This window comes from Rhyacophila brunnea, unplaced genomic scaffold (genome assembly GCF_057557595.1).
Source record: "Rhyacophila brunnea isolate RB1 unplaced genomic scaffold, BYU_Rbru_1.0 scaffold_21, whole genome shotgun sequence".
Classification (NCBI taxonomy): Eukaryota; Metazoa; Arthropoda; class Insecta; order Trichoptera; family Rhyacophilidae; genus Rhyacophila; species Rhyacophila brunnea.
Window position 1 is genome coordinate 6,752,809 of NW_028232871.1, and position 288,358 is coordinate 7,041,166.

General features: G+C 32.1%; 7 protein-coding genes and 1 non-coding gene across 21 annotated transcripts; 5 read left to right on the plus strand and 3 right to left on the minus strand.

Annotated features, from left to right (window-relative positions):
• Positions 1 to 49,682: 49,682 nt before the first annotated feature.
• Positions 49,683 to 113,272, plus strand: LOC147070646 (uncharacterized). The gene is made up of 14 exons (XM_085949162.1): positions 49,683 to 49,786; positions 57,121 to 58,103; positions 64,754 to 64,976; positions 67,896 to 68,112; positions 69,070 to 69,323; positions 70,777 to 70,796; positions 74,386 to 75,216; positions 80,981 to 81,203; positions 82,927 to 83,143; positions 84,842 to 85,109; positions 96,415 to 97,287; positions 103,190 to 103,412; positions 111,329 to 111,545; positions 112,874 to 113,272. The coding sequence occupies exons 2-14, from the start codon at positions 57,240 to 57,242 to the stop codon at positions 113,154 to 113,156; spliced, it is 4,713 nt and encodes a 1,570-aa protein (XP_085805288.1). The 5' UTR covers positions 49,683 to 49,786; positions 57,121 to 57,239; the 3' UTR covers positions 113,157 to 113,272.
• On the plus strand, positions 100,871 to 102,001 carry LOC147070647 (UDP-glucosyltransferase 2-like). Its single transcript, XM_085948776.1, has one exon. It carries the CDS (start codon positions 100,997 to 100,999, stop codon positions 101,855 to 101,857), a length of 861 nt encoding a protein of 286 aa, XP_085804902.1. The 5' UTR covers positions 100,871 to 100,996; the 3' UTR covers positions 101,858 to 102,001.
• An 8,967-nt stretch (positions 113,273 to 122,239) lies between the features above and the next one.
• On the plus strand, positions 122,240 to 134,290 carry LOC147070648 (UDP-glucosyltransferase 2-like). Its single transcript, XM_085949163.1, has 5 exons — positions 122,240 to 123,005; positions 124,543 to 124,765; positions 126,355 to 126,571; positions 128,787 to 128,996; positions 134,218 to 134,290. The coding sequence occupies exons 1-5, from the start codon at positions 122,331 to 122,333 to the stop codon at positions 134,288 to 134,290; spliced, it is 1,398 nt and encodes a 465-aa protein (XP_085805289.1). The 5' UTR covers positions 122,240 to 122,330.
• Positions 134,291 to 142,834: 8,544 nt separating this feature from the next.
• LOC147070649 (UDP-glucosyltransferase 2-like) lies at positions 142,835 to 157,261 on the plus strand. Of its 14 annotated transcripts, none has more exons than XM_085948765.1 (5): positions 142,835 to 142,900; positions 147,679 to 148,719; positions 151,876 to 152,098; positions 154,236 to 154,452; positions 156,531 to 157,261. In XM_085948765.1, the coding sequence occupies exons 2-5, from the start codon at positions 147,880 to 147,882 to the stop codon at positions 156,835 to 156,837; spliced, it is 1,587 nt and encodes a 528-aa protein (XP_085804891.1). In that variant the 5' UTR covers positions 142,835 to 142,900; positions 147,679 to 147,879; the 3' UTR covers positions 156,838 to 157,261. The 14 variants fall into 14 exon arrangements, with proteins under 14 accessions (XP_085804891.1, XP_085804889.1, XP_085804887.1 ...); XM_085948763.1 differs by having other exon boundaries at positions 142,878 to 143,131; positions 147,349 to 148,719; XM_085948761.1 differs by having other exon boundaries at positions 142,878 to 143,131.
• Positions 157,262 to 164,626: 7,365 nt separating this feature from the next.
• On the minus strand, positions 164,627 to 193,063 carry LOC147070650 (UDP-glycosyltransferase UGT5-like). The gene is made up of 4 exons (XM_085948774.1): positions 192,172 to 193,063; positions 169,303 to 169,525; positions 166,741 to 166,957; positions 164,627 to 165,063 (listed from the first exon to the last, which is right to left on the minus strand). The coding sequence occupies exons 1-4, from the start codon at positions 193,021 to 193,023 to the stop codon at positions 164,775 to 164,777; spliced, it is 1,581 nt and encodes a 526-aa protein (XP_085804900.1). The 5' UTR covers positions 193,024 to 193,063; the 3' UTR covers positions 164,627 to 164,774.
• Positions 185,449 to 186,217, minus strand: LOC147070651 (uncharacterized). Its single transcript, XM_085949164.1, has 3 exons — positions 186,028 to 186,217; positions 185,689 to 185,817; positions 185,449 to 185,553 (listed from the first exon to the last, which is right to left on the minus strand). Exons 1-3 carry the CDS (start codon positions 186,187 to 186,189, stop codon positions 185,449 to 185,451), a joined length of 396 nt encoding a protein of 131 aa, XP_085805290.1. The 5' UTR covers positions 186,190 to 186,217.
• Positions 193,064 to 202,926: 9,863 nt separating the features above from the next.
• On the minus strand, positions 202,927 to 211,462 carry LOC147070652 (UDP-glycosyltransferase UGT5-like). Its single transcript, XM_085949165.1, has 3 exons — positions 210,635 to 211,462; positions 204,281 to 204,769; positions 202,927 to 202,962 (listed from the first exon to the last, which is right to left on the minus strand). The coding sequence occupies exons 1-3, from the start codon at positions 211,460 to 211,462 to the stop codon at positions 202,927 to 202,929; spliced, it is 1,353 nt and encodes a 450-aa protein (XP_085805291.1).
• Positions 211,463 to 226,305: 14,843 nt separating this feature from the next.
• LOC147070653 (5S ribosomal RNA) lies at positions 226,306 to 226,424 on the plus strand. Its single transcript, XR_015070927.1, has one exon. It is a non-coding gene; the product is annotated as a 5S ribosomal RNA (ribosomal RNA).
• Positions 226,425 to 288,358: the final 61,934 nt, after the last annotated feature.

Below are 288,358 nucleotides of genomic sequence, written 5' to 3' on the forward strand. Positions count from 1 at the left end.
GTCAAACAAGTGTAAATATAACATAGGCTCTTATATCATAAATTTCAGGAATAAAAAGTTCTATATGTAAATGTGTAAAAAGATGTGTGTTTTTTTATTTATAAGTAATGTATGTATTATAATTTTTTTATTAAATACCTAGAAATATCTTTAATTTAGAATACAGTCATATTAAACTATCAAGACGTCATATTAAACCGTAGCTAAATTGGAACAAAAAAGTCTATATTCCAGATTAATTATTAAGAATCGTACTATGGTCAGATGGTCATTTTCTCTTTTCATTTTGTATTGGTATAAGACTTCGGTACCGCTGTCGCAAGGCTGATATTATTATAGTCAAAGCTGATTGTAACATTGGCCCTTCTTCAAAAAAAGTTTCCCCCATTTTACGTTTTACTGACATAATAGAACTAGAGCCTTTAGTAATACTACAAACAGTACGTCACATAGAACCTTTTCAGAAAAAACCTATTTTGCATTAAAAAAATTTAACATAAGCCATTATTCCGGGAAAATATAAAATTATCCCAATTATATTTATAAACTTGGTGTTTTATAATAGTTTATAATAGTACTCAAATATTATAAATTTACAATATTAATAATCTGATTATTGAAATTTTGAAATAACTTTTGAATACATAATAATGGTTTCAAAAGCATGTAAACACCACATGAATTAATACTTGACAACCTACATATTTGAAATATCTGTTTGGACTGTCTTTCTATCAATTGTGTAGAAAATATAAAATAAACATAAAACATTAACAGGTAGACACAAGTAGAGAATAAATTGATTTTATATAAATTGATTTTTAATAGTACGTATGGTCAGAATCATACACTGTGTATTATAAATATTTGCAGCGAATCTGAATTTCTGACTGCTAAGCTACCGAAAAACTCACTAATAAAATACAATTCAGGTGCTATTTAAAATTGTATTAATATTGGCAACCATAATTTGTGATTTTAAACCAAGATATTATTAACAATAAGTAGGAACAACCTTGATTCTAAATGGTAGCGTTAGATTCTCAACATTTTAACTTAATAATTTGACGTAATATAATTAGTTTGAGAGAGTTCATATTTATAGTTTATATTCAACATTTTTCACAAAGTTACGGAATACCTCTGGTATGAAATGGGCACAAATGGATTTCCTCACAAAAAAGTTTATCTCAAACATTCACTGCTATGTTTAAATTCACACAGATGCCACCGGTAATGGCGTAATGAGATCTGAATTACCCAGATTAAACTTGAACTTGAAGGAATATGACAACATCACACAAGACAAGAATGGCAGCAGTGACGTCCCGTGGGAGTAGGCAGATTGAGCGTCGCTTGGGGGTGGCAGTTACTTGAAGGGCGGCAAATCGAAGAAAATCATTTGGAATATATAGAAATAGCTACATAAACTTCGTAATAACGAAAATATCTTTCCATTACAAAAATTAGCTCACTAGTTTTGTCGGGTTCGCGATATTTAGTTTACTTCCGTTGCCCTTCGATGTCCTTGGTGACCAGAAATGACACGTGCAGATTTGCGAATAATTAGTCTGATATTTTGTTAGTAATGTAATGAGTACTTAGTCCTTAAAACACATTTATTAGATATTGGACTCATGCAAGGATAATAAATGATGAGGTGGCATTTTGGCGTAGCCTAGGGACGTCACTGAATGGCAGATCACTGAAACAGAATGGTAGGCTTTTAGAAATCATTAATTTCGTCGAATTAATCATGGCCGTGGATATCGCACATCCATAGTTCCTAATAATAACAAAAAGACTGTCGCATTTAATTAGAGTTATAGAGCGGAATGCAGAAACATTTGTCATAACTAAAATTTCCTTAGCAGAAAACGCTATGCAGAAACATTGTCCTTGGTTAAGATCATTTCTATTGAAAATAATACCATATTTAAAAATTCTCATTCCTATAGTTTAGGTAAATTATTTTATAATTGTTAAACGATGACAAAAACATGACAACTGCATTTTATAAATGCAATAACTACAAATAGATATTAATATTTAATTATAATACTCTTATGTTTTCGATATAAGTCATTATACGTGATTTCACAGGCACCGCAAGATATTTTTTTAACATGGTAACACTAGCGTCAAGTGTCATTCTTCACCTGGCATTTTGTATTTCTGCGGGCTGGCGTATAAAAGTAAAATAATATTCTCCAACTACATGCCAAATGAATTAACACTATTGATATCCATATTGAAATACATTGTTAAATGAATTTGAGTGTATGGACTGTTTTATAGACATGCGAATTTATTTTGATAGCAGCTGTCAGTGGTAAATGGTAATACAGAAGGGGGCGTGTTCATAACAAAAGTAGTCTATGGTTAAGGATTCCTTAACTCTATACTCAGGATTGTCTATAGTTAAGTCATGCTTTTTGGCGACTTATCCTTAGGATCGAAATCTTAGATTGTGCATTCCGCTCTTAGCAAAAACGGTCTTCGAAAATGTAGCATATCAGTTATGTTAATCCACGTAACAAAAATAAAAAATACGTATCGTAAAACATGATATAATAAAATAATTATACATAACAAACCTTGCATGTGAAAGCACTATAAATAGAATTAAAAAAGTGTAAATATATGTGAGTATTTATATTACCATTCTATTATACTATCATTCTATCTCGGACAGGAGGTGCCCATAGACGGAAGCATGCACGATGAAATTGCTCGAAGAACAAAGCTGGGATGGAGTGCTTTCGGACGTCTGAATAGTATCTTTAAGAGTGCCCTACCATTATGTCTTAAGCGTAGGGTGTTCAATCAATGTGTGCTACCCGTGCTCACGTATGGCTGCGAGACGTGGACTCTCAACACGAGAGATGCCCAAAGGCTAAGAGTCACACAGCGTGGCATGGAGAGGTGTATGTTGGGCATCAAGCGAAAGGACCGTAACAGAAACGAATGGGTTAGGAAGCAGACAGGAGTACGCGATGTAATAGACATTGCTAAACAGCTGAAATGGAGATGGACGGGGCACATTGCTCGCCGAAAAGACGGCAACTGGAAAAATGCCGTCATCCAGTGGTACCCAAGGGGTACTAAATGTCGCCCTAAAAGCCGCTGGATTGACGAACTGGTAAAGTTCTGCGGAAATTTGGAAGAGATATTTGGAGAGTTGGCAGAAGCTTGGGGAGGCCTTCACCCAGCAGTGAATTGACCCCGGCTGATGATGATATTACCATTGATATCTATAATAATTATAAAATCGAATGATTGGACAGTTCAGATATAAAATATTGTAGTCTAATTATTTTATCGTGAGATTGACTATATTAATTAGTTTTAAGAAATTACCGGCTCGGTATCGTGATACGAATTCTAATAACCAGTTTACCAGTCCATGCTGGCACATCACTACGATTCATTGTACAAAACAGAGATCGCCAAACAAACAGTATACGAACAGATTGTTCACATATCCTTTGCAATGAGAAATTTCCTTGGTTGCGATTTTCGCAGTGGTAATTTACACCCCATTTATTCCTCACTCTTGGTTTAACAGCAATAAAATTCGCATGGAAAATGTATGGGGCGGCTCCGGCCCCACCATACCTTTTGCTATACCTCTGTGTGAAATATTTCCACATATTGCGAACAAGTGTGAGAGATTTCAAAGCCATTATGCGGTATTAAGGGTATTGGGTAAAATATGTAACTGTTTCATTGTGGATTCGTATGTAAAATCCGGTTCAATAATATTTTTAACAAAAATATTAACTTGCTGTTTCATACAATATGTGTTGAGAATTATCAGTATAACAAAAATGTAATATTTGTAAGGATATATGACTTGTTAATAATTATTAGGTATGTTTTAATAACTTTAATGCTTTTTCATGATGGAAATATACGATATTGATAGAATTAATAACATGCGTTATGCATTTTTTTTAAATAATCACCATAAAAAATATAATTACAAGATGAAAAGAACTTTTTATATACCACGTTTTTAAATTTTCTGTTGAATCATATAAACTTGACAATTCTATGTATTAATAGTTTAGGGCAAATAAGGCAATTGTCAACAAATATTTTTTTTCTATTTTGCAACAAATAAACAAACAAATATAGAATACTGAAATGTCATCTTGATTTCCATAGTAACACACGTATAATTATTAAATACTAGTGGATTGTATTACGGATTTCTTCCGAAATAACTTTTCATACAAAACAGAATTAACTGAAAATGAATTCAATTCTACTCAAAGATGGCTAAACGTATTAAAACAATGCATTGGCATCGTGTTCTGATATATTTTAAAAGTTTCAAATGTCTAGATAGTCGGGAAGTTAGTTAAAAATCGATTGCAAGATTTGTACCGGATAAACAACCACCGGACAAACAAGAATACGAGCTAAGAAAAACGTGGTAAAAATTACTGCCGACCGGTGGGAGTACACTTCATTTACATGTAAATTGTATGTAAAACATTTCACCGTGGCACAGTTCGCAGTGAGCTTTCTTATTGGAAAGAGATGACCGAATACCATACGGTTGCCAATTTTATTAGATTCAATATGAACATTAATTCAAAAAGGCAAAATTCATGAATTCAAGAATACAAACATAACCTCACAAATAATCCAGTATATTTCAGAATTTGTTTGCTGCTGGCATCCTGTAAAGTGTAAACCGACAAGAACCGTGCTTTATTTAGACATAAATTTTATGTCAGTATTATACGACCCAATGATGTTGGACGGTCTTTAATATACGGCCATATATTTCCCATACACCATTTCACGGTGAAGTGTTATACGGCGAACTGTATACGTCCAAGTTTCCGGACAAGTTTCACTTCGGCGGTGGATGTGTGTTGCAGATGAAAGACGGAAGTAGTTTTTCGTGATGATTAAGGAGCGAGAGTTGATTCACTGTTTAAATACTTACAGGGGTACAATTGGTACCATAATAATATAATAAATACAATGACAATACGGTGCGATGTGTTTTCACCGGGAAATAAGAATCGAATGGCATTTTAAATCAATACTGTGTTCCGCTATTTATCGACGTACTCACAATCAAAATAATATTTGGGAAATAACTATTATAATTGAGTCAGCTATTTTATATCAAGTTTGCGATAATTGGATATAGCTAAAGTTGGGTTTCGGGAATTTCCTGACGGGAATTCTAGAGAAATTTTTGTTATTTTCCATCCCGAATCTCGAGAATTGAAATTTTTAACATTTCGGGAAATCCCGGATCTCGAGAATCTTTTCTCGGGATTTCTTTATTATCATTGAAAAAACGATTTTCTATATGAAAAAAGTGGACAGAAAACACAAAACGCTCAAAGACTGATCGGGGCATTTAACAAATAAATATAAGCCAATGTCGACTCAAAATGAGCGCAATTTTTGCAACATCAGGGAATTTTGTGACTCAAAAGCGTACGCAATTATCAGACGCAGCGATTGACAGTCTCTGTTTTTTGAAATTCTATTTTAATAGGTAATATTTTGAATTATTTTCGTTTTCCTACATAAATAAAAAAAAAAATATTTTTTTGGGATTTGACCGAATCTCGACATTGAGATTTTTTCGGGAAATACCCAACTCTAGATATAGCGGACTATATGGAAAAATGTATATAGCGGAAATTATAATTTCTGTTTCTGTCTGAGTTTGCAATTAATTGCCACTATGGAAAATGGATATTAAAGCATTCATATTTATGGTCAGCTATTTATTATCGCCGATCAATATGCTAACACGGCTTGAGTTGTGTATTCCTATATTTCTACCTATTTCATTTGAATCGTTTTTTGATGGCACGGTTTCGTCTTCCGGTGGTAAAGATACAACTAATACAAACGTTTTGAAAAATATGTAGGTCATTATATTATATAAACATGTTCACCCTTTTAACGTTGTGTGTATGCAGTGTAATGTAACCACGATTTTATCAAGAAAGCTTTCACTAGCACACGTACCTATTAGGTTCAACTACATCATGAGGAATTGTGTACAATGATTATACAATTCGTAAACTCTATCAAAAACTGAATCGATCTCATTCATCATTTAATTGTAACGACACTTTATAGTGCGGGTGTAGCAAGGAAATAAGATAGATAGCAAAAAGATGTGAGACAAAATAATTTGAGTAAATTCCCTACGTATCACTTACACAAACGACCACGCAAACGCCAGTAATATATTATCGAACTATCCCCTAGCTCCTTCCACTATTCTCGGTACATAGTTCTGCGCTGCTCGGTACATCCACTGAACTTGGTGAATTCATAGATCAAACGGATTTTTTTAGTGTGGTACTGTGTTTGCTGCATTATCCATTTGTTTCTTTTGTGGTCTTTCCGCGTTATGCCCAATATGCACCTTTCCATATCATGTTGTGTTAATCATAGTTTTTGGATTTCTCTTAAATTATAAATATTCAGTTAACATAATATGCATACGTTAGTACTGTTGACAAACATTAGTTGAACACTTTACGTTTTAGGCACAAAAGAAAGTCACCTTTATTAATACTTTTGTCTTCGATATACTTATTTTGAAATCCAAATTTTACAACGTTTTTCTCAGGTTGTATTCTTATTTGTCCGGTAAAAATCTTGCAATCGATTTTTAACTATCTTCCCGACTAGCTAGACATTTGAAACTTTTAGAATATGTCAGAACACGACGACAATGCATTTTTTAATACTTTTAGCCATCTTTAAGTAGAATTAAATTAATTTTTAGTTAATTCTGTTTTGTATGAAAAGTTATTTCGATACCATTATTGGTTGCTAGGGGTCCTAGCAACTAAATTATTAAATAATATATACGTGCGTTACTATGGAAATCAATATGAAATGACATTTCATTATTCAGTATTTCTATCAAGTACAAATTTTTTTGATCGTTGCTAGTCAAGTCAAGTTTATATGATTTAACAAAAAATTTAAAAACGTATATAAAAAGTTCTTTTTATCTTGTAATTATTAGTTTTCAATTGCAAGCTCCTATATCCGGTTCCAGATGTCTTTTTGTAAATACAACAATATCATCTGAAAATCGCAATGAAATCGCGGTGAGTGATTAAAAAAATATATATTTCAAACTTAATAAAAAAACATTATTTACCTGTATCGACATATATGTATTTTTTAATAAATAGGCAGAGAATAATATAAAAATTCGAAATTTCATTTCCGCTTCACAAAAATAATTAAATTGGTTATCGTCCGCTCATTTTTTTCTCCTCGAATTGCAAATGTTTGATTTTCTCATATTGATGTTTTATTATTATTCCGTGAAATCGCCAATAACAATTTGCGATTATGGAGGGCCGGAATAAACAAATCGAAACGAAACAAAACAAAGCGCCGGCCATTTTGTCCGCCAAAAACCTGCGAGTGTTTTGTCATTAAATTTAGCTGTTATTCAATCAGATCACCAGTATTTACAATTTACATTAATATTATGAAAATATGAGTCAAAGCTTCGATGTAAAGGGTTATCAAATAAGAGATATATATTTTTATTTTGAAATAAAAACAAAACGGTATAAGATATGAATATGATATATTTTTTTTTAATTTGAAGATTATTTATTCATGGCATTAACATTTAATAATTGGTGGCGATTTTTACAGTGGACTGTAATTTAGGATGATTGTGGATGTGGATGCTGGGGGAGAGCAGTTTAAACGGAAGTCGATCCAGGTACTAACCTTGATGTTGTTCGGTTGTCTGGCTGGAGCAGGTCTAATGGGTGGGTTAATGCACTCACGTCCTAGTAGGTGAATGGTTTTTTTTTTGAACTATTAATAACCATGTCCTTGCTTTTTCGTACAAGGTGGTTGTTAGTAATTTTGAACAATCACAAACACCCTGGCTTTGGGAAAAACACATAAATATTGTGTGTCCTGAGCGGGAATCGAACCCAGGAACTCTCGGGTGGAAGGCAAGCGCCTTACGAACTGCACCACGAGAGCCGCCTAGTAGGCAGACGGTTCTGAGTGTCACTATCACTGTTACACATGAATATGAATGACGATGACAAGTGTGTATGAATGATGAGATACAACGTTTAGGTGTTAAAAAAGGTGTTATGTTAGAATAGCCCTGCTGACATTCAAAGCTAATAATCTCAGGGTATGAAACGTCAAAAATAACGTTTGTTCACAGCGGGCCTGCTTGCCGCGTTAATTATATAAAGACCAGTCAGAATATCTTTTTAAACAGATGACGCAATTAATTTTCCATTAGATTTAAAATGGGGCCTTGAAACAGTTCGAATTAGTCAAACAATTATTCCAAAATATCGAAGATTACCCAAAGGATAACAAAACTCTTGCATATAATACCAAAGATGCTTACAATATAATCATAAAACATAGTAGAAGTATAAAATAAACTATTAATATTATTATGCCTCTTCGTCGCCAACTTCAAAAATAATTATTTTTAATCACAGAAATGTGATTATAGAAAAGAGATTCTTTGATATTTTTATTAGATACGTTGATAGTTGCAATTTGTGTTTTTTTTGTTCAATATTGGGGGGCCGCAAAATCAGTCAATACCTCGGGTACCCAATTCTCTAAACCCGTCACTGAGACTAGTAACTTTAAATAATACAAGTGTAGTGGTTAGGAAAAAATAATGTCTCGCAAAAATAGTGTTATCTCCACGCAGCGCTGAAGCTATAATTATCACCTTCAACAAATTAAAGTATAAAGCAATAATTCAAAGTAAGGAAATTATAAAGTACATATTATATAAAATACTATGGCATCGTAGTAATCTGTCTGTTATATTTAGTATAATTATTAAAAAAAACTGATTCGTGCGACATGACTTCTCTCGATGGGTGAAATACGAATGCCATTTGTCATGAGTCATGACCTCCTGAACTGTGGCCCCACATCCTGAAGCGGGCCCCCAAGCTACGATGTTTGCCCCCCCTACCTATCGCTAATGGTAAAGTCAGTGTGACACACTGCAGTAGCGTTATCCAAGTTTAATGGTGTATTTTTAGCAATTTTTAATATGTACTCATTTGAATTATGGAGTTGTTGAGCATCGGCACACAGTGAAAAATTGCATCGTACAACCAAATAGTCTTAATTATTATTATCATCAAAGGAAAATAGCGCCGCAGGCGACTTTTTTACTATTAAAGCAGATTTGTGATCTGTGTCTATCTCGGTATGGTCGGCTTGTCACGCCGGGCCCTTCCTGAGCCCGGGCCCCCAGGCTAGAGCCCTGTCAGCCGCCCCTTGTGGAGGCCATGGTCATGGCACCAGCTATTTTAGATAACAACATTGCTAATAGAATTCATCCGTAATACCCCGTTTACACGTGCATGGACTTCTGTTCACAGTAAGAAAATGTATGGGTAAACATGTATTATCCTGCAGTTTGCAAGATTGCGTGAATGAATCTAACTACTAGTTTGGAGTAGTAGTAGTTTGGAAGCTTCTGATTTTTAATGCGCAAATAAGATCTGCGCATGCGCAGTAGAACGATAATGGCAAACCTGTCGGTAAAAAAACGAACTACTCATTTTGAGGTTAACCGATTTTCAATACGTCCTGTCAAATAGTAGTTAGGTACTCTATAATGACAACATCGCGTCTCGCTTATACCCCGTTTACACGTGCATAGATGTACTGTGCACAGTAAGAAAATGTATAGGGATACATGTATTATTCTGCAGTTGGCAAGATTGCGTGCATAAATCAAACAAGATTGGAAGATTCCGAATTTCCAATGCGACAGTAAGATTGTTTTCGATCTGCGCCTGCCCAGTAGAGCGATCGTAGTGAACCTGCCGGCAAAAAAACGAACTACTCATTTTGAGCTCCGATTTTCAATACGACCTGTCAGATAGTAGTATAAAATGACAACATCGCGCCTCGCTTACTCTTGAAGAATGAGATTGGAGAGACAGTCAACACTTTTACGTGTAAACAGTTATTGTCACGATAGTTTAATATAAGAAATATTGCCGACAGTAAATCCATGCACGTTTACAGGTGCTATAACATTATGAAGCTATCTTGGATAAATAAATATTACAAAAATGCGTTATGCTGTTTCTTATGTGACAGCAGAGATGGCAACACAAGCGACAGGCAGAAAATATGAAAGCAGGAAACCATAGCAACAAATCAACAATGAGACAAGATCGATCGCAACGAACACAAATTAAAATTTCTATGTTAAAAGTGAACTGTCTCATAGAAGAAAGCTTCATCCATAAATTGAAAGACAGTATAACCGATATCATGGTCAAGCTAATAGAAAAACTCTCACCGTGGCATGAATAATTAATTGCTTTCCGATAATATCTGGAAAGCAACTCTGAAAAGGTGAGCAATTTTCATATTGAGAGTGGGCTAAGGTGCAGGACGTCAGTCATAATGTTGGTTTACCCTCGTATCGGGGTCGTATGTAATCAAGAGCCTGCTGAAGGCAAATGACAAAGCGATCTCTGCTGCAATCTTTTGGAGTGAAGTAATTTGACTTTGTCCAATGCGTGCGTGTTAAGAGATATGGCATTTTACCAAGCTCCAAAGGTCTCGACTTTTGAGCTTTGACAATCGATGTCTCAGCCAAATCTTAAGGATACATTGGTACGATCGCGTTATAATCACTAGAGTTCGTGATATTATATTGAAGTACATAATCACAAGGAGAAACTTTACGTGCTTGGGACATGTCGTGTTTCGGATGCCGCCAGAGAGAGCGACACTCCATACGCTGTGGCACAACTTCCTCACCTTGTAGTGGTACTATAAAATCGATCTACGTATTACAGATATCACATAACGGAACTCGTAAGACGTGGCGATGGACTAAGAGAAGTGGCGTAGCCTTGTGATTGCCACTGATGTGTGACAAAGTGAAGTGAGTAAGTAATTTGACTTTGTGAAATACACAATCCAACTATTGCAACAATATTAACTATTATATTAAAACCATTATTTTATCAATTTGCTGACCCTATTCCAGCATATAAAAATCGCGACCAAACATAACATAATATAATATCATTATGGTTGATTTGTAAACAATTTTACGTGAATCCATTTACATAATGTTTAAATACAAAAGCGATTCCCAAATTGGATGATAAAGTGAACAGTTTGTGTTTGATGCTAATTAAAACTAATTGTTAAAATATGCTAATTAAATATTACAGACAAATTCTGTTATTATTGTTAATTATAAAATAAAACTATTTCTCTGATATTAAATAATATTGAAACGAACGATATAAATAAAAGATTTCAAAAATATATTTATAAAAATCCAATTATCATTAAATTCGATTTTTTGTTTCGGTTGCTAGGTGAAACAGATTTCTATACTGTATGTTAATTATAACAATCATAGTTCTACAATTTTCTCTATAGATGGCAATATTAGTATTGATAAGAGATCGAATTTAGAAATCTTTCAGAATAATAATGGTAAATCATGTAAATTTTGACAGTTCCTTCAGCAGTATAAAGAGGTATTTGCTGACCACCATTCGCTAAACATGAGTTCAAACGAAGATTTTAGTGTGTTCAGTGGTTCAGAATACTTACCAGATGATGAAACTATTGATGGCTACACAATATTATTATGTAGATACTAGATGTTCTGTAGGTAATTTATAAAATTTAATGTGCGATGAGCTGAAATGCCCGGCATTTTTCAGCTGTGATTTGTGGTTGATATTTAATATTTGACAGGCACTCGCTTTTGTTTATTTTATAAATAATTACAAGATAAAAATAACTTTTTATATACCACGTTTTTAAATTTTCTGTTAAATCATATTAATATGATTGACAATTCTATGTATTAATAAATACTTTTTTTTGTACTTGATAGAAATACTGAATAAATATAGAATACTGAAATATCATTTTGACATTTCAAATTGATTTCCATAGTAACGCACGTATATATTAATAATTTAGTTGCTAGGACCCACTTAGGAAATGAATTCAAATCTGCTTAAAGATGACAAAAAATATTAAAAGAATGCATTGTCGTCGTGTTCTGATATATTCTAAAAGTTTCAAATGTCTAGCTAGTCGGGAAGTTAGTTAAAATCTTGGAAAACAAGAAAAAATTTCTACCGCACAATAAAAAATCTGTACCGGACAAACAAGAATACGACATAATAAAAACGTGGTAATAATAATTAAATAGTTTTACTTCTTTTGAAATATCGAAAATCGAGAGTTTACTTTGAGATATCAAATTGAGATATGTTGAATATCTCTGTTTATATATATGAGGTAAACTGTGCATTTTTCAATAATAATGGTTAGGTTGATTATAGGAACGGAATCGTTAACAAAGTTAGCAATCGTTGACAATTATTACCACACAAAAAAGAATAAAACATGACAATTATAATATAATTTTATAATTGTAGATTGTATCAGCCGTTAATTGGATTGATTGATAGTGAGAGGGGGGGGGGGGTTAATCAAAGCTAATTGCCGCCACTGACTTACACTTACCCAGACTATTACTTATAGCTCTTTATAACTTTTTTTCTCAAAAGAAACAAATCGTCCTACGGCCGTGCCAATGGCATGTTAAAAATGATCGGATTTTAAATCGATCAATGCTCCGGACTTAGTGTGAGTCTAATCATACGACATGCGATAATAATTAATATAACTCTGAATATTTATTTAGATTATGTTAATTTTATTTTAGTCTAGGCAAAATAATTATCGTGACTGTTATTTTATTTTACAACATTTTTATTACCTCGTATTCTTGTTTGTCCAGTACAAATCTTGCAATCGATTTTTAATTATCTTCCCGACTATCTAGACATTTGAAACTTTTAGAATATATCAGAATACGATGCCAATGCATTTTTTAAATATTTTTAGCCATCTTGAAGCAGAATTGGATTCATTTTCAGTTAATTCTGTTTTGTGTGGAAAGTTATTTCAGAAAAATCCGTAATAAAGTAAAATACTATTATTGGTAACTAAGGGGGTGGTCCTAGTAACTACATTGTTAATATATACGTGCGTTACTATGGAAATCAAAATGAAATGTCAAAATGACATTTCAGTATTCTATATTTTTGTTTGTTTGTTTTTTTATCTACTTCATATCAAGTACAAGTTTGATCGGGTGATCATGTTAATGTGTGAGTTTGATCACTAATCGAATTTGATTCTGGGAATAATAATACGCAGTGTGACTGTGAACACACGCATAATATGTCAAAATATCGTACGTGTTTGTTGTCTAAAATTATCATAAATAATTACAAAAAAAAAACAACTTTTTAAATACGACGTTTTAAAATTTTCTGTTGAATTATTATGCCTAATATGCTCAAACTGGGTTTGGGTCAAAATCCCGAAGGCCGAAATCCCGAAGGCCGAAATCCCGAATGCTGAAATACCGAATGGCCGAAATCCTGAATGGTCGAAATCCCGAATGGCCGAAATCCCGAAAGCCAAAATCCCGAAAGCCGAAATCCCGAATACCGAAATCCCGAATGCTGAAATCCCGAATGGCCAGAATCCCGAAGGCCGAAATCCCGAAAAATAAAAAAATTGCGCAATCGTGAATTGCGCAATTTTTACAAGAGAGACAAAACCCCACTTTTTGTGGAACTATAAAAAAATACAAACATAAATAATTGCGCAATTGTTGTAAGAGAGACAGATCCATTTGTTCTAAAAAATTGTCTCACCTGTAAAAAAATGCGCAATCTGCAAAACCCATTTTCCGCAAAAATGGGTCTTGTCTTGCGAAAATTGCGCAATATTTTTTATTTTTCGTTTTTTTATATTTTTAGAAAAATGGGCTTTTGTCTCTCTTGTAAAAATTGCGCAATTATTTATGTTTGTATTTTTTTATTTTTCGGGATTCCGGCCATTCGGGATTTCAGCCATTCGGGATTTCAGCGTTCGGGATTTCGGTATTCGGGATTTCGGCTTTCGGGATTTAGGCTTTCGGGATTTCGGCCATTCAGGATTTCGGCCTTCGGGATTTTGACCCAAACCCAGTTTGAGCATATTAGGCATAATAATTCAACAGAAAATTTTAAAACGTGGTATTTAAAAAGTTGTTTTTATCTTGTAATTATTTATGATAATTTTAGACAACAAACACGTACGATATTTTGACATATTATGCATGTGTTCACAGTCACACTGCGTATTATTATTCCCAGAATCAAATTCGATTAGTGATCAAACTCACACATTAACATGATAATCGGTAGTTTGCTACCCTGCATTGGTGACTATGATCGAGGATGCGTGAGTGATTTTAAATAATCACATGAATTAATGCTTTTACATGTTTTTTTTTCAGTAAATTCATTATTAATAGGGGGACACTTATTGTCTGGTTCATAAAAGGTTAAGTACATCAAGGCGTGCTAATTAAAGGGTTACCTACCCTAATAATATTAATTAAAGATTGATTTAAAATAAAATATATATATTATATATATATTATTCGTTAGTGAAGGAGCTGACTGGGGGCACCATTCATTCTTCCGTGAGAGAAGCGGAAGATCGAGATGGGTGGAAAGTCTTGGACGCTCAAAGAATGACAAAATTCAAAGATGGTCACGATCCTCAGCTATGAGGGTACGGTCAACAAGAAGAGATGTACGTTAGTATCAGTTAGAAAAATAAATAATAGTTATACATATCAGTGTTGTCCTGGGGAAAATATATGGGAGGCAGATAACGGGAAAAAAGAGAATACAATTTTGGACAGAAAATAGGATATTCATTTATAGAAATAAGTTTTTTTGCCTGCCATGTTGAAGGCCAGCACCAGCCAGAATCTTTAAAATACGTGCGTGTCATGACAATGATATTATGCGCAAAGGTTTTAGGCTTGGCGATAGGAGCCTATCATTTTTCATAAAATGCGATAGACTGACTGACGTCATGTGACGTAATGTCCATATTATGAAAAAAAATAACCATTCCTCGACGATTAATCTGACAATTATTTACATTAAGACAGATGACGCGCTGTGGTAAATATTTTTTTTAAATCTTTGCATATTGATGTGTAATCATTCTATATAATACATTCCTACATATTATACGACAGCTGATGTCGCTAGAAAATTAAATTATTATTGAAAATGTCCCTCTGTGGCGGAAACCGGTCCTAATCTATTTATTAAAAGTGGAATAAGTACTACAAATAAAATGCGTTTTATTAAATTAAAACAACAATAAAATTATCAAGTGATTATATATATACCGATTGATTTTTTTTTATTAAGAATGTAGGTTTTAAATAATCACCTAGGATAGAGTCTTCGCCACTAAACAGGAAATTATAAAAGATATTAAGAATTCATTATTAATTTGTTAACTTAGGTTTATCAGTCACGTTTAAGAATAGTATCTTGTATGATATGAATGCAAATTCAAACGTGGTCTGTCATAGGGATTTCGACAATCCTGTTGGATATGTGCAGGTCACGCCTCGTAATTCAAGAATTAGAATTTGACAAACGGTACATTATTGTATATGAAATTATCTTATGTTTACGACATGGAATTGTAGTATCTAGGAATTCATGTATTATTGCAGCTTATCAACATTCGTAGATAAGGTGTACGCAATGTCACAACAATAAGAATGCTATTAATTTTGGCGACTCTCAGTTATTCAAGATTTGGATACACCTAACACAAATTATTTATATGGAGATCACTTAACGGCTCACATGCTCAGCGTAGGTCAAAATGGAGCTTTTATTGTATATTCAGAGCATAACCCTGGACATTCTTTAAACGTTGTAGATAATTTATTTATATAATTTTGAAGCTTTATTATCCTTTATATTTATTTTAAATATTTGATGACTGCATAAAGTATTTTTATTACATAAAATAGTATTCTTTTAAACCTCTCGCTCTAATATTTTAGAATATAGTCATATTTCAGTACATCCATGTGCAGTGGTGTTAAGATTTTTTAGATTTAATAATTTTTAAACGCATTTATAAAACCATCCGTATAATTTATGTCGACATTTTTATAGTGACATATTAACGATAAAAATTATATTTTATAATCTTTTTGATCCCAAATTTGACAAGAATTAGGCATTTTATTATTCAAAAATGGGCACGATTTACACATTTAAAGATAATTCTAAAAATACTGATTATAAGCTATGTTTTTGACCATTTAAATGTGATAAACATCCTACGAACAATGATTGCTTTATAATAATTATTGACCTAAGAATAAGGTAGTATTTTTTTGAAATACGCCATTTCTATAGGCATTTCAAAGTGCTTAAGCGTCAACATACGGCCATAGCCATACATTGACAAACGATAAATGAAGTAGGGAGTAAGATCATGTTGACGCACGTGTTTGAACATGTACCTATTTCATATATATTTTTAAAACGGTACATGTTCAAACACGCGCGTTACCATGATCTTACTTCTTAAGTAAAAACTTAACTCAAAACTTTTAAACGAAGTGAGATAACGGGTAGATGAATTTAAAAAAATACTTATGATTAAAAAAAATATATATGACTTACAACATATTTTAAAGATGTAAGTACCAATATAATAAATATTTTTTTAAATGTGTAGGTTTAACAATTCCTCGAAAAAAATATTACGCCGAATTAAAGTATACGTCTTTCATTATCCAGGCGATGGCTTTAAAAGCTAATCAATCATACCTTGATAATTTAAGCTCTCGGTACACATGGGGCCTCGCGACCCACAAGGACATCACGAGTTGGGCGAGTGGTTAACGAACATGTTCCGTTATCAAATGTATTTTAATAATAATATAACCTCCACTCTGTGAATATTCATATACTCCGCTTAGGTGCTAATATGGCAATTTCGTTTTATGTCAGTATTATCTTTTTTGCTTTTTTAAGCCGTCGCTAAGCTGGTTACAAATATTATTATCGTTGCCTGATAATTACTGAATCAAATATTTCAACCAACAACGTGTACCTATATAAGGCAAGCTTTTCTCAATATATTACAATCATTATGTACCCCGCATATAGTGACGTTCCGTCGGGGTTGGCAGATTGAGCGTCGGTTGGGGGTGGCAGTTAATCGAAGAAAATCATTTGGAATATATAGAAATAGCTACCTAAACTTAGTTATAATGAAAATTTATCTTTCCATTAAAAAAAAATAACTCACTAGTTTTGTCGAGTACGCGATTTCTAGTTTACTTCCGTTGTCCTTCAACGTCCTTGGTGACCAGAAATGATACGTGCAGATTTGCGAATAATTAGTCTAATATTTTGTTAGTAATGTATCCTTAGTCCTTACAACACATTTCTTAGATATTGGACTCATGAAAGGATGATAAAAAATGAGGCGGCATTTTGGCGTAGCCTAAGGTCGGCATTTTATCTAGGGACATCACTGTCCGCATGTAAATTAATTAACTGTGATAGAACACTTCACATAGAGTATACAACACAAATAACTATTTACCATTTTATTTTACAAGCAATTATTGTACAAATGACATAGCCATGACCTATGATGATTATTATATCACAGTATTTTTTTCGTATCTATGAAAAAATAGATACAATTTCCGTTTAATTTATCTAGCTTATTAAATATCATTTTGTTGAAATTGTAAACAATTTGGAAGAGTAAAAATATTTTAAAAACGACTAAAATGTGTCTAGTTAAAATTTCTATTATCTTCCCAATTTGTAAATTGGTATGACTCTGAGAATTGAATGGTAAAGACAAGAAAAAACTGACTCTAGAGTCTAGACGATTTGGAAACATGATGATGGGAGCGGATGCTGAGAATCTTGTGGAAGGACAAACGTAGCAATAACTCCATAATCAGCGAACTCAAGATTTGAGACTCTCCTCGGCTTACTTCTCCGGTTAGGTCAATCTGAAGAAACTCGTAGCGTTGGGGTCAGTTTATAGTTTATATGAATACACTATTGCTGAAATCATTTTATACCCATTAAAAATAATAGAAGAGGATTTAGAATGAATACCAAAAATCAATCAGCATTTTTCCGAACTTAAACGATGTTTCAAGACAAAACAATGATTCTGACTTATAACTAGATGGCTGCATCGGATCCTTTTTTGAGTTGCTCCGCTTTAGCTTCACTCCAGGAGCTAATACTTACTTCAGGGTATGTTCCGCTCTGGGTAAAAAGTTTTAAAAAGTATTGTTAAATGTTAAAAAAATAAAAGATAGATTCTATTTAACAGAAAATCGACTTTCATTATCTGCCTCTTCTGTCAAAAAGGTGAGGTTATTTATCACTTGTCAGTGTTGCTGTATTTCAAATAATTCCAGTATTGCAAAGTAAAAAAAAAATTAGGACGAAAATTGAATAATAAAATAAACATCCGGGACAGTGGAGCACTACAAATTTTTAATGCTCCAGGTAAAACCCCCATTGCTCCACTGCTCCGTGCTCTTGCTCAGAGCTCCCCTCCAATTCTCTACTTATAACACAATTATTTTACGAACGCGTACTTAATAATTACATACATACATTTAAATCATTAATAATTCTTTAGGTTCTCACAAGATATATTTTATCTATTTGAACTAGAACCTACATTTTCTATAAATATTATCAAACATTTGTTACGAATTAATCTCAAATTTTCTATTGTAATATAATTGAAATATTATTGCATTAAAATCTAAATCAAATAAATGGCAAGTATTTTTTAAATTCGTCGAAAGCTATATGCAATGAGTTTAAATGTTTTCGGCCACAAGTGTTTTCGTACAATTTACTGAACACCATACCAGTTATAGCGATATTAATTCCTCATCATTGCATTATATGTGTAAACATATTGTTGTTGCATAACGTGATACAACTTTGCTTAGCAAATTCTGTTAATCGGGGGGCTAATGCAGTTTTGATGTGCGCATGCAAACGGATGCAAATAGAACGTGCATTTGTTACCGGATGGCCAGCGTCGCGACGCTACTCCATGCGAATGTGCGTCGGTTATAGCTATTATGTAGAAGGTACCTACGTCCACGAAATTTGTAACGACATGAGGTGTCTCTATACAAGTTGATTGATTGCATTGTATCTTAGTTAAATATTGATTTTTTCTGAGAGTTACCAATTCTGAATAAAGAGTTTTTTATTAATGCTTGAAATTATTATCGACAGAAGCAGTATATCGTAGTAGGGAAGTTTATCTGCGATGACAGTAAAGGTGGGAAAACTGGTCGATTTTGAAGACTCTACAAGTATACAAAATACCTAGTATCGAAACTTGTTCCAAAATACTTACTAGAATTTGATATTGTATAGAATGTTTGACGTGCAAAGCTATATCGGTGATTTTTAGAAGCCATTTTTACACAAATTGTGTATATAATTATTATCCATTTACACAATCACGCACACAATTTGAATTCAGTTTATTAGTTTAAATTTAAAAACTAAAAAATCGAGAAACTCGACTTGATGAAACCAGATAGACGCGTAAATACTTCGTCGCATACTCAACTGGAACGAAAACTAACTCCATATTATTACTATAAAACGAACTTGTCACCATTTCTGTCCTTCACTATACCAACTTTACAACTGGGGAGAAAGCGAGAGCAATGACGCAAATGACAGTTGAGTATATCACGACTCGACATACGTGTATTATGCTATCTCTCTCGCGCGCATTTAATGTCAATAGTATTGAAAGTCTACCAACAGTACCAACTAGCGAGTCGCGGCGATGATCTCATCGCATGCGTTCGAACTTAGAACAAGTTTCTTGGAGAAAGTTTATTTCGCCACACCTACTGAGTATGGGTAGTAACATGCGGAGACTTGAGTACACAAACTGGTGACAGCATTTCAAACTCACCTTTAGATCACGGTAGAAAAGAGGCGGGTAAGTATGGCTTGATGGAGTGGGGTTAGTAAATTTGACTTTTTGACTATATTCCATGGAATTTAAGTAACCAAACAATCTGCACAAATTAAGCTGGTATAATATCACATAATCTTACTTATAGTATTGATGCGATATGCATTATTAGTAATTAGTAATTAGATGTTGCTTTGTTAAAAGTGGGTAAAACATTGATTTATTCGAATTTAACTCAAACGTTTTTTAAGCATTTACGATATTATGACGTCATTTTTCTGACGTATCAATGGTCACTACTATGAAGTTTAGGTCTTGTTTACAATTAGTTGTAAACAGATGATGATCTGTCCACTCCCTGTGTGTGAGTGTACCCAACGTGCAAAACTATCCTGAATGTATAGAGTACATAACTATCAACACTAGTATTGATATATTCCACTTACGTGTGTGGGCGTATTTTGTAAAATATTGAAATATTATAATATTCAGCTCACTCATAATATTATTTCCTACATTATAATATGTTGAAGGCATATCTTTTTATATCACCGTGTTTTAAAAATATTCAAATGCATTTTTTCATAGCTTTCATTGTATCATTGATATTTCTTTATAATTTTCATGAACATGACATTATAATAATAACATTATAATAATGACATTATTATAGTGAAATATTTACGATAAAAAATTATATTGATAATCTCTGTGATCCCAAATTTGACAAGAATTAGGCATTTTATTATTCAAAAAATGGGCAAGATTAATACATTTGAAGATAATTCTAAAGATACTAATTATAAGCTATGTCTTTGACCATTCAAGTGTGATACACATCCTACGAATAATGATTTCTTTATAAAATTATTGACCTAAGAATAAGGTAGTGTTTTTTTTAAATACGCCATTTCTTTTGACATTCCCCAATAGTTAAGCTACAACATATGGCCGTAGCCATAAAATACCGTTGAAAAAAAAATCGGTTAGGTTCTAATGAGCGAGAGGTTTAAAATAATACTATTTTATGTAATAAAAATACTTTATGCAGTCATAAAATGTTTAAAATAAATATAATGAATAATAAGGCTTCAAAATTATTTAAATAGATTATCTACAACGTTTAAGGTATGTCCAGGATCATGCTTTGAAAATAGAAAAAAAGCTCCATTTTGACCCACTCTGAGCACGTCCGCCCTTAATGTGAATTTGGGTGAATCGAAAATAAATTTAAATGTATCGAAATGAATTTAAGTAAACAATACAAGATTTTCTTATTTTGATTGATGATGTGTTTTTAAACTTTATAGGAAAATGAGAATTGATTTCTGTCGTATTTTAATTTTGGTAATAAAAAGTTTTTAACCAAGACACTCAACTTTCATTATCACTCTACATTAACGTGATATGACATGCAAATAGACACAACAAACAGAAGCTTTTGTGACAAAAGACGGAAATCACATGCAGGCGTATAAACGTGGTGCAGTGTTATACAGAATCCTCACGAAGAATAATCTTTCAGGTATTTACATAATCTAATTATATTAAGAAGTTTATTGTATGAATTACGTGTATATTTTTGTCTATTACTGTCATAAAATATCATTTAAAAAAATATTCTTTTGGATAATAGTAGACAAAAAAGCAGTATAATATAATAAAATTACAATTTTATTAATTAATTAATTTTAATAATTAAACAACAGCTTGGGGGAGGGGGAGAATGGTTTATATTTTAAATATTAAGACAGACAGCAAACTTATATTTTTCAAAAATTATTATTCTATAAATAATTAATTAATTAAAACGAAGCGACACTCCGGGGGAGAGGCGAGCTCCCGATTTCAATTACCTGAAATAATTCACAGATAACAGCAAGTGAAGGTACTCGCTAATCATCATGTCCTCCCAGTGCCATATGACCTTTTCGGAAATGGCTCACTGGTAGAACATCTTATAGATAAAGAAATTCGCACAAATACATAAATTATAATTATATATTATATAAACATATTGCATATTGAAGATGAATGATATTCTTCTGTGGTTTCCGTATTAAAATCATTGAAGCCTTTTTCAATTTACCATTAAAGTGCCTTTTAATGCTATAAACAACGAATTTTTTCCAAAATCTTCTCGGTTTTTATTAAAAATTAGTAAACCTACCTACTATCGATATTTTTTTGCTTCGTTTCCTAATTGGTGAATATTTCCGGGTATCAAAACTTAATGTTGATACTCGACTTGAATCTACTCTTCAGTAAAACAAATGTGAACATTCCAAAGGTACGAGTATCTATTAATTGAGTTAGCATTTACTTGGTAGAATTCCATTTTACAAGAAATGAAAATATAATTAATATTAAATTCTACAGGTTTTTTTAAAAAGGTTTGTCGATAGCTATTTCGGTTGTAACACCATTATCAAGACTATTCTTGATAATGGTGTTACAACCGAAATAGCTATCGACAAACCTTTTTAAAAAAACCTGTAGAATTTAATATTAATTATATTTTCATTTCTTGTACGAGCATCTTTCCAAATATTTTGATTTCAATTGGTACTCGTGAAGTGGATCACTGCTCACATTTCTGGTATTTTCGAATGAAAAATACTGTTTAGTTATTAAACTCACAATTGAATACCGGAAACTTAAAAGACTGTAAGTGCCAGAAATTATGAAAACGGGGTTATTTAGGAAATGGATAGCATATGCCAAAGCCAATTTCCTACAGAAGGGTACAAGTGCCACTGATGCTCGGAAATAATTCTTAAAAATCGAGAACATGGCGTTGGTTGTATGATTTGTATGGTTGATGTATGAGTTGAATGTTTTAGTGTGTTTTTAAATTCCCATCTACCTTCTTTTTTAAAAAAATGGCACTTACGCCTTTTTTAAGTTTCCGTTGGTTAATTGCACATTCATTATTATATGCGCCACGTACTAAGCTAAAGAGATTTCAACATAACTATGTACCACAGTGCATAACTATCAATGGTACATAATATTGTAAAATATAAAACTTTAAAATGTTTAACTGTGTCTATTAGTTTTGAAATCAGTTACCTCGGTTTTCAAGTACTTTTACATCTTGTGTATATTAAAAAAAAACTATTAACTATGGTTCACTTTGTAAGCAAAATCTTGGAGGTTGATTGCAAAGTCGGTTATATTAGTTTTTATTTATTTTCATCATTGTTATGTATTTTTTTCTGCTCTTCATAATTATTTACTTAATAAAGATATTATATTATTTAAACAATTATGATTGACAACTTTTTGCGATCATCTCAAAATGGCGGAATATGGAAGTAACCAACTTTAAATTTAATAGCCTCAATAAATTATCGGTTGAAAGCATTAAAGTTTATCATGTCAATCTAAGGTAATTATTGAAATATATGGAGATTTTTTTTGTTTTTATTTATTTGGTCACATTAAATGGTGTGGTATGTTGTGTTGACTGATGTAAGAGATTAGAAAATAAAAAAATAAGAAAATATTTAAAAAAAAAATATAAACCGCAACCAGAGCAAGCGAGCATTTTGAAAATAAATTCTTCTTCATATATCTATCTTCGTCCTTTACAATATTATGTCTTTTAATCTTCAATTAAACTAAACGCTGCAAGATATCCATCGCGACCAGTTATCCTCGGTTCAATTTTTACGGAAAGTCCTCGACCTGGTATTTTAATAAGGATGTGCATAAAAAAGTTAGCAATCGAAGTACTCACCCATCGATATTGGTTGAAAATTTAAAAAAATATCTTTACAATAATATCAGATCATAATAATCATTATGTGATAATCCTCGTACGTATGTAGCTGGCTCGATTCTAGCAGCTGGACCGAATTTACACAATCAATTTATTGTGGTTAAGGACTTATAAGTAAATGGGTAATAATGAAAAAAAATAATAACTATATCTATAGGAGGTCTATGTTTTAATTTTTTTATAAAAAGTTTTAATATATTTCATAATGTTGTGCAATATCCACTATCGGACGTTGGCGATGACTTTGGCCATATATTCTCTGTATGTCACTGCTCTAAACAAGGATATAGTGCTGAGCTTAAACGAGCCTGTAAGATCCTCAAGTCAGGATGCTAATCTTCCGTTGGGGCCATGTTTACGGAGCTCTTGAATGATAAGGTGCCGAAGATGATATCTCTTGGAATGCCGTTTGATGTGACTTAATATTGTGTCACGTTTAGTGTGCTGTTTTATTTAATGGCAATAAAAATAAGCTTCCTTAATTTCACATGGTATCAGCGGAAATTTTTGGATGCAAATGACGCATTAAATTCATAATAAAATTTGAAAGGGGACTCGAAACAGTTCAAAGTGGTCAGCTAAAAATTAAATTATACAAATATCTTAGACGATGCGTATTTCTCATAAATACGTATAAAATGATATAATCCAAAGTATAAAAGAAATTTCTGCAACTAACATTATCTTCTTATCCTTGGTAGTTAGGATTTATAGTTTTTAGTAATTTTTTTATCGTGGGGCCTCAAAATTAGTCAGTGGCTCTACTCTCCAAGTCTGTAAATCCATCTATTATTATTCTTATTGTGCCATCCCATAGCGGAGGTCGGCAACCATCAAGGCGATCGTAGATTTGTCGTCTCCTATCCGAAACAGTTAAGTGGAGCTGCACTCGTACCAATCACAGAGGTTCTTAAGCCACAAAATGCGGCGCCGTCCTCTGCTACGCTTACATTGATATTTCCTTGAATGACAAGTTGGGGAATGCTGTGCCTTTAACCTCTCATAAGTGCACTGTAGTTTCCTGGTTTTGATACTACGTAGAACTTATCGGTCCTTCCCCATTCGATTGAGAACTTCAACATTATTTGTCACCCGGTCAGTCCAAGGAATTTTGAGGATGCGTCTATACAGCCACATCTCGAAAGCTTTAAGTCTCCGTGATATCTCTTGGTTTAGCGTCCATACTTCTATACCATAGAAAAGAATTGAGAAAACATAACAACGTATGGTATAAATAATAAAGTACTTCATATACGTTCAGGGCAGGTTTCGTTCTCTTGGTTGTACATTGATTGTTAACCGATGTGGTTCTATGCAGATGAAACTGATCCGCGTTTTTATTAAATTATGTGAATTTAATTGTACTTTATTTTTTAATATTATATTGACAGTTTGCTGATACCGTAATGTTTTTTTGTTTACTGTTTGCGCCCGTTGGTCATCGGAGTAGCTATGAAAGTAACGAAATATCAATGTGGTACAGTGCATCCCTATTTGCAAGACGTACGTGGAAGTTTCATGAGAAAATATTTTACGGGCCGCTTTTCAATGGCTGACTTTTCTAAGAAAAATTCCGAGTTTTAAAGTGATTGCACAATCTTGTGCCCTGCTAATAGTTTTTCGCTTAAGTGCGCTCAGAAAAATAAAATTTCAAAGCGATCATATAAAGCTGAGATGTAAACAAAATTTCTTGGAGTTTGCCGGACTAGTAGGTATAATATTTTATTTCTGGGTTATTCTAATATCAAAAAAATACTTGTTTATTCAGTCATCAGTGGTTAATGGAGAAGAAAAAACACAGCCATTATATTGTGCTTAGAAATATATAAACGTGTACTTTATTAAATTGGACGAAAAGCTTATTTTTTCTTTGTCATGAAGGTGACAAGGTTGAATCTTTCATAGAAATATGAATAGATACTGTGGCGAAGGTTGGAGGTAGGATGTTAAGATTATGTCAGTTATGTTTAATACATTGATATACTACTGGATGAATCATATGCTTCTTAAAGTGACGCCCGATTTTCAGCGACTCGGCCTTTGTTAAAACTTACTGAGTAAGTCCGGTCTAGCTTGCATCGTACTCTAACTAATAGTCAGCGCATGACGACTTGCTCTGTCTGTGTTGCGTTGCAGCCACCCTTAGGTTCACTATTCCATGAACGCAAATTTAGTTTTACAGCCAGGGCAATACGGGTGAAATTTGGGAATCCATGTTAACGGTCTTAACGCATTATACCTACAAGGAAATATTATAAGACGATATTCGTTATATCTTTTGTGGTACATTTTTAAAATGACACTTGTATGGGAACTGCTCATCTAGTAGTATATCAATGGTTTAATATGCATTTTTCATGCAGTCAGCCATTACTCAATAAAGTTGATTGGGATATTCAGTGACAGCATTATTTGATTGTAAGGGCTACAATAATTAGCTCATCATAATCGAATGGATATATCACTCCGTATAACAACGCCTCTAGCTGAATATCTCACTCGCTTTTATCATGTATTATTGTGTTAACTGTCACTCTTATACCTATGTAATCGTACTTATTATCTTAACCAGTAAAATAAACTCGCAAGCTTAATCTACGCTACAAGTATTCATCTATCTCTCTTTCAATTTCAATTTCAATTTATTTTTTAAACATATTGTGGACATTACAAATTATAAGTTTAAGACGTTCATATGACATTTATAAACAAAGAAATATAAAACAGTATTATATAAATAAGATAGGTACAAGGAAGTACACCAGATGAGTTAAGCAGACCCTATTTTAAGAATTTATAAAACAACGTCCACCTATACTCATTCTCACGTAGGTGGAATATATCAACACCCGAAGCAATTTCGTTGAACATAGTTATCGCCCTCCCAATTGGCATTACCAGTGGCAGGTTGGTTCTGCACCTTGGGAGAATAAACTACTGATGCTCTCTATTTCTAAGATAGTTATCAGGGACACACAGGTCAATACTGCCCAGAATGGCAGAGTTCTCATTTATACCTCGTGTAAGTCGAAAAAAATACGTAGCTAAATAAAGATTCCTTATAAATTGCAGACTGCAGTATGTAAGCATGCCTAAGATGCTCTTGCTCATGCTCTTCACTTCAGCATCATCACCCATCTCCACCCACACTGTATTCCAAAGATTGTAAAAATAATTCACAATCGAAGCGCCTAGGTGCAATGCTGTAAATTAATTAAACTCGACAAATATTATTTTCACACAAATCGGTAGGCTGGGTACAAATACGCTAGCTTTCAAGTGGTGAGTACCTCGCTAACGCAATTAATGATATGATTTGTTGCATTGTTAGCGCAAGTGACGTATTCAACTACCAGTGGCGTATGCAGCAGGGCATAGGGCGCATTTAAGGGAAATGCTACACCTTAAAATGCAAATATATTACCTTTAAAATAGTCAACATACATTATTTTCACCCGATTTCCTTTTAGATAGACCGAACCAAAATTGGCGCCCTATTTCAAATTTCTGATAAACTTCATAAAATTTACTTCTAGCTACGACCATAATTTGCAGTTAGGTATAAAATAATTACAAGATAAAAAGAACTTTTTAAATACCACGTTTTTAAATTTTCTGTTGAATCATATAAACTTGACAATTCTATGTATTAATAAATTAGGACAAATAAGGCAATCGTCAACAAATCATTTTTTTGCTATTTTGCAACAAATATAGAATACTGAAATATCATTTTGATTTCCATAGTAACGCACGTATATATTAATAATTTAGTTGCTAGGACCACCCCCTTAGCAACCAATAATAGTGTTTTACTTTTTACGGATTTCTTCCGAAATAACTTTTCATACAAAACAGAATTAAATGAAAATGAATTTAATTCTACTTAAAGATGGCTAAAAGTATTAAAAGATTGCATTGGCATCGTGTTCTGATATATTCTAAAAGTTTCAAATGTCTAGCTAGTCGGGAAGTTAGTTAAAAATCGATTGCAAGATTTGAACTGGATAAACAACCACCGGACAAACCAGAATACGAGCTAATAAAAACGTTGTAAAATCGGTGATCAGATAATACGATATGTTCTACTGTTTGACGACCCCTTGACACCCTCTCTTTTGTTCTACATCTTATTGCAGATTGGCCACCAAAAGAAAGATAACGTCATTAACTTTATCGTTTGTTTCTCGAAATAGTTTGGTGGAGTTGCACTAGCATGAATCGTGGAAATTTCTTAGCCGCCGTGTTTTTCTGTTAAAAAATACTTACTGTTAATTTTTCCTTGGATAATGAGCTGGGGTAATTCCCTATTTTTATTAATGAATTTATGTAAACATTTTACCACCCTGACAGTAAATGAGAATTTAAGGATAAGTCTGTACGGTCGCATCTCGAAGGCGTAAACTCTTTGTGATATACATACTAAAGATAGTGCTTAGTAGCTTTCAAAGACCAGAAGACCTAAACTCGGCATTCGAGATGTCGGCCATTTACATAAAAAAATGACAAAACATAGCGGAGAGGAAAAAATGCTGAGGTTCAACATTTGAATAACACAACAAATTTAATTCAATAAAAAATGGAAGATAACGCTTACTAGATCATGTTCAGCATATGAACGACAACGAACCAGGAAAGATAGTAACATACAGAGCTACAAAAAACTGTTGAAAGGGGGGGGGGGGGCACTGTGGATAGCGACAGGTAGAATGAAAATTTTAGCTTATGCACTAGTTTGTTGCCAGGTTTATTACATACAATTAATACGACAAAACCGAGCCAATTCCTCATTGAATTTTAAATCACCATTAGTTGAGGCACGGTCTAAAAAGATCGTTGCTAGGCGATGTGCGGATTGCGGGTCGCGGGTGCAAAAGACGCCTGTCAAACGAAATATTATTTCTCATATTAATCCAACATACGTCCTTTTTATGTTCTGTTTATTATTCTATTAGTAACAATAATAATATATTCATTGACATGTTTTCTTTTTAAAGTAAATGGGTAACGTTTTTAGTCATCTTTACACGATTTTAGAATTAATTGGCCCGTCGCCATCACGCAGCAAAGTGACGTATGTCTGACTCGACGTTCTCTCAATGAATGCGAAGCGAGTACAAAATTTCGTCGCGCGTACAGTTTTAAATTATTTGGCGTTTCACTGATGCGTCACCTTAATAATTATCTCGTTGACTGCTTGTAGCGTAGGAGTACTTTTCACGCTGACTGCAGGTAGAAGGCTGGTTTTAATACTGCACACCGCCGCAGTGGCGAGAGGTGGAAGTAGGCTGTTAAGATCCGACATAAATAGTGTATATTAAACTTTGTCAGCCATTCGTATTTGTTTGTATTGAACTAAGACTAGTTTTGGCATGTTATGGGCGATTTGACAAAATAGTGCACACCTTTTCATTCCTACTTATCGGTTTTCGTTGAATTAAGAATACATGTTACACATTTATTGTTGGTTAGTTTTTTTTACAGTATTCAAGACCTGCCTAAACCAAACCATTGTAGATAAAAAATAATATTCTATCTATAAAATATCCAAAGTTATGTATGGTTTAATGGCATAATTTATAGATTGACGATTATTTTTTCACTATTATCTATTATGGCTTGGTTTTCGCAGTGTTTAATTGAATTTAAAAAAATTAACCAACACCATCTGTAAATTGTTTACTTAGTACAATGAAAACGAATAAGTATGACTGACAATGTTTATTGTGGTCTATTTATGTCATATCTTAACAGCCTACCTTCACCCTTTGTCACTACTGCACAGCATTGGTTAGGTGTCACTTGTAAGTAGGGAATCCAATCCCGAACCAAAATCTTGATCCCGGGATTGGCTTTTTTTATACACAAATAACGTTGATAAAATTGGTCAAAAATAAATCTAGTATTATTTATACCATTTAAGACATTTATTGTTAATATTGTGTAAGTTCAATGTATGTGTACTTGCCAGACCCAGGATTTATACCTGGGACCCACGGCGTTATAGTCCAAGTGGCTGACATCCATTTCACGTAAAAAACAAAATCTGTCAATATAAACCTCTACTCTGTGGAGGCCCATATGATCCTATTAGGATCGGACATGGTCGAAAGAAGAAAAGAAGTTCAATCTTTGAAATACGAAGGTTTAATGAAGTAAAACTTATTGTTTTGTAATAACAATGTGAAAGTAAAACAGTTTTATTTATTTATGAAAAGATAATATAATAAGATTATTTTTATATGTTATTAAAAGTATTTTATCTGTTATATTTTCGTTTTTAATTTATTTTCCATAAAAATTGATAAAAAAAATTAATTCCGAAAGTTTCGGGATTATGTTTACCAATCCCGGGATTCATAGGTATCGAAAATAGTTCGGGATCCCGCGATTGGAATCCCTACTTTTAAGTGTATTTTGTACCGCCGCGAAGGTATTTGGTGTAAACATAATTTACTTTTTTGTTTATACCCTATTCTGCCGTACTAAGCACAGAGGCCGTAACTGACGTATTTAGGTATTTTCATGTTTTTAGATATTTGGATTCTGCAGAGTTTTTGTATAAGATCGGTGAATAAATCCAAGCCGTAACTGCTATAGTTACGGAGAAATCAAGGGTTTTAATAGCCGTATCTACGGAGTTTGAGAAATAAACTCGATAAATACTAAGCGATTTGGTTGTAACTATCATTTACTAAGGCATATTAGCCGTATCTGACATATATATGGCTAATATCAATACATATTAATAATAATAATAATAACATAAATCAAATTTTCAAGGTATGTAAACAAATCTTAAACCAAAATTAACTATTATAGGCAAATAAAATAAATAAAAAGTTCCCCAGTATTAGCAGGAAAAGTAAAATAATATGAAAGCTCAGATCTCCCACTTGCCTAAAATGCAGATACGGCTTCTGTGCCTAGTACGGCAGTATTGGCAAACTTAACGTGGTATGTCACTGGCACCGCGTATGTATGCAATTATGCAGGTGTCTAGAATTTAATTGCTAGCCCAGCTACCGCCAAGTGCTCGCTCCGTTGCCCATTGTTGTGCAGTGACTACACAGCGAGACACTCGTCAGCTATGTTAATGATGCCTGGGTCCATTACCACAGGAATCGCTAAAGTGGCGGGTTTCCCTGTGGAGCACATGCGTGACAAAACAGATTTGCCAAAGTAACCCAGTAGCAATTCAATAAAGTAATTTGACAGTAATTACTTACCCTACATTAATTCTATTAAGACTTTATTATATTACAACAATACATATTATTTACCTACTTAAATATAACATAATTATAGAAAATTTAATCGTAGATTTGTCTTTCAATTTTTTACAATAGTAGGTACCTATCCGTGGCATGTGATGACTTTTGCCTATCTATAGGGATGCTGTTAAAAATACATGTATACAAACACAATATTTGCTATATTATGTATATGTCCCAACGTAGGGATTTTGATTATTCGCCTCTCAATAAAATTGCACATTGAAGTTAATGGCTCCACCAAACTATACCCGGTGTTAATCAGGCATATCACGGAACCATGCGTTTAGATGTGAAGAACCGGTATTTTTTATGATTTAAACGTTCTCAGGAGTAGTTACACACGACTGAAGTCGGCATGCACTCGAGTTTGCTTTAATTGAATTTATATGACTTCAAGTTAAGAGTGCCCATGAGAGAGAGGGCCATGTAGAGGCATTTTTAAAATTAATAAAATTGTACAATTATTAATACCCAGATAATATTATTATTATATATAACTTCATCGATTATTTCTGGAGAGCTTGTCATCTACAGCATTAATAAACCATATGTCACTGGTAGGAGGATGTAAAGACCTTCATCGAATTATGCATAGTTTTTGTAAATGAGTTCTATAATAATATAACAAAAAATGAGGAACTTGAAGAAAGAAAACAGAAAACATTTACCGTTTATAAATAATAATATACCTTTATAAATTCACAATTTCTTTTCTACAGACAGTAAGTGTTTGTCTTCATAAAACTGTTATACGTACAATGATAGTATATGTACCTAACTAAGACCTGTATGGTGACTATTAAAGTAGCTGGACTGATTGACTTTTCAAAAAAATAGTATGCAGTGGATATAATATGGAAAAGTCAAGTATAATGATTTTCTAATACATGTACGAGAATTCGAAACCTTCTAATTTAAAAAAAGTTCAGGGAGAACTAGGCAAGTCAAAAATAATACTTGTGTGGAACCTAGAAGAAAGAAAAGTAGTCAAAAAGCAGCCCTTATATTTGATTTCCAGATGAGGTTACAGTACTTTTATTTGATTTTCTAAAAGTCTCGGTGTTTAAAATGGTTTCACTTTTATTGATGATCTTGACATTTTCATTGGGCCTCATGGCCAGTTAAAGTCTTAAAAAAAAGTAGTTATACTTCTTTAGTGTAACAGAACAAAAACAAAACTTGTGATATCCTAGATTCTTCGACTAGCTCTTAATTATCTTAAAATAATACAATACTAAACTATAATATTATACTGTATAATAAATTCGCTGCCTAGGCAACGGAACAATTCTAAACTATAATATTATACTGTATAATAGTCACGATTAGAGTATCATATTGTGGCTTAATGGTAGTGCGTTCGGCTGATAACCGAAAAATCAAGAAAAAAGACCGTCTATTGGAACGCCGTTGGTTTATTACCGTTATTCTTTATTTTATACAGTTTATTATTACTAAATTATATAATTATTTATGGTTGTTTTTATTTTGAACGTAACAACTGCCACTATGACGTTCAATAGTGTGTTTACGTAAGGAATCGCAAATGGCCGACAAAAAAAAATTCGCTGCCTAGGCAACGGAACAATTATAAACTATAATGTTATACTGTATAATCGTCATGATTTGAGTATCATATTGTGGCTTAATGGTAGTGCGTTCGGCTGATAACCGAACAATCGGTGGTTCCAATCCAATTGAGTGCGTTTATTTTTGTGTGAAAAAATAAATTTTGTGTTACATGTCAAATGTAAATACGCCAAAAATACACTCTGATCTGATTTTCCAAACGCGCCTAAAGATGTATAGCTTCAAAAGAATATACTATAAAATAGGCTACATATACTCCGAAAGGACAAAGTGATGGTCGTCGCAAGAACTCTTTCTAACGTCGATGACCGGTGAGGGGGCGTAGAGAATCGTGTTCTCTGAAGGAAGCTATGGCCCGAATTCTGGTGTAGCGCCAATGACATTAATATGGACGAAGCATCTAGAAAATAAAATGACACTCACTTTGTGTCGGGTCTGCCGGATGGCGAAATTCATATTTTAATATCGGTATCCTACGTTCAAATGAACATTCTGCTTGCAAGCGGTCTGGCGACACCGCTGGGTCTGCCCATACAAATTTTCTGACTGTCAGGTTTCGACTCCACCGTTATTATTGTGTTACAAAATGCCAATGTGCCCAGTTAAAAATTGTAAAAAAAATCTACTAAACACTCCAAGAAAGATGGGATATCACTTTGCATGTGTTAGTATTATTTATTATTTATAAAATGCCATTTTAAGATATTGATGAATGTTTATTCAATGCAATTGAATGACAGGAACCATTGGACAGTCAGTGGCCTGTGATTCGCTGGGCGCACTTGCGTCTAATCTCCGAGAAGTCGTAAGTAACCGAGAATCTGTTTCTAACGCAATGAGTCATGACACTAATACGCCATTACAATAAAGGTTATATTACTATAAATTCTCGAAGCTTGTATCGCATAATGGAAACGGATACGTCATATGGTCACGTGACATCTACCTATACATCTGTGAATGACTTTCATGCACAATTTCTCGTGCGCTCCGGGTATGAAGTGAGTCGTCCATTTAATATGTCATTGTGTAGCGCTATCAAAAAACGATGAAGAACAATTTATTATACCAACATAAAGTTGAAAGTGTCAAAAGCGACACACGTGCAGCGTTGCCAAGATATCGTTTTTCTTGCCTGATTTAGCATTTTTCGATAATCATCTATCTAGCTTGCAAAAAAAACGCATCTAGTTTGTGGCGTTTTTATTAGTATTTTTTGATGCCTAAAAACTTTAGAATTCGATTTTGAACGAAATTTTATAAATTTCTGGGTGAAAAATTAGAGTTGTATAATTTTTTGGTACTCGTATTTTGAGAAAATCTAGCATTTTTTCTATGAATATCTAGAATATATTCATGAATGACAGTTGGCAACACTGTCTTTCCTAAAATCAATCCTTATGGAATAATTAATATTCAATAAATTCTTAAATTTTAAATATAAAATTAATCTGAATTCAGAGAATTCTGTTGTTTTTATATCATACTATATAATAATATATAAGTAGAATAATTTAATTACATGTTTGTAGGTATGGGTATTCATTGGTAATAATATAACATAGAGATTGAGATGCTGGGAATGGTACACTAGTGACATACCGCGTTGATTAATTCCATACAATTAAGATGACCGCATTGCGAACACCTTTGTGTGTAGGCATAGTACGGGTGAGATTGGATACATAAATCATCGGGCATGTCCCATTACAATTTCCTATTATAGGCCATCTACCTCATCATATCATAATAGATACCATTCTAGGGGCTGAAACACACTGTACGACCCGGAATAATTCAGTAGCCACAACTATATCACTCACTTATTTTTTTTCTTATTGGGTACACTATATAAAAAATAAACTTGGTAGTAACATATCCTTTTATATGACGACACCCCACCCTCTTTAATCATACTTTTCTCATGCACATACGTTGTATAATGAGATAAATAATAATACTAATAATATGTATTTCGTTATACCAGAGCGCGACGCCGGAAACTTTGAACTGCGTCGACCTCCATGTTGCAGCAGTTAGACGCGTTCTAAATATGTAATTCAAAGCTCTTCTCTGCACACGCGTAGTGCAAACTCAATATTGTATACCATTTTTGTAATTTTTATATAGTCATGGATAGTATTCATACATCATTGAATAAATAAGTCTGGAACTCATCCATAATTCATACCATCATCAGCCGGGGTTAATCCACTGCTGGATGAAGGCCTCCCCAAGCTTCTTCCAACTCTCTCGGTCTTGTCCCGTTTGCTGCTACGTATTTCCGCCGAACTTTACCCAGTTCGTCAATCCAGCGGCTTTAAGGGCGACCCTGTGGCCGTTTCGTGCCCCTTGGGTACCACTGAATGACGGCGTTTGTCCAGCGGCCGTCCTTTTGGCGAGCAATGTGCCCCGCTCATCTCCATTTCAGCTGTTTGGCAACGTCTATTACATCGCGTACTTCTGTCTGCTTCTTAACCCATTCGTTTCTCTTACGGTCCTTTTGCGTGATGCCCAACATACACCTCTACATGCCTCGCTGTGCGACTCTTAGCCTTTGGACATCTCTCGTGTTGAGGGTCCACATCTCGCAGCCATACGTGAGCACGGATAGCACACATTGGTTAAACACCCTACGCTTAAGACACAATGGTAGGTCACTCTTGAAGATACTATTCAGAAGTCCGAAAGCACTCCATCTCAGCTTTGTTCTTCGAGCAATTTCATCTTGCATGCTTCCGTCTATAGACACCTGCTGTCCAAGATAGACGTAGCTGCTGACTTGCTCGAGTTGGGTGCCATTAATACAGATAATCGCAGGGTCCGAAAAACAGTTCCTCATCACTTTTGTCTTTAAGACGTTTATCTTTAGGCCGACCGTTTGACTGACATCCGCGAGTTCTTGCATTCTACCTTGGAGGCCTTTCGGGTCTTGTGAAAGTATAACAATATCATCTGCAAATCGCAGGTGACTGAGGTGCTCCCATTAATTGGAACGCCTTTTTCCTCCCAATCAAGTTTCCTAAATAAGTCCTCAAGAGTAGCGGTGAATGGTTTAGGTGAAATGGTATCACCTATAATTCATATATCTAGCTATATTTAAGGTTGGATTATAGTTAGAGTTGTTTGATTGTTTTGGGGATAGACTGATAGCCCGAAATAGCTGCCGGAATCAATAAATAGTGAAATGTTTATCACTATTAACTAACAATTTTTTTTTATCATGTTCGATCCTAAAAAGATCATAATATGGGACTCCACAGAGTGGAGTTATTTTGATGACTATAGAATATACGCATTTAAAATGTTTTTTGCATGCGGCGCTGTAACTCTGCTGACAAAGCATTGGGCCTGTTCTATTAACACAAAGATAATTTAAATGTTGCCAGTAGTACTGTAAGCGGTAGCCGAGTTAATTGTTTACAATGTTGTATGTCTGAGCTATCAAATATTGTTAGAACCAATGACATTAATATGGACGAATCATCTAGAAAATAAAATTACACTCACTTTGTGTCGGGTCTGCCAGATGGCGAAATTCATATTTTAATATCGGTATCCTACGCTCAAATGAACATTCTGCTTGCAAGCGATCTGGCGATACCGCTGGGTCTGCCCATACAAAATTTCTGACTGTCAGGTTTCGACTCCACCGTTATTATTGTGTTACAAAATGCCAATGTGCCCAGTTAAAAATTGTAAAAAAAATCTACTAAATACTCCAAGAAAGATGGGATATCACTTTTCATGTGTTAGTATTATTTATTATTTATAAAATGCCATTTTAAGATAATGTTTATTCAATGCAATTGAATGACAGAAACCATTGGACAGTCGCCTGTGATGCGCTGGGCTCACTTGCGTCTAATCTCCGAGAAGTCGTAAGTAACCGAGAATCTGTTTCTAACGCAATGAGTCATGACACTAATACGCCATTACAATAAAGATTATATTACTATAAATTCTCGAAGCTTGTATCGCATAATGGAAATGGATACGTCATATGGTCACGTGACATCTACCTATAAATCTGTGAATGACTTTCATGCACAATTTCTCGTGCGCGCCGGTATGAAGTGAGTTGTCCATTTAATATGTCATTGGTTAGAACCAAGACAATATTTTTTTTATTAGGAATAGGTATATCAATTATTAGTGTACAGTTAATTAGTTAAAATTGAACAAACTACCATTAGATAATTTCATATGTATCTTTAATGGCAGGTTAATAACGATATTAATTATTCAGGTGTTTATTGTTTTTCAATAGTTTACGGAAATTTCCTTCCTACCTGCTGATTGTTTGTATAGATTTCGTCTAATTGTAGGTAGTTATGTACATCGTTTTTCTGATAAGCTTTGTAAACACAATTAAAAACATTTCCGTAAATACAGAGTGAGCGAGTTCCAGTTAAATGATATATACATTGTTGTAATTAAAAATATGAGCAATGTATTCGTATGGTAGTCATTGCCAAAAGCGAGCGATTCGTGGTATGGTTTAAAAAAGGTAATTATTGTATAATGCTCGGTAATGAAGAATTTCGAGCTTTGTGTAGAGTTTGTAAGAAAGATATATAATATGTCATTAAGAAACTTCTATCATCTTAAGAATCAACATTTCGTGATTACATGAAATATATTAATATCACAATAATATTATTGTTTTGTAAAGAATAAAGCCATATTTTGGTACATATAATTATATATATGTCTGTTTTATCATGTACTGTGAACCTGTCGTCGCTGTAGGATTGGTTTCCCGAATAGACCAAATGTTCAGGAGACGAAAAACAAATTTCATAATCATATATTTAAATACATGGAGATATTTAAATTGTTGTTTTTACAGCATATAAATGATGTATTTATTACCATTACTAAGTAATTTAAATAAAAGGATGGTTCTGGTTCATTTAGATACAAAAAAACATTCTGCATTAAAAGGTCGATTTCGACAAAAACGGATATTTGGCAAACCAATCCTATAGCGACACTGTGTCCGGAAATTTCTACGTGTGTAGTTCGCCGTATCACACTTCACCGTGAAATGTTGTAGGTATCGGAAATATAATATGGTTCTATATTAAAGACCGTCCATCCTCTTTGTATCATAAAGTACTAAGATAAAATTCATATCTAAATAAAACACGGTTCTTGTCGTTTTTTTTTTATTTTTTAGAATTATTAATAACCATGTCCTCGATTTTTCGTACAAGCTGGTTGTTAGTAATTTTGAATAATCACAAACACAATGTCCTGACCGGGAATCGAACCCAGAACTCTCGGATGGAAAACAAACGCCTTACGCACTACACCCTACTACGAGAGCCGCCTTCGGTTTACAGGAAGCCAGCGGCAAACAAATTTTGAAAATAGCCGATATACTGGATTATTTGATAGGTTGGGTTAGGTGAGGTTTTCATTCTTGAATGAGCATTATTGTCTGCAATGCTCTATGAACAAAGCGTATTTTTTTTCATCTCGGTGCTATAGAGATGACCGTATATAATACCGTCATTTCTTTCCGATAAGAAAGCTCACGGTTAACTGTGCTACGGTGAAATGTAATACGTACAATTTACATGTAACCCAGTGGACCACGGAGATATGAGTTTCTGTAATTACTTCTCGGTTGTCAGTATATTGTCATTGAAATTTGAGTCACTATGATTTGGGATCATTCTTTAAACCTCTATTGACTGATAGGAATCTTCTGAACCACCATTTTTTTTTAAATTATTAATAACCATGTCCTTGCTTTTTCATACAAGGTGGTTGTTAGTATTTTGAACAATCACAAACACCCAGGCTTTGAGAAAAACACATAAACTTTTGTTGTCCTCACCGGGATCGAACCCAGAACTCTCGGGCGGAAGGCCAGCGCATTACCCACTGCACCACGAGAGCCGCCTCTGAACCACCATTAACTTCTCTTTGTACTTGTTAATATTAGTATTCTCTCCCTAATTTAAAATAAAAACAATATTCTATGTCGAGTGTGCCCTTCGTCAGTTTTTAAGGCTGTGATATTTTACACTTAAAAATGCATAAAAAATAAGTTAATTAAAGTATGTAGGCATTTATTACATATATATAATATATATTCTTATGAAAACGTTTACTCCGGTATATACGGTCACACATTGAACTAAACTAACAGCAGTGGCAAAGGGTAGAGGTAGGCTATTAAGATCGGCCATAAATGGTGCACATTAAACTTTGTCAGTCATACGTATTGGTTTTCATTGAAATAAGACTACAATTTACAGACGGTGTTGGTTAGTTTTTAAAATTTAATTAAATCGCAAAACCAAGCCATAATAAATAATAGTCAAAAAATACGCGTCTATCTATAAATTATCTAAAATTATGCCATTCAATAATATAACTCTTTGAATATTTTATGGATAGAATAATACTTTTTATCCATTATAGTTTGATTTAGGCAGGGCTAAATGAATTTAAAAAATGAACCAACAATATGTGTAATATTATGTATTCATAATCTAACGAAAAAAAATAAGTATCAATGAAAAAGTGTGCACAATTTTGTCCTATCACCCAAAATATGCCAAAACTGTTATGGTTTGGTTGAGGCAGGGTTTAATTGAATATAAAAACAAAGACGTTTGACTAACAAAGCGTAATGTGCACTATTTATGGCGGATCTTTACAGCCTACCTCCACCCTTTGCTACTGACTATCAGTGCTTAAGGCTATACCTCAGTTGAGGCATGGTCTAAAAAGATCGTGGCTAGGCGACGCGCGGATTGGGGGTCGCGGGTGCAAATGACGCATGCCGACCGAAATATATTATGTCATATAAATCCAACATGCGTCCATGTAATGTTCTGTTTATTGTTCTATTAGTAACAATAATAATATATCCATTGACATGTTTTTTTTTTAAAGTAAATGGGTAACGTTTTTAGTCATCTTTACATAATTTAAGAATTAATACCCCCGTCGCCATCACGAAAAAAAATGACGTATTTACACCTCGATGTTCGTTCTCCGAATGCCAGCGAGTCTAAAATTTCGTCGCACCTATAGTTGAAAATTATTTGCCCTTTCACTGATGTATCGTCTTAGCAATGATGGACTTATTTACTGTTTGCTTATTGAATATCATAATATTAATGAAATACGTTGTATTGTGTATCTAACTCATATCAAGTAAATAACATTTATTTTAATAAAATTCATTTGTTTTATATTATATATACGAGGGTGGGTCAATAAGTCCTTAGAAAAGCCGACAGGTGGCGCGACTAGTACTGTAAGCGGTTTGTTTTCATGCAGCGGCACTACCGATTCAGTATGCTGCGAAGTTTCAATCAGATTGGTCGGGTTGTTGTGTGTTTCTCGTACATGGAAAATGGAAAAATGAAAAATGGAGAAAATTGAGTTTAGAGCTGTTATTAAACATTTTAATATAAAAGGGTTAACAGCAAAGGAAATAAAAAATGAGTTGGATTTAGTTTACGGCATATCTGCTCCTTCACTTGCAACTATTTATAACTGGTTAAATGAATTTAAACGTGGTCGTACATCAACAAAGGATGAACCACGCTCAGGACGTCCTGTAGAGGTGACTACACCAGAAATGATCAATAAAATCCACGAAATGGTGTTAAGTGACCGAAGATTAAAGTTGAGTGAGATAATTGAGGTTACAGGGATCTCAAAAGGTAGCGTCATTTCTATTTAATTTGACAAATTGGGCATGAAAAATATTTCTGCAAGATGGGTGCCGCGTTTGCTCACAGTCGACAATAAACGCAATAGGGTGGTGGCCTCTAAAGCCCTGTTGTCGCTCATGCAACGCAATCCGGATGAATTTTTTCATCGCTTTGTGACTGTAGATGAAACATGGATACACCACTATACTCCCGAGACGAAAGAACAGTCAAAGCAGTGGATTGCGAAGGCAAACCATGTCCAAAGAAGGCGAAAACCGTAAAATCAGCTGGTAAGGTTATGGCTACTGTATTTTGGGATGCACGTGAAATTATTTTCGTTGACTATTTGGAAAAAGGAAAAACAATAACAGGGGATTATTATGCATCTTTACTGGACCAGCTAAAAAACAAAATTGAAGAAAAACGGCCTCATTTAAACAGGAAAAAAATCCTCTTTCATCAGGACAATGCCCGTGTTTACACATGTTTACGATCAATGGCTAAAATTGAAGAATTGAAGTTCGAATTGGTCGACCACCCACCGTATTCGCCAGATTTAGCCCCCAGTGACTTTTTCCTTTTCCCAAACTTAAAAAAATGGCTAAGTGGACAACGTTTTTTTTTCAATGAAGAAGTCATCGATCGGACAAATGCTTATTTTGAGGACCTTCCGAAAATTTATTTTTCTGACGGTTTAAAAAAAATTGAGAAACGTCTAACCAAGTGTATTGAGCTCCAAGGAGATTATATTGAGAAATAAAAAAAAAAATACAAAAATAAAAACTGTTTTAATGCTTTTTTCTAAGGAATTATTGACCCACCCTCGTATTTTAAATTTATGTTATATCTTCTGTAACTTTTGAAATTTTACTACGAAACATAGTTCCAGGATTTTCCATCAATCAAATTTGGAATCAGGTAGTTTGTAAATAGACCTTGTAGACATCAGCAAAATATTTCCAAATACTATTATGCCGTATTATTTACCATTAACGAATTCCGAGCACAGTTCAATGCCTTCGAGATTTTGTTTATATGTTGACAGGCTTTGTGAAAACTATGTTAAGTGATTTATCTAATAGGCATACAAATTACTTGTTTCCATAGCCATATATTCAAAACTAGCTTCTACTGTATCAGTCGAAAAACACATTTATAACTATTTCAACGGCCTACGAGATTATTCTTCTTAAATTAAACATCGAAAACATGTTTTGGTTCATGAGTTAATTATTAACAAATGATACGACGTAATGAATTCATTGTTTATCACAATATATAACATTGATTATTCAGGTGAATTACCTTAATACAGTTTCTCAGAAACCACTGTAAGACGCAAACATAATATTTATTTTATGTAACAAAACAATATCCGGGATTTCATAAAAAATATCACCAAAATACTAATTATTTCCACGTATTAATTATATATGCTATAATGTTGACATATTTATTTATTTAGAAAGAAAAATATTATGGCATTACAGAGATTAGCCTATACATAATAAAATATATAAGATATAAAAATGATTTAATTACAAATAACAACCAATATAATAATAAAGTAGAAAAGAAAGTATATTGTAAAAATTAAAGGAAATGATAAAAACAATTACAAATTTAACACATCCACGAATTTTATATAGTTTAAAAGAAATCAACATTTATGGTGCCATCAAAGAGGTTAATTGCACGATACACTGCATCATGAAACATCAAATCCGTCCTGCGATGGAGTATCATGAACATAAAAATTAATATTTGTCAGTATAGACGGATTGTAAATGAACCCAACCCAATAAGAAGTAAAAAATGCTTTAAAATAGCAATCATTCTTTGGGTGGACAATGATTGCAATGATAGCATACCCAGAAGAAAACGAGTCGGAAAATTCTTTTTCTTATAATTTTTATAAGGAAATTTAATTAAATTAAATAGAGAATTATATTGTGGACTCATCCAACTTCATTGTGTGGATGGACCTGCTAGAATTCCAAATAATGCTAGCATATTCGAGAATACTTAACACAAATGATATAATATGTACGTAGCACTCGGAAATTTAAAAAAATGATCTTGAAATCCTCATAACATAACCAATCATTTTGCTAGATGTTAAGAATATGCTGATTGAAAGTGAACTTTGGATCATACAACACACCCAAATCTTTTATATCTATATATTGAAATATTTTTTTCTATTTATTGCAGCGGTCGAAATGAACCAGAGCGCACCGGAACGCAGTACCGATTCATGAACATCTCATGGCTAGAGTTGGGTATTTCCCGAGAAAATCTCAATCTCGAGATTCTGGATTTCCCGAAATGATGAAATTTTAAATACTCGAGATTCGGGATTTCCAGAAAAGAATTCTCCCGTTTCGTTTTTTATTCATCTCTAGCACTGATTTGTTGCACCCGCTGTGAAGTAGTGGACTTAGCGTAGGCTAAAATGTATCAATAACTTGATATACACCACATTCAAAAAATATTTTATGACAGTGTTTTATCATGAGGTATGAGTGCTATCCAAAAAACGTCAGCTTGGAATCCGCATATGTATGGCGGAGCTGTATTCAGCCAACTTAGAGTCACTTGGAGGTTAAGGCTGTATTTTGTGAGGACCAAATGTGCGTGCTACCTGTATGGCTTTGAGACATGGCGTCTTACTAAGCTTGAAATGTCTCGACTTTTGAGCTTTCAGAATCGATGTTTCGGCCGAATTTTATGGGTTCATTGGTAAGACCGCATTACAAACACTCGAGTCCGCGAGCGGACACAGCAGCCCTCGGTGATTGAGGTAATCGCGAAGAGACGCTTTACGTGGCTGGAACATGTGTTCCGGATGCCGCCAGAGAGTGCGCCACATCGTACTCTTGTGGCTCAGCCTTAAGGCCATACCTCAGTTGAGACACGGTCTAAAAAGATCGTCGCTAGGCGATACGCGGATTGCGGGTCGCGGGTGCAAATGTGGCATGTCAAACCAAATATAATTTGTCTTATAAATCCAACATGTGTCCATTTAATGTTCTGTTTATTGTTTTATCAGTAACAATAATAATATATTCATTGACATGTTTTCTTTTTAAAGTAAATGGGTAACGTTTTAAATCATCTTTACACGATTTAAGAATTATTAAGGCCGTCGCCATCACGAAGCAAAATGACGTGTTTCCAGCTCTACATTCTCTTTCCGAATGGGAGCGAGTGCAAAATTTCGTCGCGCCTATGGTTGAAAATTATTTGCCGTTTCACTGATGAATCACCTTAAGGGTTTTGTCGCCGTGACCGACCCTTTCTCAACCTAAAGCGGTGCTACAAAAGTGAATTACGCACTGCATGTCTGGCATAGCGGGAGGCGCAAGAGTTGGCGATGGACCGAGGGAAGTGGCGCAAACTTGTGGTGTCAAAAATGAAAAAGGAAGAATGAGTGCAATCATTATTAAAATAATTATCGTTTGAGTTTTTGTACCTAATTGTAATTATTATTGCCAACGTCATGAGGTAGATATTTGTCATGAATTATTGTCATCGAATAAATCCTGAATTTTGTCCTGAATCCTGAGTCCTGAATCTTGAATAATGTTTTCAAAAGTGTCCTCCCCTTGTATCGAAAACGCAAAGTCTTCAACCGGTGTGGACAGGTCCAGAATCACATGCGTACAACACACACACCATCAGTAAAAGATAAATTCAGAAACTTAAAGATGTTTAGTGTGGTATGAAGAGGTGCATGTTTGGTATAACGCATAAGGACAAATAAATGTAAGCTCTATAATATAGTTGCGTAAAACATCAAATATAAATGAGATGGAGACATAACTAGATAAATAAAGTAATCCGGTAGTACCGAACAGGTAGAAAACCAAAAAGGTTTGATTAAATAATTAATGGTACGTTGCATCACAGCGCATAAAACATAGACAAATGTAATCTATCTGTAAAGATCTTCATCTAATTTATATTTATTTTTATATTTTATATTTCTAGTCTAATAAAACGTTACCCGAATGAAGGCACAAAATCTTTGAAAGGCATAAAATTATTTAAATTTTAGAAGAATTTTATAGTATCTCTTCTTTTTATAGTATCCCGGGTAGAGGAAGAAGTCGCAAATACGGCCTCCTTAGTAATAGGAATATGACCAAGTTAATGGTTGTTGATAGACAATTGATGCTTTTGAGATGTGGTGTTTTGGGTAGCCTCCAAGGAAGGCGAAGCTTCTGAAGAGCGTCTGCGCGATGGAGCGACCAAGTGAAAGAGCTGACTAGGGGCACCATCAATTCTGCACTGAGAGAAGCGGAAGATCGAGAAGGATGGAAAGTCTTGGTCGCTCAAAGGATAGCGAAGATATTTTAATGTGGTCACGATCCTCAGCCATGAGTGCACGACCAAGAAGAGATAGTATCTCTTAGTCCTAAGAAAAGAATTTAGCTGTGTAAGCAGGTACATATTGTATAATAAAATATAAATATATTCATAATAAAAGTCAAAAATATAAAACATCTGGAAACTTTTTGACCACACCGACACTTTCTTTTTTGTGCTCCAGGTAACTAGCGGTCTGTAATGTAGGAAACCTTGACCTTCGATAACAGCTGTTATTCAATAAACCTATTATTACAACTGGTGAAGGTAAATGAAAACACGTCACATACTGACATAGAAAGAAGTAAACCGGTTATCTTAGTTATAGGTACACTAGAATATAGGGTTTTACTCATACTAGTTTAGTACACTGTGATATAACACTGATGGTAGGCTTATTGTATTGATAAGCGTTTGAAATACGATGTCACCAACATTATAGTACAGCTTTAAGCTACTTAATTATGGTATCTTGTTTTAGAGTGTAAAATTTAGACCTTTGCGAAAATGAGCCTCAGTTATCTTTCCATCATTTGAAGAGTCAAGAAGACGGCAATCAGTAGGTCTTCCGTATATCACGTATACCTAATCATAGTTTAGTTCATTGCTTTCATGTGTGCATTCCAGAACTTTCTTCATAGAACTTCCCTTCTAACCAAATCATAAAATTATTCGGATTCGTTTATTTTACACGACGTGATCTGTTAAGGTTTGCCAGTGACCCATTTATGTGTCCTCATTTATAGGCTCATTTTCAGCAACAGTTTTAAGTATATAATATAATATCTGTTTCAAATGGTTCAAGGCAGACGAAATTTTTGTACCTACTTCTATGTAACTTTTGGAGCTCTAGTCTGTATGAACGACGTTGAAATGCGGTGGCAAAAAACTACTTCAATGTAGGCGCAAAAATTGCATAATATGCTTTGCTTTTTGATAAGTAGTGTTTGGCAACACGCACCTCAGTTCTAACTTAGAGCGCGATGCTCAATTTGTACTTACCATAAAATAACAGTAAAAATTGTAAGTGGCCGAAATCCATCTGTTAACTATAGATTATAGAGATAAGGAATCCTTAACCATAGACTACTTTTGTTATGAACTCGCCCCCTTGCCCCCCTTCCGTATTGCCATTTACCACTGACAGCTGCTGTCAAAATAAATTGACGTGTCTTTAAAACGGCCAATACACTCAAATTCATTTAACAATTGATGTCAATATGGGTATTGAACAACTATTAAATATCCGTGACATTTAATACGACCTTTACTTTCTTGATTCTGTAGTTAGTAAAACCGATTATCGAATTGAAATGTCAGTGTCAATGAATTATGAATTAACTTTTCTTATTCAGATTTAGATATTTATGTAATATTAAACCAATAGATAGGTAGTTGAAATATATAAGTACTTAGTTACCTACACACCAACACGGTAATATTAGTTGTAATCACTCTATATAATTATTCACATCATGGCATATATTTGTAATAATTGTAAATGACAAAATCTGACATTTCAACGGCAAGTGTTACCGTATCGGGAAAAACATGGTCAAAAAATAACTTATATTATTCACTAATTGCGGAGACATTTAATCATTTTTATTAAATATTAATTGTGTATTTATAGTTATTGAATTTATTTTCTATATTTTTTATATTTTTGTCATCGTTTAACAATTACAAAATAATTTACCTAAATTATGAAAAAGAGAATTTTTATATATGGTAATATTTTCAATAGAAAAACAGAACGAAGCTATTGCAGATTTGGTGGACCATAGACAACTCGATCATAACTATGAAAGGCTTTCTGGATAGTGTTTTGTTGTAATTTTGTTGTAATTATGACAGACGATTGTGCATAGGGCTCATAGTATTACTATTGAGTGCATCAAATTTCTAGATAGAATCTAAATATATGTAATGTTGATAAACAGGAAATGGACGGATCGGCGCCACCAACGAAGGGATAACTGGATGAAGGACATTTGGGCGCCACTGAAATGAAAATAATCACGTATGTTAAAACTTGAACTAGTAAGGCCTTGTCCAGATGGCGCGATTTGACTCGCGCGTAACAAGTCGCGGGTTATCCAGGTACAAGTGATCTAATTGAGCCATCCACACATACACTCGTGGGGTTTCTCGCGCGACAATCGCAAGCTGCCGCGAGACTCTAGATAACGTAACGTTTATGGCTATTCCAAAATAAATTACGTCACCTAGCTTGTAGACTCCCAAGAATACATCTTGTAAATTATCACGACACACAAAATATCAAAGGAACTGTGTATCACAATTTTGGGTTTTCTTGTTGCACTCGTATTTCTTGTTTCTGCACTCTCATGCCAAGTCAAAAAAAATGCCTAGCTTGTTCACTGCCAAATAAAACGCGCTATATGGGCGTAGCACATTTTTGGTACTCAAGCGTAAAGCGCGGTGGGACACGCGTCATCTGGACAAGGATTTCTGAGTTGACATAATGTGCACGTATGGAGACTATAGGTACACATTTGTGACAATTAAATGAATCGTTTTCCATTCACGGAAAGATAGAAACTAGGTTATGATATAAGTAACAGAAAATCATAATTCAGACATTCAAGTGTACTCCATATTAGTATGTAAGACATGCGAGTAATCACGACAAAAAAATATGCTAAAATCAAAATCGAAACGTCGGATCATATTGTGTCGAAGTATTTGAGTTGCCTAGAGTCACTCACATATAATTCCAAAAATTGTGTTTTGATATAATCAAAAAAAACCATCAGAGCACTGTTTTTTGTTATTTGAAGAATAGTATTAAACTCCCTTAAAACACTTAAAAGTCTTCAAAGACGTAAATATTTGGGGAGCCTTGGATTTTTTTATGATTTCGAGGGCCGAGGTATGAAAAAGTTTGAGAAGCACTGCTCTAGGCGACTCATTTATACTTTTTGACGCCCCCATCGTATTGTCCAATATATTATTACAATACTACGTAACAAACTTGATTTTAGGTGCTATTTATGAGGATCGGTTGTGGGTCAGTGAAAGTAAGTTTTATAATAATAATATACATTTTTTTGTAAACTAGAGCGTGTGTGAATGTAGATCTATAGAACTTATGAGTCTAGCTTTTTATCAAATACGTGCGATACAGTTTGTCTACAAAATAATATTAATATGTAGTTGATAACATAATCTCACCGTGTGTCTTGTGACAAGGAATGCGGTCTTCAATACAGGGTATTCATAAATAGTTTCATTATAATATATCGCAACAATCATTCATAGCTACTATACTTTTATATTTCAATCGGTAAAATTACATAGTACTTTGGAGAATAGTGTCATATTATTCAAAGTAACTATTTAGATTTTTTTACTTAATTTAATTTGTTATAAATATATAACTATTGTAAAGTTGAATTATTAAACATAAATGATTTGAAAACACATAATATAACTAACTACTCGTTTTTTTTTTAAAAAAATAATACGAAGCCTAGAGTGTATAGCCCCCACGCTAGGATCTTTGGCGGGCCCTCCTACCTATCCCCAAGGTTAAAGCCAGTGTCATACTTTTTTAACTTTTGTATTTTTTTTAATATATCCACTTCAATTATGAAGTTATTAAGTATTGACACACAATAATCAAAATTTGAATCACCCAACCACATATATTAACATGTTAATAATGGTATAGTAAATTAGCGACGCAGGCAACTTTTTTATTATTCGAGCAAATATATGATGTGCATGTTTTTCTCACTTATCCGGTCGACCCGCCATGCCGGGTCACCAGGCTAAAGCCCTGACACCCCCCCCCCCCTTGTGAGGGCCATGCTTGCGGGATTCAAATCCGCGTTCACTGGATTTAAAATTGGATGTAAAATTGTTTACTTATTAAAATTTACAACGTTTTTCTGTCACACTCAAAAATTTTTTTTTTTGGCTATTTTCCGTTAAAGACATGCTCAGCGTAGGTGAAACTGGAGCTTTTATGGTAATTTCAGAGCATAACCCTGGACATTCCTTAAATGTTGTAGATAAATAATTTATATAATTTTGAAGCCTTATTTTCCTTTATATTTATTTTAAACATTTAATGACTGCATAAAGTATTTTTATATAGTATTTATATAGTATTATTTATAGTATCTTTTTGAAATACGCTATTTCTATAGGCATTTCCCAGTGGCTAAGCTACAATATTCGGCCGTAGCCATAAATTATTGACAAACGATAAATAAAAAAGGGAGTCAGATCATGTTAACGCGCGCGTTTGAACATGTACATAAAAAAATATTTGTTTAAAAACGGTACATGTTCAAACACGCGCGTTACCATGATCTTACTCCCTACTTCTATATGATAAAATATATTTTTTATCGTAAATATGTCACTATATAATGTTAACATTGATTTTATTAATGGTTTTGTAAATGCGTTTAAAAATTAATAAACCTAAAAAATCTTAACACCACTTCACATGGACGAACTGAAATATGACTATATTCTAAAACATTAGAGTGAGAGGTTTAAAAGAATACTATTTTATGTAATACAAATACTTTATGCAGTCATCAAATATTTAAAATAAATATAAAGGATAATAAGGCTTCAAAATTATGTAAATAGATTATCTACAACGTTTAAGGAATGTCCATGGTTATGCTCTGAAAATACCATAAAAGCTCCATTTTGACCTACGCTGAGCATGTGGGCCGTTGACCTAGAGATTAAAAATTCGGTAAAACGGTGGTAATGCAGCAACAGAATGTATTTTAAAATAAAGTCTGGTACATGGGGTGTCTTTATACAACGTTATTAAAAAACAAATGACTTTTTTGTTAATGATACTATCGACCTGAAACCTTCACTAGTTACTTAATAAAATATATAGTAAAAATACATGTTGTGTTGGAAACACACTATACACTTAACGAGATAGAAACACATAAAATGAAACAGATAATTACCTAATAGTTAAACAAACAAAACTAAGTATTACACAGATGTTTTCAATGATATCTTATAATAATTTCTCCGAAAGAATTCTGGGCTTCAAATTAGTAGAAACATACATCTGTCATCTAGTGTACGTTAGACATAAAAATTGTCAAGTCAATCCTTCAAGTTAGGCTTCAATAAAAGTTAGTGAGTTTTACCCTATATAAATGTGAATGTGAATATACTTGTATATAAAATATTAATAATCTTAAAAAAAATAAAATAAAAATAGTTTTATGAAGTGGGATTCGAACTCACGTAATTCACTATTCAGGCGATAAATCGTATTATTTAAGCTATCGACTGGTCCATGAATTATTTTAATTAAATTTAATAACACTTATGTATGAGTAGTCGTTGAATGCCCATGATTTCAATTGGTGGTTCGCGGGTTCTAACCATATTGTGTATAAAAATTTCCCATATTACTTTTTCAATGTGTGTTATATCTACAGAATAGATTGAGAGAATTATTGTTGTTATAAATATTTGCTGGCTATTCATTGAACTTGAGGAACATGTTCTGGATCAAAACACAAATTTGCCGATACGGGACTCGAATCCGTAGCTGATGGACTAAGAATTGGGATTCTGCAATTACTCTTAGCTCCAACTATTTATTGAAGTTAATAGTTCCTTAAGTACATTATGTACCAGTGGCGTGCGGTCCATATATGAGGCATCTAATTCCAAAAAGCGATAAGTCCACATTTGGTCAAAATCGAGAAAAAAATACGCACGTATTCTTTGTATAATTATGCACAATATGTATTGATCTATAAATTCCAAAACGCGAATAACCCTACGAAAAAAAATATGTCAAGTCTCGATTTATTACAAAAAGTCCGTGTTTCATATTATTTAAAGCTTGGTTGATTTTGCGCGTGATTAAGTCAACGAATAAGGGAACGTTCAATATTGAAAAGGGCGTCTCCCATGCTGTAGCATCTGGTGAACTCATGACAGTGCCACGGAAATATGTGCCTTATGCGGAGTAAATTAAAAAGTGAGGTACAAATAGCGCTACGTCCAATTTTATTTTGCCTATAATTATAACATTTAAGAGTTTATCCGCTGAAAGAAATTGCCTCACGTTAAAACAAATAATTGAAGCTTGAAACATAAAAACGTTGTTTCCCGAAAATATTGAATTGTGGACTTGTCGCTTTTTGTAATTAGACGCCTTATAATGTTGTAGATACGGAGCATCAACTGAAATAATCGATTACACGCTGTGTGCCTAATAATTTAATAGTAAATTTTACTTAATTTTTCTTAACTAAAGGTTCTATACTATCAATATTACGTAAATATTTTCAAAATATAGAAAAAATTACAACTATATTACTAGATCATAATTGAGTGATTCACAAGCATAGTGAATCAAGTCCATTCTGGTTATTTTTGAGTAAGCTAGGTTCAAACATAATATTTGAGTATTTCTATTTATGTAAGAGTATGATTGAAATTTTAAAGTGTTATTTTGAATACATTTAAGTAATTATGTAAGGGAAATAATACCCTTACAGAATAAAAAATACTCAAATATTATGTTTGAACCTAGCTTACTCAAAAACAACCAGAATGACTTTAGTTCACTACTATGCTTGTGAATCATTCAATTGTTCATCGGCTGCATGCCGAGATTTAATAAGGTACCTAGTTAAAAACCCGTAAACATAAACAGATAGTAACAGTATCTTTACGAAGTCACCGCATGTCACTAATAGTCACATATAAAAATGAATACACATAGTTCTATAGTATAAACTGCATGATTTTAATTCAAGTAAAATCATAATATTAATATTTATAACGGTAATATCTCATATGAAATATTTTGCAAAAATTGTGAAGCCTATTTTAAATTAATATACTCGTACATATGCCAGCAAACGATTTGTTTGAAGTTTGTAAATTCTTGACGTTACACAAAGTAAGTGCATATAAATTTGTTAGAATCATCGCCGCAAATATTGCTTTAAAATCAAATCGTCACCCTAATACTACAACTAGATAACTATTGATTTTCACTGTTTTTGAGATAGCTATCGAACATTACTCTACATTTCCTTCTCTACAGAATGATGAAACTAGGTAACTCAGAAGTTAATGGGAACTGTATTAATTTTGGGTTTGAAAATATTAGATAACTTTAAAACCATAAATGCATTAAATAAATAAAGTGATACAATATTTTTTCATATAATTGAACATTATGTTTCCAATTAGACAAGCACAATTTTCCATTTATATTTAAAATAATAATTATAACCTAGATTTATGTTAATCAATTAAATTTTAAATTTTATTTTCCTAACAATGACCAAATCATAGTTATAATATAGTTGTAGTATTGAGGTGACGAAATGTAATTTGAACAGTAGGTATACATCGTAATTGATTAAAACAAAACTTCGTTTGACAGTACGTCGCTACTTCCGATGAAACAGTAAATAAATTCCCCCAAATAAGGCCACACTTTTCTCTTCGTCAGTAATGATATGTTTTTATCCATGGTAGAATACAAAAAATATTATTTATTTCTGGCCAAATGCTAATCGGTCTGGATTAGAATTGATAATTAAAAATAAGTTATATTAAATACAACTACCTCTATCAACTGACACAATTAATACTATGTTTAATGAACATTTTTTTACCAACTGGTAACATTGTCTTATAATGACCATAATTTAGTTTTTGCTTCATTAAACATTTTGAAAACATTTAGAACAATAATTATTGTTATCTAAGATTGTTTACTCTCTGTAAATTACTGATAACATAATAATTTGTGATAGTGCAGAGAGAGAGAATGAGATTACTCATAATTCTTCAATATGTTCACAATAAAATTATAACAATGTAGGTACATAATTGTTATACCTAACATGATATAAAATTATTTATTATCAAAACTAAATATACGCAGTGACGTCCCTAAGCAAAGTGCCGCCCAGGCAGACATAATTAGAATGCCGCCCTTTTCATTTTTAATCTAAAATTGGTTTTATTGTACCTACCAGGGAACCAGCGAGTTCAGCGATGATTCACTTTGACACATATAATGCAATCGATTCACCTGATGATTTAATAAAGGGGCCTCAAAATATGCCAAACCAAATATGTAATACAACATTATTAATTTATTTGAAAAAAAATCCAGGTCATTATTCTTGTCGTTACGCTTAACGCGTTCAATCTATTCAATGCGTAGACAAAAAAGAGAGAGTGTTGAGATGTCTTGCACTACGTTACAGATAGATAAATCAAGAGAAATAATATGTAATATAAATATAACACCAAAATATTAAATGTTATTTGTATGTGATCAACCAGAGCGTCGTGTATCTATGTCACTAAACGCGCCATTGCTGAGCATACAACATTAATCTGTTCTGTGGTACCTGCCCAATTATTAGTGATTATATTATATTTTCGGCCATATTACTCTGCAATACATTATCATTATTACTGATTATTACTGACGAATAGAACATTTCCACGAAACCTACTCTCGGATCGTGGTAAGGTGAGGTACCTACGTGGCGAAGGATGGAGGTAAGCTCTTAAGTACCCACATAATTAGTTTAGTGCAAACTTAATTCTGTCAGTCAAACGTATTTGTTTTCATTAAACTACGATTACAATGTATATTTAGTGTTTGTCCGTTTTTTAAATTTAATTAATACCTGTATATCCAAGCCAAGGTAGATAATAGTTAAAAAAATATTCGTTTATCTATAAAATATCTAAAATTATGCCATTTAACCATATATATTTTACATTTTTTATAGATAGCAGAATATTTTTATCGATTATGTTTTAGTTTAGGTAGAGATTAATGAATTTAAAAAAAAACTAACCAACATATTATTTCAACGAAAACAAATAAATATGACTGAAAAAGTGTGCACTCATTTGTCGGATCGCCCATAGTATATCTAAACTAATATAGTTTGGTTGAGGCAGCGTTAAATTGCATTTCAAAAACTAACCATCACCATCTGCAAATTGTATTCTTATTTAAAGGAAAACAACTTAGTTTGACTGACAAAGTTTAGTGTGCACTATTTATGTCGAATCTTAACAGCCTACCTCCACCCTTTACCACTGCTACGTGGAAGTCCAAAGCACCTACCGGTTTGGAGGCACATTGCGATAAACCGCCATTAGGTATTACAATAAAACAAAATTTAAGCGGCTAAGATATTGCTTTAATTATTTTTAAACTCAGACTTTTTAACAAAATGACCGTGCTTACTCCCAAAAGTTGGGAATGGAACAACTGGGCGCCAGGACAATTGAGCGCCGCACTGTCGAATGAAATAAATATGTAGACGTTCGTTAGTTTAAACAGAAAGTAGACGAGGAATTTTTATCAGTTTTAATTCATTTTGCTCTTAATAATGTTATTGCGGATTGAGAATTATGATCATGACTGAAGCTTTATATACAAATAAACTCTCTTATCATTGGAGCTTAAACATAATATGCACAATTAAATCATTATCTACGTATGCATATTTAAATTCTTACCAAGTATAAAAATTAAATGATTATTTAAATATAAATAATAATATTAAATACTTATATATTTTAAAATTCCCTATAATTCACGAACGTCTATTTATTTTAAAACGTTTTTATTAGGTCGTATTCTTGTTTGTCCGGTGGTTGTTTATCCAGTACAAATCTTGCAATCGATTTTTTACTAACTTACTGACTAGCTAGACATTTGAAACTTTTAGAATATATCAGAACACGATGCCAATGTATTCTTTTATTACTTTTAGCCATCTTTAAGTAGAATTGAATTCATTTTCAGTTAATTCTGTTTTGTATGAAAAGTTATTTCGTAAGAAATTCGTAAAAAGTAAAACACTATTATTGGTTGCTAGGGGTCTGGGGTTCTAGCAACTAAATTATTAATATATACGTGCGTTACTATGGAGATCAATATGAAATGTCAAAATGACATTTCAGTATTTTATGTCTATTCAGTATTTCTATCAAGTACACATTTTTTTGATCGTTTGAGCTTGTCAAGTCAAGTTTATATGATTCAACAGAAAATTTAAAAAGGTTGTATATAAAAAGTTCTTTTTATCTTGTAATTATTTTTTATTTTATTATTATATTATTTACTCCTATAATCCTGTATTCCTTATTTGAAAATTTTTAACTCTTCCTTTATGTCATGTCGTGAACACTTTGACTTTTTTATTTGTCATGTTTATTATATGTAAAATAAATAAATTTGAATTAATAGGAAGGTTTTTTATTTATGTATTACATAGAAACACTTAGGGTGCACGTTGGTTGCCAGTTATATGTCAAAATGACATTTCAATATTTTTTCTATCAAGTACAAAATTTTTTGATCGTTTAAGCTGGTCAAGTCAAGTTTATATGATTCAACAGAAAATTTAAAAACGTTGTATATAAAAAGTTTTTTTTATCTTGTAATTATTCGAATTTAATTCGATTTCCGGCGCCGAATCGTCCTAGACCCCAAAAGTTTTAATATTCGTATTAATTTTTCACCCATGCATGCCCCCACGGGATGTCACTGAATATAATAATTAATTAATTAGATTTCTACCGGTTCGATCGTTTAGAATAGTTAATAGATTAAATAGAGCGTTTGTTATTCCAACGCGGTAGAATCTTCGTACCAACTGTTTCCGTATAAACATTATTTACGTTTTTGTTTTGAATATATTAATATATTACACTAAGTTCTCCACGTGTCTGTCGTGGGCATTTAGTTCCAATACTGTCTAGCTGAGTAGTCGCGTTGTGGGTTTTAAATACATTAACTTGTTAAAGAGTTAAATTGGATGACAAGTTATAGTGCGATGTTTGATTAAAATGGATGTAGTCGAAATGTGATAATACTGATAATATTTACATTACTATTATAATAGTGAAGTTTTTAATATACAAAAAGGAAAGCAAAGGTTAGGAATAATAATTTATAATAGTTACTAATTATAAAAGTGTCATTAAAATGAAAACGTTTTAAGTTATACAGTAATAATCATAATATCGGGAATCGTTTAAATCATTTTAATAATAATTATATGCTATTGATTATGAACATACAATAAAAATTTCATTTGTATAAATTTCTGAACAATAAACTTTAAAGTTTTAAAATAAATACATTAAATAATATTGTGGCAAGTTGTATATTGATAAGATACTCTGCAAGTAACTGTGATTTAACGTAAAACTTAATATAAAACAACGTAGATTTAGCTTTTGATAATAAATAAACTAAGTACTTGAAAACTCACCTAATTATGTAATAAAAAGTAGGACGTCAGATAATATTTATTGTTAAATCAATAAAAAAGTAAAGATAATGTGTATTACATAATTACAATTCTTGAAGAAGTTTGAGTTGTTAGATAAAATTTAGAAAAACCATGATATTAGTGTTTTTTTTTTATTATAAAGATCCTTAACGACATCTAATATTATATACACGATATTGAGTCAATTGGAATGAAACTTTAATTCAATATTATTTGAAGATAACAATAAAAAAACGTTTAATATACCTACCTATTATTTTAAGTAATTCATTATTTTTACAATATACATTTTTTAATTCATTTTGTAAAATATTCATAGCCTGATTGCCAACGATCTGATTCAATCTAGAGCAATCTTGCGATGATCTTATTGCTTCAGTTAATGGTCACATTCTTGGATGATGTTGCTCCGTGTGGAAGTGACACTCCCACGCGACCTCAAGCATAATATTATTTCGTAACAATAATTAGTAACGTACACAAAAATTTTCATTAGTATTTGTCAATCGTTGAATTATAAATAGTTATGATTTTAATAATATTATACAATTAAAACAATTCTAATAAAACGCTCGCTCAATTAACAGTAAATCAACATTTATATTTTAAATTTCTTTATGTGCGTATTGTTAACAATCAGGGTTGATCAAATCGTGGCCCGCGGGCCGTATGAGACACCCGGGATAATTTTCTTCGGCCCGGCAAGGATTTATATTATTTGTCGAGAAATGAATAGGATTTTAAAAAAAAATTATCGGATTGTACAATAATGGGTCATGTATTTTCAAAGTGAACTTATTCCACTTCAACAAATTTTTGGCAAAAGCCAAAAAAATGTTTACGGTATTGACGTAACATAATATATTTTTTGTGTTGGGATAAGTTACTTTTGTAACTAACACAGACTTTGCTGTTGATTTTTCTACAGTATTGAATGCTATTAGGTTCTTCTGTACAAAAATACTTGTTCAAAATTTTGTCCTTTAAATTCTGGCATGCATAACTCATTTTCGTCAAGTGGTGGAATAAGTTCACTTTGAAAATACACCCCTCAATTATGACCTCGTGTAAAGGAAAGCTGCTTATTATAGATTATAATATGTTATAATTTTATTGTAAATTGTGATGATTAAAATTATATGTTTTTTTAGGTATTCTAGTCAATGAAAGATAAAACAATAATGAATAATTATAAATAAAAAAATTCAACAGTAATTCTGTAAAAGTAAAGTTGTTTGCAGAAGTTGATACAGTATAATAAAATAATACAATGGAAATTAAAGTATATCAAAATGTTTGGAGGATAGTGATCTGTCTGGCAATTTTATCTCCAATGCTGCAATGCCTCTCCTATAATATCTTGGCCATCTTTCCCCACACGGGGAAAAGTCATCACATAATGTTCGAGCCCCTACTTCGCGAGCTGGCCTCGAAGGGCCACCAACTTACAGTGATAAGCCATTACCCCATGAAAGAAGCACCGAAGAGTTACAAAGAAATCAGCCTCGCTGGAACAATGCATTTGAACGTCCACATTTGTGACTTTGATGATTTCATGTTCCTGAGCGGAGCAGGGAGCATAATCAGACACATCATGGCAACATACGAGCTGTTTGATCTTGGAAATCTTAACTGTAACGCAATGACATCACATCAAGGCGTAATAAATTTGATGCACTCCAATGAAACTTTTGATCTGATTATAACAGAACAATTTAATAGTGATTGTGCTTTTGGAATAATAAACAAATTCAAAGCACCTGTCGTTGCCATAGCAACGCACGTGCCGATGCCTTGGACGTTAGAAAGATTTGGAATGCCTGAGAATCCAGCATATGTTTCGAGTCATTTCTTAAATCACTGCAGGCACCCAAACTTTTTTGAATCAGTCGCCTCGTCAATAGTGAATACCTACTACAAAATTGCGTACTTTGTCAATACGCACATCTTGGAGTACAGATTTTTGGGAAATGGTTTCCTACAGTCCCGCTGGCAGTTGGATGCCATTGCCAAGAATATGAGTTTGCTGATGATCACCACTTACTATCCACTACATGGTGCTTTGGTTTATGGGCCGAATGTGGTCGAAATTGGAGGAGTCCACTTACCCAAGTCATTGCAGCCTGTAAGCCCGGTAAGAATTTATTATTTATTTTCACTATAAAATACAATATAAAATATTTATTCCACATCATTTTATAACGAGTTTGACCGATTTCGCTCGATTTGATAGTATTCTAGCATGCTAGTAAAATTGAAGTGTACTATTTTTTAACAATATTTGGTAAGATTCTGATGTCGGTTAGCAATTAAGGTAATTGACAGCTTCTTTAAACCACAAAAACCGATTGCCAAAATTAACGCAATTCTTTGAGCGTATCTAGATGTAAATACTACAAGTTAATTTTGTTGTAATTAGATAGAAAACACGCGGCTCAGTTCGTAAAGCATATTAGCGCGAATCCAGTGGATGCAATTAATTTTTTTTTTTAAACAAACGGTGAACATTACAAATTATAAATTTAAGACGTTCACAACATGACATTTAAAAACAAAGAAATAGTATTCAAACGATATAAAGAAGAAAGAAATATATGCAGTATCACAAAAACAGTATAAAAAGTAAATAATAATAAATATAAAAGTGAAAATATTACCTACTACTTATATAATACCTATTAACTATGCCAAAAGTTGGTAGGTAACTCTTGAAATCATGTTATGAAGTAAATGCAATTTGAAGTTCGACATGCCCTATAAAATCAGACATACTGCTAATTTCTTTGTGGTTTATGTTTTCAATGATTTTTCTAGTAAGTAATAGGTACACTTGTTGAAATTGAAAACGAGTCCACAAAGCGATGCTCAAGGGGGACACTCAGCATAACTGTGAGTGGTGACCAACAGTCTATGTACTAAATCACTTTATTATAATATGCCTCAATTACCCATTGCTAGGATAGCGAAGTATCAATAAATTGTGATAAGTATGTAATTACGTACATAATATATGATATATTATAATATATCTAAGTTTGTGATTGATTACAATAATAAATTTAATTACTTATTATTAATAATATATTATATCTTGGTTAATTAAGTTTTAAATTCAGTTATATTGTTTTATTCTTGTTCTGTTCTTGAATCTACGTATTATATATAACAGAACAGTTAATCTCAATCTATATTATAGCGTGTTTTAGTGCAGCCTTTGATGTACATAATAAAATAATTACAAGATAAAAAGTACTTTTTATATACAACGTTTTTAAATTCTGTTGAAACATATGAACTTGCATGGCCCCCACATCTTGAAGCGGGCCCCCAGGTTAAGATTTTTGGCGGCCCCCTCTACCTATTGCTAAAGATAAAAGCAGTGTGACGCTCTACAGTAGCGTTTTCAAAATGGTGTACGCGGTAAAATGATGTACATATATAATTGTGTATATTTAGTGATTTCTTTTGTATATTTCGATACACAGTTAAAAATTGTATCGTACAACCGCACCATTTTAAATAATAACATTATTGAAGAAAAATAGCGCTGTAAGCGACTTTTTTTTTACTATTAGCGAGAATTTCTGATGTGTGTTTATATCACTTATCTTGTCGACTCGCCACGCCGGGCCCTACGTAATCCCGGGCCCCCGGGCTAGAGCCCTGTCAGCCCCCCTGTGTGGGGGCCATATAAACTTGACTTGACTAGCTTAAGCGATCAAAAAAATTTATACTTGACGTGTCATATTGATTTCCATAGTAACGCACGTATATATTAATAACTTGTTTAATTAATTATAAATTAATTGTTTGTATCGAAATAACTTTTCATACAAAACAGAATTAACTGAAAATGAAAATGAATTTTATTCTACTTAAAGATGGCTAAAAGTATTAAAAAAATGCATTGGCATAGTGTTCTGATATATCCTAACAGTTTTAAATATCTAGCTAGTCGGGAAATTATTAAAAAATTGATTGCAAGATTTTTACCGCACAAATAAGAATACGAGCTAAGAAAAACGTTATAAAAAATACTCGATTTTGTTGATTTTCCACATGTAATATGACATAATTATCCGTGTTATAGTAAAACAGTGTAGGAGATAAGAAATCGATAATTCAGCAATAACCATTGAATTAAAATATGCTATATAAAATAAATATTTATCTTATTATAATTATACAATCCGTCGCGAAGAGAGAATAAAGTGATATCAGATGACTTATACTTTATGACTAGATATGACATGATAAACATGATATATTTATGACATGATAGAATAAATATCGTGTATGAAACATGACTTTTTTTAAATTCCTATCAGTTTCCACAATAATATTGGATGGTCGTTGTCTCTCTTCAGTATGTATTGGTATTCATGATATAATTCTTTTCTTTTTCTTTTTAACACTACAATATGCCATGAGGCCCAATGACAGTAGTAAAATAAAACAGTAATTTAATTAGTAATAGAAGTGACACAAACGCATAGGCTTTGAGAAAATGATACTATATTGTGACCTCATCGGAAATCAAATCCGGAACCCTAAGATGAAATGGCCTTATGCACTGCACTACGAGGGTCGTTGTGTCAGTAGCCTAAAGTCTTTGCTATACAAAAATAAACTGATTAGGTAAACTATTTTGTCAAGAGTTTATAAAACAGCGTTCGTATAAAACTCACTCTCAGGTAACTGGAATATATCAATATCCGTAAAAAAAACTGTTGAGAAAACTTATGCTCTCTCAATTGATCAAAAACTGATGTTCATAATTTATAAAATGAATAGTTATCAGTGATGTGTATCAATATTACCAAGAATGGCAGATTTCTCATTTTGTATTGTATTAGCGCGACGGTACTATAGGTTTACCATCATAAATCGTCATGTGTTCGAATTTAGAACTAAGCTCATTACAGTATAAAAAGTATTAAATTATATGTCAAGTTTTAGCATGTGGCGCCCTCACTAAGCGGACAACTTAATATACTGGTGGATCTGTACAACGAGCAAGGCTAACTTTACTATATTCAGGACGTGGTAAATTTAAGGTGATAATTTAAGAATGATAGATTTTTTATTAAAAAAAAAAATTGAAAATCTTCGGAATCAAAAATTTTAGAAAAAATACCAGAAAATAAACTACACAATGTGGTAAATAATGTCAGTTACAATACGTGTACTACAATTTTCAATCGACTAGTATAAAAGATTCGAAGTCTACATCGCAAGTCACACGCGTTCGACGTAGCAAACGCAGCATGTGCGCACATCTGCTATCAGTCATAGATAAAAGTAGTTGTGTCTACACTAGGCTTTAGGCGTTTACATAATATCAATGTCGAATTACTGCAAGTACAATGTCAACGTCGCATACTATAGTCACATTGCTAAGCAGGTATAACACAATGTATTATAAACATAATGATCCAATGAGATATGTGCACTTAATTGATTTTGTAAGGACAAATACTATTGATAATAGAGCGGAAGTTAGATGCATTATGCATTGTTCTAAATTCAAACGACTTGTAATACTCAGTGGCGAATACTGGTTGTTGGAGGAAGGTAACGATTACTAAATGAAATTAATTACAAATGTACACTTTCAAAATTAGTCAAATTATGAAAATATTATTGGGTGGAGGTAGGCTGTTAAGATCCGCCATAAATACTACACATTAAACTTTGTTGGTCATACGTATATTTTGTTTTCATTGAACTAAGACTACAAATATCTACAGACGGTGTTGGCTAGTTTTTAAAAATCAATTTAACCCTGCCCAAACCAAAACATAATGGTTTTAGTATACTTTAGGCGATACGACGAAATTGTGCATACTTTTTCATTTTATACTTATTTGCTTACGTTAGATTAAGAATACATATTATTACACATATTGTTGGTTGATTTTATAATATTGATTAAGCCCTGCCTCAACCAAACTATAATAAATAAAACATATTATTATTAAATTATTATGTATGATTTAATTGCATAATTTTAGATATTTTATAGATAGACGAATATTTTTTGACTATTATCTATTATGGTTTGGCTTAGGTAGGATTAAATTGAATTTTAAAAACTAACAAATACCAAATGTAAATTGTAGTCTCATTTCAATGATAACAAGTGCGTATAATTGACAAAAATTAGTGTGCACTATTTATGTCGGATCTTAACAGTCTACCTCCACACTTCGCCACTGTATTATTCAGTTCCTAGGTATTTTTAAGGTGATTGTGAAGTATTCTTACTAATCGATACGTATATCCAAAAATATTAAAAAGAAAAATATTTGTATATGAAAACATTATAAAATATATATTTTTTATAGGATTCAAAATTTTTTTTGTTTAAAATTTAGTTATTAAGTTGTCTCTAATGCAGTGAAAATATTTTTGAATAGTTCATAATTTTAATGTACCGTAAATTAGTAAACTTTTGGGGTGGTTCTGTGGCCGTATATAATATCTGCTTGATCCACTCAAAGCATTATTTTCAGTCTATTGCTATTTTAAATATTTGACAATATCAACTCACTACGTCGCGCAGTTACTTTTAACGTATTATCAAAAATATTGTATTGTAGTTAAAACGCATTAACGGCCCACATGCTCAGCGTACGTCAAAATGGAGATTTTATGCTATTTTCAGAGCATGAAGTATGTTGTAGCTTAGCCACTGGGAAATGCCAATAGAAATGGCGTTTTTCAAAAAAATACTACCTTACTCTTAGGTCAATAATTATTATAAAGCAAACATTATTCGAATAATGTTTATCACATTCAAATGGTCAAAGACATGGCTTATAATCAGTATCCTTAGAATTATCCTTAAGGGGGAGACGCATGCCAGCAGAGAACCTAGCGGAAATATACGAAGCTTGCAATTTGAGATTTTTTTTTGATAATTTACAATTTCAACTGTATTATTTAATAAATATGTATCCGAAAACATTAAAAAGATTTTTTATTTTTTTTTTAAACTTAAAGATAAACTTACAATTGTAAAAAAATGTAATAAAATGTGAATTCGTTGCAGGGTCAAATCTTATTATTGCATATATTTTATGGTCATAATTATCAATAAAATTTAGTTTATTAAGTTTTAAATTTTATGTGGTGTAGATTTTTGACTAATTCATCGTTTTAATATTTTTTATATATTTTTTTTTTAAAAACATCGATTTTTATAAAAATATAAATGTGTATAACTTGAAATACTTTTTATTTATATCAACTCGAGCTTCAATATTGTGACCATGCCTAAAATAAAATTTGATATAAATAAAAATGATTTCAAGTTATACACATTTATATTTTTTTTTAAATCGATGTTTTTTAAAATATATATAAAAAATATTAAAACGATGAATTAGTCAAAAATCTACACCACATAAAATCTAAAACTTAATAAACTAAATTTTAATAATAAATATGGCCATAAAATATAATGTAATAATAAGATTTGACCCTGCAACGAATTCACATTTTATTACATTTTCTTACAATTGCCAGTTTATCTTTAAATTTAAAAAAAAATAAAAAATCTTTTTAGTGTTTTCAGATACATATTTATTAATTACTACAGTTGAAATTGTAAATTATCAAAAAAATCTCAAATTGCAAGCTTCGTATTTTTCCGTTAGGTGCCTCTTTTCGCCTCTGATAGTATAAGCATCCCCCTTAATGTGTAAATCTTGCCCATTTTTTGAATAATAAAATGCCTAATTCTTGTCAAATTTAGGATCACAGAGATTACCAATATATTTTTTTATTGTACATATTTCACTATAATAATGTCGACATAAATTTTACTAATGGTTTTATAAATGATTTTAAAAATTAATAAATAAAAAAAATCTTAACACCACTTCACATGAACGTACTGAAATATGACTATTTTCTAAAACATTAGAGCGAGAGGTTTAAAAGAATACTATTTTATGTAATAAAAATACTTTATGCAGTCATCAAATGTTTAAAATAAATATAAATGATAATAAGGCTTCAAAATTACATAAATAGATTATCTACAACGTTTAAGAAATGTCCAGTATCATGTTTTGAAAATATTAAAAAACTCCATTTTGACCTACGTACCCCCTTAAGTGCAATAGTTTATTATTGTACTTAACAAATTTTACCTTGTAAATAATGAAAAGATTTTTATATATAACAACCTCTAAAATTGTATAATGAATTCTATTTTGAAATATCATTGTATAGATAAAGTCATTAGATAAATACTTATTTATATAAAAAATAATATATTAAATAAGTAATCTGAAAAAAAAATTCCGACCAATCAATCATTTTGTAATTATTTTTTTCGTGATTGACAACTTACTGATAATTTCGAAATAATTAATTCTATTTTTATATTTTTAACCTTCTAAAAAGGGTCCAATTCAATGCGCACAACCTTTTTAAAATATAAATTATAATTTATTATTATCTGCGTATTTCAATTAGTTGGTTAGCTGAAATTAAATGGCACAAAGGGTCGCGGGTTACGTACCACTGATCTAAGTGTTGCGACACCTGCTTTTAAGTATCTACTTACGCATTTGTACACATATTTACACGTGTATTGATTATTATTACAATATTAATTACATACTGATATCATTAAATTATTCATGTTTATATGACATAATATGACTCTGAACTCGTTGAGACGTATTGAATCTGATGTTTTTTTTTTTGATATTATTGCGTAAACTAGTAAACATGTAAATATTGTCATGTATATATTTTAATTGATTCTAGGATATACAAAACTTTATGGATGAATCAGACGGTTTCATATACTTCAGTATGGGATCAATGATCAGAGGAAAGTCGTTACCTATAGAAAAATTGAAGGCATTCCAGGAAGTTTTTGCCACTTTTCCACAGTACAAAGTATTATGGAAATGGGAAAACGACACTATGCCTGGGAAAACTGACCAGATCATGATCAGACCATGGATGCCTCAGTACGAGATATTGAGTAAGAAACTGTTTGTTTATATTACATTTTAATTAAGTACATATTAAATACTTAATGTTTTATGTACTACACATGAAAATTATTTTAATACTTGCTCAATGTTAAGCTACCCAAACTTAGTGATAAACGCTTAGTAAACAAGCAATTACCACAAGTGACTGTAATGTAAACATCTCATTTTCCAGTGCCCTTCAAGGGTCTCACCTTGGTTCATTTTTATTTGTATTAATTATCATATCACTGTAAATATTTTCATATCGGTTTACTGATATTGTTGTTAACTCAAAGATTTATTACCTACTATAATAATTCCGTTTTCATGAAATAAAACTACCAGTTCTGAAATGTTAGATTTTTATTGTAGTCATCTCTATTTAAATGAATTGATTAGATTCTGCAAAATTATTTGTCAACCCACTGAAAGTTTAATATTTATTTATTGATAATAAGTAGACAGTCTAGTTTTATCTACCAAGTGTAATATAAATAGTGAATGTAGAAGATATAACTATTTGTCATTAAATAACTGTTAGGTAGTGCAAAGTTTAACATAATTGCATGTTGTCGGAAAGCCCCGTAGAAAAGATTGTCAAAAATATTGTAATATTATACAAGTATACAAAGTCAATTATTTATTATTCATATCATGGTTAAAACCGGAATTCATCATATTTTGTTCAGATTTAATTATACTTGTAACATCAGTATGTTTAACCGTTAATTGCACTGTACCTATTATTATTTATTTTTTTGTTTAAGGGGGGACATGCTCAGCGTAGGTCGAAATGGAGCTTTTATTGCATTTTAAAAGCATGATCCTGGACATTCCTTAAACGTTGTAGATAATCTATTTATATAATTTTGAAGCCTTATTTTCCTTTATATTTATTATAAATTTAATATTTGATGACTGCATAAAGTATTTTTATTACATAAAATAGTATTCTTTTAAACCTCTCGCTCTAATGTTTTAGAATATTGTCATATTATTTGAGTACTTACATGTGCAGTGGTGTTAAGATTTTTTACATTCATTAATTTTAAACGCATTTATAAAACTATTAGTATAATTTATGTCGACATTTTTATAGTGAAATATTTACGATAAAAAATTATATTGATAATCTCTGTGATCCCAAATTTGACAAGAATTAGGCATTTTAATATTAAGATTAACACATTTGAAGATAATTCTAAAGATACTATTATAAGCTATGTTTTTGACCATTTAAGTGTGATTAACATCCTACGAATAACGATTGCTTTATAATAATTATTGACCTAAGAATAAGATAGTGTTTTTTTGAAATACGCCATTTCTTTTGGCATTCCCCAGTGGTTAAGCTATGACATACGGCCGTAGCCATAAATTGATAAACTAAAACTGAAGTAGGGAGTAAGATCATGTTAACGCGCGTGTTTGAACAAGCTCCATTTTGACCAACGCTGAGCATGTCCGCCCTTAAATGAAATTTTACTCAAAGATTTGCAGTTTTCTGCGATGAAGATAGTATGCTGACAAAATAGTTATAGTTTTTATTCACAGGTGCCACTGTTAATTTATAACAATATTGTAATATAAATATAAATGTAATCGATTCAAAAAGTAAAAGTGTTGCTGTCATACATTCAAGAGTTAAAAACTAATAATATATTGTAACCTTGCGTTTTAAAGACATGGATACTTTACCTTAAACAGAGTCGAGATTTTAATGTAAAGGAATTAATTGGTTTATTTATAACCAAACTGAAAATTATACGTGCTACATTTTTTATGTTGGCAATACGCAGTGAGGGTAAGTACGAGTACGTCATGCGTTACATGGAGGCAGATGCAGGAACGAATATAATAATATTAATAATTCTTGGGAACAGAAATATAATATGATACGGTCACTTCATTAAAGAGTATTGACATATTAGTTTAAATAATAATCGAAGTTTGAAAAATCTTGACAACATAGCTATTGTTGTATTGTTATATCCATTACCCATTATATCGTTAGTCCAGCTCATTTCATCTGTTTGTTGACCTCTATAACAACGCATCTAGGTACCTCCTTATCCATTGGTTTTCGACGGTGATCTGACAATATGATCTATCTGCAGTTTTGGCGAATTCTGGGTTATTGGTGTATTTTATACAAAATTTGGTGAATGATTGAATGGAAATATTATTATTCTACGAAAAAATCCTAAAGTGTTCAAATTTGACATGGAAAATAGTGTCTATCTACATCAAAGTGTCTAGAAATTAAAAAGAAATATTATCTATCTGCTTGATTTATTTTATTATGAGATTAGAATTTTCATACATATTTTAATCACTGTTTTAGTACTAATGTTATATCATTTCACTTATAATAAATAAAAATATTACTGATACCGACAAAAACAGTTTTTTTACATACACCTTACCATACTACGTTGCATTGCTTGTTATATTTAGATTCTCTTATATAAAGGATGTATGTTTCATGTTAGCATAATATATAAGTTAACCCCTTTACTCTTAATACACAATAGGGGGCCACTTTTACAAAAGTATATCTGCAATTTGCAGATATCTTTGAGAACGTCAAGGAGTTGAAATGTTTCCAGGCATTTCGAGAGCGGCCGAGCGCGATTAAATTATAAAATTCTTCTCTCACATAATAATTGGAGAGGCGATCTGAACAACAGATCCTCACTCAGAATAGAATATGCGGTATGACAATGGGTCACAGTCAAAGCCATGATGAAATAATAAAAACAAATAATGTAAACTGGCCAAAAATTAATTAACACAGTAACCTATTAAATTTCCTTATCGTTCTACTTATGTATGGATTATTCACAGATTATGAAAGTTCACGGTTTTGGCCTTATGAAATTTCATCACCATAAATTAAAGAATCTCAATGAAATTCTTTTTTACAGGTCATCACAAAATCAAGGCATTCGTATCACACGGTGGACTTCTTGGCCTTACAGAAGCAGTGAATCGAGGAGTACCTGTAATTGTGATACCTCTGTTTGGAGACCAGTTTGTAAATGGTGCTGCAGCCGAGGAAAGTGGACTTGGAAGAGTTCTTTCTTTTGAGGACATGACCGTGGAAACCATAAAAGAGGCGTTGGGTGATATATTAAAGCCAAAGTAAGGGAGAGTATGATTAATTAATGTATTAGTATTTAATTAATAATAAAACAGTATTTTTATATAGTATTACTTACTTGCCCATGTTTGATCATAAGAGGATCATAATAATTGGTCCTTCTCAGAGTTAACAGATTTTTTTTTACCAGAAATGGAAGTTAGCCACTTGCTTAACTTATTAAGTCCATACTCTAGGTCCAAATATATTACACTGAAAAAAAAACATGTCAATTTTCCAGACTCAGAATTTGAACCCAGGAAATTATAAGCCGACATTTTACAGTTAAGTCACCGTGGTGTATATGTAACCTATGTATAGTTAGGTATGATCAAGAAGTGTCCTATTTATTATCACGTGACACATGTTTTGCTATATTCTAACAACGTTTTCAATTCTTCTGAGCTACATACTTATTATGTTAAATGTTCATTATAACCGAATTTGTATTTCAAGTGCAAACATAGAGTTGTTAAGTCATGTATTTTGTTATTGCGATTTGATGCGGAGTTAACGTTCTGCATCTTTGCTACACCTAGAGTGAGTGATAATTATGGCTGATGATTTTTTTTCAATGTAGTTAGTCCCAAAAATTGTAAATATTGACTTAAATTAGTAAATGAAATATACATAAATGCTAGCTGAGTATTATTATGATATGTTATGTATGGAAACACAATTTTATTTATTATTTCATTAAAATATTTCAAAATATTATATTTTGTGTCTGAAAATTGGATAAATAAATAAATAGTCTTTATTTCGATAAGTGTCGTTTGAGGAAAAATATGTAAATTATATGAAAAAAAAGTAATTAAATTTAATTTTTTTCTTTAATGCTTGAACCAGAAGAATGTTTTTTCCAAGGATAAGAATTGAAGTTTTACTCCGTTTAAGTCTGCTCCATGTCAATCCATGTTCGTTAATTAGAAATACTAGTAATGAAATGTATTTTTTAGGATTCAAGCGAGTGCAAAAAGATTATCAGAAGTATGGAAAGATAGACCTCAGTCACCATTGGAGACAGCAGTTTATTGGGTGGAGCATGTGGCAAGACATGGAGGAAAGCATCTGAGACCAGCATCAGCAGATCTTCCATTTTACCGCTACTTACTTCTAGATGTAATCGCTTTTTTGACTCTCGTTGGATCTGTTCTCGCATTCATCACATATAAGATCCTTCAGTGTATGTTCCGGACAGTTTCGAAACATAGTTTATCTAAAAATAAAAGTGATTGAAAACAATAATAAAACAATTGGTGATATAAACATTATGATGTTTTGTTAAATTATATATTATGGGTAACAATATCACTACGTCGTTCCTAATATGTTATTTGTGTTATATTGGTTAAATGAAAAAAATATATTGATTTAAAAAAAAACAATATTTTGAAAAACATAAGAAAGATTAGAAAAAAAAATCATAGAAAAAGATGTTTTCTCATAAGAATATTATGATATTCTTAAGCATCCTGTGTAGGGATTGCAATACCGAATGAAAGTACCAATACCGGTATTTCGGTATTTTCTATTGAATACCGGCATTAATACCGGTATTCGTTAAATATATGGAAAAAACCTACCAATGATATATGGAAATACTTTTTAAAATATCTTAAAAATAGGCAAAGTTTAGATATGGTAGAAATGATGATGTTTACCTAGTAGTTAAACTATTGGAACTTTCCTCTTGTGAATGATCTTTCAATAAATTTATAATATGAAGTGTTCTTAGATGTGTACCTATGTGCGGATGTGCCCCACTGATAATTCCACACGATGTTTTATTAGTTTATTGAAATTTATATACTTTTATCCCGTAAGAAATAAAACCAAACACAATATTACTCACTTATTTAGATTATTATTATATTTGAAGCGCCTAGTTTCAAAAGCCCCTAAAACGATTTTAGGTTGTTCTGAAAAAAATGAGAAAAAATCATATCTATTAAATCTTTGAACTTTATGTATGTATTTTTTAATTCGTTATATTCTAAAGAGTATTTTGGCTTTCCATTTTAGGGATATTTGAAAAGCACACCCAACCATTTTAGCGGGTTTTGAAATTTACCCTAATTTTTGATCATACGTATTGACGGTTTTTGGCGTTTTTTAAAGTTCAATATTTGGCCATCATATAGGTAACAAAAATATGAATCTAAATACATATCTAATTCAAAAATGTTTAAAAACCGTTTTAGGGGCTTTTGAAACTAAGCGCTTCATTTCTCCATTGTTGTATAAGTTAGTCTTTAGTAGATAATCATCTAAAAATTAGTCACAGGCAAGTCCATTATAGTGAATAATTATTATTTCATCATTAAATATTGGCCACTAGGGTTGAGGTTAGGTACTGATGATTATGCAAACGAACTGTATTTAACCGTTAAGATTTGCTTCCATTTTCAACACCGAATATATCGGTATTGTCTGATTTTTAAAACCGGTATTTCGGTATCGAAAAATACTGGGATACCGGTTTTGGAATACCGGTATTGCAATCCCTACTCCTGTGTATGTAATTCAGTATTGAATAAAAAATATTTTTTATTATTGATTTGTCAAGTGAGATAAATGGATGTCAATCAACAAATCGACCTCGTCCGAAGCTGAGTACTTCAGCTAGTTAACTATAAAACTAAATATATTTATCAAATTAATAGATGAACCTTACTATGGTCATGTACACAATATCATTATCAAATATGTGCAATGGAATTCGTTATGTTGATAATAAAGTTTGATCAATTAGCATGGTTGAATGCGTATTTACATGGTTGAATGATACTAGGTATAAGAATGGTATATATGTATAAATTATGTCTAACATCATTAATTATATATCCAATATACTAATTGTAATATAAGTTTTAAATGTAAATATGTATCTTTTATAAACTATCGAAAACTTTACAATCTTTCATTCCTATTGACCTATCATAATAACTTTAAATAACCCGACGCTTTTTATGGTAGTAGTAAAAAAAATATCCTGGGTCTGGCCAATAAACATATTATTTTACAACGTTTTTCTTAGCTCGTATTCTTATTTGTCCAGTACAAATCTTGCAATCGATTTTTAATTAACTTCCCGACTAGCTAGACATTTGAAACTTTTAGAATATATCAGAACACGATGCACAAGCAGTTTTTAATACTTTTAGCTATCTTTAAGTAGAATTGATTTCATTTTCAGTTAATTCCGTTTTGTATGAAAAGTTATTTCGACACCATTATTGGTTGCTAGGGGTCTAGGGTCCTAGCAACTAAAGTATTAATATATACGTGCATTACTATGGAAATCAATATGACATGTCAAAATGACATTTCAGTATTATTTCTATCAAGTACAAATTTTTTTGATCGTTTAAGCTAGTCAAGTCAAGTTTATATGATTCAACAGAAAATTTAAAAACGCTGTATATAAGAAGTTCTTTTTATCTTGTAATTATTTAAATTTGTATTTGGAGTTGCTAAGTGGGTCCTAAACTAAATTATTAATATTAATATATACGTGCGTTACTATGGAAATCAATATGAAGTGTCAAAATGACATTTCTGTATTATTTAGTATTTCTATCAAGTACAATTTTTTTTGATCGTTTCAGCTAGTCAAGTCAAGTTTATATGATTCAACAGAAAATTTAAAAACTTTGTATATAATTAATTCTTTTTATCTTGTAATTATTTAGTTTTGTATTTGGAGTCAGAGTATAGAACAAATAAGTTGAGCAAGTGGCTAACATTCATTTCTTGTAAAAAAAACTGTTAATACAACCTCTACCCTGTGAAGGTCCATATTATGATTATCGCAGGATCGAACATGGTAAAGTAATATTTGGTTGTTTTCTTTTATTTGAATTTAAGTAACAATTAAATTGGCGTGATGATGAAAGAGAACTCGCAGAGCTGCTACGCCGGGTAGAGGAAGAGAGTCGCAAATACGGCCTCCTTATTAATAGGAATAAGACCAATTTAATGGTTGTTGATCGGGCCTACCTTCTACCAACACAAAGTACACTCCAAAACCTCGAAACTGTCGACGAGTTTGTTTATCTGGGATCGACCATCAGTGGAAAGGGCGGATGCGAAGCGGAAATAAGAAGGCGCACACAGATTGCAAAAAATGCGATGACACGCCTTACCACTATATGGAAGGATCGGGGAATTTCGATTGCCACAAAAATGATGCTTGTGCAAACATTAGTGTTCTCGATATTTCTATACCGTGAAGGCAAGAGAACGGAAGGAAGTTGATGCCTTTGAGATGTGGTGTTTTGGGTAGCCTCCAGGAAAGGCGAAGCAGAGGAAGAGCGTCTGCGCGATGGAGCGACCAAGTAAAAGAGCTGACTGGAGGCACCATCCATTCTTCCCTGAGAGAAGCGGAAGATCGGGAAGGATTGAAAGTCTTGGTCGCTCAAAGGATGGCAAAATTTAAATGTGGTCACGATCCTCAGCCATGAGTGCACGACCAAGAAGAGAAATTGACGTAGGTATATAAATTAAAGTAGATTTAAAATTAATTGACCTTATTACAATGCACGTAGAATTGTTTTTTTGTGTTACTTTCGTTTGTTGGCTAATCTGTATATTACGAAAGGATAATAAAATGATTCATGCAACTAAGCTAATAATTTTGTAGTCATTTTATGTTTCACACAACCTAGTCCATATAATATATGCTTATCATGGCCGCCACAAGGAGGGGGGGGGGGTGATAGGGCTCTAGGCTGGGGGCCCGGGCTTAAAGGGGACCCGGCGTGTCAGGTCGAAGAGTTAAGTGGGATAAACACATCCATAAATTTGCGCTAATAATAAAAAAGAATGAACTCGAATACAATTAACATTTACGAATATGTGGCTATGTGGTGCAATTCCATTTAATATTGATAACTGATATAATTAAATGATAATTCACGTGTAAACATTAATTTTAATTGTTTTTATTGTGTTTCCAAACTAATAAAAATGGCTATTTATCAAATATATTGAAGAGTCGCATGTTACTATAATAGAAAGGCGACTGCCGAAAACTCAATAATTCAAGTGAATTTATTTAAAAATACTATTAATCATTCAACATATGTAGACGAAACGTCTTTAATTTCACGTTGTGGATCCCTGGGGTTACATTGGGGAATACCATTTAGGGAACACTAGTGTAGAACATCACACTGCCCTTAACCTAAGCGATATGTATGGGGGCCCGCCAAGCATCCTGATCGGGGCCATGATGCCTATTATAATTATCATATTATATAAAATAAAAAAAACATAAGAAATTAAAATTATCAAAACAAAAACACAAAGAATTAATAATAATACGACAATTTTGTAAAATCATTAACGTATTTATTTATTAGGTTAGAAGCTTTCAAATTTGATAAAATTTTTGATATAACGTGTATCAGTAAACCACTGATAACCAAGATATTTTGAAAAAAGATTAGAGTTAACCTAATAATATTATCACTATTATTATCATTAATTGATTTAGGGCGATAAGTAACCTTCTAATGTGTTTGTTGTTTTCATGTTGTTTGCGTGTGAAACAAATTGTTATTTAAATAAAATGGTATCTCAATATTTTAACTCAATAATACGTCTTATACTTGTATTGTAGAAGTAATAATGGAGTTAATAATATGCGACTATTCGAGGAATCGACGCGAATAAGCCGTTTATCTAATTAGTGTGTCCTGGGCAGTCTCGTGTGTCGCGTCTACCAATCCAATTCAAGAACGAGTTTTTATTGTGAAGTTTTTTTTCTACATAATATGTATATATATTATATAAATCGAACTGTTTTATTGTAAAAATTATTTAAACTTTGACGTCTTCACAATAAGTGGATAGTGATAAGGAATAATCATTTAAAAAAACGATTAGATAATTAATAATCATCATTGTGAAATACAATTGTGAAAAATTAACAAAGTGTAATGGATCTATTAATTGTTTAATATTAACAAGTACCAATAACTAACTAATCATATCGAAAATTATTAAATTCAAACCAACTTTAATATATTGTAGCAATAATATTATAATCATAGTGCATATTATTGTGACAAAAAAGTGGTTTATAAGATAACAAAATTATACTTTAAAAGTGTATAAAACTCTACTTTTAATTTATAAAATTTTATATCAGTGGTTTTAGATTTATTCATACTAATTAATATGTGTATTTGGAGATACTAACATTACGTCTTATAATTTAAATACTGAAGTGTTTTTTTTTGGTTATTTAAATTGATTTTATAATGAATTCCAAAATAATTTTGAGTGTTATTTTGTTGTTTATATTAAACGTAACATCTGGATATAGAATACTGGGAATTTTTCCACATATTGGAAAAAGTCATTACAATACATTCGCACCGTTAATGGAAGGCTTAGCGGAAAAGGGCCATAATGTGACAGTAATAAGTCATTTTCCATTAGAAAAACCAATGAAAAACTATCAAGACATAAGCTTGAGAGGTTCAGTACCGATTTGGTTCTCTGATTTCAGTCTTGTCGATGTTAGTTCTTGCCCTGGTATACACAGAATAAGCAGACACATAATATCAATGAACGAGCTTTTGACGATAGGATATACAACATGTGAAGCCTTATTAGAGAATAAAGACGTCCAGAGCATTAACGAAGGTGATTATGATGTCATAATACTTGAACAATTTAACAGTGATTGCGGCTTGGGTATAGTCCATAAAGTGAAAGCTCCATTTATAGGACTTACGTCACATTTTATGATGTCTTGGACTACGGACAGACTCGGACTATCAAGTAATCCCTCGCACGTACCCAGCCATTATCTGTATCATGGAAGATCGCCAAGCTTTTTACAAACTCTGGAAGCTTTCATTGTTAACAATTGCTATAAAGTAGCATATTATTTGTACTCGCAAGTTCCTGAACATAAATTGCTGACTAAGTATTATGGCGAAGACTTGCCGGCTCTTGAAGACATCGCTAAGGATATGAGCTTGGTTTTGGTGAATACTTATTTTTCATTGACTGCAGCTGTAGCCAGGCCGCCAAATCATGTGGAAATTGGTGGTATTCATATAAAGGAAAGAAAAAATCAAATCAGTCCGGTAAAAATAATATTTTTTTCTTAACACTATTGTACAATTATTGTTGTATTACTTTTCCATATTTTAGAACGTTTTTCTTAGCTCGTATTCTTATTTGTCCGGTACAAATCTTGCAATCGATTTTTAACTAACTTTCCGTCTAGCTAGACATTTGAAACTTTTAGAATATATCAGAACACGATGTCAATGCATTTTTTTAATACTTTTAGCCATCTTTAAGTAGAATTGAATTCATTTTAAGTTAATTCTGTTTTGTATGAAAAGTTATTTCGGAAGAAATCCGTAATCTAATCCACTATTATTGGTTGCTAAGAAGGTGGTCCAAGCAACTAAATTATTAATATATACGTGCGTTACTATGGAAATCAAAATGACATTTCAGTATTCTATATTTGTTTGTTTGTTGCAAAATAGCAAAAAAATGATTTGTTGACAATCGCCTTATTTGTCCTGAATTATTAATACATAGAATTGTCAAGTTTATATGATTCAACAGAAAATTTAAAAACGTGGTAAGTATATAAAAAGTTCCTTTAATCTTGTAATTATTTTAATTTAATTTAAGTTAGACACATACATACGCTAACAATTGTCGAGAATATTTTTAACAAAATGAGCACATTAAAAAGGTTTTGTGTAGGTTCACTTTTATAATAATAATGAGTATAGCTCCATTTATTACATACACCATTATTGGTTGTTAGGGTTCTGGGGTCCTAGCAACTAAATTATTAATATATTATATACGTGCGTTACTATGGAAATCAATATGACATGTCAAGTACAAATTTTTTTGATCGTTTAAGCTAGTCAAGTCAAGTTTATGTGGTTCAACAGAATTTAAAAATGTTGTATATAAAAAGGTCTTTTTGGTATATTCTTCTAAAAAGTAACGTCGGACAAAAGGTTTTATGTAAGGGTCCATCGTTGTCATTTTTCATTGTAGTGCGTTCATTCTGTTACTAATATGTAGACAAAAAAGTATTGGAAAACTGATAACGTATTTAAGATGAAATAATTACAAGATAAAAAGAACTTTTTATATACCACGTTTTTAAATTTTCTGTTGAATTATATAAACTTGACAATTCTATGTATTAATGTGAAAATGTCCCACTGAGGCGGACGAAACCGGTCCTAATATATTAATTAAAGTGGAATAAGTACTATAAAAAAATTGCGTTTTATTAAATAAAAACAACAATTAATAATTTAGGACAAATAAGGCAATTGTCAACAAATATTTTTTTTGCTATTTTGCAACAAACAAATATAAAATACTGAAATGTCATTTTGATTTCCACAGTAACGCACGTATATATTAATAATTTAGTTGCTAGACCCCTAGCAACCAATAATAGTGAGTAGTAAATATTACTATTAACGATTTTTTTTTCCGAAACATACAAAATAGAATTAACTGAAAATGAATTCAATTCCTCGTTAAAATGGCTAAAATTATTAAAAGAATGCATTGGCATCGTGTTCTGATAAATTCTAAAAGTTTCAAGTGTCTAGCTGCTCGGGAAGTTAGTTAAAAATCGATTGCAAGATTTGTACTGAATAAACAACCACCGGATGAACAAGAATGCTAGCTAAGAAAAATGTGGTAAAAATGGGTAACCCACCTTTTTATGTACATAGTTCAATCAGTGTAACAATAATTAATTATGATTATTATCGCTCATTTGCAAAAAGACTGTGTCCTAAATGCAGTTGAGTAAATACTATCAATTAGGTCATGTGAAGTTATTTTTAACTATCCTACAGTACATAGGTCAGTTCAAGGAATTTTGAGGATGCGTCTATTCAGCCATAACTCCACAGCCTTAATTTTTTGTGGCATCCCTTGGTTTAGCATTCATACTATATAAAAGAATTGAGGGAATAAAATAACGAACCATACGCTGTCTCAGACCAAGGTTAAGGTCTGAATTGCTAAGGAGGCATCGCATTTTTAGAAAGGCACTCCTTGCGATATCAATTCCAGTTTTTAGCCGGCTCTCACATCTAAACTCGTCTCGTCTGCAATATAGCCATAAATCAAACCTTCTAAGAACGTCGATCCGGTGTTGCATGTGAAGACCGCGCACATCTACTTAGCGACAGTCGTGCGTAACCTCTCGAATCGTATGGATATTTGGATGCGGCGATCGCTGAGCCGGTATAGGAATGACCAATTTGTAGGTGTTCATATGCGTTCTGGCATATTGTTCTAGCATGCGATTTATTGACAGCAGCAATGTATGTTTTTTTTTCAAACTAAAAAGTTGCATCCGAACAATGTGCGGAGCTCTATTTGGCAACCTATGTTTTGTGAATAACGATGACGTCACATCGATGTATTCGACACGTTGCAGACAAGGCAAGTTTAGAAGTGAGAGCCGGCTCAGGTACAGCATTTGGTAATCGCTTACATTTAATAGTTAATTTACAAGGTAGAAAAATCCAGTATGTCGATTTGGTATTAAGAAAGTCTTGTGTAAAAATGTAGATTTTTTACGAACAATTTTACACTATTTTGCTGTATCAGAAAACTTTAGATTTAACGCCATTTGCCAGATGTAAAATTTTGAGTAGACAACGCTATATATTATACGTAAACAATGGATAAAAAAAACAATTACTTAGTAATAATACATATTATAAACTTAACCTATTTAGAACATCCACAAAAACATACATAATATAATATATAGTTTAATGACGCTATCAAAGAGTTCAACTGCACAATTGAAAACATCATGCAACAGTTTGTCTATCTTGCGGAGAGTTTTTTTTTAATTAAGATTTTTTGGTATCGCGAGTGACGTTAATCATAGAAACACAAACATTAATACTTATATTGATTTTAATATGCTACTACTCCAGAGAGAGCAAACGTGGTGGGGCTTGAGATATGCTATTTCTTGAATTAATTTTTGTAAATAGTGAAATGTTCGTGTTTGGTTGTAATACTATATAAAAGTGGAATAATGGTAGGTGTACCTATCTTAATTTGTAAATACCCAACTTTTATATATAAAAGGAAAATTACGAATAACACTTCCCATGTGCAACAACTGCGTCTTTGAAAAAAATATTCAATCTTCATAAACAACAATTCTCGGAAAAAATATGTACCTCCTTGCCATGTGACAGGCATTTTTTTCTTTATACTATTGACCTTCTATCAGAAAATTGAGAGTAAACAATAATGGCGTATAATAAATAAGAGTATTTTTCAATAAAGTTTTCATATGTAAAAAAATGTGTTTAATTAGGGACACATTAATAATTACAGTTGTGTGTTTACTTTATATTACGGAAGTAAATTAGATCTTTATAGTAAATATTCAATAATATCGTATGAATAAATACTTTTAATTTAGTTAAAAATAATACAAACAGAATTAATAAACATAACTTACATTTTTTTATAGTATTACAAGTCAAAACTGTGCCAACGTGTTGTGTAAATGTCGAAAATTAAAATTCTTTGGTATCTTTAAGAGTACTTATTTATTATTAATTATTCTGCCTAATTTTTCATCGTAGAAATCTACATTTAATAATAATATAAATAACATATATGAATACCATAATATACTATTATTGGAACGCCAACGTTTGGTATTTATAACAAAGCCATATTTTGGCATAACAGATAAAAAATATTCGGCAAACTTTTCATTGGACTTTGCAATTGACTGGTAATTTTGGAGAAAACTTTATATTTCTCTTTTTATTTTTTCCATTGTAATAATATTATACCTATTTATTTTTAAATAAAAAAATAAACGTATTCCCATTAAAAAAATACCGTTTTTTCCGGAAAGATTGTCCAATATATTTCACTATACTTATATAATTATGTAGATTTATTAATAAAATAAAGGTAAGCTTCACATATTGACAAAAAATAATTAATTTCAAATTTACTATAAGCACGGTTATCTGATAGGTATACTAAAATAATTTGGCTTTATTTCAATTTAAAACAATCTGTATGACTTCTTGTAATATTAATATTTTTTATTTAATTAATAATTAATGTTGATTTCTAGTACGATAAATAATGACGTAGTATATCATAATGACAAATAAGTCTTTCCTGCAAATTACGAGTATAGAGTTTTTCAGAATTACTTTCTACATTAAAATAATATACACCATATTCTCACTTTTACGCGATACGCCAGCCTTTAATAGCCTCTTCAAACTTAAAATAATATATCCCAGCTTCATTCACACCATCATATTGTGACAATACTTATTATTGATTATGCACCAATAACCTACATTCTACCTATATATTCTGGATTATTTATTAAATTTTAATTGCAAGGCCCCTTTAAACATTGGTTGTGAATACTATAGTTAGTAGCTATTAAACATAATTGTGATACTTGATAAATGTTATTTCTGTATAAATAAATTTCATGCAGATATTTTTTGGTACTCGCCTACCTACTGTAAAATATTAAATGAGATGTAAATATTTATGAGAAACTACATATTCACGCAAGTTAGATTTTTTAATTTATAAAGTAAATAGGTACATATTAATAATATATCTGAATTATTTTTCTTTGTCGCTTTTAAATAAATAAAATAATCATAGTAAAATGACACGTGCGCATTGAAACGTGCATTTTTGAAATAACTTCGTTTCTTAACTATTTTTTTTTATTCGACAAAAAATTCAAAAGATTCTTAAAAACATAACATTCTTTTTATTGAGAATAAATAATTTGAAAACACGTGCGCGATTCCCGAGAGATACAGCTTCGAATCCTGCTGTGTGTCGTATTTTTTCAAAAAGATTTTTTCTACGGTTATATTTCTCAGAATTCTCAGTTTTTTAAAATTATGTAACTTCGTTTCTATTGAAATATTGAAAATATCGAGAATTTATTTTGAAATACGTGTCGAATTATAAAGAATTATTATCTTTAAAAGAAACCTTTGTGATAACCAACCATGAATGTGACGAGCATGTTATTTTTAAGAAGGTTGTATAGTTGGAGTATCAGAAGATAATAAAGCTCAAGTTTGTATTAAACTCAAAAAAATAAATGCAAGTTTCATCAATATTGGTCAATTAGTTTTTGAGTAAGGCGATGTCTTTACCCACCAGAGGCATCTAGCGGAAAAATACGAAGCTTGCAATTTGAGATATTTTTTTTTATAATTTACAATTTCAACTGTGTTTTATGGTCCATAAATAAAATTATGCTATATAAATAAAAAAGGTTTCAAGTTATACACATTTATATTTTTGTAAAAAATCGATGTTTTTTTAAAATATATATAAAAAATATTAAAACTCAAAATTATTCAAATATCTCTTAAACGATGCTTAGAAAACTTAATGAAATAAATTGTAATAAAAAATATGACCATTAAATATATCTAATAATAAGATGGGGCCCGATTTAACAAATTCACATTTTATTGCAATTTTTACAATTGTAAGTTTATTTTTGATGTTTATATTTTTTCTCAGATACATATTTATTAATTAACACAGTTGAAATTGTAAATTATAAAAAAACGCCTCGAATTGCAAGCTTCGTATTTTCCCGCTAAGTGCCTCTGGTAGGTAAAGACATCACCGTAATGCTAAACAAACAGAAGCGGACAGACATACATTCGATTATTATTGATAATAATTAATGTATAATGTTATAATAACGAAAAACAAATTATTTTGTAGTTAATAAAATTAATGTAGGTATTGCACGAATATAAACACTTTCAATAATAATATTATTGGTTTCAGGAACTGATGAAATATCTCGACGACTCGCACCGTGGGGTGGTTTTATTTACAATGGGATCAATGCTTATAAGTTCATCTTGGCCCGATGACAAACTGAACGCTCTGCAAGATGCCTTTGCAGAAATTCCTCAGAACATTCTGTGGAAATGGGACAGTGAAAATATGACTGGAGCGCCACCGAACGTTAGATTGATGAAGTGGATTCCTCAATATGACATATTGCGTAAGAAATTCTTCTATTTTCTCGGTTTATTAACTTTATTTTTTAGAAATTGTCACATTTAAAAAAATCTATGAATACAGTAATGATCACTGTGAAATTATAAGTGAAAGGTGATAATCGCAGGTTTGTAGAAACATATTATAATATATTATGAAACAGTGGACGGATTAATGTTTAACTTTTTTTTTCGACCATGTCCGATCCTAATAGGATGATAATAGAGGTTTGTATTAACAGATTTTGTTTTTTACGAGAAATGGATGTCAGCCACTTGCTCAACCTATTAGGTCCATACCCTGACTCACACACAAATTGAAAAACAATATGTGTACTTGCCAGACGCAGGATTTGAACATGAGACCCACGGCGTGATAGCCCAATGCTTAAGCTGCGTGGCCACCGTGGGTGTTAAATTTAATGTTTAATTTAATGCATATGAAAACTATAATTTGGTTTATAACAAAAATATTGGGTAGATGCCGTCATGATATTGTATAACTTTCTTTTTAGACCAAACCAAACCTAACCTAACGTAACTTAACCTAACATAACCTAACCTAACCTATCCCAACCTAATATAATCTTAGTTTGTGATATGATGCATCAAAATCTATGAAGATTTCAAATTTTAAATTAACAATTATTGGGTCTAAAAGCCTGCGCGCCGACAGAAAATGGTATTTACTAATTTTAAATGGACTGAAATATGCTAAATGCTTTTTTTTAAACTAGTCGAAATAATATATTGATGTTTTGTCTAAATACACAAAAAAAGGTTATACATAATTGATGATTATTTAAAATGGTTTGTTTTAGGTTATAGATATATAAAATACTAAGTATAAAATTGATATGATATAGTGGCGAAAGGTGGAGGCAGGTTGTTAAGATCCGTCATAAATAGTGCACATTAAACTTTGTTATCATACGTATTTACTTTGATTGAACCAAGACTACAATTTTACAGATGGTGATAGTTAGTTTTTAAAAATAAATTAAACCCTTCCTAAGCCAAACCATAATAGCTTTGATACATTTTGGGCAATATGACAAAATTGTGCCCACCTTTTCATTCATTCTTGTTTGTTTTCGTTGGATTAAGAATTAATATTACACATTGTTGGTTCATTTTTTAAATTTTATTAAGCCCTACCTTATCAAACTATAATAGATGAAAATTATCTAAAGTTCTATAAAATATCCAAAGTTATGTGTGATTTAATAGCATACTTTTAGATATTTTATAGATAGATGAGTATTTTTTGACTATTATTTATTATGGCTTGGTTTCGCAGGGTTTAATTGAATTTTAAAAACTAACCAACACCGTCTGTAAATTATAGTCTTATTTCAATTAAAACAAATACGTATGACTAAAAATGAATGTGCACTATTGATGGCGGATCTTAACAGCCGATCTCCACCATTCGCCAGTGCAGTAGATGTATATTTTATTCTGGTATTCTAAAAATTAATGTAGAATCATGTATTTTATACTTTACCACTCAAATATTTATGTTATATCCAAAAAAATTCATAACTATTAAAAGCTCGAGTTCGTAAGCTTTTTTCTATATTGATGAGTACTTTCATATTATAATATTTGTTTAAACTTTCTTTTTATAATCTTTAATTAATAGTTTTATAATCCGATAAGTTTTCTGCTACTCTACACTTAAATAAGAAAATACTTAGGAAAATAATTCTCGAATAATTTTTTCAGGTCACAAAAACGTGAAGGCTTTCATCACTCACTCCGGTATGCTGGGAACAGTTGAAGCAGTGAGCTGTGGCGTACCAATAATTACCATTCCAATGTTCGGAGACCAGTTTGCCAACTCTCAGGCAGCCCAAGATAGTGGAATTGGAGTGATTCTTGACTACTTTACGATTACCAAGGAGTCTGTTGCGCACGCGCTGAAGAAGGTTTTAAGTCCTAAGTAAGATTTAATTTAATATCCTTGCAGCTCAATCATAAATGTGGTTCGGTATACCATATGATATGATATAATGAGTGATGATAGATATGAGATATAATGGAGTTATATCACGAAAACGTTAATTCAATAACATATTTGTTATTCTATATTGCAACTCAATAATTACAATCTTAATTATATTTAATAAACTTAACTTGTCAGTTACCAGTATATTAAAACTATCGTTTTAAAAAGATTTTGATAATTACTGAGAGTTACAAAGTTTGCTCGTTTTATTCCAACGGGCTTACATTTTTATTTTATTCAACAGAGTGGAGGTATGTTAATAGATTTTTGTTTTTATAAGAAATGGATGGTTACAAATTCTTCAGTCTATTAGGCCAAGACTAGTGGATATCAACATTTTCATAAATGCGTACCATGAAAACAAAAACAAAAAATGTCATTGAAAATTAGTACTACTTTTGACTTACTTTAATTTTTTTATACCTAATGTAGGTATATTGTTCAAATTATTCAAATACCCCTGGTTTAGAACCGACGCATAAAAGACGTATTTTGCTGGTATAATAATAAACGAATTTATGAAAATAATAGGTCATAGACAAAGATCAAGGTCAGTTAAATACACTATTAAATTGATAAGGTTTAGAGCATTTAATTCACTATTTAGTAATTTTAATATTACTTAGTCACAAAATTTTAAATATTTTGAGATAATAAAATTATATAGCTCATTTTAAATTAAGAGCTGAGGACAAAATGGACAAGTAAGTGTGTACATGACTTTTAGATAGTGTGTATATGACAATTAATAAAAAATAATAATAATATGTTCATTATATTTATAAGTTGTAAGTAACATATTATGTATAAGACAGAATATTACAATTTTACTAGCACCGGGCGTTGGTGTAATAATTATTAAACATACATAAAATGAAAACATCTCATGCATACAACCACTAGAAAAAATACGACACTTGACGAGACATGAACCTATAACCGCTGGATTCGCGCCATTGTTAAACACGAAATGCTTATCAAATTGTGGTATTTGTGTATATGCATGAGATGTTTTCAAATTAGGTATATTCAATATATAAAATGTTACATTCTCAAAATATATTATCTTATTCGTTGAATAAAAGAAATAGTTTTTTTTTTATTAATTATTAAGTAATTTCATTTACTTTACGCTGAATGCTCCGCCTACTGGAGGTATCTAGCGGAAAAATACAAAACTTGCAATTTGAGACTATTTTTTATTGATATTTTACATAATAAATAGTCTTTATTAACCAGTTTGTAAATAAATATCTAAAAACATTGAACCTATATAAAAATATTTGTTATTTAATGCCAAAGATTACTTACAATTTAAAATAAAACTAGTCAAATGATCATGTCTTATTATTACATATTGTTATTGTATGCTTATGTTTATCATTAAAAAAAATTCTTTTAATGTATTTTATATTTTTTTAAAAAAAATATCGATTTATATAAAAAAAAATTAAATCATTTACATTTTTATATCAAATTTAGCTTCAATATTATGACATACTAAAATGAGATTCAATGAAATGCATATCACAACTCGTTTTGTAGTTAGTTATCACTTAAACCTTTTAGGTCTTCAGACTATTAAATACATACTATTACCTTTAGTCAGTATTAACATTCAATTATTTTCAGAATGCAACAAAGTGCCAAACGAGTCTCGGCGCTTTGGAATGACAGACCTGCATCAGCAATGGAGACAGCAATTTACTGGGTGGAGCACGTTGCACGGCATGGAGGAAAGCACCTGAGACCATCTTCAGCTGATCTTCCACTTTATAGATATCTTCTTCTTGACGTTTTGGCCTTTTTGGCTTTAGTGGGGTTAATATTAGCGTTTATTTTGTATCAATTTGTTAGTCTTTTAAGTCGAATGATAATAATTAGTTCGCCAAAGAAGAAGGCAGATTAATGAATTCATTAACATTAGCTACCTACTACTTATGTATTATTTATTTGTTTTTCCTATAACAATTAATGAAAGCATAAAATAGTCGACGTATTTTAAGTATATTTGACAAGAATGTTCAATATATAATTTAAAAACATAATATATATTATTATTGACTGCTTAATCCGCAAACCGGCTAACTCCATTAGGCAAAATTTTTCAGGAAGGAAAAAAAACTTAAGACGGTACTCCAGTGAAACGGCTAATAATTTTCAACTATAGGTACCTAGGGGCGGCATGGTATAAGAACGTATGGTGAAGCCGGCAAGTATGGCGAAAAAGTATGGTGAAACAAGTTGGTAATCAATTTGCGGCAAAATTTCCAGGTTAACATTATATTTTATGGGTACGTTATAATGACAAAAGTAAATCCTCCATGATGCCCTGCATTTTTTTTATTGCGTCGCCATTTCTCGTGAGTTATCGGCTGTTGTCGGCATGCTTCATTCAGTTTCATGAGGAAGCCAAATCGTTGCATATCTGTACTTTTAAAACATCTATGATAGGTAGGATGAAATTTTGGACTCGCTGGTAATCGGAGAGCAAACGTCGAAGTGTGAACACGTCAATTTGTTTCATGATGGCAACGGGGGTATTCATTTTTAAATCATGTAAAGATGACTTAAAACGTTACCCATTTACTTGAAAAAGAAATCATGTCAATGAATATATTATTATTGTTACTAATAGAACAATAAACAGAACATTAAATGGACGCATATTGGATTTACATGAAAAATTATATTTCGTTTGGCACGCGTCATTTGCACAATCCGCGCATCGCCTAGTCACGATATTTTTAGACGATGCCTCAACTGAGGTATAGCCTTAATAATTTAACTATAGAGCGGAATTTAACAATTCCAAAAATACCCTTGGATTTTTTTTTGCAAATAAGCTGCACTATGAATTAATAAACTATTTTAACTTCCCTTATATTATATAAAGAAAATTTATATAAATAGCGATTTTTTCCATATAGGATATTGAAAATTTGACACATGTAGTTGACTGTTTAGTGTGAAGAACGATAACGCATTTATTTATAAGTAATGAATACGTGTATTAAAAAGGCTCTAAATACCAAAAAGTAGTATTGAATGTAGTTAAAAAATACCTAGTCATTGCAGTAAAATTTCATGAAGCAGACAGTATGAAGCAATCACGGCAGCTTCTATAATTTTAGGTATTAAGAACTCGCAAGTATCAACACACTATCGTCAGCTATTTTATATTGAATGCCGTTGACCATTGCAGTGCTACTTACACCAATATAAATAAAACACGCCAACGGACTTACAACGTCGACAGGTTTAATTATTTTGCTGTATTTTTTTGACTTGCTTGAGGCACCTAGACTATAGTTGAGGTTATTGACGTTGGTATGTAGAACATTTTTCTATAAAAATGTCAGTTTTTATTTTTTTGGTACTTAGCGCCTTAATTAATACACGTATTCAGTTTGAGTTTGAAATTTTGTGTGAACATAGAAAACATGCTTTTTAATAACGTGTAATAAAGTGTAGTTAGCTGGTTTGCAGAGTAAGCAGACGATAATAAATTATTATGTAAATAGATGATGTATAACGAATGGCCTCTCTATTATAGTGGTTGACATTTAGAAATACAAACTGACTGTTATAAAATAAAATAAACACGTGCAAAGAAATAAGTAAACTAAGTTTTGGGTGTCGTTTACTCGTTTCCTACAAAGTAATGTATCAATTACTGATTATCTAAGCAAAAACGGAATATGTCAGTGTTAAAAATGTAGGTATTGACATGACACACTTTTAAATATTTTTTTGTACGCATGCATTAAGGCGAAGTCTCTACCTACCAGATGCACCTAGCGGAAAATAAAGCTTGCAATTTGAGACATTTGTTTGATTATTTACAATTTAAACTGTATTAATTAATAAATATGTATCTGAAAATATTAAAAAGAAAATTATTTTTATTTAGGTACGGTCTCAATATTGAAGCTCAATTTTATATAAATAAAATGGATTTAAAGTTATACACATTTATATTTTTATAAAAATCGATGTTTTTTTAAATAAATATAAAATATATTAAAACTATGAATTAGTCAAAAATCTAAACCGTAAAAAATTGAAAACTTAATAAACTAAATTTCATTAATAAATATGAGTATAAAATAATAATTATGTAATATTAAGATGGGGTCCTTTAACAAATTCACACTTTAAACATTTTTTTAAAATTGTTAGTTTATCATTGACTTAAAATAAAAAATATTTGTTCAGTTTCAATTGTAAATTAGCATAAAAATGTCTCAACTTGCAAGCTTTGTATTTTCCCACTAGATCCCTCTGGTAGGTAGAGGATTCCCTTTGATTTTTTTTAGAACGGAGTTTTTTGAAAGAACCAACTGCAATTATTTATTATCTATATAAATAAATGTATACATTATATTTTAGTGAAACTATTGATGAAAAAAATGATGTATAATATATTTTTTTGTATAAGTAATACATAACTTATGTATGCAGTTTCAAAGAACAGTAAGTTAGAATAGTTCTGCATTCAGCTGACGATTTGTAGTTTGATTTTTTAGGAAATCGAACTTTATCTATTTCACTTTAGGTATTGATTCTTTTCTTCTTCTAATTCTTTTAAGATGAATGCTTTTCTGGGTTGTTTTAGTTGTATATCTATGTGACGTCATGATTGTTTGGTTATTATTTTATTTAAAATATCTTCCATGACACATATTTTAAATTATCAGTGATTTTATATTCTGGTAAGTCATTATTGTTAATTAATGTATGTACAAATTAGTATTAGATGAAAATAAATATGTATATATAAAAAACTATTATGGCAGACTTTTAATTTTTAATTTGATTTCTATACACGTGTATATTACCGCGCATCAAGAAATATGAAAAAATGCTTTAATACAAAAGGTACCTAATTAAGTATGTTTTACATTTATAATGATTTGAAGTTATCTTCATCATCAGCCCGAATCCATCTACTGCTGGATGAAGGCCTCTTCAAGCTGCTTCCACTTCTGCTTATTTATTATGGCAGACTTTAAATTTTTAAATTGATTTCCATACACGTGTATATTACAGCGCATCAAGCAATATAAAAAATGTTTAATATAAAAGGTACCTACTTAAGTATGTTTTACATTTATAATGGTTTGAAGTTATGTTCATCATCAGCCTGAATCTATCCACTGCTGGATGTAGGCCACTTCCAAGCTGCCAAAAAGAGATTCTCATCAATGGCACTCAGCTCGAACAGGTGAAAAGCTACATCTATCTGGGACAACAAGTGTCTATAGATGGATGTATATTTGATGAAATTGTTCGCAGAGTAAAGCTAGGCTGGAGTGCTTTTGACCGCCTGAATAATGTCTGCAAAAGTGACCTTCCACTGTGCCTAAAGCGCAAAGTGTTCAACCAGTGTGTGCTTTCCGTAATCACATATGCCTGTGAAACATGGACCCTAAGTAAAAGAGAGATCCAGAAACTTAGAGTAGCATAACGTGGTATGGAGAGGTGCATGCTGGGCATAACGCGAAGGACAAAAAGAGGACTGAGTGGATAAGGAAGCAGACAAGGGTATGCGATGTAATATAGTTTATTAAAAGCCTTACATGGAGATGGGCTGGACACATAGCTCGAAGAAGAGACAATCTTTGGACAAATCTAGTCATCCAGTGGTATCCAAGAAGTACAAAACGTCCACAAGGTAGACCTAGAGGCCGCTGAATCGATGAAATGATAAAGTTCTGCGGAAGTACGTGGTAATGCAATGCCCAGGACCGAGAGAAGTGGAAGCAGCTTAAAATTATGTTATTATTAATTATCTTATCATTATCTAATACGCATAGAATTATTATCATCATACAAAAAAGGTCTCACATGTTATCTGACAAAGATATTATATTTAGACTGCATTATGGATTTATATATTTGGCCAGGGTTTACCAAAGTGTGTGCAGCAGAATATTCCAATATTTTCACTGAAAAAACGAGTGACACTTGGATTCAGACAAGAAATATATTTAGGAGTAAGCAGGTAAAAAAAAAAGTATGATCAAAGGGAGCCGTAAGCCGAAAATGTTTGGTAACCTTTGAATTAGTTAATATTATTTAAAAAAAATTAATGCTCCTTGTCGGTAAGACCTTAAACATAAATAAAAGAATTATTTTGATAGATAAATAGAATAAAATTCATTTTAGAGTTTTAAAATCAGCGATTGCATAATAAATAATGTATTGTGTAGTTTTTTGTTTTCTAGACTTTATGGATACCTCGCATTTACTATCGAGGTTTCTTTAATGGCACGCAAACTACTCTACTTGATGCTAGTCAAATTAAAATTATTCCGGCTGAGAGAATATGCCTTATTGAAAACTATTCTTCTATCCGCATCGGGTATTGCTAACGGTGGTGATTCTGATGAATGTTTTGTCGTATTCATTGGGAACTGAGGACTGCGATTATTGTAGCTGAGTTTTTCCCGTAGTAAAAAAAGGTCGCGTAGGACTGATATTCTGAGCATAATACTTATCCTATCTTATATGACTGCAGTCACTGGATCTGAAAGGCACGAATCATCTTTACGTGTCACTATTTATTATTTTTATTCTTTTTATTAAATCAGTCAGTATATTATTACAAGTTCCACGTTGCTGAAAATGAGTGACAATTTCATCTTTCGGTATCAATAATTCACCTATTCACAATGGAAACCCAAAATTATTAAAACCATAAAGTCGTAAGTAAATTAACATGAAAAATAGTTAGTTGTCTCTTCCCGAAAGATTTGACTTAAGTTTTCAGGTGGAGCTGTATTTATTTATTATCTATTCATATATATTTTAAGATATCATAAGGCATATGGATACTCGTACCACTACTACTGGGAATTTAATTATGACCCTTAAATTTTTAATGTGAACGAATTTATTTTAATGTTTTTAGATACGTATTTATTAATTAAAACACTTTAAATTTGTAAATTCGAGGGCTTAATGTCAAACAACACTATCTACAAAAGTGAAACTTTACAGGAGAGCCAAAAATCGTTATTTTAGATTCTTGTAACTCAACAAGAGAAATGTTTATTTAAAAACCTAATGCTCATATTTTATAATTTAATGTGCATTTTACATTTATCTTGCTTTTGATGATGTTAAAATTTATAGGAATAGTTTAAAAAAATATGAAAACAAGGGTAACTATGTATTAACGTTAAATTTTACTGAAAATTTAAGAAGAAATTAGAAAAGATTGACATAACGTTGTTTGACTATCATGTATCCGGCAATGTAAAATAACGTTATCTCAAAAAAAAAAACACCTTTTTTGTAGATAACGTTGTTTGACTTTAAGCAGTCGAATTATCAAATATAAATTATCCAGTTTGGGATTTTGGTTTAATTCTTAAATAATTCAGGAGTTTTCTTAATTTGCGATACGATTCTGTCATTTCAAACTCTGTTTACAATCTGCACACAGCTTTGTAGATAATAATGTTTTATCAACAAGTATATTATTTGTGCACTGACAATCTCTTGTATTTTAGTTCTAGTTAAAAACCTGTCCTACAGCATTTTATGTTGGATACTTTAAAATGCGAAATGGTATAGCTTAATAATATAATAAAATGGTTTAGCAGTGTTGTACAGTTGTTTCATTAGTCAACATTTAAATAGTATATTATTTCATATTGAAGAGTATTCTTTAAAGAAAACTCCATGACTTAATATTTTAACAACACTAAGACGACCCAGTTAAATAATATTATTATCTGTTTACAAATGGTCCATATAGATAATTCTGTGAGATAAATCGTTGTTTTCTGTGCGCAGTGTCTTCATAAAATTGTGTTATATCACAAGGAGTGATCTCTAAACATTTATTATATCATATACTCCTAAATCGATCAATATGATATCTGTCACTATTATTTTATTAATATTTATTCAGTTTTCTTCTGAGTATAAAATATTAGGTGTGTTTCCGCATGTAGGAAGAAGTCATCACTATGCATTTGAACCATTCATGAAAGGATTGGCAGAGAAAGGCCATAACGTCACAGTAATCAGTCATTTCCCGTTGGAAGATCCAAAAGAAAACTACACAGATATAAGCCTTAAAGGATCGTTACCGATTTGGTTATCGGGATTTAGTCTTGAATTCTTCGCAGGCCCTTTTGGAATAATTAGAATAAAAAGACATATTGAATCGATAAAATCATTATTTTCTATGGGACATAAAACTTGTAAGGCATTGTTGGATAATGAAAAAGTCCAGTCTATAAAAGAAGGCGATTATGATGTTGTTATTGTGGAACAGTTTAACAGTGATTGTGGTCTTGGAATTGTTTATAGAGTAAAGGCGCCTTTTATTGGAATAACATCTAATATGATAATGTCTTGGACAACCAATAGATTGGGCTTATTAGACAATCCTTCGTATATTCCATCCCACTATTTAATCCATGGAAGATCTCCCCATTTTTTCGGAGTCTTAGAAGGACTTATAGTAAATATTTTTTATAATTCTGCTTATAATATATTTTCCCAATTACCCGAACATAAAATTATGACAGAATATTACGGGAATGACTTGCCCAATTTGGAAAGTATTGGAAAGAATATGAGTTTAATTCTGGCAAATACGTATTTTTCATTGACATCAGCATTGCCGCGGTCTCCAAATCACGTGGAAATTGCTGGGATTCATCTTGAAAAGAAAAACAGTACAAGTCCAGTAAGTAACAATAATTATTTTACTATAACAATGTATTAATGTTATTATTAATTGTTTATTAATTAGTAATTAAGGTGAATCCTCTACCTAGCAGGGGCATCTAGCGGGAAAATACAAAGGTTGCAATTTGAGACATTTTTTGGTACTGTTCGGTTATACGGAATACAGCGGAAAACGCATTTTGAAAATAGCCGATAAACTGGATTATTTGTTAGTTAGGGTTAGTTTAGGTTAGGTTAGGTTGGGTTAGGTTAGGTTAGGTAAGGTTAGGTTAGGTTTGGTTAGGTTATGTTTGGTTAGGTTAACCTAACAAATAATCCAGTTTATCGGCTATTTTCAAAATGCGTTTTCCGCTGTATTCCGTATAACCGAACAGTACCCATTTTTTAATAATTTACAATTTAAACTTTATTAATTAATATGTATCTGACAACATTAAAAAAATATATCTTTTATTTAGCAAAACGTTAATACTATGCTGGCGTTGTTAAGATTTAAAAAATACGCGAGATGGCAGTGATAAAGTTTATTAAAGAACTACTAAATTAATTAGTAATAAAGGAGATAACTAGATAAAAAATAAATGGAGGAATCTTATACAAATTATAATACTGATAAAATTATTTTTGAAGATGTGGAAAATAAATAATTATTTACTCAATTGTACATATATTATATTATTGTATATCAGTTAACCAATAATAGCAGTCGGTGAAAACATGTTTAAAAAAATGTGCCTTCGATAATGTAGTTCATCTTATATTATAACATATTTTTTTATGATTATATTTATCATTAAACTATAATATTTCCATAGCATCAGAGATATCTTAGAAATTTCTTTACCAATTCCAGTGGCGAGGGGTGGAATAAATAGTGTACACGAAACTTTGTCAGTTATACTTAGTTGTTTCTATTGAATAAAGAATGCAAATTGCAGATAGTGCTGGTTAGTTTTTAAAATTCAATTAAACGCTGCTTAAACCAAACCATCATAGTGGAGATCCGACAAAAATAGTATACACCAGCGCCTTACAGAATAATATATAAAAAAAATATTTATAAACTTTTTATGAAACTATATTTATTATATAAATAAATATTTTATTATATTTATTATTATTAAATTATATTACCTATATATTATTTATATTTATGAAATTGGTTGAATACACATGACTGTGAAATGTCATTTCTTTCTACGCTCAAATGATCCATAATGTGTTTTTGTGATAAGATCATGTGTGAAATAGTGCGTTTCTGAGAATAAAATCAATTCAAAGAATTATTGGCAAAAATTATTGCTTTATTAACATTATCGTTTTTCCTACTATTGTATAAGTAGGTTATGTGAAAGATCATTCAGTGTAATGCACTTCATAAAAAAAACATAATATCGAAACCAGTTGACAGAACTTGTAAACTTAGAAGCAGCAACACCCATGCGGCTCGCATTGGGGAAAAAATGAGTATTGAAGAATTTCCATTTGCATTATTTTTAAATAGATGTGTACTAAAATGTTCAAATGTCTTTTATTAAAAATGGACCCTATAAATAAATTGATCCGTTTTTTAGTAAATAAAATTTAGCTTTAATTTTTTCAATCACAACAAAAGTGAAATTTGGTGCGGCCACCAGACGTTTCTATAGAACTGTCAATGTCAATTGTGCGGCCACAGCTAAATTTCAAATGAGAACCACTGGTATTACACCAGTAACGTCCCGTGGGGGTAGGCAGATTGAGCGTCGCTAGGGGGCGGCAGTTACTCGAAGGGCGGCAAATCGAGGAGAATAGTTAGGTTTATAAAGAAATATGTACATAAACTAAGTAATAACGGAAATATCTTTCTATTAAAAAAATCAGCTCACTGGTTGGAAAAAAAATGTATTAATTAACATAAGAGGTTTAACAGGACTGTATTTTTTGTCGAGTTGGCGATGTCTAGTTTACTTCCGTTGTCCTTCGACGTCACGTCCTTGATGACCAGTAATGACACGTGCAGATTTGCGAATTATATTTGAATTATAGGTAGGTATATAATTACCGTGATTAATTTATCCAACTATTTTTGCCAGTAATTCACGTGTTTTGAAAGATGTAAGGTGTATTTTTAAATGTATATTGTCTATTAAAGTAGAGATGGCATTTCAATTAGATTTAGTAGTAGGTACCTATATATTTTGTTAGTAATGTATCCAATGAACACATTTCTTAGATATTGGAGTCATGAAGGGACGATAAAAAATACTGTATAAAAATGGGGCGGCTTTTTGGCGCTGTCTAGGGGCGGCATTTTGTCTACGGACGTCACTATATTACACTCTGTCAGTCATACTTAATTTATTGTTTTCATTGAATTAAGAGTAAAAATTGCAGATGGTGCTGGTTAGTTTTTTTTAAATTCATGGCCTATCCAAATCATAATAGGTAAAATGTTCTTGTATCTATTAAATATGCACAATTATGTGTGATTTAATAGCATAATGTTGGATAGTGGCGCACCCAGGGGGGGAGCCAAGGGGCCCTGGCACCCCCCAAACATGAAAATTATCAGAATGATTTTAAACATTGAAACTGAAAGCCCTATACCTTTGGGCTTAGACAAATAAAAACACGGCAAAAAAATGATTTGTAATTCTCCAGCACCCTTTTTAGAAAAATTTCTTAGATTTTAATTTCTAACACAAAAATTTCGAAACACTAATGTCAGGTTTTTTTAGAAACCCAATCCCTAATGGAACTGTCAAAAAAATTCTCGGTGTCCACCCGAATTCCGGAGTGGCGTAGGTCATGGCTGGGAAGGGCTGACATGGCTCTATCCTGGGGGCCCGGGCTGTGGGGGGCCCAGCGTGTCGGGTTGACCAGATAAGTGAGATAAACACACATCATAAATTAGATTTAGTAGTAATAGCGCTATTATACTTCATGGCTATGAACATTTTCAATTATATAATTGTGCAATATATTTTTTGATTATTATGTATCGATACTCGACAGCTCCATTATTAAAGTAGATGTATTAAAAATTGCCAATAATTCACTGTATAAGTACCCTTAATTTGAACTAAAACACAATTTGAAAAACGGTAATGTAGTGTTTCACACTGCCTTTAATCTTAGCGGTAAGTAGGGGGCCCGCCAAATATCCTAGCCCGAGGGCCCGTTTCAGGACGTGGGGACCATGGTGTAGGTACACCGAGTGCAATAGACAAATAACCGATAAACGTGAAATTAGGCTGTGAAGAAGAAAAAGAGCCTATGGGACTAATTTATATTTTCCTCCTTGCCCCCCCCCCCAATATTAAATCCTGGGTGCGCCACTGATGTTGGATATTTGTAGATAGAATGTAGATGAATATTTTTTGACTATTATCTATAATACTTGGTGATGCAGGGTTTAATTGAATTTTAAAAACTAATCGACACTATCTGCAATTTGTAGTAAATTTTAGTGTGCACTATTTATGTTAGTTTTTAATAGCCAACACATTGGCTTGGTTATGCAGGGCTTAATTAAAATTTAAAAAACTAACCAACACTATCGGCAATTTGTAGTATTAGTTCAATAAAACAAATATGTATAACTGACAAAGTTTGGTATGCACTATTTATGTCGGATCCAGCTTATCTCCACCTAAAAAGATCGATTTTTCTTAATAAAATGTGAATAACTTGAAACCCTTTTTAATTATCACGCGAATAGTAGTACCTAGTTATAATATTTAAAAATGTAAATTATCAATAAAAAGTATTTACTTAGATGCTTGGTAGTCTGTCCACCTCTAGATATTGTTAATAGTTTAAGCACTCTAAGCCGAGCATTAATCTTTATAAACTGTTTTATTTCTTTATAGAAATTATTTTCTGTTGTTATTTTTTTTTTATTGAAATAATCATAACGAAATCTGTCGGTGAAAATCTAAATTAAGTTTCCGAGTTGTTATTGATTATTTCCGCACGCTCCTATGAGGACATACTAATGTGTGGAGTAAAACGTATCCACTACGAGCTTTTGACTATCATACGATCTGCTATCTCAATAAATGTATATGTTTCGACTAGTCAAAAGGCGATAGCAGATAACAGCTGTTATATTTTAGATTGTTAAGAAAATATGTAGTCACGTTCGTTTACTATGTCATAATAATATTATCATGTGATATAATCATAATAAGATTATAAAATGAGAGTAATAAAATAGTAATTTTAGTGATACCTCCTTTAAGAAATGTTTACCTAATTGCAAGATTATTAGAGATGTATTATAATAGTTTTACGTAACTTCATAGAAGAAAAGTGTTAAGTGTATATAGTGACGATTAAGTGCAATTAGTGTAATGAATGATTGATTGAATCATATAAATGTTGCTTTGTAATAATATAATATAGACCATATTAAATATGGAAGTTATAAGATGACTTGTGATAATTTATATTGCGTATATAGTAGACGTGATCGTTTGCAAAATCCGACGTAATACATAACCTAAAAAATTGTTCGATTGAAACTAAATATTTTAAAAATGATTTATTATAATAATATACCGGTTATCAGTACAATTTTGTTTATAGTAATTCAATTTTCCTCTGCGTACAGAATATTAGGAGTTTTTCCTCATGTAGGAAGAAGTCATCATTATGCGTTTGAACCGTTGATGAAAGGATTGGCAGAACAAGGTCACAACGTCACCGTAATTAGCCATTTTCCAATGGAAAATCCACTGAAAAACTACGAAGATATAAGCCTTAAAGGGTCTGTACCAGTATGGTTTTCAGGATTTGATTTCAATTTTTTCTCAGGCCCTCCTGGGATAATTAGAGTAACGAGACATATTGGCTCGGCAAATGCTTTATTTACAATTGGGCACTCAACCTGTAAAGCATTATTGGAAAATAAACAAGTACAGGCTATTAAAGAAGGAGATTATGATATTGTGATTTTAGAACAATTCAACAGTGATTGTGGTCTGGGTATAGCCCACAAAGTGAAAGCTCCATTTATTGGACTTACATCTCATATCATGATGGCATGGACAACGGATAGGTTGGGTCTAATTGATAACCCATCATACGTCCCGTCCCATTATCTAGACCACGGACGTTTGCCCGATTTTCTCGGAGTGTTGGAGGGTTTAATATTAAACTACTATTATAAATGGGTGTATTATCTATTTTCGCAAATACCTGAGCATAAAATGATGAAAGAATATTATGGAGATGATTTTCCTCCGTTGGAAACTATCGCTAGTAATATGAGTTTGATTTTGGCAAATACGTATTTTTCGCTGACATCATCGCAGCCAAGGTCACCTAATCACATAGAAGTTGGTGGAATACACCTTGAGAAAAAAAATAATATCAGCCCGGTAAGTAATTTTCTGACAATCTACTTATGTTTATATTTAACTTATTACTTGTCAGTTTACAGGAAGCCAGCGGTAAACAAATTTTGAAAATAGCCGATATAATGGATTATTTGTTGGGTTAGGTTAGGTTTTCATTCTTGAATTTATGTTCATTCCGACTTGTACCGTTATTTGTTATATTAATATTATACTTAGTTGAATACATTTATTGTATTCAGTCATAAAGTTGTAATTAAGTAGCAGAAAAAGACACCGTCGCTACACAGAAATAGACATAGCATAGAAATAGACAGATACATAAATAAATAGTGAAATGACTTTTAATTTCTGGAAACCCATTCCTGCCTGACACAAATATTGTTTAGTTTAAAATTTAAACAAAGAGTAAAAAATGACAAATATTTGGACAATGGTAGCAGGCTGTTTACAAACAAAATTAACGAATTCATTATTATAAAGCAATTAAAAACCTCAGTTTATCACTGCTGTTGATAACTAGACATTTTTTTAATGTTCATTTATGACACTAACTTTTCAAATACATAGGTAATGATTACATAGAATATTCAACTTAAAAATTCGCTTAAAGCGCGTTGACACGGTCCAAGTACGATCCAAGCACACTTGGACCGAGTGCCATCCAAGCGACAGCTTCATACTAATTATTCCTATTCAAGCTACTCGGACCGCGTCCTACTCATCCAAGTTAGCATGGATAGGAATAATTAGTATACCTATTCATATTCATATATAAAAGCCGCGTTGACACGGTCCAAGTGTACTTGGACCGTGTCAACGCGACTTTACCTATATAATTATATGACAAGTTTCATAAAACATAATTAAGAAGAACTGAAATAGGTATATAACGAACGGGTGTAGAGTAACAGGCAACCGTTCTCGAGTGTGGAAGAATTTGGGATACATTTAAACATGTGTCACGAATACGTCATTCTAAAAGGTTATTATTCATTCTGACAACTGCTCTCTGTTTATGAACTGATTCACTATTGGTGTATTTGAAGGTTGCACCACACACTATTGCACGTTTATAACGTGTGTTTCATTTTCGTAGGATACTTATATATTCAAAACCCTGTATCAAAATGTAGTATATTGGGGTATAGCCTAACTGGATTCTATTAATTAATCTGTTATGTGCTCATAATATATGATAAATTTATATAAACTCACTTATACTTTGGCTATTAGAACCTATGTTCTACGACTATAGATATTTTTCGTAAAAATACGACGGTATTGATTTTCATGACTAAACAGGCATAAATTTTCCAGCATAAATAACCAAAATCGATGCAAAATTTTAATTAAACATAATATCATCATCAGCCGGAGTCAATACACTGCTGGATGAAGGCCTCCCCACGCCTTCTCCAACTCCCTCGGTCCTGTGTCGTTCGCTGCCACGTATTTCCGCCGAACTTTACCAGTTCGTCAATCCAGCGGCTTTTAGGGCGGCCCTGCGGCCGTTTCATGCCCCTTGGGTACCACTGGATGACGGCATTTGTCCAGCGGCCGTCCTTTCGGCGAGCAATGTGCCCCGCCCATCTCCATTTCAGCTGTTTGGCATCATCTATTACATCGCGTACTCCTGTCTGCTTCCTAACCCATTTGTTTCTCTTACGGTCCTTTCGCGTGATGCCCAACATACACCTCTCCTCGCTGTGTGACTCTTAGCCTTTGGACATCTCTCGTGTTGAGTGTCCACGTCTCGCAGCCATACGTGAGCACGGGTAGCACACATTGGTTGAACACCCTACGCTTAAGACATAATGGTAGGTCACTCTTGAAGTCAGTCAAACGGTCGGTCTAAAGATAAATGTCTCAAAGACAAAAATGATGAGGAACTGTTTTTCGGACCCTTCGATTATCTGTATTTATGGCACCCAACTCGAGCAAGTCAGCAGCTACGTCTATCTCGGACAGCAGGTGTCCATAAACGGAAGCATGCACGATGAAATTGTTCGAAGAACAAAGCTGGGATGGAGTGCTTTCGGACGTCTGAATAGTAAACATAATATAGCTACGTAGAATGTTAGTACCATTTTTTTTTTTAAATATAAGTACTTAATAATATATTGTCATATTTTTTCGTTTGAATAAAAACAGTTTAAAGTAAAAACTATTAGTAGGTAACTGAAAATTTAGATAGTTCCTGACACCATCTAGAAATCTAGAGTTGTATATATTGTTAATGCATTGATCAAAATTTAAAAAAAGTGGCCACTGATATATTTTTGGAGCTAATATTTCTGTATCCGAAAACCGGTGTATCGCATGGCCAAAAAGAGCACCATCAATTTCAAAAAACTCAATGTATGATTGCTGTAGGTATTTAGAGCTTCAGATTATTGTTTCACGGAATTACAGGGTTAAATTATGAATAGAATTAAAAAATGAATAGGGTGTGAAAGGCTATCACCAAAAGGTACAAAATTGCTTCTAAATAGCTTATAATCTTTATCGTATACACGAGACGTTGGCTCTGAAGTACCTACAGGCTTAGAGCGGAATACACAATCTAAGATTTCGATCCTAAGAATAAGTCACCTAAAAGCATGACTTAAGTATAGACAATCCTGAGTATAGAGTTAAAGAATCCTTAACCATAGACTACTTTTGTTATGAACACGCCCCCTTCTGTATTACCATTTACCACTGACAGCTGCTGTCAAAATAAATTCGCATGTCTATAAAACAGTCCATACACTCAAATTCATTTAACAATGTATCTCAATATGGATATTGATAGTGTTAATTCGTTTGGCATGTACTTGCAGAATATTATTTTACTTTTATACACCAGCCCGCAGAAATACAAAATGTCAGGTGAAGAATGACACTTGACACTAGTATTACCATGTTAAAAAAATATCTTGCGGTGCCTGTGGAATCACGTATAATGACTGATAACGGAAACATAAGAGTATTATAATAGTTATTGCATTTATAAAATGCAGTTGTCATATGTTTGTCATCGTTGAACAATTATAAAATAACTTACCTAAACTATAGGAAAGAGAATTTTTAAATATGGTATTATTTTCAATAGAAATGATCTTAACTAAAGACAATGTTTCTGCATAGTGTTTTCTGCTAAGGAAATTTTAGTTATGACAAATGTTTCTGCATTCCGCTCTTAATCTACGAGCAACAAATAATATTCGCTATAAGCTGATAAATATCGTAATATGATAATGTTATCAAAGTAAAAAGATATTTCCTATTTTGACTAGTCAAAAGACGATAGCGGACAATTATTAATAGATGCTATAAATATTTCAGTTTGTTAATTGTATTTATAACGCGGGTAGCTCACTTTGCCATTATTAGTATTGTGAGTACATTGTGGTTATCAATGATAATATTATAATAATATATTTTGCCACGTGAAAGTTCATAAGTGAAAACTTTATTTATTAAAAAAGTTTGTAATAAAATTAAGCTTTTAAGAAAGCAATACTATTGTTTATCTTGGTTTTATAGCTTTACGTAATTAGAGTGATATATTATAAATATGCAGTTTCTATTTTGTGTGTAGTTATTGTGTTTCTATCAACGTTATGAAATAATATTATGATTTTTCATTTATTGAAAACTTACTAAGTTGTTTGCGATTTGTTTAAGAAGAATTTTAAATATAAAATTACAGTAAAAAACAACATAAAAACAGTGAATTTACTAAAAAATGATTAATAACAATAAAAGTTTGGGTTTTCTAACATTATTTTTATTTATACTCGTCAATTTTTCTTCTGGGTATAAAATACTGGGAGTATTTCCTCACATAGGAAAAAGTCATCATTATGCATTTGAACCACTTATGAAAGGATTGGCAGAAAAAGGTCACAAAGTCACAGTAATAAGCCATTTTCCATTGAAATATCCCATCGAAAACTACGAAGATATAAGCCTTGATGGGTCTTTACAGATTTTGTTTTCAACTTTTGGTTTAAATTTCTTTGAAGGCCCTCCTGGAATAATTAGAGTACTACGACCTATAGGGTCAGCATATGGCTTATTTTCAACTGGAAATTCTGCTTGCAAAGCGTTGCTTGACAACAAACAAGTACAGGCTATAAAAGAAGGAGATTATGATGTTGTTATATTGGAACAATTCAACAGTGATTGCGGTTTGGGAATAGTCTATACAGTAAAAGCTCCATTTATTGGACTTACATCTCATAGTTTGATGACATTTACCACTGATAGATTAGGTCTTATTGATAACCCTTCGTATGTACCGTCACATTATCTACACCACGGACGCAATATAAATTTCTTGGGAGCGTTAGAAGGGTTAATAGTGAATAACTTTTATAATTTGGCGTATTATTTATTCTCACAATTGCCTGAGCATAAAATGATGAAAGAATACTATGGAAATGACTTGCCAGCTTTGGAAACCATCGCAAATAATATGAGTTTGATTTTGGTGAATACGTATTTTTCGCTAACATCCTCACAGGCAAGGCCACCTAATCATGTAGAAATTGGTGGTATACATCTTGAGAAGAAAAATAATATTGACCCTGTAAGTATATTCTGAGGGATGGAGATTATTATTCTGTGATTAAATTAATTAAAGTTCAAATGAGTTCACAATCGAAGCCTTGTATTTATTATAATTTAAAAAGTTTTATATAAATAACCATGCCCTTGCTTTTTCGTACAAGGTGGTTGGTAGGGTTAGTTGAATTGATGTGTGGTTAATTATGTTCCTCCATTTATATATTTAATTTTCTTTATGGCCAGAATTAAATATTTTGTGTAATCTTTAATGTTTAATCTTATTTATGAATTGCCAACAATATTTAGACAGACTTTATTCCGCTTTTTATTATATCTAGAGCTAGCGATCGCCAGATACTTCGTCCAACTGAAAAAAAGAAATATATTTTTTAAATGAAATAATTTATTAATTACTTGTATTTATTTTTCAAATTCATAATATATATAATTATAACGGTTGTATCTAGGCAAACGCTTCTCTACTTGGTTGTACTATTTCTATGAATATCCATTCGGTGCCTTTAGTTACGTTTGCCTGTATCAAACTCGACAGATTGACGACGGTTGGGTGTAGGCACGCAACCCTCTATCCGTACCTAACCTCATCATTCCACCGCTGCTTTTTTACCACTTTACCCACTCGTGATGAGTTATTGCAAGTGTTTTATTTTCGAGAAGCTTTACTAGCTTTACCTTTATTTCTGCCAGAATGTAAACTTTTTCTATAGGGCGGGATTTCCTAATAGATTTCGTAATTGTATCGTATGGGTCAGCAGTGGTGAAGTGTGGATGTAGGCTGTTAAAATCTGACATAAATAGCTCACAATAATTTTTGCATGTTGCAAATAGTTTTTTTAGATTCAATTTAACCCTGCCTAAACCAAACCATTACAGTGAAGATAGGCTGCGGATATCCGATAAAAATGGTGTAGGTACACTTTGTCAGACATAATTAATTCTTTTCATTGAATTACGAGTAAAAAATGCAGATGGTATTGCTTAGTTTTTTAAAATTCATGTTACACCTGCCTCAACCAAACCGTAATAGATAGACGATTATTTTTTTTACTAATATCTATTATGGCTTGGTAAACGCAGGGTATAATTGAATTTTTAAAAGTAATCAAGACTATCTGTAATTTATAGTCTAAATTTATTGAAAACAAATACCAACGTATGAGTGAAAAAGTTTAGTGTGCACTATTTATGTCGGATCTTTACAGTCTACCTCCACCCTTTGCTACTGGGTTACACAATATTTTAATTTACTAGCAGACGTTTTTAGATTTTTTACGTAAACCCAACATTCTGATGAATATGTGAGAAATGTTTTGTGTGTCTGTATTAACTTTTTGATTTTAAATTCCAGGAGCTGATGAAGTACTTGGACAATTCAAATAATGGTGTTATTTTATTCAGTATGGGATCCATGCTCATTGCGTCTTCGTGGCTTGAGGAAAAAATGAAAGCCTTTCAGGATGCCTTTGCGGAAATCGACGAAAATGTTTTGTGGAAATGGGACAATGATACTATGCCAGGAGCTTCTGCCAATGTTAAATTGATAAAATGGCTACCACAGTTTGATGTTTTAAGTAAGAAATTTTAATTATATTATATACAAATTATTACTACTAATATGCCCTTGAATGATAAAATAACTCTTATTAGTTAGTTTTAATCAATGACAGTAATAATATGGACGAAGCATCTGGAAAAAAAAATTACACTCATTTTTTTGTCGAGTCTGCCGAATAGCATAATCTGTTCTAACGCCATTTACAATAAAGGTGATATTGCTATAAATTCCCGATGCTTTTTGTCGGGTCTGCCGAATGGTTCAGTTCGAACGGGTTCGTTCAAATGAACATTGACATTAGAAACACTGTTCTAACGCCATTACAACAAAGGTGATATTGCAATAAATTCCCCAGTCGGAAGCCAACAGCGGTGGAGTGAGGTTGTACAACTTCGCTTGCGTATTCGTGTCGCTTTTCGCCTGGTTACTCGCGAACGGTTATAAATACGGGATACAACAAAAATAATATTGTTTGTAAATGAATTTGACAATAAACTCAACATGTGTGGTCCCATGTGATTTTGACAATCAGTGCCAGTGCTTGAGAAAAAGTGAAAATATTTATTGTTGCACGGATAGTGCACTTTGTGCGGGGAGTGCGTCAAACGCTGTGAAGCGAGGGGTTGTCCACACTGTTTTTTGTTCACACTGTTGCGCGAATTCCAAGACCGCGTGAACGGCAAAAACAATAAAATGGAAAACACCACAATGGAAGTGAATGAAACCAAAAAATCGAAGAAGAAAAGAAACGATGATGAAGAGGAAGTGGTCGGAGAAAAAGAAGAAGAATGGCAGACGGTGACCTCTGGAAAAAAACCCAGAAGAGACTCTGGGGTCACTCCAAAGGGAAACCAAAACATCGTCATGATAGCGACGGGAAGTAAAATTCCATTAAAGTTAAAAATAGCGCAGATGCTGCATAAGGCAGGAGTAAAAGTACAGAAAATTAACAATAAAAATTTAAAGACGTACATCCAAGTAGAAGACGAAAAAGAAGCAGATAAAGTGAAACAAGCTGGAGAACTCAAAGATCTCGGTTTTGTGACCAAAGAGAATGACTCCTGCTCTTATGGAGTAATAAGAAAAGTCGATATTGATATGGACCTCCAAGAACTGCAAATGGAAATCAAAAGTGATGCAAAAGTAATCAACCTTAAGAGGTTGACAAGAAAAGGTGATACAGGAGAGCTGACAAAGACCTCGTCAGTCAGTATTAAATTTGGGGAGAAAATATTGCCGAGAACAATTTACATATATGGAGTCTCTTTTGCTGTAGAACCGTATGTATTCAGGGTTATGCAATGCTACAAATGCTGGCGATATGGGCATATCGCGAACAATTGCGGACGTACAGTAGAAACGTGCCCTAAGTGTGGTGAAAACCACAAAACCTGCGAAAAAAATGAGGAAATTACGTGCATCAATTGCAAAGGTAACCACGCGGCAAACAGCCAAAAATGCCCAAAGTGGCAAGAGGAAAAGAATTGCAAAGAAGCAATGAAAAAAATGAACATACCTTTCAAGGAAGCAAAAAAAAATATGTTAAATAATAGCTATGCTGACATATTAAAACAAAAAAAAATTGTAGGAAGAGATGAAAGCGAAACAATTCAAAAAACTAAGGAAATCAAAAAGAAAGAAGAAGCGGTGGTAGAAGCTTCAGGCTCAACAATAATAGCTACAGGTAGTAGCGTAAAGCCCACAAAAAATAAGAAAAATTCAAAGGGGAAGACAGAGGTTAACGCGATGGGAGAAATTATGAAAGTCTTGCTGAAAGGGGGAGACTGGCAGCAGATCATTAAACAACTAATAATTAAAGCAGTGGACTGGGTATGCAAACAATTCAAAGAAGGACACTTAAAGGAAATTCTAGGAGAGGTTCTGGAGCAAAATGGATAGTAAAAAACAAATTAGGATTTTACAATGGAATGCCAGAAGTATGAAGCAAAAAAAGGATGATATAGAACTCTACTTAATAAGACAAAAAAATTCAATAGCATTAATCTCAGAGACTTGGCTGAGGTCTGAATTAGACTATCTGAAATTCAATGATTACACGATGTATAGAAAAGACAGAGGGAATGGTTACGGAGGAATAGCGATTCTGGTGCATAAAACACTGGCGTCTAAAGAAAAGACCCTACAAGGCCTTCCAACTGAACTGGAGGCATGTCAAGTCGAAATCAGAGGGACACAAAAACTAAAAACAGTGACAGCAATATATTGTAAACCCAATGTTACCATTCGGAAAAACGCATGGAGCAGGCTTTTCGATCAAATGGGAGAGGGATCAATTATGGGTGGGGATTTCAATGCACACCACCCAATGTGGGATCATATACTTCGAGACGCAAGAGGAGAGGATGTCGCTGACGTATGCCTTGACTCTGACTTAGTAGCGATTAACAATGGACAAAGTACCAGGGTCGCCCCTCCAAATCAGAGAGGAGCGGCACCGGATATAACATTTATCTCCAACGAGCTGGTACTGGAAACCGATTGGAAAATAGACTCCGATACGATGGGCAGTGACCACTTACCCATTATCATCGAGTTTGTGGAAAATCAATGCCAAACAGAAATCATCCCAAGAAGAAATTACCCTAAAGCAAACTGGGAACAATATCGAGAAATAATCTCAAATGACATAGACAGACTTACAGAACCTACCAGAGATGCACAAGTAGAGTATGATAAATTGGAGGCAATATTGAATAATGGGGCAAATTCAAGCATTCCGAGACTCAAAGTATGCAGTCACCCAAACTTTAGACCAAAACCATGGTGGAACTCCGAAGTATCAAAGGCAATCGCTGAGAGAAGGCTTGCCTATACTCGCTTCAAAAAAATCAGTTCCACAGAAAACTACCTAGAACTAAAGAAAAAGCAAGCCACGACTCGAAAAGTAATCCTAAAAGCCAAAAGAGAAAGTTGGAAAACATTTTGTGACTCCGTCAACTCGGAAACTTCCTACTCAGAAATGTGGAGAAAAATGAGTTGGATGAAGGGCAAATCGGGAAACAAATTCAAAAATCAACTGGATGAAAGCATGGCGTCACTCCTCCTTCAACAACTAGCAAGTAAAAGTGACGAAACGAAGGAAGAAATCGCAGAACAGGAAACATATAATCCTAATGATACAATGAATGAAATTCTTACAGTGGCGGAACTAAGATCAGTAACCAAAAATAAAGACACTGCCCCCGGCATGGACGAAGTTTCATATTCCATGATCGCTCAGCTGCCAGAGATCGGAAAAAATAAACTAGTGGAGATATTCAACTTAATCATGGAAACCGGCAAAGTCCCTAGGCAATGGAAGGAAACGATGATTATCCCAATCTTAAAACCAGGGCGAGACCCTACCCTAGTGTCGTCAGTCAGACCAATTGCACTCATATCATGCATGTGCAAAACGTTCAACCAGATGATAGCAAGAAGAATCGAATGGTTTGCAGAGAAAAAACAACTATTTCATCACAATACTACGGGATTCAGAAGGCAAAAGTCGACTCTGAAGAACATAGGCAACCTAGTAGTAGTACTAGACATCAATGCAGCACAGGTCAAAAACGAAGTAACCCTGACAACATTCCTGGACATCCAGGATGCGTATAATAATGTGCATGTGAAAGAAGTGTCAAGGGTGTTGAATGAATGGGGAATCGGTGGGAAGATCACTAAATATCTTAAGCAGTATTTAAATGAAAGAAAAATCACCATGTGCATTAATAATGAAAAGAAGAGTACGGTATGCTCAAGAGGCCTTCCGCAAGGAGACCCCTTATCCCCATTACTATTCAACATTCTTACAACTGACATATTAAAGTTAATGACGAGGGTCAACATTGTACAATATGCAGATGATTTCGCACTTTTTTGTTCGGGAAAAAGAGTAGATGAATGTCAAAGGTTAATGCAGAAGAGTCTTGACGAAATGAAATTATTATTGGAAACGCGAGGCCTCAAAGTAGCTCCCAGCAAAACTAAGGTGGTTCTTTTTGCCAGAGGCAAGAGACAAAACCAGCTTAACTTAAAAATCGACGGCACTATAATAGAAAGAGTAGACACTTATAAATTTTTAGGTATGAACCTGGACTATAGACTAACGTGGAAGCATCATATTAGTCATTGCGCGAATAGCCTGACACAACCTCTGAACATACTCAAAGTACTGGCGGGAGGTGGGTGGGGCGTACACCCCATTCATATGAGAAGGTTATACACGGCACTCATTAGAAGCCGATTAGATTACGGGAGCATGTTTTACCACTCCGCTGCCGAAACTAATTCGGTGAGGCTAGACCGCATCCAGTCCAAAGCATTAAGAATATGTGGAGGATTTATCAGGACAACACCCATTCACGTGCTCCAAGCGGAACTCAGCGTACCTCCACTGAATGTCAGGAGATGGGCACTGGCTACCAAGACATGGATGAAGTGGAAATCTATAATAGATAACCCCATATTGGCAAAGGTGAAACTCCTATACGAGCTTGTTGAAAGCAATACATACTATGAGAAAAGAAAGCTCCCTCTACTGGTAGGAATCCTAAAAGCCACAGAAAGTTGGGAGGTATTAAATACAAAATGCCTAGGTATGTATTCGCTGAGGAGGCCAGTTGGTACCTACGACCTCAGCTCTGTTATCCAACTAGAGGTCAAAGGAATAGACAAACCAAAACGGAGCATAGTATCCGATAAAGGAAGAGAGCGTGTCGAAAAAATGCTGACAGAGAGGTACGCAGGATGGAGCCACCTTTATACAGATGGATCCAAAGATCAGAATAGAGCAGGAGCAGCTCTTGTGATACCAGAAGTAGGTATAAACAAGAGCTGGAAGCTAAACCATACCATACCAAAAGAATACCAATAATGACGGCGGAACTCATCGCGATAAACGAAGCAATTAAATACACTTTAAGCGATGATTTCTCGGCGCAATCCGCTGTCATTTTAACAGACTCCAAAAGCGCTTTACAACATCTTGCCGCAGCAACTCGCTCACATAACAGTAAAACCATAGCATACCACATCCTTGACCAGATCGACGCCAAGAAAAATAGAGGAGGAGATCTATGCCTTCAATGGATCCCATCGCACATGGGCATTGAGGGAAATGAAAGGGCAGATGAGCTGGCAAAGGTAGCCGGCCATTCAGGGGTACCATATCAGTGGATACCAGAAAACCTGGACTGGAATGAGGCTATAAAGAAAATGTGCCATAGTATGTGGATAGATTTTCACCATAGGGCATCATTAGAAAAGGGGAAATGGAGTAAGTCGATTCTACCAACACCACGAGAGGTGCCCTGGTTTGTAGAGTCTTCTTTGACGAGGAATGAGCTTAAGTTAATACTGAGGCTAAGAACAGGGCACACCATGGGCAAAAGATTTGATGTCCTCATGGGAAGAAGCGAATCGCAGCTCTGCGATGAATGTCATGTTTTAGAGGACATTGTACATATAGCACTGCAATGCCCCAAATATGAAGTTCACAGAGTACAGCTGCGAATTGCAGATATCTATGAGAATGTCGACGAATTGAAGGGTGTCCTGGCGGTGGGTAAGACGGAAGAGCTAGGCAAAATTGTAAAGTTATTTAACAGAATAGGAGTGAGGACCTGATCGACGGATCCCCTTCTAGAAGAGAAGAGGCGATATGACAGCGAGTCGCAGTCAAAGCCTCGATAAAATCACAAAAAAAAAAAAAAAATCCCGATGCGTGATATCGCATAATGGAAATTGCATAATATTACAATATCATTGTCGAATAGTTTTATCAATGTCTAATATCGAAATATTTATCTGTAACTAAATAAAAAATTAAACTTAATCTTTTCTTTATTTTCGACTGATTTATATTAGTTAATATTTTATTTACTGGACTGTGATAACTGAGGGATTATAATGATTAAATAAAATATACTTATACTCATCGATATATGACCTTCTGTAGAAATATGCGATAAAAAACTGAATAACATTTACAATGTTTACATAACTTTGTATATAGGGATTGCAATACCGGTATTCATTTTTTTTATCGATACCGAAAAACCGGTTTCAAAAATTCAAAATACCGGTAATTTCAGTATTAAGAAAGCATAAACTTGTATGTATTTTCATTACTTACTACTGTATTGTATATTAAATGTAGTGTATAAGTTTTATGCTGCCAAACGTTAATATATTGATAGAAACCGACAATTAATATAAAATATTATTAAAACAAAATCCCCAAATATACTTTATAGAATTGTCGCCATGAATTAACATTTTTGAAAAAAGAAAATATTCGTGGAAAATATTTCCAATTATCCTATAACTATTGATCCAACGTTGATAGAACGTCCAACAAACGTTGAATTACCCGGACTTTAATATTTGTAAAAAAATAGCTGTTATAATCTATACATATTTACAAAGGTCAACATAATCAATTATCAATTATAATTTATTCACATGTACCTACTTCTTTTTCTATAATGTGTTTTGACGAATACCGGTATTCAATAGGAAATACCGAAATACCGGTATTGATATATCCATTCGGTATTTCAATCCCTAATTGTATATACTCTTCGATATGATAATATAAAGATTTCAAAATACAATGTCCCAAAAATGTATTACATCTGTGTTGGTATGATAAATATGGATAAATATAATAAAAATGTTTAACTATGTATATATAAAATTACATTACAATTTGTGCACATACATTAATACCAAGATAATGCTAATAATAAATAACCTTATTTTCTCGAGTGATTTATTTATTACTTTAGACTATTTCATTTGAAACGTTTTTAGCGATCCGTGTTTCGCCTTTCAAAATCATCCAGCACTGTGCAGATACATTTATCGCAAATATACAGCCGACAAGTGACATTTATAGTCAGTATAAGATTCGACATAAATAGAGAACAGTAAACTTAGTCATTGATACTTATTTATTTTCATTGAACTAAGAATACAATTTAAAGATGGTGCTGGTTAGATTTTTTAAATTTTATTAAACCCTGCCTAACCAAACCATACTAGTTAAGGTCTGCTATGAGCGATTCGACAAAAATAGTGCACACTTTTTCAGTCATACATATTTGTTTTTGTTCGATTAAGAATAGGTACATCGTACAGAGTAGTTTTTTTTAAATTCATTAAGCCGTGCCTCTACCAAACTATTATCGATAAAAATATTGTTCTATAATAATATATCTAAATTGAGTTACTTAAGATATTTTATAGATAAAAAAATATTTTTTAACTATTCTCTACTATGGCTTGGAGTAGGATGGTTTTAATCGAATTTGAAAAACTAACAAACACTATCTACACATTGTATTTAAATAAAAACAAATACGTTTGACTGACTAAGTTTAGTGTGCACTATTTTTGTTTGATCTTAAGAGCCTACCTCTACCCTTCGCCACTGGTATTATTAAGTATTAGCATAGTGACTGTTAGCATAGTTATTCGCGGTCCTTCAAAGGTTTTAAATAAATAGTACAAACTTTCAAACAATTAGCATTTAATGGACTTTTTTTTGATCCAAAGAATAATTCAAAAGATTTAAGATTGTAACATTCTTTATTGAACATACATAATTTGAAAACACCTGTGAGAAATATATTATAACCACCTTAAAATAAAATTGAAAAAAATACAATTAAATATCTTATTTATTAAGAAGAAAGTATTATGTATTTGTTTATAAATCTGTTCTCTGTAAATGTTAATAAACAAAATATAACTGTGCCTTTTGTCTGCAAAATCCTAATCAATCAATAATTCAAACAGTATTTTAAGGTACCTACTTAAAATCAGTTAAAGAAAAAGTAAATTGACTTATTTTTGCAATCCTGTGATGGTGTTATTTATAGATCGATTCCTATAATTGTTAAATAAATTCATATTTTATTATTTCAGATCACAAAAATATAAAAGCATTTATCACACATTCTGGAATGCTGGGAACAATTGAGTCGGTCCATTGTGGGGTGCCAATGATTAATATTCCGATATTCGGTGATCAATTTGCAAATGCCGCTGCAGTAAGGGATTCTGGAATGGGTTCTACATTAGATTATTATCATATCACCAAAGACACTGTTCTCAATGCCCTTAGAGAGGTTCTTGATCCCAAGTAAGTATGCAAAATATGTTTGAATTTTTTTTTTTAAATAATATATCTGTCCATTTTAGGAGATAAAATATATCGCATATGACACGTTTTTATCTGATAATGGACTAATAGACGGTCCTTTAAAATAAATTATATAAAATTATGTTGGTTGTTTTATTACGTAATAGTAGGTTGTCACACCATTATCAAGATTACAAAGACAAAATTAAACACATGAGTAGTGTTTTGAAAACCGTATTAAATTAATTAACTTTCCTTGAAATATATTGTGAAAACCAAAATAACTATTGACTAATAAACCAACCTGTAGAATTTAATAATTTTAATTCACATTGTTATTAAGGTTATTTTTTAAATTATATGGGTCCTTTCCACGTGGACATAACACCTGTCGTACACTAATTAATTGGACATTAGATATAATTAACATGTTATTTAAATGCGGTAATTAAAAAGTAATTAAATGCTCCACGGTCGACAAGTTAAATTACATTATGAAGGCATATTAGGAAGGGATTTTCAAAATACTATATTTATTAGAGAAATCGTTATTATTGTGTTGTTTTAAATATACACCTGTAATATAATATGTATCATTATTTACTGTCCGACAACTAAAAATCGGCTATAACAGGAAGTTGCTGTAGTCGCATATAGAAGACTTCTCAGTAACGTACCTGTCATGGCGGCAACGTGTTCTAGAAGCGTGTTTAAAACCGATTCACTGCGGAGCATTTAATTATTTTTTAATTACCTATTGCTAATTATGATATAATTGCTAATTATATCTAATGGCCCCCCTAATCAGGACACAACAGCTGTGGCGTTCGCGCTGTAAGGATTAAATAATGTATCGGCTCTCCTTTTAGATGCGACTCTTTTTCTTCTGCGTAATAAACCAAAAGTATACTAATATTAATTCTAACATCACTCCTGATCATTTTAGATATATTTTTATTTTCAAAGCTTCAAATTACGTAAATTGATAGATCCGTACACCACGGGAGTATAAAATGAAATGATAAATTTGGGGCGTTCCTCATTTGAGAACGGAAGTACGATTACCTGCACTGGATGGGATTGTTAGTTCACAGTTTTAACACGTGGACAAGTAGTTCTTGTTCGACAATACTGTTTATATTATTTATGATATTTTTATATTGTTTTAAATGCTCGTAATTTAAAAAAATATTTTTCAAATCAAAGAGCAAACAATCATTTAGTGATGAGTTTTCACTACAAGTAGATGTGATATGGTAATAAATTAAACGATATATCATGCAGTATTTTAAAAGAATATTACATCTATGCCTACAATTTATTTCCAGAATGCAAGCCAATACGAAGAAAATGTCAGATATATGGAAAGACAGACCGAATACTCCACTGGAGACCGCAATATATTGGGTGGAGCATGTTGCAAGACACGGAGGAAAACATCTAAGACCATCGTCCGCGGATCTTCCTCTATATAGATACTTGCTACTTGATGTAATAGCTTTCTTGTTAGCTGTAGGATTATTGTTGAGTTATTTGTCATACAAAATTTTGACTTGTATACGAAAGAGATTATTTTCTAAATCAATGCCAATGAAATCAAAGAATCAATAATTATGTTATTATTGAAATTACAAAATATTTTTTTAATAATTACTATTGTACTTAGGCCAGGGTTCAAAATATACAATTTTACAAACAGAAACACTCAAAGCTTTCTTGAAATAAAATTTTTTGTTATTTATTATCGCATATGTATTAGAAAAGCGACCTAACTCAAAATTTGTCGATTTTCAGTTATCATCACCACTGGAACCTTGCCAGCGCCATCGACATGTGCGTATATGCGAAAGTAATTTTTTTATCCCTAGATTTCACAAGTGTCACTTTTCCACTTTAACAGTGACATTTTTTTAGTTGCGTCGCTTTTCCACTACGCATATGTGAGAAATATCTTCAAAACGTGAACTGGTTTTATTTTATTTTTGTCTCATTGTTTTGAAAATACGGAGAATCAAAGATCGAATAAAAATTAAAATGTCTCTCCTGAATAATTGCAAATTTTGAGTTAAGTCTCTTTTCTAATACATGTGCATTATTTGTATCCCTTCGTTGAGCAAACAAATGCAAGGACAGTATTTGAACTTCTGACATGCATGTTCACTGAGGATTAGGTAGGCAAGTTCTGTCGGCGTTGCAGGCGAAAAATATAATTTCTACGAAATATACTGTCAAAAATTAATAATTGCACTGTCTTTTATTCCTTCATTTAACGATGATAAGCATTATATAGTCTGCCGATGCCACGGGACGCAACTGTTTTGTATTTATAAATATTGTAATATTTACGAACTTTCCAGCGACGTCCCAAGACAAAACGCCGCCCTAGGCAGCGCCAAAATGCCACTCCATTTTTATACAGTATTTTTTTTATCATCCTTTCATGTCTCCAATATTTAAGAAATGTGTTGTATGGATACATTACTAAAAAAATATACCTGTAGCAAAAAAAAAAAATTCAAATGTCAACTCTACTTCACTAGACAATATTGCGAGTACACGGTTTCAGATAGATGTAAAAATACACCTGACAACTTTCAAAACTAGCGAATCAATGGCAAAAATATTTGGTTTAATTAATTAGGTAAGTATGTACCTACCTGTAATTTGCAAATCTGCACGTGTCCATTGCTGGTTATCAAGGACGTGACGTCCAAGGACAATGGAAGTAAACTAGATAACGCGAACCCGACTTACAGTCCTGTTAAACCTTTCATGTTAATTAATATTTTGTTTCCAACCAGTGAGCTGATTTTTTTAATGGAAAAATATTTCCGTTATCCTAATGATTCTCCTCGATTTGCCGCCCTTCGAGTAACTGCCGCCCCCAAGTGACGCTCAATCTGCTTACCCCCACGGGACGTCACTAGAACTTTTAATTAGTTAATTTAGTAATATCAATATAAATTCACAAGTTCCGATTATGTCGGCAGGCAAAAACCTAAATCCTATGAAGTCGTACAAAACTCACATCAATTAGAATTTATAGTATTGATTATAACTACTCAATCTAAAGAATTTTCCTAAAAACACTTCATAGCAAAATGACACAAAAGCTCATATTATTGCTTGTTTGAAGAAAAAGGAGCTTATGCCATGTCATAAGTATTCCATGCATTCGACATAATAATAATTTTGTGGTATGTATAGTAAAAGAATAATTTAATGGTTTAAAAATCAAGTTTTTTATTTTTTTTTTCACGATATTTGAATTATTTATGTTTATGTTATAGCTGTTTCATATTATGGACCTATCGTCAGAACGTTATTAAGATAGTATTGATATTATATTGTTAAAATATCGTGGAGTTAACGAAATACTTTGTTTTATAACCATAGATGTTTTTTTAATGATTCACTAACCAGAACGCAATTTTTAATTTATTAGGACTTCATGAATATCGGATGTCAGTCATAAAAATAAAATGAGCAGTTAAAATACTTACATATATATTAAAAGTATATCAATATCATGTGTAATGTGATTGACCGAAAGTATTGAACTTGTCAATATATAAACGATTAAAAAACAATGCATTTTTGGTATTGTGGAATACATTGGAAAGATTGCTTCAAAATATCAACATTAAATCAAAACTGAATCATTCCTTAAGGTTTTGACAGTGAAAGATTGAATTAATAGTAAGTTTTTATCATGACAAATTAATAATGATCAGCTGTTGATTTTAGTATCGAAGATAAAGCTTCATCTGGAATTTTAAATACATTGTAATAATCTGACATTTAAAATGGGGTTGATAAATTAATGTATTGAAGAAAGCCTTATTATAATAAAGGGATCGACTTATATTTATGAAAGTGATCGCAAAAATGACCAGTTGATTGATTTCCGTATGGAATTATTGTCAGAATTACCTTGTTTGTTGTTTCTTTCTTCCATACACAAATGACATCATCATCATCATTAGGGGCGCAACAACCCGGTGTGGGCCTGGCCTCCTCAAACAGCTCCCTCCACCTGTCTCTATCCAGTGTGGCCGCTTTCCAATTTGGTACCCCCAGAATACGGCAGTCACTGGCAGCTCCATCCAACCAGCGAATCTTTGGCCTCCCTCTTCTTCTACGTCCTATTGGATTTCTGGATATCACTCTCTTTGCCGGTTCATTGTCATTCATACGGTGCACATGACCTAGCCATCGCAGTCTCACATTCTTAATTGATTGAAGTGCGCTGCAATCTTCGTACAGCCCGTAGAGCTCAGCATTATATCTTCGCCTCCAATTGGTGCCATCCCTGATCGGTCCATATATACGGCGGAGAATTTTTCTTTCAAAGATGTTCAGGGCTCGTTCATTTCGCAGAGTTAATGTCCAGGTTTCCGATGCGTAGGTGAGCACTGGCTTTACAAGTGTCTTGTAAAGAGTGCTTTTAGTTCGTCGATACAAAAATGACGTCTGGGAGAAAATTCACCATCTTTTGGTTAGAATCGGTTAAATCTTAATATTACGCATTAGAGATAATTGCAGAATATCAATATAAGACTTAATATGTAAGATAAACTAGATTCTTTTAGAACTGCATAATAATAGGTACATTTATTTTGAACCTAGATGTATCTCTACTGACTGGATATTGAACTGATAAAAAATAGTTAACTATCTCCAAGAACAAGGCCAATAAAATTGATCTATTTATCTTGGAGTGTGTGACACAAAATCGCAGAGGCGTATTGGTAAAAAATCGTTATTAAAATGCGTTTTATTACAGAAAAAATAATTTACTTAGAATACCTTAAGATTAGAACCTAGGAACATTCATTTTTTAACTACATGTTTGAAAATGTACACTGTCGCGGAGGTGATCCGAGAGGGGCCGAGCGCGAGTGTGTAGTAGCCGTGTTCACCCTGGCTCGCCGTTTCTCGCGTTGCATCATCAGTTATCGCTCCTGTGGCCGTTTTTATTATTCAAGTTGCATGCGAGCGATGCGCATAACTGCGGGTGCAGTGATTTTATTCGGTATCATCTATCATGTACGATATAAAAGTGAAGAAAGTAGAACTCTGGCTTCCTCGCCTCGGAAAACGTTTCAGCGAAGAGTCTCACATATAGTATCAACATTATGCGCTGGCAAGACGCTCATACTTTACGACAAGTTTACCAGCGCAAACTGGTTTGTATCGGGAAGCCCGTGTGTATGGACGGGAAAACTGTTTACGAAAAGCGCTGTAAAAGTGTTGCCTATTTTTATACCGAGCAGGGAAGTCGCTGCCGTCTAGCCGGCGCATTTATATTACATTATATATTTATCTCGAATATAACGCATAACTGGTCACTTTATGATGCACGGATGCGTCTTTGTTGCGCGTTCGCGTAAATGTGCATTTCCTTTACACGCATTGGTATTCAAATCGACGCGTAGTTTGGCTATGAATATTGTTACTCTATATTGCTTTGATTATGATATAAAAAAAATATTGCGCGCATCGACAAGAGTCTTGACAGGTGGCACTACCACCCGCTATTTTTTCTAGTCTAACAATAATATTACGGCACGTATTGGCATTTCTGATGGCTTTATAAGTGATTTGTTTGAATAAACCGTATAATTAGTCACTACGTATACAGCGTCCCTAGAATTGATTTTATTTATAAGTGAATAGTCTTTGTGTTAATTATTTACAAATCTCGTAATTACATATTAAATGAATGTACATTATTCATTGGTTGATATTATTTGCGTACATAATCCGTCATTGATACAAATTTAAATGTCGGAAACAAGTAAATTATATGCAAAACAATATATACCTACTTGATATCTGTTTACAATACGTATTTATTTCACACCTGTCACTTCCGTTTCAATTTCGCCATTAGACAAACTACGTGTGGTATGTACCTGAAAATCAGCTATATAACTCATATTATATAATATGACAAACAGGGAACACAGAATTAATGGGAACTGAAATACCTAACGGGTGTGGAGTAACAAGCAACCGATCTCGAGTATGGAAGAATATGGGATAAACTTAAACACGTGTCAAGAATACAGCATTCTAAGTGTGTCCTTCATTCTGACAACTGCTCTCGGCTTATGCAATGACGCTCGTTCAATATTGGTGTATTTGAAGGTTGCAACACATACTATTGCACGTTTATAATAATGTGTGATTCATTTTCGTAGGACACCCACACATTCAAAACCCTGCTTCAAAATGTAGTATATTAGGGTATAGCTTATCTGCGTATCTATTCTATACATAATACTACTTTCGGCCGCTACGGCAGCTATCTAAGTATAAATATCAAATTATTAGCACTTATTGTAACAATTACAATAAGTTAGCCGTCTAAACAACAACAAGATAGATGCTGTTAAAACATAGCACTTATTGTAACGACAACTAACTTATTGTAATTGTTACAATAAATGCTAATATTTTGATACAAACCTACCCTAGATAGCTGCCGTAGTGGCCAAAAGCAGTCTTGTGTATAAAATAGATGCGCTTAATTCTATTCATTAATCTGTTCTGTGAGCTCAACTATCATAATTCGGTAAGAACTTGGAGATATAGAAAAATAATTTATTTTCGTATGATATTTTTATAATTCACGTAATAATTAAAATAATTGCTTGCATGTTACTCATTATGACACTTATTATTATATTTATGGCAATACATAATAAGTATTCTTAAACCTATTAACACTATTAATTGACCTAATCCACTATGAGAATAAAAAGACGATAGTACATTTAAATATGTCGATATGTCGTATGAACCTCCATATCATTATGTAATACAATCAATAGAAATAATATTCATACAAAATTATACGTTATAGGTACTAAGTCTATGTCACAGTGGCAAAGAGTGACCTTTGAAATTAGGTAGGCTATGAGGGTCAATAGTGGCGAATGGTAGAGATAGGCTGTTAAGATCCACCATAAAATATTGCACATGAAACATTGTTAGTCATACGTATTTGTTTTTATTGAACTAAGAATACAATTAATTTGCAGATGCTGCTATTTTTAAAAATCAACTATACCCTGCCCAAACCAAACCATAATTGTTTTTCATATTAATACTATCGACTGAAGGTACTTGATGGAATTTGAATTTAAATTCTAATGGATTCAAGCTCTGTACTATTCCATTTAAGTAGTTTTTTTGCGACTCGGGTTTCGCCTTTTGGCATCTTCAGGCGTCGTGTACACTCACGAAACGTAAACACACACTGACAACGAACACTCTCAACTCTAGCTTATATAATAAATCAATACAATAAAGTAGGTAAAAATTCCATTACCTACGCATCAAGTCAAAGGTCACAAACATACAATAAACAAATTATGAATAGTTGAAGTGTTAGTAAAAAACCTAATTAGTAAAAATCCTATCTTATTAATAACAATACACTCGATAGCATATTATAATAAATCGTCAAAACCTAATAAGAGATCATTATTCTTTATAAATAATAAAAATACTACACTCAAGAGGTGTAAATCGTCAATTCTAAGAAAAATAATTATTGGAGTTAACTAATGAGATATTAGTCTTTAATAATACTTTTACATGGTACCTGCTTTTTTATAACATTATTTAAAAAAAACTATACATAGAAACTCGCCTAATATAATATATATAAACTCACCTAATATAATATATATATATATGTATATACACAACACACCTATAAATACCTAAATCATCATCCATACATTCTCATACATACATATATAAATTTTGTGTCAATAACATTGACCATAATAATATAGTCTCATATGTAAAACATCATACAGGATATAACAAAGTGCTACTAGGAAAGCTAAGTTGATCATTCAAGATAGGTAAGCTCTGTAACTGTGCTCTATTTATTTCTAATATTTCTTGGTAGAATAATTTATAATTTATAACTGTGAAGTAGTTTTGCACCCTTTTCAATGTCAAACGTGTGTTTTTCTTTATAAAAAAATATTTATAAAATGTCCAGTATAATTATTTAATTGCATACTTTTAGGTATTTTATAGATAGACGAGTATTTTTTGACTAGTATTTATTATGGCTTGGTTTTCGCAGGGCTTAATTTAATTTTAAAAATTAACCAACACCATCTGTAAATTGTAATATTATTTTAATGAAAACATATACGTCTATAACTAAAATAGTTTAATGTGCTATATTTACGGCGGATGTTATCATAATTGATAAATATTTTAGAAATAGGGACTATCCATTGTTTGTTTTCCCAAGGTGCAGAACTAACTTGCACACTGGTAATGCCAATTGGGAGGGCAAAAACTGTGTTCAATCAAATTGCTTTGATATATTCCATTTACGTAAGAGTGGGTTAAGGTGTATGTTGTTTTATCAGTTTATTAGATATAGTCAACTTAGTTCTTCTTCTAGTCTTAATTTATTTTTTACTCATGCATTTGTATTTTTATTAAAATTATTTTTAACACTTATTTTTTTATGTGAAATCGTGAATGCTTTAAATTTGTAATTTGTCATGTTCATTATGAGAAAATACCAGTCGTTCAATGTGTGCATGGTACATGTGCTCATTGTAGAGTAGTGAGACATGGCAGATGATTACTATTTTCTCTAAGAATAAAAAAATAAATATTTACTACCTATTGTATTAATATTATCGATCCTGTTCTCTGCCAATTGAATAGTGTAGATCAGTGTTGGTGAACCTATGGTACGCGTACTACTGGTGACACGCGAGATGATTTTGCATGGCACGCGTTTGAAGAGAAAAAATACCTATAATAATAATAAATGATAGATCGCATCGTATAAAATATAGAAGGCAAATACCTTTCAAGATTAAGCATTACGTTTAATTTAAATATATAATTGCATAGGTCGGTCCTATTTTATGCGTTAGATATTATATTATCGCACTAACCTTATCAGGCGGCGGGCGATGTCGCGCCGCGAGTCTCTAATTTTGATCGATTTACAATGCTTGAGACCACTGTAGCGAGAGAATGCCTCATCGGATTTTAGCAATTCTGATGTCAATTTGTGCGTAAAGAACCAAACTAAGTAATACAGTAACCAGCAGTTCATCAATTATAAATCCACAAATATGCCTATACCAGATAAAAAAAACAAATAATTGGTGTAGCTATTAGTAGTAAATCTGGGAGACAGTTTCAAAATTGGTAGACCGAAATGTATGGCGTAATTGAAAAAAAGTCATAAACCTATTTTGTATGCTATGTTCTGCGAGTGGTATCTAGAATATCATCATTACAACGTTTTTCTTAGGTCGTATTTTTATTTATCCGGTGGTTCTTTGTCCGGTACAAATCTTGCAATCGATTTTTAACTAACTTTCCAACTAGCTAGACATTTGAATCGTTTAGAATATATCAGAACACGATGCCAATTCATTTTTTAAATACTTTTAGCCATCTTTAAGTGGAATTGAATTCATTTTCAGTTAGATCTGTTTTGTATGAAAAGTTATTTCGACACCATTATTGGTTGCTATTGGTCTGGGGTCCTAGCAACAAAATGATTAATATGTACGTGCGTTACTATGGAAATCAATATGACAATATGTCAAAATGACATTTCAGTATTACTTCTATCAAGTACAATTTTTTTTGATCGTTTATCTAGTCAAGTCAAGTTTATATGATTCAACAGAAGATTTAAAAAAGTTGTATATAAAAAGTTCTTTTTATCTTGTAATTATTTTTTAATAATATTTAAAAAAAATATTTTTTCCTCGTGAAAAACTGCTCGGCACGTCAGAGTCGAAAAATAATATTTGGGAGATTTCGGCACGCGTACGTAAAAAGGTTCGCAAATCCTGGTTTAGATTGTATAATAGGTACTCAGTGGAAGGATGGGCAAACCGCAAAACCAATCATTGCTAGTTAAATCATACTGATGACAAAATTTGCCATGGTACGAGTATATTGTTCTACTTATGCACCATGATAGGTAATAATGTATGATTGCAAATAGTATCACTCAAAGATTCAGATCACAAACAAGTTATTTTTCATTTTGGCCAAAATTTCTCAATGTGTTAGTAGCAGAGCTCTTTCTTACTGTATTGAACATTTTGTGTATTTCCTATAATGTGTTTTTAATGAGATAATAATTAATTGTTATGCTTAATTTTGGTACAGTTTTTGAATCACCATCGGAATCATTACTTGGTAATCTGACAAAGCATCATTGTGCTCTTGAAATAAATTTATTATTTTTAGCGCTCCATGAAAAGATGCGCGTGTATTTTGGCAGCGCACTTCACCTTTTTTATGTAACAGAGAGAGATACGAAGACAGTCGTGCAGTAGAAGCTTTTCGATAACAGTCGATTTTATAACTGTGGTTAATTTAATTTGTTTGAGTGTAACTTTAATAAAAACAAACTTCTGTTAAGTATGTCATAATAAAATTAATGACTATAAATAATGCATTTCAATTCTATAAATAAACGTGTGACACCTTCAATAATAAATTAGTGAAAAATTAATTAAATTAAAAATTAAAAGTGAAAGTTTGTGGTATTATACAGATTTTTTTTTTTAGAAAAAGCCGTATTTATACAAAATAATAATGAAGTATTTATTTTTATGTATGCTTCTAACAGTCGTAATTTTTCCCAATACAACTTCTGGATATAGAATACTAGGCGTATTTCCTCATATCGGAAAAAGTCATCACTATGCATTTGAACCTTTGATTAAAGGTTTAGTTAAAAAAGGCCATGAAGTAACAATGATAACTCACTTTCCAAATGAGACACCTATACAAAACTACACAGATATCAGCTTGAAAGGATCTCTCCCTATATGGTTTTCCGGATTTAGATTTGAATTTTTCGAAGGACCAGTAGGGTTTATAAGAGTATTACGTCATATTTGGGGAGTGACAGGATTATTTTCAGCTGGATATTCAACATGTAAAGCTATGTTAGAAAACAAAGAAGTACAAGAACTAAAAGAAGGAGATTACGATGTTATACTGATTGAACAATTCAATACTGATTGTGGATTGGGAATTGCTTACAAACTGAAATTACCTTTTATAGGTGTGACGTCGCATTCGTTAATGTCCTGGACTAACCGCCGGTTTGATTTCATTGTTAACCCGGCTTATGTGCCAAGTAGTTATCTGGAGCATGGACGTAAGCCTGGTTTCTTTGGTAGAGTTGAAGTTTTAATTCTGAATGTTTATTATGACTTGATGTATTATTTATTTTCACAAATTCCTGAGCATAAGCTAATGAAACAATACTTTGGAGATGATTTGCCTCCGTTGGAAGATATAGCGCGGAATATGAGTTTGGTTTTGGTGAATACGTATTTTTCATTGACTGCATCAGTTCCTAGGGCTCAAAATCATGTGGAAATGGCTGGTGTACACTTGGAGAAGAAAAACAATATAAGTCCTGTAAGAAAAGCTAATAAATAATATTTTTTGTAAACCGATGATTAACTTTTCACATGTTTTCTATACTACCCTTCTAAGGAAGATGGCAGTAACTCGTAAATTTTGTGAAATTGAGTTATGAATGCGATCCGTTAGGTCATTTTGAAAGTTATATGTTCTGTTCACTTTAAAATCAGTATTATCACTAATATACCGTTAAAATTCTTAGTGAAAAAATAAACATCTTCTAAAATAATACACTTTTTTAAGCAAAAATGCAGTAAATTTCGCCTATTCATTGCAGTTACTGCTTGTTTATTTTAACTTTTTTTTGGTATTTTAACATCCTATTAATAAAAATTACCACCGTTTTTTATTAATTCACAGTAGGTACTAAAGTTTGAGAAAAAACACATTATGTCATTTAACTCGAAAGTGCGTTAGTTACTGCTTTCTTCCCTAGACGGGCAGTATAGTACGCATTAGTTCAAAATATTTCAATAAATGCAAAGATAAATGAGGCTTCGTTTATCAAAAACCGATAAGCCGACAATAATGAAATATTTGAGGTAATCGACGTTTTTGTGTTTCAAGCGTATATGATTAATTTTTAGTTGAGTTATTTTTATTGTATTTTAAAATAAGTACAATATGTCGAATCTAGTAGCCAATAAAATATTTATTGCAATAAATATAAGCAAAGTATATTGGATATAATATTTATTTGAATTTTATTTATTTGTTTATTACAATTAGTCATTAAGTTTTTAAATATTTTTTTCGAATGCTTTTGGCGGGTTTTTGTTAGATTTTTACCATATTGGTACTTATCGGTTTTTGAAAATAGACGCATAACATTATGGTATATATATAAAAAAATTAATATAATTAAATTGAAAATTATTTTAGCCTTCTTTGTAAGGAGCTGGCTAGGGTATAAAATATACTATTAGCGAAATCTCCAGATAAAACCAACAGCCATGATTTTTGTTTGTGTACATATAAGTACTTGCAAAATCTAAATATGACAACTATAATGCAAGGCCGATGTGCTTTGGCGTCTCAAAGTATAAGACTAGAATAGTAGGCATATACTTTTGAAAACCTCAGAAATAAACTTATTAAAAAAATCCTGATTTTTTTGGACCGAGAAGTATTTCACTTTCCAAATGTAGATTCTTTCCATTGATTCCCTTAATGAATACGTTGTTTGAAACATTTTCAATTCTATCAATAACTTGCTAGAAAAGGTTGATTTCTTACAACACTATTTATAAATAATTATGTTAGTCATTGATTTAAGATTTTAAACAGATTTCAAACGAAATTGATACCACACTATTAGATATTTTTTGCAAGAAGGATACTTATATCGCAACTAGATAGAGACCATTTTCTGATATTTTCTAAAGGTTATTTATTATTAAATTCTAGTACTTACATTTAAAAGTTAATTTTAATATTATGATTAAACAGATCAATTATTTAGTGTTAGTAAAATGCTATAAATGTAATTAAATTGAAGAAAATGTGGATTAATAATTTGAAACTTTTGTAGGAATTAATGAATTATTTGGATGAATCTACAAATGGCGTAATTCTATTCAGTATGGGATCAATGTTGGTAGCATCGTCGTGGGATGATAACAAATTGAAGGCTTTCCAGCAGGCTTTTGCTGAACTTCCACAAAATGTACTGTGGAAGTGGGACAATGATACCATGGAAGGAGTTTCAGAAAATGTGAAGTTAATCAAATGGATTCCGCAATTTGATGTTTTACGTGAGTTTTTATTAACATTAGAATTATTATAATATTCATATTATCGACCGAAGGTACCTACTTGATGAACTTTGAATTTAATTCAAATGCATTTAAGTTTTGTACTATTCAATTTGAATCGTTTTTTCGCGACCTGGGTTGGTTTCGTCTTTCGGCATCTCCAGGTACTATGTGCACTTACCAAAAGGTAACTAACTTAACTTAAATAAAATGATTTTTAAAAACTAACCAACACCATCTGTAAATTGTCGTCTCATTTCAATAAAAACAAATACGTGTTACTGAAAAAGTTTGGTGTGCACTATTTATAGGCAAAACACAATTTTGAAAAATGAGTTGTATCGAGGGAGACTCGAACTAATGTCTTTCACTTTCTGGGTGAGTGCTTTTGCCTCTATGATATCGATCTGTCTATGATTCATGCGAATTGTTTCTAACATTTACGTTTAAACTGAGGTACTTTTTTTCTATTTTTTTTTAAATACGTATATAATGTTTCTGACGTTTTTAAAAAATTTTCTATCATAAAGAATCTAACATTCTTATAACCGTATATATTCTGTATTGAATAAAAAAAAATAATTGCACTATTTATGTTGGATCTCAATAGCTTACTCTACCTTTCGTCTTTGATGTCAGGTAATTGCCTAATACCCCGTTTACACGTGTATAGATTTGCTGTGCACAGTAATAAAATGTATGGGGAAACATGTATTATACTGCAGTTGGCATGATTGCGTGCATACATCAAACAAGTTTGGAAGGTTCCTAATTTAACGCGACAGTAAGATTATTTTCGATCTGCGCCTGCGCAGTAGAGCGATAGAGAGCGAGATAGCGATAGAGAACACGCCGGTAAAAAAACGAACTACTCATTTTGAGCTCCGATTTTCAATACGACATGTCAGATAGTAGTATAAAACGATAACCCTGCGTCTCGCTTACTCTTGAAGAATGAGATTGGAGAGACAGTCAGCACTTTTACGTGTGAACAGTTATTGTCATGACAGTTTAAAATAAGCAAAATTGCCGGCAGTAATTCCATGCATGTGTACAGGCGCTATAATTCTAGTAAAATATTTTTTTACCATTTTAAACGGAAACACGGAAAGATTTTTTTTAATTCTGGCATTCTCATCCATATATTATTATATAGCATTGTCGATGATATTTTTTAGACTCTACGGCTCTCTTTATTTACAGCCTTTGAAAAAATTTGTCTCCTAATACACATCATAATATATCTGTGGATACTCTTTTCTGAGGTGAAAATTACGCACATTATTTAACCGTATATGGTACAATATTGATAATCTCTCTTGGCTGTTACATACATTGATAATAACCGATATTAGTTGTAAACGATTAAACATTCATATTATATAATTAATATGGATTAGTAGTGAAAAAATGCATGTCTCTGAAATCGGAATCAAATTTCTTAAAAAACTAATACTATCCGCGTAAAAAATCTTTCAAATATAACTTCTCTATAGCAATTCAATCTCTATAGCACTCTATAGAAATCCATAATGTTATATATACGAGCGGAAATGATAATTTAACTGTATTTTTTTTTTAAATTATAGACCACAAAAACATAAAGGCTTTCATCACTCACACTGGTATGTTGGGAACTATCGAAGCGGTGCACTGTGGAATTCCAATGCTAAATATACCAATTTATGGTGATCAGTTTTCTAATGCTGCAGCAGTTAAGGATAATGGAATGGGAGTAACTCTGGACTATTATCAGATCACGAAGGAGTCTGTTCTTGCAGGCTTGAAAGAAGTTCTTAAACCAAAGTTAGTAAAACCTAACCTAACTTGACTAATATATTAATGGTATACAATGTAATTCTTCTAATATTTATTTTTCTTCGGTATTGTATAATTATATCCACAATCTTTATCGTCGCTATAGGATTGGTTTGTCGAATATCCGTTTTTGTCTAAATCGACCTTTTAATGAGGAATGTTTTTTTGTATCTAAATCGACTAAAACCATCCTTTTATTTAAATTACTTTGTGATGGTAATGAATACATCATTAGTATGTTGTAAAAATAAGAATTGAAATGTCTCCATGTATTTAAATATAGGATTATGAAATTTATTTTTCGCCTCCTGAACATTTGGTCTATTCGACAAACCAATCCTACAGCGACGTTATGTAATTTTATATATTTTAGAGTTACAGTCGAAAATAATAAAAGCTTCTTATTACAGTGTATAGAAAGAAGCTTTATTATCACTTGTAACAACGACTTCTAATTGAAGTTTAACTGTGAAATGATTTACAATACTTGAATTGTGGTTTATATACTTCTTATATTGCATTTTCGGTACGAAATGTATTGTTCTCGAAGAATTGGCGGTGCATTCCTTAACAGCGTATGCAATTAGGTTTAAGTGTAAAGGTAAAGCATGGTAATTATTGTTATTGAGTGAATTGATAATATTCTAGAAGCTTTGACGTGTACCAAATAGAAGACAACAGCATCGATAACATTGTTGTGACACAAATTGTGGTTAACAGATAAGGGTACATTCAATTTTAATTTATTATTTACATATTGTGGACATTACAAATTATAAGTTTAAGACGTTCACAACATGACATTTAGAAACAAATACATATTATTAAAAAAGTATTATGTAATATTGTAATTATGCAATATTAAGTTATTCTATAGTATAAATGTGTAAATACAAAAAATATGAAGTATATAGGTACAAGGAAGTACACCGGATGAGTTAAGCAGACCCTATTTTAAGAATTTATAAAATAACGTCCACCTATACTCATTCTCACGTAGATGGAATATATCAACATCCGAAGCAATTTGGTTGAACAGAGTTATTGCTCTACCAATTGGCATCACCAATGGCAGGTTAGTTCTGCTCCTCGGGAGAACAAACAACTGATGCTCCCGATTTCTAAGATAGTTATCAGGGACACACAAGTCAATATTACCAAGAATGGCAGAGTTCTCATTCACACCACGTATTAGTCGAAAAAAATACGTGGCCAAATATTGATATCTTCTAGCACTTAAACTACAGTATGTTAGCATACCTAAGAGAAAGTCAGTTGGATAAAGCCACGGATAGTATCCATATAACCTCAAATAAAGGAGTCTCAAAAATTTCTTTTGAACTCGCTCCACCATAAGGTCATATTTCAACTGATGCGGGGCCCAAACAATCGACCCACTCTCAAGCCGGCTTCTCACTAAGGACATCTATAATATTAGCACAGTGTTAACATGACTTAAGTATATTCGAATAATGGATAAGTTTTTATATTATGTAATATTACATTAATAATAATTTAGATTTTCATTAGATTTTACCGACGCTTTGACTGCAACTCGACGTCACATCGCCTCTTCTCATCTAAAGAGGATCTGCCGATCATGCCCTCTCGGCAATTCTGTTAAAAAACTTTCCAATTCTGCCAAAATCTTCCATCCTACCCACCACCAGGGCAGGGCATCTTTCAATTTGTCGAGATTCTCAAAGATATCTACAATTCGCAACTGTACACTGTGTCGTTCATATTTAGGACATTGTACTGCTATAATGTACAATGTCCTCCAAAACATCACATTCCTCGTAGAGCTGCAAAAAGCTTCTTCCCGGAAGCTTCTTCCAAGGGATTTTTTACCCATTATGTGTCCTGTTATTAGCCTCAGAATCAGTTTAAGATCATTTAAGATAAACATAGATTTCATTCCATTTATAATATACGACGAAAACTTCACATTTTACATTTTTTGTTAAATAAAATCTGTTCTGACACTCTTAAACTAAATACAAAATTTTAGTTAAAAACTTCTTACCGATATATTGATTTACACATCATGCGCGGAGAATCATGTGTAGCACTGAGCAATCTTTGATTAGTATAGCACCTACAAAGATCATTTTATGGAAGTATGGTCTTGACACTATTAAATTTTGTGCGGCTCATTTTATAATCAGAAATACTGATGGTGTTTTTTTTCCTTTTTATCCAGAATGCAACAGGAAACTAAGAGACTATCAGCCATTTGGAAAGATCGCCCTATGCCCCCTCTGGAGACAGCCATATACTGGATAGAGCACGTAGCTCGCCATGGTGGACAGCACATGAAATCTGCAGCAGCGGACATTCCTTTATATAAATATCTTCTATTAGACTGCATTACTTTCCTCATAGTAATTACATATATTGTAATATACATTACGTATAAGGGGGGACATGCTCGTCGAAGGTCAAAATTGAGTTTTTATTGTATTTTCAAACCATGATCCTGGACACTCCTTAAACGTTGTAGATAATCTATTTATATAATTTTGAAGCCTTATTATCCTTTATAGTTATTTTAAACATTTGATGACTGCATGAAGTATTTTTGTTACATAAAATAGTATTCTTTTAAACCTCTCGCTCTAATGTTTTAGAATATAGTCATATTTCGGTACAGAACTGTGCAGTGGTGTTAAGATTTTTTACATTTATTAATTTTTAAACGCATTTATAAAACCATTAGTATAATTTATTACGAGATAATTTTTGTAAAATATTCACGATAAAAAATTATTTTGATAATCTCTGTGATCCCAAATTTGACAAGAATTAGGCATTTTATTATTCAAAAAATCGGCAAGATTAACACATTTGAAGATGATTTTAAAGATATTTATTATAAGCTATGTCTTTGACCATTCAAGTGTGATAAAAATCTTATGAATAATGATTGCTTTATAATAATTATTGACCTAAGAAGAAGGTAGTGTTTTTTTGAAATACGCCATTTCTTTTGTCATTCCCTAGTGGTTAAGCTACAACATACGGCCGTAGCCATAAATTGACAAACTATAATTAAAGTAGGGAGTAAAATTATGTTAACGCGCGTGTTTGAACATGTACCTAACCGAATTTTTTTTTATTTTTTTTTAAACGGTACATGTTCAAACACGCGCGTCAATATCATTTTACTCCCTACTTCAATTATAGTTTGTCAATTTATGGCTACGGCCGTATGTTGTAGCTTAACCACTAGGGAATGACAAAAGAAATGGCGTATTTCAAAAAAACACTACCTTATTCTTAGGTCAATAATTATTATAAAGCTATCATTATTCATAAGATGTTTATCACACTTGAATGGTCAAAGACATAGCTTATAATAAATATCTTTAGAATCATCTTGAAATGTGTTAATCTTGCCGATTTTTTGAATAATAAAATGCCTAATTCTTGTCAAATTTGGGATCACAGAGATTATCAATATAATTTTTATCGTGAATATTTTACAAAAATTATCTCGTAATAAATTATGCTAATAGTTTTATAAATGCGTTTAAAAATTAATAAATGTAAAAAATCTTAACACCACTGCACAGTTATGTACCGAAATATGACTATATTCTAAAACATTAGAGCGAGAGGTTTAAAAGAATACTATTTTATGTAACAAAAATACTTCATGCAGTCATCAAATGTTTAAAATAACTATAAAGGATAATAAGGCTTCAAAATTATATAAATAGATCACCTACAACGTTTAAGGAGTGTCCAGGATCATGGTTTGAATATACAATAAAAACTCAATTTTGACCTTCGACGAGCATGTCCCCCCATAAGGCTTGGAAATATTTTATTTCTTTAGTGGTTAGGTGTTTTCTTTCAAAAACAAAAAGAGACTGAATGATGCCAAGATTTTTTATACATAAATTAAGAAATAAAGCACTGACTGCCAAAAATTTGAATCACATTTAATTGAGGCTTTCAGCGATTAGGAATACAGAAATTATATAATTTGATTTTTTTTTACGGCGTATTGAAAACCTGTGTTATTAAAAATCTATAAGTACAATATAATATAAAGATGCGATAATTTCAATATTAAATGATATATATTTCCTGAAAATGTCATGGTTCTGTTTTGTCACCGTTCTATTTCTTCATAATATTATGTTTATCAGAGCGAAAGGTGGAGGTAAGCTGTTAAGATCTTCCATAAATAACAGACATTAAACTTGGTTGGTCATGCGTATTTGTTTTTATTGAAGTAAGACTTCAATTAATAAATGTTATTGGTTAGTTTTAAAAATCAATTAAACCCTGCCTAAATCAAACCATAATAGTTTTGGTATATTTTGGGTGATACGAAACAATTATGCACACTTTTTTATTCATACTTATTTGTTTTCGTTGAATTAAGAATAGATAGTATTACACAATATAATATTGTTGGTTATTTTTTTTAAATTCATTAGGCTCTGCGTAAACCAAACTATAATAGATAAAAAACATTATTCTACCGATAAAATATTCAAGTTATGTATTATTTATTTGCATAATTTTAGATATTTTATAGATAGACGAGTATTTTTTGACTATTATCTATTATAGCTTGGTTTCCACAGGGTTTAATTGAATCTAAAAAACTAACCAACATTATCTGTAAATTGTAGTCTTATTTCAATGAAAATAAATACGTATGACTGACAAAGTTTAATGTGCACTATTTATGGCGGATCTTAACAGCCTACCTCCACTCTTCGCCACTGAATTGTTTGCCCATGTTAATGTTATATCATTTTCTGTTTATTCATAGAACCCCCACTACAATTAAATATATTATTCAAATTATTATCAAATAGGGTTACTAAATTATTATTGGATTTTTTATTCCAAATCTTAGTTAAAAAATATACATGTGCCTAAACATAGTTGATCTCACTTTTATTTATTACTTTATCTTAAAGTAGTAAAACCAAAATGTATTACAATATTGGGTATAAGGCTATTATTTTATTATGATTTTGTAACACAATATATTATTTAAAAAATGTAATAAATTAAATTTATTCTTAATTAGATATACCTTTATAATTTTCCCAAATAATTTAAGTGCCTACGTATTTACTTTGAATTTCAAAAGTTTAAGTTTACTAATTAAACTAGTTCTTGAAAGTCTGGAATAAGTAAGTATTTGCGTTAAATTAAAGCCCTTAGAATAAATAATCAAGTCGTGGGTATTTAGGAATTTAGACGAAAGCGAGGTGCTATTTAATTCAAAAACTTTTTTTTTTATTGTTAATTTTTTATTCGATACCGAATATTATACTCGTATACAAGATTTAACAATGTTAGATTTTTATTTATTGAAAAACCTAAGGTAGACAAAAAAGTAGGACTCAAACCACACGTCTTTCATTTTAGAAGGTTAACGTATTAGGGATATTACAGTATTTTGATTTTCGCTACGTGATTCAATATTTTTTCTTACATACAGAGAGCATTACAAATAATTTATTTAATACGTTCACAACAACATTTAGAAGCTAAGAAGTATTAATAAAACAGTATTATATATAAAAAAATTGATCTACGTTAAAGTGTCCACCACCACCCGTCATATATGCACAGCCGTGGATATGCACGGCCGCTTTCTATGACGCTTTAAACGTGTCTGAAAGAAGTGATTTTAAGTGCTCTTATGAAACAGTAGAAAAGTGTAATTAAAAAAAAAATTAAATTAGACACAAGGAAGTACCCACACTGAATGAGCTAAGCAGACCATATTTTAAGAATTTATAAAACAATGCCCACCTATACTAATCCTCACGCAGGTGGAATACGTCAATATCCGAAGTGATTTGGTTGAACAGAGTTATTACCCTGACAACTGGCATTACCAATGGAAAGTTAGTCCTGCACCTTGGGAGAACAAACAACTGATTCTCCCGATTTATAAGATAGTTATCAGGAACACACTGGTCAATACTATCAAGAATGGCAGAATTGTCATTTTCACCGCGTATAAGTCAGAAGAGTACGTCGCCAAATAAAAATATCGTCTAGTGTTTAAGCTAGTGGCCGCGCGGTTTAAGCGTTGGACTATCACGCCGTGGGTTCGAATCCTGGGTCTGGCAAGTACACATATTAATTTTCAAATTCTGTGTGAGTCAGGGTATGGACCTAATAGGTTGAGCAAGTGGCTGACATCCATTTCTCGTAAAGAAAACAAAATCTGTCAATACAAACCTCTACTCTGTGGAGGCCCATATGATCCTATTAGGATCGGACATGGTTAGAAAAAAAAATGTTAGCATACCTAAGAGGAAGCCAGTTGGATAAAACCCCAAGCTATGTATACATACAACCTCAAGTAAAGTAGTGTCAAAATTTCTTTTGAACTCGCTCCACCATAATGTCGTATGTCAACAGATGCGGGGACCAAACAATCGATCCACTCTCAAGCCGGCTTAGAAAAAGGTGATATTAAGTACTATATACGTATAAACTATGTATAGGTACTTAACAAAAACAATACGTATTTTCAATTTTAGGTTAATGAGTCTGTGATAATGTCCGTGGTAATGCAGATGTGCATTCTTTCTCAGAGGCGTTCAAAGTGTGTACATAGCTATACTAATTTTTGATAAGGTCAGAAGTAAATCCCATATTGACTCATGAGTTGGAATTGTGGGTTTTATCATCAACAACAATAAAAAAAGAAGAACCCCGATATAATTATTTCTATTTCATATTTATATTTGTTGATGAATTATTATAATCTTCTTCTTATTGTGCCATCCCCTAGCGGAGGTCGGCCACCATCAAGGCGATCTTATCTTTGTCGTCTGCTACCCGGAGCAGTTCAGTGGAGCTGCACTCGTACCAATCACGGAGGTTCTTAAGCTGCGAAATGCTACGCTTCCCATTGATCTTTCCTTGAATGACAAGTTGGAGAATGCTGTATTTTTGTCCTCTCATAATGTGGCCGAGGTACTGTAGTTTCCTGGTTTTGATACTACGTAGAACTTTTTACGAGAAATGGATGTCAGCCACTTGCTAAACCTATTAGGGCCATACTCTGACTCATACACAAATTGAAAAACAGTATGTGTACTTGCCAGACCCAGGATTTGAACCTGGGACCCACGACGCAATAGGCCGACGCTTAAGCCGCGCGGCCACAATGGGTGTATACACCCATAGAAAGCTAGAAGATTTAAAACCCTCTGATTATGTTGTACATTCCTTACTCAATATAACGTTAGTACATATTATAAGTATATGCAAAAAAATAACCAAGAATTAAAAAAAACTGGGTAGAGGGCGGACTGTCCTGCATTACAATTGAAATAATGTTTATATTTGTAAATGATTGGTGAGAATTTTTGCAATAATTTTCATAATTCTGTGTAGTAGAATCTCATATATGCAGAAGATATGGCGAATTCATGAACACTAAAGACATCCACTCCTATCCTCATGCCAGTTGAAATAGTACTACTCGATTCTGTCCAACCTTCAGTTAAGTTGATTTGGTGTTGTGACCTGGTGTGGGTTGCTAGGAGTGGAAATTATTTATCATTTAGGAAATTTTCGGTCGATTTTTCTTATATTTTACATAAGTTCTCTAAAATATAGATTGAGCAATTATTAAGAATTCCAGAGGTTTTGGATAAGAACAAGGTTATGGGGAATGCTTTCTCAATACAGGCTGAACCGAAATGGTGATACGAGTATGTACTAAAATTGAAATCCTGTATAATTTGTCGTGTCCGGAAACTTGTACGTATGCAGTTCGCCGTATTACACTTCTTGACCGTGAAATGTTATATCGGAAATATATCACCGTATTAAAGACCTTCCAACCTCTTTGAGTCGTATAGCACCTAACTACTGTCATAAAATTCATGTCTAAATAAAACACGGTTCTTGTCGACTGGATTATTTGTGAGGTTAGGTTAGGTTTTCATTCTGACTTTCACATTGACTGCTGACTAGATAATTACTTTTTAATTACCACATTTAAATAGCATGCTAATTATATCGAATAGCCACCTTAATCGTTACGGGCTGGGCGCGTCTTTAGCGTCCAATGTAATACTTTACGAATTTTGCCAAAATAAGCTATGGAAATTGTTTTAATGTTCACATTGAATATAATAAAATTGGATTCCGTATAGCATACGGTCATCTCTTTCCGATATAAAGCTCACGGCGAACTGTGCCACGGTGAAACGTTTTACGACCCGAAGAGGTTGGTCGGTCCTTAATATACGGCCATGTCTTAATCTCCAATACAACATTTCACGGTGAAGTGTGATATGGCAAACTGCATACGTACAAGTTTCCGGACACGGGAAACTTGGCGTGTAGTGGAATAAAACACCTGTATACAATCCATGGATGTTACTCAGGCATCTTGGAATGTCAAATTGAATGACTCGTCCCGGCACCAAGATCATGTGAATTGATATATTTTTAGGACCACTGAAATTGCGTGAAACTCGATGCAACTCGGTGCAGCAGTGCACCGCTGGTGCAGTGAGTCGCCTGCACAACCGAAGGAAATTACTTTTTCCAATTATAAGTGGGAAGGAGATTGCTTTTGTTGCATCTGAATAAAGTCGGCGGAACTGAGCGAATCGAAAACTAATTTAATTTATCATTATGCCTGCATTACGGCCATTGGGAATACAAAATAACTATTATTTCTATATTTATTAGAAAGAAAACTCAGCATATTGTTTTATGCGTTGATAATTTATGAAGATAATTTTATAATACCGTCCTCATAAAATGATCAGTATAAACTCTATCAGTATGATTTTATCAAAATGGAATTAAAGTTAATACAATAAGTTTTAGACACGATTTGCGGATTAAAAAAATTCTATTCGGATAAATGGCTATTGGCAATGGGCTTCTAAGATAGCGGTCTGCGCATCGATTCTATACAGAAGGCTGCTATCGGCGGCTATCGAGAGTAGTTTATCATATTATGTATTGATGTATTATAATTGTTACAATGTTGCAACCAACCTCAGTCAACCTTAGTCCTGACTCCTGGGTGTCTCCTCCTAGGGCATTACCGGCCTAAAACTTAACTAGATGCTTCACATCGCCAATGTAGGGCCACGTGATACGCCCGATTAAAACCGGGTGTGGTGCGTGGCGGGTTTTGGTTTGGAGAGATTAATTTCAATGTTAGAATGTTGATTGGCCACGCCGACTTGATATCAACCAAGGCCAACTTTGAGGCATTCGAAAAATTTGCTGCGTCATATGGAGGACGGAATAATTCCAATCCCTCCTTAGATTCATCACTTTCAACTCCTGACTCCTCTGTTACAGCAAAGTTTCAGTACACGGGTACAGAGGACACTTCATGTCATTAAAGATAAATGAAGGCAGAGTAAGTCAAGATTCTTTTTATTTTCTAAAACTCTTTCTAAGCACTAAGGTGCATGGTTGATACATCAGTCCCGTGTAGAATCGCTTCAGGATAAGGAAGTGTGGCACTAATATCTTTTCATTTTGACACGTTTATAGCGTCATGGAAGGCGGCTGAGCACAAACCGCGGCTGCATATACATGGCGGGTGGAGATGGGGAAACTCAAATCATTGTTACAATGTTTTTTGGCATGGGTAAAACTTTCGAAAAACGAACGAACGCAATGCCAACGATAATAAATTACAAGTGTTACAAGTTTTATACCAATATGATGTTCCAAAAATAGTTGATCATCATAGTTATAGACAATAAGGTACTTATTAGAATAATTAATTATATTCTCTCTCCGAAGGAAATTAGATCAATTTGATAATAGTAGTTATTCAAATGAGACATGTACGACTGTAAGAGATTGCTGGTATCTAAAATACTGGGTTGAAAAAGGAATGCTAACTTACAACATGGTACCTAATGAATAATAAAGAAAAATAGCAGATTTTCATAGAAAACTGTTACTTAAAACACACGAACCAACACAGTAAGTATGACTTACAGAATATAGATGAACTATAAGTTGGACAATCTAGTTGAAGAGAAAACTATCGATCTATTGTATTGCAAAGACTGCGATGGACGGTTTCTCTATTGAAGGAATGTTATAATATGGCAGAGCACCAAAAATCCTGGAAGGTGGATAACCCAGTGATAGGGACTTAAAAACAGACGAAGAAAAGAGTAGGTTTATTGTATTATGAAGAATGACTGGGAGAAGATGGAAAAACTGGAAACTGAGGAAGATTAGTGACGTATGGATATACGTACTGCAAGGCGTACACACGTGGCCGGAAGTTACGAGGGTGGGTCAATAAGTCCTTAGAAAAGCCGACAGGTGGCGTGACTAGTACTGTAAGCGGTTTGTTTTCATGCAGCGGCACTACCGATTCAGTATGCTGCGAAGTTTCAATCAGATTGGTCGGGTTGTTGTGTGTTTCTCGTACATTTAAAAAAAAATTTGCTTGTGGAAAATGGAAAAATGGAAAATGGAGAAAATTGAGTTTAGGGCTGTTATTAAACATTTTAATATAAAAGGGTTAACAGCAAAGGAAATAAAAAATGAGTTGGATTTAGTTCACGGCATATCTGCTCCTTCACTTGCAACTATTTATAACTGGTTAAATGAATTTAAACGTGGTCGTACATCAACAAAGGATGAACCACGCTCAGGACGTCCTGTAGAGGTGACTACACCAGAAATGATCAATAAAATCCACGATATGGTGTTAAGTGACCGAAGATTAAAGTTGAGTGAGATAATTGAGGTTACAGGGATCTCAAAAGGTAGCGTCATTTCTATTTTACATGACAAATTGGGCATGAAAAATATTTCTGCAAGATAGGTGCCGCGTTTGCTCACAGTCGACAATAAACGCAATAGGGTGGTGGCCTCTAAAGCCCTGTTGTCGCTCATGCAATGCAATCAGGATGAATTTTTTCGTCGCTTTGTGACTGTAGATGAAACATTGATACACCACTATACTCCCGAGACGAAAGAACAGTCAAAGCAGTGGATTGCGAAGGCAAAAAAACCGTAAAATCAGCTGGTAAGGTTATGGCTACTGTATTTTGGGATGCACGTGAAATTATTTTCGTTGACTATTTGGAAAAAGGAAAAAAAATAACAGGGGATTATTATGCATCTTTATTGGACCAGCTAAAAAACAAAATTGAAGAAAAACGGCCTCATTTAAACAGGAAAAAAATCCTTTTTCATCAGGACAATGCCCGTGTTCACACATGTTTACGATCAATGGCTAAAATTGAAGAATTGAAGTTCGAATTGGTCGACCACCCACCGTATTCGCCAGATTTAGCCCCCAGTGACTTTTTCCTTTTCCCAAACTTAAAAAAATGGCTAAGTGGACAACGTTTTTTTTTCAAATGAAGAAGTCATCGATCGGACAAATGCTTATTTTGAGGACTTTCCGAAAACTTATTTTTCTGACGGTTTAAAAAATATTGAGAAACGTCTCACCAAGTGTATTGAGCTCCAAGGAGATTATGTTGAGAAATAAAAAAAAATACAAAAATAAAAACTGTTTTAATGCTTTTTTCTAAGGGATTATTGACCCACCCTCGTATCTAAAAAATATTGTCTTTCTGTACGAACTACTCCCTTATTCGGCCGCTTTCATAATTAATTAATTCACTCGATAAATATTAAAATATGATCGTATATAATATATCCTCTTATGTGTATTATATTTTTTAATTTTTTTTTAAGTTTTACAATATACTTTCATTTTTTAAATAATGTTTGCCCTTTAACTAAGTAGAACTAACTATTTATATTGTAAAATATCATATAGGTATACAAAAATGTATTATTATTATTTTAGTGTTTGAATTTTTTTTTTGTGATAATATTATGATATCTGACAAGATAATATTATATTATTTTATATTCCGCCAATCTGAATGTAAATAAAAAAACATTATTGGTGTGCGCGATATTAATTATCGGTCATTTATTATTATTATTATTTAATATAATAAAAACGTTTTGTATATTATGATAAAATTAATGATTATTAGATAGATTATTTTTATTTTACTGCAACATTTTTTCACACACAGGCTGTTCTGCCCCTCAGTTGTATTCATACATCCACACATCCTGAAGTGGGCCCCCAGGCTAGAATCTTTGGCGGGCCCCCCTACCTATCACTAAAGGTAGAGGCAGTGTGACTATCTACAGTTGTGGATTCCAAATAGTGTTCGAGGTAAAAATTAGGGTATTTTTAGCGATTTTTTTGTATTTATAATACACCCACTTGAATTATGGAGTTATCGAATATTGACAAACGATAATCAAAAACTGCATCGCACAACCATTTATGCTTTTAATCTTACTTAAAGTGAAATAGCGCCACAGGCGACATTTTTTTACTATTAGTACAATTTTGTGATGTGTGTTTATCTCATTTGGCTGGTCAATTTGCCAGGCCGGGCCTCCATTAAGCCAGGGCCCCCAGGCTGGAGCTCTGTCAGCCCCCCCCTTGTGGGGGCCATGGTTGTATAATACTTGTGTCATTGCAAGTGCCGTCTTAATTTCGTTTTCTAATAGGCAACTAGTATAATAACAATATTTGTAAGTAATTACATTAAAATAGTTAATAGTAGGTAGCTACACATTATATAAAACTAACTAAGAAATAAATCATATTTTTAAAATTATTATTCGTATAATTAATGACATGTATTTAAATATTATTTTATTTAAACGCAGACGTTATGTCATAATACTCATAACTGATAATAAATGCATAAATATATTATTTTTTTACGTTTTATCAAATAATTTGGCAGATTATATTCGACACTGTCTAAAATAATAATATATTTATCAGCATTGTCAGGGTGTCAAAAATTAACAAGATTATTAATTGCGTATTGAAGTGTATTGAATTTTACTAATATATAATTATTATACTTATATCAAAATAATTGGTTTTAGGTATAATTAAAATCATGGCTCCCACAAGGGGAAAGGGGGCTAGCAGGGCTCTAGCCTGGGGGCCCGGGGTCTAGGGGGGCGTGACGGGTCGACCTAATAGTGAGATAAACACACATCGTAAATTTGCTCCAATGTTAAAAAAAGTCACCTGCGGCGCTATTTTCTTTAAATATATTAACATTTTAAAACATGTGGTTGTATGATACAAATTTTGATTATTGTGTGTTGATATTCAAGAATATAACAAATGATAAAAATACACTGCATACTCTTAATTTTACCTGGAACACCTTTTGGAAAACGCTTCTGTATAGCATCACACTAACTTTAACCCTAGCGATAGGTAGAGGGACCCGCCAACGATCCTGGCCTGGGGGCCCACTTCAGGATGTTGGGGCCATGATTCAAATTGTTGCGTTGATAATTTTTTTGCATCGATCTGACTGAAATTCTTTTTCCGGATGTCTTAATAAATGTACTTAGGTAAATACAATACTATTATACATATTATTATATGACAACTAATAGACGTATTACTATTATAATATGAAAAGAAAACATGTGTTATAATATATCATAATAATATGGTTGATTTGATATATTTAAATTCAAATATATAATTTAAAAAGTGTCTGTGTCATGTTTTTTAACTGTACCTATTTAATAATAAAAAATAAATGATAAGCGGATTTAAATCTTACTGTTGAAGATTACCAGTCACGCATACTACCAATACGCTATTACCAATAAAATGTTAATTTTGATAAGTATTAACAAATAATATATTTCTATTTGCAATAATAATTAATAATATAATAAATACATTTGATAATATATCAGATGAACAATTTTGTTTTTGCATATAGACCCCTTTTCCGGGGACGCGTTCAATTATTTTAAAAAGTTCACTTATACAACGATAAAAATTCTCAATATTATAATAATATACCTACTATTTAAAAAAAATTGCATCCCGCCATAGCCTAAGTGAGATAAACACACATCATAATTTTTCTCTAATTGTAAAAAAGTCGCCTGCGGCACAATTTTACTTCAAAGATATATTTTTTTTAAATACGTTGTTGTGCAATGCAATTCGATGAGATAATGACGATTGATATACTTAAAAGATAATTTACGTGTAGAATAAAATTTTGGAAACGCTATTATAGAGCATCACACTGCTCAAGTGGGGCCCGCCCGCTTCAGGATGTGGGGGGGCATGCTTATTGTGTTACCAAACATATGTATTTTTAAATATTTTTTTTTATTCTAATTTCTTGTTCTGATTAGTTATTAGCATTATTACGTCTTGATCTTGACTTTCAATTAATTTTGGCCTCTTTCTAATGAAATCTAATTATTTGTGTAGTCATGTATTCAGAATATTTTTGATAACGCTGCAGATGTCAAAAAAATCCTGTTTTTGTTATCAACAAGGCTTGTATATTTTAACATAATATACTTTAATAGAACGCATTTTGTAAAAACAATTTATACGTACATAATGTTTCTTTGTAAGTATTATGTAAAAATGCCAACATATGAAAGTATCCTTCGTGCAGACAGTAGTCATGTTTAAAGTTGTATTACCACGTTATTAAAAATATTGCCTAAGTTAAAAAAAATATTAAAATAGGTGTGTTAAAATTAATACAACACATTTTAATATATTGTGGTGAATTATAAAACCAAGTGATTTAAAAATATAATATTATAAACTATTTATAATAGTCATATTTTATATTATAATAATAATATATAGAATTTCATCTAGTTTCAAACAATGTATTAAAATAATATATTAACACAATTCTTCTATATTTTTATATTTTATGATACCTATGCGAAAAAGGAGCTGAATTAATCATTATCAAATTAACTTAAAATGTTAAATGCTGGTAAAATAGTATAAATTGAATAAAATTATACGTTGTTTCTTTCAAATGCAACTGCCATGTTTTTTATATGAAATTCTTTATTTCGTGTAAAGGTAAATAATATATAATTTATAATATAACACAAGTAAAGGTTCAAATAGACTATATGACGATCGGGTACATATATGCTAAGAGCGTTTTAGTGTCTATGATCAAATCTATGCCATTCCAACATTTATACATACATATTGTATGACAGCTATGACATCGTATTTACACTCTGTGACACCCTATGACACAGGACGCCAACATAAGAAACGGGTTTTTCGACATATATATGACCAATCGTCATAGAGTGTATTTGAAGCATTAGTCAATCCGAATATTTGCGCATATAATTTTATTATTGTTGTTAGTGAAGATATTTTTAGTACATAAAACTAATATATTACCTAAATAATAAATATTACCTAATATTTATTATACACAATTTGATAATTATTATAACCACTAGAAAAATATTTTTGTAAAATAATTGACACCCATCACGATACGAACCTGTGCCCCTCGGGAATCGCGCCCGTGTGCACTGACCACTATCTTATCTAATTGCGACAAATTTAACTACCTAATGTTTTTTCTACAATATTCTGAAGCGCTTACTAAATTACGTTACTATTTTGCGTTATGGGTTTTTCTAGTGGTTATATTTTTCTCAGAAGTGTTTTTAAAATATGTATGTTCAATAAAAGAATGCTACATTCTTAAATTGAATAAAAAAAAATAGTTTATGTAATAATATACCGCCCACGGTGGCCGCGCGGCATAAGCGTTGGACTATAAAGTCGTGGGTCCCAGGTTCGAATCCTGGGTCTGGCAAATACACATATTATTGTTTTTCAATTTGTGTGTGGTATGGACCTAATAGGTTGAGCAAGTGGCTGACATCCATTTCTCGTAAAAAACAAAATCTGTCAATACAAACCTCCACTCTGTGGAGGCCCATATGATTCTATCAGGATCGGACATGGTCGAAAAAAAAAATATAATATTGTAGTACTTACTACAAGTGGCCATCACGCCCAACAGTTAAAAAAGTGTAAGTAGATAAAGATTATGTCATTTGCTCGATTTACAGGCACGCGTTTCTCAACCGGAGATTCACTCCATATTGTTGCAAGTAGGTTATTTTTGAGAAGTTTCTGTTGCGATATCTGGTGTTAAAAGCTGGCTCCCAAAATAATTTCAAAAATAAAAATTCATTAAAAAAACTTGAGTTATTAAGTACTTGCCTCTAAATTAGGGCTATTGTTCTACCAAGATGCAAAGTAATCTAAATATTTTTTTAGATGTTAGCAATAATGTTTGCGTCCCTGATTTCACAACGCAGTATCAGATACGAAGAAATGTATTGAAGTAATATGTTATACTTGCTATTTTGAATTGTAATAGATTAATTTCGATTCTTAGTCGTTTTTTAGCGGTGCAGGAGGTAATATCAGCACATGTCAGCTTAAAATAAATAACGTGAATTAAAACAAACAGTGACAAAAATTAAATTAACAGCTGTAATCATCATAAAAATATGTGAAGTGTAAATTAATATTGTGTGTTTTAATTTCATATTTAAAATATTGTGAATTAATATTAAATCAAAAATATCTACACAACTAGTAAAAAACGGCTCAATTTTTTGTGAATATAATGTACGTCTAATAAAAGGGTGAATACCATTAATAAATCAATGATCTATTAAAATGGTTTTTAATTAGTTTTACAAGTTTAATAGAGAAATATAAAATTAAAAAATATATAAGTACCTACCAGTTTTTATAAAATTTTCAGTTCAATTTAGTTAGTCGAATTTTAAGATTGAATTAAAATAATACGTGCGGAGTTTTGTATTATGGCGGAGTAGATTTTTGAATGTCAAAGACTTAAACCTATTGATATTTTTTTTATTATTTATTTAATTATAATTTAATAATGTCTATCGTAATTCTCATCGAAAACTACATACACCTGTGATAACAATTTTAAAAAAGAACAAAAATAAATTAGTAACGGACACAATATAAGAAACTCGCATTTAAAAATAATTACAAGATTAAATAAACTTTTTATATACCACGTTTTTAAATTTTATGTTGAATCATATAAACTTGACAATTTTATGAATTAATAAAAATAGAATACTGAAATGTCATTTTGACATTTCATATTGATTTCCATAGTAACGCACGTATATATTATTAATTTAGTTGCTAGGACCCACTTAGCAACCAATAATAGTGAGTAGTAAATATTACTTTCAATGAAATTTTTCCGAAACATACAAAACAGAATTAACTGAAAATGAATTTAATTCTGCGTAAAGATGGCCAAAAGTATGAAAAAAATGCATTCCCGTCGTGTTCTGATATATTCTAAAAGTTTCAAATATCTAGCTAGTCGGGAAGTTATCTAAAAATCTTGGATAATTAAGAAAAAATTTGCACGGGACAAACAAGAATACGAGCTAATAAAAATATGGTAAAATAATTATTTAGGCATTCATAATATTTTTTGTCTAGACATCTAGACAAGTTGTAATGTAGAAGTATGTGAAAATTAAACATTTAAAATTAATAATCATTAATTTAATGGGTTATCAAATATATTATATCAGCAACATTTCTACTGACAAAATAGTCATTCGGTGTTCTTGACGTGATAACTGTATTTTGTATGCCTTCTTTACGAAGAATATTCCATGTAGTGTCATAAGAAAGTACAAGTTCTTGAAAACGACGTGTAATTGATTGTTCTGGATTTTAATCCACACTTTGATTCACAACATTGATATTTTCAGCAGTACGTTTACGTTTTTGATGGATTGGATTCTTAACATTACACACATTAGAGTTGCTTCTTCATAACTATGCACTCCGGATTTAATATGAAAATGAGTAATATATTCTAAAAATATTTTTTTACATGTAGATATTATTATATATTTATTTTCTTAGTGTCCTACATATTATATTAACCAGCCAATTATCTTAATAATTATTATTAGTAATCAGCCAAAGAGGCGTATCAGTATAGTAAAAAAGTCAAAAAAAAAATGCAAAAGTTATAAAACATAATATACTTTATATTTAACTCGAATTTTCCAAATTAATTACGAATACATAGTAAGTTCAGTAGGTCGATTATTTTAACAATACATTTCACGTAATACCCGAAACGTAACTCGAATAGATTTGTATATGCTGTACAACTTTACTGTGTACCTACGTATCTTTCTATGATGATTTGCCAAACAATATTGAACGCAAATTTCAATTTTGGTGGGTATCAAAAAAAATGGAAATGCAATGACATTTTAAAATTTATAGTACTAATTTGTTAATCCTAAAATAAAGTAAATTTTGTAACTTGCGTTCGCACACTGTGATAATTTTTTATTGCACAATTCAATATGTAACAGTTTTTTTTTTTTTTTTTTACGGAAAATGGATAATAGTCAATAATTGTTCAAAATAATGCAAATGCGGGCACGACTATCAAGACATGGAGCACATCCTCTGGGACTGTCCACTGATAGGATCCGACCGAGAGAAGTTGTTTGCCAGGGTGCGTCCGGGCCCGATTGGTTACGTCGACTTGATATCGACCAAGGCCAACTTCGAGGAGTTTGCAAAGTTTGCTGCTTCGTATGGAGGACGGAATAATTTCGATCCCTCCTAAGATTCATCACTTTCAACTCCTGATTACTCAGTTGCGATAGAATTTCAATAGCTATACGGGTACAGAGGATAGTTAAATTCATGTCACGAAAGATAAATGCCGTCAGAGCAAGTTAAGTTTTCGAGGTGAATAGTTGCTACATCAGTCTCGTGCAGCTACGTTTCAGACAGTTTTCTGACACGTTTATAGCGAAATGAAAGTGGCCGTGCATAATTCGCGGCGTTTGAAGATGTATTAACTCAAATCATTGTTCAAAATAATATATGCCAAAGCTCTGAATCCGATGGGGGATTGGAACCCGTAATCCAAGAATTCATATGAGGATACTTTGCTACTTATCCATCGCGCGTGGGTGAATAATATTACGGTTGGATACTTTGTGGAAATAATATACGCAGGCGGTACTTTTAGATTAAATTTAACAATAAGTGTAGTTATAATGCGCTCGGTAGAATGAGCCTAAATGCATATTGAGTTACAAACCACAATTACGTGAGAGATTACAATAAACTTATCAATCTTCGGTATTTATATAATGTTGTTATTTATTCTTACCTATTAATCATATTATTGATAAATTAAGCCCAACGTCATATTATATTTATATTATAATTTCTAAAAAAAAAAAACGGTTAACCACATCCGATATTATCAATGAATTAGAAGATTTTTCATCAATGCGTAAGTCGTTGTATGATAAATAAATAATGAAATATAATTATTATATCGAGGATTAGTGATTATTTATGTACTACTAAATAATCAGTAAATAGTGTGGGTCAAAGTTAGCTCAATAGGTCAAAATTACTTAAATGGAAGATGATTAATTGAATATTGCTGCTTTAATGGAGTACTAGTCGAAGCGAAATATTTACACAAAAATAGGTCTAGTTATGGGTGTATTTTAAAACTCGATTGAATTTCAAACTATAAAAAATTACAAATTTATTTGGCTTTAATATTTGGAAATGATTTGGGGCATAAATGACCACCGCGGCTGTTCTTGACGACATCAGATTGTGTAGGAATTTTTCTAGCACCACAACGCATCTATTCTATACACAAGACTGCTACCGGCAGTTATCAAGGGTAGTTTTTCATATGTTTGTATCGTATAATTGTTACAATAAGTTAGCCGTCTAAACAGTCAAAACTGTCTATCTCGCTCTAAAATTTAGCACACCTAAGAGAGGTGCTATTAAAACATAGCACTTATTGTAACAATTACAACTAACTTATTGTAATTGTTACAATAAGTATTAATATTTTGATGCAAAACTATCCTCGATAGCTGCCGATAGCGACCGATAGCAGTTTTGTGTATAAAATAGTTGCGCTGGAGCACTATCACGAATAACACAAACATTGTTAACTTCTAAGGCGTTATGTTACTGATTTATCAACATAATCCAGTGAGTTTACGTAGCTCTATAGAACATAATCCAGAGTTGTCAGAACGTATGACTTTGTAGGCCAATTTACGGGTCCATTTCACGAAATTAACTATAATACATAAGAAATAAGTCGATGTTAACGGTCGCCCGTATCTAGCGCACTCCTGTTGAAACCACATCTTATCCGGATCATTGTCATCTATATTTAAAAAATGATCATGGTCTGGTAATGATTTCCATTGACCGTAACGCGAGCTCTAGTCATTTTTGAAGAAATAAGGTCCGATGATGCCACTAGCGTGTAAACCGTACCAAAAAGTGCAATTTTGTTGATGAAATGGAGTCTGTAGGTTCTCTTCTAGATAAGTTTCACTCTGCAAAAGTCTCAAAATATAAAGATCTTTATTAACTTTTGAAAGTTCATGACAGATCGTTCTGCCTTTTGTTCCAGGGTCGGTGTAAATTGATTTGGTAATATTTCCATTTAAACATGGTGTACATCATATTTTGGTATGCCCTATATTGGATATGGGACAGATAGAGGGATAGTGTCGAGTTGGGTTTTAAAAAAATGGGCGTCTTAAACTGAAGGGAAACGGCTTTAGACAGACCTGGATAGAGGCAGATGATTGATGGATAAGGCCAAGACCCACACGGGGTTGTATTGTCAGGAAGAAAAAAAATTATTCATTTAGGGCTTAAAATCTTTTTTTTAGTTTAAAATTAAAGTAGGTACTTTTAGCTTTTTCGCAAAAAAGTCTTATTGTTTTAATACGTACCTACTTATATGCCCAATATAATAAATTTCACATAGGTTTGAACAACTTCTGTCAGTGGTTACTGTATTTTGACCAAATTAGAAAATTTGCAAGTGAGACAGATATTTAAGACATTTCAAAAAAAAAATGCAAGTATTTTATTTCATATGAAATTTAATACTGCAATTAAATACTCGTGCTAAAATAAATTTACAAGATAACTCTGACATACGTACACTAATACATATGTATCGTTAATACATGATATTATTCTTTAATGATACTCAAAAACAGTGTCAAACAAGATATAATAACTAATACGTAGTTAAATGGTTCCTAACTGTCTAATCAACGTATTTTGCATATTATGTTAATGTTGTTTGCAGTTTAATTTTTAGTGTACAAGTTTTTTTTAATTATTTTGAAACTGTATAAAGACTATTATTAATGTGTATAACAAAAAAAATAAAACAAAATTGTTAATAATCGATTAAATATAATATCGAGTGGCATAAAAAACTGAACTGATTCTAAGAAAAAGACGTCATAAATAATCCATATAATGATATTTAAATAAATTCTTAAAAATGGCAAGATTTTTATTAAGTGTGTTAATAGTGTGTGTGGGACTGGAGTGTGCATCAACGTATAGAATTCTAGGAGTTTTTCCTCATATGTGTAAGAGTCATGCATATGCATTCGACCCAATAATGATAGAGTTATCTCAAAAAGGCCACGAAGTTACAGTAATAACTAATTACCCTTTAGAGAATCCACCTAAAAACTACAAAGAGATAGTTATGAGTACTCGTCACTACGAGACGTCATTTTTAACATTCAGCGACGTCACGTGTCCTCCCGGAACCAGCAAATTTCTCAGACATATATTAATGCCAATGGATTTATTTAATATGGGATCGGTAACTTGTAAAGATATGCTCGGAAATAAAGAAGTACAAGCGATAAAAGAAGGGGATTATGATGTTATATTGGTTGAACAGTTTAATAGTGATTGTGGTCTGGGTATAGTCCATAAGGTAAAGGCGCCGTTCATTGGACTTACATCTCATAAACTGATGTCGTGGTCAACTGACAGGCTAGGATTAATAGATCACCCTTCATATATTCCTGGACATTACTTAGGGCATGGAAAATCGCCCAATTTTCTACAGTCCGCCGAAACCTTTGTTGTTAATAATTGGTATAAGCTGATCTATTACTGGTTTTCACAATTGCCTGAGCGTCAAATGATGGCGGAGTTGTATGGAGATGATCTTCCGGCTTTGGAAGCCATTGCGAGGAATATGAGTCTGATGCTGGCGAATACGTATTTTCCACTGACTGGATCAGTACCTATTGCTGCCAACCTGATAGAAATTGGAGGCATTCATATTGGTCGAAGTAACAAAACTAATCTGAAAAGAAATGTAAGTTAATATCCATTTTTGCTATTTTTAAATTTATTTTTAATACTACAGACCATTAGGCCCAATACTAATAGTCTAGTTAGTAATAAGAGTGAAACAATCACAAACACTCAGACTTTGACAACATCACACGAATACGTGTATTAAATAAGGCTCTAAGTACCAAAAAGTAGTATTGCCTGTAGTTACAAAATACCGAGTCATTGCAGTAAATTTTCATGAAGCAGACCTTTTGAAAAATGTAGTTTTACAGTGTGAATCAATCACGGCAGCTTCTATAATTTTAGGTATTAAGAACTTGCAAGTGTCAACACACCATCGTCAGCTATTTTATATTGAATGCCGTTGACCACTGTAGTGCTGCTTACACCATTATAAATAAAACACGCCAACGGATTTACAACGTCGACAGGTTTAATTATTTTGCTGTATTTTTTTGACTTGCTCGAGGCACTTAGACTCTAGTTGAAGTTATTGGCGTTGGTATGTAGAACATTTTTCTATAAAAATGTCAGATTTTATGTTTTTGGTACTTAGCGCCTTAATTAATACACGTATTCACATATATATACCATTATGTTGTGACCTCACTGGCCGAGAGATTTACATAGCTAATATTCACACAAATTATATGAGTGATTCTTGTCAGCCAATAGTCATAATTAGATCCTTGTTCTGAATAAAACAGCAATAATTATAATCATGGTCATAATTATAATGTTCACTAAATTTAAAAAAAATCCTTAGCTACGTAGGTATCAAAAACTACCTACTTGAAGTACATTTAGGTGTATGGATATAACGCTCGCTCGGTAAGCGAAATATTATTATTTTATTTTCGAATACTATTTGATGTATGTTTATTGTCATCCAAGATTTTTAAAATACAAAATATGCATGATTTTAGTTTTTGAAGTTATACTTATTTTGGCGCGTTTGGGAAATTAGTCAGAGTGTATTTTTGGCGTGTGACATGTAACACATAATTTATTTTTTCACACGAAAAAAAACGCACTCGATTGGATTCGAACCATTGATTGTTCGGTTATCAGCCGAACGCACTACTTTACGCCACAGTATGATACTGCAATCGTGACGATTATTATACAGTATAATATTATAGTTTAGAATTGATCCGTAGCCTAGGCAGTGAATTTATTAATGTCGGCCATTTGCAATTCCTTACGTAAACAAAAGATTAAACGTCAGTTAAAGTGTATAAATAAACCAACGGCGTTCCAATAAGCGGCTGCTTTTCTTGAGTGTGTAATTTAATAAGATTTTTAAGGGCTAGTCAAAGAATCTAGTTTATCACAAGTTTTGTTACGCCAAAGAAGTATAACTTCTAACGCGCGTACATAAGTACACACACCGTTTTCAAGCACTGTCATTTTTTAGATAATATATTTGAAAAAGTGTATTTATTATAAAATATTTGACGTCGAAAAATAATTAAGTAGCAATTTGTGTATTTATTGTACAGATATTTAAAAACACATTATGTTGAATACGGAAAGAAAACAAATCTTATATCAAAAGTAAACCTTCATAAGTTTAGTACACTCGTAATAATTATTAAAGAAAAATGGTTTATATATATTTCTTTTTCTATATTCTCTTCACTCTTGTGAGGGTAATGTTTGACTTATAATGTAAATCTCATGTTGTGTACGTCTTGAATTTAGATTTGTTATGTCCACAATATTTTGTATTCTTAAATAAATAAATAAATATTGGAAATGGGTGGGTATTATTTCCTAAGTACTATTGTTGATATTTGACATTATTGACAGATATAAATATTTGACATCAGGATTCAAGAGTTATGTACGTATGAAAATTGTATTTATATAAAGACCTTGTATATTAGGAAATTTGAAGGCTATTTCGATATTTGAATTGAATTATTGTACGTGTAATTGCATTTTTGTAACAAGTGTAACATATTGCTTTGGTTACATCACCTACATATTGAGTTCCTGATATTTTACGTTATTATTCATCTTAAAAATAATAGTCAATATATTGGTTTTGGCTGGCTACTTAAAATTGACGAGATAGTATATTTCCACAGGTGTAGTATAATATACGTATTCAAATGCTTGCTTTGATAAGGCAATATTTGAGCAATGTCAAATTGAAATTGAATTTATATACTATGCATTTCTATAAGCTTATGTTTTCAAGAATTATTTTTTACAATTAATCTGCACATAGAATCATTTAAGTAATTAACTAATTGGGTAGATCTGAAATTATAGTGGAATGTCATAGTAGAAAAAGTATGAAGTTGATTCTCTTCAAATTATCATTCAACGTTAAGTCGCGTGTGGCTAATTTAATTAGTAACCAGGTGTCCTATTGTTACTTCAATTTCACACATTTAGGCTATATCTCTGAAGAATAAGGGTTTAAAAAAATCTTTGTATTCATACATTTTTTAACAGATTTGTTTATTTGAGATGAAAATCATATAGAACCTAATCCTAAAATTAATCAATCTATTCCCGAACTTACAGCGCCTGTACACGTGCATGGATTTACTGGTAGCAATAGTGCGTACTTAACTTACGGGCACTTTTAATTAATTTTGTAATTAACGTGTTAATTTGCATTTGAAAAGTAATTAGCAAAAACACAATTGTGTGCGGCCCGTAAGCTATGGGTTAAGTGCTGACTGCCTCTCCACTCTCATTATTCACGAGTAAGCGAGACGCGGTGTTGTCATTTTATGGTACTATTTGACAGGTAGTGAAAATCGGTTAACCTCAAAATGAGTATAGTTAGTTTTTTTGCCGGAAGGTTTGCCATTATCGTTCTACTGCGCAGGCGTAGATCGAAAAAAATCCTAATGTCGTATGAAAATTCAGAAGCTTCCAAATTTGTTTAATTCACGCATGCAAGCTTGCAACTGCAGGGTAATACATGTTTACCCATACAATTTCTCAATAATAATTACTGTCAACAGTAAATCCATGCACGTGAAAATGGGATATTAGCGATCAATAATAATCGAGCGGAATCCCAGAGTTTCATAATAACAAATATAGGTACTTATCTAAATATGGTTGGTAATATTATTATTTATTTTGAAATCAACATAATCCAAAAACAGTAGAATTGGAATAAAGTCAAAAACAATGTATTTATTTTCAGAATTTGTCGAAATTCCTCGACCAATCCGAAGATGGCGTTATTGTCTTCAGTATGGGCTCAGTATTGAGAGCGACGTCATGGCCGGCCGATAAGTTGAAAGCCTTCAAGGAGGCTTTTGCGGAATTTCCTCAAACGATTCTGTGGAAATGGGAAAACGAAACTATGGAAGGGGCGCCGGAAAATGTCAAATTGATGCCATGGCTGCCACAATACGATGTGTTGCGTAAGAAATCTTCGATTCGTAACAGTTTTTATAATATAGAAATATGATATATTTTTCGCAAACACGTATAGACATATATAATAATATATAGTAGGTATACTTAATAAATTACATACATACAAAAAATTATTAGATCTTCATCACATAATCGTATATTTTTAACTTGAGAGATAAACTAGGTTTTATGGAACAGTTATTTTCAAATCGAGGTAAAAAAAATGTGTCATTTAATAATATAAGGTGCCATATTAAACGTATCATAGGAATTGTAAGAAGTTGATCTTCCGTAACATTGTGCTAGACTAAAATTAATTGATTGAAAAATTATTGTCATATTGAAGACAATTTAGGTATTTATAAACTTAATTATGTAGAAAATCTTCTTTAATCCAAATCCAAACTCGCCAAGAACCTACGAAAAAGTATTGAAATACTTTATGATAAAAAACCGATTGATGTATGTAATAATGAATTGTGGATAAACCGGCATTTAAAAATATATGTCTCAAATTAAATTATATTAATTATATTAATTGCTAACTAATACTTAAAAAAAATATAGTTTAGTACACGGATGGTGAGCCTACTTCTACAAGTGTGTCAGGTTATATTCAAACACCCTAAATATCCCAAAAAATAGTCGCGTGTCAGATGATAAAATATAAAAACGAAAATACATAATTATGTTTCACATAATGATTTATTATAAATCATCTAAAAAATACCTATATTTACCATATATAATTATTCATAAACCAACTGCTGCACAACGATATTCTTTTACAATCTAGTGAATTATTATCGTAGTAGATTTTTGGGTTTCCACCGTGTGTCCTTCTTCTTTCTTCACTCGACGTTTCGGGCTCGTTCCAGAGGCCATTATCAAGAGATGATATGTTTTATGATGAAAGTGTAGTGGAGGTATACGAATGTACCATGAAACCATGACGTTTTTAACCGTAATCCATCATCCCTATTAATATTTTCAGGGTTTCTATGGGTTTCAATGGCTTCCTTTACCAATCGTGCGAAATATTCTTTATTCCGACTCAATATCTTGGTTTCAAAGTCAAAGTTGTGTCCTGTATCCATCGAGTGCTCGGCAAACCGGTATGGTCGTAACGATTGACAGATTACTCTGAGCAACGTTTGCCCTTAGCTAATCGGATTCCTTTTGACATTCTTAGAGCAACGTTTATATTCATATACCTCCACTACATTAATAATTATTATTGAAACTTTCTTGATATTAATTTATTTATTCATTGTTTATAACTGAAGATCGTCCTGCGGTGCTGCTACAAAGCGGTGGTTTGTAAGATATAAGATAATCCTACAATTTTTTTTCAATTTAACTGTTTAACAAGGTTACCTGAAAATTGTATTTTTTAATAATAGTTAATAATAAAAACTACTTGTCTTCTGTATACAACATATAAATTTTTAATTAATTATTTTTTTATTCATAATAATAATTTACAAGATTTAAGAATGTAATATTCCAATTATTGAACATACATAATTTTGAAAACACTTCTAAGGAAATACATTATAACCAATAAAAAAAACTTTTTTTGAAAAAGTAATAGACCCTGCAGAAATCTCACCTGCATCTCTCGGGTTTCGCGCCCATGCACATAGACCACTATGCTAAAGGCACCATACTTAATTGCGACAAACTTTAACTAATGGCTCTTAATACTAGTAGCTCAATTTGGAAAGCGCTTCAGAGAGTATTAAAAGACATTAGTTAAAGTTTGTCGCAATTAGCTATGGCGCCTTTAGCAAAGTGGTCTATGTGCATTGGTGCGAAATCCGAGAGATGCAGGTTCGATTCCTGCGAGGCATCTTACTTTTTCAAAAAAGATTTTTTATATTGGTTATAATATATTTTCTCAGAAGTGCTTTCAAAATTATGAATATTCAATATAAGTAAACTTTGTCCGCGTGTTACACCAAAATGGTCTTCATATTATGACATAGTGACATGCGTGTAATATTTTTACCATCCCTTATTTTGTAGTTCATTTAAAAAAAATATAACTTGGATAATATATTGTAGATTTTTTGTCACGTATGTACTGTTACGTTATCTAAGCTTGCATATATTATTATCTCGTCATATTGTGGCTTGCAGAACACAGAAACGTAAAGGCCTTCATCACCCATGGGGGCATGCTAGGGCTCACCGAGGCGGTCTACAGCGGAGTACCAGTGATGACAGTTCCAATTTACGGGGATCAGTTCTCCAATGCAGCCTCTGCGAGGGACAGTGGGGTGGGTACGGTGCTGAGCTTTGACGACATTACTAAGGAGAGCGTCGTTCGAGCTTTGAAAGAGACGTTGAGCGTCAAGTGAGTACATAATACTGTGATATGTTTTAAGAAGAAGCTTTACTAGCATACAAAAATAATGTAGAGTAATTTTTGTAAAGTAAAATGTATATTCAATAAAATATAGTACTTATAAAACAATATTCTTTTGGAAGATCAGTAGGTATATTTCCAATAACTAAATGTTTTTTGAACATACATAATTTTTAAAACACTTCTGAGAAAATGTATTATAAATAATAGAAAAAATCTTTTTGAAAAAAGTAAGACACCCCACAGGAATCGAACCTGCATCTCTTGGGTTTCACGCCCGTAGACGTTGACCACAAAGCTACAGGCGCCGAACTTAATTGCGACCAATTTTAACTAATGGCTCTTATAATACTCTCTGAAGCGATTTTCAAAATTGGCTTTTGTACTTTAAATCAAAGTAGGTATTACTTCGATTACCAACCGACGTTACGGATTACTCCAAGATATTTTCTGTTGTAACTTACTTGAACTTGCTAATAATTTTTAATAAACAATTTTTTTATTGAACGAATAATGTAAAATTCTAAGTATTGAACATAGATACTTACATAATTTTTCAAAAAGATTTTTTCTATTGGTTATAATACATTTTCTTAGAAGTGTTTTAAAAATTATGTAATTTCAATACTTAGAATATTAGATTATTAAGTCTTGTGGATTATTCGTTGAATAAAAAAATAGTTAATTATAAAAATATTTTTTGTTAGTAAAATTTAGGTACTTAATATTCAATGGTTTTTAAATGAAATATTAATAGTTTGCCTTGTAAAATTGATAGAATAAAAGTTGTAATCGTATTTTTTTTAAATGATTGAAATACCCACACTTTCCCCTTAAGTGGACGATTTGGACACCATACGATGCCTCCAACAATATTTGTAGCTCGCTAGTCTTCTTGCATCAAATACCACACTAATTGGACAAAGCCATATCAACATGTACCGATGTTATTTAGTGATATTATAATATATTTAGGTCATTTTTTTATCTACATTAATTTTGGCATACTACTTTTGTACAACATATTTATGATTCACAATCACAACATAAAATACTTTAGAGTGTATGTACCCTGCCGATGTTATTGAGTGTTCTTACTGGACTCCGTAATAAAAAGAAGAAGGCTATGTTGATACTCTTTTAAGGCTTTCATAATACAAGGTTCAATGTTGTATTTCTACCTTAGGTGTGACCAGAAACAGCATGGTCTGCTTTCATATCTATCTACTCAACGAAATGCGTATATTGTAAACATAGAAAATGTGTTTAAATAACTATAGCAAAATGTGAACAGCGAATAAAAACGCTGAATAAGTTGCGGTATATAATATGTGCAAACATAATATAATATATAACATCCCGTTTGCACGTGCATGGATTTACTAGCGGCAGTACGTATTATCGCGATCACAACGATATAATGCTAATATAAACACGTCATATTATCGTGTATATTGCAAGACTGCATGCATGAATCAAAAAAGTTTAACGACTTTAATTAGATTTTTTTACGCAATTGTAGCAACTTGCAAAACCTGTCGGAAAAAAATACGAACTACATCGCGCAGAGCATTTTGACGTTTTCACAACCTGTCAAATAGCACCATACAATGGCAAGCACGTGTCTCACTAACGCTTGAAGAATGCAATTGGCGAGACAGTCAGCACTTTTATGTGTAAACAGTAAAGTTGTTATCGCGTTAGTTTATTTTACATTAATGGTAGAAGTAAATCTATGCATGTGTGAAGGCGATATTATTCTAATTATTTAAATCTTTAAAAACGATTCGGTTCTTGTTGGTTAATATGAAGACAAAGGCAAAAAAAAAATGAAAATAGCCGATTAACTGGATTATTAATTGTTAGATAGATTAGGTTAAGTTAGGTTAGGTTAGGTTTTCATTCTTGAATTCTTGAATTTTGCTAAAATCGGCTATGAAAATTAGCGCTGTTCCCACCTGCCTTCTTGTAAACCGACTTGTACCAACAATTCTAATGGATTTAAATTCAAATTCCATCAAATACCTACCTTCAGTTGATTAAAAAATACTTTTAATTTATTCCAGAATGCAAGCTAGAGCCAAACAAATGTCAGGTATATGGAGACATAGGCCTCAGACACCATTGGAGACTGCAGTGTTCTGGATAGAACATGTCGCCCAATATGGAGGAGAGCACCTTCGGCCAGTTTTAGCTGATCTTCCACTTTATCGTTATTTAATGCTAGACGTGATAGGTGTTTTGGCTTTAATTCTTTTTTCTATGTATTATATTATTGGAAAAATGGTCTGTCTATTTTGTTGTGATACCGGAAAAAATGGAAGTGCAAAAAAAGAGAAAATATCAGCTTCAAAATCAAAGAAAAGTGAATAAGTGACATTTATAATGATAACATACAGTTAATTAAAAATTGTAATTAGTGAAAATATTCATTTTAATATTATACAATAATAAATTACTATTTATACAGACAATTTAAAGTAAGAGGTTAAAATATATAGTAAATATGCCGCAGATGTCGTCATGAGATTTTATAACTTTCTTTTTAGATCAAACGAAACCCAACCTAGCCTAATCTACCCAAACCTAATATTACCTCATATAATCTTGGTTTGTGATGATGCATCAAAATGTATGAAAATTTCAAATTTTTAATCAAAAATAAATTATTGGATCGAAAAGCCTATGCGCTGACAGAAAAAGGTATTTATTATAATTGTCTACATGGAATAAACTGTTTTCAGTAAAAAAAATGTAAAAGCTTATGACGGCATCTGCGGGACAATTACCAAAAATATATATTTTTTTATTTAATGTCCCGAAAAATGGTGGTTATTCTATTTTTAAATTATTAAAATGCACAATTGCATTATTCTACTCTAAGAGAAGTGACGTCACAAGACAAAATGCCGTCCCAATTTTATCACCCTTTCATGACTCCAATATTTAAGAAATGTGTTTACTTTACATTACCTACTAACTAACTTATAATATATAGATACCACTAAAATATACATATTTAAATTTTTATATAAAAAGCTTATAAATAATAATATACTTACTATAAGTTAGATACTTACCCAAATCGCTAGAGTCTGAGGTCCTATTTGGTTGATATTTATGACACATTGGCAATACACAGATTTATTATTTTCACGCCATTTTTATATGCTATTATTCTACAATATGTAAACAAAATAATTTTCCATATTATTTATTAAATATACACCTTCCGACCATGCCCGATCCTGATAGGATCATATGGGCCTCCACAGAGTGGAGGTTTGTATTGACAGATTTTGTTTTTTACGAGAAATGGATGTCAGCCACTTGCTCAACCTATTAGGTCCATACCCTGACACACACAAATTGAAAAACAATTTTTGTACTTGCCAGACCCAGGATTCGAACCTGGGACCCACGGCTTTGTAGTCCAACGCTTATGCCGCGCGGCCACCGTGGGCGTACTTACATTTAATCAAAAATACACTGTTAATAAAATAGTCTCAATACTCAACCATTAAAAGAAAAATTATGGCATGACAAAAATAACACGATTTAATAGCAGAGCTATCCACAGATCACACAAAATACAATTATTACGGTGCCTATTTGATTAAGAGTATTTAGACGAATACGCATATACTTTTTTATAATTATTATAATATTATAAATACTGCGACGATTTAAACAACCTCTTAACTACGGACTGGTGTTTAAACTAATCTTATGTTATATATATATTCAATGAGAATGAATTTTAGGGTAAAGTCATATACACTCATAAATCTTTTTGACAATATTTTCTTATGTGCACATTCTTAAATCATTTTCATACGTTGTTATGGTATCCATAAGGCATATGTCATTGATTGTTTTATTATTTAATAATATATAACTTTGGTACGTAGACGTCAGGTTAAGTAAGAAAATATTAACTAATTAGGTAGGTATACTTATTTATTTATATCAAAGAACTGCTCGTCCTTGAAGAAGTCCACAATATTTTTTAATTAAATTACAAAACAATTACTTACATGAATGTGGCCCATAAGTCTAAAAAGGTTGCTACCGACCCTTGTTGCCAATTATCAAAAAATAAATAAAAATGTTATAAAACGTAAAAGTATTTTTTATAATACAGTAGGTGGATATTTATTTAGTATTCAAAATAATTTACATAGGGATGCATTTACCATAGGGCTAAATAGGGCTATATCCCAAGGTCCTACCCCCTAGGAGACAAGGACATTGTGGGTTTCCAAAAAATTGAATCAAAATTTCTCATATTATTATGATTTAAATAATATTTAAGTATATAACACTATTGGCAAATATCGATTTAGTTTATTTGCTCGAATGTCAAAAGTATTTTGATGAAATAAATAAATTTGAATAAAATAATACGTAATAATCGAACAAAGAAGCAAGAGAGATGCCAATTATATGTATATATATGTTTTTCTTTTTTAATTTGGTACTTTAAGAAGTTATTTTTGGGGCCCTACCATACGAAAACCGTAAATCCGGCCCCGTACAAACATATAAATAAAACTGGGTTTTAAATATAATTTAGTATGTACCTATTCATACACTGTGCGCCTTTACAAGGTTTATTATTATAAATGATTTCCTTACTTAATCACTGTGCAAATTTTATTTCAAGAAATAAATAATGAAAGATTATTAAGATAACATATCAATGCTTGAGATTATAAAATTCTATATATTATAACAATAATTGTTAATAATAATAATTTGAAAAAAAGCAGAGTTTATGTTTTTCCATCATTTTATGGGAAAATCATTAATTTTGCAATTACAATGATAATAATATAAATAAATGAATTGTAAAATATATTTTTATTACGATCGTAATATAATATCAATAACACATATAAATTGAGGTATTATTGTAATTTTAAGTGATATACCAAACTTTGATTTTATTTGAAATTGTCGCGTTTTTAGCAAGATGCTCTAAAAAAGGAGTTGCTTTCCCGGGCTCCTTTGGGGCCGAGAGATTATGTTGTGATCTCGGCCAACAAGTTAACAAAAACAATTCATTATCATACAAAATATCATATAAACGTACTTTTATGTTATTTAGTATAAAAAAATATGTTTGGTCGAACCTGAATTGACAAATTAAGTGCCCATTATGCAAGTTAATTACATACCGCTCAAATCGTGACAATACCAGTTTCCTACCATTTCCCGGAAAGTATCCCACTATTCAAGCAGCGTACATAATATACCTAGATTGCTAACTATGTAACTTATGATAATAGAGTACATCCATATATAACTTTTTTATTAAAAAAAATGTTTTTATAATATCGTCTCTGTTCTGGCAGAACACACTAACTGGAGAATACTAGTTTTGAGTAATTTGACTTTGAAGTTTTTAAAATGTTTGAAATGGTCTATCATGTGAGTTTATTAAGTAATCGTAAAAAGGATGACTTTAAAATAAAGACTGTTTATTTGTTAAAAAGGTTTCCAGACGGTAAAGTTTGAAATAAGGAACATTTTGGTATAACTAACTCAATATGTAATTTTTTCGAATTAGTGTCTTCTGCCAGAACAGTGACAATATTAGACTGGTCAAAAAATCAAGTACAGACAGTATCTCATGAATATAAAGACTTTACTAAGTTCGGTATGGAATAATTGACGTCATTATCAAGCAATTTCTAATAGAGATCACTCAAAGAAAGATGACGATATTGAATAATATAAACTTTATTCTTAATTTGATAAACTCTGACCTACAATGGTATCAAAATCAAAAAGAAATTGAGTATTTTAATAATATTATTGGGGTCTATACAATAAGTATTTGTGTTTGGCTTTTTTATTATATAAATAATTTTTTAACGTCTGACCCGAAAAGACTTATGCGATACGAAATTGTTTATGTTTTGTTACATTATTATTTTTAATTATACCAAAAACTATAATATTATGACCTAAAAATAAAAATATTTAGTTGTTATAATATATTGGGTGTATCTAAGTAGCTACGTTTATGGGTTGCGATGAAATTATGTACATTCAACCTCAAATACCCATTTGACATCGCGGCAGAATAACACTATAATATAAGGTAAATATTCTACCGACAAGTGGCATCTAATGGAAAACACGTCACGAATTTGATTAATAATTACATTTTAAAATAAATTATTAATTAATTCAGATATGTACATGTTTATTAATTAATAAACATGTATCTGAAAACATTAAAAATAAATATATTATATATTTAAAGTCGAAGATAACTAACAATTATTTAAAAAGAGTTAAAAAATATAATTTTTTGAAGGATCACATATTATTTTGTGGTTATGGTTTTCTCTAATGTATAGAAAAGGTTTTTGACTATACATATAAAATGGTGAGGTAAGTAAATAGGATGGCTGAGCGGCTAACGCGTTGGCTTATAAAGTCCCAGGTTCGAATCCTGGGTCTTAAAAATACACACATTGTTTTTAAGGTGTGTTTGGAGTGAGAAAATGAATCTAATAAGTTGAGCATGTGGCTAACATCCATTCCTCGTAAAATAAAAGTCTGTTCATACAAACAGTAGAGGCCCATAAGATCTTCTCAAGGTTGTGCTTTGTAAAAAGAAACACCGGTATTCGAGGGTTTTTTTTAAAATTGTAATATATTCATTCAATATTCATTGATCAAAATACTTTTAAAAGTAAATTATTGCTATATGTCTACATTATAAAATTATATTAACATCAAAATGAAATTCATAATATGATAACCGGGTGCTTCTTATTATTTGACCTGATATATTAAGATAAATGAGATAGTATTGTGACCTCAATCATTTAAAAAATATGTCATATTTATAATCTCTCAAAACATTTCTTAGTTATCTATTACACTGAAAAATATAGTATTTACATAAAACAATGGTAGAAATTTGAACTGGACCGACCAGGTTTCGAATACTGCGCCAAAATATTTTTGTTGTTGATCTTTCTAAAGAATCATATAAAATAGATTTTATTTTTCATTGACTTTGATAGATGGCAGTATTTTAAAAATTAATATTTTATTATTACTATGTCATTAACTTCATTGTATGTCGTCGAATTCAACAGTACGAATAAGTATTTAATAATTTAAACAAAATAATGTCATCAATGTTTTTATACCATTCCGAGCAGGTTCGGGCTAAGTAAATGCAAGGCCCGATTGGAGAATGTGCACGAGTCCTTATAAATACTTACCAATGCGAATAATATTATATTCAACTCCAAAAAATAAACTATTGAAACGACTTTTTATTTATATCAAATTTTATTTTAGGTATGGTCCCAATATTAAAGCTCGATTAGAGCTCGATTAGATATAAATAAAAAGGATTTCAAGTTATACACATTTATATTTTTATAAAAATCGATGTTTTTTAAAATAAATATAAAAAATATTAAAACGATGAATTAGTCAAAAATCTAAACGATGTTTTCAGATACATATAAAAGAATTAATACAGTTGAAATTGTAAATTATCAAAAAAAATCTCAAATTGCAAGCTTCGCATTTTTCCGCTAGGTTCTCTGCTGGCGTGCCTCTCCCCCTTAAAACTTGGTTTATTAAGTTTTTTATAATGAAATGAGGAGATTTTTGACTACTTTATAATTTTAATATTTTTCATATTTATTTTAAAAAACATTGATTTTTATCAAAATATAAATGTGTATAAATTGAAACTCTTTTTATTTATATCAAATCGAGCTCAATGTTGGGACTATACCTAAATAAGCTTCATTTTTTTCCGCTAGGTGTCTCTAGTAGGTAGAGGATTCCCCTTAAATAAGAAAATATTCACTATTTTTATATTGACTGTGTCTAACAATTTAGTGAATATTTTAATAAAAGTCCCGGGGGATTGGGCCCAATCGGTCCAATTACCTTAAAACCTTACCTCTTCTCAAAAAAAAAAAATATAATATTGGAATATTAATTAATGTTTCCTTTCAGCATCTTTCGTTTTCATTTCCTTCGTTTAATTAGACCTCAATATGGTTACATGTAAATATTAAATTTCACCGTATCACAGTTCACCGTGATATATCGCCCGAATAGCATTGAGATCAAAAACTAATGCGTTGTTCGTAGAGCATTGCACACAGTAATGTTACAATTTTATTAATTTCAAAAAGAATATTAAATTTATATTGATTGCTATCGAATATCTGATACTAACGTTGTCATTAATATCAGATATTTGATAAGTATGACTTGATACTAACGATTGAGCACCTGCTTGAATGTTATGTACATAAATACCTGCAATATGATTGAATTTATAACTTAATTACTTAAAGATTTTCGTCAATCATTCCTTTGTATTCCGGTGGTTTTTATCACGTATTATTTAAGTGTTTTATTTAGACGTGGATCTGAACTCAATTCTACGGCAATCGGTTTCCGATATAATATTAACTGTGATAGGTTAACTAACTGCGTTAGTATAATTTTCTGGACACGCCTTAATATGCCATCTGTTTTCTTTCAGGATACCTTAGACTCAGGTAATTTTGATTTTTTTAATTAAACTATTTTTCATTTAATGAATTCGTCACAAAATTTTAGAATATAGTGTTCGTTATTAGATATATAATTAAAAACACTCCAAAAATATATTTTTTCAGTCTAATACTCCAACACGAGTATTTTAAAAAGAGTGAAATCCGATTAAGTGTCTACGTAGTTTTGCAATCCGAAAATTCCAATATATTGTAATATAAGAAAAAGGAAAGAATATGGTTTAAAATAAAAAATAAAAATTCTGAGATTCCAGATGATTTCTTAATCCCGAAATCTCAAGATTTTTTCTTGACCTTTTTGACCACTGGATGACTATGTTCAGCGATTAATTTTCATAGAGTTATATGACTTACCTACCCATTACCATTTTAATAAACTCTTTTACATAGCAGATCATTGCTAGATTTTTTCCCGGACTGTCCTGTGTTTTCCATACTCTTATGCTTAACATTTTTTTTTATCCTGGGGTTACTGCTAAAAGTTATTAAGTCAAATCATGTTGTGGAGTAATAGCAATTTGAAAGTTTGACATTCCTTCTAAAAGCAGGTATAATCTTAATCCTAATATATTTGTGCTTTATGTGCATGTTCTATATATGAGTGGTTCACAAGCATAGTGACCCAAGTCCATTCCGGTTATTTTCGGGTAAGCTAGATTCAAACATAGTATTTGAGTATCTCTAATTCTGTAAGGGTATGATTGCAGTTCTGAAGTGTTACTCTGAGTATATTTAGGTTTTAATGTAAGGGAAATCATACCCTACAGAATAAGAAATACACAAATAAAATCTTTGAACCTAGCTTACTCAAAAATAACCAGAATGGACTTGGTTCACTATGCTTGTGAAAAACTCATATATCAGATGACCTTGATTTTTTCTATCATACATATTATTTATATATAGACAAATAATCCGTTGTTAACTTTAAATACATAAATTATCGACTTACTAACTTTTGGCAGCAACCCCACGAATTTGTTTGAGGTAATAAAAAATCGAAAACAAAAAACAGATTCATTTAATTTTGTCTTACTTCATCACAACATTCATATTAAAAAACAGCTGCTGTTATATTATTGATACAACATAAAAAATATCTTAACAGTTATTTTAACTTCTATTTTTCTTTAAATTTGATTGTTACACTTGTCTTGTTTAAAACATTACTTATAATAATAATTTAAAACTGCTAAAAAATCCAGAAAAGTCCCTTTACTACGGGAAATTAAATGTATGTACGAGTATTTATAATGTTCATTATTCTATAAAATGCATTAAGTATAATATCATCTCTGTTCTGGCAGAACACACTAACTGGAGAATACTAGTTTTGAGTAATTTGACTTTGAAGTTGTTAAAATGTTTGAAATGGTCTATCATGTGAGTTTATTAAGTAATCGTAAAAAAGATGACTTTAAAATAAAGACTGTTTATTTATTAAGAAGGTTTCCAGACGGTAGTGTTTGAAATAAGGAACATTTTGGTATAACTAACTCAATATGTCATTCTTTCGAATTAGTGTCTTCTGCCAGAACAGTGACGATATATACTATATTATAGGTATAAAGTAAAATTATTATTGGGATGAGTCATTCGGAATTTTCTCGAATCGATAATGATACGTCCATATCGAACTTACAAAAATTACAAATATATTATCATTATTATTATATATTTCTACATCAATATTATTATTAAATATCACTTTTTATCAATAATAATATTTTATCAAAGTCAGTCTTTCTTATTTTTATTTGACATCTTGCTGGATTTCTTGAAGATAAGACCAAGCAGACAGGCGAGCGTCTTATAGCTGATGAAAATAATAAGCAGACTAACAACGGTCAGGAATGCTATAACGTCCAGGAGAAGGTATCTATACAGTGGGAGATCAGCTGAGGCAGGTCTCAGATGCTTTCCTCCATGTCTTGCGACGTGTTCTACCCAGTAGACAGCCGTTTCTAGTGGTGGCATTGGTCGGTCTCTCCAAATTTCTGATACTTTCTTCGCACTGGCCTGCATCCTGTAAAAGAAAACATATATCTTGAAATATCGGCAGAATGCACTGGTAATATTGGGAGTTGATTGAACTATTATACACTTCTGAAGGTTGGGTTAAAATAGAAACCCTTGCTCGTATCGGATGAGAGGCTTTACAAATTGGCTTGCTTGAGATAAACTCAACTCAGAATTATACCTAAGTATAACTTATAATTTACAGCATACCAACTAATATTTTCATTATTCAATTTGACTGTAGAATTTTTTTTTCGTCTAGTCACAGTAATTTGTTATCTGCCCAGGATACCTTTTGGTGATGACGAAGATAGAACTTGGTGAATATGATAGTAAGTCACAAAAAAATTAATAATTCATTTGGTACAAAAAAAAGTAACTGTAGGTGGTACAACAGTAACAGACATGAAAATCGCCGCGTTATATATGTATTTAAACTTGTCAAATTGGCTATGATTGTCACGTGACCATTCTTCTAATTTAAATAATTAGAACTATAAAACAATTGAAAAATTACTGATCAGCTTTTTTTATAATTAGCTCATTTTATTTAGTTAAACTGATAACATTGATTGTAGTTTGTTTTTATGTGTTTCCATGAATTATGAGTAGGTATATTAAAATTTTATATACAATGCAATATGAGAATGTTTAGAGTTTCTTATCTATGGAGATCTATCTAGATTATTGGAATTCGCAAATTGTAACCGATCGTAGCAGTTTCGCCACCATGCATTATCAACTAGCCGAATTGAATCAATCTCACTCAATGTCAGTGATGTCAACCGTACTATAATTATAGTTCAATACTATAATTTTGATTTCGCGAAATATGCAAAATATTATAATTTTACGCCAAATATACCAAAATACTATAATTTTAAAAGATTCAAGACGGAAAATGTTCCTGTACTATATATTTTTCAGAAATACTATAATTTTTACGCCTTTGTACCGCTCGATGCTAATCACCTCCTCTAGGACTGTCCTCATATGCTAGTTAAAAACTACTTAAATCTGTCCCGCTTAAAATAAATGTGTCCTTAGATTTCAAAATCAGCCAAGTCCATAATGGATGAATAGGAGAAAAACAGCTTTTTGTTTTCCCAGGTAGGTACATAATCACAAAGGTGGAAGTTTATATTATTTCGATTAAAGAACATTTAAAATTAATAAGATCCACATTTCGATAATGCAAAAATGTTAGAAAGCAGTAGTTCTTCAACAATTCACAAAAAAGTCAAAATACCTAAAGGTGGACTTGGCTGAATTTGAAATCTAGCAACACAAATAACCATATTATTTTTTTAAATACTACTATACATAATAATAGGTTGAACTGCAGTCTATAATAATTAACCAGCACTTATTAAAAACCTACTTGCGATTACAATCACAGAATATCTACAAGTATACATAATATTACATGTTTAAAGTTAACCAACAAATCCACTGTACGTGCGTAATAATTGTCAGAGATGATATTATTATTATGACGCTGTTCATTCCAATTAACATTCTAATATATTTATTTTTAGAAAATCTCATAAGTCTGTTTCGTTTTTTTTTTTTTAATTACATGAGTTATTATAGTTATTATATAATATGAACTGTATTAGTTCATTTTTAGCCTCATACATTTAAAAAGAGTTAATCTTTTAAATTAATGTAGGTAGATACTTACTGTGGATCCAAGATTTTTTTCAAAGCCGCTGAAAGTGATTCATTTGTGATATCTCTATAATGAAGAGTTGTTCCGAGTCCACTCTCTTCAGCTGCTGCGGCATTCGCAAACTGGTCTCCGTAAAGTGGTATGGTGATGATTGGTACTCCACAGTGAGCAGCTTCAGTTGTGCTCAGCATTCCTCCGTGTGATATGAAGCCTTTGACGTTCTTATGGTCTGGAATTAAATACATATGATTATGATTTCGCGTTTTTTATACCAAAATATAGCAGCGAATGGATTTTGGCTGTTATGATCAGATAATAAACAGTGCACACTAAACTTAGTCAATCATACGTATTTGTTTTCATTGAAATAAGACTACAATTTACAGCCGGTGTTGGTTAGTTTTTAAAATTCAATTAAACCCTGCGAAACCAAGTCATAATAAATAATAGTCAAAAAATACTCAGTGTATCTATAAAATATCTAAAATTATGCAATTAAATCATACATGACTGTGGATATTTTATGGATATAAATACCTAATAATATTTTTTATATAATATTATAGTTTGGTTTAGGCAAATGAATGAATGAATTTAAAAAAAAAGATCCAACGATATGTGTAATATTATGTTTTCTTAATCCAACGAATACAAATAAGTATGAATGAACAGAACATCGCCAAAAGTATATCAAAACTATTACGGTTTGGTTAAGACAGGGTTTAATTGATTTTTAAAAACTAATCAACACCGTCTGTAAATTGTAGTCTTAGTTCAATAAAAACAAATACGTATGACTAACACAGTTTAATTTGCACAATTTATGACAGATCTTAACAGCCTACCTCCACCCTTCGCTACTGCAGGATATTATACCGTAGCTCTATCTTATAAACCGTGTAGATGATCTTTAGTCACCTTCTAAGATGCTGAAGTCTGGATGGCTTGAATAAAGGTATTCCAGGATGACAATATCTTAAGTTATCCATAGAACATGGTTCTGCCATATCAACGACACCATTGGCGTGCGACTTTCCAAAACACAAATTGGTCATTCAATCCAAGTTTATTTTTGTATATAGAACAATAAAATGACTTTCAATAATCAAATATCAATAACTCAAAATATATAACTTGAAATCAATTGATTTTTGAAACAAACGGATGGCCTATTATAATTTCAGAGTTATAAAAATAATAAATCACATGAACATGGAGATATGAAGGTACAAAGTTCAATAAATAAGAACTTTTGTTGATTATTTTTTCAAACTTCCCGCGATGTTTTCAAGTATGCTCTAAATATATTATTTGGTTGAAAACTTCACTAATCATTGATTTGTAGAGTATAATATGAAGCTGTTTTTAAATATATTAGATCAACAATTTAATCAATAGATGTCACATAGTCACAAAAAAATTCACAAATATATTCAGTACGAATTCACGCAGCAACGCTTTCAAAATCTATAATATATTTATTTGGTAAGAAACCTCGCTAACCAAAGCTTTATTTGGTGTAGAAATCTGCTTCTTAATTCATTATTTTTTCAATACAATATATGCCTATGGACGTCCCAAAAAAATAACGAAAAAGTGCCTTCTCAGGCACGAGAATTTCTCGTGCTTGGTACAAAAGACAAAAAAATGCCGCAAGAGAAATTCTCGTATTTGGACGGCTATGGGTTAAATGTGACGAGTGAATGGAGTTTCCCTTCTCTTATCTCCTCGTTTCTGACACAATTTTACTACCTATTATATTCCAAGTATCTGTGTTTGAAGCTAATATGGTTTCTACGAGTCTTCACAGTGACAACCCGTGAGGGTAGGCAGATTGAGCGTCGCTTGGGGGCGGCAAATCGAATAGAATCATTAGATAAATATTATATAGAAATAGGTAACTAAACTTTGTAAGTACCTAATAATGAAAATATCCTTCGATTAAAAAAATCTGCTCACTGGTTGGAAACAAAATGTATTAAGAATTAACATAAAAGGTTTAACAGGACTGTATTTTTTGTCGGTTTAGCGATGTCTAGCTTACTTCTGTTGTCCTTGGACGTCACGTCCTTGATGACCAGCAATGACACGTGCAGATTTGCGAATTATATTTTGAATTATAGTAAGGTACATAGGTACTTACCTAGCTCGCGTGTTTTGAAAGTTGTCACGTGTATTTTTAATGCATCTGAAACCGTGGACTTACAATATTGTTTATTGAAGTAGAGATGGCATTTAAATTGGATTTAGTGATATATAGTTTGTTAATAATGTATCCATACAACACATTTCTTAAATATTGGGGTCATGTAAGGATGATAAAAAATACTGTATAAAAATGGGGCGACATTTTGTCCGAGGACGTCACAAATTTTGTGAGAACGATGGACTAGGTATATAATAATATTGTGATACCATTCTATTAAATTAGCTCAGTATGACTGAGAGAACGAGCCAAGGATCGCAGAAAGAGTTGAGTACCTTACACAAGGTAAATATACAGATTCGAGTAGGATTTTACTATTAATGGAATATCACGTCGTAAAGAATATAAAAAAATATATTTCCACTCACTCAAGATATCAAACTGCGGCAGCCACTTCCTAACCATGACGTTGTCCGGAATCCCAGCCATCGTCTCGTTTTCCCACTTCCACATAATCCTCTGAGGAAGCTCTGCGAAGGCATCTTGAATTGCCTTCAATTTCTCTGGAGGAAAAGTTACTGCTCGGATCATAGATCCCATGCTGAAAAATATCACACCATGGGGAGATTCTTCGATGAACTTCTCAATATCCTGAAACAAAATATTTTATAGATTAGTTATGTACATAAATAGATGAGTTTATGAATTATAATATATGAAAAAGTGTGACATTGATAGACGCATAAACACATAATTTGTTAAAATAAAAATACTTATACAATTCAATCAATTTTAATATATATGTACCGAATTTATCAATGATGCCCGCAAACAAATTTCTTCCCAAGAAAATTTTAAATACCGCAATTTGCCAATATTTAATCTGAAGTTTTATTAGAATTCATGACCTTACAATATAAGGGTTCCTAAGATGTTTGAACTGAAATTCAGATTACAGTCATAGTTTGATTTCGAGACCCAAGAAAGAATTTAAATTTAAAATCCCTCAAAGTACCTATTAGGTACCTATATTAAAATTATCTATTATCATAAATTGAATTTTTTTTGTAATCCACTCAATATACCAAGCGACCCATAAGTTAAGCTCCCTTACCAAATAAAGTAAGTATGTATACTATTTTTCACAATCATTTAAATAATTATGAAATAAATACACCTCGAATAAAAATTATATACATAATTTACCGCCCTTCAGAAGCGCATGACCTACCTACCTACCCCAAAATACGCGTTTTCAATTCATTTTACCAAAACAATAACTTAACATATTCGTAAATTACAACATAACTTATGTTTTAAACTAGCTTATAATATGTAGGTGTCCCTATTTAATTTAAATGTACTGATATAATTATGGTTATGCTTAATATTTAAACAGTCTATAGAATTTCTTAAGAAATAATTAGTATTTAGACATTAATTCATTGAAATATCCAAGTGTCTTCAAAAAATTTTATGGATTTGGTAGTGGTCATCTGAGTATTTTTTGTTATTATTTATTTATTTATTATTATTTTTTCGGGTCTAGGACAATTGGGCGCCGGGACAATTGGGTACTACACAATCTAATGAAATTCGAAAAGAAATAGACGTTCGTGAATTATAGGTACCTTTAAAATATGTATTTAATATTTGGTGAGAATCTAAATATGCACAAGTAAAAAATGATTTAATTATGTATAATGTTTAAGTTCAAACTAGAAGAGGGTTCTTTTATTTTTATATGAAGCGTCGGGCATAATAATTCTCAATCCGCAATAAAAATAACATTATGTTAAGAGCAAAATCAATTAAAATTATTAAGTAGTAAATAGAAACTTATTAAACTTCCCCGTCTACTTTTTGTATCAAATCGTAACGAACGTCTATTTATTACATTAATGAACGTTATTTTATCCGAAAGTGCGGTGCCCACTTGTCTTGGCATCTAATTGTCCTAGTCCCATTTTTTCGTTACTGGATTCAAAAAAAAGTTTAATTTTAAAAACAAAGTTTTTTTAGATAGGTATCTACTCTATTTTAGGACAAAAAGGTGATTAAAGAAAATTAATAATTATCTTTATTACTATATTCGTATTTTGACAACTGAGTAGGCTGCTGACATAACAAGATGTGAAGAAATATTATATGAAAATGGGAGAAGTATAATATGTGTAGCATTGAACGTCTACAGGTTGAAGTAGAGGAAGAAAGAAAGATTGATATTGTACATATGCCATTGAAATTAAAAGACATCGTAAGAATAAACAAAAAAGTTTAAATTAACATGTTGTTATCTTTTTCTTTTGCTCTGTCAAAATACTCTTGGCTCTTTTTCAAAAACAATATCCACGCCAATTATTAAATTAAATAGGTAATATCATCGGCTTGTCAACAATATTGTATTTCGAAATAAGTGTGTATTGAAATAATAATAAAATTGGCTCAAGAAATCTTTGGTTAGTATATATACGTGCCGTAATTATTATATAATTTTTGATAGTATTCATTTAATGGGTGACGATTTAATGAATATAATATATAATAAATTTATATAAGAATTAGAAAACTTATTAACACAATTAAAGCATACGTCAAAAAATATTGTGATGTTTTCTTATCGTTGTAGTAAAATAAGAATAAAACTTTAAATTCTGTTCAAACAAAATCTTAAAAGACAATCTTTACAACGAAAGGTAGACATACATGAAAATGAAATTAAAATTTACATAATGAATGAATTACAACTCATTTATAAAATAAAATTAATTAGAAATAGGGCCCACATGCTCAGCGTAAGACAAAATGGAGCTTTTATGGTATTTTCAGAGCATAGCCCTGGACATTCCTTAAACGTTGTAGATAATCTATTTATATAATTTTGAAGCCTTATTGTCAATTTATTGCTGTGGCCGTATGTTGTAGCTTAGACACTGAGAAATGTCAATAGAAATGGCGTATTTCAAAAAAATACTACCTTAGTCTTAGGTCAGTAATTATTATAAAGCAAACAATATTCGTAGGATGTTTATCACATTTTAATGGTCAAAGACATGGCTTATAATCAATATCTTTAGAATTATCTTCAAATGTGTTAATCGTGCCCATTTTTGAATAATAAAATGCCTAATTCTTGTCACATTTGGGATCAAAAATATTATAAAATATATTTTTTTATCGTAAATATGTCACTATATATTGTTAACAAAAATTTTACTAATGGATTTGTAAATGCGTTTAAAAAATAATAAATATAAAAAATCTTAACACCACTGCACATGGACGTACTGAAATATGACTATATTCTAAAACATGAGAGCGAGAGGTATAAAAGAATACTATTTTATGTAATTAACATACTTTATGCAGTCATCAAATGTTTTAAATAAATATAAAAGATAATAAGGCTTCAAATCTATATAAATAGATTATCTACAACGTTTAAGAGGACGTTCTACAGAAATGGCCTTGAGAATTGAAAATATGATTTTTTAACATGTGGTCCATAATATCTGGTCTACTAGTTAATATAAAAAGGTCGTGTCAAAGTTGTTTGTGTTAATAAATTTGCTCTGTGACTGATCCGACTCATATTTCACATTTATTTCATCAGGGCTGTCGAAGACATAAATCATAATATATATTTATAATTTTAAATTTTTATTTATAATATATATTATTTAAGTTTTGTGCATCTAATGCCGGGTCCACACTGGCAACAAGTTAATTTGCTGGCAACCTCGTTAGATTTTACGATAATTATTGTAAAATTTCTAAAGCAATTATGGTAAGTATCGTAAAATTTAATGAGGTTGCCAGCAACTTGTTGCCAGTGTGGAAATGGCTTAATATCCACTGTGGTTCACGTAGTGGCATGGACCTGGGGTTAGCTAATTCAGGAAGTCAACACCCATGATAGAATTTTTTCCAGTTTTGGTTGCATTATATTCCAAAACTCTTCTGTAAAAATCGTTTCCGAGTTTATAAATGGAAATTTCTCGGTATACATAGTAAACAAACCTACGAATAAAAAAAGACAAAAAGGAACATACTGATTCATCGCAGTAAAATCTGGTAATCAAATTCGCCATTTTGAAAAGCGACGATTTTGCGTAAACAAATATCACGTGGTCTGTACGTGTGCGGCAAACTTCGAATGTGTTTGTAATTTTGTGCAAAGTGCGAATGTAATGTTTTCAAATAATTGATATGGATTAATTATACCATCGTATTATTTTCTCGAAATCATAAACATACTATAATAGTATTTGAGTATCAACCTATGTTCAATTTGAATTGGGTTATAATAATAATATACCCGTATATATATCAATAGTATGTTTGCTACAAAATCCACCCAAGTTATCAGTACGTACTTGCACAGGTTTGATTAAAAACCATGATGAAATTAACATTTAAAAAATATGAATGCTTAATATTATTTTGACAGCCCTGTTTTCTGATCGGCTTCATGTCGCAGGTGTTCATAAAATAATAATAATTCTCCGCGCGGCAGAAATTATCAGTAATAATAATAATATTTCTTGAAATAAAATCTCCGATGATTAGTGATTTTTGCGAAAAGATCGATTTAAATTGACGTAGTTACGACGCCGAGGTTCTTTTTATACTAAATTATATTTGAACGGCGGGCTCTTCAGCGGGCCCTTAAGGTATTTCCAGGATCATGCTTTGAAAATAGAACAAAAATTCCATTTTCACTTACGCTGAGCATGTCCCCCCTTAAGAAATAAAAAAAACATGATTATTTTTATAACAATAATATTTTCAAAATATCTCCTAAGTAAAATTTGTTCAATCATATTATATTTTTTTATACCAACAACGTTACAATTTACAATAATATTGAACCAGTTTCACAACGTTTAAGGAATGTCCAGGGTTATGCTCTGAAAATACCATAAAAGCTCCATTTTGACCTACGTTGAGCATGTGGGCCGTTAAGTCATTTTGGGATGCTAACGGTGGCATTATAAATAATCTAATCAAAAAAATAACTTATTATCGTCAAAGTGGCTTGTATGCCCTTTTTGCTTGACTCGCCGATTGCATGTAATTAGTGTAAACATTTTAAACAGTAGCGTACATATTATTTTAAGTTGGGTCAGTGATTTGGGTTGTTATCTCTACCTACCATAAAAATACTGCTTTAACTTGAGATAAATTCGCTCTTAAATTCAGAAATACATATTTTTAAAAATAGTATACATTAAAGAAAATGTACACATTACATTATGGCAAAATATAGCCAATGCCATTTTAGTAATTCCTAACGCTTGTCAGTTGATGCATACAATTTACTAATACGATTGTATAGTATGTAACAATGGGTTTTTAATGGAATGGACATTTCAGTGATAATATGATGATTTTTAATCTATATTGTATCGTTTTTCATTCAGAAATGAAAGATTTTGTAAATTGAGTGTTAAAAAATAGAGGCCCATTTACGTCAAATATTTTTAAAAATGTATGAGATTATTTAAAATCTAATGGTATCACCTAAGTAAATATACTTGTCTGAAAAATATATGCAATATTATACTGATTGCAGACCATAAAATATTTTTAACTGTTTTACAACAATCTATACACTAGCGTTAGGGTCTTTTTAACAATATAAATAATCACAAGATAAAAATAACTTTTTATACCCCACGTTTTAAAATTTTCTGTTGAGTCATATAAACTTGACAATTCCATATATTAATAAATACTTTTTTTGTACTTGATAGAAATACTGAATAAATATAGAATACTGAAATGTAATTTTGACATTTCAAATTGATTTTCATAGTAACGCACGTATATATTAATAATTTAGTTGCTAGGACTGCACACAAGAAAAAATTTGTACTGGACTAACAAGAATACGAGTTAATAAAAACGTGGTAAAATAATGTCAATACGCCACATAAAATTTATCACTGTTTTATAAATTGGTATCACTTTGTACGTGGTTTACATACAAATAGTTTCTACAATACCTATTTCACTCCCACCATTATTATTTATTGTTTTCCTTAATAATTTAATGTTTAATTTGTTAAAAAACCCATTATCTCATTTTTAATAAAACAAATATTGAAGAAACATACTATCGAATTTGAATTTAAATTATAATTGACTTGAGTTTTGTACTATACCATTTGAGTAATTTTTTGGCGTTTCATCTTTCGGCACAACACGCACTCTCCAATGGTAAATACACACTGACAACTAGGGAATCCAATTCCGAGCCAAAATTCAGATCCCGGGATTTCAGGATTACAATTTGACAATCCCGGGATCCCGGGACTGGTCCTTGGATTGGCATTTTTTCCCATTGTTAATATAAAATTTTTATATTTACAAACAACATTGATAAAATCGGTCAAAAATAAATCTAGTATAATTTATATTATTTAAGATATGTATTGTTAATATTGTATACGTTCAATCTTGGAAATTTATAATTTTAATGGAGTAAATAATATTGTAATATAACTAATAATAATGTGAATTTAATATGAGATTGCTGTTTCTGATAGTAAAGACTTAATGAATGGGTTAGCGAGATTTTAAATAGTAAAGCAAATCATGGTGTACTTATGGCCTTTCCGCTTCTTAAATCTAATTAGTCAGCCAAATATGAAACTGCCCTAAAACGTATGAGATCATAGTGAAATTACTTTGCTAATAGTTCGAAGCATTGTTTTTTTCAATCTTTCTCATTTTTATTAATTTATGTGAAAAAATAAAATGAATCGGCAACTTACACATGGGTATAAATCAAACTTCATTCAAACTCAGTTTATTTCTACTGTAGTTATTTGTTATTAAAAGTATTTTTTCTGTTATATTTTTGTTTTTATTTTATTTTCCATAAAAATTGATAAAAAAATCAATCCCGAAAGTTTCGGGATTATGTTTATCAATCCCGAGATTCATAGGTATCGAAAATAGCTCGGGATCCCGGGATTGGAATCCCTACTGACAACGAATACCCACAGTTAATTCGTGCTTAAATGCTAATTTAATACAATTAAAGAATTTAATTACATAACAATATTACCTACTTAATAAAGGATGAGGTTATCGGTGTGTATTTGCCATTGGTGAGTGCGCATAGTGCCCGAAGATTTCGAAAGGCAAATCCCGGGTCGTAAAAAATGACTCAAATGGAATAATGCAAAAGGCAAATCAATTATTTGTTAAATATATTTTTACCTAATTATACATTTATAATAATTTATTAAAATGGTTTATAAAAATAATATCTTTGTCATTTATGTCAAATCATTATTATTTCAAAACTTCAGGTGTCGTATGAAAAAGAATTTTTATTTGAGTAGATCTGATTAAATAATGTTGTCACTGTTGGTAAAACCATAAGTACCAAACAAAACCGTGATAAGATGAAGTTTGTTGACATATTACTGAAATGAATGATAACGTTATTAATTAAATTATCTACTAGACAGTTATGTCAATAAAAGTCTAGTTATTTCAAGGATTTTCCTCAGTAAATGAAATTTCTTATCATACCAATTACCAACGAACTTGGTATAGGAATCGGGGCTTACTTACTTCTGCAACAAATATTCTACTCTTGTTTCCATCTAAGTTATCGGAGAATTATGTCAATATACTAATTTTTCTTTTTAATTGAATTTCAAATAAACGATAATATCTTTATCCCGAAGACAGAGTTATAGAATTCATAAAATATTAAGAGATTTCGGTAAAGAAAAATGATTGTAAATTGTATCTCACAACTTACAGAGAAGTCAAAATTAATAATTATAGTAGTATTAATTCATCTGGTGATTTCATTTGCCGATAGATGAATGTCAGTACAATATCTAAAAAATAATCATGTATTAAAAAGTATTCTTACCATTGGGTATTTTTAAACATTTCAAACAAAAGTAGTAAAGAATGACATGATTAGGTTATGTGATACCATTAACGCTTTCGCTGCTGAATAGATAATGAGATTTTAATTGCCCCCTTTAAAATGCACGTTAATTACATCGATCGGCCGCCTGGTCATTACGCACCGTGTGCGTCTTCCGCGTCCAAAGTATTAAGCAGTCTCGATTTTTACGTTAATTCATTACTTATTACATTTCAGTATTTCTACATGACTATCTTTAAGTCGAATTAATAAAAAAAGAGTATTTACAATTTCAATATACACATTGAGTAATATAGACAAAGCATTAGCACCGCAGGAGAAATTTTTGTCATCTGCGTGGAGTCGACTTTTTTGTATTAATTGTATTAAGTATTAAATTAAATAACGTTTTTATGAAATAAATAATTCACAAAATTTAAGAATATTCTTGATTGAGCATACGTAATTCAGAAAAACCTTGAAAAACTATAGGTAAAGTAAATCGACCGAACCCAATGGATGATGTCCTGTCAGGCACTAATATTTTTTTCAAGATTTTTCATAATAAGTAGGGTGTTTTTGAGGAGTTTTCGAATTATGTATTCTATTCATTCATATGCTCTCATTAATTGGGCCACCCTTAACTGACTAGATAATGATTTTTTAATTACCACTTTTAAAATGCACGTTAATTACATCGATCGGCCGCCTGGTCATTACGTGCCAGGTGCGTCTTCAGCGTCCAAAGTATTAAAAAATAATACACGACCTGCCTATTTCCAAATAATAATAACTGATACCCATTCTTGAAAAAAAAATCGCCTACACACAGATATGCATTTTCATTTTCAAATGTTTTCATGTTGTAATTTTAGCAAGTTTTTTAGAATTTCTGCGAAATCCCTAATATGGCTCATTGAAGTAGACATTAATACATATAGTGGGTTCCCATAATAAAGTCCTCATAATATAAAAAGTAGTTTTTTTGGTAATTGGTTAATTTAAAAAAAATATATAATCACATTTCATTAGTTGGAAAAGGTTAATAATGTAATAAACAGAATCAAACAAAGGATCGATGAGATAAAAAAAAACATGTAGAGTGTGAAGAGAAATACTGAATCATTACAATAATTATTACTCACAGTTGATAATCAAAAAGAAACTGAGACAATGATTAAAGACATATTGGCAAATTTAAAAATTGCAATGAAACTCAAGAGCATAACAAAAGCGTACCCGAACAATAAATATTTACCGCGCAAATTTTATTATTGCACACGTAGATACATAATATAATCTAATTAATCAATTATGGTTATCTACGTACTGTGGTGAGTATTAAAAAAAAATAGTTATCAGCAAACTATTAAAAACAGTAAATGTTTTTTGAGCACTTTGTTTTACCACAAATAATATGTGTTAATTTATACGGATTGGATTTTCTCCTTTAACATTTAAAATGGAGGACCTGATCGACGGATCCCCTTCTAGAAGAGAAGAGGCGATATGACAGCGAGTCGCAGTCAAAGCCTCGGTAAAATCACAAAAAAAAAAAACATTTAAAATGCACTGAGCTTATAGTCGATTAAATAAATTAAATTATACGTACTAGATTTTTTCTTATTTTTATCGAATGCTAAATAATATTGTAAACGTATGAATGTTTTAAAAAAAATCTTTGAACCAAAATACATCGTTTGCACTTTTTTTCCGTAAACCTATCTATGACAGTAAAAAAGAAGTTTTTAAAAATAAGTATATAAGTGAAACGGCAGATAATTTTCAACAGTAGGTGGAACGAAATTTCGCAGTCATTGCCAATCGGAGACTGATAGTCGAGGAGTGAGCACGTCAATTTGTTGTGTGATGGCGTCGGAGGAATATATTCTTAAATCGTGTTAAGATGACTAAAAAACGTTCCGCATGTACTTAACATTTCAATGAATATACTATTATTATTACGAATATAATAATAAACATAACATTAAAAGGACGCATGTTGAATTTTAATGACAAATTATATTTCGTTCGGCTCGCGTCATTTGCGCAATCGGCGCATCGCCTAGTCACGATCTTTTTAGACCATGCTTCAGCTGAAGTATAGCCTTAATTACCGAATATTTATCTAATTAAAAAGTACACATTGAGCACATTACAAATTATTATTTGAAGACGTTCACAACATGATATTAATTATAATAACAAGTACAGGAAAAAAACAAATTAGTAGAGAAAAAAATATTTTTATAGAAAACAGCAATAATAATTCAAGAAAAATACAAATTAAACAATAAAATAGAATTTTAAAAACATAAAACATAATGCATCGCTAAAAATGTCTACATCTCTAGGGAGTGCATTGACCAGCCGCTCAGCTCTCGTTTTTGGTGCCAGGTGAGCCTGACACGAGGAAACAGTTTTCACCCAAAATAGGTCATGCATGTAATTGACGGGTGCATAGAAATTCATTTTTTCGAGAATATCAGGATTGGAAATTATACCACGTGAGAGCAGAGAAAAATGATTTAAGAGCAGAAGTGACCTACATACGAGCCTCAAGAGAATGAAAGACGAGCATGCCTTGAAGAAAGCTAGTCGGAAAATACTCGTTTGAGAAACTGTCGAAAGGAAAATATTTATTTACATTAAAATAAAGATGTCGAAGAAATTTCTTCTGAATACGCCCTGAAATAAGCTTATAGGAAACCTTATAATGACTCCAGATAATAATAAGATTAATATGAAATCCATAATAATTTGTATATTATCTTCAATAGTATATATAAGTTTGATTATGCAATAGAGAAAGCAGTTCGCGGCCCTGTAATGACTTTAACAAGACAATATGGAGACCGATATGTATCAACAAAGTGAGAGGAAAACGTCAGACTGATGATTTTATGGATACAATGATGTCACGCGACTCAACCATTGTCATTTTCACTTGCAGATATTCAATAAATAACGCAATGTGCTCACCTAACCTAATTATTTATCCTGGGGTCTGCGGTATGCAACCATAAAATAATTACAAGATAAAAAAAACTTTTTATATACAACGTTTTTAAATTTTCTGTTGAATCATATAAACTTATGTATTAATAATTTCGGACAAATAAGGTCAACAAATCATTTTTTTGCTAATTTGCAACAAACAAACAAAAATATAGAATACTGAAATGTCATTTTGATTTCCATAGTAACGCACGTATATATTAATAATTTAGTTGCTAAGACCACTCCCTTAGCATCCAATAATAGTGGATTGGATTACGGATTTCTTCTTCGGAAATAACTTTTCATACAAAACAAAATTAACTAAAAATGAATTCAACTCTACTTAAAGATAGCTAAAAGTATTTAAAGAATGCATTGGCATCGTGTTCTGATACATTCTAAACGTTTCAAATGTCTAGCTAGTCGGGAAGTTAGTTGAAAATCGATTGCAAGATTTGTACTGGATAAACAACCACCGGACAAACAAGAATACGAGATAAGAAAAACGTGGTTATAATGGAGGAGCATCTCGTTATCAAAATACTTGTATTAACTGTTTCAGCATTTCAGATTAATCAATTCTCTAACTTTTCAGGATTTCGTTGAATAAATCAATCAAAAAAATCATGTGACATGGAGTTAATGTTCTGCTTCTAATCTAGACATTGCACGATTAACGCAATTGACAATATTCATGCGGAGTAATAATTGTCGCCCACGATAGTCGAGTCTCGGGTTCAATTCCCGGGCTTGAAAAATGTTATTTTTCAATGTGTGTTTAGACCCAAAGTGATGACCTAATAGAAAGCAAGTGACTTACATCCATTTCTAGTCAAATAAAAAATCTGTTAAGAAACCTCTTTGTGATGTGGCCCAGATTCGCATAAAACTGTAGAGCCAAAACTTGCAGTAATTTTAAATCAACGATATAATTTATATTCATTGAACTGATTTTTACGTAGTAGAACTCCATTCTAATAGTTACAATGTATTTTTATTAATTCTATGGTATCTAAGTTATTTTATTTGACATCTTGCAAGCCTAATATTACAAGATTCTAAGCGTTTAATTTTGACAGAACAAACCCAACAATGAAGTAGTATTGTAACCTGCCTTATTGTTACTTTTGTTTCGCCAAAAATAAACACTTACAACTATGCAGTTCTGTACTCACGATCTGTTTTAGGCTATAAACCAATCCTCAGAATGATTCCAAGATAATTTATAATTCAACATATTAAGTGACTCGAGTGTCGTAGAATTAATAAAAAAAGAAGGTTTGAAAATCAATATAATTTTTTTTCGACCATGTCCGATCCTAATAGGATCATGGGCCTCCACAGAGTGGAGGTTTGTATTAACAGATTTTGTTTTTTACGCCAGACCCAGGATTGGAACCTGTGACCCACGGCGTGATAGTCCAACGCTTAAGCCATAAAAATTTTACTCGAACCGAAAAATGAAATAATTGTGAAAGTGGTTTAATATTCTTGTAAATTGTCACATTGTTGGTATAAATAAAGATATTATGATTGAACAAATTTTATTTAAGCGTCAATTACATTGAGCTTCTTTACGAGCTGTTTGTTATTATTAAACTGGCGCTAGGGGCCGTTCAGGTCCATGGCCGACTGCACAACGTTTTTCCAGGCATCTCTGTCCAGCGCTCTCTCTTCCCAGTTGACTATCCCCAGCCTTTCCGCATCCCTTTGGATGTTGTCCGCCCATCTCCGTCGAGGGCGGCCAAGAGGTCGAGTGCCAGCTGGTGTGCCTTTGTAAATCCTATAGAGAGTTCTAGATCGTTCAGATCGTACAACGTGGCCCGCCCATCTGAGCCTTCTTGACCTCAGAATATTAGTGATTCTAGGTTGGTATCGGTCGAAGAGCTCAGCGTTTGTGCGGATGCGCCACCGGTGGTTCTCATTGACGGGTCCAAGTATTCTCCGGAGGATTCTGTTTTCAAACACTTGGAGCGCCTTTTCTTGTTTTTCTGTTAAACCCCACGTTTCACATCCATACATGACGATTGGCTTGATGACCACGTTATACACCCGGAATTTCGTTTTGATGGACAGCATTTTGGACCTGAACAGACGACTAAGCGCGAAGTACGCTGCATTTCCACTTCTCAGTCGGTCAGAGAGCTCTAGGGACATTTCATTTTTAGAGGTAATGTTGGAGCCCAAGTACTTGAAGAGAGAGGTTCTCTCGAACGAGGAGTTTCTTATTCCAATGTTTTCAGAGGGTTCAATGCCTCTTGTCATTTTCAAATACTTGGTCTTTCCCACATTTACTCGTAGGTTCAACCTTTTCGCTGTGTCCTCCAGAGGAGTGAAAATATCTCTGACTTCTTCTTCAGATTCTCCGAGCACCACCAAATTATCTGCGTAGCCCAATATTTTATGGGACCCATTCAGGGTAACTCCACCTTCTGCTTTCAGAGCTTCTCTAACGGCTTTCTCTAAAGCTAAGTTGAACAGCATTGGTGATAAGGAGTCGCCTTGTTTTAGCCCTGCTGTCACCTTAAAAGATTCTGATATACTACCTTGCATATGAATTCTACTTCTGGATCCGTCCATGCATACTTTTATTATATTTATAAGTTTTGACGGTATTTCAAATTCTTTCAATATATTCCAGAGAGCTTCTCTATCAATAGAGTCATATGCGGTTTTAAAATCTACAAAGAGACAGTGTACATCTTGGGCGTATTCCCATTTCTTTTCAAAGATTTGGCGCAGTGTAAAGATTTGATCGGTAGTACTGCGGTTTCGTCTAAAGCCGCATTGGTAGTCACCAAGAATGTTTTCGGCATATGGTAGAATTCTTTCGAGAGCTGTTTGTTGGCGAATTTAAAAGCGCGGGCGATTCAGCTACTGCGATTTGATGATTACACACAAAACTTGCCATTCGCTGAGAAGCCACAAGCCAGCGACTATTTTGACAGAACGTAGTTCGTTTTTTTACCGGGAGGTTGCTACTGCGCTCTACTGCGCAGACGCAGTAGGCCCACACGCCGGCGTGTAGCGTGTAAAGTTGACCGGCTCTCAACTTTTCTCGGTAGAGTTTTTACAACCTGCTTATTAGCTTGTTCGATGATTACACTGGGCGACTTTACAGGCAGATTGTAAATTCGCCGACAAACAGCTTGTAAAGAAGCTCAATGTAATTGACGCTTTAGGAGATATTTTGAAAATATTATTGTTATAAAAATAATCATGTTTTTTTTAAATTTATTAAAAGTTTTGTTCGCAAAAAATATCTCAAATGATTTGTTTGCGTTTCATTAAAGTTACCTCTAACTATTTTACAATAGGTACTTACTTTTAATAATGTGAACAGCATTTTTTTTTTCATTTTTAACATGATCCCAGAATGCTTATGTTCTTCCACACTGTGCCATTTTTCATATAATTATCAGCGCTCGAAATGGAAAATTTTACGAACCGGAGCGCTTGATAATTTTACGAAAATATTAACACTGTTACTTATCTAATTCTATACATATATGATTGTGTTAGATTTTTTTATAATATGACATATCTCGCTCAGATGGTCAAATTAATATTTACACGAGACGGAGCGATAATTTTGAGGATTGTCGGCGATGAACGGCGCTCCGGTGCGTCCCGGTCCATTTCGAGCCCTGATAATTATAATGTTATATTACTGATATACGCTCGTTATAATACCAACATGTGAAAATCGTAAAGTATATACCCATGTACACAAAAATGTTACTAACTGAAAATAAATCGAATGTATGATAAATCTAGTAATATTAGAATTAAACAAGGAACGATATGTTGTTACTAAGTAATTAAGATGTAAGTAATTTGGATTTTCCTTTATCTTTCACGTAATATCCCATATAATATTTAATGACGTATTATCACATAATATTAGTCAATTAAAAATCACCGATGTTTATCAAATAATAATGAGTCAATAATTATTATCTTAACAGTGTGATATAAATTACGTTTCATTAGTATGATATAATCAGATTGTTTCCCAAATAAAGTACGTAATATACCTACGTATATTTAATTATTTTAAAGTCTAAACTGAATACTACACAATATTATATTTTAAATTAATGTAAACTACATAGAATCATAATTAATAGTGATACGCTTTATAAACATATCCATTAGAAAAATTCTAGAAAAAAATCATCGATCGAGTAAGATTATAATTCCCTGTAGAGGAACCAACCCTAGTACAACATTCATTCATTCATGTCAGTACACTTCAATACGTCATTATCTCTTCAAATCGGCCTCTGCAACAACCCCTATTTGCATACATATAACTAGTTAAAATTAATTTATTAACAATAAAATTGTTTAACACAATGCTTACGGCCCTTTTAATTAATTTTGTAAATACCGTGTTAATTTGCATTTGAAAAGTAATTAGCAAAAACAAAATTTTGTGCGGTCCGTAAGCTATGGGTTAATTATATGATTTTTAGGTAAACAAAATTAATGCTCGCAGATCCAAGGAATCTGGCGAGGGAAATGATAGTCAGGAAGTCAGGTGCGATGTGAAAGGACGACATTAGAAAAAATACGCCAGGATTTTAATCTATATTACTGGTTGAAAAAAGGACCACAAAACTATTTTGTCAGACCATGTTGCGGCTCAATAAGAATTCAAAATTGTTATTGCATATTAATATATTACATAATTACTAAAGCAAATGCTATATTTCAATTTAATAGTAATTTATTGACGAATTAACTAATGATTGCAGTAGACATAAAGTCTGGAAATTAAAAACATTCTCTTCAACAAGAATATAATGGTTGCCAAAATTGTTAATAGTAAATTAAGTGATTTTAATTATGTTTTTATGATTTTATTTTTGTTGTTTTGTTTTGTATTTTATTTTTATTTTTGAACAAATTTTTTTTTACTATCGACATTGGGTTGCTGCCAAAAGTTGGTAAGTCGTTAATTTAGGTATTTAGAGTTAACAATGGATTACGTGTCTATATACAAAATTAATATGTAGCTATGCTATAAAAATCAAGGTCATCCGGTATATAGAACATGCACATAAAGCACAAATAAATTAGCATTATGTCTGATTTTAGAGGCCATGTCAAACTTTGAATTGTAATAACTTCATAACATGATTTTGAGATTTAGCAACTTTTTGCGGTAACCCCGAGATGATTATAAATATGTATTATAATACTTATATAAATTAAGTACCTGACTATAAAGGTTCAAATCAATGAGATTTATATTAAACACCGAATGAATCGAATTAAAATTTAATCGCTACCGCCTAACGTCACCTCCTACTACGCACCCATAAATGTTGTGTTTGTCAAAATGTTTTATAGATATATTTTTTCATTTATCCCTCTGCACGTTAAGGCTATACCTGAGTTGAGGCATGGTCTAAAAAGATCGTGACTAGGCGATGCGCGGATTGCGGGTCGCGAGTGCAAATGACGCATGCCGACCGAAATATAATTTGTCATATAAATCCAACATGCGTCCAGTTAATGTTCTGTTTATTGTTATATTAGTAACAATAATAATATTCATTGACATGTTTTATTTTTAAAGTAAATGGGTGACGTTTTTAGTCATCTTTACACGATTTAAGAATTAATACCCCCGTCGCCATCACGAAACAAATTGACGTGCAGTCACCTAGACGGTCGGTCTCCGATTGGCGAGTACTCCGAAATTACGTTCCACATACTGTTCAGAATTATTTGCCGTTTCACTGAAGTATTGCCTTAATGTATAAATTGCCTTTTACGGTATTAAGCGATTTTACATAGTATTTCAAGGGTTTTTACAAACATATATATAGATTTTAGAGGGTAGAGGAAATTACAAAGCAAGATGTAAATAAAATTACCGTATATTAAGCTACATAGCACTTACTTTGGGTAGATTCTTTATTTTCTTCAAATGCATTCCACCCACTTCTACAACGTTTGGAGCTATCGCTGTACTTCCATGAAGTGTAAAATAAGAATTAACTAAAATCAAATTTATATTTTTAGCGAATGTCTCCAATAATGGGACGTCTTCATTCAATAATTTCGCTATTAAGTGCTGATGTTTTTGTTGTGATCTCCAATAGAACGCATGCTTCATAGCGTATCTTGTAAATAGACTATCCAAAATTTGCCAAAAGGTAGGCTTTATTCCGTAACCTAAATCGTGGTTAGGAATATAAGATGGATTTTCACTGAGGCCGTATCGTTCGAAGAACCAAACCATCACAGTATCAGTGGCTATTGCGATACTTGGTATATTTAATTTATGCACTATTGCCAACGGACAATCTGAATTGAACTGTTCAATTAAAACAACATCAAAAGTTTGATTTTGTTTTAAAAGATCTTTAACTTCATTATTTTCAAGCATAGTTTTACACATTTTTTCACTGACTTTAAAGAAAAAATCTTTAGATATCAATTTTCCCACGATCGACGGAAACAAAGATGACTGATCAATTTTAGATAAATCAACACGACGTATTTCTTCATTATTTTTAAGAACAATATCTCTTCTATAATGAGAATAATATTTTTTATTACTCTTAAATGGACTTATCACTGTAATATTATGACTCTTTTCTAACAAAGAATCTAGTAAAGGTGACACTACAAAAAAGTGACTTTTCCCAGGGTAAGGGAAAATGGCTAATATATTTAAACACAGCACTTGTTTTGAAACACTTAATATAATAACTAAACTATATAAAAAATTGTTCACAATCATTGTTTTTGATTTTTCAATATATTTATAGTGACTTGACTATTTAAAATAAGAACGAACACAAAAATACAAATATCGTTGCCAAAATTTAGGTAAACACTGAAATATTTCCATAGACAAAATCTTTATATATTATGTATTTGAATTATGTACAGTAATAATGAATTTATTGTGTGCAATCGATAAAAATTCAGTACTTGTCAAATGTTACGTCGTTATTTAAACAAAAAATCTCAAATAGATCAACCTAGATATTATAATATTATATTTAATATTCGGTGATTCTTTATACCTTGATAAGATATCAGTAGGTATATTTTTTTTAAATATCTACACATATTGTCATTGTTGTAAAGTAAAAATAATAATCTTAATGAGATAGATACATTTTTTTACTTTAAATAATAATTAATAATATTTAAGCTGTGCTGTTCGAAAATTATTTCAATACTTTAACATACATCATTTGAAATCACTTTCTAATATCGTCTCTGTTCTGGCAGAACACACTAACTGGAGAATACTAGTTTTTAGTAATTTGACTTTGAAGTTGTTAAAATGTTTGAAATAGTCTATCATGTGAGTTTATTAAGTAACAAGAGATAATCGACATAAAATAGTAGTTATTTATAGGATGGCTCGTAATCGTAAACAATCTATTCGAAAGTCCTATCTTGACAAAGTCACAAGGGCGTTTGGTGGACCTACAGGAATATTAGTCGCAGTCGTGGGCCTCCTCTACCCAGTAAAAATTAAATGGATAAATGCAAATACGTCCAATTAGCATTGCCGTCACTATGGTGATATAAACAAATATATGTGTAGCTGCAGAGTAATAGCGATCAAATATCTATTGTTTAAAGGTTTCAAATTACTCTGCAGTAATATATTCCCAGCGAATCCATTTCCAGTAAACAACTGAGCTAGATCAGCAAGTCGGTTGGCGAAATTAGAGACGTTGTATTATTACATCATATCACAGCACATTATACCATTACGGTGTATTAGCCGAATAATCATTTTTCATAGTATTATATTTTAACTGTAATAACAAATAATATTTCATTTTGCTACTCGATTTAAAACGCTGATTCTATAATTAGTCTAATATGATTATGTATGTACCAGAATTTTATGTTAATGTGTTACTTTTATTGTATAAATAACGAAGAATAATGTATCTAGATGTCACTCGAATCCAAGTACTTAGCTCGTAACTATCATTGTATAATATACTATTGTACCGATACGCTGCTAATAAATCTCACCCTGCTACATCGAAGACTTCATTATCATCATCCTCTACCCACATATCGAACACCACACTAGTGACCCAACATATGGAACAAAAATCTTGACACAATCGCGTTAGAGCTATGTTTAAAACGTAATCTAATAATATTATCCACTTGTTAAATAGTAACTATTTTGAAGAATACTTATTTTAGGTAGGCTCTTTATGTGAAATTGTGGACCTTAGAAGCTAGACGCGACACACACTTTCGACAGTTGAGATTTTTTTAATTGTTCTTGTGATGCATGGCAATATTGATAAGGCAAATGTATTATCTAAAATAGACAAGATACTAATGCAGTACACATTGGCGTCCTAAGTACTTATCATTGTATAATATTTTTAATTAATTACTTTTTTTATTCAACGAATAATTCACAAGATTTAAGAATGTAACATTCTAATTATTGAACATATTTAAATAATTTTGAAAATATGTTATAACCAATAGAAAAAATCTTTTTGAAAAAATGACACCCCGCAGGAATCAAACCTGCATCTCTCGGGTTTCGCACCCACGCACATAGACCACTATGCTAAAGGTTTTAACTAATGGCTCTTATAATAAATACTCTGTGAAGCATTTTCTTAATTGAGCTACTATTGGCTTTTGTACTTTGAATCAAAGTAGGTATTACTTTAATTACTAAGCGACGTCACGGATCACTCCAAAATATTTTAGTATTGTAGCTTCCTTGAACATGCTAATATTTTTTTTATTAATTACTTTTTTTATTGAACGAATAATTTACAAGATTTAAGAATGTAACATTCTAATTATTCAACATACTTCATTTTGAAAACTAAAATTTGGAGAGATCCTGGCACCGATTAGTTGATAATAATTGATACATCGATTTAAAATGCAAAAACCGACTGCAAAAAGTAATACAATTATTGTAAAGCGCTTTAACCGGTTAAGTGCCCAAAGCGTCTTTGGACGCCCTAATTACACCAATTCTTATGTTAATTACTATCAATTAACTAATTGCGGCATATAAAGGATTACATAGACAATTTTGTCGTTATCAGATACGACCCAAAAAGCTTAGTTGGTAATATAGAACTATATCGTAAATCTAGTGAACGTGAGTATGATTCCCACCGAACGTCATATTTTTTTTTCAAAAAACAATTATTTAAAGTATTTATATAATTATTATTTCTCCAAGGTATTTTCAAATTATGTTTATCCAATAAACTTTATTGGATAAAGGATGTTGCACTCTCTAATCATCTGACTTCTTCGTTGAATAAATAAATTAATAATTGTAAGTTCATTGGATGATAATAAAATAAATTGTACAATACAGTAATGTAGATTAATATTATTATATAGTACTCTTACGTTTGACATTGAAATAATAAATTAAAATTATAATTTATTAATAGTCCATATTATTAATGCAACACAATATGAAAAGGTGAATGAAATTGCGTTGTAGTTACTATGTTTGTTGTATGTATTATTTAATCCATACACTTGAGTATATTGAAAGTACCTAATACATTTTTAATTACGCCTTTTATAAAAAATGTAGTGAGGTATGTTGGTATTATTTTTTTGGTCCATATTATTCATACAAACGACAACAACTTTTTCTCTTATATATATCACATACCTAAGAGTGTTTTTTCTTATCAACCATACATTTTTTTAATACCAGTCCTAATATTGACAAGTCCAAAAAAATTAAATTAGATTGGTAAAAAAATACCGCCAAAACTGTTGCTATGGTCATAGCAACAAAATTCACATGACGTTTGTTAGCTTGACTGCAGTGGCGAAAGGTGGAGGTAGGCTGTTAAGATTCGGTCTAAATAAATAATATAAGGTATAAATAAAATAAAATAGGGCCTGCTTAACTCATCCGGTGAACTTCCTTGTACCTATACACTAAATATTTTTTTGAATTTACACATTTATACTGTAGAATAACTTAATACTGATCTATCTCTTTTGTTATGTACCTACATAATACTGTTTTAATAATATTTCTTTGTTTCTAAATGTCATGTTGTGAAAGTCTTAAACTTATAATTTATTACAAATTACAATAGTTCACAATATGTAAAATAAATAAATTGAATTGAATTTAATTCGATATAAATAGTGAATATTAAACTTTGTCAATCATACTTATTTGTTTTCATTGAACTAAGAATACAATAATTTGCAGATGGTACTGGTTAGAATTTAAAAATTCAATTAAACCCTGCCTAAACCTCAAACTGGCTCACACATCAAAACTAGTCTCGTTTGCAACGTGTTGAATACGTCGATATGACGTTATTTACCAAACACATGTTGCCAAATGGAGCTCCACACATTGGTGAAATGCGACTTTTTAATTTGAAAAAAAAAAAAACATCTAGTGCTGCTAGCAATAAATCGCATGCGTATCGGGCTGCGAGTTGAAGCCGCCAGAATGGACATGCACACCTACGAATTGGTAATTCCTTACCGGCTCACCGGTCGCTGCATCCTACATCTACGTTTCGAGAGGTTACGCGGTTACGCGGAGGTGACACTAGGTCTATGTGCGCGGTCTTCATATGCAATATCGGCGCGACGTTCCTACGAGGTTTGATTTATGATTTTTCGGCAGACAAGCGAGTTTAGATGTGAGAGCCGGCTTAAGAGATTATTTTTCCCTTCTGAAACACACCGTGACAGTTTAAAAACCGAAAATAAAAAAACAATAATTACCAACCGTAAAATACAGTTAAGTTTTCATTATTATTTGCCATTATTATTCAATTACTGGCAAATCATCATTTCATCACGATTTGGTTGCGGTTTATTTATTGCACAAAGAAATCTGTTAAAATAATACTATCATCACGATATTCTGTCATTACGACGCAATTTTTGCAATGTTAAATTTGGGTTTTTTTTAACTAATTTTTAATGACGCCTAAGGACGGTTATATTTTATAAATGAAATATATTGATGTCAAAGTACTATTCGAATCATATTCTGGCAGTGACGTCCCAAGGGGGTAGGCAAATTATGCGTCGCTTAAGGGCGGTAGTTATTTGAAGGGCGGAAAATCGAGAGGATTCATTATTTGGTATAATATAGAAATAGCTACCTAAACTTAGTAATACCGAAATATTTTTCCATTAAAAAATTCAGCTCACTGATTTTCGTATAACATCACGCTGTTTTTAGATCTGCTTTTACATTTCTATCTGTATGCCTTATGGTCAACACAATATGTTATACTGAAAAGCAGAGTATTGGAGCGGAGATCGGAGCAGGAGTATGGAGCAGTGGAGCGATGGAGTTTTACCCGGAGAAGGAGCGGAGCCGGAGTACCGAAAATATGTAGTGTTTCACTGCTCCGATGTTTTGTTATTATTATATAGAATAAAGGATTCCAAAAATTGCAGGTGAAATGGCTTGGCAGCTTACTATTTTAATAGAACACGATGCTGTTCGTAATTTTGTGATCAGTTTGTACAGGCGGGAAAATTATGCTACTTACTTACCTAAAAATGGGCGCGACAACTCGTGGAAATAGAATTTTTCTCGCAATCAATGTGCAGTTCTACGATGAAAAGAAAAATAAAGCTGTTTTTTTAATTTCTTAACAATAATTTGTATACATAGAATTCCTAGAAGTGGAGCAAACTCTGGAGCGGTGCTATAACGGAGCAACTCAAAAAATGGTCCGCTCGAACCCTCTGCTGAAAAGTGCTACTTAAACCAAACAATACATTTCGTAGATATTGGAATCATGAAAGGATGATTAAAAATACTGTATAAAAAATGGGTAATTGTGCCGCAGAGGTAGCCATGAGCTTTTATATTTTTCGATAATTGAAAATTTGAATTTTTCATACATTTTGATACATCATTATCACAAACTAAGATTATATGAGGTAATATTAGGTTGCGGTAGGTTAGATTAGGTTAGGCTTGGTTTGGTTTGATCTAAAAAGAAAGTTGTAAAATCTTCTCTGCGGCACATTTACCAAAAAATGGACGGTACTTTGTCTAGCGACATCCATGTATTCCAAAATGATGCCTTATTCTTTTAAAGTGATACCAAAGAATATATAGTATTCTTATTGTTTAGACTTATTGTTTAAATAATTTAAAAAAAACTAACTAACACTATTATTCTATAATACATTGTAGTTTTAGTTCAATGAAAACAAATACGTTTGACTGACAATGCTTAGTATGCACTATATATGTCGGATTTTAACAGCCTACCTCCGCCGTTCGTCACTGCGTTGATATGCACTAGGTACTTGTATTGTATTATGATTGGCATTTGAATGTAGCATATATTTAAATGAAAGCTATTTACGAATTGGATCTATTTCTACTCACCGTTGGCAATGCTTTATTCTGTTTCAAGTGTATTCCACCAACTCCTATCACGCTGGGAGGTAAAACTAGTGCGCCACTTACAGATAAGTAAGAATTAGTCAGCAGCACTTGTACGTTCTTCGTTAACTCACTTATAGACGGAACGCCTTCACCCAAGTATTCAGAGATGAGTCTTTCAGTTGGTAAAATCGATCTGAAGTAATAACCAAGCCTCATACCTTCGCATACAAGACTTGAAGTGACAGTTTCAATAAACGTAGGCTTATTACCGTAACCAAGATTGTGGCACGGTACATAAGATGGGTTTGTAATCATTCCGTATCTCTTATAAGACCACGGCATGGGAATGTCTGGCGCAATTCCAACTGCTTTCAGATTAAATCTATGAAGAATTCCGAGCAGGCAATCAGAATTAAACTGTTCAACAAGAGCTACATCAAATTGTTTTCCACTATTTAAAAGATTTTTCACATCTGAATTATTAAGCATTAATTCACACATCGTTACACCGTTGTCGTATAAAAACATACTTTCAACGACAATCTGAATCATACTCAAGTATCTAGGTATCAATTCCATTTCTCCTAAATCACCTAAGTTTAAATCATCCGGTATTTTATATTCTAGCGTTATATCTTTTCTTGTTTGTGGTCCGTTTTTTTCGGGAAAATGACTGATGACTGTCACATCGTGTCCTTTTTCCGCCAACCTGTTGATCAACGGATCCGTCACATATATATGACTCTTTCCATCGTACGGAAAAATAGCCAATATATTCAACGCGTTTATTGATACACATAATATTGAAAGTAAAATAAGCGAACACGATAAAGTTTTGCTAAACGGTATCATTGTGTGACTGTGTTTAACGTGAGAGAGACACGATTGTACTGAAGCTATCTGAAATTACTCTTTTAGTTTAACATGTTGTAGTATTTTGTTTTGGTTTAAATTCATCAGTGAACGGGCATGCGCGGACAGATTAATTTCCGCGCTGGTGACTTACCAGTGAGACAATAAACAAAAAAATATGCAATACTCAGTAGGTACCTACAATTGAATCACTGAATATTAAAAGATACTAAGTCCAAAAAAGCATATTCCGAGATAATCAAAGAAAACTTTACTGATTATTTCACTCAAAAAAATATAAAAAAATTGTGAGCTAATACTATAAATGAAGCATATTAGATTGTATAAAAAAATCTTTATTAAAAAAAAATCAACTAAAAAGAGCTGTTTAAAAATGCTGGAGTTGGAGCTGGTGTTTTAATTATCAAGCAAAACATATACTAAAATATTAACATTAATTTTACCTACATATCTTGAAAAACTACTTTTATTATAATTTTTAATAAGTTTGGTAACACTTTAATCTTAAACTTCGATTTCGTGTCTTTCTTCACTTTCTGTCGTTCACCAGTTGATTATTTCATTGAAAAATTAAGTGCTGTTGGATCAATATATTTTTATCAAGCTTTTTATGTCATTATTTATTTCTTGTTTATTGGTACATAACCTTGAGGATAGGCCTTAGAAGTAGGCATTGTTACTGGAATTCTGCCATCCCGCAAATAAAATGGATGTTCTACAGGACTTTCAATGAATGGTCGAGTCCAGGACTTGTTGTTTTGAAAGTCACCAATTTTTTTTTGGCTCGGTTTCTAAAGATAATAATTATGTTTGGCTGAAGTTGTTTTAATGTAGAATAGTAGATATTATATTATTGAATATATTTTTTTAGAATATATTCCAAAATTTTGAATTTTGTGACTTATGTTCTTTTAATTATAAATGATTCAATTATATCATAGACCAGCGATGTCCAACCTTTTTATGCTTACGTGCCAAAATATTCGTAATAATAAGTGCCGTGCCAATGGCTAATATTGTTGGTAAATTATAAATGAGGAACCGCGTTATGTGTCTATTAGAGAACCCCGACAAAACCGCCCGGATATTGCCGCCAAACCAAATCCGCCCATACCAGTGCTCGTCAATACCGCCCGGACAAATCCGACTACACAAACCCGCCCGCAAAAAATATAAAAATATATAAAATAAGTGCTTTTTGGTTTTTCGAATTGCGTATCGATAGAAATTGACATAGCTACTTACAATGATCAGTGTAATTTGAGATTTAATCAGTTGTAGCTGTTATAGAGTAATAACTTAAAATCATCATTTAGTACGAAAAACAAAAACATTGCCGATAATACGTGTTTAATCCAGTGCAGCTGCATAGCTTATATCTGAGTTCCCTAATGGAATACCTAGACTATCTACTTTTTTAAAAAAATATATTATTCATATGTTTTTTTTTTATTTGAGTATCTAAAATACGTATAATATTATGTAAAAATAAATTGTCTCATTTCTCAATTTTATTATTTTGGCGACAATGTCTGGGCGGTTTTGCCGGGACATCGCCTATTGGTATCTAGTATTAATTGATTTTTTTTAGTTTTAATTTTTAATTTAGTATTAATTTACACCCAAGGTGGCCGCGCGGCTTAAGTGTTGGACTATAACGCCGTGGGTCCCAGGTTCGAATCCTGGGTCTGCCAAGTACAAATATTGTTTTTCAGTTTATGTCTGTCTGGGTATGGACCTATTAGGTTGAGCAAGTGGCTGACATCCATTTCTCGTTAAAAATTAAATCTGTTAATACAAACCTCTACCCTGTGGAGGCCCATATGATCCTATTAGGATCGTACATGGTCGAAATAAAAAAGGGAGAAGAATTAATTGATTATTATAATTTCACGAAAATATATATTTTTTTATTTCGGCCATGCCGTCTCTATGTCATATTACAAATAAAATGATTAAAAAAAATTTTAAAATGCTGTATTCGTATTATGAAATAATTGGTGAAATCTCAATTAAACTGGATATTTGTTCTTATAAAAGCAGAAGATTTGACTAGTTAAATATATTAATTAGAAAAATCTAGCAAAAACTGCTATATTTCTGAATTTACAAAAAGAAGGTCCATTCAAAAATACTATGATGGTGAGAAAGCTGATAACAAGTGGTTACATCAGATACGTATTGTTTTTTTTTTGGAATTTGACAATTTAAAGACGTTCCATTGAAAATATATTTAAATGCGGCAGTCATACGTTTACAATGAGTCGCATTTCTGCAAACTAGATCGAACCCACACGTGTGTAGTTCTGAGAAAATTCATTACTTGACTCTTGATTAAAGTATCCCATCAGATGTTTAAATTAAATAATCACACATCATATTTTTTAAATCAATTCTCTCTCAAATATTCAATTTTCAAAGAGTGCTATACGTGTGGGTTGGATCTTGTTTGCAGAAATACGTCTAATTAGAATATATGACCGCCCATAAACATGTATGGTGACAAATGCTTGTTCATATTATTTACAAAGACGACCGTCCGGCCGACTCAAGCTCACACTCATTGAAAAATAGACAATAATATTGTAAAATAATTACAAGATAAAAAGAACTTTTTATATACCACGTTTTTAATTTTCTGTTGAATCATATAAACTTGAAAATTCTATGTATTAATAATTTAGGACAAATAAGGCAATTGAAAACAAATCATTTTTTTTTTTGCTATTTTGCAACAAACAAACAAATATAGAATACTGAAATGTCATTTTGATTTCCATAGTAACGCACGTATATATTAATAAATTAGTTGCTAGGACCACCTCCTTAGCAACCAATAATAGTGGATTGGATTACAGATTTCTTCGGAAATAACTTTTCATACAAAACAGAATTAACTGCAAATGAATTCAATTCTCCTTAAAGATGGCTAAAACTATTAAAAGAATGCATTGGCATCGTGTTCTGATATATTCTAAAAGCTTAAAATGTCTAGCTAGTAGGGCAAGTTAGTTAAAAATCGATTGCAAGATTTGTACTGGATAAACAACCACCGGAAAAACAAGAATACGAGCTAAGAAAAACGTGGTAAAAAATGCAAATCGATTTCATCTAAGATTCTTACACGTGCCAGCAAAATTACCGCGCGTGCCACAGGTTTGTCACCTCTTTCATAGATAGTCTATATAAAATCAAGGTCGTATGATAAACCATTATTTATTGTGCGAGTGTATACCGCAATGAGATAACAGATTTAAATCCATTTTATCAGTATTGTATTTATTTCCTGGTAGAACAACGTTCATTAATTTAACATTAAAATGTATTGTTAATAGCTAATTGTTAATCACTTAATAATTATACGTTTTTATGAAAAGTCTACCAAAACTCAAGACAAAAAATTCATCGCTTTTGTATTATATAAGTAGATGTGGGACAAAAACTATGAGATTATTCTCACAGTGATTAATACGTATTATACAATAAAAACTGAAAGAAAACATCTCACATTTTAATATCTATAAGTACTAAGATAATATCTATATGTTTTATAATTTGTGGTAATAAATAAAATTAAGTGAATATTTGTATTTTTTATGTTTGCCTTTTGATTAGTTATTTGCAATTGCAAATATAGATAATGATAACATGACATTTGTAGTATTTATAAATGTTTATCTGTCTGTCTGTTTCATAGAACAGATTAATAAACGGAATCCAGATGGGCTATCCCAATACACTACATTTTGAAGCAGGATTTTGAATGTGTGAGTGTCCTACGAAAATGAAGCAAACAATATTATAGACGTTCAATAGTGTATCTTGCAAGCTTAAAATATACCAATATTGAATGAGCGTCAGTGCATAAACCGAGAGGAGTTGTCAAAACGAAGGAAAGCTTAGAATGACGTATTATTGACACGTGTTTAAGTGTATCCCATATTCTTACACACTCAAGATCGGTTGCCTGTTACTCCACACCCGTTAGGTATTTCAGTTCCAATTAATTCTGTGTTCCCTGATCTGTTTGTTACATTATAACTCGAAAATTGATGGAATATGCTTAGTTTATGAACTACATTATTGATTACAAAGTTACGACTTAAAATTTTATAAAAATAACGCACTTGAAACAATTCATTGTGAATTGTGAGATGAGTATGTGTTCAGATAGCAGTGTTTTACGGTGAGGTGCGGGGTAGAGTGACGCGCGTCTCCATTAAGAGCGTACATAAGTGAAACGCCAAATAATTTTTAACAGTATGTGGAACGAAATTTCGCAGTCGTCGCCAATCGGAGACTGACAGTCGAGGTGTAAGCACGTCAACTTGTTTTGTGATGGCGTCGGAGGAATATATTCTTAAAGATGAATAAAAAACGTTGCGCATGTACTTGAAAAAGAAAACATGTCAATGAATATACCATTATTATTACGAATATAGTAATAAACATAACATTAAAAGGACGCACGTTGAATTTTTATGACAAATTATATTTCGTTCGGCTCACGTCAGTTGCACAATCCGCGCATCGCCTAGTCTCGATCTTTTTAGACCATGCCTCAGCTGAAGTATAGCCTTAAATTTAACTGTGTTATCAATGGCACGGGCCGAGCTCATAGTTGAGCGTATTACTGACATACGTGTTAAAAGCATTAAATGGATATACATATAACTGATTGGATAAAAAATGAAAAATAAATTTCATTGGTAAGGAAACTATTGTAAGGTGGATAAATTGCACTAAAATCGAATCAGCATTATTAATTTCATCATTGTGTTTGTCTGTTTACTTTTTATTTCCATTTTTGACGCTATTGCTAGTTTTTAAAAAAATCAACGCTGTGAAAAGACTACATAAATACGAAAATGTATAACACATACTTAGTATATTGAATATTGTCATCGATGAATTAAATTTGTCAAAAATTTTCAACAGGATAAGTATGTAGCAAAGAAAATGAGAAACATAGATTGATTATAAAATTGTATCCAACGATCGAGAATTTATTGGTCAACTTATTGGCATTGTTTTAACGTATGTATCCATTTAAATAATAATTGATTTTTTGAAGATGTATCTCCAAATTTTAAATAAAAATTAAAAACATCCCTATAAGTTAAAATAAGTTATGAGACAGCGAATAAAATATTGTCACAGATTTTGGGTCTGCTGACTCCTGAGATATCCAGGGAACTGGAGGATATATTTTACAAAATACTAAGATATTTATTTTTTTATATAAATAATATTATAATACATAAGTAATTATAACACCTACGATGGTCGAGCGGCATACGCGTTAGTTTATAATATCGTGAGCGCCAGGTTCGAATACTGGGTCTGGCAAATACACAATAACATATTGTTTTTCAATTTGTGTTTTTAGTCAGAGTATGGACTTGAGAAAGTAGTTAAAGAAAGTAGCTTACATTCTTTTCTCGTGAAAACAAAAATTTGTTAATAAATACACAAACCACATGTGGACCCATATTATGATCTTATTAGGATCGGACATTTTTATATCGATATTGTTTTGTTTTACTTTTTTTGTTGTTATCATTTTCAATAAAAATGTGCTTATTTTCTACTTATTCATTATTATCTATACCATGACCCTCAAAGGAGGGGGCTGACAGGGCTCTAGCCTGGGAGTCCGGCGTGGCAGATTGAGCAACCAAATGAGATAAACACACATCAGAAAATTGCACTAATAGTAAAAAAAATATCGCTTGCGGCGTTATTTCACTTCAAGTACCTACACCAAAATTGAAAATATGTCGTTGTGCGATGTAATTTTTGATTATTATTTGTCAATATTCGACAAGTGTATTAAAAAATACAAAAATACCCTTAATTTTACTTCGAACAAAATTTGGAATACATAACTGTAGATTGTCACACTGCCTTTAACTATCCTATTTTATCATATCTGATTTAAATATCCTAGCCAAGGGCCCGCTTCAAGATGTGGGAGCCATGATCCAAATCATATATTTATGTAAATGTTTAAAATACTAAAAAACTTTATCGGTTCGTCTATTTAATATTTATGTCATTCTTGTAGAAACATCTGTTATTTATGCAATAGCTCATTATTTACCCAGATAACACGATATTTACATAATATTATATGCCCATACACTTGCATTTTACACCATTTTTGTAAATATAATATTTTACTGCGTAATTGGATACAGGTCTGATATAACTATTTTTTGTCAATTAATAATAATTATAAAATATTACTTACGTATTAAAAAAACACAAGAGGATTGTGTAATAGATAGTATTGTGTTAAATTATCACTGAAAAATAAAACATTTTTGTTGGTTGGGTCACTTAATCTATTTTCATCTATGTATCTATGTATATTGTATCATGATGTATCTATAGTCTATGATTTTAAACCTAAATATTTAGTGTGATCTAACCACGTGTGGTATATTTTGATGTCTTGACTGCGATGAAGTCGCAAATAATATAATATCAACGAATGATTATTAATTAAGAAATTATACATATTATAGTAATACAGTAGGTCTATTATATACACAGGGTGGCTATAGACGGTAGTTTATCATATGTATGTATTGAGGTTATATAATTGTTACAATAAGTTAGCCGTGTAACTGTCAAAACTGTATATCTCGCTCTAAAAGCTAACACAGCAAAAAGAGGGACTGTTAAACAACGGTGAACTTATTGTAACAATTAACTGCCTCAATACATAAATATGATAAACTACCGTTGATAGCCGCCTTGTGTATAGAATAGACAAAGGGGTGTTACAATTAATTGATATCATTTTAAATCAATTCAATAAATTGTAATTTATTATAGTTCAAGAAATCATATTTCTTTGATAAATTTTAATGATTTAATTTAATTACTAAACGGTATTATTGACATAAGTTAAACGATGATACTATAAGATCTACCTTACTCAAGTTTAATCTAAGTGTTAAAATATTACGATAGCATAAGTTAAGCAATAATAAGTAATTATAACATCGCACAAACATATTGTACAGCCTTGAAAAACATCATGACGTGTATATTCAAAAAAATAATGCAACTATAGTATAACTATATAGTTTTAGATAGACAATAGTTTAATGATGCATTAGTCAGTCATTATAATACATTATAAGAGTCTTGCGCCTATTATTGAATGCCATGCAAATAATTGTAAGGTATTTTGTATCTACTCTGAACAAACACGTGACTGCAAAGTACGCATTTTACGTAGGTACATACATCGTGCAGTGTAAAATTAATAAGTATGCACCTATTTTGGTTGCAGTTGGCTTGCATGTCGTTTTGACACAGAAATATCGACACTTTTAAAATATTACAAAAATGCATTATACTCGTACCTACCTTGAAAAAAATACCATGATATTATAATATTAAATGTATTAAATATAGCGAGGTGAGTATTTTTTTTTAAACATAAAAATAGAACTGGCTTATTCTCACCCCATTTTTTGGCATATAGAAATTTCGTGTTGCAAATCACGGTGAGTGGGTTGGATATTTTTAACACATCGACTCAAAACAATTGTTATATCGTCACCCTCACACCAGCGTATTTATTTGTTGAAGAACAAATAAAGAATAATATAATTGTTTAAAAATATATATTTTTACGGCTTCATATTCGAGTATACTTCATATTAGTAGTGAAGGGTGGAGGTAGGCTATTAAGATCTGACATAAATAGTGCACACTAAACTTTATCAGTCAAACGTATTTGTTTACATTGAACTAAGATTACAATGTTTAGATAGTGTTTATTAGTTTTTTAAATTCAATTAAACCCTGTCTAACTAAACCATAGTAGATACTCGTGATAATTAAACAATATTGGCTTATCTATAAAATAATTTTAGATATTTCATAGATAGAAGAATATTTTTTATCGATTATGGTTTGGATAGGCAGGGTTTAATGAAATTTAAAAAACTGACAAACACCATCTATTCTACGGCCAATTCAACGAGAACAAATAGGTATGACTGACAAAGTGTGCGCTATTTTGTCGGATCGACCATCGTGTCCGGCAATTTGTTGGCCATAACAGAGTTGTTCATCGTGAGATGTTGTATCGGAAATACATGGCTGTATATAATTGAATAATTCCTTTCCTAAAGAAACTACCAAAATACAAGGGAATGACGGAGGTTGATGAATCAAGTCAAAAATTAATTGCTACCAATAAATATCAAATTATTGTTCTTTAATTATTGAATCGAATAACATTGCGACAGTACTATCTGCAATGCTTCACGAAAAATGCGTGTTTTTTTATCTCAATGGTATACGGAAATCTCTTTCCGGTAAGACAGTTCACGGTAAACTGTGCTACGGGAAAATGTAATATGTGCAATTTACACATCAACCATAGCATATTTAAACAATTATTGTCTGGTTTAGGCATGCTTTAATTGAATTTTAAAAACCAATCAGCACCATCTGCAAATTATATTCTTAGTTCAATGAAAACAAATAAGAATATATGACAAAGTTTATTGTGGACTATTTATGTCGAATGTTAACAGCCCTTGCCACTGCTTTATAATATTACTAGCGAGTACCCGGCATGAGTTGCAATGCCACTCAAAGAAAGAAATTGTTTGTGTTTTAATTCTGTTTATTGAAGGGCTTTTGGATAGACAATATTTTTTGTTTTTCTGTATGGTGTGTACACGAATTCTAACGCGTGAGCAGGCCATATACAGCTGTCTATGTGAGAAGCATAGATTTTCCAAATTTGGTATAGGAACGCATACGAATATAAGAAGAAGGAGATGGTTTTATTAATTCAGAACTTTCGCGGGTGTGCGCACAACAACTGAACAAAGTTTCATTGCAATTGGATGAATAGTATAGGAACACATACGGGACAGACGAACAAACATTCATATATATATATATATTATACATTATGCTAAAAGAGTAATAATTAAAATATTGACAATGTTCTAATGCATGGTCATTGCCAATTATCATTATTTAAGTTTTCCGTCTAGGAAAAAGTATCGAATGATCCGATATTGAAATAAAGATAAGACTGTTATCATATCGGTCAAAAAGTATTAATACACTGTGACGGCTCTACCGGTAGGAAAGTAAATAGAAAAACAACGGTTTACTGAGAATTGACCGTAGGCGAGGTATTTTAGTTTCCGGATATTTTCGCTGTTTATTTGTTTCCGTTTTGTTCTTCCATTATTCAAGAATAGATGAAAAGAAAAATACACTAGTGTATATAAGTTACTGATGTAATTAGACTGTATATGAAATAAAAACAAGTTAGATGTTTACTAGCAAGCACTACGCTAATATATGTTTTGTATTCAATCTTGAGGTAAGACTTCTAAGATATTTTATATCCACTAGAGTAGATGATAAACACGTAGTAAAGTAAGATTTAAAGCTGTTTTATAATGTCCCTGATAATTATCTTAGAAATAGAGACCATCAGTTGTTTATTCTCCCAAGGTGCAGAACCAACCTGCCACTGGTAATGCCAATTGGGAGGGCGATATATTCCACCAGTGTGAGGATGAGTACAGGTGGACGTTGTTTTATACATTTTTAAAATAAGGTCTGCTTAACTCACCCGGTGTACTTCCTTGTACCTATCTATTTTATATTTTATGTATTTACACATTTCTACTGTTTAATAACATACTATCTATCTCTATACTGATCTATCTCTTTTTTAGGTAATACTCTTTTATATTTCTTTGTTTCTAAATGTCATGTTGTGAACGTCTTAAACTTATAATTTGTAATGTCTACAATATGTTAAAAATAAATTAATTGAAATTGAAATTGAAATAATTTTAGGGTAGGATTTAAGGCTCTATAATTTTATTGCTGTCTGTATAGATGTCTTTTGACGTTGAACTGTTTTTTTGTATTTGAAAAGGTAAGTCATTACGTTAGAATTGCTTATAGCTTCAGAGAAACTACTCATAGCGAAATAAACATTATATTACTATATAGAAAAAGAGTTATCTGAATGTAAATATCAGATTAAGCCTGCGCACCCATTATATGGCTAGCTGGTGCAATTCGATAGTGGCCCATCGACATCCAGTCATAGTACTTCCGCTTTGCCCCACTTCATTTATATTCATAAAGGTAAAAAGATTTTATTGTCGTGACCGAAATTCTTTCACCTTGCAGCGAAGCAACAAAACTATCTGCATAAATACATGCTGCAGATCCTCTCAATTAGGGATTGCAATACCGGTATTCAATTATTTATCGATACCGAAATACCGGTTTCATATAACAAAAATACCAGTATTTTCGGTATTAAGAAATCATTCACGTTTCTGTTTTTTTTGAAAACGAATTTAATAGTATTTTTCAATTACCTATTTGCTACTATAATTGCATATTAAATTTAATAAATGAGATTTATACTGCCAAAACGCAAATTTATTATATTGACTGAAACCAACCAAACTTAAATACAAATAAAACAAAATCCATCAAATGGACTTATAGAATTATTGCTATGAATTAACATATTTCGAAAAAGAAAACGTTCTAGGCAAATATTTTCAATTATTCTGTAACTATACAATGAATTTGAAAGAAATTTTCCTGCAGCCGGACTTATTAGTATTAATTATATAGTATTTGTAAAAATCAGCAGTTCTAAAATATTATGATCTATACATATTTATGAAGGTCAATATAATAGATGTAGGTAGATACTTTACATTACTATAAACTAATATATTTTTTAAAATATATTTTAAAATCTATATTTTACTGATAGGTACTTCTTTTTTTCTGTGTTTTAACGAATACCGGTATTAAATAAGAAATATCAAAATACCGGTATTGATTCGGTAAATTGAAATCCCTACTCACCTTACCCAAACATTACACTATCTACACGGACTCGCGATTGTGCTCAGCCACCTATTGAGTTGCATCGGAGGTCAATTAATGGGCACGTCGGCTTAAATTTGGTGAGACTTTTAAGGTCAGCGATGGGGTTGGGGCGAAAAAAATATTGATAACTGCGTTCTGGTAGCCATTTTATACACATAACTGTTAACTGATATGAATACTTATATTATAATTCATTTAATAAAGAAATATTTTGCTAATTTCACCCAAACCGCCCTCGAGCTACTTATTGAAACCTTTTTTTATTTAATTTAATAAAACCGTTTTATTAGAAAGTAAAAGGTACAATACATACCTCAGGTAATGACTTTGATTTCTTGACATGAATTCCTCCGATGTCGATGACATTAGGTAACCTCGGTACAACACCTGTTAAAGAAAAATAACTATTCGCCAAAATTAGACTAGTATTTCTTGCAATGTCTTCCAAATCAAAACTACTATTACTGAAATATTTATTGAGGATTTTTTGCTCTTGAATTCTTGTTCTTATATAAAATGCAAGCTTGTGATAGTAAAGAAACACCGTGTTTTGAACTCTTTGTGCAAAAGACATTCTGTCACTAAACGGAGAGAAGTAAGTAGGGATGTATGATGGATTATCAGAAGCGCCTACTCTATCTGTACTCCACGGAGTCAAGACGTGAGAAGTTAATGCGATATTTGGAGCTTTAAATTTATCTACAAATCCAAAACCACAATCACTGTTGAATAACTCTGTCAAAATCACATCATATTTTTCGTTGCTTATGTATAGTTCGTTCACAGTTGGCCACGATAAAAACTTTTCACAAATCATTAATCCGAGATTAAGGAAATTAAACACGTCTGATAGGTGATAGAAGTCTCCGAGAAAACTGCCTTGCTGTCGTTCAAGATCCATCATTTCACTGCACACTTGAAATGAACCGGCTATACTTATCTCTTTATACGTTAAGGGAGGATTATTTAATGGAAAATGGGACACTACCGTTAAATTGTGACCCTTTTCAGCAAGAGAACGTAAAAGTGGCTCAAATACGTAATGGTGACTTAAACCACTATGTGGAAATATTGCAAGTATATTATAACAAAATAATTGATTTACAAAATTAAGTAGTATTAATATTATTAAAAAGAAATTCTTTGCCATTTTTTTTTCAAGTAATTCAACCGTTAAAACTAAAGTTTATTAATTATTTTTGCACAATAGAAATAGCCAAAAATTAAAACCGTCGTCAATGACTAAGAATCACAGAATAACTAAAATATTTGTTTTCGATTTATACTTAATTTGAGCGTATTAAGGTTAATATTGTTATGTTATATAAAAATATTTTGGTACCTAAATTAATGGCAGTCAGGAAATATTCAATCACGACTAATTTCAGGGTTAGGTGATTTATTATTGTGTTTATGAGGATTAAATTTAACAATACATTTTACTGTTATCGTAGGGCTTATTGATTAAATCAATGCCAAGTCTGATAGTGACCTTGATCTACTTAAAGGTTTTAAAACACATTATCTCAAGGGAATAATTAAATCAACAATACTAATCATATATGTAGATTATTATTAATAATTATTTATCTAAAAAAAACAACTGAAATAAAATATGTATAAGTACATAATTTTGAAAACACTTCTGAGTAAAATATATGCCTATTATAACCATTAGAATTTTTTTTTTAAAGGAAGACCCCTGCAGGAATCGAACTTATATCTCTCGGGTATAGCGCCCATGCACATATACCACTATACTAAAGGAGTCATACTTAATTGCGACAAATTTTAACTAATGGCTTTTAATACTAACTGAAGCGCTTTCCAAATTGAGCTACTCCAAAAATTTGGAAAGCGCTTCAGTGAGTCTTATACGTCATTAGTTAAAATGTGTCGCAAATAAGTATGACGCCTTTAGCATAGTTGTCTATGTGCATGGGCGCGATACCCGAGAGATGAAGGTTCGATTCCTGCGGGGTGTTTTACTTTAAAAAAAAATATTTTTTCTATTGGTCATAATTTATTTATTTTCTCAGAAGTATTTTCAAAATTATGTATGTTCAATAATTAGAATGTTACATTCCTAAATCTTGTGAATTTTTCGTTGATTAAAAATAATAGTTAATTGAAAGGAAATAGTTTCTCTCTGTTGCTTTTATTATTATTGTATTAGATAGCAATTTTATTAATCACTGTGCACACAAATGGAAAGTAAAATTTACATTCACAAAAAGACACAGTAGGTACTTGACTCCAATATTTTTTGTGCTTATGTCAGGTATCCGTAATAACGTGTTTTTAAAGAATACGTAAATTAATAACCTGACCAGTGAAAAAGTAAGTATGTAAGTGCAAGTGATCTACTGGCGGCTGGCAAGGATACTAATTGTAAATATGTAAATAATACATGGCTATAACCGGTTCCATTTCGGGAACGAATGGGATCGCAAAATCAGTGTTCGAAATAGAAAATTTTACAAATCTTATTGATGGATGATTTTCCGAAAATATTGAAGTTATAACTAGACAATATAAGAATGACATTTTTGAAGTTCGGGTGGGTTCGCAAATTTTCGGTCAGTTACGAAAACGGCAGCCCGTATTACACTTAGCAAATCATTAAAATTACTTTCAATATTAATTATTATTAAATTACCTATAATTTAAATCGAGCATAACTATGACATCTCATCTGATTTACTGTTCTGTACAGAAAATAATAATAATCGCTGTCATCCTGTACTTCAATGTTTTATAATTTACAATATTTATAATAGTAAAATGATGTTAACGCGCGTATGTTGTAGCTTAATCACTAGGGAATGCCAAAAGAAATGGCGTATTTCAAAAAAACACTTCCTTATTCTTAGGTCAATAATAATTATAAACCAATCATTATTCGTAGAATGTTTATTGCATGTGAATGGTCAAAGTCATAGCTTATAATTGGTATCTTTAGAATTATCTTCAAATGTGTTAATCTTGCCCATTTTTTGAATAATAAAATGCCTAATTCTTGTCAAATTTGGGATCACAGAGATTATCAATATATTTTTTTATCGTAAATATTTCACTATAATAATGTCGACATAAATTATACTTATGGTTTTATAAATGCGTTTAAAAATTAATAAATGTAAAAAATCTTAACACCAATGCACATGCATTTACTGAAATATGACTATATTAGTAAACATTAGAGCGAGAGGTTTAAAAAGAATAAAATTTTATGTAATAAAAATACTTTATGCAGTCATCAAATGTTTAAAATAAATATAAAGGATAATAAGACTTCAAAATTATGTAAATAGATTATTTATTTATAAAAAGAGTATTACGGGATTACAGCTATTGGCCAATGCGCCATAATACATAATAAATAAAAATGTATAAGAATATCTTAATTACAAATAACAATAAAAAGACAGCATGTGTAAATATTAATGAAATATGATAATTTATACAATTATAAATTTAGCCTTTTTAATACGTCCACAAACATTATATAGTTAATAAAAAACAAATCAACCTTTATGGTGCCATCAAGCTAATTGCACGATACACAGCATCATGAAACATAACATCTGTCCTGCGACGAGGTATCTTGAAGACCGTGGAGCTACGAGTGATATTGGTGGGAACATGAAAATTAATATTTGCCAGTATATACGGATTGTAAATGAACCCACGAAGAAGTAAAAAGAAATGCTTTAAAAGAACAATCACTCTTCGGGTAGACAGGGATTGCATTGATACCATACCCAGAAGAAGAGTCGGGAAATTCATTTTATTGTCATTATCATAAGGATTATCTACAACGTTTAAGAAGTGTCCAGGATCACACTTTGAAAATAGAATAAAACCTCCATTTTGACCCACGCTGAGCACGTTCAGCGAAAAACGGATAGTTTTGAGACCGGCAACATTAAGGTCTATATTTCTATAATTTTACAAGTTATAATCACCCTTATGGGTTTTAATCATTCTCAGATAATGCACAGAGGTCTTAAATCTGACCAATCGCCCTGAAGTTTGCACATATTGAGAAGATTACGAAAAATGTGTCCCGGTCAGTTATCTGATCGGTGTCCATTTAGCGACATGATAGCTACCAGTTTTTCAACAACAGTCTTTTTAAGTTCTTTTTTTTCGAAAATTGTGACTTGTTTACTGTAAACAAAGTATGTACATTTATACTATATATAAAAATATATAGTTTTTTGTATTTCACCTATAAATTGTATGTGTTATAGTAAAATAATATCAAATTATTGAGTGGCATGTCGAAAATCTAACCTCAAATTGTATAATTTGGACCATTTTTGATTTACATAATATAAACACTAAAAATAATTTCTAAGCCACAATACATCTAATTTCATATAAAAATATAGTGAACTTTCACAATTACTAGTTATTTTTTGTGGATAATTAGTCGCTATCGAGTTATTTGATGATATGACTGTGTCATTCTTTGAAAAAAAATGTTTTCCATAAAAATCGCGGGTAAAAATAATGTTTTTGTTTTCATTTAAACTGTAATAATTTTTTGAAATACATATCTCAGAATGAAATAAAATAGTTATGGAATGTTATATGTATAAGTAGAAGCCTATATTGCAGAACAATTTTTTTTTTATTGTCTGAGGATGGAAAATGGGAGAAGCGGAGGTTTTAGTGCGAAAGACCTTGAAGACATGTGTGAAGACGCATTCCTGAGATTATTTGAAGGAATTACAGAATACCAAGCTGTGTTGGATAATGAAAAAAACCTATTACACATCTTCACTTTAGAAACAAGTTGGCTGATCAGCTGATAGGATCTTTTACTTCACGAAAAAAGATTGGTCGACCTCCATTTCCTGACGATATCAATTCAAATCATTATCCTGAAAAACGTAAACTTCGTAGATGTGGTTATTGCAGCACTACGCTGAAAGTGATACGAAGCTCAGTAACAAATTGTAAAGTATCCCTTTGCATACCGTGTTTTATGCCGTATCAATTATCTGAACAAAAGAAAAAGCCAACAAGGCCTTAGAAATGTTTATTATTTTGAGAAACTTCTATAAAATTAATAAAGTAATTATTATTGTTGCAGAAATAAATGAAATTAAATTTTTTTCCTAAAAAACCTGTCTTTTTATTATTAGTGTGTTATGTATATGTTACCTAAATGGACACCGGTCAGAAAACTGACCGCTTAGAAATAGATGATTACGAAAAAACTATATACATTTAAGGGGAGACATGCTCGTCGAAGGTCAAATTTGAGTTTTTATTGTATTTTCAAACCATGATCCTGGACACTCCTTAAACGTTATAGATGATCTATTTATAGAATTTTGAAGCCTTATTATCCTTTATAGTTATTTTAAACATTTGATGACTGCATGAAGTATTTTTGTTACATAAAATAGTATTCTTTTAAACCTCTCGCTCTAATATTTTAGAATATAGTCATATTTCGGTACATAACTGTGCAGTGGTGTTAAGATTTTTTACATTTATTAATTTTTAAACGCATTTAATAAACCATTAGCATAATTTATTACGAGATAATTTTTGTAAAATATTCACGATAAAAAATTATATTGCTAATCTCTGTGATCCCAAATTTGACAAGAATTAGGCATTTTTTTATTCAAAAAATCGGCAAGATTAACACATTTAAAGATGATTCTAAAGATACTTATTATAAGCTATGTCTTTGACCATTCAAGTGTGATAAACATCTTATGAATAATGATTGCTTTATAATAATTATTGACCTAAGAATAAGGTAGTGTTTTTTTGAAATACGCCATTCCTTTTGTCATTCCCCAGTGGTTAAGCTACAACATACGGCCGTAGCCATAAAATGACAAACTATAATTAAAGTAGGAAGTAAAATTATTTTAACGCGCGTGTTTGAACATGTACCTAACCGAATTTTTTTTTATTTTTTTTAAACGGTACATGTTCAAACACGCGCAAATTATTTTCTGTTCATCAAAATGAATATAGAATACATAAAAAAAATAGTTAAACACATATCTTAAAAAAAAGTTGTCCTATAAAGGGTTAAGCTAAATGAAAAAAATATGTAGTAAATTAATTTAATTACTTTATTAATAATTCACGAGACTGCGAGACTGAGAGCTGCTGCGCTCCGGTCCACTAAAAATTCATTTCGAGCCCTTAAGGTGACGCATCAGTGAAACGCCAAATAATTTTCAACTGTACGCGCGACAAAATTTTGGACTCGCTGCCATTCACTGAGAGAATGTTGACCCGGGAACACGTCACTTTGCTGCGTGATGGCGACGGGTCAATTAATTCTAAAATCGTGTAAAGATTACTAAAAACGTTACCCATTTACTTTAAAAAGAAAACATGTCAATGAATATATTATTATTATTACTAATAGAACAATAAACAGAACATAAAATGGACGTATGTTGGATTTATATGACAATTAATATTTCGTTTGACAGGCGTCATTTTCACCCGCCACCCGCAATCCGCGCATCGCCTAGCGACGATCTTTTTAGACCGTGCCTCAACTAATGCATGGCCTTAATAAAAACAAATTAAGTACTAAAACTTTATTCCTTATTGTAATACATCAGTTATCAGTTTTATCACATACTGAATTGAAACAAGAAGCAAAATGCCTACTTACTTTAGGAAGTTTGGACGATTGTATGTGCATTCCTCCAACGTCTATGACATTTTCGTTCTTCGGATAAACACCATGCAATGAATAATAAGCATTAACTAGTAACAAGCTAGTATTTTTTGCGATATCTTTCAAAGGAGGCACCGAATTTCCAAAATGCCTTTTCAAAATTTTTTGTTGAGGCATCTGAACTCTTACATTGTGAAGAACTTTCATTATAAAATTTAATACAGCATTTTCAATTCTCTCCAACAGATTCATTTTTGATGTGTACTTTGCAAAAATGCCAGGTATATACGATGGATTATCTATAGCTGACATTCTCTCGTAGTTCCATGGAAAGATTCTTTGAGCAGTCAACGCAATATGCGGTGCATCAAATTTATGAACAAATCCCATTACACAATCCCCACAAAATTGTTCAGTAATAATTATATCAAAATTTTCATCACTTTTATATAAACTTTGTATAGAGTGCCACTCTAGAACTTTTTGACAGTTCACTACACTATTTCGATACATAAACATCACTCTTTCAAAGAACTGATACCTGCCTAATATTGTAGTCACATATTCAATTTCTTCTATATCTAGTACATCCCTTCTGATTGGTATAGATCCTGCTAGACTAATTTCCTTATAATATTTTGGAGGATCCATAAGAGGAAAATGAGTAACTACGGTTAAATTGTGACCCCTCTCAGCCAAGGATCTGAGAATGGGTTCAAAAAACATGTGATGACTTTTGTAAGGGTGTGGAAATAGACCAAGTATTTTATAAGATGACACATAATTTAAAACAGTCAGAAAAAACACACTTTCCCACTTCATTTTAAAACACTTCACTATTGAAAAACTTTAAAACAAAATTGTGTAAAATAAATAACAATAATCTGATAATTGTTTTCAATTTAACTTTTGAGTATCTCTAAAACTCACTTTGTAAAATAGTTACTGTCTAAATTTAAGAACATCCTGTCACATCTTAATAACTTTATGGTCACTCTCACTTTTTAGTAATAATTCTTCTGGTGCTCTAATGCAATCTAGTCTCTGTTCACTGTGCATTTACTATTCTGTGAGAACTAAATGATATTGTTGAGTACCTTTCTAAATAATGGTACTAGTTTTGTGTCAATAACCTAAAGCTACGTCTAAATGATAAAATACAACCAAAACTAGTAAGAAATATTTTTCGCTACTGTACAAAATATTGTGTAAGCACTGGTTGTTAGTTTTCTTGTATTTTTTTTTCATATATAAGTAATTAAGAAAGGACTAGGTAATCCAAAAGCTGGTCAAATATAATTATTATTACTCAATTTTTACAGTAACTGTCCGTTAATTTTAACGTTAAAATTGTGTTTCTGGTAGGTCCGAACTTACTTAATATAATTTATTTTAATATTATTTTTAGCACTAATGTCCCTTTTTATCTTTATTTTCATGATGGTACAATTAGTGATTGTAACAATTACTGTTTAGAGCAGGATTTCGAACTGGAACTGAACCGACAACCGTAAAACCGTTATTTTTTTCGGAACGAAAATTGGAACTGAAAGAAATATATCGGTTTTTTCGGTTCGGTACATGTTCAAACACGCGCGTTAAAATGATTTTAATCCTCACTTTAGTTGTCGTTCAGCATCAAATTCAAGACGTAAAGAAATCACTCACGATTGTGTGATGCATCTAGAAATATAACCATAGGTTTTGGAGCGTAGTGCAATTTTAATATAAATAAAACATTAAAAATTTATCACTTGTAGCAGAACTGAAAACCAAAAACCGGAAAAACTGTTATTATTTTCGGAACGAAACCCGAAACAAAAAAAACAACGACTTGAAGCTCTGGTTTAGAGTGCAAGAAATTAAGATAAAGGTAGGTGTGTATTACTACTTTACTTACTTACTTACTTACTTACTTACTTACTTTTGCAATGACATTATTAATGGATAACGCACTCAATACAATAGCTAGCAAGTAAATTCGCGCATAGCGATGTTTGCACATGTATAGGTAGACGTCACGCAATTTCCATAGTGCGATATCACGCATCGAGAATTTACAGCAATATCACCTTTATTGTAATGGCGTTAGAACAGTGTTTCTAGTATCAATGTTCATTTGAGCGAACCCGTTTGAACCGAACCATTCGGCCATTTATTGTAATGGCATTAGAATAGATTATGCCGTTCGGCAGACCCGACAAAAAAGTGAGTGTCATTTTTTTTAAGGTGCTTCATCCATATTAATGTAATTGCATTTTTGAGAACAAATATAAATTATTGTGGTCATCTACCAAGAAATAGTTAAATATTATTACGATAATTTGACTAGAAAAAAATATTACCTGATTAATGTTTTATTATTTCGACGCATTGGCTTTTACATATTGGCTTTTAAAAAACCTCTGAACACTAAGCAAAATAATTTCAATGATTAAAAACAATTATATTTTGTTTTAGTTATTAGAAGTTTGCTATGTTTTTCGAAATATTGCATTTTTTACTTTTAACTGATATTAATTCTATTAACTATCTACGAAAATTAATTTATGTTAGAGTAATAATTTAATTGACTTGACTAGACTAGACTTGAAGATTGAACGGTTCTACCGGCTCAACCGGCTCGCCACGATTTCGAAGTTCCGAGTCTCGAACTGAAGACTCGAAGGTCTCCATTTGAGTACTGAGGGCGAAGACCAAAGACATATAATATTGTAATATTATGCAGTGCTCCATATTGTATTAATGCCAACATTCTTTTGTGGGTTTCTAAACTGACATCAAGATAGTGACGGGTTTAGTAAACATTTTTTTGTGGATGAAATAAAGATTATTTTTATTTGCAACTTTTGCAATGAGAAGTTTCCCTAAAATATATTCATTTGTGGACAAACCACAATGTAACATAATTACTTTGTCTGTTTGTATATAATCATACACATATTAACCTGGAAATGACACTTGTATTAAGTTAACTTAATCGGTTTTTACTGTTTTTGAGATCACATGTCTAGTAATGTAATTATAAATTATCTGAGCTAATAAAAGCATATTAACAGTCAGAATACCTCAATAATAAAATTATCGCAACACGTTACAGCAAGAAAATCGTTAAATAAAATTTAAAATGAATGTTTTTGTGAGATACCTATCAACATTAGCTTATGATTTTGTATAATATAATATAATTGTTTGGTAATTTTCATTGCATGAATTAATATAATATTAATTTCTTTTATTTTGTTAACTGTCAATTCATGGTGGAACTGCATTGTATTGTTGTTTTAATTTAATAAAACGCATTTTTAGTACTTATTCCACTTTTAATCAATAAATTAGGACCGGTTAGTATGAAAATATTAACGTCTAACCTCATTAATTTTAAATTAATTTGTTATTGGGAAGGTATTATTGGACGGATAATTTATGTACCTATTGTTATATAATTTCTGTCGGTTTGGATTTTGTTTGATAAATATTGTTTTATATAAAAAAAAAATGTATTCGGTTGAAAATGTCTCTCTGTGGCGGACGAAACCGGTCCTAATTTATTGATTAAAAGTGGAATAAGTACTACAAAATAAAATTGCGTTTTATTAAATTAAAACAACAATATAATATTAAATAAATTTTGCCGTGCGAATACAATATTGACAGCAATCACTACCTATATTTTCAATTTTAATGCATTTAAATTTTATACGATTTTATTTATGTCGATTTTTTGAGACCATGATTTCACCTTTCGGAATCTTCAGGCACTATGCATATTCATTGACAAAATTGTTGAATATTAAATTTGACAACATGAAAATGTACTTCTCATTGTTCCACTATTTTATAATACGAAAATTTTCATCTAAAGTTTGTTGATATATTATATCATTGATTCATTCGGAAATTGTCGTTTATATTATTTTATTATTGATATATAATTTTTGGGCCCGGATATTATCATGGTAGTACGGTCAATGGTTTATTAACAGGCGGTTGCCTACCGCTGATCTAAACCATATTTTGTAACTAATGCTTATCTCTAACAAATATTGAAATATAAGACAACACGAATTTAGTAATACACAGTGACCGAAGTTCGTATTTTATCAAATAACTGTTTATTTAAAAGTTTTGATAACGGATATACCGTATAATATTCCGAATTTAGAAAAAAATGTTACTCGTGATTCGAACGTGAAAAAATATTATGTGAGATATACATTTTATAATCGCAATAATTACAATCACTGAAAAGTAAATTGACACTTTGAGAGTACAAAATGAAAACTGTAATTCAACGGTAAAAAAGAAACATTCAATTTATTTAAAGAACTTCAGGGCTCCAAATGGACCGGAACGCACCGGAGCGCCGTTCCGGTTCATAAAATCCCCAAAATTATCGCTCCGTCTTGTGTAAATATTAATTTGACCGTCTGTGCGAGATATGTCATATTATAAAACAAATCTAACAAAATCGTTTTTTTAAATACATATATGTATAGAATTAGATAAGTAGCAGTGTTAATATTTTCGTAAAATTATCAAGCGCTCCGGTTCGTAAAATTTTCCATTTCCTTGAACTTGTTCATGCTTATGTATGCTGCATTCATATAGCTTGTATAATATTATTAATAACATAAAAATAATCTCTCAAGTCTAATATAATAATAATATAGTTTGATTATCTACCTTAAATCTATACCAAAATTCTGGTATAAATACGAAATCTTATACGACATACTGTAGTTAGAGACATCGTAGTTGCTATCTACCAGACTGGAAAGTATTAGGGGGACATGAATACATCCCGACGTTATAATATGTGTTGGTACGAGCGGCTGTTTGAAACCTCTATTGAAACTGGATACACACCGCTTATCCTACCCCACGCAATCAGTCTCTGTTTTACCTGGTCAACGAAAATATACCTCCTATGTTTTTATGAAACCCTGATACTTAAATACAAAAAAAAGTATCATCGGAATATTAATTTTGAGATTAGGTCCTGTTTGTCTTACCACATATTTCAATATAATATACCTACAGTTTGTATAATAATATAATAATGACGGATATCTGGGCAGCACTGTAGATGAATGAATAATTATTGTATGAAAGCATTTCATTTACGTCTCGAATCAGAAAAAAGATATTAATATAGGCAATTATTATGTAAATTGGATATATCCCCTATCGAAATTCGATAATATTGTGAATCGTATTATTTATTCCAATAAATGAAAAATAAAAAAAGGTTTTTCATACATTTTTCATGATTTTTATCGTAATTTACATAATAATATATAATATTATTTTATTTTATAAAAAAATGCAATACAATGTTTGGTTAGGTTAGGTTAGTCAAATACTATAAGTATAATTAATTATGGAAATTCTATAATTTATTGTGAATCGTGTTATTTATTCCGATGAAAATGAATAACAAAAATGGTTTTTCATATATTTTACATGATTTTCATCGTAATTTAAATATATAATATTATTTTAATTTACAAAGAAAATGTCATGCAATGTTTGGTTAGGTTAGGTTAGTCAAATACTATATAAATAATTCTTTCAAAGATATACTAGCTGAATGATAATGCGGTGTGAGGTGTGGTGGAGGAGTTGCTATTTGGTTCTTAAAAATAAAATTTCTAGACTAGAAATTTTAAATTAGGCTTTTAACATACAAGTGGAATATTAGTATAATACATCATTATAAAAACATTTTTTTAAATAAGATATAATACTTTATTGACTCCATACCAGTACGTAATACGAATGCTTTCAAATGGTACCTACGTTAGTTTGTTTTAAAAATCTTCTGTTATGAAAATAAATATAATATTATCATTGTAATGAGAATCGAAATATTGTATTTCTATATTTGATGTACCAACAAATGTTACGTAATATTATACAAACGAAAATACACATTCTCTACTCTAGAGCCAGTTATAATAATTGTATATACGATTTGTAGAAACTTAGTTAATTAGAACTTACATATTATTTTGTAGCAAATGAATGATTCCTTCACATTAATTTACCGTTTGAGTCTTCTATTGATAACAGAAATCTGAAATACGAAAATTCTACACCCATCAAACGAATTTTACCGAAAGTAGTTTTTGGATATACGACATACCGGATCTTAGGTACATAATCACAGAACAGATAATAAATATAATTCCGATATTCAATACACTACATTTTGATGCAAGCTTTTGAATGTGTGAGTGACCTACGAAAATGAAACACGCATTATGCACGTGCAATAGTGTGTGTAATACATCAATATTAAATGAGCATCAATGCATAAACCGAGAGCAGTCGTCAGTATTCGATGTATGGCGTATTCTTGATACGTGTTTAAGTTCATCCCGATTATTCCTTACTCGAGATCGGTCAACTGCTACTCCTTACCCGTTAGGTATTTCAGTTTCCAGTACATAATATTGCATTGTAATATTATGACAAGCTTTCTAGCGATCCTTTTATATTATAATATATTATACTTAGTTATATTTCCAAGAATTTTTTAAGTGACAAATCCACTCTGTGTTAGGTTAATGAATGCATCGTAATTTTTTTATTGATCGATAAAAATATTATAAAGTAAAGTTATTGCAAGAAGTAACCTAACTCAGACGTGTTTGGTTTCATTTCATCTGAAATACTATATTATTATCTCGTAAGTAATTGATACAGGTTGGTGAAGGTTTCCCATATGAAACAACAATATTGCTATTTAGTTGTATGTTAAAACTGGGTCAAACTAACCTGATAGTTTGCAAGTCATTAGCACGTATAGGACAGAAGGTGCACTAACTATAACTAATCTAGAGTGTTAAGTACAGATTTAACTACATTGTAGGATGAAACTCGATAAATCATTAAGGTGTTAAGTTACTCATAATTATTCTTGTTACAGATTAATTTACATAATTATCAAAAACTCAAATAACCGTTATATTGTAAAATCGATATTGAATAATTAAATAAAAACTGCTTTAAAAAACTAACTGAAAACATTGAAAAACCAAACAAAATTTGTGTATTTTTTTAATGTTATTTGCTACTTGATGGAAAGATAATATGTTAGAAATAATTATTATAAATATAATAGTACAGTCAATCTGTACTTTATGGTTGGAAAAAGTAGGGTAGAAGATTTTTTCCCTACTTGTGTATATGGTGAAGAGTGAGAAAAAAACGAGTTTGCCAATTCGGCTGACATCGGCACAACTTGTGGCAGCCAAAACACCGCCAAATTTTTGAACATTTTTTGGTTTTTCGGTTATATCTCAAAAAAAGGTTAAAACATTAAAGCTTATTAGGTTTCCTAAAATGTTTATATCTCTATATATATAAAAATCTCGTGTCACGATGTTTGTGGTCGAACTCCTCCGAAATGGCTCGACCGATTTTTATGAAATTTTTTATGTATATTTGTTAGTTATGAGAATAGGTCAACAAGTATATTTCATACCGCTAGGTGATTAGGGTATCTCTATCCAGAAAATTTTTCTTTTATTTTTTTGACAATTTTTTTTTTGTATTTTTTTTATTATTTGACATAAAATAATACCTATAACCTCAAATTTTCACTTTCCTACCCTTATCCTCCCATTTTTTAATCGCGATTTTATTATTTTTGTATGAAAAAATTTAACCGTCGTTCGTATTTCAAACAGAACGAAATTATTTATGTTGTTGAATGACAGATGGCACTACGTCCGAGAAGAATTCAAGAGAAGCGTCGCGTCATTTTGACATTTCATTCGGCAAATCACAACGCAGTGCGTGCAAAATTTTGTACGATTTATTTTAATTTATCTATTTTTATGTGCGTGTATTACAGTGCACAATGCCAGCAAGACGCAAGGGGGGCCATTTGGGCCGTCGAACGAATAAAGCAACAAACATGCGAAATAGTAGAGTAGAAAGAACAGACGAACAAATCCAACAAGATAACAAAAACGTGCGTGTAAGCATGTCGCAATCGCATGCATCTCAATCACAAAAGGCACGAGCTGAACGAAATCAACAACGACAATTGGAACGGAGCCAAGCGCGCCGGTTCGTAGTTAACACACGCAGAGCAAATGACCGACAACGCCAACAAGTACATCGAACATTTACATCCGCTTCGTTCCTTCGTCTCGCATTCGAGTACGAGCCAGATATTGAATATTCCGCTCATCCAAAAGTGCTGATTGGTGCTATGGACAAAGAATGTCCCCATTGTCATGCGCTCAAATTCAAACATGAGTCAGCCGGAATGTGTTGCGCATCAGGAAAAGTGCAACTACCAGAAATTGAGATACCACCAGAACCATTGAACAGCTTGCTCATTGGCACGGTTCCAGATACAAACCTGTTCCTGAAGTCCATTCGCACATTCAATTTATGCTTCCAAATGACTTCGTCCGGAGCAACAGAAATAGTTCACAATACTGCGGCAAATGGTCAACAATTCCATTCTACGTTCAAAATCAAAGGTCAAGTATACCACAAAGTAGACTCATTGCTGCTAATGCCAAACGAACCACATACATTTTTACAAATCTACTTCATGGGCGTGGCGGTGAGGACATCAATCATGTGAATGCACGTTGCGGCTACAATAGCCTCAATTCGCCTAATGCCAGGCGCATCGTCGGCAAACTGGACGCCCTGTTGAATGAGCACAATGAATTACTGAAATTATTCAAAGCACACATGCACGAATTGCAAAGTGACAATCACGCTATTGTCATCAATCCTGATAAAACACCAGCTGGATAGCACGTACGTCGATTCAATGCGACTGTTGTTGACGACATTGCTGGAATCATGGTTGGCGACCGCACATCGACGCGAGAAATCGTGATTCGAAGAAGAAACAATAATCTGGAGTTCATCGCTGACACACACCGTTCATACGACGCTCTCCAATATCCGCTAATTTTCTGGAAGGGACAAGACGGATATTGCATAAACATTAAACAACGAGATCCTGTCACAGGTAATTCATTCATTATGAACATCATTACTCATTTTGAATTGAGAAAATGAATGGTTGATGTTTTTTGTTTTTATCGGCGGTCATCGTCTACAGTGCTCTATTCCTCTTTCTGTCATAGATCCCATCCCCACACACTTACGATACATTCGTTACTTTTTATTTAACAACCAAAATATTCACTAGAAATAATTTATATGGCAGAACAACGTTTGCTTGGTCAGCTAGTAATATATATTTTCTATCTTTCACCGTTTATGAGATATTTGATGTTGAAAACAGTATATGTATTCGAAAACACGCGTTTTAGTAAAACTCAAACTCTAATGAGAATAAACACCATTTTAAACTTAAGATCTTACAAATAAACAGTTTTGGGGTTACAAACTAGACTTTATGGTCAATTTAATTATATCAATCATCATTTATCACATCAATTTCCAATATACGCCACATATTTTAAAATGTTAATATAAGGAAATCAAGCGACTTTTTTACTATTCTCGGAAATTTGTAGAGTGTTTTTCTCACTTAACTGGTCAACCCGTCACGCCGGGCCTAAAGGCTAGAGCCCTGTTAGCCCCGCTTATGTGGGCCATGCTTGTAATACTCAAACTATATATTATTGTCAATTAATTTTACCATTCGTCTATGTTTAACTAAAAAAAGGATTTTTTAAGATATATTATTACTTAATAAAATGCAGTTACACCAACTGATTAAAAGATAAGCATAATCTAAAGGGTTTTGTGACTATTTTTAATTGAGAAACGCTGCTTTATGTTATAGACTTCGACGTTGCGGTTGGCCAACGATTTTTGTTTTACTGAGAGTTTTTGTTGTTTTGCCATTGTGGTAAAAATGGTCTATCGAACCTGAAATCTCCTCAAAAATAGCCAAACGTCCCGATTTATTCACAGGACAGTATTCAACGAAGTCTGAGATTTGCATGGAAATTGAAAAAACAATTGAAATTCATTTTTGCAATGCAATGCTATTTAAAAAGTAATGTTTTGACAATAGATTATTTGTCATACCTATTCTCGTACCTATACCTTTAAATCAACCAGAAATTGAAAAAAAAAAATATATATTTTACAGAAATATTTGCGATTGGTAGATAAACCACTTCACAATAATTATGAAACTTCTCCTACTCGACACTGCAGTCTCGTAGGAGCGGGCACGTCATGCGTTGCTCAGGGGCGGCAAATAAAGGAGCGAAAACGAATATTGAAAATGTTTGAGAACTGAGGCGATTTTTCATGAAGCAGCTGATGTGGTCGCTTTGTTAGAAAATGCTGACACATTTGATTACAACATAATGATAAAAAAACCCTAACACTAAATAAGCCCATGTTTATCGCATAGGGTTTTTTTTTACAAGAAGGTCTCCAAACTTGAGAGAGCCTCAGACATCCACATACTTAAAACTTTCGACGTTTGAGAGGATTTTTTGTGGAAATGGTTTAATAATGTGTATGTCATTTTTTTAAAAGAATTTTGTTCCATTCACCTGTTTATGATAGCCAAACGCAAATATTAAAATAGGTTGGCAGGTACAATTTTGCATAAAATTTGTGATTATTTTCCTATATTAAGAGCATACTTCAGTGAAACGACAAATAACTTTCAACTATAGGTGCGACGAAATTTCGGACTGATTGCCAATCGGAGAGCGAAAGTCGAGCTGTGAACACGTCAATTTGTTTTGTGATGGCGTCGGGGGAATTAATTCTTAAATCGTGTAAAGATGACTAAAAATCGTTACCCATTTACTTGAAAAAGAAAACATGTCAATGAATATATTATTATTACTAATAGAACAATAAACAGAACATTAAATGGACGCATGTTGAATTTTTATGACAAATTATGTTTTGTTCTGCACGCGTCGCTTGCACAATCTTCGCGTCGCGTAGTCACGATCTTTTTAGACCGTGCCCCAGCTGGACGGCAATTCCTGAATGAAGCAGTGCAAAACTCGTCACCGAACTGCTTTAATTGAAGCTCGTAAAATTTTTAGTTTTACAGGAGATATTGGGTGTACAGAGCTTCGCGTGAAACGGGTAAACGGCATATAAGTGCGAGTGAGAAAGCATTCAACATGCTTATATCTCATGTACATGCGTTAGAGTAAGATAGAAAGTAAACATGTCAAACGGCACTATTGTCAAATTAAATAACATTTTTATCCATTTTGGTAATGACTTCATATTTAATCAGTACTTACCGTTAACGTTGCCTGATTAAATCATTCATTGTTGAAGTACGTAACCAATTAATCTTTAAACACGCTAGTTACGTCTCCAATATAACAATATTACAACAAGATTACAACACGGAATTTCCGTTGTATTTTGCAAACAAACATGTGTGTTTCTGTATTACAAAATCACAATAAATACATCCTTAAATGAGAATTGAAACACGAAATAATAATTTTAGCGGTAATATGTGGTAATAAGTGGTAAATGTAAAACAATAGATCAACAACTTTCTCCAATATTACGTACGATACGAAATCTGACGTTTATTATGTCAAACGGAGAGTTGCGAGCGCCCCTACCGTGAAAGCATGTGTACTACCAAAGCCTGGCCTAGTGACACCCAGCTAAGGACTTTTAATATGCTACAGTTGAAGCAAGTTGTGTAAAGTTTGCGCAACTGGTCACTTGTGCTTCAGTCGTGAATTAACCTCCTGAAGTATAGCCTTAAAGCATTCTCAGTCTGCCCAAGGGCAACACTTTGCCTAGGGACGACACCGTTACAATCCAATCTAGGTGTTGGTCTTTTCCAGCATCTGCCTCCATTCAAGTTTATTCAAAACCGAAATTCCTGAAATGGATGTCTAAAGTTTTTACTTTAATCTTAACAGTATCCCTCTATTTTGTATAAGGTCGACCAGGTCTTCGTTTGCCTAATGGTTTCCCGAATGTCAGACTTCTTTGTCATGCATAAGTTGACGAACTGTTTCATGTGCAGCCCTCTTTATTAAGCAGATCTCTTGTTGTTGTTTCTCTATAAAAAATGTAGATAAAACTTTAAAGCTGTGTTTTAATTTTATAGAAGACAAACGCTAACTTTACTACTAACTGCCATGTAAAGCAATAATCAACCATTAAAAAACTGTTGGATTGCATAATATTATTTAATACTTCACAGTATTTTAGTTCATAAAAATCTTACGACATTTTGAAATACGATCTCCGAAGAAAAGATTTACAGCGTCATCCCTTAATCGGGCACTTAATATTTGGATTTGATTTAAAGCAAGTGATATCATAACAGGGGAGAGATTTTTCACAGCTCATTTGTGATGCCTTCGACAAAAGGTTTTCGCTGAGGGGGGAGGGGCGGTTCGAAACGGGGGAATCCGACGCCCATTGAAGCCAGTGGCGTCGGCCCGGTCGAATAAAGGCGTCGGTTCTTTGGAGCGGATAATTGAGACATTCTGTACCCTACCCCACGCCACTGCGCAGAATGCGAGTGAAGATGCGAGGGGGTTAAAGATTGGCGCGGAGAAAAATCGTTTTTTCGATTGAGGTTATAGGTAGCAATTAATTGCTTTTTTCATGTTCCTATGAATTTTCAAAACCGCATAAAGAGTAATTTTTATCACGTTTTGTTGGAAAGCTTAAATTGTTTACTCGTTAATTTAATAAATTACTTTGTGACAAAAGACTTTTTTTAGTTCCCATATATTTATTAAATAGATTATTTTTGGGAGACCAAATAATATTGTTAATAACGTTTTTGGTATATCTAAATAATGGAAAATGTAGTATAGTAAAGGGATCGTCATCATCGAGGCTAGATAGTTTCGCTGTTATTACAATATAAATTGGATGTATTACAAATCTTATAATATTATAATGAGACAATATGTTAAATCGGATGATTTTATAATTTAAAAGGTCAAAGGCTTTATATTATTTGTAAATGGTGTATATTTAATGTATTGTTCATTTCGAGCACTGGCAGTGTTCGTAATAAACTGGAATGCACCGAAGGGGAGCTCCGTTTCGTGAAATCCTCGAGACTACCGCTCCGTCAGTTCCGGCGATCCGGTTAAGACATCATTATGACAATTTTACAATAATTTACATTTTTTAATAAAGTTTTAAAAGATACTTGGCATGTCATACACACATATTTTTACAAACAATAATAAGATTTTATGTTGTTTTTATGCGATTTTAGTTCTGACATCTTCAATATCTGTGGATAGTATATGATAATATGACTAAATATTTTTTCCGACCATGTCCGATCCTTATAGGATCATATGGGCCTCCACAGAGTAGAGGTTTGTATTAACAGATTTTGTTTTTTTACGAGAAATGGATGTCAGCCACTTCACTTGCTCAACCTATTAGGTCCATACCCTGACTCACACACAAATTGAAAAACAATATGTGTACTTGCCAGACCCAGGATTCGAACCTGGGACCCACGGCGTGATGGTCCAACGCCTAAGCTGCGCGGCCACCGTGGGTGTATACTATATATATGGGTAAGTAATGGGTATATGACTAATTATTGGGAGAATGAAACGATCGTAAATCAGCGCTCGAAATAGAAAAGTTTACGAACCGGAGCGCTCGACAATTTTCTGAAGATATTTACATAGTTATCAAATTTTATGTGTATTTTATAAAAATCAGTATTAGATTTTCTATTATATTACCTATCTAGTTCAGACGATCAAATTATTTTTCCACGAGACGGAACGATAATTTTACCGATTTAAAGAACCGGAATGGCGCTCCGCCGTGCTCGGGTCCATTCCGATCCCTGTAAATAATACATTATTTATGACGTCCCGAGGGAATAGAATATCCATGCACTACTTAGGGTAAAATAATAATACCATTTTTGACGACATATTTCGTGAAAAGTTAGTTTTTTTTTTAGAAAAGCACTCCTTGTCGAAATCTTTCAAATCAGAATATGTCTAAACTCTGACTGCTATTGCATTTGTCAGTCTAAGGTAATTAGGTAGGTATAACAAAAAACTCACACACTAATATTTTCGAAAAATTATCAAGCGCTTTGGTAAAGGTAATAATAAAAATAAGCGTTATGATACAAGCTAAAAACAGATATCCAACATACCTACTAATATTAGAGAATAGAATCTATTGAAGTATGTAAACACCATCTATCGGCCGAGAAAGAAAAAATCATGATGGATATCCGCCGTGACGACCATTTCTTAATGTTGGTTTGAATACTTGATATCCAAAGAGTTCGTTTATGCCGGCCATCACTCATGGCAGTAGGGCGGTTCGCCAAAAATAGGCCAGACCGTCATACACGGACTAATGCCCCTTACAAATCGCGGAATAATAGACTTGAGTTTCCATCTCTTTCAGAAACCCGCTTTTGATTTATGGTAGGTATTCAACATTGCGAAGGAAACTACTGTGACGTCACAAAAGCAATATTAAGGACAGTTAGAAAATATTATTAATATTATTTTGAATTAATTTTTGAAAATGTCTTCCATTGAATATATCTTTATACTCAGTGAATTAGTAGTTACCTCATCACAAAATTATTCAAAGTATTGGACTCCATCCGGACAAGTGAATAGAAGGACATGTGTATAAAATTTGAAATAACTACGTTTAAGAGGTAAAGTCTTTCATATATCCTGCTGGAAAACAAGATATGTATGCCTATCAGGGGCACGCCTAGCGGGAGTATCAGGGGATGCGAAACACCCGGGTGGCACGATTTAACGCGTGGCAGAACAACTCAACAGAAATAACTGTCGTGAAGGTACAGTATACCAATAAAAACAAAGGCTTGTTTCGCGAATAGGAAGCAATTTTATTTCACCGTCATTATGATCATCAGCCTGAATCTTCCACTGCTGGATAAAGGCCTCTCCAAGCTGATTCCACTTCTCTTGGTCCTGTGAGTTGCGCTGCCACGTACTTCCGCAGACCTCTAGGTCTACCTTGCGGGTGTTTTGTTCCTCTTGGGTACCACTGGATGACTAGATTTGTCCAACGATCGTCCCTTCTTCGAGCTATGGGTCCAGCCTATTTCTATTTGAGGCCTTTAGCAAACTCTATCATATCACAAACCCTTTTCTGTTTCCTTATCCACTCATTTCTCTTTTTGTCCTTTCGCGTTATGACCAACATGCACCGCTCCATACCATGTTTTGCTACTTTAAGTTTCTGGATCTCTCTTTAACTTAGGGTACTTTCTTTAATGTCATTAAAATATTATATTATAAACTATAAATTTGGTATTCCGTGCTCTATCGATACGTCTTGACCATTCCATGTCACTTTGAATTATAATTCAGAATAAGTATTATATTATTTTAGAGGTAATATTATATCATATTTTTTTTACGAATATTTTGATGACATTTAAATAATTTTCCAACTTTTGCCATACCTATTTCCACTAAACGAATAATTTTTAATTTGGGGGGCAGCAGACATCCTTGTCGTATCTCTGATGCCTATAGTGAAAGGGAGTCATCGGTATATCAATGAATTATTTATGTACTATCAATTATTTTATCAAAAGAAAAATATGTAGTACCGTATCTTATAATAATAATAATTATGGTAATGAGAATATAAATTATGTAACTTAACAGTAACTATAAGTTAAAAAAATTATACCATTCGCCAACGACCATACCATGTTGAAAGCACCGGTTCTCGTCCGATCACCGAAGTTAAGCAACATTGGGCGCGGATAGTACTTGGATGGGTGACCGCTTGGGAACACCGCGTGCCGTTGGCTCTTCTTTTTGTATTTTCCGAAAGCAATAATATTTTTTTGTAAGTAAACCATAAAAACCTAGTTCAATTTTGCTCTGTGACCAAGCCCAGCGGCGTCCAACTATTATAAAATGGGAATTCTTACATAATAATATTATTATATAGGCCAAAAAGTATAGGATGGGGGGCGTTTAATATTTTATCTACCTCAGCAAGAAAATGATCTTCGATGGGTGACCGCTTGGGAGCATCGGGTGCCGTTGGTTTTCTTTTTGTATTTTCCGAAAGCAAGTGTTAGTAAACCTTAAAAACCTAGTTCAATTTTGCTTTGTGACCAAGCCCAACGGCGCCCAACTATTATAAAATGGGAATTCTTACATAATTATTATAATATAGGCCATGAAGTAAAGGATGGGGTGCGTTTATTATTTTATCTACCTCAGCAAGAAAATGATCTTCGATGGGTGACCGCTTGGGAATATCAGGTGGCGTTGGCTTTCCTTTTTGTATTTTCCGAAAGCAAGTGTAAGTAAGGCTTAAAAACCTAGTTCGATTTTGCTCTGTAATCGAGCCCGCCACCTAACTATTAAAAAATGGGGATTCTCATATAGTAATATTATATAGGTAGGCTATAGCGTATAGGAAGGGGCCGCTTATTATTTTATCTACATCAGCAAGAAAACGATGACAAATCAAATCGATTCAATGTTCAATATTGATCCCAAATAGTTCAATACACGTTATCCACTACTTATGAAACGACGTAAAAATTAAAAAATATATATACTTAAGTATTCATATTTTGTAGAATGTAACTTTTCTTGAACATACATGATTTAAAAACACTTCTAACACGCATCTGAACAAGAGCACATGTGCGCGAATCCCATGGAGGGCAGGTTAGAATCTTGATGGGTGACGAATTTGTTAGTATTTTTTTTATTTAAGTATTTCTAAATTATGTATTTAATAAATAATTCATGTTTTTTCTAACACCAGGATCTCGCCGCTTTCTCCAATCCATTAAAGTGTGAAAAACGCTGTCTTTTGTGATTTTTTTTAAAACTTAGCATTATCGTGAAGGAGCAACACGCATGGATGAGTTTCCACGATTTTTCTCCTCGTATGAATTCGAGGTCTCCGGTAGAAAATCCCTTCTTTATCCTAGTTTAGTAGCAGATTTTTCCACTTTGATATTGTAAAAGGTTGGGTTTTACTGCAAATATCTACACCGTTTTTGCCTCAGGATGACTTAATACATTCATGTCTTATTTCAAGGTACCATACAATGAAAAAAAATACTGGGTTGTGGAGCCAGCAGCTCCAACGGCAGCATTCGCGCCCAGTGTACATCTTAAATAGTTACAGCATTCACGGGACATCTTGTATGTTACTAGGACATGACGTGTAATATTTCACGAATATTTTTTAAAAATATATCTGCCAAGTTGTCTGTTTCTTTAGATATTCGAGAAACTTTCAGTCGTCTGCTGTTAAAATTAAACCTTTAATTTTCAATTTTCATGGATGTTATCTCTATGGATTGCCCAGTGTACGAGCCTATGAGGTTCGTGTATAATGGACTCTTCACTTTTATTATATTGCTGACTCAAAATTTCGCGAAACTTTAAAGTATTTTTTTATATTATTTTAAAACAATCTTATCAAGATTATCATTTCATCTTTTAATATGTTTATTTTACGCAATAACTGTAATTAGTTTTTCATTTACAAGATGTGTATGTGCATAGTGCCTGAAGATGCTAAAAGGCAAAACCGGTGTCACTCAAATCTAATCAAATGTGTACAGTAATACTTAAATAAAAATAATGCAGTACATAGTGGCTTTAACGACGCGGAGGCCCGGGGCACTGGCTAATTTTGAGCCCACCACGATAAAATATATAATGTAAGTCATAAATTACAACTACCAACTCTTATAGAATCTAGCAAAACCGTCGACACGAAACACATTTTCTATGAATCAAATCCTGTAACTTTAATTAATTATTATTTAGAATGACAGCGATAACACATACTTAACGTGTTTTGGGGAATATAGCAAATATAGCTACCTACTCAGTTTGTGAGAAATATACATTTCTTCAAAATTTAGATACTTATATTTATTATTGTTTCGAAATCCCTTTTTAAATCTTCTGATGAATTAATTGCGCCATATGTGTGAAAGAAAATCACCGCTAATGTAATGGATTTATAATTTAACTTTGAATTTAAGCAGTTTGTATCAAATAATTGTGTATGAAAACTGACTTTAATACGAATACATTATTTGGTGTGGTTTCCAAATGTTTGGTGTATTAATAATTGTGCCCATGCAAGTTAACATAAAACCTACAAGTTGAGTTATTGTGTGAAGTTTTAATTAGAATTATTGTAAAGTTTGAGAGGAAATTTAACGTCTACTTGTTGGTACTTTAACAACACCGCGTTTAGTCGTTTTAATTAATAGATTTTGTTTCATTCGCATTAAACTTAGCATTGTTTGTAATTTATATGTGAACTTCAAACCATAATAATATAATATCCTCAAAGATTACTAATTACCCAAGGACATTGTACATATGACAATATAAAACAAAAGAAAAAAAATGTGTAAAAGTTAGGACTCGGAATGAACTGGAGCGCACGGAGTGCCGTCGTTTCGGTTCATAAAATCTTTAGAATTATCGCTCCGTCTCGTCTCGAGGAAAATTTTTTTGACTGTTTGTGCCAGATATATTAACAAAAACCTAACACAGTTATTTTTATAAACTATATCGGTGAGTGAGATGGAATAGGGAACCGGAGGGTTGGTTGACTCCAATGAATAACTCAGAATTTGGTGCGTGAAAGAAATGAACACTGGTTTTATTATCTCCACCCAAATAAATATCAATTTAATTATTACAGGTAAGTTTACAGATTATAATTTAGATTACTGAAATCACGAGTATGCGTTCTGATGAATTGCGAATTTGATCGGGCGAAGCGCAACGATAACCTTACGGCTAAACCTTTGATAACTGTATGACGATGTTGCTTTCTTCTACTGAGTGTTTTATACTGATTCGATATAATTGAAAATGCTGCTATCAACTACTTTAATATTTTTGATAATCATGCTTATGAGGTTTATTGTGCAATGCATGATTCGTTTCGTAAATTATAAACAATTGATTTTAATTTGAACAATTATGCAGTTTTAATATCTGAGCAAGATTGATTTTCATACAAACAACTTTTGTGCATATCATGGTAAACCTATATAGCATTATTTATTGATTTGCGATATTCTTGATTAATTGAATTATTATATTATTTTTCTAAATAAGCTTTTTGTTGAAATTTGATTGACTCTAATAAATCGCTTGTTTTGCAATTTTAACAATATTGTGTTGCAAAATACATTGTAGTTATACCTAAATTAATGGTTTCCTGCCAAGTCATGCTGGATGGTAGGGTATTCACCCTACAACTATATATACATTATAATTAGAAAACTATTTCTGAAAAATTATCGAGCGCTCCAGTTCGCAAAAAAAATAATAAAATACAAATATAAAAAAATATAATAATAATAATAATACTACAATTAAATCAAAAATACTCAAAATCTTGTGATTTAATATTTCCGTGCTAAATGTATTAAAATATGTATAATATAATATGTCTGAGTATATTGTGCATAAATTATTGGGCAAATATACATTATGTCAATCGTCAATCGTATGAAGAACAATAGCAAGTCACTTAGACAAGAACTACTTGCACGTTGAAAATTTTCTCGACTGGGATATTATGGTCATTGATCAAAACCGGACGCAATGTTGCAATTATCTTTCGTGCGCACATGCGATGCTATACCGGGACAGTGACATCACGTGGTTAGCTGATATTTTGTCATCAACCCGCGCCCCTTGTCGAGTAAAAATTGTTACTCGTGACAAGGAGATGTTTTTTTTTTAACATGGAACATGTTTTACTCATGATCTCCGATGCAAAAGCGATACGAAAAATAGACGATAGATGCGCAGCCCACCCGGGGCCCGCGCCCCGCCCCGATTACTTACGCGCGCCGATTATTTTCATTTTACGTTCAGTGGCCTACATTCTGTGCAACGTATTGTTCGTCTGTTATTATTAATTCTTTAGTTTTATTATTGTAATTACATAATTTTTAGGTAAAGTAAAATTGTTTGAATCCTTTGGATTCGGTTACTTTGACAAATAATTTTTCTTTCGAATTTGGACAACCAGCATTCAGAGAATCAGTAGGCAAAGCATGCTCCATGTTTAATAATTTTTGCCATCAGGGTTTAAGTAACCATCATTAACACTATTTTTCTAACAAAAATGTCTGACAGCAGTACATTATATTACATATTATTGTGTTTTATTAATGACAAAACAATCACATTCACAAATTTGATGTGTTGCAGTCAGACAATTTTGAATGTGCGATACGGCTTAGTCTCGGGTTAATCTCGAAGGATTTGTCAAAAGCGCTTTCTTATTTTTTCGAACAATGATTTTACAATGATTAAACAAACTTATCTTGATGAACGATAATAATATGTGACGTTCCGTGGGAGTATGCAGGCTATGCGTTATTTAGTGGCGGCAAATTAAGGAATGAATAATATCGTAAGAACTTTTAAAAGCGGTGTCAGTTTTCTGGCGCATCGCACCGACCATCTTAGCTTAGAGAAATCACACGGGAGCCTCCAAACTTGTCTGTGCCTCAGACCTTTACGTACCTAAACCATCGCTGTTTGAGTGTGTTTTTTATAACCAATACTTAGTAGATTATAATAGTTATGTACATCATTTTGCTGCATTATTGTTAGTTAAGAATAGTAAAATATATATGTATACACCTAACAATTATGTATACAATTTGAGACTAAATGAAAGGGAATGGCTTAAAGGCGGCACCTATCATTGTGAAGAACGCATGTAATATACATGAAATAGAAATGTGATTTTGATAATAAAAATAAAATGCAACATCCACTAACTTTAAGATATTTTTTTTCTAAATTTGAAAACGGTACTATGGAAATAAATGATTCCGTTATGCGGTATGAATACAATGGATAAAATACTAGAGGCACATGATACCTACCATAAGAGGAAACACGTTTCTTGTCTGAATAATTGCACCTAAAGGCTCTAGTAACACGCCGAAATTGTATTTTGTTTCCTGAGGGTTAGCGCTGTCAAAATGCATTCTACCTCTTATTCTCCACCTCCTGCCTATTCCTTATTCCCTGTTCCTTCTTCAGGATGGTTTGGCAAGACGCGTCTGGAATAATTGAGTTGATCAGTAGAGGTAACGGTCTTGTTATATGAGACGCAACGCAATTTGCCGAAGCCACTAACGAAAGCCTGACAAATAAACGCTGCGTTATTGATACTGCCTTAAAACTTGGGTTGGAAGAAATAGGTATGTGATAGAAAATCGAATGTAATGATTTGAACGTTTGGATTCAATATGAAATGAATTGGTTATTTCATACAAATAATATCATTGAAAAGAAGGTAAATATAATATTGTAACTGTAGAAAAGCTCAGCCTATACCGTAGGTAGTTAGGTAAATATTTTTTAAATACAAATATCATATTAATCATGAGAATCAATACCCGGAAACCCCGTATAAGCAACCAATGCCTTATGTATTGAAATATAGGACACTGCGAAATATGTAAGTAGCGCATCCAATTAACCGGGGATAAATACTAGCCGGTTAACTGTTTTTTTTCTAATAACTAATTATTAGTTAACCGGTTTAATCAGTCAAAATTAAAAATGATATAAAGCATGTTTCAATATTTTTTGATATACCTAAATAATAACATTTAGAAACTCATCACAGGTACTTATTTGAAACACTGTTAAAACTATATCCGTATATGGCATGAATATATTGATTAGTTGAAAAAAAAACAGTTCTCAGCGTAGCTATTTTACAACGTTTTTATTAGGTCGTATTCTTATTTGTCCGGTGGTTGTTTATCCGGTACAAATCTTACAATCGATTTTAACTAACTTCCCGACTAGCTAGACATTTGAAACTTTTAGAATATATCAGAACACGATGCTTATGCATTTTTTAAATACTTTTAGCCATCTTTAAGTAGAATTGAATTCATTTTCAGTTAATTGATTTGTATGAAAAGTTATTTCGGAAGAAATCCGTAATCCAATACACTATTATTGGTTGCTAGGGGTCTGGGGTCCTAGAAACTAAATTATTAATATATACGTGCGTTACTATGGAAATCAATATGAATGTCAAAATGACATTTCAGTATTATTTCTATCAAGTACAATTTTTTTTGATCGTTTAAGCTAGTCAAGTCAAGTTTATATGATTCAACAGGAAATTTAAAAACGTTGCATATAAAAAGTTCTTTTTATCTTGTAATTATTTGTTTATTTAAATTAATTTTTTTGTGTTATGTACTTTTAAATCTATTTTTATAGGATTATATCAAGGATGCCAGGCACTGACTACCACTCTCAAACGTTACTGTTTGAGTCACTTTGTGCGCGGCAATTGACGTTCAAAATCAGTGCACGTAAATAACGTCTTAATGTTTCGTAGGTTATAGATGTTTAGAAGCTCACAGTTGAAGAATTATTTCCTGTTCATCCAAACGTAGGGCCTTGTGATACGCTTGATTAAGACCGAGTATGGTGCGGGTGGATTGGTTTGGAAGATTCTATATTCGTATTATTCATAATAGGTCTGGCAAGGATAATGAGGTTAGGTGGGTATTTAGGGATATTGTATTAAGGCCGCCATAATTGGCCCGACCAATGACTGTCATATTACTTTTTTCAGTTATCTTTAACCATTATATGACAGTGTAGTGAATGATGATGATATTTTTCAACTTAAAACTTTATAATAGTTCTAAAGTTTACTCTCAGATTATTAATACTTAATAATAATATAATGCGGATTTTCTTAAGCCCATCTATGTAAAGTAACTTTGTTGAATACTCTGGAATTACGGACGACGTTAATCAGGGCATTATCTGCTGTTTTCATAAATCAGCTTCCGTGATAAAATCGATAATTCACCACCAACTATTATTATACCTACATAAAGACTAGATACATAAATATTTAGCAGACACTGTACGTGTATGGGGTGAATAGAAAGCACAGCTGTAATTTCAACTGAATTTAAAATCTTTATTTATAATAATGTCCTTAATATAACTCCAGGATAATAAAATTGAGTCGCTTAGAGTCATAACTCACATTTTGCAATTCGGTCATTTTTCAGTTAATTTGAGGCACGGTCTAAAAAGATCGTGGCTAGGCGATGCGTGGATTGCGGGTCGCGGGTGCAAATGACGCATGCCAAATGAAATATAATTTGTCATATAAATCTAACATGCGTCCATTTATAAATTAACATCATGCATTCGCACTTCGGTGCAAGGTTGCATCACCAGTCCCGTGCGGCTCTGCTCGGGACAAAATGAGGGCTTAAATTCTTTGATCTGGCACACGTAAGGGTTATGTTAGCCGGCCGTGTATGACGTGGCTGCATATACATAACGGGAGCGGAGGTGGGAGTTTTACACACCATGTTCTATTAGTAACAATAATAAAATATTCATTGACATGTTTTCTTTTTCAAGTAAATGGGTAACGTTTTTAGTCATATTTAGACGATTTAAGAATTAATACCCCCGTCGCCATCACGAAACAAATTGACGTGTTCCCAGCTCGACGTTCTCTCTCCGAATAACAGCGAGTCGATAATTTCGTCGCACCTATAGTTGAAAATTATTTGCCGTTTCACTGATGTATCGTCTTAAATAGGTATACCAAGTAATTCTAAAGACATCAATATATATAAAAGAAAAATAGATGGCTACCAAAGGTTCTTTAAACCATGTGAAAATCGTTGACAAATTTAACTGTTGGTGTCATAACTCACATTTTTCAATGAATAATGTGAGTTCTGTCATCTTGGCCTTTCTTACCAATCAGGGAGCTCTATTTCTCATAGTGTGCTGTGTGTCTGCAGTTTTAGGAGTATTATATATATTTAAAAAAAAATAATGTAAATCGACTCACTCACTCATTAATATTCAAGGGAGTCCAATTATTTCTAGTCCTCTTCTAATTACAAAACAACAGTCCTCTGGTTGTTTTTTGCGATTATCTAAATACTCGATTTTTGGAATATGTGAGTTATGACTCTTGGCAACTCAATTGGACGATGAGACATCTGGATGACATAACTGGGCAGCGCACAAATGCATAAAATCCGAAAAGATAAATACGTACAAACTACTTGAAATCATAACTAGACAAGGAAGTCTAGAACATAGTAACTATCTCTAATAGCCTATTACTAGGCGGCAGTGTCAACAGTCAACGTTCTTGTCGATGTACTCAAAGTGTTTAATGTGTTGAATGCGCTGATAAAGATGGAGTGTGTGGCAGTGACGAGGGGTAGAGGTCGGCTGTTAAGATTTGGCATAAATAGTACACACTTCGTCAGTCATACTTATTTGTTTTTATTGAGCTAAGAATAGAATTTTCAGATAATTCTGGTACTTAATTTTTTTTTTAATTTATAAAGCCGTACCTAAACCTTTTGAAACATTTGTTACTAATGTAATATAATTTGTAGCGGAGAACGGTTTTTATTTATTTATTTAAAGATCAAGAACATTATGACGTGGTAGAATATTTTAAGCGACTCATATAATACGCCCGAACGCTCTCAGGTGCAGGCGGAAGTACAAGGTACCGATACATATTTGAAATTACACTAGGCCTTCTTGGAATCGGTCAGACTGGGCAAGTAAAATCTTTGTTACAAATCTCACAGTTAAACATTTTAAATAACACGTAATATTATTCTTAAATAAATTTAAGCTAACTCTTGGCATTAAGACTGCCTATAAGAAGAATTAATTTAGTGGATATCACTACTTGCTTACCTGAATGTAGTTTACCAGAAAGCCAAAGCTTATTAAGTTCTTTTTCTTCCTACCATACCTGTCATTAGATGGAAGCCTAGTTTCTACTTCAACAGAATTTATATAGTCAATTCAGCGGCGTTTAAGTCTTATTTTCGAATGTATTTTACCATTTGATAATATGTTCATAGATTGACTGATTTTTGAGCAACATGTCATGCCTATTTATTAGAATATTCATGAAAATCCCAATTAATTAATGTTGCCATATTTATACCAACCCATCGACAGTAGGTATTACAATATTATAATATTATGCAATCATGGCGTATAATGTGGTCTTACATATTCATTGACTCTTTATAAGATAAGAGGCTTTATAATATGGGTTGCATCCATTATGCAGGTACTGCCAAAGTAGCGCTACGTACTCTACATAATGTATCGACACAGGTAACTTGCCGTGTGGATTACTGCTTTCTACCTGTATTGTGCAATTAAGTATGTCAGGCAATGGGCGTTCAATCATGATATGCACCACGCAAGCATGGTAAATTAGTTATGCAGGCCACTTATGAGGCGATTTACATTTAAGAACAGTGAAGTATCTTAAAGTCTCGTGTTATAAACGTAAAATAAAACATTTGTTTTATAAGTGTAAATTATTAGTGGAAGGAAAGCCATGGTATTTAAACAATATAATAAAACTCAAATTTTGTTAAGTAGTTATTTTATTTTATAATGTTTGTATTATTTTAATGATTTCATCTTCGACGAGATTTTTACAGTTGGAGTTTTCCACCATTATGACGTGCAGTCACTGTATCCCGTCGCAACGACTGGTGGATGTGAATAACCACACACAGACCATCTAGAGCAGTGGTTCTCATGTGCGGCCACCAGAAGACTTTGCTGCGGCCATCAGCGCTTTACAGAATAATATTTCAAAAATGTATTTATAAAATTATGAAATTGGTTGAATACACATGACTTATCTTAAATTTCTTTCCACGCTCAAATGATCTATAATTGAATTGATAGAAAAAAATTGGTCGAAGTTATACGTTGACCAAGAATCAAGTCAATTCAAAGAATTGGCAACAATTGCTTTATTAATATTGGACATATTTCCTACTATTGTATACTGTGAAAGATCATTCATTGTAATGCACTTCATAAAAAATAAATATAGAATAGTTGATAGATGTAAGCTTAGAAGCAGCCATGCGGCTCGCTTTGGAAAAAAGAAGTATTGAGGAATTTCCATTTGCATTATTTTCAAATAAATAGATATGTACTAAAATGTTTAAATGTCTTCAATCACAGCAAAAGTGAAATTTGGTGCGGCCACCAGACGTTTCCATAGAACTGTCAATGTCAATTGTGCGGCCACAGTTAAATTCCACGTGAGAACCACTGATCTAGAGTGATACTAGTTAACTAGTATATTATCGTAAATTAGTCAATGGTGTATATTTACCACAGAATATATGGATATGATATAAATATGAAAGTCAGTCGCTATTCAATTGACGAAGGCTTTGAAGCCAGTTTTACCTAATTACTTTCAGGGCATCGCCATCGTGGTGGGTGCAATCTATGAGATATAATATACGTCATGTCTAATATATGCATATATACAAAACTACAGGATTAGGCACCAACTGTTCAAATTCATTTATTTCTGTCAAAATCACCCGGCCTTTCTCTTCCATGGGACATTTTATAAAATAACGTCTTTCAGTAAACTCAGTCAAAGCTTACTTGAGTGCGTGACGATCTCCGTCTTGGGGATCTGCTCCTGAGACGTTCACAGGCGTAAAAAAACTCTACTTATGCTTCACACCAAACGTAAGCTATCGTGGTGCGCTCGATTAAGACCAAGTGTGGTGCGGGGCGGGTTGGTTTGAAGAGGTCTATGTTTGTGTTGTTCAACATAAAACTTGAAAACCATTACTTTAAGAAATTCAGATACTAACCAAAATAAAACTTATAATAATCGAAACTATTTAAAAATGACTTGAACAATTTTCCAGGCCAAACCGAAAGCTATTACGTAAATTCATAGAGTAGGCCGGTTCCACTGCGACTTTTTATGTGAGTACTTTTGTGATTTTGTATTCTGATTTTATTCAAATATATTTTTTCTTTTTATTTTTTACCGAATTTTTCGACTTACTATTGCCATATTATTATGATCATATTATAATATAGTTAACTTCAAAATAAGTGTTGTTTAATTTGATTTTATACAATATTTAATCGATACAATAATAAAGCATATATTATCAACATAGAGAAATAACTCGGGGTCTAGGATCATAAGGGCGAAACTACAAAAACACTGTACTGAGATAAATGGGAAAATAGGGTAAAATAGTTTTTATTGTTAAAAAAAACAATTTCACACTGTAAAAATACAAAAAAAAAATTAAAGCTGTTGTAACATATTCCTAAGAATAATGTAGAGCATCAATATCGTCATTTTAGACATTAGTTAGATTGGAAAAAAATAAAATATAATTAATGGGAGACATTCGCCCTTTTGTCTCTCAAAATATTTTCAAATAAGGTTACTGGTAAATATTTGTTCTTAATACAATATAGATAATACAAAACATAGGCGAAATATCTTTCATCAAATTCTATTCCTAAATCTAACTATATATATAATTTTGTTATGTATCTTCTTCATCCATGTTTTCCTAATTATTTTCAAGATTTGACAACTTTAAACAATTGTAAAAATAATGATATTGTTCCTGAATAATGCCCATTGATATCTTTTTCGCAGTGAGGGAAAGTGTTGCGTTATATTTAGGCTGGAGTTTTGAATCCGGTTTTCTTAAAAAAATATAAAATAATAATTACATAATACATAATAGAGTTCAATTCTGTCTTTTATGATGAGTGAATATTCAGCATTATTTTCCATTAGTCATTTTGCTGGCCATCCTGGTAACGTATCAGGGAGAAACTCTCGAAAATATTATCTTGAGCTCTGCAACCACGAAGTAACTCCTAAGATGATAATATGCATGTCTGAGAAAAAAATCGTATTTTTAATACAATCAGCTAGTGGATAAAGCCATATTTGAACAAATGAACAATTCATTATAATATTTCATCAGGGTTAACTGTTTATCAGAGTTATTCTCCTTGAAATTATAATCATTAGTCGGTGTATAATCTGGTACATCATGATTTGAGTTCAAAACATTCAGTTCTTCGTCTTCCAATTCTGTATTTCGATCTGCAAAAACATGATTTATAATGATGCTGTAAGTATATAAATATTTAATCAGATTACATTTAAAAACAATTTGACCGGTTAGGAGTCGAAATAACATAACTTAAATATACATAAGTAATTACTCACTTCGCATGCTTGTACGTTGGTTCTGTTTAAAGAAATCCACAATCATTACCTCTCCAAAACATTGTTGATATGCAAATATGAACCGATAACAAGTGTTTACTTAAGTCAAATTGACAACTTACGCCAAATTAAAAATTACGGAACATCCATAAACTAAACTTTATGTCAGTGACATAAAGGCGAAACGCCGCTTACATCGAAGTGTCCTTGATTAATCGGCATTAATGTCAGAGTCACACAGGTGTAAGAGGACATTCACCCATATGACATTAAAATTCCATCTGGATTTGTAGATACGCCAAGTAATATCTGGCAAACCGCTATACGTACGAGTTTCATCTTTGTACATATGATAGAACTGCGTTCTAGCAAGACAATGCAATATTTAACTCAAAACAGCCATTTTTGTAGTTTCGCCCTTATGATCCTAGACCCCCGAACTAATAGTTAAAATTCACATCGTTTACTTTCCGGGTGATATGCATTCTTTCAAATAATATCAAGTAACTATATGTTTGCAATTCCACCTTAAGTAAAAAGAAAATTGCACTCTTGTATACTTATATTATATTATTTGTTCAGAATTGATTAAAAAATATATTTGTAGTTTCCAGAGTAAAAAAATATAATTGGTTTATGGTAATATTTGAACAAAAAATAGTTGTGATAGGATTAAAAGCTTCGTGGATTAGTCTGGAAACTGAATTATTATTTTCCTCTCTCTGTTATAATTTTAAAGGAAACCAAATAATAAACCTCGGCTGAAATAATATGGCGAAGCTTTCGAAAGCTCACGTATTTTCTTTAAAAATAGTATTATAATATTTACTTTGGAGATATTGGAGAGATCGGAATAGAAGTTTAAACGATTATATTTTTTGGAATTTTTATTTTGTTGTCGTATTGTACACTAGTATTATTATTATTATTATAGTACAAGTTCCTGGTATTATCGGTCATTAATATTTTATAAGTACGCAGTTTTGGTTCGTTCTTTATTTAAATTCAATTTTGTTCCTTTTGAATTTAGAATTGATTTTGAAGTGTTGAATAATGACAATATTATGTTTAAATTCAATTATCTCGAAAAATAAATAGACGACGCTCTCTTTCTTGGAGTTTTCTCTGGAAACCGGTGACAAGATATATATTGGTGAATATTTTCGATTGGTAGTATTAATCAGTCATGTTCAAGGATAAAATAAATTAAAAATATTTTTTTATGTGAAAGTCTATTTTTGCCTCATAAGAAAAGATTAAAATTTCGTTAATTATTATGGAAGTGCAGATTAATATAGTATTATAATCAAACAACATGATTAAAATTAATAGGTATGTCATGATTCCCTTTTTATTTTATGTTTTATGCGGTAATAATATCAACTGTAATAAAAGGGAGTAAAATTATGTTAACGCGCGTGTTTGAACATGTACCTAACCGAATTTTTTTCTTATTTTTTTTTTAAACGGTACATGTCAAAACACGTGCGTCAATATCATTTTACTCCCTACTTCAATTATAGTTTGTCAATTTATGGCTACGGCCGTATGTTGTAGCTTAACCACTGGGGAATGACAAAAGAAATGGCGTATTTCAAAAAAACACTACCTTATTCTTAGGTCAATAATTATTATAAAGCAATGATGATTCATAAGATGTTTATCACACTTGAATAGTCAAAAACATAGCTTATAATAAGCATCTTTCGAATCATCTTCAAATGTGTTGATCTTGCCGATTTTTTGAATAATAAAATGCCTAATTCTTGTCAAATTTGGGATCACAGAGATTATCAATATAATTTTTATCGTAAATATTTTACTAAAATTATCTCGTCATAAATTATACTAATGGTTTTATAAATGCGATGAAAAATTAATAAATGTAAAAAATCTTAACACCACTCATCTTAACACCATTCATGTACCGAAATATGACTATATTCTAAAACATTAGAGCGAGAGGTTTAAAAGAATACTATTTTATGTAATAAAAATACATTATGCAGTCATCAAAGGTTTAAAATAAATATAAAGGATATTAAGGCTTCAAAATTATATAAATAGATTATCTACAACGTTTAAGGTATGTCTAAGATCATGCTTTGAAAATAGAAAAAAAGCTCCATTTTGACCCACGCTGAGCACGTCCGCCCTTAAGTATAATGAAAAATAATATTGAATCGAAATTCTCATTTACTGTGTATCAGGTTACCGCATTGCATTCAAAGATAATAAATAACTAACAATTCAGAGCCCCAGCTATACTATAGTCGACCTTGGCAGAATTTTTAATTAATATATTATATGCTGTATTAGCGAAAGACTCGATACTTTTGACAGGAAACATCGTCTAGGAACAGAGGTAAGTATCTAGTTTATACCACGATTTCAATTAGAAAAATAAATATGGTCGCTAATATTAATAATATTTGACGACTATTTTTTATAGTTTAAGTAATTACAAGATAGTAGTTACAAATAGTTATAACTACAGACTAATAAAATATATGGATTTTTTAATGTCAAATAAATAGGATGCCCGTAGCTTAATTTGATAAAGCAAGCACACATCAGCGCGATTATACAGTGGTTTATACAGGTTGATTGTTTTTTTTTCCGAAACATTTTTTTTTTGGTAGGTGTATAATATATTATATTATGAGGTGCTTTCAAGGTATGTATATTGAACATACTAAATAAGTATTTTTTGCTTATAATTATTTTTGACTGAACCGTTATGAAAACCATTATGTACATAATAATTTAAATAAAGTGCAATTTTATAGTACTGACTTAACTTTTATAAATTATTGTTTTTTATTTAAATTAAGCTTATACTTCAGTTGAGGCATGGTCTAAAAAGGTCGTGGCTAGGCGATGCGCGGATTGTTCAAATCACGCGTGCCGAACGAAATATAATTTGTCATTGTGCTATTAGCAATAATAAAAATATATTCATTGACATGTTTTCTTTTTCTAGTAAATGGGTAACGTTTTTTAGTCATCTTTACACGATTTAAGAATTAATTCCCCCAACGCTATCACAAAATAAATTGACGTGTTCACAGCTCGAATTTTGCTCTCCGATTGCCAGCGAGTCCAAAATTTCGTCGCACCTATTGTTGAAAATTATTTGCCATTTCACTGAAGTATCAATGCTCTTGATAACAATGAATTTCTATATAATACCATAAAATAAATGTTATGTACCTATCAAAATATCAATTCTCTCTTCCTCATCGTAACCTTCATGACTAGGATTGTTAAAATGCCGAAAGATGTACTGTGGAACCAGTGATGTCCCTAGACAAAACGGCGCCCATAGGCAGTGCCAAAATGCCGCTACATTTTTTATACAGTACTTTTTATCATCCTTCCATGACTCCAATATCTAAGAAATGTGTTGTATGGATACATTACTAATAAGATATATGTATACCACTAAATCTAATTTAAATGCCATCTCTGCTTCAATAGACAATATTGCGAGTCTACGGTTTCAGATAGGTACATTAAAAAATACACCTGACAACTTCCAAAACTCACGAGTGCTGGCAAACATATTTGGATAAATTTTAAATTAGGTATGCACGTGTCATTGTAGTTCACCAAGAACGTGACGTCGTGAAGCATGGACAATGGAAGTAAACTAGACATCGCGAACCCAACAAAAAAATAAAGTCCTGTTAAAACTTTTATAGTAGGTACCTAATTAATATATTTTGTTTCCAACCAGTGAGCTGAATTTTTTAATGGAAATATATTCCCGTTATTACTAAGTTTAAGTAGCTTTCTATGTATACCTAATGATTCTCCTCGATTTGCCGCCTTTTGGGAAACTGCCACCCCAAGCAACGCTTAATCTGCCTACCCCCACGGAACGTCACTGTGTGTAAATCTTGATCAGCCATCTCCGTCTTTCTCTATTCTTTGCAAGCCTTGTTCGTTAAAATTCCTTCATTCGGTTATTCTTCCTCAACGGTGTTTGCCCTCTACCCTTTTCACCATAAACGTTGCGAAATATTAATAAGGCAGTATAAATGTATCGCTATTTTATTTTTACTTTTGTTTACACATTTTTATGAGGCTTGGTATATTATTCAAAAGTAATGTTTCAACCTTTTTATTGTATTCATTAAAATATGTAATTATATAATATATAACGACTGTGGAAGAGAAAAGAGGCGTAAGCCTCAGTTTTTGCAAAGTGGGTTTTATTTGTTATTAGCAATGTATTCAACTCAATACATGGTATGCCCAAAGGATTTAAGCTGCAAATGACGAATTATTATGAAAATTTAGCTTTTAGTTTTTAGAAATGAAGGGCGTGTGAATTTTACGTCCAGGAAAAGGGGCTCAAACCACGTCAATGACATTATAAGTCGTTTAAGCAATCTTTTGTGGTAAGGAAAAGGGCGGTAAGCAACTTAATCCGTAAATGTATGAGGATAATGGCAGTTTTACTAAACGCTGACGGCCGGGTGGCTCAGGTATGAACCATAATGAAGATTAAGCCACCTAATAGTTTTGCTCGCTCGTTTGACAGTCCAACACGTTTTTCGACACTCTCTCCATTAAAATTCATTTAAAGTATACTAATCCAGTGAAAATGGCAATAGAAAGAAGTTAAAATATTCTTAAAATGTGTGGTGTTAACATGGATGGAGTAAACAACACAAAGAAAAATGGTAAGACCTTAAAATTACGCCTTGAAATTGTTATGCCGCACAAGTGAAGCGTCATCGTTAATTCTCTGTAAATTGTTATAAAACATTATGTTACAACTTATATTGTGTCTAAATCATTGGTTAATGATCTCTTGTTCATATTAGATGATAAAATTAATAAAATATTTTCTATATTTACTTCAAATACCGCCGTGCGGTTTATAGGTTATGTGACATGTCAAACACAATTCTAAACTGAACTTGGTCCCATGTACGCTTATATTTACGATTAAAATCATTGTAATGGACAAAAATTATAATTATGCACCGTATTATTTATAGTAATAACATAAATCTTGAGTAAAATGCGTTTTGTTTTAATTTGTTGTCAGGAGCCACTGATCAAAGTGACAAGTGATTGTCAAGAACCAAATACATCCGCAAATATTGGTTATTTGTTATAATTATTGTAAATAACTAAGATTAGCTTGAATCAATATACTATGTCTATCTATATATAATAAAATATTTGCTATATTTACTATTATCATTATTACTATTATGTAATGATTATGTGTCATTTATGGTTTAATAAAATACTTTTTTTCTGAAAATAATAAATTATGATTGTTCTAATTTTAAACTTAATATAATTAAACCATAGGAAATGAAAAAATATTAAATAAACACCTAGTGAAACACTATAAAGAAATACATTCCCAAGAATTTGATTTAAAATAAGTGTGAAAAAAGGCTATTTGCTGCGTAAGTCCACTGTATTTTATGAATACGACATTTGAAATTGGTAAGGAAAAAGGATGTTACCATCATTTTTATCGGTTTTTCTCTAATAACTTACGTAATTAATGTCAGATTGGGAAAATAATACACCAAATTATTAATCATTATGCACTTTAAGTCTGTGTATATTTTTTATTTTGATTTTGACAGAAAATCATTGAAAAAACGTTTTTTGCTCCTCCTGTAAAATTTGCTTTGTGTGGATTACGCCCTTTTTCCTTTTTACAGTCGATAAGTATTACATAAGAATTTGTATTATTACAAAAATGCGAAGCATGCCTACTTATTGCGAAAAAAGCGCTGATATTCTTTGAGTAATCGACTTTCAGAGACCGCTGGGTCACGGAAGCTGTAAGCCTCAGAGCTTCCACCGGGAAAGCTTTGCTAAAATTAGTTTTATTAGTTAGGGGGATTTTGACGCCCCCGAGTCTTCGGAGAGGCTACATCGAAAAACAGTTTCCTTGAGCGAGCCTTACCTGCCATAGTAATTAGATTTCCAGGACGTGTTTAAATAAGAGAGGAGCTTTTACGGAGGCTTCACAACATATTAGGCTGGTATAATATATTTATACCAACTTTGTTTATAAAATGTGTTGAAATTGAATTTTGAATATTTTAATGAACGACGGTGAGAGATATTTCCAGCTGTTATTACAAGAATGTTATAAAATTTAAATATACATATTTGATATAAGATATTCATAATATTTTACGAGGACTAGCGAAAGGTTAATTATCTTTTAAGAAATCGAATCACCAAGCCGATGACCTTTCCTGAGTGCAGAGCTACAATGTTATAAGTGTTTATTTTCTAAGATACAAAAGTAACAATTAGACAGCTTAGAATAATACTTTATTGTTAGGTTTTTTTGTCAAAAAAAACTTTGTATTATTATACTAACGCTTTGGTTTTGTTTAAAGATGAAGATTAGATCTTTGATTACTCCGACTTATTGAATATGATCTAGATTGGTGTCCCCATTAACGTGACATACAAAAAATCCTATAATATTTATTAATCGAATTATTCAATGCATCATTCATAACCAACGATTCACGCTCTTTCCAGACATTCTATTGACATGTTTAATACCTTCGTTCAGGTATTCAAGCATTGCTATAACTCAGTGATGAGCAATCCACAGCCTGTGAGCGTCACGTGGCCCATCGAGAATTTTTTTTATAATAATGTGTCGAAGAATATTACGTATAGCATGCGACAACTGGTGGAATGAAATCACGAGTTGCGGTCACCTGTCACATCCATACGTTGTTATCGAGAAGTTATGATCTAAAAAAAACGCCCTAGATATCCGAGCGGCTTAAACGTCGGATTATAATGTCATGAGTCTCAGGTTCGTATCCTGGGTTTGTCAAATACACATATTGCTTTTCAATATGTGTATTTATGTGTATCACGTATTGACCTAATAGATTGAGCAAGTGGCTATGATCAATTTCTCGTAAAAACAAAAATCTCTTAATACCAAAATAAACTCTGTGGAGGTCTATATTATGATATTATTATAATCGAATATAATAAAAAATAGTCTAAAGATCTTTATTATTAGGACTGTTATTGTCCATTTGCGATGTCCGCGCCGCGCTCTTTTGTCTCTGCGTCATGCCGAGCAGTAATATTAAAATCAAACAATTATTCTTTCAATGTCATTGTGTTTAGATCCAATTACTAATGTTGATTTCTTTTATAATAGAGTCGGTTCTCGTGGTGAAGTCTGCAAAGCGCTGGCCTCCCATCCGTGTGTTCTGATATATTTATGTGATTTTCTCAAAGCCTGTGTGTCTGTGATTGTTCAAAATTACTAACAACTACCTCGTACGAAAAAGCAAGGACATGGTTTTTTTTAATAACCATGCCCTTGTTTTTTCGTACAAGGTGGTTGGGAGGAGTAGCTATATTCATTTAGAGGTAATTATGTTCCTCCATTTATATCATTAGTTTTCTTTATGGCTAGAATTAAATATGTTGTGTAGTGTTCTTGTATTGTTTTGTTGTTTAGTATTTCGTGAAATCGTAAAATTTTTGGAACACAATTTCATGGTTATGCTGTCTACATAGAGTTCTGAGAGTCCATCGCTCCTTTTAAAGTATAGAGCAACTCGGTGTGTTGTTAAAAGACTGAGGTGGTCAGGGAATATGTTTATATTAGTTCCAGCATCCCCGATAAAGAGTGGATGACAAACTAACCTCAAAAGGAGAATAGTTATGACATTCTATATTATAACTACCAACAATTTAGAAGAGAAAAACCATTGGGTACCGAAGCAACCACAGTGCATATACATAGTAATAATATTTAGTCATCACAATTATTATTATTCCTTCCAAAACATGGACAGTATGGGCAAGAGACAAAAACTAGATGCAATTGAAGTATGTCAGGTTTTGCGTACTGCAGAATACCAAGAAGGGTAGAACCAAACACATGGTCAGAGTCTTCAGCCATGAAGTCTTGATATAGAAAAATAATAAGTAATATTCCATTGACTAAAATATTTCTCTCTACCATTGATTAAATTCATTTTGTTTTACCTTTTTTCCCCAAATAATATTCAATACTTGGTGTGGTATTAATTATTTTTATTATATTGAATTGTAAAACTTTATTTTTAAGATAATGTTTGACGTTATACTCATTCACTGTTTATAAATAAATACATAATTAAAATTAAATTATTCAGTTACACCCACGATGGCCGTGCGGCTCAAGCATCGGCCTATAGTGTCGTGGGTCCCGGGTTCGAATTCTGCGTCTAGCAAGTACACATATTGTTTTTCGATTTGTGTATGAGTGAGAATAAGGACCTAATAAGTTGAGCAAGTGGCTGACATCCATTTTTCGTAAAACAAAATCTGTTATTACAAACATCCACTTTGTGGAGGCCCATATTATGATCTTATTAAGATTGGATATGGTCGAGAGAGAGAAGATACACTGGTGTAATATTTGACAGAGTTTTTCTATGCACGATCACTCAATATTATTAGAAACTGTCAGAGTATAATGGTGTAAAAATCTTTATTGAATTTTACTTGCTGGCTACTTTTAAACATTGTTTTGTAACAGTATATCAGCTATATTAATTGGTTCGTAAAGGATTGACCGTTGAAATCTATTTACAGCAACCGAAAAACCAAGTTTTAAATTCCAGTTTATTTTATAATATTTTTTTTTTTTGTAATTATTTGATGGCAGTGGCGAAGGGTGGAAGTAGGCTGTTAGTATCCGACATAAATAGTGCATATTAAACTTTGTTAGTCATTCGCATTTGAGTTCATTGAACTAAGACTACAATTTACAGCGGGTCTATTCTATACAAAAGGCGACTATCGACCGCTAACGTGCTAACGTGATAATGTGTTAGTATTTGTTACATACATTTTATATTGAAATATTATAATTGTAATTGTATTGTAATCAGTTAATCAGTCGAAACTGTCTCTCTCTCGCTCTCTCTCTATCGCTCATGTTCTAAATTTTAGCACTGGCAAGGGGCAAGCCGGTAAAATATATCATTTATTGCAACAATTAATACCGGCTAATTATAATTGTTACAATACGTGTTAATAATTTGATACAAACATACCGTAGTTAGCGGTTTTAGCGGACGAAAGCAGCTTTTTGTATAGAATAGATCCGCAGATAATGTTAGTTAGTTTTAAAAAATAAATTAAACCCTCTTAACCCAACCATAATTGTTTTGGTATATTTTGGGCGATTCGATAAAATTGTGCACACTTTTTCATTTATACTTATTTGTTTCCGTTGAATTATAAATATATATTACACATGTTGTTGGTTAATTATTTCAAATTCATTAAGTCCTGCCTAGAATGGGCGCTATATAAATATTTTCAATAATATATACAGTAACGCAACAGCATCTGTCAATCTCCATAAACCATCGCGCAGATTTCCTATCAGCAAAGGAGTCCGACAAGATGATACAATCTCACCTAAACTCTTTACAGCTACCCTTGAAGACTTATTCAGGCAACTTGACATGAATGACAAAGGGCCCATAAATGGAGAATACCTGAGTCATCTGCGATTTGCCGATGACATAGTAATTTTCTCGCAAGACTCAGAAGACATCCAAAGCAGAATGCAGGAACTCGCTGAAGTAAGCAACAAATTAGGTTTAAAAATAAATGTAACAAAGACGAAAGTCATGTTCAACTGCTTTGCGGGCCAAAAAGAGATCCTCATCAATAGCACTCAGCTCGAACAGGTGAACAGCTACATCTATCTAGGACAACAAGTATCTATAGATGGATGTATATTTTATGAAATTGTTCGCAGAGTAAAGCTAGGCTGGAGTGCTTTTGGCCGCCTGAATAATGTATTCAAAAGTGACCTTCCACTGTGCCTAAAGTGCAAAGTGTTCAACCAGTGTGTGTTTCCCGTGATCACATATGCGTGTGAAACATGGACCCTAAGTAAAAGAGAGATCCAGAAACTTAGAGTAGCACAACGTGGTATGGAGAGGTGCATGCTGGGCATAACGCGAAAGAACAGAAAGAGGAATGAGTGGATAAGGAAGCAGACAAGGGTTTGCGATGTAATAGAGTTTATTAAAAGCCTTAAATGGAGATGGGCTGGACACATAGCTTGAAGAAAAGACAATCGTCGGACAAATCTAGTCATCCAGTGGTATCAAAGAAGTACAAAACGTCCGCAAGGTATACCTAGAGGCCGCTGGATCGATGAAATGATAAAGTTCTGCGGAAGTACATGGCAACGCAATGCACAGGACCGAGAGAAGTGGAAGCAGCTTAAAGAGGCCTTCATCCAGCAGTGGATTGATTCAGGCTGATGATGATGATGAAGCCCTGCCTAAACCAAACTATAATATGTATATAAAATATTATTCTATCTATGTAGTATATCGAAAATTATACATGATTTAATGACATAATTTTAGATATTTCATAGATAGACAAGTATTTTTTGACTATTACTTATTATAGTTTGGTTTTCGCAGGATTTAATTTAATTTCAAAAACTAACCAACACCGTCTGTAAATAATAATTGTTGTCCAACGAAAACAAATACCTTAAAATCATAGAGTTTAGTGTGCACTATTTATGGTGGAACTTAACAGCCTACCTCCACCCTTCACCACTGGTTGATGTAGTGCATTGATAAATTCTAATACAGGACGTTAGAGTTACATGAATAGCTTATAATCATTCACTTACTTCACTTTGAAAAAGAGATAAAATAATAATACTTAAGTATATAATATGATATTAATGATATTTTTAAGTTAAATACCTACCCACCTATTATTAGAATTAGATACTTATTTATTTTCGTCGTTATAATAATTCATGTAGTATTATTTGAAGAGAATTTCATGAATTCTGGTTTTCTTTTAGTGAGTATATAATTTAATATATTTTTGAAAAAAAGAAAATTATTCACTATCAGCATAAAACATAATCAATTGTTAATTAAAAAGTTTATGAAGTAAAATATTTCGAAAAAAAATACATAAATGTTATAATATAACCATTGGTAATTAAAGAAAGATTTACATGTTAAGCGTGTATGAAAGGTCAAAATATCTAATTAATTCGAATTCATGTTGACATTTTTCTTTAAATTTTTCTGTGATTGTATCATCATTGAATGAATGAATTAAAAATATGTCTCAGAATATTCTTATGCCGAGATAAAAATTAAAGCACGACTGACGTGGGCATACATAATTAATATACACACATACATACTCCCGGGTATAGCGTAATAAACTCAGATATGCCACTCAGCCTCGTCCAGCGAGGGAGACTAAACTCCTACGAGATTTATTGTGATTACTTACTGGATTAAGGCTTTAACCTCGTGGTAGGGGGTGGTATGGAGGCTTTTGGGGGCGTAAAAGCTGCTATGTGACTAGTCTAAGTGAAGCTTAATATTGTATTGTCTTTTATTATTAATTTCAGGCTGTAGCCTTGTTGGGATATAGAATCTGAATACAAAACCATAATTCGGCAGGTTAATTAATTTAATTACTTATAGATAAAATGGACCCCGTATAAGATAAAGTCCATAAAATTAGGGCTTGTCCATAGGATGTACTATTATCAAACAAGAAATACTTGTTAGAACTGTGAAAAAATAAGTCCCTCCTTTGCAGTTAATTGCACTTCCGTTTCAGACGAGGAACGCACTTAAATTTATCATTACATTTTACGCTTCCGTGGTGTACGGATATATCAATTTTCGTAATTTGATTCTTTTTATAATACACATTTAGGTATATAAAACGATCAGGAGTAATATTAAAATTATTATACGTAAACTTAAGGTTTATTGCGAAGAAGAAAATGAGTTACATTTAAAACGAGAGCCTATACATTATTTAAACACGCGTTGCCACCATGACAGGTACATCATTGAGAAGTCTTCCATATACGACTACAGTGACTTCCGGTAATCGACGAGATCATGTTGTCGGACAGTAGTAACCAATGACAAAGAATTTGACATAGTTGAGTTGGATTTAAATACCTTGTTCAACTTAACCCTTAAATGCATGATGGCAACCCATTAATGTAGGTACATATTGCTTTTCTAATCGATCACATATATTGTTTAATATTATTATAAATTAACAGTGGCACTTATGAATAAAACTTATTAATATTTGTCAGCATATTTTGTCGACTGCAGAGAACTGCAATTTTTAAATAAAATTTCGTTTACTTACAGAAAACACCATGAAATTAAGTGTTAAACTTGAAAGAAGTGTTTTTGGACAGACCTGGAAGGGGGGTGATGCAAGAACCACGTGGAGTTGTAGCGTTAAGAGAATTTAAAAAATGTGTAATCTGTTACTATTAAAAATTTTGTTTAACATAATGTATTAGAAATAATCCTCAAAATGAGGTTATTGCTCTTAATATACAGCTACGTTTTATAACTTAGCGTTTATAATATTGTATTTTAATAAGAGTTATCGACTTTACGCGCTGTGATAACATAATGGCTGTTTTTGTTGATAGTCAAAATTCATGGTGGTTTAGCCACCCCGGCGCTGAAAAAACGGAAAGGAACGGATAAATTGAATAGTAGAAAAATACTTTGATGATAAAGACGGTAGCCGTCACTGTTATTCAACATCGTCAGTTTTTGAAAAAACATAATTTTGAGAAAAAATATTGGATTACGTGGAATACGAATTCAAGCCATTTATTGTGCGGATCTATGACTGACCTTAATTACGCTAACCTATTTGTCACAAATAATTTTTGTTTGTTTCTTTTTTTTAACACCACAACAGGCGGTGAAGTCCAATTGCAGTGGCAAAACTCCAAGGCTTGAGGAAGTCACATATTAGATTACGTAAATATAGTGTGACCTCACCGGGATCGAACCCGGAGCCCCCGGAAAAACCAAAGCCTTACTCAGAGAATTGATGATAAAATGCAACTAACAAACCGAGGTAATATACAATAAAACGCTGCTATCGTAATTTATAGATAGCGTCAAGAGTTATACAATTTTACCCAGTTATCGCACATATTACGCGAGTGGAGAACTACAAGGTTCTAAGTGTTTGTCCTTGGAGAAACAAAAGTAACAATGAGATAGCTTAGAATACTACTTCTTTTTACTAAATTAGTCAATATCAGCATGAATAGAAATAATATAGTAGGTAACAGTCGGTTAATGGTCAGAGCAGGGCTCCAATGCAGCAAACGAAAGACGTGTGATCGAATTCCACTAGTTCGAAGGGTTTCCTAAAGTTATATAGAATTGCTGTGCTTTTGAAAAATATTATAATAAATTTAATATATAGGTACTAGGTATCTATGTGGCATTAATTATTATTGTTAATTTGTTTGTCAGTGCACAAAAATAATAATTTACACAATGCGTCAAACTCGTCGCGTCTAACACAACGCGTCGACTCTAGATAGGAAAAAGGGCGTAACTCTCAGTTGTTTCAAAATAGGGTTTACTATTGCATAATAACGATGTACACGACTAAATACACTTTGGGGACAAATGATGTAAGTTGCAAATGCCGATTTATTACTAAAATTTAGCTAGGAAAAACGACCTTACTTAATTTTTGTTTTTTAAATTAACTTAATATTTAATATCAGATTAGGGATATAAAAGCCAAACTATTAATTATCATGCACTTCAAGGTTATGTCAATTTTGTATTGTAACTTAAAATAAAACCATAACAAAAACGTTTTTGTGCCTCCTGGAAAATTTGATTTGTGTGGATTACTTTTTCCTTTCCACAACCGATATTATTTATTTTGGAATTAGTATATAGGTATTACGAGTTAAATATGTTGAAATATTTCTCTCAGTGTAGTCCAGCCACTGTTTACGCCGTACTGGCCAATGAGATTTCCCGCGAGAAAAACACGACAACAAGTAAATTCGATGGTGCCTAAGTGAAACGTGGGCGATTGATAAATTGACCAGGAAAGAATTATTTCTAGCTACTTGTTTCGTAAACATCAACAATTTACTTTACCTACTATGATTTTATTGAATATTGACGTTCAATATGTACATGTACGTAATATTATGTGCCATATATACCTACATATATGTGATAATATAGATTCACCCCTCCGCTTGTTCATGGTTAATGCATTATTTGCTTTGCTTTGTATTATAACTTACTAATCATCTGATATTTATTGACTTTAAAATGATGGCTTGCTTTTATGGTGATTGATTTTAAGATTGAATTATAAAATGTATGACGATGATAAGTTTTATTTGGTTTGCTTCTAGAATTAATGTATAAAAAATGTAGGAATATAATATATTACCTATTAATAGCTAAACGATTCTACTCAACTTTGTTGTCAAAAGTAGTCAACGGTGAATATAAAGTCGTCTTAAGAGTTAAAAATTGCTATGTCTCGTAGTCAACCCAGCTCGTATTTCTATGAGTCAGTCCGATAGTGGTAACATGCTCCTCAGGGCTCTGTGGAATTAGATACTTAGGCGCTAATACCTATTAGTCGTGTTAAAATGTATGCACATCATAAATCTTATAACACAAATCTAACAATTTTATAATTTATGATTTAGAAACTGAAACCATTATCACCATAATAATTAATATAATTAATAGAAACGATAAAATATTCATTTTATATAAATGTTCAAAAATATGCATAAGATAATTATATAACACAATATATTCTAAGTGGTCCCAAATTCTGGGAATGTAAATCCAGGTACCGAGCGATGTCGATGCCTGGAAGAGTCAGATGGGCTAAAATTAATGCATATAATAATTATTGCATATTTAACTTAATCGAGTTGAATGTTATATACTGTACGTACGCTATCTGTCATGTTTTGTAAAAACCTTCGTTTCCCATGTTGTTGTTTTTGGATTCGCCACCTTGCTCGCCTTAACAAACCATAATATACATTATACAGTGTAACCGATAGTATTCAAAAATTAAATTCTCCTAAAAATACTTAGTTCAGTTGAAAAAAGTTGAAGAAATAGTGTCATTATTGAGCTTTAACTGAGCTTTTAGATGAATTTATGCTCTATACAGTTTAATATAAGATCAAAAAAGACTGTGATATACAGTTCTTCAAGAAGTTTATGAAAAAATGCCCCTGGACCGCCCCCGGAAGAGATGGGCGATGTAGAGAAGCTGAATCTAACTAACTGATAAAAGCGAGAAAGAGTTCCAGATAACGGTTTATATTCGGCTGGATCTGTAACGAGAGCTAAATCTAATATACAACAATCAATATTTGTTTGTTTGTTTGTTTGTTTGATCGTATTTTATGCGCTGCCATACCGTTCATCCGATTGTGATAAAACTTTGTCAACTTATTGCTCGCAAAGAGTATAGGCTATATCTAACCTATAAAAAATGAATGTCTGTCCTGTATGCGTTCTTATACCATTCATCCGATTGCGATGAAATTTTGGTAAGTGGTTGTATGCACACCCTTAAAGTTTTCTGAATTAGAAAAATCGTCATCTTATTCTTCTTCTTCTTCTTCATTCTATTTTTTCTTTTATTCGTATGATTCCTGTACCATTCATGTGATTGCGAAGAAATTTTCGTCAGTGGTTGTGCCAACACCCGCAAAGGTTTCTGAATTAGTACAACCATCTTCTTCTTCTTCTTCATTATATCTTCTTTTATTCGTATGGTTCCTATACCATTCATCAGATTGCGATGAAACCTTCGTCAGTTGTTGTGGTAACACCCGCAAAGGTTTCTGAATTAGTATAACCATCTTCTTCTTCTATTGGTATGCGTTCCTATTCCATTCATCCGATTGCAATAAAACTTTCGTCAGTAATTTTGCCAACGCCCGCAAAGGTTTCTGAATTAGTACAACCATCTTCTTCTCCTATTCTATCTTCTTCTATTCGTATGCGTTCCTATACCATTCATCCGATTGCAATGAAATTTTGATCAAGTATTGTGCTTACGCTCGCAAAGGTTTCTGAATTGATACAACCATTTTCTTCTTCTTTTTCTTCTATTCTATCTTCTTCTATTCGTATGCGTTCTTATACCATTTATCCGATTGCGATGAAATTTTGACCAGTTGTTGTGCGCACGCCCGCGAAGCTTTCATTTAAATTTACATTCCAAGTTAATATCATTATATTATAAAATATTATCAGAAAAATAATAGTGATTTAAAACGTAACATATTATTGGTTATTTAACTGTCTAAACTTGAATCCGACAAACAAATTGTTTGTGATGAAAATAAGAAGAATATTTTATTTTTGCAACATATTACTAAAAAAACGAATAACAAAATTAAATGTGTGCATAAAATCATTAAAATTAATTAAAATTCATGTTTAAAGTTAGAAAACATAAAAAATTGCGGCTGAGTTTAATTGTTCTATTTAAGAGCGTACTTCAGTGAAACGGCAAATAATTTTCAACAGTAGGTGCGACAAAATTTCGCATCCGTTGCGAATTGGAGACCGACGGTCGAGGTGTGCGCACGTCGATTTGTTTAATCATGGAGTTAGATGAAAATATTCTTAAAACATGTCAATGAATAATGAATATACTATTATTATTAGTAATATAACAATAAATAAAACGTTAAATGGACGCATGTTGGATTTTTACGACAGATTATATTTTGTTCGGCACGCGTCATTTGCACAATCCTCGCATCGCCTAGCCACGATCTTTTTAGACCATGCCTCAACTGAAATATAGCCTTAACTAATAAACGGAGTTTGATTTGGTATTATATGAATAAATATAATAATATGATGTAAAGGTACCTACAGAGTCAGAATCAAGAACATATCAAAAAAAGTTAAGTTACCGGCTATGAAACTTAAATATATTATGTAAAATAAATTTACTTGGAACAATTCACTACTCAATTAGTGTATTGATACTTACAAATTATAAATTAAAATACATAGTACATATTATTTTTTAACTATACTTTTATTGATACATGATTCGAAGGAACTTTGGATTATTCAACTCATGATAATCATGGTTATTATATTTGGTTAACAAATAAAATAAATATATATTTATATATTATATATAAATATGTATTTTTAGTATATTTTTTGGAACTCGAAACGTGTGGGTCTTCATCTGAATGCGGCTAAGACCAAATCCATGTTCAGTGCTGCATGCATCGACGCCAACACTCCTCTGCGGGTTTACGGTCTGCCCGTCGAGCTGGTGTCCAGGTTCAAATACTTAGGTGCCACGGTTGCCGATGATGGTGTTATTTCTATAAAGCTTGGAATCCGTATGGGCGTGGCGGGCTCTGCGTTCAACCAACCTGGAGTCGCATGGAGGTCAAGGCTGTATTTTGTGAAGACCAAATGTCGTTTGTTGTCATATTAGGAATTAGGGTAGGAAGAGGAAAGGTGGGAATTGTGACAATTGATCAGATTGTGACGTAAGGAAAAGGGGAGTGGATTGGAGTTGGATGGGATAGGATAGGAATTGGAATTGGATAGGAGTGCGGAGAGCATGAGACTTGGGGGAAATGCAGGGTCGTGGGTGGTTTGACAATACCTCTAAGACCTCAGTTACCTGTCCGGTTACTTCACTCATTCGTGGATGTTCCTAAATTAATAAAAGACATAAAAATGGAGTTAATAGATATCTCGGATTTGAGCGCCACTCTATGAAATACATAGAGACAATAGTGATAAGGTAATATAAATAAAACGCGTATAAAGAAATTGATCAGAAGTATAATTAATATATAAGAATAGCTTGCGGGTGAAAGTGTATAAAAGTAATTATTAATTTAGTTAATTACAAGCGCCTAACGCAATATAATAATCAAACAATTTTAGAAATACAAATAAAAACGCTAGCTCTGTGGACCGTAACGTGAAGATATAACAAGTAATACCAATACAAATATGCTTTTCAGTCTTCTTCACCGTCCTCGAATGCGTCAGGTCCATGGGGCTTCCTTCGATCTCCCGGCCTGATGGGGACGTCCTTCGGTGGGCCATCATCAAAGTCTCCAAAACGTCAGGAAATCAAGGCCATGTGCCCCGTTTCCCTTGGCTCGGAAAGAGAGACGTCTGCTTCGTTCCAAAGCTAAAAACTGAGAACTCGACTCTCGCTGCGCCTTCAACTTAAAAAAAAACTGCTTTTTCTCTGTTAGCACCGGAAATAGTTTACGAACTCCTTCAAACTAATCTCTGCGCATGCGCAATCAGGTTGTCCTTTGATATTTTGTTGCCATCATCAAAATAGTGTGTCAGGTTATAAATAACATGACATTGTTTAACGCGTGCGTGCTACCTGTGCTCCTGTATGGGTGTGAGACATGGCATCTTACTAAGCTTCAAGAGTCTCGGCTTTTGAACTTTGAGAATCGATGTCTCCGCCGAATCTTAGGAGTACATTGGTACGACCGCGTTACAAACACCCGAGTTCGTGAGCAGACACAACAGCCTTCGGTGATTGAAGTTATCACAAAGAGGCGCTTTACGTGGCTGTGACACGTATTCCAGATGCCGCCAAAGAGTGCGGCACTTCGTACCCTTGTGGCGCAGCCTCAAAGGTTCCGTCGCTGTGGCCGGCTCTCCCTCACCCTGCAGCGGTGCTACAAGAGCGACCTACGTACTGCAGGTCTGACATGGCAGGAGGCGCAGGAGTTTGCGATGGACCGAGGGAAGTAGCGCCAACTGGTGCTTGCCCTACGCCCCAATGTTGGGACGTGACAGGGTGGAAGAAGAATATTTTTTGGAAAATATTAACTAAAAAAATAAATATGTCGCGGTAAATCTGCGAACGAATCCACTTCCTTATTGTGCTGCATCTCGCTCGCACGAGTTCACGTGACATACTTTCACCATCCATAATGAAGACAAAAGATAGATATTAAGGCTTGCTCGTAAATATGCAAAGAAAAGCGGATAAGGTATTCAACTTTTTTAATAAACTATTTCTTTTATTCAATGAATAAGACACAAGATTTCAGAATGTAACATTCTATATACTGAATCATATATACTTAATCACTCTGTAGAAGAAAATACGACACTAGTAGGGAATCCAATCCCGAGTCAAAATTCTGATCCCGCGATTTCGAGATTGCAATTTGACAATCCCGGGATCCCAGGACTGATCGCGGGATTGGCATTTTTTCCATTGTTAATATAACATTTTTATATTTACAAATAACATTGATAAAATCAGTCAAAAATAAATCTAGTATAATTTATACTATTTAAGACATTTATTGTTAATATTGTAGGTATACGTTCAATCTTGGAAATACATAAGTTTAATGGAGTAAATAATATTGTAATAAAAATAATAATATGAACTTAATATGCGATTGCTGTTTCTGATAGTAAAGACTTAATGGATGGGTTAGCGAGATTTAAAATAGTAAAGCAAATCATGGTGTACTTATGGCCTTTCCGCTTCATAAATCTAATTAGTCAGCCAAATATGAAACTGCCGTAAAACGTATGAGATGTGGTGGAATTACGTCTTGTTAATAGTGCGAAGCATTGTTTTTTCCAATCTTTCTCATTTTTATTAATTTATGTGAAAAAATAAAATGAATCGGCAACTTACACATAGGTATAAATTAAACTTCATTCAAACTGCGTTTATTTCTAACGTATTTTTCCGCTGTGCCTCTGGTAGGTAGAGGTATCGTCTTTAATCATAGTAAAAATGTTGATAAAATGACTTCACACTGCAAAGTTTCAAAATCACTTAGGTAGGTATTTATATTATAAATCTTTAAAAATTTAAAACAAAAATACTGTTAAAGCATTGCAGATTTCAATTTCAGGTAAAAAATATTTAAGTGGAATATTTGAAGTACATTTTTTTTATATCATGGGATCACTTACATACTTTGAGCTCTATCCCAGTTTCCATTGATCATAGGCATCCTTTGTTGACGTCGTTTTTTTTCCAGACGCCATTTTCCATGGCGTCTCTTTCCTCGTCGGGACGCCGAATTTGGGAAAACGCCAGCCGCAGAACTTGACAAGTTTTATGAGATTCGAGCGCCGAGGTTCAAGGTGAAATTGGAAAATTACCGAATGAATTATTATGCCCGGCGAGCAGTTAGTTACTTCTTGGAATAATGCTTTAGGGAGCCGAGCCGTTGGAGCTTTAATCATTCCTATTATTTCGCTAAATTATGAAATGTTAGACCACGGAAGTTCTGAATGATGGAAAGTTACCCTTTGATTAATTTTTGAGCTTTTTGTATAATACACTTTGCGGCGTGATTAATTTTGATGTTTGAACAGATTTCATCAGTAATGAATCGTACTGAGTAGAATTATCTGTATTTCAGATTCTGTAAAATTTTGCAGAAAATTACATCGATAGTACAGATATAGTACCAAAATTACTGTCATATCATTCAGAGTCAATTTGATATTTTCACTCTTGATTTTTCCCACACTGAAAGATTCCGTGGCTCGGCCACGTTCTGCGGATGCCGAGAAAAGAATCTCAACCTGGTTTGCCTGTTCTTCAAGCCAACTGAATTCTAATATCCAGGAGTACACTAAAGACTATCTATAGTAAGGGTGTCAATAAGGTCGATCGCGAAATGATTTTTGGTGGATCTCCAAAATATTTAATTAATTTATTCATAATTTGAAAGCAGATAAGTATTCAAATCGATCAAAATGTGATAAAAATTTGTCCCTCACTGTTCTAAATAAATTTATAGATAGCCGAGCGGCTAAAGCGTTGGCTTATAGTGTCGAGGGTTCTAGGTTTGAATCCAAGGTCTGGCAAGTAGACATATTGTTTTTCAATTTGCGTATGAGTCAGAGTATGGACCTCATAGGTTGAGCAAATGGCTGACATCCATTTCTCGTAAAAACAAATTCTGTTAATACAAACCCAGGGGCTCAGGGGCCAAGGCCGATAAGATCTTATTACGATCGGACGTGGTATCAAAAAAAAATGTACGCCTGATTTGGTTTGACATACTTGTGCGAATCAGCGTTTTCGCAAATTAAAATTATTAAAACAGAACAACTTTAACGCATGAACATTTAGAATCATGTTAGAGAAATGGTTTCAGTAATTACACCCCCAAATTATACAACAACTGTAGATAACTTACAATGTAGGATAAGTAAATTGCAAGCTCTGTAGCATCCGGAAGCTAAAAATAAAATTACTTCATTTATGTAAATATTTTATTTCTCTGTTCAACCCTTTATTTAATATTCTTAGTAAGGTTCTATTTTGGTTTAAAAATATATCTATTATATACAATACTTATATTTTTATATATCATTCATTTTATGAAAAGCTAATTTTGAATTGAATTTTTCTTCTCCAAAGTAGATCTTGTGTACAAATTCGTTGACACCCTTGATCTATAGAATGTATACGGCGGAGCTACGGAATGCTGGTATGACCTGGAACGACGCAAGAAGATTGACTAGTGACAGGGGTACTTGAAGGTACCACGTGGTGTTCATATGCACCAGATAAATATTGGACATGGTTAAAAGGAGAAGAAAATAATCCGCCATAATTTATAATGCCGTAACACTCGAAAAAATACCAACATTAAGTTTGTTGTATACGTATTGGAATATTGGGTTGGAGAACGATAAAGTAATATCCACCGAAATTAACTTTCTTCAAGGCATACTCGCTTTTCATTATCTTGAAGCTCGTAGGTCACTTCTATTCGTACATCATTTTCCCTGCTCTCATGTGGTATAGTTTCCAATCCTGATATTCTGGGAAACTCAAATTTTTATGCACCCGTTAATTATTACATGCGAGGTCGCAGTGCAGCCATGACCTATTTTGGATGAAAGCTGTTTCTTCGTGTCAGGCTCACCAGGCACCAATTGCGAGGGCTGTGCGGCTGGTTAATACACTTCCTAGAGATGTAGACATTTTTAATAATGCATTATGTATTGTGTTTTTAAAATTCTATTTTATTGTTTCATTTGTTTTTTTTTTTTGAATTATTGTTGTGTTTTTAATTATTTTCTTTTGCTATTAAATTATTTTTTCCCCTAGTTAGTTGATTTATCTGTACTTTTTATTATAAATGTTATGTTGTTAACGTCTTGAATTAATAATGTGTCTTTTTTAAATAAATAAATATTATACGGAGGGCCCCCGGCTGTTGATATAATTAAGTAGAGTTCTATTTATATCAGTTCATCACGTAAATTTTGAATTAAAATAATGTATTGAACGTGTCAATAAAAATTAGTTAAGGTGGCCCTTTGCTTATTTTCACCTTGTATAACATTATTGTTGGTTTTGCGAATAAGAAAATATTAAATAATAAATATTTAATATAAAGTAAGACGTAGATTTTCCGATATAGAAAATGCGCTGAATGCCGTCAACGAAGTGTTTACATAATTGAGTTATGATGAAAAAGGAATTTTCCCGAAATAAATATTGGGCCTCTGCCTGAGACAGGAGGGCACTGGGAAAAATTGGGATTTCAAAACGCGTTTCTTCGCGCATTGTTTATCAAGTGGCGGCCTCTTTACATTTTTCTCGAAACCTTTTCAAAAAATAAACTGGATAATTAAAAAGGGTGAGACAATCACTGCTTCGCTGTGTTGTGTTCCCGAAGACTAGCTCACAATGAAAACTTTGGCACTTTTGGCTTTTGAAATTAATTGAAAAAAAATCTTATAAGAAAATATTTTTAAACGAAACAGGATTTTCTTCATTGTACAGAATTATTATTATAAAAAAAATACTTTAAATATTTGAAAAATACCGTAGAAAACCTACTTGTAATATTTTTACTTAATTGAAAATTGTATACATCATCTGAAAGTATAGTTAACATTGAATTACAGTGATGATTACAATGATTATTTATGGTTTAATTAAAATAAAACACAATAGTTTGTACTACTTATTCTATATTACAACGTTTTTGTTAGCTCGTATTCTTGTTTGTCCGGTGGTTTTTTATCCAGTACGAATCTTGCAATCGATTTTTAACTAACTTCCAGACTAGCTAGACATTTGAAACTTTTAGAATATATCAAAACACGATGCCAATACATTATTTTAATACTTTTATCCTTTAAGCAGAATTGAATTCATTTTCAGTTAATTCTGTTCTGTATGAAAAAATATTTCGGATGAAATTTGTAAAAAGTAAAACAATATTATTGGTTGCTAAGGGGGTGGTTCTATCAACTAAATTATTAATATATACGTGCGCTACTATGTAAATCAAAATGAAATGTGAAAATGATATTATTTCAGTATTCTATATTTTTTGATTGTTTTTTATTTACTTCATATCAAGTACAAGTTTGAGCATATTGAGCATGATAATTCAACAGAAAATTTAAAAACGTTGTATATAAGATAATATTAAATAAATGCAGCTATGTACCAATATTAACAATTTTTAAATAAAAACTAATTTAGAGATATGAAAAAATAGAAACATTATGGATGAAGAAGATTCATCAGTAAACCGTCGCCGTTTGACAAATGAACGAATTCAGCGATGGCGTGCTCGGCAAAGTTAGGAAATTCTACAAAGACTCCGTCAGGCTGATGCATCAACTAACAGACAAATAATTGAATCTGAAAGACCAGGTCACCGACAGGAAAGACATACACAAAATATACACGTAAATGTATCGGAGAGAGGGATATGTGGTGAAGATGTATGGGAATGTTCACTTGTGGCATTGCCATCTGGTAACATTTTATAGTTATTAATGTCAATTTAACGCCCACGATCGCTGAGCGGCTAATAGTGTCGTCGGTCCCAGGTTAGAATTATGCCTCTGGAAAGTATACATAGTGTTTGACCTAATAGGTTGAGCAAAAATCTGTTTCTACAAACCTTCACTCTGTAGAGGCCCATATTATCTTCATATAATCGGACATAGTCAAAATAACAAAATGACTGTATATTCAATTAAACGAACGAAACCGGTCATGATGTTTACTAAATTATATTTGAAATAAGTAGCACATACGTATAATGTTATATTTTAATTAATACAACGTCTTTCCACTTATAAAATTCTTCAATTTAAAATAGGACTTTTATGATTTTATTTATTACGTTTTTTGATGCATTTAAATAATGTCTAAATATTATTTTAAAACTAAACGAAAATTTGAAAAACATATTATTTTGTTACTATTCATGGTAATATATTTTATATACCTACCTATCTATAAAAATATTCATATTATGTAGTGTTGATCATTTGATTTTTTTTTGTGTTTCACTCATTTTTCCTCTTAAGGAATTACGATGATTTTAATCCCTACTTCAATTATAGTTTGTTAATTTATGGCTACGGCCGTATGTTGTAGTTTAACCACTGGGGAATGCCAAAAGAAATGGCGTATTTCAAAAAAACACTACCTTATTCTTCGGTCAATACTTATTATAAAGCAATCATTATTCGTAGGATGTTTATCACACTTGAATGGTCAGAGATATAATTATAATTATTAGAAATATTATTATAATTTGTATCTTTAGAATTATCTTCAAATCTGTTAATCTTGCCCATTTTTTGAATAATAAAATGCCTAATCCTTGTCAAATTTGGGATCACAGAGATTATCAATATAATTTTTTATCGTAAATATTTCACTATAATAATGTCGACATAAATTATACTGATGGTTTTATAAATGCGTAAACACCACTGCACATTTATATACTGAAATATGACTATATTCTAAAACATTAGACCGAGAGGTTTAAAAGCATACTATTATATGTAATAAAAATAGTTTACGCAGTCATCAAATGTTTAAAACAAATATAAAAGATAATAAGGCTTAAAAAATATATAAATAGATTATCTACAACGTTTAAGGAATGTCCAAGATCATGCGTTGAAAATAGAATAAAAGCTCCATTTTGACCCACGCTGAGCACGTCCGCCCTTAATAAATTAGTGGGAAATTATATTCGATATACGTGGTTAATATTTAGTAATATTTTTTTCTATAACAGACACTTTTTATAGATCTCAAAAACGGTTTCTATCAAGTTTTATATTGTAAGAAGTAATAGGGGTAAAGTTTTCTCTATTGAACAAAAAAATGGCAGACAGAAAACAAAGTTTTTCATAGAGCTTTCACCTGCGGATTTGCAAAACGGGGAGGCGTGAATAGCGAAAAAGCTCCACTAAATCAGCAGTTCACAACCTTTTTTTACTCTCTTACCCACTCAGGAAAGTTTTTAAGCTTTGGTAAACTTTATCGGTTTCAATAACTTCAGGGGAAAAAGAAGTTACAGGGAAAGAGTTATTTTCGGGAGAATTTTGTGGGAGGTCGGAAGATTTTCATTTTGATTAAAATATAAAAGTTGTAATGTGAAACTGTTTTTAAGAATATTGCGATCGTTCTGAGATGTAAGTTTTTATAACTCAAGCGAATATTTTTGCTCGTTTGGAAAAAGTATGTAGCATATCGTAACATAAACCAAAAATATGTATAAGCATTAAAACTTCAAGTTCCTATCTTCCAAATAATATCTTTGAAGTATCTAAAAAGGCTATGGAAAAGCATTTTGTATTAAAAATATAATATTATACAAAATCGGGTATTACTTTCACTTTAATGAAGAAAGATAATAGAAAAAAACCTCTCTTTTCAGAATAAAATATAATTAATACAACATTATAAAAAGCTTTTTAGTATTTTAGCATTATGCTACTATAAAAAGCCAACCATCCAATAATTATTACTGGTATACTTCAGTGGCAAAGGGTGGACGTAGGCTGTTAAGATCCGACATAAATAGTACACATTAAACTTTGTTAGTCACACGTATTTTTTTTTATTGAGGTAAGACTACAGTTTACAAAAATTGTATCTGATGGTGTTGGTTAGTTTTAAAAGATGAATTAAACCCTACCTAAATCAAAAATTTATTATGCAGGAATTCCTTTTATTATATATATATATATATGTGTAAGGAGGAATTCGTTATGTAGGAATGTATTATAAAGAAATACAAATTACAGAGAAATCTGTTAAAAAAATATCCCACAGAGGGCATTTATATCCGATCCGATCCGTCGAGAAATGATGATGTTTTTCTGCATGGGGTTCACGTTACGTGATCTCAGTGTGTCTATCGCATTGTATGCAGTATGGTGTGCTCCGATCACCAAGAGTAAAACCTTCGGCATAATTTATAGCATTTAATCACATATAAATAAATATAGATTGTTTTTAAAAATTAAAATTAATTAAGAGCGTACTTCAGTGAAACGGCAAATAATTTTCAACAATGGGTGCGACGAAATTTCTCACTAGTCGCCAATCGGAGACCGACAGTCGAGGTGTCTGCATGTCGATTTGTTTTGTCATGGCGTCGGATGAAAATATTCTTAAATCATGTAAAGATGACTAAAAAACTTTACGTATGTACTTAAAAAAGAAAACATGTCATTGAATATACCATTATTATTAGTAAAATACCAATAAAAATAATATTAAATAGACGCATGTTGGATTTTTATGACAAATTATATTCCGTTCAGCACACGTCATTTGCACAATCTGCGCATCGCCTAGCCACTATCTTTTAAGACCATGCATCAATTGAAGTATAGCCTTAAGTACAATATTATGATATAAAACTAATGATTTTTCACCGGTCAATTTTATGTTGTCAGTTTCAGTGTCATAGAATTAGTGTGTACCTATTCATTAGTAGTAATATCGTATCAACTTCATATTTCAATCAGACAAGTGTGCATTTTTTATCAGATTTCCACAGCCTACCTCTTTCAAAAAGTCACATTTCGCCGTTGATATATAGGTAAATGTTTTACTATTAATTAAATCCACGTAACATAGTGATTTCACCCCTAATATTAAGAGACAATTAATTAATCGTTGCTTTACCGAGTTAGCATTCTCTCTTATTTAACATCTGCATGACTTTTTCTCCTACAGAAATAAATGGCTTTATTTTAAAAATAATAACGACGATATTCATAACAATACAGTTATGGTATAATATATTGTTTGTGTCATAAATAAAATGGAATTTACATTTATATTTTTTCTGTGTCCATGTCTGCTTAAATATTTGCCGCTCACTGATCTTCTTATCTTCCCAGATTACGCCAACATCCCGTAAGTCCATCGTATACTCTTTGTGGATGATATTTAAATTCATTGAGATATTATATTTAGTACTACAATACATAATAAGAAAACACATCAGAAACATATTTATAGCTATTTGAAAAAATATTCAAAGATCTTTAGTTCACTTGTTTGATATATAATATAATATTTAAGATAATAAACGTAAATAAACGTAAGTTGATTCGATAAACATATCGTTTGTCATTTATATTATTAATACTATCGGCTGAAATTAATACTGAACACACGTTTGACATTGAAAAGGGTGCAAAACTACTTCACAGTCATACGGGTGATTGTAAATTATTCTACCAAGAAATATTAGAAATAAATAGAGCACAGTTACAGAGCTTACCTATCTTGAATGATCAACGTAGCTTTCCTAGTAGCCCTTTGTTATATCCTATATGATGTTTTACATATGGGACTATTTATTATGGTCAATGTTATTGATACAAAATTTATATATGTATCATGAGAATATATGGATGAGGATTTAGGTATGTATAGGTGTGTATATATACATATATATTATATTAGGTGAGTTTATATATATTATATTAGGCGAGTTTACATGTATAGTTTTTTTAAATAATGTTATCAAAAGTAGGTACCATGTCAGAGTATTATTAAAGACTAATATCAATTAATTATTTTTCTTAGAATTGACGATTTACACCTCTTGAGTGTAGTATTTTTATTGATTATAAAGAATAATGATCTATTATTAGATTTTGACGATTTATTATAATATAATATCGAGTGTATTGTTATTAATAAGATAGGGTTTTTACTAATTAGGTTTCTTACAGACACTTCAACTATTCATAATTTAATATTAATACTATCGACTGAAGGTACTTGATGGAATTTGAATTTAAATTCTGCTTGAATCCATTAGAATTTATATTCATAATTTGTTTATTGTATTTTTTGTGACCTTTAACTTGATAGGTAGGTAATGGAGTTTTTATCTGCTTTATTGTATTGATTTATTATGTAAACTAGAGTTAAGAGTGTTCGTTGTCAGTGTGTGTTTGCCTTTGGTGAGTGTACACGGCGCGTGAAGATGCCGAAAAGCGAAACCCGGGTCGCAAAAAACGACTTAAGTGGAATAGTACAGAGCTTGAATCCATTAAAATTGTTTTTTATATCCTAAAATTTATTCTAAAAATTCCTATTAGGTGCGATATGTGCATTCTTAAAGATGTGTAATAAACGATGTGAAATGTGTAATAAACGATTCGTTTCACCATCTCTGCGCGCATCATGAAAAGTTTTTTCACGGAAGCTTTTCTTGTTGTACCCAGGCCAAAACAAAAACAATAAATAAAAACAACGGCTGTGGGATTAAAAAGCGTTTGGCGTTGAAAATTATTTCGAAACGTTAGAGCTCGCTAACTGCTTTTTTATTTTACTCCCGAGCCTACCGTGTGTGGTGTGAGGCAAGCTTTATTTTTGTATAACTTTATTATAATATAACACAAAGGAAGTGTTTGAAAAATAAATACATTAGTAGTACAGATTTTTTCACTACTGTAAATTATTTTTGGTTGAACAACATCAATTATAATTAACATAACATAACAATAATTATAAATCATATTTAATTAACAACATAACATATAACAATAATTAATAAAACAACAATTGACTTTATTTATTTATTTAGAAAAGAGATTTATGGCATTACAGCGATTGGTCAATGCTCCATAATACAATACAATAAATACAAATTATAAAAATTACAGAGGGACACCTCTGAGGCGGACGAAACCGGTCCTAATCTCTTGATTAAAAGTGGAATAAGTACTACAAAAAAATGCGTTTTATTAAATAAAAACAATAATACAATGCAGTTCCACCATGAATTGACAGTTAACAAAATAAAAGAAATATAAAAATTACCTTATTATATATAATATTGTGCTTATGTAGATATTAAAGTAAACTGATAATTACAATTATAAATTTCACCTATTCCAGGTTATCTCAGCTGTGGAAACAGTCTAAAACGATCGTAACTACGCGACGAGAAGATTGTGCAAACGATGTCTGCAGAATAAAACAATTTTTGTCATAAAAATTCAACATGCGACCATTTAATGTTCTGTTTATTGTTCTATTAGTAACAATAATAATATATTCATTGACATGTTTTCTTTTTCAAGTAAATTGGTAACGTGTTTTAGTCGTCTTTACACGATTTAAGAATTAATACCCCCGTCGCCATCACGAAACAATTTGACGTGTTCACAGCTCGATTTTCGCTCTCCGATTGCTAGCGAGTCCAAAATTTCATCGCACCTATAGTTGAAAAATATTTGCCATTTCACTGAAAAATGCTCTTAACACGCCCACAAACATGATATTATAGTTAATAAAAAATAAATCAACCTTCATGGTGCCATCAAATAAGTTATTCGTACGATACACAGCATCATGAAACATCACATCCGTCATGCGACGGAGTATCATGAAGACTGTAGAGTTACGAGTGATATTGGTGGGAACATGTAAATTATTAATATTTTCCAGTATATATATATTATGGATTGTAAATGAACCCACGAAGAAGTAATATAAAATGCTTCAAAAGAGCAATCACTTTTCGGGTGGACAAAGAAGAAAACTAGTCGGAAAATTCATTTTATGATCATTATTATAAGGAAAGAATCCGTATGTTCTTAAGTAGATAAATCTAAGACATTTATTGTGGACTCAATCCAACTTAATTTTATGGACGGACCTGTTAGGACTCCAAATAATGCTGTTATATTCAAGAATACTCCGTAGCATTCGGACCTTTTCAAATGATCTTAAAACCCTCATAACAAAAGTAAGCATTTTACTAGATCTAGTACTGATGTTAAGAATAATATGCTGATTGAAAGTGAACTTTGCATCATATAATGCACCCAAATCTTTTAACTCTGTTACCCTACTCAATGTTCAATTACTAATAATTCAAAAGATTTGAGAATGTAACATTCTTTATCGTGGTGTTGTTGCCAAAAATTGGTAAAAAGTAAAGTTAATAACGGATTATGTGTCTATGTGATACGGCAGTCCTCGGTGATTGAGGTTATCACGAAAAGACGGTTCACGTGGCTGGGACGTGTGATCCGGATGCCATTGGCCCTCCTTGACCCTGCAGCGGTGCTACAAAACCGACCTACGCGCTGCAGGTCTGACATAGCTGGAGGCGCATAAGTTGGCATTGTACCGAAGGAAGTGGAGCAAACTCTTGTTCTTGCCCTATGCTACAACACTGAGGCATGACAGGCTGTAGTAGTAGTATATACATATTATTTATGATGGAAAAAAACAAGGTCATCCGATATAATATATAACATGCTCATAAAGCACAAAGAAATTAGCATTATGCCTGATTTTAGAGGGCGTGTCAAACTTCAAATTGCAATTAATCGATTACATGATTTCGGGATTTACCAGCTTTTAGCAGTAAACTCTTTATATTATATTGAATATACATAATTAACATGTTTTTTATTCATTATAAATATTCATTGTAACATTCTTTTCATTGAACATGCCTACATAATTTTTTGAAAACATTTCTGAGAAAATATAATATAACCAATAGAAAAAAATCTTTTTTTAAAGAAATACGACATGCAGGAGAAATTGAACCTGCGTCTCTTAAGATTCGCGCCCACGCACATCGACCACAATTTTATTATCCTATCTAATTGCGACAAATTTTAACTATTGGCAAAAAATATGACGCCCGACGGGACTTGTACCACTGAACCTGTAACTACTGGATTCATGCCAGTGTGCTACAAATTTATTTTCTGAGTCAAGGCAGGTCTCACTTGATTCGAAATGTATCCTATTTGAATCAAGGAATTTAAGTGGAATGGTCTTGCTTGATTCAAGTTCAAATCAAATCAAATTTATTTATTTTACATATTATAATGAACATAACAAATTATAAATTCAAAGCGTTGACGACATGACATAAAATAAGTGTTAATAATTTTTAAAAATAAAAATACAGAGAATAAGTAACAAAGTAATAAAATAAATGAAATAAGTAAAAAAATAAAAGTAGATGGAAGCACACAGAGTGAACCTTGATAGACCCTATCTTAAAAACTTATAAAACAACGTCCACCTAAATTCACCCTCACGTATGTGAAATATATCAATATCCGAAGCGATTTCATTAAACATGGTTACTGCCCTCCCAATTGGCATTACTAATGGCAGGTTAGTTCTGCACCGTGGGAGAAAAAACAACGGATGCCCTCGATTCCTAAGGTAATTATCAGAGACACACAAGCCAACACCACCAAGAATGGCAGAGTTCACATTTACGCCGCGTATAAGTCTGAAAAAATATGTAGCTTAATAAAGATTCCTTCTAAATTTTAAAATACAGTATGTAAGCATCCCTAAGAAAAAATCAGTCGGATAGAGCCACGGATAATATCCATACAGCCGTATATAAAGTTGTATATATTTGGAATCAAGTAAGACCTACGCTGACACAACACCGTCTACATTCCCGTGTGTCTTGGCACTGACACAGCTCATGGTGAACTATACTACGGTGAAATTTAATACCTACAATTTACATGTTACCAGTGAAAATACCTGATAATCAATGTATGTCATCTTTTGTCATTTTTCAAAAAGATTTTTTCGATTGGTTATAGACTATGTGCCACTCGTAGGTAAAGACATCGCTTTAAAGCCATTAGTTAAATTTGTCGCAATTGAGTATTGCGCCTATAACTTAGTGGTATATGTGCATGGGCGCGAAACCCGAGAGATAGAGGTTCGATTCCTGCTGGGCGTTTTACTTTTTTCAAAAAGATTTGTTGGTTATAATATATTTTCTCAGAAATGTTTTTCAAAATTATTTATGTTTAATAATTAGAATGGTACATTTTTAAATCTTGTGAATTATTCGTTGAATAAAAAAAATAGTTTATTGAGAATCTAATAAAGTTGGAGACCGTATACATGAATACAAATTTATAAGACGGTTTTGTGTAGCTTTTTGTGCTCAAAAATAATAGTTTAAACTAAAAGATTATATACAATAAAATTTAATTAAAATAACTGATAATACTGACTATTTATATCGGCCAATGGGTAGCCATATATAGCAAATTCTATCGGATAACAAATATTATGTTGGTGTTATTGACCGTCTTAAATATTAAATTAACCTCTACACGCTCATCTTTAACATTAGAGCGAAAGGTTTAAAAGAATACTATTTTATGTAATAAAAATACTTTATGCAGCCATCAAATGTTTAAAATAAATATAAAGGATACTAAGGCTTCAAAATTATATAAATAGATTATCTACAACGTTTAAGGAATGTCCAGGAGCATGCTTTGAAAATAGAAAAAAAGCTCCATTTTGACCCACGCTGAGCACGTCCGCTCTTAATATGTGGATTATTTATAACACAATTTAAATTTTATTTAAAAGTTGAAAAAACCTCTCTACCATTTTGCAAATTCGGTTCAAGTTACGTAGCTACCGGTAAACATTTGGTAAGTAGGTAATCTTCTCGGGAAACGACCGAAATTACAAATATATTTCAATCGAATGGCACCGGAAACGGCGTCGAACAAACGAGCGAAAGGTGGCGAAGCGGCGCGGGGTGTGTCGCCCATCTCGTTAACGCAATATTGTGAAAGTTTTTCCGGCTTAACTAAGATGAAGCGCGAAAAAGTTCATTACAAATGTTGGAATTACTCTGGGGGGTGATTCGACGGCAATGTCGCGCGAATTTGCCTCGCTTTTCGCGGCTATTAATGGCTTCTAACGCCTTGTCGCACGGCAAATGATAATAATATAAAGAAGTTGAAACAGTGCTTAGTATCGTGCTATCCTGCTCGGTCGATGTGGGAATAATGCTATCGGTCGAGTTAATATGTTGTTATGTCTCCAAAAACTTATATGCAGCAGAAAATACTGTTAAACTTATTTACACGTATACATAATGTTGAAAAAACCCTTTATATTATTTAAAAATGGAGCCATAGAGCCTGATACCAGTGACAAAGAGTGAAGGTAGGCTGTTAAAATTGGAGATAAAAATTCACACTAAACTTTGTCAGTCATACTTATTTGTTTTTATTGAATTAATAATACAAATTGCAAATGGTGCTAGGGTAAGAGCTACAAATTATTGGCCAGTTAAGGATTTTTTCAACTTTGTTAATTTTTTGTGGACACATATCATTAGGAAGGTGAAATAAAAAATATAATTTGTTAAATTGTCTATTTGTTTATAATAATCAATTATCAGAACATTTAAAAAATATATTTTACTTCATAAAAAAAATAATCAAAAAAAAGCAGAAATCTACAATTTATGGCCACCAAAAGATGCAATTATTGGCCACCCCAAAATTGCTGTAATAACATTATTTAAACAAAAATTAAAAAACAGTTTATGTAATATTATGATCACATATCATTATTAAGTGTTCAATCAAGTACTTAATGCAACTGTATCGTCATTTTAGTAGACATACGTAAAATATTACTTAAAAATACAAAGAACACATTGAGTTACAGTGAGAGAGGTATATTTAATTAAATACGTAGAGCTTGTTGGAAATTGATTTCAAAAATTCAAAATAAATCTTATACCTGCCTAATACCTAGAAGTTAACAAACATCTTGACGTAGCATAGAGGATAAATGAGAATCATTGAAGTTTTCCCACAGTCTTCCAACAGCATACAAAACTTTTCAGTAGAGGATTTTAGTTTTGAATTTTAGCGTGCTTCTTGGTATTTCAAATCTTCTTGTTACTGAACGTGAAGACTCTTCACTATGGTGTTTCATATACTCTATTGCTTCTTTTATTCTTCAGTTCTTGACTATATTTCATTCGTTTATTTTGATGCATTTTTATTCTGGAACAATCAAGAAAAAAGTTTCTATTATCGGCCATCAAAACTACAATTATGGGCCAGGTGGCCAACATTTATCTACGAATGTCGGAGAAATATAATAAAAACCAAGATGATTAATAATACTGTTGAAACACTATTCATCTAATAAAAATAAATGTAATACTTTACTAATTAGTCACATATTCTATTATTAGCCAGGCCGGCTGATAAAGGAAAATCGACGTATTTTGGAATCAGTTTTTGGCCACCATCATAATATACTTACCCACCTATTTTTTCCAAAATATATGTCTAATGATGTATACATAAATCAAATACGTAGATACTTGTCAATTGGATTAGCATTTTGTATGATATTAAATGTTTAACATACCTTTTAACAGAAGTCATGTCCTTATACAATTTATAACAAATCCCACTTATTTCACGGTTTCGCTCGAATTGTCAGATAAAAATGCGGGTTTGAGGTGGTTTTATAACGCTAAAAGTAACAGTTATCTGTTTTACCAACGGATGAACAATTGACGAGATTTCTTAATAAGTTAACAGAATATGGTAATGTTGATTTAATACAGGGGGGGGGGCAAACTGCGGCCCGCGGGCCGCATGTGGCCCGCCGGGTATTTTTTTGCGGCCCGCCATTATTAATTGTACTTCTGATTACGAATAACTTTTTTATAATTTTTTAAAAAATATTAACAATAGATTAAAATTTAAAGAATTTGTTGTTTCGTAAATCTATTATCTCAGTACGTCTTCTTTGCGTCTCGTCTCACACTATATAACCACTATTTTCTACGTTGAACATCGATTGGGAATGAATGGATAGAAATTTCCGATTGTAATCTCGCTCTGGATGTATTGTATGTAGATCAATGGATATTGATAATGTACCGACAGAGCTACAACTTGAGATTATTGATCTGCAGTGTGACACTGATTTAAGAGAATTGCATCGTCGTGAAGAAATCTCCAAATATTACAATGCCCTTAATTCAGGCAAATTCGACCAACTTAAAGATTATGCAAGAAAAATGTTCGTTATTTTTGGATCAACCTATATAATGTGAACAAACATTTCCGATCATGAACCTCAATAAAAATTCTTTACGATCAAATATCTCCGATGCCCATTTAGAAGCAGTTTTGAGAATATCAACTACAAAATTAACACCTGAATTCAAAAAAAAAATCAAAAATGTACAACAGTTTCATTATTCTCATTAATTTTTTTGTAATGTTTATTTTTCGTGATAATAAAGAGTGTATATCTAAAAATGGTATTTTGTTTGCGGCCCGCCGCTCATTTTGAATTCTTGAATTTGGCCTTCCATCCAAAAAGTTTGCCCCCCCCTGATTTATTATCTTAAAAAACTAGATTTTATCTGCAAGTGGCCAATAATTGAAGCTGGCCCATAATAGTTGCTCTTACCCTAGTTAGTTTTTAAAATCTAATTAAAGCCTGCTTAAACCAAACAATAATAGTTTAGGTATGCTATGGGCGATCGGACAAAAATAGTGTACACTTTTTTGTTTTCGTTGAATTATGAATAGGTAAATATTGCAGATGGCGTTTAAATTCATTAAGCCCTGTCTAAACTAAACCATGATCTGTAAAAACTTTTCTTTTATCTATAAAATAATATCTCAAATTAAATATGGTTTAATGAAAAAATTTGGATATTTTATGATAAACGAATATTTTTTGACTATTATCTACTATGGCATGTATTAGGTAGGGTTTAATTGAATTTTAAAAACTAACAAATATTATCTACACACTGTGGTTTTTAGTTCAATGAAAACAAACGTATGACTGACAAAGTTTAGTGTGGAATATTTGTGAAGGATAAACAGCCTACCTCCACCCTTTGCCACTGCCTGATACCTACATGGAATATTAAGAAACGCTAAAACTCTAATCAGTAGTATATTGGTTTTGAAATGTAAACAAACAATAATTTGTGCATTAAATGTGAATAGACTTCTGATGGTTATATCCACCGGGTAACTTGAAAAATTTGACATTTATCATTTTTTAATCAGAAATTGGATAGATAAATATTTTTGAATGTTGTTTACAAGTTTCTCATAAAAGGAAATTAATTATATTGAGTATTAAGGGCGGACGTGCTCAGCGTGGGTCGAAATGGAGTTTTTTTTCTATTTTCAAAACATGATCCTGGACACTACTTAAACGTTGTAGATAATCTCTATATATATAAAAATCTCGTGTCACGATGTTTGTGGTCGCACTCCTCCGAAATGGCTATACCAATTTTTATGAATTTTTTTTATGTATATTTGTTAGGTATGAGAATAAGTCAACAAGTATATTTCATATCGCTAGGTGATTAGGGTATCTCTATCCAGAAAAAATTTTCTTTTGTTTTTTTTTAATTTTTTTTTTGTATTTTTTTTATTATTTGGCTTCAAAAAATACCTATCACCCCAAATTTTCACCCTCCTACCCCCACCCTCCCGTTTTTTAATCGCGATTTTTTTTTGTATGAACAAATTTAACCGTCGTTCGCATTTCAAACAGAACGAAATTATTTATGTTGTTGAATGACAGATGACGCTACATCCGAGAAGAATTCAAGAGAAGCGTCACGTCATTGTGACATTTCATTCGGCATATCACAACGCAGTGCGTGCAAAATTTTGTACGATTTATTTTAATTTATCTATTTTTGTGTGCGTGTATTACAGTGCACAATGCCAGCAAGACGCAAGGTGGGCCATTTGGGCCGTCGGACGAATAAAGCAACAAACATGCGAAATAGTAGAGCAGAAAGAACAGACGAACAAATCCAACAAGATAACAAAAACGTGCGTGTGAGCATGTCGCAATTGCGTGCATCTCAATCACAAGAGGCACGAGCTGAACGAAATCAACAACGACAATTAGAACGGAGCCAAGTGCGCCGGTTCGTAGTTAACACACGCAGATCAAATGACCGGCAACGCCAACAAGTACATCGAACATTTACATCCGTTTTGTTCCTTCGTCTCGCATTCGAGTACGAGCTAGATATTTAATATTTCGCTCATCCAAAAGTGCTGATTGGTGCTATGGACAAAGAATGTCCCCATTGTCATGCGCTCAAATTCAAACATGAGTCAGCCGGAATGTCAATCGGAGAGCAAAAGTCGAGCTGTAAACACGTCAACTTGTTTTGTGATGGCGTCGGGGAAATTAATTTTTTAATCGTGTAAAGATTACTAAAAAACGTAACCCATTTACTTGAAAAAGAAAACATGTCAATGAATATTATTATTATTATTACCAATAGAACACGAACATAAGATTAAATGTACGCATGTTGAATTTTTATGACAAATTATGTTTTGTTCTGCACGCGTCGTTTGCACAATCTTCGCGTTGCGTAGTCACGATCGTTTTAGACCGTGCCCCAGCTGAAGTATAGCCTTAATAGCTAGGTAATGGAGTTTTTACCTACTTTATTGTATTGATTTGTTATTTAGAGTTAATTATTGTATTTGTTGTCAGTGTTTATTTGCCTTTTGGTGAGTGTACACAGTGCCTGAAGATGCCGAAAGGCAAAACCGGGGCCGCAAAAAACGACATAAATGGAATAGGATAATACTTAAGTCTATTAGAATTTAAATTCAAAATTTTCCATCAAATGCCTTCGGCCGATAGTATTAATGTAATATTAGTTATGATTTTTATTTAATATATTATTTTCAGAAAAAAATATTTTTTCGAAGAATCGGTTATTTGTGTGTTGCTGTATTGTTTATAAAGATTAAAAAAACACAACAACATCACAACGAGGATCAATAAAAATATGCGTAATCGGATGCCCACCAAAAATCTTTTGTGATACAATAAAAACAAATATTATTTCAAATTAACCAGTTTTTTCCCCTTTATGGTAGTGGGGGATCAAAGCGGAATCTAATTAAAATCGTTACACCGGTTATCCCTTCCGGATAATACCTAACAAATATGTAATCATGTCAATAAAGGATGCAAAAACAGTATAATCCATTTAACGGAAGGATCAAATTCGAACTAAGCTTTATATTAACGTAGAATATGTTTAGTGACAGGAACTACCTTGAAAAATTGTACATTGTCAAATGATGTACATATATGAAGGTATGTACTTTATAAATAATACCTCAGAGTAATAATATAAAGAGAGCAGGTATCGTTCGGAAAAATGCAGCCGTGTTTCTTGATTATTATAACGCACAGTAGAATCTCAATTTTATTATTATTAATATAAATATGAAACGTTATACCACTGTGTTGCTTATTAGTATGGCTACATATTTTAAACACAACATAGTTAACCATTTTATTTTCTACTTAATTCACTAAAAATAATTACCTACCACTAACTTTATGTTTAATACAAAACCGATCAATTTCAGCAATACGTGTTATTGAACGAAAAGAGTCATTCAAAACCAATATTTACCGGTGACGTATACAAAAATTATTTAATTCAGCCGTAGAAATTCTATCTTATTCTAACGGAGTGATTCCCAACGTTGGGCGTACGCCCCACCGGGGGGCAATTTGAACGGTTTGGTAGGCAAAAAGGTCATCTTTAAAATCATTTGAAGACAAAATATAGCACAAGGATCGCACTAATTTTCTTCCGAGTTGTACACGTACAACGTAATATACATATTTACTTACGAAAGTTAAATTAAAAATACTATTGCCTATGTGCATTTTTTATTTGAAGTAATTCAATTTTTTTCAGAATTAGATATGTACCTAACTATACAATTTTGAGGCATGGAGATTTTTGAAGCGTTAAAGTAGGGCTTGGCAGACATAAGGTTGGGAAACACTGCTCTAACGCATATTGCGGAAATATAAGCGTGCCGAATGCTTTCTCACTCGCACTTATGGTTCGTTTTTGTATTGTTCAGGCATTGAATAATACATTTTTTTGTTCCCGGTTTTCGAACCCGTGCTCACAGAAAATGACCATTGGGGTAAGTAGAAGGTTTGCGCAATAAGAAAAAAACAATACATGTATACTAGCCCGGACACAAAACAAAAGTTTTGTAATAATAATATTATTAATATCATTTTCCTGAAAGTAGTTTTAGGTATTTATAGGTGTAGTGTCGCCCCTATGCTATGCATGATCTGCCCACCATCACGGCACTAATTCACTATACAAAAATGGCACTAAACATCACAGGGTCGTCCTAAAACCCCTTGGATCGACTTACCAACCGATTTCGGCAGATGTACTGAGATAAAAACGGGATGCATTAGTTATATAAGCGTAAAATAAGTTTTTCACAATGCCCTATCATTTTAAGATGCAATGTATTGAATATTCTTGGACGGAGCACTGGACGAACCAGTCAATCATCCAGAGACTGAAGATAAAGGAACGGCTCTCGTCGATATGTCTGAGAAGAATTCTGCAGTTTTTTGGACATATTGTCAGGCGCGGACCGGACAACCTGGAGAGACTGGTAGTTTTGGGTAGCCTCCAGGGAAGGCAAAGCAGAGGAAGAGCGTCTGCGTGATGGAGCGACCAAGTGAAAGAGCTAACTGGGGGCACCGTCCATTCTACCCTGAGAGAAGTGGATGATCGAGAAGGATGGAAAGTCATGGTCGCTCAAATGATGGCGAAATTTAAATGTGGTCACGATCCACGGTCAAGAAGAAGAGAGTATTGAATATTTTTTTTTCCACACCAACCCTTTATATTTACCATCATGTTTGTAATATAGATAATTTATATTAAACTCTTTAGTTTCATTTAATTAATCAATTTTCAATTAATTTAGCACTTTTTAAAAACATTTTCTCATTTTTTTTTCAAAAAGCATAAATTCTGCGCCTGAAATATTTTTCAATGCAATCGGCATTACGTATGAGTAAAAAAATTGTAGTATCTTAATATTGAGGTGGAGACACTTGTTATTATAAAAATATTATTTTTATGATATGCATAGTAGAACAATACTCCAAACCTTCCCAAAAACCTAAGTAATAATAATATGTACAACTGGAAACCATTTTAGTAATAGTTGACTAAAAATAAAGTTTATCGTGACCTATGTTTTCAACCAATGAAGTTCCAATTTTGAAAGATTAGCTTGGTAGGTATCGCATCAGAGTTATTATTAAAGTAGATAGATTTTCTTTTACTTTAGAGGAAAATTTCAAGTCAGTTGTTGTATAAAATCCGTTAAAGTATTACTTGAGGCAGTAGAAATTTCATGGCGATAGGCAGATCATGCGTTGTTTAGAGCAAGACATTTTAAGAGGGTGGAAAATTAACGAAAGAATACGAAAAGTTTTGACGATTAATTCCGTAGAAAATATATTTTTTTTATAGTATCAGAATTATAAATTTCAAGTATCAGAAATAAAAAGGTATTCGTGATAAGAATGCAGAGAAGTCAGTAAGTACGTAACGCATTTAAATAACATTAAGACTTAAATACTAAAGAGTGCCATTTTGAGGCTGCCTAATCCTAAGGTGCGTACTAAAGTTAATGGCTCAACCAAACGACACCTGCCCCGCACCACACCTGGTCTTAATCGGGTGTATCACGGAACCCTACGTTTGGATGTGAATCATAATTTTTTATAACTGAGAATGTCTCAGGAGCAGTTACCCAAAACTGAGGTCGTCATGCACTCAAATTTGCTAAGAATGAATCTACATGACTTTAAGTAAGCTAAGAGTATCAATGGGAGAGATGAGCACGTAGAGGCAATAATATTAAAAATTATAGTAAGTAACAAAACCTAATACAACACTGCCGAACATTTTAAATGAAGAGATATTCACGTTGGCAGTAAGACGACGCAAATTTTATAAATGCAACAGAATTGGCGTCTGTGGCGACCAGGTCGGACGGTCCGATTGGCCCAACAGCTGGTTGAACCGACTTGATCATCTCTTCTCTTTCCGTTGATATTCTAGGATATTCTCAAGGTTCCTACTGCTTAACATCACTATTTTGTAATTTATTCCCCATGACCTTAATATGCGTCAGTGTTCCGCCAAAAAAACCTTTTGAGAATCACTGCACTAGTGGGTTGAAGATTTTCCCAAACTTTTCTTACCCTAATAATTCATACAAAATACAACAAATATAATTAAACATGTTTAAAATAAGTGCTAAATATTAAATTAATTCCCGAAGTAGGTAATAAATTGGTAATATTATATTACATTTACATGGCTTATTTGAAAGATGGCAAATAATAATATTAATGGGAGATTTTAAAGTCATTATTTTCCATAAGAGCAGAGAGAATATTATGGCTTATAAGACACAAAAGAAAATTATTCTCGCAATAAGAACGTCAAAGCAATAGAATCCAATTAGGCAAGAAGAGAAATAATAATATATACGTACTTTCGTCTTTCTGGAATGAAAAGACTTAAGGCAAAGAAACAATCGCTTGCAACCTCTTGGGCGATCTGTAAAGAGCAGAATGTTTTTGTATTCGAGTGTGCGATGTACTTTATGGCAATTGAAATACAGTAGTAATTCAAATGCAATGTTTTTTTTTTTTTAAAGAATTATCATATACTTACATAGTTAATATTTGGTATTGTAGCGGTCAACGACCTCGGGTCTTGTTAGCATTATTTCGACAATGTAAGAATTAGCAAGCCATTTAACTATCGCTTAATCGTCCTATATATATATATATAGTCAGTATATTCTATGCGCGTAAAATTCTTTGATAGAGTTCGACTGAGTTCGACTGTCATCGAAACGTTCGAAGTTGCAATAATGCAGAGGCCAGAATATTTCCTAATTGTAAACTATATCAACAACGACTCTCGAAGTTTACCGAATATTATCCGATCTTAGTCCGATCAGTAAGTTTCGTGTCAGTAAGATCTCAGTCTCCGTATCGCTCCGCACAGCATCTCATCTACCAAGTCTCAGACCTCAGACCAGTAACATAACTTTACTCTTGTACTGGCTCAGAAATGTTATCAGATTTTTTTTTTTTTTTAACATACCGTGAACATTACAAATTATAAATTTAAGACGTTCACAACATGACATTTAAAAACAAAGAACCAGTGTAAAGAATAAATAAATATATGCAGTATCACAAAAACAGTATGAAAAGTAAAGTAAAAGGTACAAAAATTGTTAAAAATATAAAGCATGGAAGCACACCGAATGAGCTAAGTGGATCCTATTTTAAGAATTTATAAAACAACGTCCACCTATAGTCATTCTCACGTCGGTGAAACATCCGAAGCGATTTGGTTAAACTTGAGTTATTGCCCTCGCAATTAGCATCACAATTGCAGGTTAGTTTTACTCCTCGGTAGAACAAATACCTGATGTTCCCGATTTCTAAGATAGTTATCAGGGACGCACAAGGCAATACTACCAATAATGGCAGAGTTCCCATTTACACCACGTATAAGTCAAAGAAAATACGTGGCCAAATATTGATATCTTCTAGCATTTAAACTACAGTATGTAAGCATGGCACCCAACTCGAGCAAGTCAGCAGCTACGTCTATCTCGGACAGCAGGTGTCCATAGACGGAAGCATGCACGATGAAATTGCTCAAAGAACAATGCTGGAATGGAGTGCTTTCGGACGTCTGAATAGTATCTTCAAGAGTGACCTACCATTATGTCTTAAGCGTAGGGTATTCAACCAATGTGTGCTACCTGTGCTCACGTATAGCTGCGAGACGTGGACCCTCAACACGAGAGATGTCCAAAGGCTAAGAGTCACACGGCGAGGCATGGAGAGGTGTATGTTGGGCATCACGCGAAAGGACCGTAAGAGAAACGAATGGGTTAGGAAGCAGACAGGAGTACGCGATGTAATAGACGTTGCCAAACAGCTGAAATGGAGATGGGCAGGGCACATTGCTCGCCGAAGGGATGGCCGCTGGACAAATGCCGTCATCCAGTGGTACCCAAGGGGCATGAAATGGCAACAGGGTCGCCCTAAAAGCCGATGGATTGACGAACTGGTAAAGTTCGGCGGAAATACGTGGCAGCGAACGACACAGGACCGAGAGAGTTGGAGAAAGCTTGGGGAGGCCTTCATCCAGCAGTGAATTGACCCCGACTGATGATGATGATGATGATGTAAGCAAGTTGGATAAACCCACATTCGTTGAATATAAAAAAAGAGTTTTTTACCATAATATTTTATATTATTATAGAAAAGATTCGGATTAAAAATGCAGTAGGTAACAGTAAACTTAATACGCATACTTTTTAAATATTTCATAACCTATTATACAATGCTTGTGCCTGCATTCCACTAGCTCTCGGAGGCGTCAAATTACGTTGTTTATAAAGGAGGTCGCATGCCGTTCTCGCACATAGATCCTTTGTGCATCAAACAAACCCTTTGAATGCATTTCATATTTGCCAAGCCAAAATATTGGCTCATAGGTAAGGTGGAGGCTTAATATCCCATTTCATTACGGGGTACATTTTGTAGATTGTCTTTGCGAATTTGACACGTTCCACAGAGGGGCAAGAAATTGTCTTTATGTAAATTTGTTTACTTTGTTCTATCAATCCGGATACCTTTGCCGATTGGCTAACTTTAATCCACTCTATAAGGGAGGGATATTTTATCTTATTATTATCAGGGGAGTAAAATTTACAATAATATGGGTTTGAATACTACTTGTATTTTAGATCTTACCTGATTATAAATCCATACCACAACGTAAAACCAAATATAATAAAAATAAAATTATAAAAGGCTTTATTACGTTTGTTAACTACTTTACGTTAGTATCAAAATATAAGTTTCTTCTTATTCAAATTGAATTTCATTTTTTATAGATATTTAGTGAACATTACAAATTATTAATTTAAGACGTTCAAAACATGACATTTAGAAACAAATAAATATTATTAAAACAGAATTATATAAAAAAAAATAAAGGTACTGTTCGGTTATCAGGAATACAGCGGAAAACACATTTTGAAAATACCCGATATACTGGATTATTTGTTAGTTTGGGTTAGTTTAGGTTAGGTTAGGTTATGTTAGGTTCAGGGGAGTAAAATTTACAATAATATGGGTTTGAATACTACTTGTATTTTAGATCTTACCTGATTATAAATCCATACCACAACGTAAAACCAAATATAATAAAAATAAAATTATAAAAGGCTTTATTACGTTTGTTAACTACTTTACGTTAGTATCAAAATATAAGTTTCTTCTTATTCAAATTGAATTTAATTTTTTATAGATATTTAGTGAACATTACAAATTATTAATTTAAGACGTTCAAAACATGACATTTAGAAACAAATAAATATTATTAAAACAGAATTATATAAAAAAAAAGAAAGGTACTGTTCGGTTATCAGGAATACAGCGGAAAACACATTTTGAAAATACCCGATATACTGGATTATTTGTTAGTTTGGGTTAGTTTAGGTTAGGTTAGGTTATGTTAGGTTAGGTTTAGTTAGGTTAACCTAACAAATAATCCAGTTTATCAACTATTTTCAAAATGTGTTTTCCGCTGTATTCCTGATAACCGAACAGTACCAAAAGAAATAGATCAGTTATTTATTAAGTTATTAAAAAGTAGAAAAGTATAAATTCAAGAAAAATATAAATTAAATAAGCACAAGAAAGTACACCGAATGAGTTAGGCAGACCCTATTTTAAGAATTTATAAGACAATTTACACCTATACTCATCCTTGCGCAACGTAGTTATTGCCCTCCCAATTAGCATTACCAATGGCAGATTAGTTCTGCGCCTTGGGAGAACAAACAACTGATGAAATGGCAGAATTCTCATTTTCACCGCGTATAAGTCGGAAAAGATACGTGGACAAATATAAATATTGTCTAGTGCTTAAGCTACAGTATGTAAGTTTACCTAAGAGGAAGCCAGTTAGATAAAGCCACGGATTAGTATCCATACAACTTCAAGTAAAGGAGTCACAAAAAAATCTTTTGAACTCGCTCCACCATAAGGTCGTATTTCAACTTATGCGGAGCCCAAACAATCGACACACTCTCAAGCCAGCCAGAGAATTTTTAATACCGTAACATCAGAAATGACCCGGGAAGTACGCAAGACGAAACCCAACATTTTTGTGGTGCCTTTTTACAAATGTCAGTTTACTATCAAAAATAATGCCAAGATCCCTTACAGATGGTATACGCAAAAGAACTCTGCCATGCATCGAATATTAAAAAAATAATACTCACGAGGCTCTAGTAAACGATAAAATATTTTATTTATCAAGTCCAGTTGGTTATGCCTGCCCCAATATACCTAATATTTATTATCTATATCAAGTAAGAGTTGACGACAATCGTCCAAGGTGACAACCTCCATGAAGAGGTTTAAGTCATCAGCGAACAACAAAACCATAGCATTTTTAATGACCATTGTAGAATTCTGTATGCTGTTGTATTTTAAATAGTTTATTGCATATAATATACATGCATGTTCCATTTTTGAATAAATAAACTATGAGATTCTCATAAATAACAAGTTCCTATAGGAATATTTTTTATTTATTTATAGCTTATAAACATTTTGGGCCGACGTGGTTGGCAGTTATAGTATATTTTAGTTATAAAATATAAATAATTCCGGTTTTAGTATTTATTCAGAGTTCACAGAGAATAAACAACAATAACAGAGAATACTTCAAACGGTACATGAAAATAGATTAACAAGATAAGATGACTCGCTCGACCAAATAACCAAATGAACTAAACCTAAAGGATTCGTTCATTTCAGGTAGGTATCACATTTGAAAACTAGATACCGCACTAAATCACTAGAAACAAATCTCGATAGTGTAAGGTGCTTAGTCTCAAAATAGAGGACCTTTATGATCTAAAGGGTTAGAGTTAATCAGAATAAACTGACTGGCCGTAAAACTGTGAGAGATATCAATTACGGAGTCAACATATTATAGCTAAATCCTAATGCGTCTACATAGTGCTTGCGATATCCAGTCAATGGGCAGCACCATCTATGGGTTTTTTTTCAAAGTCACGCCGATATACAGGTCAATACTACATTTTTTGGTAATGTAATATTCCCATTAATTGGCACCATTCTATATTAACAACGTAATTTAATGGTGTTTTTTAATTTATCCTTCAATAGGTATATAAGAAGGAAATTTTATAAGAAATAATTAAAAGATAAAAAGAACTTTATTGAATCATATAAACTTGACAATTCTATGTAATAATAATTTAGGACAAATAAGGCAATTGTCAACAAATCATTTTTTGCTATCTTGCAACAAAGAAATATAGAATACTGAAATGTCATTTTGATTTTCATAGTAACGCACGTATATATTAATAATTTTGTTGCTAGGACCACTTTCTTAGCAACCAATAATAGTGGAATGGATTACGGATTTCTTCCGAAATAACTTTTCATACTAAACAGAATTAACTGAAAATGAATTCAATTCTACTTAAAGATGGCTTAAAGAATGCACTGGCATCGTGTTCTGGTGTATTCTAAAAGTTTCAAATGTCTAGCTAGTCGGGGAGTTAGTTAAAAATCGATTGCAAGATTTGTACTGGATAAATAACCACCGGACCAACAAGAATACGAGCAAAGGAAAACGTGGTAAAATAATTTAAAGATGCGGGTCGTCAATATAATTCAAAACTTAAATATGTTTATGTTTATGCTACAAGAAAAATAAAATATGAAAATAACAAAGGAAAAAGAAACCAAATTCGCCTTTTTGCGAGCGAAACAAACGGAAAATTTTGATGAGTTGACATTTCTTTGTCGTAAAAAAGTTATGCCAAAATGACCGCTATTCGTCTTACCTCACAATAAAATAAATAGAACTTTGAAAGAAAGAACAAAAGGTGGAATGGACAATGTAAATATAAAGGTACCTACTCATATCACAGGCTAGCAGAACTATCAAGGAGGTATCGAAAAAATAGCGCCCGAGGGAATGCTCAGTCCGACGTAGGAAAAGCTATTCATGACCCGAGCGGACACGCTACTTACGTTTACTACCTAAATTCAAGGCGATCGTCTGCGATCCCGATACCCCTATGAAATTTTACAGATTTTTTAAAACACATCAAATTATATACTTTATATTTTTTGGTTATATTTCCTACTGCGATAGCTACACAGAAACCATAGCAACCTTAAAAACAAATATTAAGACATGCATACTTTTTAAAACACTTCTGAGAAAATATATTATAACCAGTAGAAAAAATCTTTTTGAAGAAAGTAAGACACCCGAATCGAACCTGCATCTCTCGAGTATCGCACCCATGCACATAGAACCACTATGCTAAAGGAGTTGTGCTCAATTAGTTAAAAAATTTTAACTAATGGCTTTTTAATACTCACTGAAGTGCTTTCCAAATTGATCAAATATTAGCGATCAGCTTTTGTATTTTAAATCAAATTAGGTACTATTACTTTAATAATTTATTGCTAACCGATACCACGGAACACTCCGAGATTTTTTGTTGTAAATTACTTGAACTTGCTAATAATTTTTAATTACTTAACTATTTTGTTTTTATTCAACGAATAATTCACAAGATTTAAGAATGTAACATTTTAATTACTGAACATACATAATTTTTCAAAACACTTATGAGAAAATATATTATAACCAATAGAAAAAATATTTTTGAAAAAAGTAAGACATTGAAACTTTAAATTAATTTTTTTTTATTTTTTCTTCTGGTATATTTTATTCAGAGAATTTTATTAAATCTGGATAAAAAGAGAGAGCCGGAATACCACTAGGTTGGTGGTTACTGGCTATGTGTGATTATAAAAATCTTAGAGCATTCGATAACATGTGAAGGGGAACTCTCTATTAGATGAATACTAGGGTTGAAGTCATTATGAAAAATAAGGTAAATCTATAATATTAAGTATGTATTATTTATTTAAATAGACGCCCTTAGCAACCGAGGAATTTCCAGATGCTTATTGAACAGTATATACAGTGATGCCACAGCATGCGTGAAATTCCACAAACGGTCGTGTAAATTCCCCATTAACAAAGGTGTCCGGTGATACCATTTCACCTAAACTATTCACCGCTACTCTTGAGGACTTATTTAGGAAACTTGATTGGGAGGAAAAAGGTGTTCTAATTAACGGAGAGCACCTCAGTCACCCGCGCTTTGCAGATGATATTGTTATACTCTCACAAGACCCGAAAGATCTCCAAGGTAGAATGCAAGAACTCGCGGATGTCAGTCAAACGGTCGGTCTAAAGATAAATGTTTCAAAGACAAGAGTGATGAGGAACTGTTTTTCGGACCCTGCGATTATCTGTATTTCTGGCACCCAACTCGAGCAAGTCAGCAGCTACATCTATCTTGGACAGCAGGTATCCATAGACGGAAGCATGCACGATGAAATTTTTCGAAGAACAAAGCTGGGATGGAGTGCTTTCAGACGTCTGAATAGTATCTTCAAGAGTGACCTACCATTATGTCTTAAGCGTAGAGTGTTCAACCAATGTGTGCTACCCGTGCCCACGTATGGCTGCGAGACGTGGACCCTCAACACGAGAGATGTCCAAAGGCTAAGAGTCACACAGCGAGGCATGGAGAGGTGCATGTTGGGCATCACGCGAAAGGACCGTAAGAGAAACGAATGGGTTAGGAAGCAGACAAGAGTACGCAATGTAATAGACGTTGCCAAACAGCTGAAATGGAGATGGGCGGGGCACATTGCTCGCCGAAAGGACGGCCGCTGGACAAATGCCGTCATCCAATGGTACCCATGGGGTACGAAACGGCCACAGGGTCACCCTTAAAACCGCTGGATTGACGAACTGGTAAAGTTCGGCGGAAATACGTGGCAGCAAACGACACAGGACCGAGAGAGTTGGAGAAAGCTTGGGGAGGCCTTCATCCAGCAGTAGATTGACCCCGGCTGATGATGATTTATTTAAGTTTTTTAAAATTCAATTTGGGATAGGTACCTACGTCCTTAAGTGGACACCATAATAATCAATGACATTATTAATGGACAACGCACTCAATACAGTAGCTAATAAGTAAATTCGTGCATAGCGACATTCGCACATGTATAGATAGACGTCACGCAATTTCCATTATGCGATATCACGTATCGGGAATTTATAGCAATATTACCTTTATTGTTATGGCGTTAGAACAGTATTTCTAGTGTCAATATTCATTTGAGCGAACCCGTTCGAATTGAACCATTCGGCACACCCGACAACAAGCATCGGGAATTTATGCCAATATCACCTTTATTGTAATGGCGTTAAAACAGATTATGCCATTCGGCAGACCTGACAAAAAAGTGAGTGTCTTTTTTTCTAGATGCTTCGTCCATATTAATGTCATTGATAATAATAACTCAATTACTGTGCATACAAAGATGAGCATTGAAATTTAAAGGAAATAGTATCTACTCAACGTATGATGTCTATTTAGTTAATACAATTATAATTATTAGTTTACTACCCCTGTACATTATAAAGCATGCGACACACGAGATCAAAACACGTATATGTATTCAAAGCATGCCACTTACGAACCGGGCGCATTTTAAATTATG

Excerpts from the sequence above, each read along its gene's own strand:
- LOC147070646 (XM_085949162.1), top strand. The coding sequence starts at position 57,240 with ATGGAAATTAAAGTATATCAAAATGTTTGGAGGATAGTGATCTGTCTG. Across the intron at positions 68,113-69,069 it reads GGTGATATATTAAAGCCAAA|GATTCAAGCGAGTGCAAAAA; the intron begins GTAAGGGAGAGT and ends TGTATTTTTTAG. Across the intron at positions 75,217-80,980 it reads GAAAAAATCAAATCAGTCCG|GAACTGATGAAATATCTCGA; the intron begins GTAAAAATAATA and ends TATTGGTTTCAG.
- LOC147070647 (XM_085948776.1), top strand. The coding sequence starts at position 100,997 with ATGATTAATAACAATAAAAGTTTGGGTTTTCTAACATTATTTTTATTT.
- LOC147070648 (XM_085949163.1), top strand. The coding sequence starts at position 122,331 with ATGATAACTCACTTTCCAAATGAGACACCTATACAAAACTACACAGAT. Across the intron at positions 124,766-126,354 it reads TCCGCAATTTGATGTTTTAC|ACCACAAAAACATAAAGGCT; the intron begins GTGAGTTTTTAT and ends TTTAAATTATAG. Across the intron at positions 126,572-128,786 it reads AAAGAAGTTCTTAAACCAAA|AATGCAACAGGAAACTAAGA; the intron begins GTTAGTAAAACC and ends CTTTTTATCCAG.
- LOC147070649 (XM_085948765.1), top strand. The coding sequence starts at position 147,880 with ATGGCAAGATTTTTATTAAGTGTGTTAATAGTGTGTGTGGGACTGGAG. Across the intron at positions 152,099-154,235 it reads GCCACAATACGATGTGTTGC|AACACAGAAACGTAAAGGCC; the intron begins GTAAGAAATCTT and ends TGTGGCTTGCAG. Across the intron at positions 154,453-156,530 it reads AAAGAGACGTTGAGCGTCAA|AATGCAAGCTAGAGCCAAAC; the intron begins GTGAGTACATAA and ends AATTTATTCCAG.
- LOC147070651 (XM_085949164.1), bottom strand. The coding sequence starts at position 186,189 with ATGTGTAAAACTATGCTTGAAAATAATGAAGTTAAAGATCTTTTAAAA. Across the intron at positions 185,818-186,027 it reads TAGCCACTGATACTGTGATG|ACATTCGCTAAAAATATAAA; the intron begins GTTTGGTTCTTC and ends CCATTATTGGAG. Across the intron at positions 185,554-185,688 it reads AAATAAAGAATCTACCCAAA|GCAATTTATACATTAAGGCA; the intron begins GTAAGTGCTATG and ends ATACCGTAAAAG.
- LOC147070650 (XM_085948774.1), bottom strand. The coding sequence starts at position 193,023 with ATGATACCGTTTAGCAAAACTTTATCGTGTTCGCTTATTTTACTTTCA. Across the intron at positions 169,526-192,171 it reads AGAATAAAGCATTGCCAACG|GATATTGAGAAGTTCATCGA; the intron begins GTGAGTAGAAAT and ends ATTTTGTTTCAG. Across the intron at positions 165,064-166,740 it reads AAAAAAATCTTGGATCCACA|GATGCAGGCCAGTGCGAAGA; the intron begins GTAAGTATCTAC and ends TTTCTTTTACAG.
- LOC147070652 (XM_085949165.1), bottom strand. The coding sequence starts at position 211,462 with ATGAAGTGGGAAAGTGTGTTTTTTCTGACTGTTTTAAATTATGTGTCA. Across the intron at positions 204,770-210,634 it reads AATCGTCCAAACTTCCTAAA|TTTTTATCGTGGCCAACTGT; the intron begins GTAAGTAGGCAT and ends ATTTGTGAAAAG. Across the intron at positions 202,963-204,280 it reads AATCAAAGTCATTACCTGAG|TTCAACGTCAAAAGACATCT; the intron begins GTATGTATTGTA and ends ACAAAAAAACAG.